Source organism: Pholcus phalangioides, unplaced genomic scaffold, assembly GCF_987345545.1.
Source record: "Pholcus phalangioides strain wild (caught in Gottingen) unplaced genomic scaffold, Ppha-v1.0 ptg000015l_1, whole genome shotgun sequence".
Lineage (NCBI taxonomy): Eukaryota > Metazoa > Arthropoda > Arachnida > Araneae > Pholcidae > Pholcus > Pholcus phalangioides.
In genome coordinates, this window is record NW_028301608.1 from 10,115,361 (window position 1) to 10,403,718 (window position 288,358).

Genomic DNA, 288,358 nt, shown 5'->3' on the forward strand with positions numbered 1-288,358 from the left:
TGTGTTAAAATAATTCATTTATTTAACATACATGAAAGAAGACGGGAAAGGTTAAACGCTATATACATTCTTTCAAACCGAGCACAACTCCGGTCTATCACCATCTATGGGCGACTCTCTTTCTTACTACCTAGGGAGTTGTGCCGGAAGTGTAACTGTGTGTGTACCTAACAGTCTGAGTGCGTATGTAGTGTCGTGTTTGATTTTTCAGTGCTGCCATCTATATTTCAGAAGTGAAGTGAGTGATGTGTTATGATTGAATTACATTTGTACTCTGTTGCTCTCTGCGGCTAGACTTTTTAAAGGGGAGATCGGCTCGTATTCGCGCCCTGAAGTTGGAAACATAGAAAACCAACTTCAGCCGACCTCCACTGTGGCGACGGTGGGGTTCGAACCCGGGACCTCGCGAAGCGAGTCCGTCACTATGACGACTCGACCACCACAGCGGCAAAAAAAACCGCTGGGTGTATACTATCGTATATTGTGCAGATCAACGGTAGACCACACCGATCGGTTCATCACTAGTAGGCCTTCTCTTTCCATTTTCGTATGAAACGAAACAAGCGTAAATACGTTAGGATCACGCCTACAACTCTTCCTAGCATATACTAATTCGTTAGAAATTAATCAGAGGAATGTTTACGAGGTACATGAGTGGTAAGGTAGTAGTAGTAGTACTAGCCCGGTCATGAATTACCTGTGGTAAAACACTAGATAAGTATCAAATAAATAGCTGAAACAACACTTTATAAGCCTAGTTATTATGGTAATGCTCTAATTCCTGAATAAAGACTAATAAAATTGCGATCTATTATTCTGCAACAATTCAATGACTTATCTATGTCACTATTTCTTTCGAGTATAAGAAGTGCAGGTATTATGGAGTATGAATGTTTTTAACAGCTGACTGATGCGAAGATGAATTTAGGGAAGAGAGAAAATTCAACTGCTCTTGCGGGAGAATCGAACCCATGCCTTCTCACCTGAGCACCCTAGACCACTTGACTAAAAAGGCAGCAAATACCTCAATCTTTCCTTAGAATTCGCGTGCACTGTACCGCTGGTCTAGTGCGCTCACCCGGCAAGTGACAGGACGTGGGTTCGATTCCCCGCATGGGCAGTTGAATTTTCTCGCTTTTCTAAATTCATCATTGCATCAGGCAGCTGTAAAAAATATCCGTATGGATAGCGGATGACACATCATCCTCGGATATTATGTCCGATAATCCAATTGTCTATATATCTTTCATAAACAAATTGGGAGCCACATGTATAATAATCATGTCATATAATATGGAATACCATAAATATCAACCGAGTTGGGCTAGAGTAGCTCTTGAAAACGAAGAGTTTAGGAAGATAGAAGATGAGAGGTCTGGGATTAAAAACGTGTGTCAGATTCTCTGTGGGTCCATCTTGACTGTTTCAAGGCAGAATAGGAAGATTGCATTTGTGGTACTTGCAAATAGACTATGACTTCAGCATCACCAACTACAAAGACAAACGCGGAAATTTTCACTGTCATAGTCTCATTAAATCTTGTTTTTTGATCAATTCAAGCTATTTTTTTTATTTTATTTTATTCTGATGATCCTACTACTCCGTATTATCCCAAAAAACGATTTTTTTAAACGACTTAATATCTTAATTATAATACTTGATTTTAAACACGATACACTTGTCAATACAAAGCCAATAAACCTCATTTTATAGAAATAAAGGTTTTAATTTTCTACCATGTTTCATATTGGAATAATCGAAAACATAATAGTAAGTTTTCTATAATTCCCCGAACTTCCTAGTAATATTTTGATTTGAAGTCAATGGAGTAAAACAGCTCCTTATAAGTTTAGTGAAACTGAACCTTGGACAGTGGTCATTCGATAGCTGGAATGATGAATGTGTGTAATCACATCATCTGTAGATTCACTAAACTGAATTTGATTCACCATGGGAGCGGCAAAACAATTCGAATTTGCAACTTGCAACGCATCAACGCTTTCATCTCGATACATATCCAAAGCTTTAGAGTCACATTCGTATGTATCACAGTACACAAACGTTGCATGCGTGTACCCATTTTGGTTTCCTTATGTGTTTATTTGGCCTAACGGTCATGCCAGTGAGACGAGTTCGACATCATTAGTCGTCCATAAGCTGTCGGGCAGCCTGGAGAATAAGCCTGCTGGCAGAGAGAGAGAGAGTAGTCCTGGAATATTTGCTTCCACTTTGGAATGTCCAGTTCGGCCTGCAGTTTCCTCCTCAACAAGGGACGGACGTGTTTGCTCGAGCGAGTCCGTCGTGAAATTCCCAAATGGACGGTCGCTGGGCCGAAACGTTTCGCAAGAGAGAATGATTGGGAAAGACCGGCCAAATGTACAAATACAGGAAAGTAAGGGAGGGAGTGAAACAATACAGTTTCACACGCAATTGTGAGAGGAGAGAAGGCGGACAGAGCAAATCTAGATTATCGGGACCGAAACAAATGGCGCGAATCGGTGAATGCTATGAATCTACGAAACGTTATGTTTGATTTCCGAAACTTCAATTCCACGATAATTATCTGGAGTGTTTTACTCTCCTCCTTCTCTCTACCTCTCCCTCTCTCTCAAGTATTCGACACTCGAACGTGCGTACGCAACTCCTCCTACGCGAAAACTGTTAGGTCTGTCTAGCCAGCATTTGCGTGTGTGATAGGCGAACGTTCTCGAGTACATCTTCCTAGGACGTCTTTTGAGAATCTAGAAATTTGAACGATCTCAAAAGGAGTAATTTCGTAGAACTCGGCTCAAATTTATCAATAAACCGACGAATGATTCTGAATTAATGCATTAGCGGCAAGATCAGTGCTGCAGTGAGACATTCCAATAGATTTCTCGGATTGTAATCATGTTTCTTAATAAGTGAATACATTAGTTTTCGTTGTCATTCGATATATGAAAACGTAGAAGAAGGAATACATAGTTTTTGTTGTCGGTGCAAATGACTACTTTTTAACTGGATGGATATATCAATATTTCCTATATATATATACACATTATAGACCAGCTTTTTAAGAAATAGCTCACTCGTCACAAACTGGCTACGTATGAGTATACATACAATTACTGTCTATTTCCAGGTTATAGTAACTGCTATAAACTAGATGTCTATCCATCTATAGAGTCGCCTTTGCTTTTCCTTAAAAGTACATATATATCTATTTCAGTATCAAGAGAGGAATCCCTGTATCCCTGTAGGCTTCGGACCACTCGCAGAAGTACATACTGTTGAATCTACATTTTTTAAAAAAGAAATTTTGAATTATTATTAGCAAATTATAATATATATATCCAAATATGCCACTTACAAAATTTAATGCTAATCCAATTGCTCTATCATGGTATCATGATATTATTGATTGATCGATTTTAATCAGGAAACAGGCGTCGAATTTTAGTGAACGAAACTGATGGGATTTATGCACCACTATCTGTCGAAAAGAGCGTAAATAAAGACTATAACAAATGGAATGGAATAAATTTCGAAAATTGCATGAAGTAAATATTAGATGCGATAATAACATTAACTGATGTATTAGAAAAGAATGATGTTAGACATTGATGTTCATAATGATCGATGATGTCCCTTTTCGTATTCCTTCTTCTATGTTTTCGTATATCGAAATAAATATGTTTAAGAAAATAAGTTTGAAATAGCCAACTCGGTCATATGAATTCATAAATTTTAGGACGAATATTTTCCCATGTTATTTCAAATAAATGGTAAAAACGTATCCCCATATAACCGCATCGATATATCCTTAAAGAAAGTTTCGTATGAAAGAATGATATAAAATCAAACAAAAATATTCAAGGATTTTAATTTATTAGCTTATCTTTACGGCTGATAATCGATTTTTTCTTTCATCGGAATCTGCATGTACATGTGCTTGAAGTTTCACAAAAAATATATATATTTAGTGAATACTTTTGCGTTCATACCACAGTTGGAAAAAATTGTTTTGCAACATACCGAGATACAATTAGACAAGCAAATACAGCGTTCCACAAACAAATATTTATTTAAAACTATTCCTGTACGCTTAGAAAAGATTCTTATTAATGGAAATGCAATCTATTTCTTTGATACCTGAATGTTAAAAGATAAGATCACAGTTAATATTTCTTCAAAATTTATTTTTTTTCTCCTTTTCTGCAGTAACAATTATCACGACAAGTCCCGTAAGAAATTATCTTAAGTATCTATAAAATTTTCTTTCCAGAAACGTGAATGCCGTGGTGAATAAATCAAGAAATACGGCAGTTCTACACAAACAATATGCACTAAAAAAATCACGTCTATCTTTCTTTAGATTATATATAATTCCCCTAATTTCAATGGGAATTATTTGATCCAAAATTCTTATAGGATTTTATATGTTTATATAAGTTATAAGAGAGAGAGCTGATTAAGAAATCTGGCTTAATGCGGAGAGCTTGATTATTTTGTCATGCGCCCGGCTAAATGCGAAAAATATCAATAAACCTGATACATTTTTTTCCATATTGTAATAAGCATGCATATATATATATATATATATATATATATATATATATATATAAGTCAATTAGAAAATTTTCAGTCAATTGATTGCGTACAGAAATGTCCTCTCCACTTGTCAATACAAGATTCATCAAAAGGCTGGTTATTTGCGGAGATGAAGATTACAAGGAAGAAAATTCATCACTGCCCCCACGGTGGCTCGAACCCCGGTTTCTCGCTTGCCGGACGAGTGCTCTACCATCTAAGCTAAGGAAACAGATAAAATAGTTCAACCTTGGAGTGTATATATATGTGTTGAAAGGCACCGTATATGGACTGCGTCAACAATCAACTAATAGCTCGTGAATGACAAAGGCCAACCAGATGGACACATGCATATAGAAATGTCCTCTCCACTTTCAATACAAGATTCATCGAAAGACTGGTTATTTGTGGAGATGAAGATTACAAGAGCACTCGTCCGGCAAGCGAGAGACCGGGGTTCAAGTTCCCGTGGGGGCAGTGATGAATTTTCTTCCTTGTAATCTTCATCTCCACAAATAACCCGTCTTTCAATGAACCTTGTATCAACAAGTGGAAAGGACATTTCTATATGCATGTGGTCATTTGGTTGGTCTATGTCATTCACGAGCAAGTTAATTGTTGACGCCGTCCATGTACGGAGCCTTTCAACATATATATACGGTCCAAGGTTGAACTATTCTATCTGCTTAGATGGTAGAGCACTCGACCGGCAAGCGAAAGACCGGGGTTCGAGTCCCCGTGGGGGCAGTGATGAATTTTCTTCCTTGTAATCTTCATCTCCACAAATAACCAGTCTTTCGATGAATCTTGTATAGTCAATTGATTGCAGTGCTGCCGTTTATATTTCAGAAGCACTGACTTCGCATCTGAAATATAGATAGCAGCATTACTACTAAACCACACATGCACCTCGTCCATATTCCTCTATGGAATTTCTAACGAACTGGTACATTTTGGAATGTGTGTGTAAGTGTACTGAACTTAACGTGAAGTTTGTTTGCGTGCAATGTTTGTTATGTATGTGTTACCATCTGCGGATGACGACGGTACTGAAAAATCAGACACAACACGAAAAAATTACAAGTTTATTTCGATTTTTTAACTAGATCTCATTTGCCTAACACTTTACAAATTTGGAGATAAATCTGCCAATATTGCAAGGTACAACGTATTAACAAAGTTACAACGTCACACTACAAGAAGAAAAAAATGTCAATCGTGAAAGAAGAAGGCTGAACTTGCTTCTAATGTGATCGAATACTTGAGTCAATTTTCGAGATGTAGCAACCCGGTGCTGGTGGGGAAATTTACTTTCCTTGGCTGTTTGGCGCGTAACTGACCGTCACAAAACTCGTGCGTCACAAAAATTCAAAACGTTACAGTTCCATACTTATTTTAAAATAAAAAAAAATTAAAACACTTTCTATAAAAAAGATTAGTTTTTCACTAGGATCCAAATGTATAATTATTGGGCGATCGATAGTTACCATTCTGTATAACTAAATATCCAAATGGAATGATATTTTTTATTGGCAGTTTATTATATTCTTCTCAGTTTTAAGTTCTACTTTATTTTTGTGTTGTATTTCTAGATAACTTTTTCATTTTTATTTGTATGAGCATTTCTTTTGTATTTCGTCGCAGTTTTTTTTTCGTGAATATTGGTTTTTTTGAACTGGTGTATTTTTAGATATATTTGAGAGACATTTATATTGTAGACATTTGCATTGAATTTTAGATATCACACAGTGATTTTTCCGACCAAAATATTCAATACCAAAAGTTATTTTATCTTAAAATTTTTCATTCTACGAAAACACATTTTTAGTCTGCCTATGCCGAAGTTTCACACAAACTATCTACTATACATCTTGACAACGTGTATAGCTGTAAATGACCTTCTTCCACCCAATTACTCGAAGCATGGTAAACGATCATTGTGAGAAGATTGGATAAAAATGTGGGTTTTTGAATTATGGTTGGGTTGAGATTAGATATTAAAAAAAATTTAAGTTGCGATAACCTCTAATCACTTCAGAGAAGGAGAGGTTGTGGGGAGAAAAACCTCTATCCGCAGTGGGACGCCTCGACATGAACATTGACACCAGAGAGGACCAACCGGGTGCTGGGGCGCTCCTATATAGTCTTGTAGGATAATGATAACTAATTGAGAGAAAATGGACCTAATGCAACCTTAGAGCTACAAAATGCGCAAAAAAAAATTGTACAGAAAAAAATTTATAACATAAATTGAAGTCCTGAATTGTAAATTGAATTTAAACCTGTTTATACTGTAAACCGTGAACGAAATGATATCAAATTATAAATATTATAAACTTCAAACCAACTTTTAGGCATGTTATGATATTGATTCGTTCTGCACTTTGCGAAATTGATAACCAATGTCATAATACCCAAATTATAACATTATCCGTGATTCTAATAAGCGGCACATGCAGTATTAAGCACAAAACTTATCTCTTTAACAAAGACTTTGCTTGGAATTTTCTTGTGGAACTTTAGTTTGTAATCATATTTGATAAAAAAAATATTGTGTCTTCAATTTTTCATTCTACGAAAACGCAGCATCTTTTTTTCCGCCAATGTAAAAACGTCACACGCAAACCTATCTTCTATATAAATCTTCTCGACAACGTTTATGGTTATAAATGACCTTCTCCCATCCAATTATTCGAAGCATGGTAAACGATCATTGTGGGGAGATTCGATAAAAATCTCGGTATTTTTTGAATCAGGGTTGGGTTGAGAAGAGATATCAAAAAAACGTAAGTTGCGATAACCTCTAAACACTAGAGAGAGAAAGAGAGGTTGGGGGGAAAAGATGGGGGGGAGAAAAACCTCTAAACGCAGTGGGACGTCCCGACATGACCTCTGACACCAGACAGGACCAACCGGGTGCTAGGGGGCGCTATGGAACAGGCTAAACACGCACCACCGCCAACCAACCACCTCGCCGTCGGAGGAGCGCAATCTTAACCCGGCGCTGCTTCTACTTCCTCAGTAGCCATCGCTACCTTCCTGTCATCGGAACCTTCTCTCTTTCTCGCGGCCGCTTTCTATTGTATGTATGTATTGTGCTGCTTTCTAGTGGTGGTGTGAAAATTCGATCTCTGATGCTGATGCTCTCTTGCTCTTTCTACTGACACCGTGGTGGTGGTGGTTCTACGACAGAGAAATTACAGCAAAAATGAATAATTACATTCATCAATTTAATTATAAATTATTAAAGTGAAAAATAATATATATATATTTCTTTAATTTTCGTGGGGGAAGAAGTTTGGTTTTCCTTTAGTTTCGTTTTTCTTCGTAGTTGTTGTTTCGTTGAGAAATTTAGAAAAAAAACTTGTGGATAAATATTGTTGTGTTGAGAAAAAATGATTGATTCTTGGATGATGATCAGTGCGAGTCAAAGTTACAGTTGACAACATCTTATAAGAGGAAATACATTACACTGTGGATTTAAGTTTCGTTGTGTTATTTAGTTTGTCCGTGTGATTACTTGTGTTCTTTTTTAAGTTTATTTATTTTTTCCACATTCGTCCGGAACTGTTTCAACATGTTACGAATTCTCGGCGTTTTGTTATTAATCACTCTTATTAGGCTCGATAGCATCGAATCCATAACTACTTCGACAACAACAGGTAAGTGTTGCATTCAATAATAACTTAACTGATTAATATTAGCGATACAAAAAGAATCGAATTTTTTTTTTTCAAATTAATACAATGATTCTACGTACTTTTTCTAGGGTAAAAAAGTTTTATTTGAAATTGAAATGTTTTTATATAGCTAAGTAGTGAAATTGGGACATTCTTTTTAAGTTTAACTGTTCATAATGAAAATTATAGCATCACCACGAGATTAATGAAGTGTATTGCAAATGAAAGAAAAATAATTATCTTGAGAAATGTTTTATAACGATGAACCACTAGTTGGAAAAATAAAATGAAAATTAATCCTTTGTTCTCGTATTATCAATTTATATAATTCTTCTTTTTTAATTTATTCCCCGGAATTCTTGAGTATTTAAATAAAATAATCGTTGGAAATAAACTAATTGAAAAAAAATCAATTGATATATATTGCAAAAATTATGGAAAATTAAGTTCGATTATGGAGTTCTCAGACCCGTCAACTTTCCAGGGTGGTGGGACGCTATACATATAGGTTGAATTTCAGATTCCATGAGTTAATCTATAAATGAAATTAAAATACTGTTTCAGTTTTTAATTGATTAGTTTGAATACATGAAACTCACAAAAACTAAACGAAATCATTTATTATAATTTATATCATAACACAGTTTGTTTATTTTATTTATTTTTTAATTAACAGGAAGCCTTGAATGTTCAAATTTACATCAGATTATTTTTCTTTTTGCTTCCCTCGTTCGTTTTAGGTATTGATTCCCATATGCATTTGACACGTATGCAGCTTATTATGTTTTGCATGAGTAATTACTCAAATAAATTAATGATTTCACCAGATATTTTGTCATTTATGCTTGGTTAGACTAATGCTAATTTTTCTTAACATTATGAATAGTAGAGAAAAATGCACAGATTATGAACAGGTACTATATTTATGCGTGTGTAAATATTTATTGATCTTCCTTATGCGCATCAATTGAGTTAACGCGTATTTGTGTATACCACTTTCCTCAACTGATCAATGAAGCTCTCTTGAGAGAATTAGACCTATAGCCTCTATTCGGGAATAAAAAATCGAATAAATCGCTCCAAACATGTGGACTCGATTTAAATCAAGTCAGCATCATCGATTTACTTAATCTCGTACTTTTTGTTTTTGAAATAATGAAATATAGAAGGCATCTTCAGCTTTGATACATTCTAATTTCAGAGACGAGGAGACTAACAATAGTGGATTATTTTTAAAAGTACGCCAAAATGGGGTTTCGTTTGAATAAAGAGCATGTTCTATACACAGAAGAGAATAAACCAAATATAACGTTTGCCTAAATATTGAAAATATTTATGGAAAATACTAAGTTTTTACATGCATTTTTTCGTGATGTATCATCGTCACAAATATATCATGGAAATGTTCATTCGTAAGATTAAAACTATGTACGGTGTCACACAGCAATATATACTCGATGTTTCAATGAAAGTTTATTTTCCGTTTTGTAATAAATTGATCATTTCTTTTTAATTGAAATGATATTGGTCTAAACCAAAATATCCAGTTTCCTCTCTCCGTTTTTTATTTCCACTTTGGGATTTCTAATACGATAAATAGGATTTTTAAACGAAAATTAAATTAGGTAAATAGGAGGAAAAATGTAGTATAAGCGCATCGAGCAGAATGAATATTGCAATGTAAGTAGTTCCCGATGTGTTTTTGATTTTTTATGGATAGAAGCGTGCTCAACATTTTAGTGCATCAATGACTTTTTTTTCATCTTCATTTGTATCGACACAGGTTCGTTTTGTCGATCGTTTGCTGTTTTTCCTCATTTGTATTTTCAAGGTTTGTTATAGGAAGTTTATGAATCTTTCCTCATCGTCATTATCAACTACCGTATATCCCGGCGACTCCTACGAAAAATTCGCTAGTTATACGTTGAAATACATCGGGATTTCTTAGATCAGATTATATACTAATATTCGACTATTTTATGAATGGTTGGAGAGAAGAATTAAATTATTTTGAACAATTTGATACGAAAGGAAAAAAAAATTAAAAAAAGTTTTGTAGATTGCATATAAATATTAATATAAAAACAGACATTTATTTTAAGAAAAAATGGCATACAACAACCTTCTGCCCCTTAAGATTGCATTATAGGTGAATAGAATTTTACATGCGGATAATACGCCACCATGACCATATACAGGGAAATCCTGTATTTGTAATTTCGTATTCTCTGCTTCACTCTCTTATAAAAGATTACCACTCACCGGGAAATCATATGTATTTTGGAAGTGAACTGAACAATATAAACGCGGATGTTAGTGCGGTTCCTCGAATTCGACTAGTTTTTGTATAGGTTCCTTTTGTACAGTTTTCATATAAAGTTTGTTTCGATGGTTAAACCAATTAAAAATGTCTTTAAATTAAAATCAGTCAAAGTTATTTTTCATGTAAAGTCATAATATACATATCCTACTGCACAAAATGTTAAATCCTAAAGAGTAAATGCTATGAGCTGGACGAGGATCATCCGTATAAAATGAAATCTGCCAAATATTTCATAAATACATGCTTAATGATTATATTTACCCACCAGTACGCCTTCCCTATCACGAAGTTAAAGACTGGTTTCAGGGTAACGAAGCCAAAAAAACGCATTTCTGTCGAACTGTAAAAAATTGTTTTTAGGAGCGTGAGTTGTATTTTGAGGCCTTAGAATGATAACCGCTAAACAACGAACTGAATCAAATCAAGAAGTTATGGAATGTGTTTGGTGAATCATGAGTCTCTAACTGGATGTAAATGATCTTGGTGAAACATTCATTCGAACCTAGAAAAAATGTGTGATAAGTTCAAGTTAAAAGCGATCCAAAATGTGTTACAGCTTGTAACTTGGTTTTAGATAGGCAATGTATAAATATTTTGTGACGTGACATTTTATCATTCTGTGCTGAAATGTCATACAACAAAAGATATTAGCTGGTGTTCAGAGAATGTCAGAGAAAGAAAAATTTGGGACACTGTATCATAAACTGCGTTCTGTGGAATACTATCGTCCCATAAGGTTTGTGCAGATGTGATCTGACGATTTCAAAAAGACTCAGCTTTCCTTTTCTTTTTAAGTGCACTTATATTAGAAAATAAAATATTTTATTGATTTATCACCACAAATCAATGCATTAATTGCAGATGTACAGGTAGAACGTCCAAATTTCCAATTCGGAATAAGTTCATAACCACGAGACGAAAATCATCCAAAAAGGAATCAGTGCCTCTCGCCATTTCTAAAATATCATCGTCAGCCATTCAATTGGCGCAAGCATTGAGGTATGCAGAGGAGAAAATTTTTGAGTTTTTATATAAAAGGCAAATAAGTACCCTGAATGCTATTACATGTCAAAAAAGTGAATATTTGAAAAAAAAAAGGCATGTTGCACTTCATGGACTACACTGTATTTATATGATTTACGTAGATGTGAAAAGTTTAAAAATGGCATTCATTGTTTGCCGAAAGCAATATGTCTCTTCCTCACATGGCATTTCTCTCCAAAATGCAAGTGTCAAAAATCGTTCTTGCTTGACTTGTCAAGAAATGGGTGACATGTACCTTAGAGCGCCATTCTGATGGTAGTTATAGAAACTTCATGAACAGCTCACAACTAAAAGTCGAATGTTTAGAAGCTGCTTAGAAGCATCAATGCCAAAACGAGCTCAAAATATACAATGCTTCAACTTCAAAAATACAACAACTTTTTGACGGTATACTTGGCCAAATAAAGGGTAAAAGATCGGAATACACAGTGTATGGAAAATCATTGTGTGAAACGAAGCGAACGCACAGGCATATGGAAAAATGTATAACTGGTAAAAAAGTTTTACACGTCTCAGTTAATAGATTTGCTCCCCCTTCCCTTCCGCTGGTTTCTACATTCAAAACTTAATGAACAAACTCTACGAAATACGCATACAATGCGATGGACATCAATTTTATTTATTTAATTTTTTTTAATACAAATACAACGCCACAACAGGCAAAATGCCCAACGAGGTGGCTGAGAAAAAGATGCCCATAAGAAACATGTTTTATCATGTTTCTGGGTTATTAAGGCAGAATGAATATCGTAGTAAACCATAATTTTTGTTTATCCGATTATGATATAAGTTGAGATAACTAAACAAAATGTTAGATTACTTTGTACGTTATTGAAAAATTAACTTTTATGTACAAAATAAACAATAGAAAGTGTATAATATATGGTCGAAATTTTGTATACGTGCAAATTTATAAAATTATATTTTCTATGTTTATATGATATGTATTTGCATTTGTATGTAAAGTACATACTCGTTGATTCGTACAAAATCGAAACTTTAACTCGAAACCTAATAAAATTTCTCAACCACAAACAAATAAAATAAAAATATATTAATCGAATACTGACTGCTTCAAATTCCAATATAATTAAGTTAAATCATAATAAATTTTATCAAAATGACAAACTACAACATAATTTTTTTCAAAAGAAACAAAAACAAATATATCCCTATGATGTGCATTAGTTCAGAAATTTAGAGTTCCATATCAACAGCAAAGGACGCCAGTAAAAGCAGTTGGTTCTGCACACGGCGCGCATCACCAAATTTTTGATCGCTCCGCAAATTTCTCAAACAAAATTGCACGTAACTTTTAGTCAAGATTACTGATTGCTCAAGTAACATTTGAAAAGTTTTGAAATCACATACAATGACGAAATCACACTGAGGGCAATCGAATGTCGATGGGAACACGGGAATTCAAACTCTTCTATTTTTATGGCAATCGAACGAGGCCTTTAATTAGTAGGGTTGAAGATTTAAAACAGAAATTTATTTTGAAATTCTCAATGCTAAAAACGTCTAAGTTCTTCAGAATAAGGCCTATAATATTCGCGAATAAACATAAAACAATATCGAAATTGGCATTTACGGCATTAAAAATTCAGAAAAGGAGTTTGAGAATAGGCAAAAAAAGATTGAAAGAAATACATTTATTTCATTTTGACTGAATTTCCGGGCACTAGTGATAAATATAGTCGGACCTTGATATAATGAAACTAAATTTTACGATCGCATGTCGATATAATGATACTTGTATAATATCTGCATATTAATATATTATCATGTATAGTATATCATTTAGTAAGATTTGCCATGTTTACCAACGACGCGACGCTTGGGTATTATGAATAATCATAGGAAAAGTGATAATTTTTTATTATTTACTAAATTCACCAACGACGCTTCGGGTAATTTGCATAAACGCCAGAAAAAATGATAAATTGAAGGAAATTTATCAAAATTACAAAAATGCTCACCGATTGAGAATATTAACAGGTTTATTATGTACAACAACAGCATTTGCCACATTTACCAGGGATACACATTATTATTACGGATTTGGACCACAATGGCTGTTAATGATGAATATAAGGTATTAAGGTACTTGCATCAACACTACTTCGGGTAATCTCAAAATAATAACTGACTATTTTAGCTGGAAAGAAAAGTGTTATCAGAAAGGAAACATGATGCCATGAATGCATCAAATATTAATTTCAACGTCGATCATTTCTCTTGGCTGACAATTCATTCGAAGTGAAGTCAGACACATTTGAATGGCAGTGGGATCTTTCATGATTGACGGATAATTTCAGAACGCAAATGTAGATTTAACGCCGGTCGAGTTAAGGTATCACAACAACATCATTAGGAGCGCTTCCACTTTCGTTCTACATCATTATTATTCTCAACATATCAAGAAAACATAGTACGACGGAGTTTTCGCACGTATTTCATGGGCGGCTCATTGGGTTGCTCTCGATCGCCCTCCCTGTTATTAAAGAACTTGCGGCAAAAATGAATCAAAAGAAATAAAAGATATATGTATAAGGTGGAAAAAAATAAGAGAAAAAGAAGTAAAAGTAAAAAAAAAAAGAAAGAGAAAGAACGAGAATTTTTGCTGTATTTTGCGTGATGTCTGACTTGTTTCCGTGGAGAACAACAGAAATAAGTGCTTCGTAGTGCTGTGTGGTTCGAAATTTTCTCATGTTAGTATCGATTGATGTTTCGGTGACTGTGCTGAAATATTGATTGATATGATAGGAGGTTTCTCACTAGTACAGAATAACTTTCTCCTTTTGTTTGTTTCTATTGATCTTTCCAAGTTCGTACACAAGAATAACCACATTTATCATGTGCGCGTGATCAATACAACATGGATGTTGTTAAGTGCGATATGTTTACATTTCTTTTTTTTTGTGACTTTTACTCTAGCAAAATTGCTCTCTGCATATAGTAGAAACTCATCTTCTGTACAATTAACGATTGGTTCGATATTAATGGAAAATCCTATTTTTATCCGTTCAAATAATTCACGGTGAAATTATAATTTTTTTCTAGAAAAAAATTAAGAAAAAAAATCAGTATTTCCGGAATGTTATTGAAATTAATACACTGAATAAATCATTTTATAAAAATACGTTTTATACCGTTAACTAAATCCGCGATCACTCTTTGAATATAAGTAGTGTATAATATATTTACAATCATGATAAATAATTAATTTTTTTTGTCAAAATGTCCTAAAAATCACATCAATATACAGTATAACCTCTCTTTTGCGGACACAAAAAAATCGTCCGTAAAAGAGGGGTGACCGTTAATCACAGATTTAAAAAGCATACTTCCATTATACACGGGGAAATAATAACTTTTACGTCCAAATAATATATGAAGTATATAACCGTATTTTATACAGCATTTGACGACGAAAAACTTTTCAATGACGAACGCATTCTGCAATGAAAATCATTGCGCGTCGCAAATTCAATTTCTTAAAAACATCAACGACACTCATTAGCATAGTAATAAATAATGAAATCATAATTCTTGGAAGACATTTCCTTTGTCCATAATTTCCATTTCAGTCGAAAGATGGCACGTGAAATAACGGCTCTCCACATAATCCCTGGGCTGGGATATTTGGTAGGGGGCACCGGGGGCCCACTATAGTGAAAATCGTGCCTGAACAAACAAACAAAAAAGAGATAATAATCCTCTCAGTGAAGTAAAATCGTGAAAAGTAAAGGTTATTTTCGTTGTGCGACACTGTACCAACGAATGCAGTAGAGTAAAAGTGCACAAACTCATAGAAATGCTATATAAATCAAATAGCGTTCGGCGACGAGCTTCTTTAGAAGTACTTTTAAATTATATAAAATGGATGCTGGAAAAACACAAACACAATGACATACTGTATAACATCTGTTCTCTCAATAATAATGTTCACATAAGAACACTGTTCATTTCAGCATGTTTTGCAATCATATTATTGAAATATCTCTATAGCGGTCAAAATGGCCGCTATAGAGAAGCTCAAAATGACCGCTCTTTTGCGTACACCGGTGGGACAAAAAATTCCATCCGCAAAAGAGGGGATGACCATTAATCAGGGGTTTGAAAATCATATTTTTAATATGCACGGAAGAAATTATTATTCTTCCATAAAAGAGGGGCGGCATTCTTTCATAGTAAAATACTATAAAATGACCACTGCACCATCAATTTCACGACGCTACCGTCGTTTTAGGTACAACCTCACTTTCTCACTATAGTTTCTAAATTATGACTAAACTATGAAACCTTGATTTTTTTTGAAGAGATAAAATATGATATAATATAAAATATAAGAAAGAAAATATTTTTTGGCCTGAACAGCCTCAACAATGTTAATAAAATCATGAAATTTAAACAACCTGAGATAAATCATTATGGTGTAATCGCATGACAAAGTAGGTTTACTCTCAAAATGATCACTTCCGTCGTTCTAGTGTTAGGTAAGAAGTTAATCTTTATATTTGTAAAAAATTTAGAAAAAAAAATGTTGAATCGGAGTTTGTTATGTCGGGAATGCGATTGTGTAAAGTATATGTAATTAAAAATATATATTTTCCATAAGGGTATACATGTAGGTATTTTTGAGTGTAGAAACTTGCATTTCATCATCAAATTCAATTTTTATGCATAAAAGTGCGAAATTATTAATCGAAAATAAAATTCATTGCATACAAATTTATTGAATTTTCTTGTAGGCGATTATAAAGTTAGAGTGTAATAAAAGCTGCAGGGATATAGCAATAATAACGATCATAAAAAAAAAATTATCATTATACCAAACTTTAGTTTTAATATTCCCGTCAATAAGTTAAGTTGGAAGCAATAAAAATCACCTATCGACAAGAATGTCATGGGAAGGCCTTAAGTGCCTGGATGTCTGGAAATGCACGTATAGTACTTTGGTGTGGGTAAAAAAGTTGTCTCGGTTGTAAGTGTATTTCACGGGATCCCCGAGAAAACATTATAAAAAGTTTTGTAGAATAAAGAATTTTATTATAAGTAAAAAATAGTTTTGAGAAGTTGATTTCGACAATGAGAATCGTGATAATGTTGAATCTAACACAGTATATGTTGATTGGAATCCATTCCGATGCGAATTTCGAGTGAATTTCCATATCGATCCACCAATGAATTATAATGTGTGCTTATATTAGTTTCTTCCTTCGCCATATATGCTTTATATTGGGTTGTGACGTCCTCGTTCTTTGACATCCACGTTTATATGGACATCATTGTTTCAGCCAACTTTTGATGGACAATTTGTCGGTTGTGGCTTGTGCTACTTTTCATTTATATCTGTAAATTCAGCTGAAAAAACTTCATTTCAGAAATAATGATTATTTTTTGTGTATGTAGAAATTAATATTTATACTGAAACAGGAATAGAGACCAGATTTTTGAAAAAAAATATGGTATTGCTTGCTCCTCGTTGCCTGTTATATGTTACTGTAAATGTGACAGCTCCGGTTATTATATAAAAGTATCATAAACAGGTTATTGTGTACCTTGTGTTTTGGTAAGTTTGATGAATTTCCTCAAAATTGATCACTTTTGCCGGCGATCATGCAGAGTACCCAAGCGTCGTTGGTAAATTCAATAAGTACTAAAAAAATTATCACTTTTACCAGCGCTTACGCATAATACCAAATTTCTCGTCGGAGGTAAACATAATAAATCTTACTATATGATATACAATGCATGCATTGCACGATTATATCGGAGTACGATCGTAAAATTTGTCAGCATTATATTGGGGTACTATATTCTTCACACATACTAGACTCATTTGGATTTTTTTCATATTCATCTAATTTACCAATTACACTAAGGTATTATGCATATTTATACATAAAGGCAATAAATTTATGAAATTTACCAATGATACTTGGGTGTTATGTGTAATCGCCAGTAAAAGTGATAATTTTATCAAAATTACCAAGACGATCGGTGAATATGCATAATAACCGATTTTTCACATTTAACGTAAGATATATCCACTTCACTTACCCTGTTCTCATTTTTAGCGTATGCATATAAGCAGATATTTTTGTTGTTCACGCGGGGATTTTTTTTTTCAACTGTGGCTTCCCTCTTCCTAAACCACGCTTATCCGTGGCTCCCCTGAGCAATCTAAACAAAGAATCGCTTCAACGAACCTTTTTCAGGGTCGGCGCTTCGCAGCGTCCTTGACAAAGATTAGAGATGCACAGTCTGAGAACCTATGGACCATACCGTATTGAAAACAGAATATTGAATCGAAATAATGTATATGTAATAAATCCGGTTACTGTGCATAATTTTGTAAGTTTGAAATATTTTACCGGTAATTATGCAATAATGCATAATGCCCAAGCGTCGGTGGTGAACTTGATAAATCGTTCATCACATTTGGTGAGTTTTTATCCATAACCTCTATTTCGTATTGGTAATAATGATAAATCAGTCTAACTGTCGTGAAAATAATTTTTATTTAGATAACCGTATTTGTGATCCAGAGTTTGAAACAGATATAATGCATTCTGATCGAACATATTTTTTCCGAAATAACGCCAATTCAACGAATTCAACAAGTTTTTGTAAGTACACGATCTGACCCCAATATAACAAACTCATTTTTAATGAATTTGGACATCTACGTAGCGAACTTATAATTAACAAATTTTACGAGTTTACACGTTAAAATAGAATCTTAGTTAACGAATTTCACGATCGTACCCCAAATATTGCGTTTCATTTTATCAAATTATCATCACACATAATTTTATTTTTGAAAATTATGAAATTTATCACCGATGCTTGAGTATTATGCATAATCGCCGGTAAATGATAAATCTATAAAACTTATCGAGGCGATTGGTGATTAAGCATAATAACTGGTTATTGTACATAATGGTCTATTCATCATATTCAACGTAACATATATAGGATATATCGATATTTAGGATACGTTACAAGCATCATGATAACCGCAAAGAAAAACAACAACAACGACTTCATTTTTAAAAACGAAAATTCTAAAAAACTCTGGATAGATACGAATTTATATCGCTTCATAGTATAGGCCTATATAAATCAATCAATTTCGAATTTCTGATATAATTGTTACTACGTCAGAAAATCACCAAGTAAAACTTAATCATGAGAGAGGGGAAAAAAATGATTACATCGCGGAGCATTGATTATCTCTTATTATCGAAAATTATCGTCCAGTAATATTACGCTCATGAATAGATAATTAAGAAAACGCTCCTTTCTACCCGAGTGGTATTCTTCAATTACCGAACCTTGAGTATTTCCACGAAGATTTCACCACATAAATACGATTCTGTTACCTGTAGGCACAGAATCCTTGAGATTAAGTATGCGAAACTCAATAATGATTGATCTGTTTTCATCGGATGATTGTGATTGATTTATTCTTTGTTCGGTTCTCTATAATTCCATTGCTTGGGAACTATTTATGGTAATCTGTTTGGCCGTTTTCCTGAAGGAATTATAGAAATATACTTAAATTATAGGTATATTGCGGAAGAAACGTCTGTCTTCAACGAAAACTTATTTCTCTTTTATATTCTACAAAAAAAACACGAAATCAATTTAGAATATTCACTCAACATCGGTGGATATAGCATTAATGGTGAAGTTGTTTTACCTCAGTAACGAATGACCGTCTATGTGAATTTTTTGGACACAGAAGAGATTGAAGAAAGATTCAGATCCAATCACTTCGATCATGCTTCCATGTAGTGCCCTCTGTCTACAAAAATTTCAAATATTATTTTGCTGCACCAAAAAAAAAATCCTTTTTCATGACAATAATTTTTTCACAAACCGCATTCAGATTTTGCAATTTCTCCAAATTGCATGCATTTTTAAACTATTTACGAACTTATGGAGCACCCTGTATATCGTACATGCATCCCTAAATACATTTAACAAAGACCAAACATGATACTTCGATGCAAATGAATAATTTAAAGACGGCTCTCTCGAAATGCAATATACCTGTCTTTCACCCACTCACACTCCGGAACAGTTATCAAGTTGCCAGCATCCGGAATATACAGCAAGATTCCAAGAATATACCGCATCAATATTCAAGATTATATGCGTTTCGGTAATATTTGATGATATATATATATACACATATACGTTAAACAGGAATGCCAAACATTAGCATATGGTATTGAGACGCATGTAATGAGCTCAAATTAGAAGCATAAATTCCTGCTCGTAGATTCAATGTACGTTATGTCACTTGATACCCACTTTGAAATCAATGTGTTTAGAGAGGTCAAAATAAGGTCTGGACACACATATCCGCACCGTGCCCGACACATGTGTTGGCCGAGTGTAGGTCATCACTCGGTAAAAGAGTTGTACAATACTAATCGATGAAGCCGTTCACACAGCTCCGCGTCGTGGCCGAGCCCCAAGAAGTTCAAAATCCGTATTTTTCAAGTCTGTCCCTCGGGACTGAAACGTTTTTCGGCTTATTCCAAATTCAGTAGATATGACTATTAGTTATAGAACGTTAAATCGAATTGCCGATACGAAAAATTGGTATGAGATGTGGATTTCAGTTATTTTGGTCTCTGTTTGATTCCATTCGGCCCAAACTGTTCAGAAGCGTCATCAGGGGTGAATGATAATACCGTGTCCCGTACTCATGGTAATGGAAGTAATTGTTTGGTATATACATGTAAAATTAGGCCGGACTAAAATTTCAAATTTGTACAGAGAACATGATGCCACATGGTACATAGAAAATTCAAGTATATATATATGTGTGTATGTATGTATGTATATATATATATGTGTGTGTGTGTGTGTGTGTGTGTGTGTGTGTGTGTGTGCCCCTTCATTTGCAGCTCATTAATGGCAGTAAATTGTGATGTGGCCAGAGTTGATGTTTCGTGAAGAAATGTGTTGGTGTTTCTAGTTGTGTGGGTAAAAGGGGCCCCGAATCAAACAGGAAGCCCACAAATTATCGAAGGTTTTCGCCAAAATTTTGGAATTATTTCTCTCATGAGGTTCTAATTTTAGTCCGTTATATAAAAACTTATCACTTCATTAATCATTAATTTTTTTTTATTTATAAATTTTCATCCATTCGATATTATCATTAATTTTTGCGTTAATTTACATTTAAATCTGTGTTGAAATATTTTGTTACTCCATAAGTAATATTAACAATTACTCCATTCCTGTATATTCTGTAATATTGTACGAATTTTTGAAAGACGATTTCCCTCTCATCAAAATGTATAATACAAGGGATGAGGGGTCCCACAGACATGTTTAGGTTCTCAACATTGTGAAGACGCCCTCTCTTGACATGTTTTTTTTTTCCGCACCGAGTGAAAATGCGGCCTGTTTAAGGTTGACACTGCATTTGTTAAGGCACCCATGCACGGATCCAGAGTAATGTGATGGGAAGAGGATGATTAGTGGTTAATGTTCGTAGGATCGTCCCGTATTTTACGGGACAGATAAATTTTCCCCTTGGAATGGTGATGACCTCCATTGTCCTACTTCTACAGGTAGATCCACATCTGATAATATAGATGATGCAAAGGAAAAGTATTTCTAGAAAACAAAAAATCAAATTTATAAAGCAGATACTTTGACCATCGCGGATCGAATACATCCACAAGCTCTGATTCTCTAATTTATGTCCTACCACTGAACGGATTGATTAAACAGCATTCTGGGGGTGTTCAGCGCAGCTCAGCATACGTATGCATGAATGTGTACAGTAATTCCAGGCCACAATCACGCATCGGCTGCTGTATACGTCAGTGTCATTTCATTTTACATTGTAGGTTATTATATGCGTGTGTACGACTGCCTCCAACCGAAATTTTGCCATTTGTCACGGCAGCAGAAATAATGAATTATGGTTTATCCGATTCGCACCCCGTTTAACGTCTGGTTTTATACTACTACCGCACACCACCAGCACACACACACACACATCTCTCTCACTTTCTCTCTCTCTGAGAGACAGGCGGTTGCTGTATGGAAATGTTGATGAATAGGCTCCATTCAACCCTCAGAGAATCCGATTTTGCAGTAGTTAAGTGGAATGAGGACAATTATGTGTCAGTGCAAGCTGACTTCCATAGGTAATTATTACAAAGTTGGCATTCGGTTGGCGTTGCAGAGAATTCGGAAAGGCGTATATACATCATCCGAGAGATTTCAAGCGCATTCTTGCTGGTATTGCTCATAAATACTCTGATGGCATCGAGATTTTTCATCGAAATGATTAATTATTTGACAATTAAATATTTCATATGTATGTAAATTAGATCACTAACATAGTTAAGTTTACGTCTACTATTGAGGGCCAAACAAATATAATGGTATATAGATAGAGGTAAATCTTATTATCTACTTATGTACCATTATATATAAATACAAATACGAAAACCACATGGAAACCCCAATTAGCAGGCAGAAAAAAGATGTCCATAAACAATATGGATGTCGAATCTAAACTATATCAAAGCTTACAACAACCGAATAACAGCAACAGAAAACACCAATAATCATGATTAAATATAAATACACTACCCATAAAAATTAATTACAGTTGTCTCATCTAAGTATGGATAGCTTCTCGATTTATCCCATCATGCTTAACGTATTTCTTTTTAAAATGTCAATTGGGTTAGAATTCATGACCCCCCCCGAAGGTGAGCTATTTCATTTATTCACAACCATATTGGAGAAAACTCCCGTGACACCAGAACCTAGAATTGTCCCCTGAAAAATTTATACTGGTGTCCCCTTGTCGAAGTAGTTGATTGACGATGTGCAAATAACTCATAGTCCATTTTATGCATCCCGTTGGAAATTCTGAACACTTCGATCACATCCTCCGACACCTATGCTCTTACAATGTACACATTTTAAAAAAACCAAGACCCTCTTCGTAACTTAACGTCCAGAGCACGCGTGGCAGTTCTCTGCACCTCCTTGGACAGGTCAACGTGTTACTTTAAGTATGGTTTCCAAAACCTGACGGCATACTCCAATCTAGGACGAACTAAGCCCCGGAAAAATGCAAGAATCACTTAGAGGAGAAAGCGGAGACCCTTTTGAGAATGAAACCGAGAATTCTATTCGGTTTCTTCACCACTGCTGCACAATTTTCAGAAAATCTAAGCCAGTCATCAATAAGAATTCCCAGATCGGTGACCCTAGTTGCATCCGGAATAATAACACCATTCAACTCGTACGTGAAACGTGGGTTGTTCGAACCAAAATGAGCGACCATGCACTTGCCAACGCTAATGGTCGTGCTCCAGACGTTAGCCCATGCTGAAAAAATATTCCAGTTGAAATTCTGTAGGTGTAATATACTGTAAGTAATATCTGTTTGACAACAGTAGAAGTAAACTTAACTATGTTACTGATCTAATTTATATACATATCTGGCATTCAATTGTAGAATAACTATGGACCAATCGGTATATTATCGGTAATTATAAGATCCTTCCAAAAGTGCTGACATGTATGCTGGAATACACATTAGACGCAGCACAACCAAAAGAACAAGCAGGTTTTCAAAGTGGATTTAGTACAATGGATCGCATACAGCCAATCAGGGAACTCGTAGAGAGACACAAGTAAAATTAAGTACCTTTGTGTATAGCTTCCATTGACTTTGAAAAAGCTTTTGACTCTGTCTTCACTTCTTCTGTTGTTAATGTTCTAGGTACAATTGGGATTAGCAGATTTCCATCACTGTCATCAAGAAAATATACGACAAAACAACTGCAACCATTCGTTCCGATAGAAGAAAAGCAACGATAAAACTCGGAAAGGAAATCCGACAGGGTGATACTATTTCACCAAAGCTATTTACCGCTGTTTTGGAAGAACTATTTAGAAAACTGGATTGGGATGAGAAATTAAAAAGAAACAACTTAGAATTTCTCAACCATTTACGTTTTGCGAGAAAATTGTTATTATCAGCAATAATCCCGATGGACAATAACGACAAAGGCAAGTATTCAGGTGTGTTTAAAAATGAATCTGCAAAACACTTGAGTTATGTTCAACTCATTTGCTTCGAAGAAGAATATTTTGCCCAACAACACAGAGATGGAAGAAGTACAAAGCTATGTGTACCTTGGACAAGAAATTACAATACAGTTATAGAGAGAGGCAACAGTGTCCTCAATGAAATAAGCAGGAAAATCAGGGTCAGGCGGAGCACATTTAGCGGAGCAACATGCCATTATGCCTGAAAGGAAAAAAAAATATCCAGCCACAGTGTGAACGATGGGACGGAATGTTGTTCAACAAGGTAAGGAAAGTCATGAAATTTCAATAATGTGAGATTAACCGTTTAGATGTAATCGCTTGTCAAATGGACTTTGTGGTCAATGACCGCATTCGTCGTTGTAGTGTTAAATTATTTTTTCTTCATTTTAAGTCAATAAATATACATATACTTATGACGACAATCGAAAGACAATTTTTGAAATAATTCAGTAAAATCATCAGTACCGGCGATTGCAAACCATCGTAATTAATCAAAGGGTATCAAAGCGGGCACACTCGGATTTCTTTGAGCAATGACGTCACGCATGACGTCAGCTTGTACCAATTCTAGCATGCCATGAAACGACCCTCATAGAAGCAGCGAGTATAACATAAGACACTTGGGTTGACTCAGCTATGGTAACTCCTGGGAAATTTCCCATATTCGTGGGGAAAAATTGGCTAAAATTTATGGCAAAACCTATGTGAGAAATTTCTTAGCATTTGTGGAGAACTTTGAGAATTCTACCACACAAAAGAATTATTCTTTTTTTTTTCTAATCTTTGTGCGTTGCTTTTTTTTTAACACTAGAACGGCAAGAGCAGTAATTTTGACGGTTTTTGATTTTGTAAACGCTGCAATCTCAGAAGTAGTATTTGACGTACACATTCCCTTTTTGGTGACTTTTCATTATTTTTACACTTATTTCTGTATACGAAAATTTGAAGACATTGAAGGTTTTTTTCGGGATCGACGTTTATATCTAGAACGGCCAAGAGCAGTCATTTTGACTACTATATATAAATTGTATATGTTTTCCCCTTGTGGTCGGCACTGATGTATTCTTTTAGTTTTAGGTTTATTCCCTGTCATTCCCTGATAGCACACACACACAACACGACACATAATCATGAGTAACATACCAATAAGAAAAAATAAATAAAATAATGGAATTCGTTGCATCATGTTACTGGCCAATCTAAAGAGTCTATTGACAGGGACAATATGCATCCACACACAAAACCCTATAGCTTATTGACGTATAGCCTCTGTTATGAAAATTGAGGAAACTTTTTTATTTTTCCTGGCCGTTCGCCTGGCAAGCCGTTTTTGTTTTGGTTTGACATTTCATAACTTTTCATATTATCATCTGCTCTGAAATCTTCCCAGGAAACAGAGGTCCATTCACAGTGTGTAGAAATGTCTCTTAGAAAAAAGATGCATTACAACGAAATAGTCAAATTCTGTCTGTGCTGAATGATATTTCGGACAATAAATCTGAGGCCGAGGAGACTTACGATGCAAACTCTGACAACGAAAATCATGATTTTCTGCTATAATCCGAAAGAGAAGGTAGTGATTCCGGAAGTGACTGGTCCGAATCAGAGAAGATATTGATGAAAAAAAAAAAACAAAGCTCTATTTTTTTAATTGTGTATTCTTCATAAGTTAATTTGTAGTATGTAATTTTAATAGTGCCCTCGTGATACAGTAGCAAAATAGTATACGTTATCGATAGCATGTGCGAATAACTAAATAAAGTGAATAAAAAAGACCGTGATATACATATAAAAATGTGTACATAATCAAAATGGAGTAAGGGCTGATATAGTGTAAATACAATATTTATCTATCTTTTTTTATGAATCTTGTCCATAGTGGCCCTCTAATTTTTCGTATTTATAGTTGGAACGTTATTTTTGGACACCCTGTATGCTTAAGAAAACGTAAATTTCTTCAGATCTAACAAAGTGACCATGTGACATGCATGTTGTATTTTATTGTAAAAATTCAGTGTGATTAAATATATTGCACTAAAAAGAAGCAGCAGTCACACACACAAAATTACTGCCAGCGGCCCTTTTAGGTATATCGTATAGTCCGGCCCTTCCAGCATTAATGATAAATACTTAACTGTTTTTTCTCATCGATAGACGCCAACACGTTAGTTCTGAATTTGAGGGAAAAATTTACTCAAAAGGAAGATTTTTTTAAGGGAAATTTCGCTTGATGAGGTAACCGTCACCGGGTGTACTTGTTGCGCTGAGGTGTGATGGGAGAAAAACAATTCTGAACAAGGAGGTAGCTTAACAAAAAGTTTAGGGGAACTCTGTTGTAACCTTTTACCCGAATTCAGATTCCAACTGATTTTCACTATTATTATTTTTTGTTCATTTCACCTTTTGACTTTTTAGTTAAGATATATCAATCGAGAAGTTCAAGAAAAAAAAAATTCCCTTTTCTTTTTCTAAAATGTTCCCAATTGGGAACATTGGTCTCTCGGATGTGACTAAATAAGTTTTTCGCAATAAGCCCTCTATACAGGATGATACAAAATTCGTCTCATTTATTTTACGAATTAAAGCATGCATATGGGATTTTAAAATCAGGGAAATAAATTTCTCGAATACTCAAAATGCATGTATATCTGGATTATGATAAAGAACTTACGATAAGCTGCGTTGTTAGTCTAGAATTTACAAAACCAATTAAAACATACAGGGCTAGGCATGTGTAGGGATCCCATTAGAAGACCGAAAGCGATCTAAATGTAGTCTTTTTGGTTTCTATATTTTTTTCGCGAATTGGTTTTTTCCGTATAAACATCTGACTTGAAGGATGACTGTAACATGGTACCAGTAGTTTGTTATGGAACAACAAAAACTGAATAAACTTTTCATTTAGTTCATCATAGAAGGGTTGAATCACGGATTGTAAGAAAGATTTATTCATCAAATATGAAAGATCTTTTTATGTCTGTAAATATATTTCTCGGCATTAGGGACGATAGGTATCGCTGTGCCTTCTGAAGTACTCCAGATTAATCATTTTCAGTTGGTAATCCGTGACACCAACTTAGCAAAATCAATCCTAGAAACTGAAATTTCTTTACATTCACATCGCAGATTTGATCCATATTGTGTGGCAGAAATATTTTTCACATCAGTCAAGTAACTAAAGTACTTTTGCGATAAAAATTTGAAGAAAAAAAAAATTAATTGAGCAGCCTTGCACTAGCTCAAGAAACTTATCACCGATTGCTTCAGTATAGTAGGCTCACTTCCTATATTTTGGTCAAATACAATACTTTTTCAATTCGATTGCATGGATTTAGACATTTGGGATGTTAGCACATGATGCTATTTTCTAATTGGATATTAATCTGATCTTTAGAAGGCATGCTGATAGGATCTGCAGATTCACCCACAAATGAACTACGCGGTGAGCTTAAAACGCTTAGATATTCACGAACGTCTGCAGGAACGACCGGACCAAGTATGTTGTCATCGGTGTCTTCCTCATCTGTAACATGCTCATTTTCATCAGGCGGTAGCTGACATATTTCGAATTCTCCATCGGAGAGATCTGATACATCATAATCTCTCACACTAATTAGAAAGTCAACAGTTTCCGCTGCTGTCTCGAATATTTTAGCCATGTAAAGAGCATGAAAGGAGAACTAGAAAAAAAAAATGTCAGTCAAACAATTTACTAGTATAACAGGCAAAAAAGAAGTAAAAAATGTTGTAGATAGCCACAAGACTAGATACCAACTGCTAAAGGACCATTACACGAACAAAATCTCCCTAAAACATAAATAGATAGTGGGCGGGGGAGGAACAAGGAAGATCACGGAAAAAAAAGAGAATGTTGCATGTAAAAAAAGTCATTCGAAATTTGATCGTTTTCACTCTTTTCGAAACAATCCAGAGGAAAAAACAATAAATAGTTTTATGGAATATCCATCCTCTACATCACATTTTGTATAGTTACTAGTGGCTAATGTTCCCAATTGGGAACAATCATAAGGAAAAATTTTCCTGTAATTGGAATAACAATTTTGTTTTTGTCTGATTAAGCATTTCTTATAGTTCTTGACGTTATTCTAGAATTTAAGAAAAGTATAACTACGAGCATGTACGTTCACAAGAAAATATATATATATATTTAAGGCGTAAACATATAAAGATATTTTTCCTTGAAAAAAGGTGAATAATAAATTGAGGGGTTGAAAGCTGAACTGAATAACTGTAGTAAAATTCTAAATTAAGTCCAAAACCTTAAGTATTATGTTCAGGGGGAAAACAACCAATTGCTTTCGTGAAAGAAAAAATATATTATTTTAATTATTCAAAAGTATGTTCCCAATTGGGAACATTGGTCGTTAATACGTTAATTGATCCCCAAATTAAGTTCCGTGCTATCCCGATTGTTAAAATAAGCAACAGTAGTGTCAGTCTTATTATGACCGCCCTGTATTTTATTCATTGACATGCGTCGCAAGTTTTCTCGAAATTATTTCAAAAGTATTTTATCAAAGGAAAAAGACGTGCTTTTCGATGTCTTATTATTTGGATTATTTATTATAATGTAATTATATCTAATTATATTTATTTTGTTTTCCTTTCACACTGGACAGTTTAATTTAACTGATGGTAATTAAAAGATGAAACTATTTAATTGCATACATGAAGAAATAATAACGAGACCTGAATGTGATGTGCGAAAATCAAAAAATACAGGAAAACAAAACACAATGGGAGGGGGGAAGTGTCAGATGATGAATGAGGTTCGCTGATCCTGATTATGATGCACCAAAGTGCCAACACAGGGATAATGAAAATAATGACAGCATTATTCATAATTATACATTAAAACAACCCGGCGAATGACCTTCACCGTGTAGTGAACCGACAATAGGTTCCACGGGGGAACAGGGCGTGTGTCGACGGGTCAACGTGAAGCAATAGATTGATGATGATGCGACAATCGCTTGGGGAAATTTATCAGTTCCGTAATTTATTCAATTTACATTCACTGATTCGGGGAAGGAGAGGGAAAAAACATAGAATAAAATGCCTTGTATCTCTGACTGACATTCATCTTGTTTAAAAATAGACGAATTACACGAGAAAGCCAATTACCGAAAAATATTTCATACTCTTTCTATAACTCCCAGGGGATTGTTTCAAGAGTTTATTAAACGGGGAAAACTTCGTGGGAGTGTCCAAATGATAAACTCCGAAGATGTCTATCATTTTGCTTCCTCGAATGGAGAATAAGTTATCACGAATGGAACAATCAGAGACATATATGGAATAATATCGCTATAAAGTGTTTCGTAAATGATTTGAGATATGATCTCTCTATTATATAGTGTTCAGCCCTACCCTTTGAATATCGTTACCGGGGGAAACGTCATGTTATTCTAATGCTGGTTATTGAATGTTTGGACGTTCTCTATTCTGTGATTGCTATAAATTGAATTTTATATGGCATCTGCAGCATAAATCTTCCATTAGTTAGCAATGGCTAAGCAGAAAGAATCAAACGTGTTTTGTTATTCTGCTCGAAAGAACAACGCTGTTTGGAAGCATCGAACTGAAACTCATCAAATGTGTAATTATTTGTTACTAAACAATTTTTGGCATACAGAAAGTGTACGATGTCACTTTATTTGAAGGAATATAATCATTTTAAACAATTTTTTTTCTATAATTACTGCATGTGTAATAGATTCAGTTAAAAGTCTTCAATACGGTATACCTATACATATGAGCATAATTATGTGGCGTGTATTTTATTTTACTCAAGTAAATAAACACTAGGACATTATCCTATGGGTTTTACACAAAGTGCGATTGAAAGAATAAAAGAACTCCGTTTGATTCTCAAATTCAAAAGAAAAAAATTAAAGTAAAATGCAGAAAACAAAAGAAAGTTAAAAGAAAAAGAGAAAATTGACTGAGATATAGTGATACAGCTTCGTAAAATGGAAACACTAGACAAACAAAATTTGAAAAATTGTCTGGGTACTGAATATAAAAAGAGCCAATTACTGTGTTATTCGGTGTGATGAACATGCTTTAACCCTAAAAAGGCTAAATTTGCTCCTGTATTATTTGTAACTTCTACAATTACCACTTTATGCATATATATTAGTACAATATAAACACACTACAATAGAAAACAATAGGAAAACAATAAATACGCAAAAATGCAACATAAATATATAGAAAGCAATATATAACAAACAAACCAACATGGTATATACTATAGATAATCGAGGTTTCACTACTACTTACAGTGCACACTACACTCATATCGCTGTACAGTAATTTATTACTCATCGAGTTAACACACACACACGCACGCACGCACGCACACACGCACAAATTAACTGCCAATTTTTTTTTTTAATTTTTGGCCGGATAAGTTATATATATGCACAAAAAGTTGTAAACGTAAAGCACGTAAAATGCCAAAATCCCACAATGGGGATCATGTCTGCTAATGGGTTAAATCGGAATTGAAGGCGTCACGTATACGTGGCACCTCAGGTTTTGTAGAGGAAGAATTCAAATCTGTATTCTCCCTATTCTCCCCCGGTCATAGGGATCTTATATCTGAACCCCCCCCCCCCCAGTAGCACGTCAAGTTTCTACTGTAATACTGTAAATTTACTCACCAAATATTTCTCGTTCTAATATTACAGGACAGTAAGTAGCGTTCTGATTGATTTCCACGCAACCATATACCGAAAATTTTGCAACCACAATTACTTACATCAAACACACCCAGATACAGTGTCATATCTGATTATACATACTAAATAACTGCATAAAATCGCATCGTATACGCGGCCATTCGAAATGAAAAATTAATGCAAGGAATTTCTAGACGTATACCGTTGTTTTCTGATACGAGAGAGAATCGCAAACACACAGTCAAGTGTTATCTTCGCCGTTCAATTAGCGGTTAGTGATCGCGTTCGGCATCCGAAGCGGAGACATAAATAATTCGAATCCGTATCTTTAAGGGAGAACAAGATAAATCTCTCGCGCAAAGGGGATTTTCTATCTCTCTCTCGGTATCATCGCGACCCGAAATTCTTCTCGTCCATTAAATTTAACTTAAGATTTTATTCACCTGTTGATCAATAAATCTTCGAAGTACGTATATACAGCATCTCAGAGAGATATTGTAACACTTTGGCGGGCACAAGCTGTTACTCGGTCAATACTTTTCACGAATGGTTTTCCATATGTTAGAGAATGATGGGAGGGGGGATGAAGGGGTTTAGGATGAGATGAGAGGGGGGGGGGGGGTAAAAGGCAAACACGCTAATGACTTTCCATCGCTAAAATTAACGGCGGAAACGATGCTTTAATGAAAGTTTTCCACTTGCATAGGCGGAATTTTTCTCTCTCACTCTTAGTACTACTAATCTAGTTACTACTAATGGAAAATCCTCCCGGTTTTCTCCTTAGAAACGTTTCCATCAAAGCGCATAATCACTATAACAATTCGATACATTAACTGCCGATAAATAATGGGGAAAATGAACCGTTACTGATTAGATACCTTTTTTTTTTTTGCATCCTTGAAGAAACTTTGATTGAAACGTTACATTGAACTCTTGATAGAGTTGATGTTTTCAAGATGAGGATGTGAGGGAATAACATCTCAGGAATTTCGGTAAAACAAAATAAGAGAGAGGAACGATAAAATAAATTGAGTTGTTTTCTTTTGATGGTCATTTATGCGTTGGATGAAGAAGTTTTTATTATCACTTATCGTGGTGATAATAATTTAAAGAGTTCTCTCTCTCTCTCTCTCTAGCGAAATACACGGGAACGTTCATAAAATATTAAGTTTCGGTTTTCTTGAACTCACTTCTTTTTAATCAAATGTACCCCGCGTTTAATAATGAATTCGTTTCCTATACTTTGAATTTCAAATTTTAAAATTTGTGTAGGTTTGTGTAGGTGATTTAATTTTCAAATTTATTTCAGTACTAGCTGATACCCGGCGACGTTGCCCGCCCCGTAAAAAATGTATATATGTATAGCTTATTAATTATTTCTTAATCAAAAAAATTCTGCATCAAGTAAGAAAAAATTACTTTTATTTTTAAATATTTCAATTAAAAACTTCAGGCAATTGCTTGTGGATACACAATATTTTTTGTTTTTCCCTCTGGTGTATAGATGTAAAAATTTTTGGGATTACCAACACGCGACGAAAAGCTGTCCGTGTGAAAAGCAGGGCTCATGTAGGTTGATACCTGCCACTGCTAACAACTGGCCTTGCGCTTTGTTGATTGTCATGGCAAAAGTTAAACCAATCGGGAACTGTAATCGCTTGAAAGTGAATGGCATTTCTTCGGTGATAATTGGGATACGTGGAATGAAGACTTCTTCTTTTTTCACATCCAGTTAGAATCGTTGCTTCAATGATGTAAGTGTGCAATTTCTTCACGCAGAGTCTGTTGTCATTGCAGAGTATCGGTGTCTCCAAATTTCTTAAAAGCATTATAGGTGTTCGAACTTTGAGGGTCAAGTTGTGTGGTGGCACACCCGGAATATCCAAAGAGTTTAGAAATTCTGCAGGATACAGAACTGTCTGCGCTTTGTCTGTGACAGTGTCAACCGATTTGTAAGATGTGGAGTCTTCCGGAATAATTTTTAGGATTTTTTCATTGATCTTGTTCGCACTGTCATTTTTCGGTGCCAGAGTCGCTCTCTCACAAAGCCACTCATGGTTTCGGTGATTTTTTTGAATGTTTGGGAAAGCTTTGTCTGCAAGTTCTAGAACTGAATTTAACAACTGGCAAAATCCATTTGGGAACGTAATCAGTCCAGTGCTTGGGTCTACGGGAATTCTTCGATTGCCAAGTTTGATCAACTGATGTGAAAATGATAGCAGTGCTGAGTCATTTTGCAGTTGAACTCGCATGTTGGGGGATAATGATAACTTTTTAACTTCGTACCAGAGTGTTAACTTTGTGCCAGAGTTTTTTAAATTGAAACTATACCTATACGATGGGCGGTTGGTAAGGTAAAGGCCGCATTATCACATACAGGCCACCCTGTATATAGGCTAGCTGAAATACCCGGCGCTTCCCGGGTTTTCTTCAATTACTGGGAGGATTGGAAAAGTGACAAACCGTTATAAAGGAATAAACTGTTGTAATAACAGAATTAAAGGCATGACAAACCATTGTAAAGGCATATATTCACGTCTGAAACGCATTGTTGGAAACCACGGTAATCAAAGTAAACATTCCGAAAATAATTGTTGAGGCTCCAAAACCATTGTTGCCACACAGTTTCTCGCCCATTTCGGGTATTTGCCCAGCTCTGACGAACTTTTAAAGTAGCCTGCGGTTCAATCCCGGTCCTGTTTGGTATATATGCAAAATCAAATCTGGCGACGATCGGCCTAAAACTGTAGATTTGTATAAAGAACATACATACATACATACTTTCACATTTATATATAAGTTTCAGTATGACTATCAGACGTTATGTCTGAACCCTTATTGTTGTAAGCAGAACAATATCCAGAAGAGAGGAAATTAGTTCTTCTATTATGCAAATGAGGTGTCCTCAATGTTACTACATGAAAAGAAAAAGAAAAAACTATTGCCCATATTAAAATATATATATATATATATATATATGGGATGTTGCATTTGAGGGGAACACACTGCATTTCTATGATTTGCGTAGCTTTGATTAAATAGATTCCCAACTTTTGAATTGAATTATCTCAGTGAATATTGCAGTTTTATTTGTTGGCTTCAACAGAGACAGGGCAACAAAATTCTAATTGGATTTTTGAGGACCTGGTGCTCGTATAAAAGGTAATTTTTTAATTGTTAGTAACTATACAATCCCATTGCAACATTAATGGTGTATAAAAGTTCTACACGGTATTTGCATTTTTTTTTTCCTTAATTGGAAATACGCCTCGTTGCTCAACGGTTCGCCAGTAAAAAGCGGTCTGAGGAAATAAGTAATAATCCTGTATATTGGTCGTTTCTCGAATAGGTACATATTTAATTAGGATTTTTAATAAAATATCATCATACACATGGGGGAATGATAGTTGCGGGAGATTGATACAACAAATTTCTATGGAGTGCATTTTGTATGTTGAAATCCCGTTATATTCCATATAGAATGTTTAAATTCGACAGCGCTTAATCGGTGCTCCGTCTAGCACAGAATGCAATACCTGAACCACTCTGGGATTTGAATCAACTATATTAAGATTTCGCAGACCAGTTGGTTAGGCAAACCTTATTGATTATATAACCGGCTGCATAATAACGATAGTTGTAAATCTCAATGCATTGTGTTTGATGTACATCAGATACCGTATTTGCTATATCCAAGTGCAAAACGCTGCTTTATTAACTTGGGATTTACTCCGTCACTTCAATCACTGCATGAATAACTGGTTTGTGTGATGTATTGCATCACCCCACTCCAATAAACCTAACGCTTTTATGTTATTTGATGGAAACGTGTGTGAAATGGATCATATATCCATCTTTGCGTTTCATACTAGCTGGGGACACGGCTATATTTTGATTTGCACAGCACTAGAAAACAGTAAATTCCATATGATGGATTAAAGTATGTATATAAATTATATCAAAATTTTCCAGACCATCCATGGTGGTAAAAACCGGTAAAGTTTGGTTTTGAGGTTATTTTACCGTTTGTTGGGAATGTTGGAGTTGAGTAAAGAAATTACCTCATCGGACTTCTTTGCATACTATAGCATACACGAGGACATAATACATATGGACATACAAAGTATTATGGACATAGTTATTGACATATGTTACATAGCTCTGATTTTAATTTACTCATACATGTAAAAATTATTAAATGTTACACAATTTTATGCCGAATACATTAGAGAAAACAACAATTTTTGTAGTTTTTCTATACCCAATCAGGAACGTAAGCAAGTATTTAGTTGAACAGATTTCACCGACGTTCAAAATATTCCATATACAGATTTAATCAAAAATGTGCCACTTAATGATATTTTCCATGAAGTATCATCAATGGATTTTTCTACAATGTGTCATGGAAAGATTTTTTCAACAATGTATCATCGAAAGAATTTTTAATATATCATAAGTTTTTTGAAAAAAATATACCATCAAACATAGGTGGTGACATAGGTGGTGATAGATTTGGAAGTCTGGGGGAGGGCACGATGATGATGATGCCAATTAATCTATACATATATGCATTAGTTCATATTTTTCTCAACAATGTGTCATCGAAATAATTTTTCAACAATTTGTAATCAAAAAGTTTTCCAGCTAATTAAAGTAAGAGACAGATTCATTTTAAATAATATAACATTAAAGTTTCATAGAATGAATTTGAAATGTCTTTCCGAGAAAATAATCCAAGTCCTGAAAAAGCTGAGATAATTTTTATGGGAACAGAATGTAAGAATCTTTAGTCATTCTTTTATGCTATTTAAGTAACAAAATAACAGGAAAATATTAAAATGGGAAGAAAATCCCATCTAAGATTCTTTACTAGATTGTCCTTTCTGTTGTTATAATAATTTTATTATTTTTTTCTGTAAAATTCTTCAACTCTTTAGGGAGAAGTGTTTTAAGTACATTTCCTAAAGTGAATACACAGTTTCTTGTGCGTGATACACTTGGAGAGAAAAGTGAAAAGCAGCTTAATAATTCCACCCTTACGTTCAGCAGACCGTAAGAAGCATTTAATCTTCTTCAGGAGGTTGGGCAAAGTTGCAAAACACCGGATGTCAAGAGCGAAGGAACCTTGTGGACCTCGCCTTAAGGATTTCACGCGAGGACGAATCCTTCTGGTAGGAAAAGGAGGTGGTCCACGAAGTTGTATTGTAAAACATTTATCTTTTCCCCCTTGACATAACGAACTATTAAACGGTATTTAAATAACACGATTTTTGCGCTCCCGGTTTTCTCTGTTTAGAAGAGAACTTTGGCAAGAAGCTGCTATTGCTAATCCAGGGGATTATTAGTTTTTTCCAACGCATTTGCATTCGTATTGTTTTGGAGTGGCTATAAATTAATTTTTGTGAGACGGTTTGATTGAAAAAAGTGATTGTTTCAGAATGATTGGTGCTGCCATGCATGTCGATGGCAATATTAAGCTGGATATTTGTGGCAGTGTAATCTCTGTCTCGTGAATGGTAGATGGCTTAGTTACTCGATATCGTGAATTAGGATTACATGATTGCATGCGATACTGCCATCATTAGGTGTCGTGTCTTCTTTCATTCTTGTTATTCTATTTTTCAAAACTATTATTGTGAGTCTAGAATGCTCTATATCTATTTGTATTGAAGTATATATTTTTTTAAAATTCAAATTGAATTCTTGATTGTTAGGATCCAATGTAAAAAAAAGTACTCTACTTTATTTGTAGAGTATCAACTTCAGTACTGCAACTGTTGAAATTGGACCAATTGTTCAATTACTATCTTTCCAAGTTAGAGAGGTGTCCGAAATATAGAGCGTGTTTGTGCAGCTGGTTTGGATAAAAAATTGTTGCAGAGGTCTTATGACCACTGCACAAAATTAATTGATTTGTAATTTAATCTTCTTCAGGAGGTTGGGCAAAATTGCAAAAAATTGGACTCAAGGGGTAGAAACAACGGGGAGACGAAAAACTGAAGGAACCTTGTAGACCTCCCCTTAAGAATTTCACACGAGGACGTATCCTTCGCGTTGGAAAAGTTGTATTGTAAAGGTCAGGTCAAATGTGCCAATTTAAGTATGTTCTCGAAAATCTAAGAGCATATTCCAATCCAGGACTAACTAATCCCTGGAAAAGTGAAAGAATCCCTTTAGGAGAACGCGAAGAGAGCTTTTTTTGACAATAAAACCAAGCATTCTATTCGATTTTTTAACCATTCCTGAAAGCGATTTGTTCTCACCAACACTTTTTATGGACATGCTTTGGAACGATTGTTGTTGCCATACATGTCCAAAAAATAATAAGCTGGATATTTGTGGCGTGCAATCTTAGGCACGTAAATAATAGACGGTGTAATTACTGGATATCGTGAATTAAGATTACATGATTACATGCGATATTGCCATCATTAGGTTTTGTGTCTTTATTTTTGGCTCTCCCTTTCTTTCAGATATATTATTGTGAATTCAGAATACATCATATATATGAAATATTTATATTAACACTCTGCATAGAAATAGTTTTTTTTTTTGTTTTTTAAATTGGATTCTTGATTGTAAGAATTCATTAGGCAAAAACAAAAAAGTTGTGCTCTACTTCAGTAGAACCATTGCCTCTACCAATAGTATGAGTTGGATGGGTTCCATTAAAATCTGTTGCAGCTTGGTAAGAGTTACAGTATTGTGGAGATTTTCTCTGTACATATGTCTATAGCTTTCTTGAAAAAGAAAGTGTTGCAGAGATTTTTTTGATCGCAGCACAAAATTCGCTGATTTGCATTATTCATTTTTTTTTCTATAACGCATTGTCATAAAAATATGTTAGTAGCCCAATGTGTGAAGGAATACATTGGTAGCACATGTTGTTGAAAAGATCTGTTGATGGCATATTTTTGGAAGAGCTTGTTCAAATTGACGAAAGAGTTTGTTGATAGCACATACTTATACAAACCTATTGGTTGCAAAACATACTTACACAGATGTTTTGTGGGGAAATGAAAGCAAAATAAAGTTGAAAACAGGATTGTCACTGCACATTCTTGTAAAAGCATAATTAATTTCTAGCAGCATATATTCCCGCAAAAATTATTGGTAGCATCACAGACTTGATATCATTTATCGGTAACACATTGTTGAAAATTATTATTGACAACATATTATTGGAAATATTAACGGTGCGAAATGGTTCGAAAAAAAGTTGTTCATGAATGTTGCTTAAAAGCCTCGTTGGTAGTAATGCGTAACGGTAGAGATTTCTGTATTGCGAATTTTTGTTGAGTTTGCCTTCATCTCAAAGTAATGCTCATTAAATATTCGTAATAACTGCACGGAACCAATAAATGATAAGTCACGTATTAACTGATTGTTTGAATGTTGAACGATAATGTTTACATATCGAGTTTTTTGAAGTAACAATTATAACAGATGTCGTATCATTGTAATAACCCGAGACTCCAAACTCAAATTTTAAGAGAATTATTAAAGTGGCAAAACTATTTAAAATCGTATTCTCTCAGATCCATGCACGATCTCTACACACATTATTAAGCGAAAACTAAATATATATTTTTTTTCAAAATCTGAGTGCGAAAAACAAACTTTCGTGCAGTGGAACTTATCTGGAAAATGTAATCTCATCCAAAAGAGAATTGAAATGTCTCCAAAAATTATATTGACTTTCCATTATAGAAATAGATCATTGGAGTTTCAAGTCGGTGATTTTTCAAGTCATCACATCGAACACGTTGAATCATTTTTCTTTCCTTAACTCCTTGGAAATAGTCGCAGACAAACAAGAAGATTGGGAGAGAACGGAGAAAGAAGAGAAAATGTTTAGATATCCTCCACCTGGTTCCCCGTCCAGTAGTCATCAATGACAGCATCCTTCCACTTTCGGAAATGAACCCTCGTCACGTAGTCATTAGGGGGCGAAACCTCCAGAATAATTTGCCGAACGACACACAGAAAGGAGGGGGGGGGGTAGTGTTTATCTCAGAACCACGACAGAGACCTTCTCTTACCAAGTTCAGCAAGCAAAGCGAGCTAGGAGGTGTATTATACAAGGGTTCTTCGTCTTCTTTGCTTTTGCCCGGGAGGAAACAGCGTGTGTCCCACGAGATAATAATATCCTTTGAAGCTGGTATGTGAGGTGTGCGAGGTGTTTGCTTCTTCTCTGTTGCTTCAAAGGAGGGGAAGAAATTCCATCGTGTTAAATTTCTATGCTTTTGGGGTTTTCAAACGTTTACTTGTGAAGTGAATTTCAATCGGGAGCGATCCCTTTGTCACATTTCACGCTCTCGCAATCATTCCCGGTTCGTGAGAAGTGGAGTTCGATTTACGGATTTGAATTCATTTCCGACTCGAACGGGTAATTTGCTCGACGTTTTCCCGTGAATTATGGTAAATGTTATTGTATCTGTTAACATCTGAATACATTTTGAGGAATTTTTGCATAAGTTAGATTACATTGAAATCTTTCTGGCTGAAAATGATATAAATGGACAGTTGAAATCAAATTCGAGATCAAATGTATTAAACTCTCACTAAATAGTACTGAGTGGAATGTTTGATGTTATCGTGTGATTATTATGGTAATAGAAGATCATTATTTTCTATTCAGGATTTGTACATATTTTCGATATGTCGATCAAGATTTTCAGATATGAACTTTAAACCTGAATAAATGAAAATCTCAATTTTCAGTGTTTCTTAGATTTAGGGCCGCAGAGTGAAAACAAAAATAAGAAAAATAATAATGCATATTGAAACACATTTATGTGTTACAGGTGCTGGAGTAACCTCCAAATCTTTCCAGGTAAATTTAACTCCCATTCAAACATTATTTTTTTATTTTCCAGAAAGAAATGTAGTTAAAAAGGCTTTTAGTACTCACAGAACCGATTCTGAATTGATGCTATGAAAATAAATTAGGTCGTTTTCAGTATTATTCGATATTGCTCATGAACACTTAGCGATTGTATGTTGCTTTTTTAAACAAAAATTACAGTAGATTCCGCATCAGTGTATTTTAGCACAAACTTCCAAGACTGTGGTTTTAAGCACATAAGTACTGAGGTGATTGTTCTAAACATAAAGTACTATTATGTCTTATGATTTGCAAATTAATTGAAAAAAAATTATATTTATTAAATTTCCATCGTAAAAACTGGATTCTTAAAACTCTTCGTTCTAATGTTTTATAAACATAGTTGCAGTTTTGATGTTATTTCGTAATAATGAACAAACGAAAAACCTTACTTACATGTGCACATTTTGAGAATAAGATGAGAATTTAAAATGTCTCGTGCATCTGAGATTCTCGATTACTTTACAGGATTTAGGAGTCGTCCAATTACATACTTTCAATTTAGCGATCTCTCTAAAATATTTCACTGCCATCCTGACAAAATTGTCGACATGAATTAATTCTCTTCCGTGAATTAATATATATTTATATTCACAGGGAATTTCTGTGTTATGTACAGTATTATAAATTGAAGTTCCGGTAAAATTATTTTGCGGGTCCTGGAAAACCTGATAGAATATATTTAGAACATTACTGTGTTAAGGGCTCTAAATTGAAGTTCCAAAATGAAATGAAAAAGACACTCTTATCAAGTGCAAATAAAAATACAAGGCAACGATAGGCCAAATGCCCAACGAGGTCGCTGAGAAAAAGATGCCCATACAATTATGGGTGTCATATATTAGTAAAATACAACAACCCAATTAAAAGTACAATCACAAAAAGTATAAACAATATACATATGCATGATAAAATACGACGGCAAACCAATTGGAAATCTTTCTCGATTCGAATAAAAAAATATATTTTTACACAACAGATCTTTCCTTAAAAAATAATAAATACGAAAGAAATCTTGAAAAAAAAAAGCTGCGAATAAATCTATCTGATCGTCGTAATCTCGTTTAAAAAGCCAGCATAAAAAAACAAGAGCTTCATGGAAACAAATGGCAACCCACGAGGAGACGATTCAAAATGTTACAACAAAAACGAATCATCAATCGATAATCACAGAATAGAAAGGGTTGAAAGTTGATAAATTAGTATCGACGATATTTATTCTTCCATTTTATCCGATAAAACACAAGTAACTTAAAAAAAATGAAAAAAGAAAAAAAAACAGCAAACAAATATAGATAAAACAAGATATCATCGTTGCGTGTTTCGCAGCTACTGCAGACAATTTAAAAGACAATACTTCCGTGTACAAATGTATATCTATACCATTACCGATCATTCAATCTTCCTTTCAAGTCGCGTAAAAGTTTTGATTAGGAAGTTTCTAAACAAGGAGAGAAAGAGAACATGGTGCGAAAGAGAAGGCCTGTGACTTTTCATCGGGAAATCTGTCAGTTTCACTCAGCCGTATTATCAGGTTTATTTCCTTTTAACGTTCGTTATCTAGTCGATAGTTTGGTGAAGTTAACTGTCGGCGATTCTTATTAATTTCCAGCCAAACCATCCACTCCAATTTAGACAGAGAGTTGAGAATTAAAAAAAAAAATGAACGCGAGAAGTAATTTGAGTTGATGTCAGCTTGAGTGATGACACGTATATTTATTTTACTTTTTTGAACGAATAAACACACGAATGTCCGGAGGAGAAGAAAATTGTGGAAAAAAGAGGATTTTTAAAACTAATAATAAAGTAAAAAGAGCCTTCGATATTTACCTCTTTTTATTTTTACCCGAAGAGAATATTCGATTATTTCGAGTCTCCGAACACCGCCGCCACCAACCCGAGTACCAGAGGAGTTAAATTTATTCGGTTTCGTCTGATTGGAATAGTTTTCTTGCAGTAAAATTTTCTTCGAAAACAATTTGCATAGTTTGTTTGGAGGAATAGTGGGGGAGGGTTTTTTTTCGAAGCATTTGAATAGCTTCACGGTTCGTTTCCCGCATAAGAAATGAGTTTGTTTCGCTTTTGTAACGAAAATGTTTCATGAAAATCTGTGTAATAAACCGGTGTTTTCTCGGAATTCTTTCGCTGGGGGAGTGAAAAAAGCGTAAAACTTTAATCGCGTTTGAGGAAATGGACGATATTTCGGTGTTTTTGCTCTTCGATGATGGCAGTTTTTTTTTTTTCCTTTATTTTTTTTTGTATGTGTGAAGATAAATTGACGGGAATTTTGTCTGAGAAGGCGATATTTTCTGTTTGATGGTGGTATTGCGCACACATATAAAACTTTCATTTCCTCATTCTAGACTAGACGTGCTTTTAATTTCTGTTTAACCATTAGTTTTGTCCGAACACCTCTCGGGTGCTGCGAAATCCGACTTTAAATATTTAATGTCGGTCGATAATTTACAACGATAATTACATTATCGATGTAATATTTAAAATGATCCAATACGTCCAAGAGAAGACGTAGCAATCAGTAGTCAAGACGTATTCCAATACGTCTTGACTGCTGATTTGAATTTATATAACTGATTTGAGTAGGCTACAAAATTGTTTATCAAAAATATGCTTATTTTTGTATACAGTATGACAGAAAAAAAGAACTGTGTTAAATAGTTTTAAGATCCTTTGCACAATCAATTTTTATAAAATTCAATATATTTGACAGAAGATACAATTCACTCACTTACCTGATATTTTGAAATTAATTATAATTATCAGTTCTTGTCACACTTTTGTGTTGATATCAATTCGTCATTCAAAATTCATATTGAAGGTATTTTAAAACACCTAAAATTATGAACATAATTCTTCAGTCCCATATTCCCATATATATTTATTTACCTCATTTTATATATTTATAGGTATTTTATGAATCATAGCAAAACTGAATTTATTTTGATTGATTTCCAGATCTAAAATAGTCAATTGAAATTTGCCAGAATATCCTCCGGGGGGGGGGGGGGGAGGAGAGGAAATGATTTTTCGTGGGAGTGTAACATATATGTATGTGAATGTGTATCCCACTCCTTCATTCTAAACAGCCGTTCATAAGAATTTAGTTTTACTAAGTCTTCGTAATTTTGTTACAATATATGCAGTGCGATTTTCGTGTGTGAGATGTCCAAGAAAAGTTTCAGTATTACTATATATATCCGTGCCCGAACCGGGACACCACGCTAAGCACTTTACTGTCTCACAGTAGGTACAGTGCATTTAATTTTAAACAAATTGAAAAGAAATGGCAGAAGTATGTTTACATTCAAATCGGTTTCTCCATAAATCACCGAAAAATGCATTCTATGCTTTTGTCTATGATTTTGTCAGTGGAATTTTCATTTTTCCATTTACTGCAAAAAACGAATTACTGTTGTCTTTGAGAAAATATCCGTATTAAAAATCATGCAATTTTCAAATGCGTATGATTTTGTTCACTTTTTTACTTAACAGAGCTCATTCATAGACTTATTCAAACACAAATACAAATGCAAAATTAAAAACCACAACAAGGAGATTGCCCAATACGATGACTGGAAAAAAAGTGAAAATAAAAATAAATGTAGTGTTAAGAAGAAAAACATAAAATTATGCTTGTCGTAGCGTAGCTACTAAAAAATAATAATCCAGAAAGTAGCTAAACAACTAAAATATTTGCCCATAGAAATGTTGTGTGTGTATTTAAATAAATAATATTAAAGTGAACTATATATAAAACTAGAAAATATATATTTTCAAATTTTACTATATATGTACTTTACTATACAATTTTACTATACATTACTATACAAATACTACCATACTAAAAAATACAACCATACTAAAAAATACTACAAAAAACTATATATTCAAGAAACTATAAATTATGTTTCAACTGAGAATAAAAATACCTTGTTTTTTTTTTTTTTTTTTTTGCCTTTTCAAGAAAATTTTGTTACATAAAAATTACAATAATGCTAAAGTGTTCCATTAGGAAATTTAGTGGATAAATACAGTTATACAATATGAAGGACATCAATCTTCTATCGAATACATTCGAGAAATTGTAGTGAACACTACAAAATACACTTTAAAAATGGCAATATACCAGTTCTAATTTTTGTACAATTAATTTTTCCTATGAAGAAGTTCTTGATGCAACTAGACGCCGTTGCAGGATGAATCCCAGGCACCAGGTTGCCATGATGACTAGAAAAATGGTATTGGCACCAGAAATTGCATATGCATCTTTGCTAAACTAAAGTGTAAGTACGACATAAAAATTTTTGATTTCGTAATAATGTGTCATCCAACATGGGAAGGGGCCCATGTCCCGGAAAAGTAAAAAACAAACATTACTTAGGACTGATTTTCTTGGAGGGGGAAAACATTCTTGGCTCCTAAGAAATTCAGCTGGCGCCATTTTTTTTTTCGATTTGTCCAGCCCTGCTGTAAACGATGGTACAGATTGCATTTAAATATCTGATGCCGCACAAAAAGTAGAATCGGTAGAGCAACGAACTTTGAATTAGCCAATTTCATTCAATCACCTAAATAGGCGTTCTGAAAAGCTCGGATTTAATAATAAAATGCACACACACACAGGTGATGTTTCAATCATCCTCAATTCGTATATTATAACCGAAGACAAAAACAAAACGATCAGTAATTTCATCATTTCAAGTTAAAATTTGATTCCCTAATAGAGTATAACTGATTGGTTTTTAGCGTTTATTTACTTTCATGTTTTCACATAAACATTTTGTTGCGTAATGAACTTTTTTTATTATAAATTTTCAGTCCAATCTTTCATTTAAAAAAATGTGAGAGAGGAGAAACTTTATGCGCAAGGAAGAGTTGGAAGGAAAGTGTAATTGCTCTTTTCCATTAAAACTTTTCCATTTTCATTTTCCTCGACTTCACTCCTGAAGGAAATCAATTAATTTTCTCGGTTTGGACGAGCTCGTACTGGACATACTGACGCTCTCTCTCTCTCTCTCTCTCTCTCTCTCTCTCTCTCTCTCTCTCTCTCTCTCTCTCTCTCACACGCTCACATACACAATCTACTCTCACATTCGGGGATCCAGCGTGAGTAAGGATAACGTAACTTAATTTGGAAGCTGGAGGGGCTGACTGACTGACTGACTGGAACTTTATTTCTGCAATCGGTTTGAGGGCAATCAAGAAAGCTTCGGGAGAAGAACTTCTCGCTGTTTTTTCATTATTATTTTTAGGATGATTTTTTTTTTTTGCTCCCATGAAGACATCATTTCCTTTCCACCTTGATTTTTTGCTCTTCCTAATTTCCTGTTCTTCGATTTTTCACCCGAGATTATCGTCGTTTGAAGGTTTGTTGCCAGAGAAATATGAGAAAATTGACAAATCTATTCGGTTTTTTTTTTCTGTTCTTTCCATTCTAGTAAATTTTATTACGAAAAGTAATTGTATGTTTCGCTGAAAAATTTTGCACATAAATACTTTGAATTGAGATTGAATTTTTTAGATGATGTATAGAGTTTGTGAATATAAATAAATAGCTTTAAGGGAACGCTATATTCAACTGGCATAGTTACGGGGTTTAATAGAATTGTGAAACAATTTTCTTCTTAACTGCGGAAAATGTTTAAAATATATAAAAGTCTAGGAGAAATACCCGGTACTTCCCGGGTTTTCTCCAATTGCTGGAAGGATTGAAAAAGTGGCGAACTATTACAAAATAATGAACTGTTATACTGGCAGCATCAAAGAAGTGTAAAGGCATGTGCATGTCTGATACGCATTATTTGAGAACCACCGTGTAACCAAAGTAAATACTCCGAAAGTGATTGTTGGGGCCCCAAGAACCATTATGTCCGACGGTTTTTTGCCCATTTCGAGCATTTGTCCAGCTCTGATGAACTTTTAAAGTAGCTTATGGTTCAATCCCGGTCCTCTTTGGTATATGTGCAAAATTTGGCGACGACCGGTCTAAAATTGTAGATTTGTATACATACTTCCACATTTATATATAAGGTATTAACTTTGTATGAAATATACGCATATGAACAGATTGATCTGTTTAGATTAAAAATAAAATCACAATGGAGTCCGTCTACTGCAGACCGGTAAAACATAGGTTTCATCGGTACGACCTAGATTTTCCCAAGGCAAGTTGGTAAAAGTCCATTACACGCTTGTGAACGCTTCCACTTCGACCGGTTTTTAATGAAACAAACAGCCATCATGAAGTGGATCCTTCCACTTATTAGCTGATTAATAACCATAATTATTTAGTAATTACATCCAATTAATAATTAACTTTTAAATTAATTAACCACCATGAAATTATTAGTTCATGACGTTAACTGAGTGAGTAATCAAGGAAACAAATATTTTCTGGATATTATGTCAAGTTCAACTTGAAAATAAATTGATTTGTTCTCCGCCGGGAATCGAACCTAGGCTATCTTACCTATCATCTTCAAGCATGATACCATCTACACCACTGCAGACACAACCCTTCATTCCTTATTTCACGCATTTTGGCGTAAGGTGTTACAGTGTCGCCAGTGGTGTAGATGGTACCGTGCTTACCCGGAATGCGAGGGGGGCCTGGGTTCGGGACATAATGTGTCTTTTCTTTTTGAGTTCCCCTCGGCATAATATCCTGAAAATATATTTCCTTGATAACTTTGGGCTGAGAAAAAAAGAACCCGTCTCTCTGATTGAGTAATGATTCAATTTTATTTTAAAACGGACTAAAAACGGGCTTCTGTCCTGCATATTACACTCCTTGTCAGCCTGTTTTTCACATACATTATAAGGAGATCTGTGTTTTTAGTAGGAATTCACATGTAAAAAATTACGTTTGCAAAATATTTTTAATGAGCTCAAAAAAATTTATGCCAAAGAAAATGTAAGCAATTTACTCTTTGTGATGTTTGCATTTGTTATAAAAATGTATATTATATAATCAATTACAATAAATTGCGCATCATTGAAGTGTATAAATGGACGCATTGCGGATGCACATAAGTTCATATTGTGTTTTTGATCACAATGGTAACCACATTCAGCTGTTCGACTTCATTATTAAACGGATTAAAAACCTCTTAATGGTCACCTTAATGGTGATAGATGCGGTCTCTTTGACGATCTGCCAAATATTAATTTATATATGAAAAAAAAATCTATTTAAATTTTTCATTTTGATCCCCTGCTTATAACGGTCCTCAGTCACGGACATTATTTTCATTATTCATTATTCCATTGGAAGAAAAACCGCTGCATGCACACACTATTTGTTAAAATATTCCTTATTCCGTGATTCCTCATGAATTTTCCGTCATGAAACCGTGACTTAATACATTCTAATGTTAATTTTTAGTTCGTGATGCTCATTCAAATCCGTGGTCCATTCAGTTTTACTCGCTTCGAGAGATTTTAATGAATTTAATGCAGTTCTGTTTGTTCTCGTGCTCGTTTGGGTAAGAGCAAAAATGTCGACGTTGTTTACCTTGATTTCCAGAAGGCATTCGATCGGGTCCAACATGGCAAACTCTTGAAGCGTTTACACGAGATTGGAATAGGGGGCAACTTGCTGAATTGGATAGAATCGTGGTTAAGAGATAGGTCGCAACGAGTTATGGTGAACGGGGAATTCTCTGGTTGGACAGACGTCACAAGTGCAGTTCCTCAGGGAAGTGTCCTTGGCCCCATACTTTTTTCACTTTTTATCGACAAACTCGATCAGGGTATCGATGGAATTACTAGCAAATTCGCAGATGATGTGAAGCTAATGGGGGTAATCGGAAATGAAAGCGATAGGGAGTTGCTCCAGACCAACTTAAACAAGATTGCAGCATGGGCAAATGAATGGAGCATGACGTTTAGCGTAGATAAGTGCATGGTCGCTCATTTTGGTTCGAACAACCCACGGTTCTCTTACGAGTTGAATGGTGTCACTATCCCGGATGCAACTAGAGTCACCGATTTGGGAATTCTCATTGACGAGCGACTTAAGTTTTCTGAACATTGTTCAGCGGTTGTCAAAAAATCGAATAGAATGCTTGGTCTCATTTTCAAAAAGGTCTCTTCGCGTTCTCCTAAAGTCATTCTTCCGCTTTTTCGAGGCTTAGTTCGTCCTGGACTGGAGTATGCTGTAAGGTTTTGGAGACCATACCTACAGAGGGACATAGACTTGGTTGAAGGGGTGCAGAGGAGAGCTACGCGTGTTCTTATTGGCACACAGGGCTTGAGTTATGAAGAAAGACTTCATTTTTTGAATATGTTTGCATTGGATGAACGCAGGTGTCGAGGAGATATGATCGAAGTGTTCAAAATTTTCAATGGGATGGATAGGATGGACCATGAACTTTTAGTACACCGCCAATCGACTGCTTTTACAAGGGGACACCAGTATCGATTGGTGAGGGACAATGCAAGGTTATGGTGTCGCAGGGAATTTTTCTCCAATAGGGTTGTTAATAAATGGAATAGCTTACCCCCGGAGGTAGTAAATTGTAACACAATTGACACGTTTAAAAAGAAATACGATAAACATGTTGGGGTAAATCGAGAAGCTATCCATTCTTAGAATAAGCCAACCATAAGTATTCTTTATGGGCATTGTATAATATTTTATCATGTGTATATATTGTTTGTAATTTGTGTTAATTGCATTTTTAATTGGGTTGCTGTATTTTTGAAACATATGACAACCATATTTTTATGGGCATCTTTTTATCAGCCACCTCGTTGGGCATTTTGCCTGTTGTGGCGTTGTATTTGTATTTGTATTTGTATTTGCTCATATCGGATAAGAAATATATTCTTACCCTATCATAGTGTCTAATATTCAATCAATAATGGTATAAAACTCTCGTAAAAAACTTGAACGTGAGTGAAACATACGAAATTAATTTACATTTGTAATTGCTAGTTTTCTATTTATCATAAATGCAGATGGACAAAAATATACTATACAAAACATCGGCGTTTCTCAGAGAAAAGGTTTCCTTTTCCTTTCTTAGGCCCACTTCTCTGGGTGAGGCTTACTTACGGAACTTTTATTATATTTATGCCACATTGTAAATTAAATTTCAGATTTGTGCAAAATTATGCACACTACTAATTTCACACAGAATGTCTAATTTATATTAAAACTGGGTTTCTTTAAAAGTGAATAATTTCTGAAAACCTTGAAAAAGGAGCACTTTCCTTGTTTTACTGTCACACCTCTTTTAAGGTAAATTTTCTTTTTTGTTTCTCCAGTGTCCGCAAAAGAAAGGTTATTTGACTGTATATTTCTCGTTAATATCAAAATTTTTGGATTTCTAATTTTTCTCATTCAAAAAGAATGTATTACAGTATCGTATAAGAAATTACATTAAGCTTGACAGTAGAATGTGTGTACACATTTTTCGTAACTTGCAACAGTTCTAAAACACGACTAAATGCAGAAATAATATGAAACTTCCATCACCAAGCGCTTCCAGTTTATTTGAATTTTTCTATTTTGTCACCCTTCCAGTTGAATTCCCGTTTTTATGTATGCATCCCATGAAATGTTTACACTAATACCGATGACAATTTCAACATACTGAATCCGAATGTGTATAAATATATATTCAGCTCCGTTTTCTAGTCTTTTAGTTTCGCTCATAAATTTTAACATACGTTGTCACTGAAATGCGGACAAATTTGAAATATGAATTCGAAGTTTTTCGTTTTCGAGGAAAAATATTTTCGAAAGAGAAAACTGTTTAGAATTCACTCGTCGTCTCTTTTAGATGCGATGAGAGAGAAAAATATAAATAATATTTGAAGCTTCGAATTTCATCTCACGTTCGGTCTTAAGATTAGTTTATGCTCGAACCGGATTTCGACTTCTCAGAAGCAAATATACAAATTCAAGTTGAACGAAGTTTAAACTTCAATAAAATAAAATTAAATCTATATATTCGGCTTATCTTAATATACGGTTCCAAACACAATATGAAATCAGCTTACAAAGTTTTATATTCAAACTTACGAATTAGACAGTCTTTTATAGGCAATGATACACTGACATATATAACAGAATATTTTTAAATCAACTTCACCAAAACAGAGTAAAATTATAAAATTTCAACTTTATATTATGGTAAATGTAATAAATTTGTTAGTATGCATAATATCCGAGTATTATGTACAATCACCAATCGTTTTTGTAAGTTTATAAACGTATCACTTTTACCGGTGTTATACATACGTAGTACTCAAGCGTCGATGTTTATAGTTAAGTTACAGTTGCTAACTGGGAGTTCTCACGTACACACACACATACATACACACATTATATCGGGGTACTATCGTACAAATTGTCAAATAGGGATTCGATATATAGGTGCTTGACTGTAGACTTCATTAAATAGAAGGCTGCGAAGGTTGTCATATCGGGGTCTCGTTGTACAGACACAATACTTGTAAAAATCCGATAAATCAAAAGATTTGTTAAATTAGAGTCCATTATTATCTTTTATCATCGTAAAATTTAATAAATAAGATACCATTAAATCGGGGCACGATCGTAAAATTTGTAAATTAAGAGTTTGTTATATCGGGGTATGATTTCAGATTTCAAATAGGAGTCAGTTATTGGAGTTGGAAAAATTCGTTAAATCAGAGTTCATTGCGTCTAGTTCACACTGGCTGGAAATTAGAGTCATCTAAGTATTAAATCTTACAAAGCAATGAAACCATTTTAACATATTTAACAATTCGAAATGGCAATTTTCATAAGAATTGGCAATGTGATGAATTTAGTACGATTTATAATATGTATACCAACGACAGTTATGCATTATGTGTAATCGCCGGTAAAAAGTGATAATTTTAGCATGAATTAAATTTACAAACGACGCTTGGGTGCTATTTTGCTTCCATAATCATCCGTAAAAGTGATAAATTTAAGGAAATTTATCAAACTGACCAAAATGATCATCGATTATTCACAGTAACCGGTAATTATGCATAACAACCGGATTTATCACAATTGCCACGTAACAATTATATTACATTTTAAAAACGAAAGACCGCAATGTTTTCACGAAACAAATTCTTTAAATATCTATAATTTCAGATTTTTTAAATTCAATTTATTTTGAAAAGAAAGCGTCGGTCCCACTAAAAATTATAATTAAAAATAGAGAGAATAGCTTATTTTGTTGCTCCAATTTATCACGTAATACGGACACCACCTGGAGCAAGTGAAGAGTTTCCGTAATGAGATTGTGAATATACTAGTATTTTGATGAGGAGACACTTCCTCGACGGAAAAGAACACAAAAAAAAATCTCAATTTTATCTGCTTACAAAAGTATAATGAGTTAAAAAGTCGCATTAAAGTTATTCATAACGGTCGCTGAAATACTTCATATATATGCTAAAGGAGAAGAAATTCCATGAAGATTCAGAGTACAAAGTCATTTGCGCTGACTCGACTTTCTAGATTTTTAGCCGCCCGTGTTTAATTATTCCGCATAGCGTGGACCATAAATTTCACTTTTCTTCCATGTCTTCTCAGCACGCAGGAAAATTTTATTCGAGAAAAGCCAAAGAGAGAGAGAGAGAAAGAGTAAATTAGTAATGCTAGAATTTCTAGAACATCCTTTAAATTCGAAAATGCCTTTGGCGGCCAAGGATTAATTAACCTAATTTCTTTACTTTCTTCATTGCTTTACTAGAGAGGGAGAGATTTTCTTCGGCAGAGAGAGAGAGAGAGAGAGCGAGCTCTTCATCTTCTTCAAACACCATAGCGTTGTGTTCCTACGATGAAGAATGTAAAGATGATCTCGAAATTTCAGCTTTTCCTTGCCATACAAATATTTTAGTTGGAGGAAAGTAATGGTTCTTGAAGCTCTTCGCTAAATATTTTCGGAAGATATTTCCACAGTTGCCGAAGATTGAAACAATGCATGTTAGCATGATTGTGAATAGGAATCCAAACAACTTCTTCATCGCGGTACTGAAAATCAGCAACCAAAACATTTGTCGAATCTTCAGTGAACAAATATTTTGTTTTGTGACTTTGGAATTTTGCCGTGGGGAATGAAGTTTCTCTAACAAGCCGGATACATATTTTCAGATGATATAAGTATATGTGATATTACGATTGTAATAATTGGCTATTGAAATCTTGGAGTGGAATTTATATTAAATTGACAGACAATGAATATCCTAGTCTTATGTATATAATTAAACTTCCATGAGTTCATTTCTTGATTGAGTGGAGTTTCACGTCAAAGGATCAGGTAGGGCAAATGTGATACAAAAAACCTAACTTTTGCATGTTTCTCCTCAACCAGTAATGATACAAAATAGAAAAACATAGTGTTAGATTCAGCATTAGGAGGGAAGTAAGAACGCTTGAAGCATTGTTTTTAAGCTTGTGTACACTTCTTCAAAAAAAAAAAAAACAACAAATGCGTATGATATTTTCCCTCCCAAAAGGGCAATTGCCATACAAGGTGAGGGCAAATGTGTTACACTTCTGTTATTCGGCCCCGTATTGGGTAGGGAAGTTGAGAGAGCATTTCTGACACACACATATTGTAATGTATCATGTGCTCAAAAATCATGCAAATCGGATTTAAATGCCCGAGATGGAGCATAAAATGTAAAGCATTGTCACATTACCAAATTTTTGTATGGTAAAAAAAATGATTTTTTCAAACAAATTAAAACACTTAAAATCCCTAACTTGAATAAAATAACCCAAAGCACAAATAAAAACAGTGTGTATATAGAATCAGGTGATCAACAAACATAACCTGTATATAAACAATTGTTAAAAAGTGTATCATATTTGTCCTTCTTCTTTGCAGCTAAATAAACACCACAAAGAGTATGATGTTAATATAAACGTCCTTCCCCAACATTTTTTATATACATCAATAATAAATATAATAAAAACCTTCATTCGACAGCAAGTTACAGTAAACGTTGTTGATGTATCTCACAAAAGTTTTTGACTGCAAAAATGTGTCATAATTTTCTTTTTAATTCCTTGAATGTTTCAAATTTTTTAAGAGATAATAGGAAGTGAAAAGAGTAAGACATATTTTTTGGGTTTGGTTTGGTGAACAATAAAGTGTTTTTTTTAAGGTGCATCATAAGTGCCTCGTTTTTGAGTGCAACATATTTACCCTACTTGACCCGATATGTAATAAATATATTTATTTATTTGCCTTTTTATTTAAGTATATTTTCGAGGAAATAGCTTGTAGTACATCGTTATCATATTCGTACAATCTTTAACCGGAAGATCTGGCTGGTAGTCACAGTGAAAAGACTATTCAACTTAGAGTAATGCTGTGCAAGGCTTGTCATAGAAAGCAGCAAGCCTACAAAGATACAATTATTGAATAATTGTACTTCCCTTATAGTTAGAAAAATTGATAGCAGATGGCAGCACTACACATAACAAGTATTACACAGAGAAACAAACTTCACGTTAGTTTCTCTAAACGTGCACACACATTAAAACATGTACCGATTCATTAGAAATTCCGCAGAGATATATGGACTAGGTACTTGCATGGTTTAGTAGTAGTAATACTTGGCATAAGCACCGTAGTAGAAATTAATATTCAAAAGAAACACTTTTCTAATGTAAGGGGTGTCGCATTTTCCCAGGATAAAATTGATATTTCGGGAAATTATATATTGCACAAAACAGTGATGTTTGGAAAAAAAATTCACCACTGTCCCTACCGGGACCCTCGAATGCTCTACCAACTAAGCTGTAGTGACAGATAGACTATTTAACAAATAGCGCATATATATGCTGAATGGTACTGTGCATAGCCGGTGACAGCAATCAGCTAGTAATGGCTCGTAAATGACATCAAGCCACATATATTTAGAAAAAGATGTGCTCTCCACCTTGTTAATACAAGATATACAGAAAAACTGGCTAATTTTGTAGAGCTAATGATTTTAGGAAAGATTTCATCGCTGCTCCTAGCGGGACTCGAACCCGGGTCCCTCGAATGCCCTACCAACTAAGCTGTAGTGACAGATAAAATGTCTAACCAATCTTTATCTTGTATTAACAAGTGGGGAGTACATCTTCTCTCTAAATAGAATGTTTTGTTGAATACTCAGAATCGATTTGAACAGCTATCATTATATATATATATATATATATAATCGTTATGAATGTTATATATATTTATATATATATAAGACAGCGTTTTTGTCACTCACTCATACACTCATACACACACACGTGCGCACGCACGCACACTAATCCTCGGACGCCACCAAGTTCTGGGAATTAATTCTTTTATTTATGTATGTTTGGCCGGTCCTCAAATTATTTCTTCATGTGCATTTTTTTTGTCTTTAATCAAAGCATTTCAACTACAGTCGAATCCCGTTATTACGAACCCCAAGATACCGGAGAAATCCCTTCGTTATAAAGGAATTCTAGGCTTTTGTATTGTCCCTATCAAAACTTATTTGGGGGGGGGGGGAGGGTTTGAAAAGTGTCCATTAAAACGAGATTTTCGCTATAATGGTATTCGTTAAAACGGGATTTGACTGTATTTATTTTTTCTTTCCAGTCCAAAAGTTACTCTTATTTATATACATGAATATAATTGATAGGTTTAAAAAGAAGTACGGTAAACATATTGGGATGAAGTGGAAGTTGTCCATGCTTAGCATAATACAACCATGATCTCTTTAACGGGCAGAGCATTACATATCATAAATTATTTTCGAGTTATATGTTTTGTTATTGGGTTGATGTATTTTCGTAACATTTGTCATCCATATTTTTATGGGCATCCATTTTTCAGCCACCTCGTTGGGAAATTTGTCTTGTGTTTGTATATTTTTCACTGTCTGAAAATTATTTCTCTCATCAATTAATTTATTTATTGCAGGTCGATGAGTTCATCTCCTACATATATATTTGTTGCCGGTCCGCGAATCATTTGTCCTATTTATGCATTTTTTGTCGATCCGCGAATTATTTCTTTTATTGATTTATTTTTGCTGGTTCACAAACTGTTTCTCTCATTCCGCCTTTCCTTAAAAATTTTCGACCATTTTCAACTGTTCACACCTGTAATAAAATTGCGAATAATATTTTATTAAGTATTTTTGTAAGCTAAAATTCAAGCTATTTAATGAGATAACCATAATTTTTTCATGCGCAGTATATTTTATCATAATTATTGCTCATTGTATTGCAATTATAATCATTGCTCTTCTTGGTTTGCTGTATTTTTGATATAGTTTAGATATATAATATTCGACACCAATATTTTTATGGACATCTTCATTCAGCCACCTCGTTGGGCATGTTGTCTGCTGTGGCCTTTGTATTTGTATTTGTGTTCAATTAAATTTATATTTCATGCTTGCAGATGTATATATGTTTTATTAGTAACTAATTTCTTGATGACTGTATTTTTTATTATCCATGCCCGCAAAATTTTTACGCGAGAAAAAGTCTTAAATGGTGATGCACAACAAAGACATTAATATTTTTTAAACGAAAGAGTTAATTGATTTCTTCTTTATTTTAATATATTTTTATCAGTATCAATTAGAGACATATAATTACATATCAATAAGTATTCGAATCACCATCGGGTGACATGGTCCATGTTGGTGATAACAAACAATTCCTAAGGAAATTTGTGTGTGTGTGTGCTAGTACGTGTGAATATACATAACAAATGCGTATAACAAAACATACCCAAAAAAAAAAAAAAAACGTATAATACACAAGTGTAGTTTGATTGAGTATTAAGGTAGAGTGAATCGAAAAAAAAATCAAGCTGCTTTATACATGTTGGTGGCAAACAGAAGTGTCAGATCGTGATGTAAATAAACTAATAGCTTCAGTCATCAAAGCGTCTTAAATAAGAAATATAAGAAAAAAATGCATATGTATATATGCACATGTAAAGAATAAAATATCAACCACAAGCAATTTACCATGTTCTCATACATGCTATACGTATACACAGAGAAAAATTCCTAGATTGAGTACATTTTTATAAAGCATTTTTTATATATTTGACCGTTTTTGATCTTCTCACTCGATTTTCATGCTGAACCAGGTCACTTAGAATGTTGAAATTTTACGTATTTTCCTGAAAATGCTTAAATACTACGCTGTCCAAATATTAATTTTTTTTTCAATCCCTGGGGATAATTCCAGTTGTACGTAAAAGAACCATCACCGGACAATTTTACTGTTAACGTTATAGGCCCTTTCATAGCCATGCGCAACAAATATTTCGTCGAACAATGACATGATATTTCCTCTAATGTAGATATGCTCACTTTGGCTAGTTGAAAGCATCCTTAATAATCGACTAATTACAAACTAAAAAAATACTCATATAGTTAAAAATTGGCTATGAAAATCATTGAATCTTATCTGAAAGCAAGCGGAAATTTGAGTACGTGATGATTGTTTTACTTCATCAAAATTTGCTTAAATACTGAATAATAATAATACTACCTTTGCAGGTATAATAATAAAAGGTAGAAAAGAAATCCACGTGAAATTCAATAGATGTAATAATGCACTAACGAAACAAACGATAAATTTGCAACGATAAAATGCGTAAAAGCAAAAAATGTGTGTGCGGAAAATGTATTTTCACTGTACTGTAACAAAGGTAGTGGAAAATATAGAAAGTGTGCGATTGATATGCCAAAATGGGCTTTTCAAAAAAAAAGTAAAAAATAATTAATTATTTTAATTTATTGACGATTACGTACCTTTACGTATACCTCAATCCTTAACTTCGAAAAAGAATCGTTTAAAACCATTCAAAGTAAATTAAATACCTTAAAATATAGGTATACATATATCTGCCTTTGACACGAATAAGTTAAAAAAACGGAATTCGAGATGTTACAGTTAAAATCAACCTTCGATCACTTTGACCGATATTGGTCCATCTAGGTAGAACGAAATATCAGTCCTTATAGTGTTAAATGTTGAACAAACAACAAATCACAGATACAAATACGAAAAATCACAAACAAATCAAATACAAATGCACAAATATATATTACATGCACTATTTAACCCCACGGGACTGTAAGGTCCTTTCAGTAGGCCCATATGATCTTTATTATTGATTTTTTTCATCAATAGCTCTTTTCTAACATTTTTTACTATACTGTATATATCATTAATTTTTACTAGTACAATAATTATTCGCAATCACTACTGTATTTGATATCTAGGTTTTTGATCGTATAAAATATATTGTAATCTGTGTTTGTATTGGAGATGAAATTCAGTTATTTTTGGAGCGATGTAACGAAATATTTCTTTCAAATAATGTTTTTTTAACTTTTGGGCACTTGATAGATATTAGGCTACTTATAAACTTATATTCTTGAAAACTAAATAATTTGGGATGGCATTATTTCTCGTTTATGCATAGTAAAGAAATAATCTTCTGTTTGTCATAATTTCCAAGATTAAATTAATCCATGCATTTGATAGGAACACATTTAGAAACAATCGAGATCGTAACTATGACATCATTCAAAGGTAAATGAATCAATTTGTGTGTAGTTCGGGACTAATTACAAATTAAAGATTGTTTGGTATCTGGATTATATTCGTAATGTACAGCGTTCAGAGAATTAGGTAATTACTCCGCAAATATGCATATATAGGATTATACGTGGGAAAGGGTCGTACTTCGAGGTAATCATTCTATAATATGCGGTATTAGGGACTAATGTTTTACCAGACATTTGAATTAATAATTTCCACCCCGTTAAAATGTTTGTAATCCTCAGCAATTATTCCACTAGCCCATAGATTCAACAAACGCTCTCTTAATGCCTTGTAAAACAGCAATGCTACTGAACCAAACAGTATCTATATCAACTATAGATTCCAGTTTTAAAGCGGTTTCTTTCAGGAATTTTCCGAGAGATTTAAATTCATGGAGATTTTTTTTCTTTTCCATCACCCAGTCCTTCGGCAAATGGAGAACATTAAGGGCGAAAAACAAATTGCGCTACTTTGTTTCCCTAACAAATTGCCTAAGAACTTCATGTAATTCCGGGAACACTTTCAAGTTTCGCGAATTTGAGAAGAGAGAGCGTTGGTGGTTCAAAAAGATTTTAAAAAAATGAAACTAAGGGCTAGTAAAAAAAACACAAAAACCTCGAAATGGAAATAGTCTTGAAGAAAATGAATTCGGTTGTCAGTGCTTTTAGTGAAATAACATCCGGGCTATAAATCAACCAGAAAAACCAACGAGGTTTGAGCTAATTTAAGCCGAAATTTCGTAGAAAAACATTGTGATAAATTTCTTCTTATTTATTGTAGAGCGAGAGAGAGAGAGAATTTTATTTTGGAATACTTTTTCCAATTTATACGCAATTTTATCATACTAAAAATATATATTTCAGACTAAATATTTCCGCCATTTTTAATCCAAAATTTCTTCGAAATTCTAGAATTCTTTGTATTATTACTAACTCAAATTAAAAAAAAAAAAACATGAAATCTATATCTCGTGCTATAAACCTATATCTTGGTAAAAAATATAAAAAAATAAGACTCATATTATTAAATTTTATTTTTATATTACAAAAGAATATGACAAAAAAATTTTTCAAGGAATTCAATTTCAATAACTCTATTCTTCCTAGAACAATACTGCGATGAATTTCTTTTCATTTATTGTAGAGAATTCTATTTTGGACTTTTTTATTTCATCACATCAAGAAATGTTTTAGCACCAAATATGCCAGAACATTTTTTTCCAAATTCGCTTCGAAAAAAATTCTACAATTCTTTGTTTTTTTCTTTTTCTGGAACCCATCAAAATATCTCACATACTCATGATACAAAAATTGTGACTCATCACTAAATTTATTTTTTATAATATCAGAGTATTACTAAAAAAATCTAAGGAACCTTGAAACTTGATTTTCAATAACTATATTTTGTAGAAAAACATTGCGAGCGATAATTTTTTTTTTCTAATTTAATGAATATCATTTTATTTTGGAATATTTATTCCAAGTTCTTCACAATTTCATCATACTAAAAACATTTTTTGTACTAAATATGTCCATTCTTTTTTCCAAAATTTCTTTGAAATTCTAGAATGCATTGTATTATTAGCTTCTGAATTAATAGAAATACTTTACTATCTACATCTCATATTATAAACGCATATCTTGATTTAAAAAAAGCTATGAATCATTACTAAATTTTAGTTTCATTTATCAGAGAATAGAGAAAAATTCCAAGGAATTGAATTTCAATAACTATGTTTCGTAGAACAATATCGCGATAAATTTCTTCTTATTAGTGAATTTTATTTCGGACTTTTATTTTACTTTACCACTTAACACCAATAAATATTGCATATATGTATAGTACCAAGAATGTCAAAATATTTTTTCGAAACTAGCTTTCAAGAAAAATTGGAATTCCTCGTGCTACAATATTTTCGAATTAACAAAAATGCGTTATGAATTCGTACACAAACGAATACTTCGTGTATTATAAACGTATACCATGATATAAAAATGGCACTCATCAATAAATTTATTTTTTATAATACCACAGCATTGTCGAACAAAAAGATTTTAAAAAATCTTAAAACTTCATTTTCAAGTACTATATTTTAAGTATATAGAAGCATTGCGATAAATAACTGAAATTTCTTCTAATTTATTGGAGAGAATATTTTATTTTGGAATATATTTTCAATTTCTATTTTTACTTTATCACACTAAAAAAGGCTTTAGTTCCAAACATGTCCATAATTTTTCCGAACTCTTTCCTCGACATTCTTGAATACCTTTTAGTATTCCTTTTTAAAATGAAAAAATAATAATATCTTAACAATTCTACATTTTCCATTACCAACGCATCATAATTAAAAAATACATATATAACAATCATCACTAAATTTAATTTTTTATCATATTAGAAAATACTGAAGAAGTTAAAACTTTGAAGGAAAGCATTAAAATTAATTTCTTCTTAATTTCCGTGGGAAAATTTTAATTTGGAATGTTTCTTTTTCATTTTTTTATGTAATTTTCTCACGCTAAAAATATTTTTAGTACCAAATATATTTCTCAAAAGTTCCTCATCTTTCTCAAAATTTCTTTAAAATTCTATAATTTCTTTTATTAGACCTTTTCCTGGAGTAAAAAAATATTGTACGAATTCTATACTTCGTATTATTAACGAATATCATGATAGTAAAAAAAATTAAGACAATTTACAAAATTTTATTTTAATATTTCCAAAAAAAACAACAGTATTAGTGAATATAATTTCGAAAGCATGTTATAATAAATCTTGAATATTGAATTTCAATAACTCCATTTTTTGTAGAAAACAATTTTGATAAGCTTCTTATTTATTGCACAAAATTTTAGGATTTTAATTTTAATTCTAATTTTATCACCCCAAAAATTTTTTTCAGTACCAAGTATGTGCAATGGGGCCTGGTAGCCCAGGTCGATATGATATTCCCTTAAAATACCAAAGGCTATTTAGAGTTGTCGCGAGTTCAATAACCAGTTCTTCTACGTCAGTGTTTCTCAAAACACTTTACTTTAAAACTTGAATTTCAATATTTATATTTTGCAGAAAAACATTGCAATACTTTTTTTATAATATATTCGGGGAAATTTTACTTTGGAATGCATTTCCATTTTTTCCCATAATTTCATCATGAGAGAATGTTTTGAAAATGTTGGGAATTCTGTAATGCCCAACATTTTTTCCAAAGTTTCTTCATAATTCTAGAATCCCTTTTATTATCTCAATGGGGATAAAAACAATAAATAATATTTATCAACTCTATATATCACATGAAAAATGTATATCATGTTAAATAAATTGTAAGATTCATTGATTTCAATTTTTAATAACATCAGAGAATACTAAAAATTATTCAAGGTACCTTGAAACTTCAATTTCAATAACTATATAAGTTTGTGGGTGAAATCATATAATTTGAAAGCATTTTGTAATTGATATTTTACGTAGGTCATTACACACAATTGGGATTAATAAGATAGTACCATGTTTATGTTATATTCGATTTCTCCGGATACTAATAGGATAAATATATTTATGCCGTTTTAGTTGGAAAAAATGCCACGTTACCAAATCTCCAAAATGGAATTATCAAATCTCCTCCGAATGAAATATAGAGCTGTTCACTATAAAGTAATTGAAGCAAGTGTAAAATGTAAATCTCACGTAGAACTCTTCACATATACCATATGAACTTAACTTAAATTTATAACATCTCTTAGTGGATTATTCACCGGTTTGTTCTACTTTTTTTTTATGTTCATTCGGAACTTTATTTCAAATCCAACGTTAAATAGAGGGTAGAATTTCCTCTGACTATGAAACAAAATGCATCGTTTCTACATATACGCCTTACAAACAATGCACAAATTGAATAATATTAGTATTTTTTCGATCGTAGCCCCTGAAATATTTCGCACAAAGCACATTTTTTTTGTATAGTTCAATATTTATAAATTTTTCACAAAGTGGTTAATCCAATTTGAAGAAAAATAGATTCACGGCACCTCAAAGAAAAGAAGTTAAAATTTGAAAAGGTGAGGGAAGTTCTAACGCAACAGATCTCGAATTCACATCGTAACATTAAAAATCCGAAACATTACTTTCAAATGAATAGAAATCACAGAATTTGAATAATTCCTAATTTAAAATTCCTTTCCGTTTTCCTATATAATGAGAATCAGAGAGAGACTTTGTGATTTAAAAAGTAGATGCAAGAAGATACTTTGGAAATTTCATTTTATGAAAAGGTTCTGCTCAATTTTCCCCCGATAAAGTAAAAAAAAATTCTTTAATCTATTATATTTGGTTGCTGCGTTCCTCGTTTAGACACTTTTGTAAAAAGCATATGTGCTATTTGTATGTAATATATCGGTTTAAAAAATTTTAATGGTAAATTTATTATTGCTCAGTCGTTGTAATACTATAAATTTCTAAGATATGAGATACGAATATAGAATTCGGAAACATGCCGATAAAAACAAATGAATGCTGTGCGGCGAAGTATGAACTACGTACAACGTTATCTTTAAAAATTACGAACTCAAACATTTAGAATTGACTGTATTAGAAATGAAACCAGATTTTATAATGAGATTTCATTTATAGAATGCATTAGTTTAGTATATTGTTTCTATTTAAAAATGTATTTCTCGGTTTTTCAAGCTTCTCATTCAACGGATTGATGGTGAGAATATAATGTGTTAGAAAATACTACCCTTATTGATGAGGTAGTCATTTGTGAATTCATTGCTGATGCAAGTGAATTTTTTAAATGAATCAGATATTTTGTAGCAATCCAAAGTATTATTTCGTTAAGTCTAAAACACACAAAAATCAAAAGTTACAAGTCGCATGCTCAGCGCGGATGCATTTTATTAAAGCTCACTGGATTTGCTATGCCGTAGTAAATAATAATATAAGTTTACATGACTATTTATAAGCTTACATAAACTATAATTATTTTAATTGCAATATAATTTAACAAATGAATGAAAGCCACAGACACCACAGTATGAACATGACGCTAAAGAAAGAGAATGGGTTTTCATGGAGAAACATTCAATGAAACTATCCTCTTTCTAAATAGAAAATTGGTTTGTTTACTGCGAATTTTCCTATTAGATTCCTTGATGTAGAATCACGTATATTTTATTAACATCATCATGCAATAAAGCTCGATTAGTTTGAGAATAATGAAAGTTTATAAAGAAATGAATAGCGTATGAGATAAATTTCTTAAAGAGAACGTTCTTTATAGAATTCTCCGAGGTAATATGATGAATTATATCAATTAACGTAACAATGAAAGCAAAAGATTTTGGATGAGAATTATCAGATAATTATTTTTTCGCTTTATAAAAGATCATAGAATAATAATTTTCTCAACTGTACGTCAATGATAATATTCATCTTACGCATTACTAGGCAAGTTTCAAACTTTCATTTCATATTTCTGACATAAATTTATTCTTTTTCTTTCTTATTACAATGAATAAAATGAAATTTAATTTCATGTAAAAAGTCAACTACGCGATTTCAAACACGTTGTCCGGTTTCCATCTAAATTGGATACACGTAAAAAAACAAAATATCACGGAAATATAAAGAAATATCAAGAAAGAAAGACAAATGTATATACCGACTTAACGAACAAGAGGTTAAGAGAATAAAGGGGGGGGGGGGTAGAGGGTGATAGGGTGGACACATCTTAGCATCGAGAGCAAGTCTAAGAAAAACAGGACAACTTTTCCCTAACATTGCGAAAAATAGTAAAAAGAACTTTTTCCCCGAGAACACACAAAAGGTAAAGGAGGCGATGCCAGAGATTGTTGAGAAAACGAAAGTTCCAGAGTTTTACGTCAGTGCTGCCTGCTACTACATTCAGAGAGAAAGAGGGAGAGAATAAAAAATAGAAGAAGGGAGAGAATAAGAAAAGAGGAAAATGATAAAACGGATAACAGGGGTCCGGGATGGTTGAGTTCCAGGTCGGCGGGAAGAAATAAGAAAAGAAAAAGTAGAAGACGTTCAAGATGAAAGGAAACAGCGAGAAGAAGAAGATGACAAAAGAAGTTATGTTTCTTTAAGCAGAAGAGCACACACAAGGGATAAAAAGTGCCAGGACAAAAGGGGGAGGGACGAAATTAAAGATGAGAGAGAGAGAGAGAGGAGGAAAAAAATACTTTTTCGGAAGTTTTGTCTCACCAAAAAAATGTGGAAAGACCAGAGAAATTTGGGATTTCTTTCTCGTAGGAGGAACAAAAAAGCGATAAAGTCCTCTAATGTTACGCTCAGTAGTTGATGACGCTGCACGCGTTGATCAATTTGCCAAATTGCAGTAGAAAAGAAAACGATCTTCAGTCGTTCCGCACATGTACAGACAGCATCAAGCGCATAATAGCTCCAAGCACGCGCTTTCTGATAATATTTATATGACGCAATAAAGATTAATGACTTTTATTATTGCCGTCAAACTAATAACTACCTTCACCTAACTTCAAACTACTCATTATCTCCGTCAATAAACTTATAAGCAGCTGTGCTTGAATGTGCTATATTCTTCCTGTTAGCCTGTTACTGTCCCTCTGTCGCTGAATTGTCTTGATACCGGTAAGATTATCCCTTATTATTATTCTGTGTGAATATATGGGAGTTGGAGTTATTTATGCTGCAGGAAAAATAATTAGAGAAGCATCATCAAAAATCATATACGCCCACTAATACTCAAAATCAAAAGTTCTTATAAACGCAAATGTGTAATTGTTTTTTGTTCGAGTTTACACAGATCATAGGGGGTGAACAAAATGCACTTTCACGTACATAGCACTTTCGATTAACTGATGGGGAAAATGGACAATCACATTGATCCACAAAAAGTTCAATGGAGAAAACCGGACATTATGGGATATAACCACACATGCTGGATACACAGGCTGGACAACGTCGATCCATACACCAATAGTAAGAATTTCAATGGAGATTTACGGTATCAGAGTCCATTTATATAAATAAAAGACTTGTTCACAGACACCGAGGTTTTGAGAAGATTATGGAGAGCAGTTGTATGTTTTCCATGAATGTCTAATACATTCTCTGTTGGGCTAAACGCAAAAGAAATGGGAGGCTATTCCATACAAGTCAACGTTTCTGACTGAATTTAATGCTAGACAACACAAACTGTGTTAAATTTCGCATTAGCTTCCATAAACATAGCATCAGGTCCCGTGAAGAAAGGAATAGTGTGAGCGTATTGTGCAAGGATGTCATCTCGATTTTGTACATCATCGTCTCTGAGCCTCTGGTGAAGGCAGAAGGCATGAAGGTGGCTGGCGCAAATATAGTACTTTCTGTCCAGATCATCATACCTTTTCAATGGAGAATTATCTGTTTGCTGCTTAACTTTCGAGGATAAGTGTAGTTAGTTTTTATTGTTGCATTATCATTATTATTTATTTATTGTATTTCACATATATAAGCTATAGCAACGATTTCCATCTAGAAGTTCTGTGAAACGGTCAGTAGACTCCCCCCCCCCCCCCTTATGGGCCGGTAGTATAATGTAATATTGAAATTGAAATTAATTACCTTTTGTGTGAGGCAATAATAGGGAAAGACAAACTTGTGTAGACCCAAAATTGTGGTTTGGTCTGCAACTTTGGTCTTTTCTGAGTAATTTAATATAGTTACAGATCAAATCATTAGATTGAAATAAAAACCTACAAAATTGCATATGTAAATACATGGAGTATTTTTTATTCTTTTAGATAGTGGCAACGTTGCTATTGAACAGAACGAAGCCAATTTTTCCAAGATACTTCGTTGTTTACATCGCAGAGAGAGAATAGTTACATACTTACCCTTTCGCATTAGAAACGGGCTTTTACATCCAACTTCGTACACGCAATGACACCAAGGGCTTGAACTATTTTGAGCAAGCGTTCTAACGTAGTGCAATTGAAATGTTTCTGAAACAGATCAACGGAGCTGAATAAATATTCAATATGCGGGAATTCTAACTTCTAGATAGCTTCACCGAAGACTCCACCTGGCTTGCGAGCCATCATCATCACTTTACAAAAGAAGCAATGAACTTGTGGGGAATTTTCAATCAAGAATACCAGACTGCTGAAACGCATGCAGTATACAGTAACTGTGGCTGATTTGTACAATCGCTAGGGTTGAGAAGTTATCTACTAGAATAGATACTATCTATGTAGTTGTTCATATGAATTTATTCTGACCATGACAGAATAGTTATTAAACGAACTGCCGAGATCTACTCTTAATGTTCGACCGAGCTCTTGATATCTGCTATAGAAAAGTTGCAGAAATTCCCCAAACAGCAGACTGTAAACGCATCAAACATTTTCAGCAGCATTAGATGGTTTTCAAATCACTAGCAACACGTTTTAGGAGATATTGGCGATTGCATCGAAGCCTTGAAAAACAGAACCATGTAGCGTATGCTGGTACCAAACAAAAAAAAAAAATTCCGAGGTGTACTCAGACAGGTACTAAGTGAGAATATATTATGATTATTTTAATAATAATTCCTCGTAAGCAAAAATCCTTACTTAATCAAAAATGAAGCCACGCTATTACTAAAATACTCTATAGTATGGTATGAACGTAAGAATAAAAGAAATATAGGCACTGCATGTATGGATAGCGTAATTATGCATTCCTCTCTAACCCTTCACTGTTCGCGTAAAAGAAGAATGAATGATGTGCATCTCTGATCGCAGTTTCCATTATTAAATAACTATGAGCGAAGTAATACGGAGGAAAAACTATTAAACGATTCATTGATACATAAAAAGAAAAATCCCGTATTTTTTGCCGCCTTCAGAACGATAGATAACTTTCCTGTCAGTTTTTTTCCCCCTTTCCCAGAACAAAAGCGAAAAGCATCTATATTTGTCTCTTAGGTTCATTCTTCTTGTTTTTCGATCCAGGTTGCCAATCGAAAAAGCCTTTTCTTCATCTTCAATCAGAAAACCAATCTCGGTCATCATAATCACTGGAATCCAATCATATTCCGTCTCCTATTTCATTTATATTTTTCTTTTCTCTTTTCTTTCTAGCCTCTCTCTTTTCTTCTTCTTTTTTTTTATCTTGCCCTGAGAAGAGATCCACTCAATCACATCCCTGTCTATTCCTTCTGTGCACTCCGGGTTACCCCAAGCGCCTTCTTTCTTGTCTTACAGAACATATAGAATCGCCTTCCGCTTGTCCAAACATTTGTCCTCCCTCTTCGAATCATGGACGTATATAGAGACGACGAAGACGAAGAGAGACAATCGTAATAAGTATACTGTGGCTACTGTAGTTTCGTTTCAAACGATTCGATGAGAAAATGTAACTGTAGTCCACGAGTTGCACTTCGTTCTTGGAGTGTATCCCGGAAATGTCATATGTTCAGTGTCGCGGAAATAGAAAGGACCTGAATAATTTCCATTTCTTTCCAATGAACCTGTAAATAATGTTATGTTATAAAAAATGAAAGACATTATTTTGCAGAATCGTCAGCGAAATCACAGTTTCAGACTTTTTCGAGCTTATACATTCAAAATACGCATTTTCCAATTACGAGCCACCTTGTCCACGTTTATGCTTGCAATGACCTATTTTTATATTTTCATTCTTTGAGGATGATTTTCCAATCTTATATTAACTTTTTGAATGTTAAGCAATTTTCAAAAGAACTGAGAAGATAATGTAGAAGATAGGAGATAGGTAGAACTCACTACCATACGCGAGTATGTTATCTCTAGTGACACTATATGCGCACTTAAAGAAAAAGAAAGAAGATATCATTCTCGTATCTTCCCTCTCTCTCTCTCGCTGACCGATTTTCACACCTCGTTATCTCTTTTAGCAGGAGTATAAAATGAAAATAGAGTGGAAAAATGATCAAGATAATCTCTGATGAACCGTTAGGTACTTTAAAACCAATACAGTCCATGCCACTTAATATAATCACATCGGGACTCTGGGTTTATGATAACAACAACTGAACGATAACGCGATATCCGAAAAAAGTATGATGACCGTACATTCCGTTCAACGGGACGATGGTATACGGATGTTGAGAAAACGCGACAACTCTGTTTTTATTTCCCACAATGATTGGTTGCAAAAAATAAACTTTTCTTGTTGCATTCAAAAACGGGGTACTATTCTTCACTTTGAGGCAAGATCCTGCATTTTTGTTATTCAGTCATTTTAAGGAGTTTGAATGGAACCATCAATAATGTACATCAAAAACCACGATATTTTTTATCATGTGCATAGATCCCTTGTGAAAATCTCTCGGGAAAAGAAATTTGAATCTGGGAAAGTGATCTAGAACTGAAATAAAGAGTTTTTTCCTGTCATACTACACAATAAGAAGACCGATGCAAAAGCAGCTCCACAAGTACATGGATAACAATGAATAAAATTTCCGGAAAATATGTTTTTTTCATATCTTGGGCTGAAAAGAACCGGCTATCTCTATCTCCCTTCCCTCCTGCAGGCCGTTTCTTGAAGTTAAACGAGGCTACCAATGACTACTTCAGCGCCTAACACCATAGTGCGTGCAATAAGCAGGGCTGAGCCATGTCTCCAGTGGTGTAGATGGTAGCATGCTCGCCAGGTATGCAAGAGAGTCAGGGTCCGAGTCCTGATGGAGACAAGATGGCTCTTCAGTCGGAGTTCACCTCAGCATAATATCCATAAAATATCTGTTTCCTTGTATCTTGGGCTGAAAAAGCCGTCGATTAACTTTTTGGTATTACATTATTATGTGCTGAATATTATTCTATGAAGGGGTCGCGAAATTCTTCTTTTTGACAAGGAGTGGTGGCTCTTGCCTTCGTCTTGTTGGCGCAAAGTGCCAGAGGAACACAAAATATTAAGAACCCCTGCTCTAGAGTGCACGTTGTTCTTAAGAAGGGATCTGTGTTCTTAAGAACATTGAAACATCGACAATAATCAAGAGATGTATTGATAATCGTCAGAATCTTCATTGGTTCAGAAATACTGTTACAACTTATCGAAGAAAGATGGCGCTGAGATTAATTTCTCAAGCTTGCGTCTATTGCTATCTTTTCTATGATGTTAGAAACATGAAATAGCAAATTTTTCCTTTTTTTATCAGCTGGTCGAAGACGAACTGCGTTGCTATCTTAGTCCTGTAGAAACGCGAAGGTGTATCCTTGTTGAAAAACATGTTGCAAAACATTTAGGAAAATAACTTCAATACATTAGTAGAGTAAACATTCAAACTTTCAATTCCACAAGTTCGTTTTTTCTTCCAAAGAATTGCACATTCACATTTCTGGCCAAAGCAGGACGATATCAAAAAGTATTCTTGCGCAAAGTTGGGGTATTGAACGATTTCCGTTCAGGGCATTGAAAGATAGCAGCTTGGGCTAAGTTAGAAATGCATCCCGATCTAATCAGCCCTGACATTTAAAAACTAGCTGAAAGATTATCAATGAATAATCAACTTTTTCAGATTAACAATACTTTCATGTGCATCAAAATTTATCCAGGAAATGAGGAATTGATTTGATGCTTCAATTTAACATGCACTAAATACAAAATGGCTATTCATTTCAAAAATTCAAGCAAATGAAAAAAAAAAAACTGTGCTCATGAATGACTGACTGCACAAGCCTCGGACGCCAAACGCTAAACACACACTTTTATCTTACGCTCCAAAAGATTCCTTCTGCTTGATATATAGATATATAAGGATGGTATGAACATGGCCCTATGCAGTGGAAAGAGAGTTAAAAAAAATACACTGTCGGGAGAATATTCTTATCTCTCGTGCCGCTTTGGTAATATATTTCTGGCGTGATAAAGTCCTTGTCGCTCTCAGCATCAATTCGTCACAGCTGTCTTTTTCACTTTCATGCTCTCGCTGAAGATGCGGCAAGGAATAAAGTTCTCCTTCTGTCACACATTCCAGAAAGGAGAAAAAAAGGGAAGATAGAGAAGAGCTAAGGATGAAAAAGAAAAAGTTAAATCTTCAAGTTTAGAAAGAGACGAGAGAGAAAAAAAATTGTATCCAAAGCTCCAATTTTTTTTCCTCAAGTTAAACTTACGAAGCAGAATTGCAAAACTTTGATATCAATAGGCGAAAATACGTCGAAAAACAAAATACCATGACACACCGACAAGGGGAAAACATATGGCAAGTGTAACAAAAGGAAATCTCCTGATCCTCTAGAAATTCCCACTTGGTACGGAGTTGTTGTTTTTTTTATCCTAGATTATGCTTCCTTTACAACCCGTTTGCTACAACTTGCCATGACTTTCATATCTTTGACGGTTTCCCCGAAAAAAATGTCAAGCAATAATATAAAAAAGAAGAAGAGTTTTCCGGATACTGTCGGATATTCCATTCATACTATGTCGCATCTCATTCGAATACTTCCAAACATGTCATTTCAAAAATCTCTCGCGGAACGACCCTGTGTTGGACGTCAATGTGACAATGATTCGTTCAAAAAATGTCATCTATTGTTCATTTTTATCAAAGGAAAAAAGAAAAAAAATATATATATGTGGCTTATGTATAAGCCATCCTTTCGTTGACTTGAAGATTTCCTAGAAATACCATCATGGAATTTTATTTCCAAATAATATTTCTGTCATTGTCAATTATTTGGTATCGAAAGACGATTTGGTCGAGTAAAATGGAACTTTTCACACTTGACCCATCGTTCCACATAATCAATAAGATATTCTTCGAACTCTACGTGTCCCTTCTTGAACAAAACTTTTTGTTGTACAGTATATAAACATTTTTTTTTCAATTATAAAGTTTTCTCGAGCATGTTTTGTATACCTGTTTTATCAGATCATTTTTGTTTCACCTGTTCTCGTATAAGCACAATGTCACAGTAAATCCGATTAATCTAAATTTTGAAGCTTATGTACAGTCGGTCCATCTTAATCGGATAACGAAAATAAACGGATATCCAGTTAAAATCCACCGTCAACAAAATTTCTCTCATAGAGATAACGTTAAAGTTCCCCGCTTCATATGATAAATTAAGCTTTCCTGGGCTCACTTTAATATTACTTAACACGTCAACTATTAATAAGCATCAACCACTATATACATAATGATTTCATGGAATGAAACATTTAGAAAAAATCAATGGAAAATATGTTACTAAGTAAAGGTAAATACATGTGAGAGTAGGTACTGGCCTTCAAGTGTTAGATTTGTCTTCAACATACGTTTAATTATTTAATTTTTGTTCTCTGTTTAGCCAATGGAGGACACTAACTTTCCTAATGAAAAGTAAAATTCTTGGGTATTGTCTGATCATGGTAATTAAATATAATTTTATTTTCAATTTTTATGTCTGACTTATTCGTAACGCTTTATTAATATATTGATCTTTCATCTGTTTTTAATATGCAAACGATATTAGCGTTGTAAAATGACAATTGAATTGTTCCTCGCATAATCGGATAGCCTGCTTAATCGGATATTGTGTGCTGGAATCATTTATCCGATAAAGCGGGACCGACTGTAACTGCTATTCTTTCATGCCTACTCAGCGGTCTTTGAACTCGCCCGGACGAACTGAAACTTGATGCGCTGAATCTAGTTTTAAAGGATTTCTTTTTCATCAGGAAAATGTTCCGGTCCTCATTCTGATAAAAATAACGTAAATAAAAAACGACATAACACTAATGTTATCGTAATTCATTCTATATTCCATACTTTGGACAACCAATTTTCGTTTATCTCTTTTTTTTTTCTCTCAAATTCTCATTTTATGAATAGTTTCAAAGAAAAATTAATGCCGGGAATGATGTGAACTCTGAACAATGCTAGCACATTAAAACACACACATTTCTTTTTATTCATTCATTGTTCATAGCGAAATTCATTTATGTTCATATTTTCTTCTCGGGGGACAACATGGTTTTTCATTCATCACAAAATCAGAAAATACGATCATTCCAAGCTTCGGATAACTCAATATTCACAAAACGTAATAAAAGAATTGAACTGATAAGGAAAGAACCGAATAATAAATGTTTAAAGATATCGGTGTTAATACGAACTTCATGACACATAGCTTATATCTGTGTATTGTCTTATAATATAATCAGTTTCGACTAATCTATCTAAAATATGTCATGATAAAAATTCAAAGTTTTTTTTATTTCCAAGTATTCATTTTATGGTGTCGTCATCAAATATAAGAACATTTTTCTTTCTTCTCAATGTCAATTCAACAAAAAATTTTCCGAACTCGTCTCGATGATTTCCATGATCTGTATTTGAAATTCAAAAGAAGTGCACATACGTGTGAGAATAACCATCTTCTTGGTCGGAAGGAATAAAACAGCGTTGCTGTTCTTTCAAGCGGAGAAAAGAAATAAGGAACATACATATATAGAATATGAAAATTCTTATTCTTCACAGATCTACATTTTCTTTGTCCCTTCTTGGTCTATTTCAATCTGTAACCTAAGAAATAAGGAGCAAAAAACAGGAATAGCATATCTCCAAAAAAAAAAGGAGGAAAAGACTGAAGTTATTCGACAGATCAGGATTTGACCGGAGAAAACAAATGGCTGAAGTAGAATTTTCTTGGCGTCCGAATCGTATCTGGCAACAATTCCAAAATCGATATGCGGTTGCAGATTCTAGAACATTACAATAGAAATCTGATTCGAAGCTCCCCTTTTTTTGAAAGCCGATCCACCGACTGTACACTTTCTCCCCTTAATGCAGTTCCTATGCAATAAGAATGAAGTCGAAGGAGGAGAGATTTCATCATTCTTTAAATAAAATAATAATAAAAAAAAATACATAAAAGAATGGCAAGACAATTGAAATAGGAAAGCATTACGACCGCATCCAAATTTATTCCTTTTTTCACTGAGGGAAGAGTAGACTCGAGCAAGGAAATGATATTTCTTCTCCGCCCGATACTCAGTAAAGATTAGTTTCCGAGCTGTCTTCAGAGGAAAATCAAAGTCTTTGGCTCCTTTTGCTTCCATCACTACTACTACTACCACGGGAAAACTAGACAACTGTTGTTTCCGGGTAGAAGAGATTAATGGCCTTGTAGCCACGATGAGAATCGCTTAAGGAATCGTGATGTATACAAACGATTTCAATGGCTCGTTCACTCATAGTCCGCGAATTGCTTCAATCGTATAACGGAAGGAAATCCTCTTCGCGCACGAATACACCATGGGCTCCTATCTCGTGAGGATGTCTAACATCGGTGTGAATTGGGATGTTGTAATACATGTGGAACGTTATTGGAACTTAAGTTTGTCGACCAAACAGTGAACTGATTGATAACTTAGGCATTGATGAAAGCGAAAGCACAAATTATTTTCGTTTATTATTTTCTTGAGTCAGGATGCAAATTTAACGAAATATTTGGTGATTGATGATGATAAAGCGAGGAAATGCTTTAAAATTTAAATTACATGTGACACAATATTTTGCTGATTTAATACATTAAACAACTACCACATTTTTTTGCCAAATAATCATGGATAACATGTTTGAAAAACATTGAAATTTCCTAGGATTCTCTTAGGATTATCATTTCTCTTATTAGTGGATTATAGTTCAATGCGTTTTATCTGCCGATTAATTTTTATTGGAAATTGAGATGAAAGTAATATTTAAAGAATTAATTTGTAAAAATTTGCCATTTCAAAAAAATCTGACATTTCCCTAGGCATTGTGGCGATTAACTTTTTTTTTTTACTGCAATAGCAGATGATGGGGTTTGGCGTTGTTGAAGGGCATTCCAGGATTTTTTGAAAGAATGAATGCGCTATTTCAATTAAAAGTAATAAAAGGGTCCCGTCATCTGCTATCTTACACGTGTCGTATGTATAAAATACATAGGAATTATCATTTTATTATATAAAATGCCCACTGGAGCGAGTCATCCCACTTAGCATATATCCAATAAATAAGCAATGTACATTTGCCATTTTTTACCGGTCATTCTTTTGATTTTTTTTTTCACACTGTTTTTGTCTCTCTATGCCTAAAATTCCGATTCTTTAACACCACCTGATTCTCACCCAGATCCTTTCAGTTTGCCCATTGATTTATTCTGTAGATAATTTAAGATCCATACTCCAACTATAAACATCTTTAATTATACCCAAGTACTGACATACATTTTCATGTTCATGGGGGTATAAAAAATTAACATCAGATTCAATAAAATTAAGAGAAAATGCTAGATAGAAATATCATCCGTTCCATGGTTTATTCAATTAATATATCGCTATAAAATAAAGGAGAAAAAGTTTGTTATCCAATATCGAAACATCTTAAGAGGTCGTCACGGAATTAAGAATTTCCGCTGACATCTCAAAAAACGAAGCAACAAAAATAAATGTCCATATATATGAAATAAATTTCATCACTCGTTTCGGTACATAACACGCAAGTACTAAAATTGAAAAGTAAGGGCGGAAAAAATCAAATACTAAAAGATTCTAGAAAACTTGCAAGTATCCTTGGGCAAAAATCAAAAAAAAAAAGAGCACGACGAGAAAGAGTAGAATCAGCGATTTTTAATCTCCTTCAATTGATTTTCAAACATCGTATTCCCCTTCGCTAAATCCTTAATCGAGCTTCTTTGACGATTTTTAATGCCTCTAACATCCTTAAATGACGTGTAAGAGTGAAACAGCCTTTTAATTAATAAGATCTTCAGCTATGCTTAACTTCCAATGCCCGACTCTTATCCGGTCCTACCGTTAACTTATCATGAATCTTTTTTCCATTTTTTCTTCCGTAAATGAAGAAAATTTTCTCTTATATACCGTACCATAATTTATCGAATCTTCTTTATTTTTTTCCCCCATTTTCGTCAAAAACTTAAGCCTATTTCTCGAAACTGCACGCATTGCATGCCGTTTATATACCTTGATATTTATTCCAGATTTTTTTGTTTATATTTTTATCATTATTATCTTTCGAGGCTAAATTCCAGGAAAAATTTTCCACGAGGGTAAAAATTCATAAACTAATTCCCTACAGCATTATTCTTCTAACTTAATGACTTCTGAAATGAAATTAATTGCTTAATTTCGATCTTAAGGAAGGGATTTATTTCAGCGCTTAATTAACGGAGGGAAACCAATTATATTCGAGTCGACAGGAATTTATTATTATTTATTTTCGTTATTAATTTCTTCTACTTTGTCATGCTCTTATTTATTAATATATTTCATTTAATTTCTCTTTTACTTGGTCATCAACGGAGGATTTATCCGTGAAATAATAGGTTCCCGAGAAAGAGGATCGGAATGTATTGCGTCTCACGTTTTTCGTATGGGAATTGTTTTCTTTTTATTTCTTTACTTTTATTGTTAGATATTTGACAGATTACTCGTATATATTTTAAGAATATCATTAAATTTGTAGATTATATTTCAGCATTAACAAAAATTAATTATTTTTAATTGTATAGTTTTTGTAAACATTATTTTTTTCTTCTGATTGAAAGAAACGTATGATGAGCCCGTAGAAAGTTTAAAAATGAATAAAAACCGGAAAAATAACCAAAATAAAAAATGGTTTGCAGGGTTAGCATCGCTGGGTCTGTTTTTTAAGACAGGAAAAAGTAACTAAAAAAACAGCCGATAGGTGGTGCTGGTACGAGCGACTTCGGTGGAAATATGCAAATGAAACGGTTATAAGAACTTGCACTCCTAATCCACAAGCACTTCATCGTTGTAAACTGTGTATGTTAACCTGCTGCACTCTGACGTTGCTGGATTTGTCATTCGCCTGCAATGTGTTATCCCCTGTGGTGGTGGTCATGTGGAACACGTACTGCTTTAATAAACGATTTGGAGGCATTCTGTTCGTTATTTGCGTACCTTATCTTAGACGTGTGTACGTCAGCGCCACCTATCGGATGTTTTTCCTATATTTATTTTTTTCCTGTCTTAAAAAAGTTCTCGTGACGTAGCGATGCTAACCCCGCAAACCGTTGTTCATTTCGGTTATTTTTCCGGGTTTTATGAATTTTTAAAGTTTTTACGGACTTTTTGCCAACGCTGTATTGTAATGTAATTTCTGAATATTATCTGCAAATTATCCTCGTTCTCGGCTTTTGTAAGGAAGGGCTAGAATACGAGAAAATATTGGAATGTCCATACCGGTCACATCATAAAACAAGTCAGAATGTCAAATATGCAATTTAAGTCATGTTTCATCGTTAGTTAGACATCAATTAAAATAACAGACAAAGATTCCATGACAATAGAATATGATCAATTTTTGGAATTTCTTAGGTAAACGGAAGCAAAAGCACGGAGAATACATCGTTATATCCGAGGTAATTGCAATTTAATGGCATTATAAGAAAGATTCGGTAAGATTGTTCTCTACGGGAATCAGCATGAACCATCAATTATTGACTTAATAGTCGAGGTGTCGTTACAACAAAGTTTGACTGTATTATGTTTTCTTCGTCCAACACAGAATACTACTATCATTAAATTAGGCAATCGCACATTCCTGTGGGAACTTCCATATGTGCTCTTCCTGAAAGGAATCCTTTTCACACACTCTTTCGCCTGTTTATATCTCTCTATATTTCTGCATTCAAAAAGAAAGTGCTTAGGCATCTTGGAGTTTCTTCCCCTTTCTTGCTGTCATTATCATGTGTCCTTCTCTATGTACTTGGTATTTTCCCCCCAAGAATAACTATATATACTCTGTATAATTTCTTTCTCTAACATTATGTTGTGTTGGACAAAGTAAAATGGCAGAGTCTATTTCATCGTTTTTACTGTGTGTTCCTTAGTATGGAAATACAGTGGATTCACATTAATCCGGCATATATCAGACCAGGGTGTGAGGGATTATCGAAATCGTCGGATTACTGGAAATCGGTAAAGAAAAGCCGTTAATTTACATAACACAGTAGACACTGATTATTAGAATAACGGATAATATTATCATTCGGTATTATTGTTATGTTTTTTGCAAAGTATGGGACAGACCAGTATCATAACATGGGGAAAAATTAATATATAGTTATCAGAATTTCGGTATATGACATCTTTTTTTTTCAATCAAAAGGGTTTTTTTTTTCGTATTTTGATGATGAGGTTAAACCAGACTTTCTCTCCGATAAATTATCGTTAATTACCTGCAAGACTATGTAGGAGGTCAGAAAGTGTACGCTCTCCCTGTCGATAGTCGTTTCAATACTCGGTTCACAATGCTCTATCTGGGCAGCAGTATCTGCTAAATCAATGTACCCTTGCTGTTACTTTTGCAATGGCCCACCTATAGTAGAGACAAAAATAATTTAAAATCAAAAGCCCCCTTCCTTCAGTTCTTGGTTAGTTTCTTTCAGTTATCATAACTCCTAAAACATATTGGATGATTTCGTTTAAATTCCTCATAATAGCTGAATAATAATATTAAGCGTAGGATTTTGGCTTGGAATAAAATGCTTGCTTTAAAAAATATGGAAAAAGAAAACGGCACGATCGAACATTTTTCAACCAGTTGTGTAATAGTCATCGTATTTGCTTTTGGATTTCTTTCGGATATTCATCTATTGGTTACTTTTTATCAGAAATTTTGAGTCCTGATGTGATCATATTAAGCGGCGTTGACTGCATAAATTTCTGCGCACAGACATGCAGTGACATGTTTTCCTCTTCTGTGCTTGAAGAAAAAATGCGGGAATACTAAAAGGGCTGGATTAGTGCAAGGCCAGATTATCGACAGTCTTCTGTAATAAATGCAATCGATCCGGCAGTGCTAGCGTTAAAATTCAGACTCGGATACACACGTTGGGGCTATCAGACCCGATGATCAATTAATTATTTAATGCTAGGCGATAATTTTTGGTATCGATTTCTTGAAATCTATACGTTATGTGATGCAGGATATAGTCTCATTTCTCGACACAAATTTGAATGATTACACGTAATTAAATTTTGTCGTTAAAATGAATAATTCATGTACTATATAACCATATTTTGAAAGAAATTTATTTAAATTGTTCGCTTACCAAAACAAAAAATGTTCGTTCACTACGGAAACTTATCTCTACATTAGATTGTTCCTGATAAAATATCCAATTTAGAATCGTTTTACATAAACTTGTAATTTTTCCCGTTTGAAAGTAAGGAAGAATCTATAAACTATGTACTCTACTGAGTACGATAAGGGTCATTGGCGCCGCTCGTCTAACACAGATGAAGACACTTTCATCGATCGCCTCGCTCCCGTAGGCGCCGGAACTTGATAATTATTTTAAGCAATAATTTACTTGAGCACTTCAATCTCATCAAAACTTTATTTACATCATGAGGAAATTATGCGTGTCTGGGAAAACCTGCAACCCGAATTATTGTCATAAGTCGCCTCCTCGGAGCAAAGTAATTTCAAAAACCGCTCAACGCAATTGATTTCTTTGACGAGGTGATGTATCAAATATTGAGGAAAGGAGAGGAAAAAGACCCTCAATTAAGGAAGCTACGAAATTAGATCGCTATTGACCCCGAAGAGTTTATATAATGTTCAGTTATAGCTCCGGGCTAAAAGCACATAGAAAATATAATCAACTCGATTGGCCGTGAGCTGGTAAAGAAAAAGCTTTCACATCTAATTGGAAAATCTATTCACGGAAGTGGATACGGATTGGGTAGAGGATGTCAAATTTTCGCACATGCACACGTGGTATAATTAAGATGAATAATTTAAAAGCCCCTCTTCTATGTTGCTTGGCATAGAAAATAGCAAATTGCAAATTTGAATTATGTGAAATTACTAACACACATTTTCCCCATATAATGCCTCCTATTCTTAATTTTCGCTATTTTTACTCACAATTTCGATTTCGATGTAAATGGCAATTTACGGGTAAAGTAGAAAATTTGAATACCTTTTCGGATTGTGACTGAACATATTTCGAAATGCAAAACTTTGGTTTACTCATTTCAAGACTTTTTGAGTGTTTTTAAGTAATTTAGTACCGTATTTTATAGGAAAAATTGCACGATGCTTATGGTTTTTCAACCACATCCCGTAAACTTGTCGTTCTTCTTACTATTCCGCCCTAGAGAATTGGGTAGAAAAATAAATCTCTTAGTTTTCTATCCCTCCTCTTTCCCTATCCTCATCGAGACACTTAATTGGAAGCTGCAGGCAGAAATTATTATTATTGTTATTTTACTTCAGCATATTTCCCTTCCTCTCAACTGTATAGGGAATTTAAAAAAAAAAAAAATTATAATTACATACTTTATACAGGAGGTACCTAAACTGATGGTCAGAACTGTAAGGGTCTGAGAACTCGTCCAACCAATTTTCACTATACAGTGTGGGGTCGAAAAACAAGTGGCGCGCCTGCGTGGTAAAAATGGATAACACAGTAAAGAAGACTAAAAAAGGATGAAAGAATCTTTACAACAGAAATGCTCAAACCATAACCACCAGCCCAACAGCTGCAATGCAGGCGTCGCATCGGTGACGGATAGCGGCTGAATGACTGGTTCTGCGAGACGCGACGTTTCCAGAAATGAGAGAAAATGCGTTCTCATGGGTCACTGCTTGCTTTTCGACGCCACATTGTGTGGTGAAAGTTGTTTGTTTTGGTCTCAGGGCCGTCATTTCAACGTTTCCAGGGGGTGAGCAGGTTCAGAGAACATGTACTATTCTAGTGTATTTTCTAAAGCCGGGAGGGGGGGGGGGGGCAACACGGCTTCCCGAACCCCCCTCCCCAAATGACGGGCCTGGTTTTGGTGAGCTCTATCATCCCTTACAGTTCTGACACGGTTTAGTAACACCCTGTATATAAATGAGATGGTGGGAGCAAGAACGGACAAAACCTGCTTCATTCATTGACTCTTGCCTGAATGTTAACAACGATACCGATTGCTGAGATATATCGCTGGTACGTCACCTACGTATATATCGCCCAAATATGTTGTGGAAAGTCTTTACATAAAAGAGTTATGATTTCAGAGACGCATATAAGTATTTACTAATGTGACGTATACGTAAGTTCTTGCTCTAAGTAAACACTACGTCACAGATTGCATTAATTGACACTTTTACGTGAGTTCGAAGTAGAACCCCAATTAACTGAAACATTCAGAATGTGTTATGAAAATGTTGTCAGTACTTCATAAGCATATGTAATGCATGTATGAGGAATTCTATAATTGCGCAGAGGTCACACTTTTTATCCGGAAATTTTACAGTGCATTCTACGATGCGGGCCGTAGGTTAAGATCAGAAATATATTTTAATGTTTCCTAATTCAGCGGCGCACACTTGCATGCGGCACTTATTCCTGAGTGTACAGTAAATTTATCTCCGAACTTTTTGAATGTGTAATAAAGCGAAATTAACAATTTTTATTTTGAAATAAAGAAAACGGGAGGAACCGAGAAGAAATGGAACTTAATATTTTCAAAATATTGGTATTGGAATGATATACATCATTCTATTTTTCCTGTCTAGGAATACTTTGTCCAGTATAAACCTAAGCTTATATGCATGCCTTCATATTTCGGTTTATGGCATAGTGGATCCTTTCAATCTAACAGGCTCTTGCTATAATAATCCAGAGTCTGATCTTCTTTATTATTGGCGCTGTATATGTGCAGAATTATATAATGGCTAGTATAAGTGTAAGGTGAAAGACACGAAAAAGAATACTTGCATGAAACATATGGACATTGCTCCAATCCTTATGCTGTATATTTTTTGTTCTTTCTACTTCGATGTATTCTCTGGATTTTTTACCCATTTCTCCCGTATACATATATGTATAGCGTTTTCTCAGCATGAGCATCGGGCATCCATCTTACTCCTATCAGGGTGTCTCCTTGTGCGAGATAAAGCCATGGTATCCACGTCCTTAAGAACAAATAAATTCGGCCATTCTGCCCGGCTTGGTTCGAATTCTTCCCCTCTGTATCCAGCAAATGCATTCTTTTCTTGAGACCCTCATACACTTCATCTTGGTGTTGCATTATAATCAATACCACACTGTTTTTATATAACAAATTGCTCTCGGATTCTGGGCAGCCTGATCCGGCATTGAGGAATAAATAAATAAATATATTTGTGGGTCAACAGCGAGATACCAAAAGCACAGCTCAGGTTCAAGCCCGCTTTTTGGTCCTTGTAAGGAAAATTTATCCCTATCTTGTAAGTTCGTGGTCAAAAATTAGTATTTGTCGAATTGACGAATCCATTTGTTTTTCCGTAATTTTTCCACGTACCTCATCCATCAAACATTGGAATTATTAATATGTTTTAACAAAACCATTTATGACAGAAAATCATACATTCTACGTACTGTAAAATTAAAACTACCATTGCTATAAATTATTATATTAAAATTATATATATGTATACTGTATTCTCATAATGATGTCCTGGGCTATTTTTGTTTGACATATACACTACCTGTCCCGGTAGATAATACGCAACACCTTAATGGAGTATATGAAGCACAGTTCCAAGCTTGTCCATCATTATTATGAAGTTTTACATGGGTACTTGCAATGATAATAATCGAATACATAGTAGGAATCGAGCTGATCATTTCATTCCTGTTCAATGCCATATATTCCGTCAACAAGACAGTTTGGTTTGGATTTCCATCAACATCAATAACACATTCTTTCAGATGATACGGATAAGTACAATGACTGCATGCTGGCATGTTGGTGACAGCTTGTCTCATTACCCTACCTTCGGTCTGTACCAGAAGTGTTTGCGTGTGAGTTGTTTAAACAAAATACCGCATGCCTTCAACATGCAAAAGTCAGCAGGTAGTCTGTGCAAGTTCTCCAAACACTTTCTTACAAACCATGATTTCAAGAAACCCCCTTCCCCGTCTAACTAACAGTGGACGCCGTGAGACACGAATAGACGTCGGAAGAATGCCTTGGAAGAAACCTTGTCAACCAAACGGGGTCAGGCCAAATGAATGAACGCCAGAACTCTCCAAAACTCTGTCACTGACTTCCCTCGTTGCCAAGATCTCCTCCAGCGCAGCTGACGAGCGCAGACTGCAAAATATCGTTAACAACAAACAGTCCAAAGTAATATCTTACCATCTTATGTATTATATGTAAATGTATTACCTTCATCGTAATGTTCATGCACATCCCAATCGTATAAAAAAGGGAAATTTTTGTAATGTAAATAATGTATGTGAGTAATTGAAATGCGAATGCCCAGCACTGTCAACGGAGCCTCTGTTTGATTATTCCCGTCGCAGTGGAAGCTCTGTGTGTATATTGCTTATTACATAAAAGGAAAGAGAAGCAAAACTGTGGACGGAGGCTTTATTTCTTCGTTTCTCGTCACAGTGAAAGCGCTGTATATATATATTTTGTATACATTGTGTATTTAGACCATTCTCAAATCTCTCCTACTTTAACATACCAGCTTCTTCTTCTTCTTTCTTGCCCACAAGTCTTTTCCACACTTCTTTCGAAATCCCAAGCTGAGGTCTCCGGCCCTTATGTGCCACTGGGAGCACGTGCAATTTTTCTCCCTAGTCCTTGGGTTCAGCTGTCCATTTTAGTCAAATGGCTTGTACGTTGCATCGAGTTGATGGTTGTCTTCATGGGGAGAACGACGCGAGTGATTCGATACTTGCGAGCACGGGGCAAGTGGAACCACTACTATAAATCTCTGCTAACTTTTCCGACACAACTCTGCCTCTTTTGAGGTAACGAATGTAAGGTGCTTTGCATCAGTCCGGGGTTGTGAGCGGTTCTATTTATCTATCTTACCATCTCATTAAAACGCTCACCCAATCAATTCCATACTAAGAAGCTGAATACATAGCAGGTTATGGTGGTCTCTTACTCACGTATTAGGTCCATCCTGTATATACGGCAATCCACACGTGAAAGATTTCAAAATAAGAAAGAAAAGCTTAACAAATTTATTGTTCTTTCAAATTTCGTCGTATTTCATGAATTTCTTCATGGTGTTGTGTCATAAAAACCATGTTTCTATTTACCCCTCCGATAGTGTCTGTGTGTGCTATATGCTCAATTACTTCATAACCCATGAGAGAAAATCAATAAAAACCTCCGGAATCTTGAGCAAAACCACTGTCTGTGACAGATTAAATAAACTATGGGATGATTTTGAAATGTTTTGTATGTCTCTTTCTAAAGAACTTTTGATTGTAAACCTTTCTCCGCGACGCCCATGTTGCAACTAATTTACACCATTGTGCCAGAACGATGGCGGCATTTCTCAAAGCCTATCACTGGATTATGAAAACTGCCAATGTAAGTCAAACAATAAAAAAAAAATTAAATGTATTCTGTCAGAAGTTTCGCCCCAAAAATTCGGTGTGACATCAAATTCAAGTCGTTACTCATCATTCTTCGTTCTTCTTCTTCGCACTTCTTTCCCATGGTCCCCTCCTCTTTACAAACAGCAGACTGGGAATTGGGATGAACCGTTGCGACACACACAAGCCAAGTTTTTATGTCAAGACGCTTGAGGGCTGAATATCAGATGCATCGGATGAAAAATCATTCTCTTGAAAACTGTTGAAGACATTAAATGGTCTTTAGTTGATCACCTTGCACGCAAGCCATTCTGACAGCTGCGCATTTAATATTTCCACGTCGTATAACCTCGAGGCTACCTAAAGAGGCCTTCAGACATTTATTAAATAATATGGCATAAGAATTCCCTTGGCGAAGAAGAGGAACAGCAGCCTCTTTAAGAAAATAAAATGATTTTTTGTCTTCTTTTACTGAAATCATAAGTACGATAAAAAGATCATAAAAATTTCTTGTACTCAAGGTGCGGTTGAAGAATGTTCTGTGGCTATTACAGAAACGTTCAATAAAGGGAACAAAATTCTTGAAATTGCTGAATTCGATGTTGATAATGATAAAATACTAGTAAATTGTTAAATCACATTACGTGAGAAGCATACCCTTTCAAAAAGTAATCTATTAATTGATCCATATTGGTACTAAAAGTTGTATTGAGTTACATGAACATGACTATCACCAGTCCTTCAGAATTTTATTACAGCAATCAGTTATCCCTGACAAAACTTACTTCAGTCACTGGTGAAAAATTACCACTTAAACGTTGCTTTCTGGACTATCTTCAATTACTCTGTGAGATTTTCGTGATGATGAAATATCTGGGAGGACTGATATATCTTTGTTCCGCTAATTAACGTAAGTTTTTTTTCGAACAGACACAACTTATACGTTCTTGCTTTAATCCTTAAATGCGTAGCTTTGAAAAATATGTGCAAATAATTTTTAAACGCTCATTACTGCAGCCAACCTAAAGATAGGAGTTCATAATCATCTATGCGCATCAGGGACGCGGTAGCCAAGGTCGATAAGATACTCCCCTAAAGTACTAAATGATGTTTAGAGGCGTCGCGAGTTCGATAGCCTGCTTTCGTTGTTGTCAGAAAATTTCCTGACATATAGGTACAACAGAAACGGTGACATGACCGCAGAAAAAGATTGCTACCGCAGGGAGTCCTACACTGAGTGGTTAGCTCACCAACCTCTCGGTGAGTATAAATAAGGCTGTCATTCGGAATCGGCAAGAAGTTGTAGGTGCCGGTCTAATTAGCCCTATTACACAGAAAATAACCATGGTGCGACAAAAATGATCAATTATATATGCACAGTAGGTGAGGCCATAGGCTTTCCATTTTATATTTTCCATTTGCATGTAGATGTCGCAATTCAGAACAACAACTCTGCTTGTTGCAGAGCACGTGCATCTGTGACTTCGCTAGTTTGTTAAAATTTACTGTCTGAATTTCGTTTCTTTTTTTACCTTGTAGATTGCAACCTTGTAGATTTTTCTAACTATAGTTTGAGTCATAAACAAGGGTACATTCAACTCTTGCTTTACGAACTTAATTCGTTCCTGAATTCGCAAACCAAAATAACTTTTCCTAAAGAAAGCATTGTAAAATGAATTAATCAGTTCTTGGGACTCCGAAGATTTCTAGTGTGAACTTTTACAACAGCTGATCGTTTGTGATCGTTTTGTGATCGTTTTCATCAAACCAACGCTGAATAAATAATCATAATTCGAGAAAGATAAAACGCAAACCGAATAAAAATGATGCTAGGAAAAAGTCTTGTTTTGTATCTATAATCTCAGTGTCCTTGAAATCTCAGTTTGCAACACTATCTGGCCACAAAATATACTCAAAGTTAAATTGGTGGTTCTCTGTAAGATACTTGTTGTCAAGCTTTGTAAATAAGAACTGTGCAATATCGGATGATAAAATAATGTTTCCAGAAGTTGCTGGTTGTTAGTTCTGTATCAGATATTACTACTACTAAACCACACATGCGCCCCGTCTATATTCCTCTGTGGAACTTCTAACGAATTGGTAAATGTTGGAATGTGCGCGTACGTGTTGTGAACATAACGGGCAGTTTTGTTTCTGTGTAATGCTTGTTATGTATGTTGCCATCTGCCATCAAAGTTTCCAACTGTGAGTGAATTGTAAGTATTAAATAACTGTTCCGTTGTAGGCCTGTTGCTCTCTGTGGCAAGACTTTTCAACGGAGAGATCGACTTGCATTCGTGCCTGGAAGTTGGGAACCACAAACTTCAAGCCGGCCGAAGTTGGAATACAACTTCCAACGACCACCACCGTAGCGACGGTGAAGTTTGTATGAGATATTACTGATAAACAACTTTTAAAACAGTTCCTCTCTTCCGAACTTCATAATGTTTGAAATGTCCTGCTTATCCATAGACTGGATGAGAGGAGCCGTATATGTGGTTGCGGGAACACTGCACTCTAATAAAATATAATTTTTCAACCAAACTGTCAAGGAAAAAAAATTAATCCCATCCTTCTGAAATATGTTACCTTGGGGATTTAGGCCGTTTTGCATGTTCGTAAACTGAATTGATCGCAAACCGAGTTGTTCGTAAATCGAGGGTTGACTGAAGTTTTATATTTGGAAAGTAAAATTACTTCAATATAATGTATTTTACTTTGGATTCGATTTCTCACGGTATGTAAGCCTTCTTTTATTTCCTGTACAAACAGTACAGTTCGAGATAGATTTTTTAAATGATTTTTCTGGCTGTTTATACGTGTCAGCAACTATAAAAGATCAGATCGAAAAAAACATCATTAAGGGTTAAGTTACGTGAATTTAACTACATCCCTGTTCTCTAACGAAAATTTAATACAGCAGTATTGATAACTGTGGCAGATTTAACTTCAGTCACTGTTGGTAAAATACTTCTTGAACGTTCCCTTTTTGGACGGTGTTCAATAACTCTGTGAGGGGAAACATCTCGGTGGACCGATATATTTTTCTTCCGTTTTTGACGTCGATTTTTGGACGCGAATTATACGTTCTTGTTTCAGAAGTTATCATGGAAGGAACGAGAATTAGCCATAATACCTTAGAGCATGAACGTTTATTATTTCAACGGGGTAAATTTTCCGTTATACGAGATTGGTTTTAGTTCTCGCGTGTTCAAGAATGATATGTTATCGTTTTTTGCCACGCCATGACATTCTTTTACACGGGCCAAGAAATATTCACAAGTATCGAGGAGAAAGATACACACTAGAAGTTTTAGTCAAAGTTCTTGGTATAAAATAATTTTTTCCGTAATTTACTGAATATTTTTTTTCAATACGAATCTAGTGTAATATTTGCGGAGACATCAGCATATTATTATTTTTTTTTCAATTTTTACTATTCCAGTTTTTCCTGTCAGCGATTGGTGATGATCCGTATGTCTGCAACGATCGTTACGATCTAATATCGCTGTTATTCTTTGCGGACATTTTTGACAACAACAAAATAATTAGGCCCGCTATTAACTGTAATGTTTTCTATCTACATTTGACTGGAAGTAATTACGTCCGCTCGTAACTATAATATTTTCTATCTAGATTTTACTCAAAGTAACATGCCGTAGTACATCGAAATCGAGTTGTCGGAATAATCATGAAGGCTCGTCCGGAACGCTTTGCGTGTCGCATACACAAGTCTGTTCTCATTTCGAGACATCCGCCTCTAGTTTATATTGACCATCCGTCATTCAAGTTGTTTTTAGCTTCACGTCAATGACGCGCCACATGTGAAAGGACATCGTACAGTAGCGCAGATAAATTCGAACACACGTTGTCCTTTAGAGTATTGAAATCACCAACAACGGCATCGGTCGTCTATTGTAAGTACAATTTCCCGAGGACATTTCTACCAATTTATCGGTTTCCGATCTGTGCACGCGTGTCACTTACCTAGAATTTACGACATTAAAGAATTTCTGAAATTATGGGATTCCCTTTACGTGGAAAATACAATGCAACAAATTTTATAATACTGCGTGGAAAAAACAATACCCGATGATTTAAAAAGAAAAGTACCTTTTTTAATGAAACCGTATATTCATTCATGTATTGATACTTAAACCACACAGACTTTGTGTTTCATTTCATCGCGCCATCTTTCATTAAAGATCGAATGCACAAAATATGACATTATTCATTGATTTCTTTTCACGTTTATTTTTACTATCATCTGGTAGTACAAAATTTTCATCTGATTGCTTATAAAAATTATATTGTTTATAATTTTTGTGATTGTGTTTTTAATTGGGTTGCTGAATTTTCGAAATACGTATATGGCATGCATATTTTTGTTATGGGCATCCTTTTCTCAGCCACCTCGTTGGGCATTTTTCCTGTTGTATCGTTGTATTTGTATTATATAATTACGGTGATTGCATAATTACCTTTGCCGCATTAACTGGTAAACCGTTGATCCTAGAGGCATACTTTCAATTAGGAAAGGTATCATAATGGTCTTATGCTGGTCTGGTAAGTCATTGAAATATACAAAATAAATTTTTATACGTTCACCATATTCTCAAAAACTCAATTAGAAAGCATTTGCCCCGTTTTTCCTGAGGGGGGGGGGGAACCTTCCACGTTTCTGAATGCAATATTCAGTGAGATATTTTTATGATTTCATAACTTTGATGAAAGTTGGGAAAGAACAGCATAAACGAATAGCACAGGACGACGATTCTTTTTATTAATATTACAATTAGAAACGTGGAGTTATATATATATATATATATATATATATATATATATAATTATATTATATTATTATATTATTATATAATAATTATATATAATAATATATATAATAATTATATATATATAATATTATAATAATATAATATATATTATTATATTATTATATTATATTATATTATTATATTATTATTATACAAACCTTTGGAATATAAATGACGTATCTGAGTTTCCCACGTTATCGCGTTATTTGGATACATATTCTAATCGGAAGTATGATTCTAGGATCGATGGTTCACTTGTAAAATGCGACAAGGACAATTCTAGAATCACCCTAGTGAGGGCTCTGAAAGGTTTTTTACTTAAACAAATGATACTTTCTTTCCAACCGTACATGGACCAAGCTTTATCGACAATTGCCAATTTCAGCAATTGCCCTCGTTAAAGAGCAAGACAGCGAAACATGTCACTGCATTAGGGTAAATCAAATTTCATATGATGCGCTCAGCAATTGATAAAACAAAACTTAGTTCACAAATCACCAATAAGGGCCACCCTCATCAAATCATTTTGTAACTGATTAGACTTTCACGACAGTCATTAATTGAATAAGGCATTCTGCAGTTCAGATGCCGTAATAAAATTGAATATAGGCCATTAAAATTGCTACGGATACTCAGTACGAAATTGTCTTATTTTCTCCTTGCGGATATTCTATATCATTCCTCCTTGGTTCCTATCATTCCTCCTCTCTCAAAAATGCTTTCCGTTCACAAAACACATGAAAAAAGTATGGCTGAACTAAGCTTAATTCGTATAACTAGTTGAATTACATATATTTTCGGATTCGATATTTTTACGGTCAGTTCTCTGCGAATGAAAAGCACGGTTAAAAAATAGACCAGACTAGGCCAGAATGATCAGTTTTCTGCATACATTTAGCAGACATGCCACCAGGTTGCATGCTGAATATTATATTTTAAAGTCGTCTGAAAAGGAAATTAACAAGAGACTGTTGATTGTGCTTCTACAAAGTGCGCAAAATGTTCTTATGTACAATACAGCGAAATATCTTAATAACGGACTTGCATGGGACCGAAAACTTCGTACATTAACGGAAAGTGTCTGCCAACAGGTAGTAAAAAAATATTGGAACCCGTTGCCATTTTTTAAAAAAAAAAGTGTCCTCTAAATGGGAGTGTCCATTATGGGAGGTGCCATTGTTTGTATACAGAAACAGAATAATGAATGACCATCAATACCGCTCAACAAGGTGTCGTGAAACAAGATGCTCATAAAAATTATGGATGCCAAATATATTGTCAATTCAGCAACCCAAAATGAGAGGATTCTGATTTCGCTGTCATAGTGATCGATTAGGTAAGGCAACCAAACACTTTATCAGTCTGGTGAAAGATGTGTTTTTATATCCGTTACATCTTCGTTACGTTAAAAGCTATGTCCATCAACATTATCCTCGACTAGTATCAGCCATGGCAGTCACTCCTTGAGGTAATTGCAAATGATAATATGATGAGCCTCTCAATGTACGAGTTTAGTCTCAGCTGGTGATTTAATCTGTGCTACCATTTATTCCCATCGGAATTAACCATTTAAGATCATGCAATATCATGCGACCATACAATAGCTTTGTTTATTGATTATGTGTCATGAATTCTCATCAACCGGGTCCACACCCACTGCGCTATATGGACTGCACTGCACAAAAACTGATAGCGGTTCAAAACAGAGACAGTGAGTTCAGAACTTTTAACGGAATTTTTGCGGAAAGTTTGCTCCATGTGGAGCGAGTACTACTACCGATCATTGCACCAGACAGCGATGCGGACGAAGAAAATTCCTTCCAAATAGAATGCGCAAGAATAAGCTAGTTTCTTAGAAGTACTTGCCCGTTTCCTAGTGGATCGCTTCGCGACGAGAGCTAGGGAACACAATTTTGCCCTGTTTACCATTCACATAGACAGCGCTGAGCACAGCTCCACCTCAAAAAACGGTTTTTCTGCTGCGTAGCGCTGTGGGCGTGGATTTAGCTTCAATTTTCATCGGATGAACAATACAGGGTGTTTCAAAACTTATGGCACCCGCGTCAGGGGGAGATAGGACATAGCTATAGACAAGGGCAAATCATCACGTAATCCATGCCCTCGAGTGATTAAGCGCTAGAGAGCGTTTAACAGCGAACGCAATCAGTACGATGTTCATAGTAGCCGTCGTCATATATGCTGTGGATCCCCGACGAGATGAATAAGTACACAAATCAAGAGTAAGCCGATATGCATTTCATGTACGGAGCTACGGACGGTAATGGACGATACAATACCCTGTACTTTCTTACAAGCTCGTTATTCCAGGACGGTTGAGATGAATGCAATCATTCTTGAAGACTATCGATTCTATCCTTGTCGCTACCGGACTGTATCTCGACAGTTGTTCGCGTTCTGTCCCAGAGAATAACGTCCACTGAAAGACACGTGAAAAAGCTTTATTCTAAAAGAATTCAATATTACACCAGCGATATACAACTACAAATACAAGGCAACAACAGGCAAAATGCCCAACGAAGTATATGAGAAAACGTGACTCTCTTACCTGCCTGCCTAAATTACCCAAAACATGCAGCGCACGATCCAGGCTCGAGTTTCCTCAGCCGTTGCCAATAAACTGCACGAATCGATATCTGTAACACAAGGGATGCCCAAAGGATTGTACCAAGGACGTTTTTAAACGAGATGCGTTGTCAGAAGAGAGAACCCTCCAGCGATTACAACAGCAACTCTGCAAGGAGTGTGAGGACGTCACATGTAACTGACTACATCGTGTGGCATGTTGCTCGTCATTCCATGACACATCATTATTTCATGTACCACCCTCTAGCGCTTACCATTTGAGTTCCAGGCATGGGCTGTATGTTCATTTGGGCTCGCTTATAGTTGTATCTCATGGACCCCTCTCCCGCAACGTATGCGTCACGAGTTTTGAAACACACTGTATGGATATCGACAGAAAACTTAAATACAATGTTTTTGCTGCATAAAAGTCTAATGGACTCATGTTATTTCTACGATATTAATCGGACCATAATACCAATGTTTACTCTGTAGAATATAAATACGTCTATAGAACTGATTTTTTCTCCTTATGAACCAATTCAAGATAAAGAATCCCTAGGGGGCGAGTGATAAAAAAAAAATGCACATGAAGGAAGCCAGCAATCATTTCACTCGATGTTGGATGGGAATCTGGGAATCAATAATAATCATTTTGTGCTCTGTCATCGTCATCGTTGTTCGTAATATCAGAGATGGAAGGCCCGAAAACTCATAAAAAGAGTTATTGAAGCCGTAAATATGAAGATGACTCATATATATACTAAGAGACCAGAATGGAGTGCACTGCTTTCTCCTTTATTGCTGTGTTTATTCAAGTCCCGGCTTTTTCCAGCTTCAGGAAAATTTCCCACCGAAAGAGCTGTAAATGTAGCCTTTTTTTTTCTTCTGGATGTTTTCTGACGTTTGATTATGCACCATCGTTATGATATCCCTCGTACCTGGCAATAAAATCTGGAGAGTTTCAACATTTATTGTGCGTTGTGGCGTAGCTATGAAGAGTGCAATATCAGTAATACTCATAATAGACATCAATTCATTTTTACTATTTTTATGATCTCGAGCATTTTGTGAGGAATATTGATAAAGAGGGGAAGAAATTTTCTTCTTTGCTGAGTAACTATGAGAGAATTGGCTTCCTTATGCAGCTCATGCACAAACAACTACTGCGGCTATTAGTTCCAATGAGCGATTGTTCTAGTTTGTTTTATTTTCTTATTGAATTGTAATCGAAAATCTGCTTCGCGAGATTTTCGTAGTTAAATATTTAGATTTTTCTTCATAGATCCAGTACTCACTTCACTAGTACCATTTGATGAAGATAACCATGATACTATGATTGCCATGAACTGTATATTATGCACAATAAATTTCACTTTTATAATGATTGCGATTGGATATATTAGCTGATTAATGTACGGCGAACCAGTTATGAGAATAAAAATTTTAGTACTCCAGCCACGATGTTTACATGTAAAAAGAAGTATTGGTAAATAAAAGAGAAATAAAAAAGAAGACAATGTAAAAAATTAATAAAACAGATAAAAATTGAATTGAAAATAAAATAAAAAAAATTAATACAACGTAAATGAGAAAATTAAGAGATACAATGAATGAAAACGAAACAAAAATGGATACAAATTCAAATAAATAAGTAAAATCAAAATAAAAGAAATGAATAAGAAGTCAATAAATATAAACCTAGTAAAATGATTACTTCCCTCCCCAAAAAATAAAATTCAGTACAAAACACTGGAAATAGCATTATTCTTGAACATACTACTACTACTACTTTACCGCACAAGCACCATGTACGCACATATTCGCTACGGAATGTCTGACGAATTGGTACATGCCGGAATATGCGTGTACGTTTTGTTAACCTAAAGGGAAGTTTGTTTCTGTGTAGTGCTTGTTATGCATAGCGCTGCCCATCTGCCATCAATATCTCTAACTATGAGTGAAGTGTGGTGATTTAATAATTATATCTTGTAGGCCTGTTAAATTATTCAATTGTTCAACGTAAGTTTCGAGAAGTAGTTCATTTTATATTACGAATATGATCATTATCTGTTTTCTTTCCTAACCAGATATAAGAATAGTTAAATATTTAACATTATTTCTCGTTTTTCATTTATTTACACATCTGGATAACAAGACTAATTTATTTGAAATGAAATCACTAGAAACATATGTTTACGAAACCTCAAAATAAGACTTACGAGAGACCACCCAGATATAACAGAATTCACAACTACAAATTACGGTGGAGGAAACAAGACAAACATCACTTAAGAAACACACTCACTGTGTGGAAAAACACCTGTTTATTTTTCTCCCTCTTTCTTTACCCAGACGTGTAATTTAGCGAGACATTTTTAGCATGTGCAAAAAGAACAACTAGGTAAAAAGGCATCTTGAGGGTAACGCATTCAAAATTACAGAGCAGACACAATGATAATTCTACCGTATTTTGCGGGGGGATTAAGTAAACCAACACCTCAAGTCCACTCTTTTCTTTTCTTTTTTCACACGTTCTGTACCGGTTTTTTTTTTGTATTTGCTCACCTGTGATTACAAATGGTATCCTCTCGAGTATCGAGCAGAATAAGTGAAAATTCAGGCTGCAGTTCCCATCAACCGAGTGGTTCATTGACCATGCAAAACAACGGTTAACTTTGTGGTCATAAGTTTATAGTTTTCTTTTTCTTATATATACAGTATCTTATAGTTATACAGGATATAGTTTCTTATCCTGTAAGTCCTCATTGAACCGTTATATAATCAAACTTTCGTGTAGAGGAATGAATCTAATTTGAATAATGCTCAAAATGTGTTATAAAATCTCCACGAACCAGTTTTGAGAGTGAAAATACAGTGTGTCACAAAATAAAAAAAAATATAAATTTTTACATAGGCACGTTCCAAAAATTTCTAATTAGAAAGCTATCACTCTGTCTCTCCTGAAAAAATAAAAATGGGTCATAAAAATGTGATATTTCTAATATATATATATATAACAAACTTCATTTTAAAATAAAACGCCCATTACTATCAATGTCAAGTACTGTAATGGAAGTGCTCAAATAAGACGAATGCTATTGAATGAAGTTCAATTGAATCAGTTGATATCCATTTGATAAATAATAAGTAAAATTACTATATAGCTAAATACTTTTTTTTGCACGTGAACTAGCCAGAGAATAAAATGAATACAAAACAAACACAGTAATCTCAAAAGTCACATATAAATTAAAAAAAACCGCAAAATATAGAAATTTCACTGATTTCCACTGCAGAGTATCAGGGAATTCCCGAATATAGTCAAGTATAGATCGATAGCGACCGGAATTTAGAATATTTTCGGAATTTTCTACTTTTAGTTGAATATCTAAAAATACTCTGAATATCTAAGAATTCACCGTCGTTGAATTTGTCTGAAACATATAGTCAATATCTAAGACTATAGCAAATAAGAAAGTATATTCTATAAAATATATGAGCATATTTCTATAAAATACTGCATATACTTCTTTTACGATTATACTTTTCCTACGAATAAGATGCATGAGATACTTCACGCAAAACTTTATGATTTATGATTGAATTTATTCGCCAGGGCTCAGTATATATATTTTTTCAATATTTATATAACATGGTCGCTTTCTATGGGGAAAAAAAAAACTATTAAAAAAATTGTTTTTTCTTTCATGTTACATTCTAAATTTATATATTCAGCCAATATATTCTGAGCCATAAAACTGAGCAAAAATTTGCAACTGATAACATGCTCTTTCCTGGGGAAAAAAGAAGATTAATACAGTGGATCAATACCCAGAGCACACATACATTCTCACATCACACATGCATCTAAACACGATGAAAAGAGAAGCTAAACCTCCTTGGGAATGGGAATCATCTCGAAAGTTTGAGATGGTGAGAGAAAGGGAGAGGAAAATCCTTCCGCCATCGAATTTTCTCTGAGATTCTAAACTAGGCCACACACACACAACACAAAAATCCATGCAGAGAAGGAATGAGGCCGAAGGATGGAGTAGGTGTGCTTGGATGGTCGGATTTTTCCGATCGGACCCTACGATGGGAAACTGGCTGATATTTCTGTGCCACAGTGAGATAGGAAACGAGTCGATACTTATTTATTTCACAAAAAGGCGAGAATATATATACACTACGTATAAGCGGGAACCAAAACGGGAACATTGCCCTAATGCGTCTAACGGGATTATTCAAAGCTAAAGGCTTTTTGATAAGTAAGGCTCGCTTGCAATTGAAGAAAGAATTACTATTGATTGCTGGATTTAGGTCGACGCCGTCTTAATTGACTTATGCCGTGTTTGGGACTGACTATGAGGTGAAGCTTTAATGCGTTCCTAAGTGGGCTCATATATTTTCGTTAGCATTTCCGTCGACGGTATCTAGACTAACGGTGCCGATGAAACGAATAGCACACAAATTGACTCTTTTAGATGCGCAATAAAGACCTATTTCTCGAGTTTACGGTGATTATGCGGTCTAGTTTGATAGCCATTTTGTTCTTATAATAATAAATTCGATAATAATTTAGGCTTATAGACTTTTCGATAAAGTATTAATGCCTTGTGAATGGATTACCGAACTCATCAGGCACCATGATCTCCATCCGCTGAAAAATTTGATCATACCATGATTTGAAGAGAGATTATTCACTGATAACACATATCTCAGAAACAGTATCATATTTTGAAAGACATAAACTTAATTTTTCTAAGATAAAGAGAAGCACAACATCAGTGTGTCTCTAAAAGATAACATTTTTAAATCTATGAGATCATTTTTTTTATTTAGCAAATGCAAATATATAATACACAAATACCAGTATATAATACACGTATATAATAAACAAAATGCAGACATAATACAAATACTTTGTAGCCTCAAGGGACTAAAAAGTCCTTCCAGCAGGCATAAAGGAATTAGTTATTAAGTTATTTATTTTTATTGCACCAGCGTTATTATTCCTATTAGATGTGCTCAAATGTGCCTCGTTTGTGTATATTTTTGAATAAAGAATCAAGTTACTTATTGATAAGCTCAATATAATATAATTACCATACAACATTTCTCTTTTTTATTATTGTACTCTTGTACTCTGTTCAATATCGTTTTTATATTAGTTTAAATTGCATTCATCCAAATGGTTTTGTAATATGTGCTCCTAACGAAGTCAAACATATGATTTATGTTTTATTGTTACTAAAATGATTTTCAGTGTGAAAAATGTTTAATATCTTAAGGAAAATGTATGGAAAGCTCTCTCTATGTATTGTTATATTCAGTTTTGGCACTTGATAAACTCGATTATATCTATTTGTAGTTTCATTTTGATATTTGTTGAGTATTTTTAATTTAATTGTGAAAATTTGATCTGTACAAAAAGTGTTATCTCAAAGAGAGTATGACATTGCATTTTGGAAATATCTATAAATATTTGAGACCTTATTCTGCTACATATATCATCGAATTTCGGAATAGTCTTGTAATATGCTCCTCCCCAGGCACTGATGGCATAATTGAATATATCCATGAGTAAAATGAATCTTTTAAAAAATGTTTATCGATCAAGTTCTTCGTTTTGTAAATAATCACTGCGTATATTCTAATCTTTTTCATTAAAATGTCACAGTTGGAGCTCAATTTAACATCATTCTGTACTGTGGTACCCAAATACATAATTGTACTCCCGAACAAATATCGATTTTTGGCAGTGACATTGACTTCCAGGCACTGACAATGATTATGTATTCTTAGATGTATGCATGTGTTATAATCTATGTTTTTTGCTTTCGTACAGATAAATTTTATTTTTCGAGTGGTAAGTTTTAATTTGTGTTTATAATTATTTGTGTTATAATTAACCAGACATATTAATATTTACACTTATTTATTCTATACTGCAAACTAGTTGTTCTTAACCTTTCGTATTCTATGGACCCCTTTTCAATGATACGGAGGCTAGGGAGCCCGTTTGTCAATAAGTTGAAGGCTACGAAAAAAGGAGCCCCCCTGATGAAGAACCACTGCTGCGGATATTTGCTAGAAAAAGTTCGCTCTTAATTCCAGAACCAACCATTAATCACTGAAGTAAAGTTATACTGGCTATTTCCCAAAAGAAAATTTTCTGATTCGCTTTCTTTAAAAATCTGTCATTTAAGGGCATTGGAAAACTTATTCCAGTGAGAAATACAGTATATTTTAGTTGATCATTAACGAAAGAGTCATAAGTATCAGATTATTATATTTTTCTAGGAAATCGAAAATGAATGACACAATTTAAATAGTTTATGTCAAATATTTCTGTTGTGAAAAAAATAACAATATCATAGGTGCAAATTCTTCTGATTTACCCGAAACCCTTCCGATTTTTCAGCCATTGAAAGCTTACGGTCGGAACATTGTTATTCTCATTTTTCGTATCTTCATAGAAAATTACATAGAAATCCTCAAATCTTGCTTCGCTTGAACAAAAAATGCCTGAAAATATTATTTCGAAATAAAAATTTAAATTTAATTTACGCTCAGAAGCACTGTTGCAACGTTGGTAAGCTGCAGTAGTAAAACTGTTGTGATTTGACAAAAATTGTACTTTTGGCGACAGCTCTCGATAGGGGTATGGAACGTAGTTTTAGTATCTTCGCAGTCCGGTAGATTGCATTGCTATCGCATCTTATTTATTGGATACCAATGCTGTCAATGTCATCCAAATCACAAATTATATCGCAAAAGAATTTCAGGTCTCTTCAAGGATATTATAAGCAATCAATAAATGTTTGAACTTCAGATTTATTTTCAAATTATAAGGTCGAAATGTTTTCAAGGAGGAATAGACACAGCGTCTCATACACATTCAAAACTTTAGTTGTCTCACTTATCATGCACATCCCATACATAATAATAGGCGGGATACAAATAAATTCCTGCAGTGAAAATGTTTTCTAATGTTATGCAAAGCGATTTCTGAGTTAACAATCACCAGTTTCGTGTTTTCAGCACATATTAAATAGTTGTTTCTTTTTCATAATATCATCTCATCTCTTCGTTCTATTCTTCTTTGATTTGAAGTTTTACGATTGTTTAACATTTTTGTGGCTCAAACTCGAATTTCATGATGGCGTTACTATTTCATGAATTATTCATGGATGCTTCCGTTATATGTATTTCGCTCTTTTCATTTCATCATATATTTCCATTTCTCTACTTTTAAATAAATCTTTTTTTTCCAGATCTTTCTCCTATTTCTGCGTATTATTGTTAAGCAGTTCATAACGACACCAAAAACAGAATTCATAAAGAGTATATTTCGATGGTTTCTGTAGCGATTGCTTGACAGCAAATTAACAAAATCCTATCGCAATTAGATGTTGTGAACATGGAAAAACATAGTAGGTCAAGAAGCAGGGGAAAACAGGAAATCTGCATCCGACTGTATACACATTTTTCTTTACTTACATTATTCAAACAGAAGCATCCAGTTACTGTTTTACACATAAAAATACAGTAAGAGTCACGACAGTTCACAATTAGGTGGAAAACTGTCGATTATATCATGGAATATTAAGAAATTACAAATTCCAGTATATATATATATATACGTATAAGCAGCAGGAAACGCCATCGTAAACGAAGCTATAATTACAAAAAAGTGTCCGGTATTTTTCTACTTTGAACAAACAATATCAACAATAAAAAGAACTTAATGACATAAAACCAGGTACGGCTCACGACTGCCGGACTAATACAGGGTGGTCAAAAAGTCCGTAGAAACATTAAAAATGTCTAAATAACCGAAATAGAAAACGGTTTGCAGGGTTAGCATCGCTAGGTGAGGGAAACTTTTTTAAGACAGGAAAGAACCTAACTCAAAAAACAGCCGACAGGTGGCGCTAGTACGATTGACTTCGGTGGAAATATGCAAATGAGACGGTTATAAGAACCTCATTTTCAAAAAGGTCTCTTCGCGTCTTCCTAAAGTCATTCTTCCGCTTTTCCGAGGCTTAGTTCGTCCTGGACTGGAGTATGCTGTAATGTTTTGGAGACCATACCTACAGAGGGACATAGACTTGGTTGAAGGGGTGCAGAGAAGAGCTACGCATGTCCTTATTGGCACACAGGGCTTCAGTTATGAAGAGAGACTTCATTTTTTGAATATGTTTACATTGGATGAACGCAGGTGTCGAGGAGATATGATCGAAGTGTTCAAAACTTTCAATGGGATGGATAGGATGGACCATGAACTTTTAGTACACCGCCAATCGACTGCTTTTACAAGGGGACACCAGTATCGATTGGTGAGGGACAATGCAAGGTTATGGTGTCGCAGGGGGAATTTTTCTCTAATAGGGTTGTCAATAAATGGAATAGCTTACCCCCGGAGGTAGTAAATTGTAACAGAATTGACACGTTTAAAAGGAAATACGATAAACGTGTTGGGGTAAATCGAGAAGATATCCATTCTTAGAATAAGACAACCATGGTTATTCTTTGTGGGCGTTGTATAATATTTTATCATGTGTAGATATTGTTTATAATTTGTGTGAATTGCATTTTTAATTGGGTTGCTGTATTTTTGAAATATATGACATCCATATTTTTATGGGCATCTTTTTATCAGCCACCGCGTTGGGCATTTTGCCTGTTGTGGCGTTGTATTTGTATTTGTATCTGTATACTGCGCTCCTGATCCACAACCACTTCACCGTTGTAAACCGTGTATGTGGACCTGCTGCACTCTGCCGTTGGTGGATTTGTGACTCGCCTGCAATGTGTTATACCCTTTGGTGGTGGTCATGTCGAACACATATTGCTTTAATAAACGATTTGGAGGCATTCTGTTTGTTATTTGCGAATCGGTTTTTTTTTATTTGTGCATGTCAGTACCACCTATTGGCTGTTTAAGAGTTATTTTTTTCCTTGTCAAAAAAAATTCTTGTGACCTAGCGATGCAAACATTGCAAACCGTTGTTTATTCGGGTTATTTTTCCGGCTTTTATGAATTTTCAAAGTTCCTACCGACTTTTTGGCCTCCCTGTACAAATGAGGCAATATAAAACCAAAATCATGTCCGTCTATATCGATATCAATCAAACTTTCTGACCCAGCGAGTGCACATAATTAAATAAAACACACATTATGCTTCGTTTATTCTACTCTTTAATTTTTTTTTACCGAGTTTATTCACTTTTATTGAGAGTCTGAATTTATATACATTTTAACCCCGAAATATTCTAAAAAATTTAACGCTAAGTTTCCTCCGATGAAAAAACGTTTTTACGACCCGGAATCAAATCTTTGACTTCTATGGTAATTTAACGAGATTTTTGCCTCTGGAACTCTCTGTCTTGGTCAAAGACGTTGATCTGGAAAAAAATTTTCACTCTTTGAATTTTGCTCTTGGTTTTTCTTTTTTTTTCCTATATGGCTATATAAATGCAGTATTTTTTTTTTGTCATCTCGAAAAAGTTGATTCCTTACTGGTGTCATTTTTTGAGAGCTGCTGAAATTTTACGCGTTTAGAGATTTAGAGTTTTATAAAATCGCACCTAATTGAGGGGAATTGGAAATAAAATTAAAGATGAAATCTCTCCAACTTAGCAAGAATTTATCCGATCATAGATAACAGTGAAATAAAAGAAAACTGTTTATTCTGAATTTAATTGGTCATTGTAACTGATTAACAATCTACTCCAGTTAATTAAATTGTTGTGTTTATGTTTTGTTTCAAGTAGAATATGCTAACAGCATAAATTTACATTCACATATGTAAAAAAAAATACGTTTTCATGGGGAGTGAGTGAACTTAAGAGGTTGAAATATAACCTCTCATAAATTCAATTGGCTAAGCAAATTTTTATCAAAATAAAAAGAAATCGCAATTAAACTTCTATAAATCCCTACTCGTAAGCAAAAACCTGCTGGAGAATGAATGATTTCCACTGGCAGATCCGAGTGATTTCTATTTCTCATCACAACACACAACACTCTCTTTGATATACAGTTATAACACATCGATCTGCCGAACGCATTTCTCATTCACATCAGCTGTGCTAGAACTCATCCCACTATTCAAACCAGGAGAGATTTCTGGACACCTTTATTCCGTTTCGCTTTATCTGCGCCATCCACATCCACTGCACCCACCTTTTCGGACCATAATTACTCGCGTCCCGGGGAGTCCCACCACCCCGCAAGTTGAATTGGTTTACCCACTCTTTCCCTCTCCAACATTATTCACCATTTCAATATTTTCTTTTATACATATGGTGAAAGCGGGGGAATGGGCATTGTCGAATAAATGCCATAAAAAAAATATATTTTTTTTTTATATACGGGGGAAAATTAGAATGTTTCGCCACTTATGCTGTCAAATATTTTTTTTTTACTCACTGTGCTTTCCATCCTCTTCATCATTTCTGGCATTCAATTCCTTTATTCTGTTTGAATGAGCAAATTCCCATCGTTCCCCGCCTGCGCAATTTAGTGTAGCACTCCCTTCAAACAGACTCTGTAGATAACGGACTCCACACTGAGTTGATAATACTCCCTTCAATAACACATACGCACAGCTGCATTTTTTTGGGAAAAAAAATGAATATAAATATATATATATTCTACTGAATACTTTCAGTGAAAAGGAAAAAAAAAATAAAATCAGAAATGAAAAGTCGAGATACATTTTCTAAAATAAATCTCACCTGTTCGATGAAATATCTCCAGTTTTCATGAAATTTCTACTCTTTAACATATCACTATATATGCTAATGTGAGTGATTGAAATTTGAAACCACACTTTTTGAGTCTTCCTGGCGAAAAATACATGAATGTAGATCTAGATTTGATTAGATGATATCTGACTTGATAATAAAAATGATGAAAATTGCATCGTTGTTGTCAGTGATTATCAGAATTATTCATGATTTTATGTAGATATTGTGCCGCAAGAAGTTTACGCGTTTTATATTAGATATGCATTGTATCGATTCTGTTAGGGAATGTTGTCTATGTTGCGTGAATGTAAGTTTAGAAAACATTCTTACGAAATAAAAAATCATATGTAATTTCTTGCATGGGAAAATATTGGAATATTATGTGTTGTCACAGAAACTGATGTCTTTAATAGTGGAAGGATTTCTCATCCATTGAAACTGAGAAACATGATTATGATCGTCAACAAAATGAATTAAATAAGAGCCTGAATCAGGCATTAGTAGTTTCAAACTACCATATATAGAAATTGTACTAAAGTTTTATTGAAGATAAAGAACACAAAAAATACATGTGTGAGTGTTTTGAGAATGAAGTTTTTGAAGTACCCGTTTCGAAATATGTGCGTCCGTTATTTTGAAATTGAGCAGTGTCTATGGCCATGCCATGTTAATTTGAATTACGCCAGTGTAGTGGGTTTTGTGTCACGTAGTAGTGGTGAATATGTGAAAATTAGACCCCACGCGATCTATCAAATAATTCTCGGGATATTCAAGGGATATTACAAAGCAGACGTTTATATCCAGAGCGGTTCATTGTATTGCCTGAGTATCACGAGTGACAAACAAGGTTACTGAATAGAATGAGGCTAATGGCCTTCCAAATGATTTTATACAGTTTTTCCCATTTACGAAAGCTTAAAAGTTTATTTCTGTAGTTACTAAATTGCAAGCTGAGAACAGCAGAAAATGTTTGGGATTTATAGAAGCGTATCTCTGCCAACATCAAAGAGGATCACTATGCACTGAAAAAGTCAAAAGAAGCATTAGTTTGGACATTTTCCTTCGGGTGAAAAAAATTTCGGAGCCTAAAAATTGTTCTGACACCTGAATTTTTTTTGCGATTTGTCCAGCCATGCAATGAAGCACCCCCTGCGCACGTTGCATTAAATAATTCTAGCATATATTGTTTAATACATATTCAACGTCTATGTAAATGTGTTTTATTTTTTTTCCTTCAACCTTTTTTCCTTTTCCTACCATTTTTTGGAAAATTTCTTTCCCTCTTTCTGAAATTCTTTTGTAATGGTATTTTATATTGTGACACGAATTAAACGCTAATTCAATTTATTTCCATTATAACCAACATCATGGGGCTTTGGTGTCTCTCTGGTGGGAGGGGGGGGGGTCCATGTAATAAAGATCATTGTATTTATTTCATTAACCTTTTAGATTAAGAAATTGAATTGAAATTGATAGAAAGACCGAGGGTGCGTTTGTGAAGATCATGCGTAGATAAAATGATTAAAAAAAATTATGGTATCTCTTACGCACTCGCAATATTGTCGGCGTTTACGACTGAAAGTGTGGTTTATAATACGGGTTCGCCTAGTCTTTCCTAGAAAGTCTCACTGATTTACGAACCTTGAAATCACTCGTAGCATCTGCACCATACCCTCCAAATTCAAATACACAAAACTTGTTTGATATGTTTTGTAGTCAGTAAGCCAATGTCGGATTTTTTACAGTCGGTGGGCAGCTCGAACTTGATGAAAATAACCATCAACTTAACCCATTAATGACGACTTTGATTTTTTTTTAAACAAAATTAATGAGTGGAACCACTTCCACTATTTATTGGCAAAGAGAAAACCTAAAATTTAGAATGACAAACATTTTCTTACCAACCGGCGTTAATAGGTTAACCAGAATGACTTCCATCGTTTTATATGCAAATGCGCATTTCACGAAAATTAATTTTCTGCACAGTTCATTATGAAATTCAGAAACATCTATACAATTCTGAACCTAAAATTTCCATTTCTCTGGATCAGAAATCGAAATTGTAGATGCACGATTTCAGAGAGATAGAGTTCTTGAAATTCATTGAATTTCCACATTCATCACTAGAGGGATTCAATTTAATGACTTTTATGGTTTCTACCAGAATAATTATTCGATTAAGCCGGTATTTAAATGATCATATCATTCAAATATCAAATTCCTGCATTTTATGCACTGGTGATCCATCCCCAGAATTCTGGTCAAACGATTCTGATTTGTTCTCTATGCGTCCTAGACGCCACTCAGACGTCGAACAAACAACAACGTTGTGCTTTTGAAAGAAAGAATGTCTCAGTGGAACAGTAGATGAACAGAACGTTCTATATACAAGCAGAATCAATAGACCACATGAAATCGACTAAATCCTCCTTTTCACCAACGAAAGTCTGTTATATACTAAAGGGGCTCTATAAAACCAAAACCATATCGCGATATGTCGATATAAATCAAACTTCCTGACTCAGCAAGCGTAAATAATACAATAAAATACACATCTCGTGTTTTTTTTCACATTCATTCTACTTCTTAATTTTTTTTTCTACCAAGTTTATTCCCGTTTATTGAGTCTGAATTTCTGTACATTTTAATTCTAGAGATTCCAAAGAACTGTTAACACTAAGTTTCCTGCGATGAAAACGAATTTTTACGACCCGCAATTAAATCTTGACTTTCATGGTAATTTAACGAGATTTTGGCCTCAGGACCTCTCAGTCTTAGTTGAAGACGTTGATCTGGAAAATTTTCATTCTTCGAATTTCGTTAGTTTTTTTCCCCGTTAGTTTTTAGGTTTTGTTATACATATACGTGGGAGATTTCTTTTTCCGTTCAAACCAAAACTCTATTTATTCTTATTTTGTCTTGGAACGTGGTCTTTGACGTCAAAATAAACTTTGAGGTTGGTGGTGAGAGGATTTCTTCGTCGTCTTTTTTACGATCGATTTTGGCTTCAGGGTTCTTTTTCCCTTTGTCTTTTTTGCTATTTTATGCATTTTATTTTTACTTTTTTTCATCTTATTCAGCTCAAGTACGGATTTGGATGTTTGGTCTTGTGATGGATAACGTTCTAAGCCATATCCGGTTTTTTTTCCCTCTGTGGTGAAAGTACATGAAAAAAAAATAAAATGCAGGGATAGTTCTCGTTATCTTCAGCAAATGATTTGCAAAATAACTTAGCTTTTCTCATTCTTTTGGTTAGAATATATATATATGTCTATGAAAAACTCATGCCATTAAAAGAATTTTTACTCCATGCTTGAATGTCTGATTTCTAGTCATTGAAAGTCAAATAGCGTATATTTGACTACATGCATCTGTTTAGCATAACTTGTGGTTATTTTTTTCCCATGAACAATTTCAGACAATGATATTACTATCATTCTCATTTTATTTTGTTGTTCATGCACTGGCATACAGTAAACTAACTGTAAATGGATTCCTGATAACAGGATAAACTGGTTGACGGAATGATTTTCTATTTTTATATATTAATAACTAAAAGAAATATAACGTAGAAGTGAAATGAGATAATTGGATGCCATTGAAGTGGATAAATGGATGATTATTATCAGTTCGAGATCGGTAAAAACAATATCAATTACGTTCAAGACTATGCACTGATTTTTTTATACAAAAATTCATCCGCCGGTTTGCACATCACGTATAGAAAAGTGTTTGTTTTTTGGTAAAAGGAATTTACTCTTAATAGCTATGGCATCATCGAAGCTCGGATGTTGTTGACCTACAAAAATCCTAAAAAATAACCGTGAAAAGTAGCCAAAAAAACGAAAAAAAATGTCGTAAAAATTGAAAAAAAGTCCTTAAACTAAAAAAAAATATTTTTCTGAAAATGACTAAATATTCTCTATAAATTACAGAAAATACTATTCAAATAAAATTGTTTGGAAACTGTTTGCTTTCGAAGTCAAAGAAAAAAAATGTGTTTATATAAGTAAATTGAAAATCACACTATTTTCTACATTAGATTTAATCAAAAATTGCCAAAATGGAATATATTCAAATAAGCAATCAATAGCACCATAATGCTAGTGCACCATAAATGCATTGGTATGCACCATACTTTTCTGAACGGTGGATACACCATACTTAATTTTGATCTTCTGTATACGCCATCTGTGTTCTTCGATATTCTCCAGGAGAATCGGAGCTCGTGAAATCATATTGCATGCAGCATGCTTACGGATCAAAATCATTTAACATGAATTTTCAGATTTGAAAATTTTCCATGCAGTACATGCAAGTACTACCATGTTCCATATCAAGCATTTTATAAAACGAAAAAAAAGTGCTTTCTTTCAACATCTCATATTGGATCAGAATTCACTTTTGGTGAAGTGGCCAGCCCATGGAATTTTTATTAAATACTAAATTTTATCTGGATACTAAACATTGCATGAAGTTTCAGGGGAGATACAAGTGAAACGATAAAATTTATATTCTTTTTCTTTTGCTAAAAAATATTGCTAAAAAAGATGAAAAAATTTCCACAAAATTCCAAAAAATGCTTTGAAACTTTCGAAAAAGTCATAAAGTGTTGAAAATACAAAAAAAAAAAATAAATAAAATAAAAAAAAATAAAAAGGAAATGCCATCGACATCCGGGCATTGGTAATCATAATTTCGAGATTAAATATTTTTAACACATTTAATGAAGCAATTTCGGCAAAACCGACAAATCCGCATAAGTAGATGCCACGCTGTCGGCTCCAAAGTTATCACCTTAGGATCAAGTTCGATGATTTAATATATTTAATATCATCATCTATGTGTGTGTGTGGCACTTGGCACTGTTAAAAATTTATTTCTTTAGTCAAACTATAATTTGCACATAAATCGTAAAAAGAGTTAATAATTAATTGTGCATGAAAATTTAATGATTTTTTTCTTGTATTTACTAGTTTTAGTATGTTTCGGTATTTTTAATTTACAAATAGTAGAGTAATAGTAAAGTAGAATACGACGTATTGTTACTTAACATGTACCAAACCGAGTAAATCCTCTCAAATTTTTCTTTGAATTTGTGAAAATTGTTATTCCATTGAACTGTACTTAGATGGACATTATAATCACTGGATTGAATTCGTTAAGCACTGATTTTCATTAAGCATTTTACAAACTTCGAAAGAAATTTCAGTTAAATGTGTGGCATCATGTCAAACACATGGTGGTTGATTTTTTCCTGGAATTATCCGTAAAATCGCATGTTGACTTCATAACAAAATTTTGATTCCACCAATTGATTCCACGATTGACGAAAATGTTTTTGCACCGTATATGGGTCTTGTATTATTTGATTCTAATTATTAGGGCTAGAATTATGACATACGTATATGTAAAATAAAGAAAATACAGCAAATCGCGGATCATCGTCAAAAATAATGTCAAACATAAGTAAAATTGTCAGTTACTGCTAAAATCGCCAGTTACGGGAAATGAAGCTATTGAAGAGAGAGAACTTGATGAAAAAATCGCTTTTGAAAAAAATTCTTCTCCCTCACAAAATATGAAAATTCGCCTTAAATTCTGAAGATCATGAAAAATACCTCTAAAATTACTGAAAATCATGAAAAAGCTATCTATCAAGTAAAAATGTCAGACTATGCAAAATGCATAAAAAATATGCAGTCATACAAATCCTAGCCCTACAAATCATATTTGGATTCTTCAATCCGAAAGAAAAAACAACATTTTATGGATCTTTAACCCTTTAAGGGTTTTTTAAAATTTTCCTGCATCGCTGTCACATGTTTAAAGACGAAATCTTCTCAACTTGTCACCTATTTTCAAGATTTTTTTGTTTCTGATTGCGAACCCCCCCCCCCCAAGAAGAAAATTTATCCGCCTATCGATTTTATTTCCATCACTATGATGCAACAACACCTGCCATGGCGCATGTGGCTTTCTAGAAAGAGAAACCCTTTTTTTTGGATTTTTTTTTTTTTTGTGATATTCATACAGAGAGTATATTTCATTACAGAGCTCAAAGAATGGGAAAACACACTTAGTCTATTTTTCTCGCGCTTTGTCTTAGCTAATCATGAACCGTTGAAAAGTCTCGCCACAGAGAGTGACAGCCCTAAAACAATACAATTATTCAATCATTACACTTCACTCATAGTTAGAAAAAATGATGACAGATGGAAACACTACACACAACAAGCATTACACAGAAACAAACTCCACGTCAGATTCACCACACATACTTCCAACATGTACCAATTCGTTAGAAGTTCCGCAGAGGAATATGGACGAGGTGATGTGTGGTTCAGTAGTAGTAGTAGTAGCTAACCTTGAACAAAAACTCATTCTGCCTACAGGCAGTTGACTGATTGGAGGGGGGGGGGGTGGAATACACGTTTTACTGTAAAAAAAGAAAGCTTCAAGGTGTTTTTAGAAGCCGAGACATTTCGGGGCAGTTGAAATAAAACCGATCAAGTTTTACGAGATATCTCGGGATTGCCGCTGGAAAAGTTAAGTGTCCAAGGACCAAGGGATTCTTTTTGAAATTACTAAATCAGACGAAAAACGTTGGCCATTATCAATTTACAACGCTGGGCGTCTTCGTTCAATTCTGAAGTCTATTTGATCTCTCTTTGAAATCGGCTTTCATAAGGATAACACGTGTCATATTTGCCGCTATATTTGTGTAATTTAAAATAACAAAGTTTCTGTTACTGTCATGTGGATGGATTTGTATAATTTTTTTTTGGTGTTCTGGGAAAACAAAGACATTTTTTTTTCAACAACATATAGCGGCTCGCAAAATCTCGGTCGCATTTATTTACTAAGGTGGTCGCAAGAGATTCTCCAAAATCAAAACGATAATTTTTTTTTCGCAACGTAAGTGAAATTATGTCGTAACTAAAAAGTGTGACAACTCAGCCGAACAGCTACTTACCATAACGTACATGTGTCATATAATGCAATTTTAGAATTCAAATTTTTCATTTTCGAATTCTACATGTTCAATAATCAATATATCAAGTTAATATTTATACAAGGGGTGATTCAGGAAGAATCAACCGATTTTAAGCTATTTTTAATATATTTTAATAAATTAATAATACCGGACTATGAGTAGTATGCGAATGTATTAGGGAAATGTCTGGAGGTTATGAACAATAAATCAATAATGCTAAAGTGTCGTTTATGAAGCTCTTTTGATGAAGTAGTCATTGAAAATATCGGTATGACATAAAAATTTCGGGAAGATCGTAATAGTTTTACATCCATATCCGTTATGGGCATCTTTTTCTCAGCCAACGAGAGAATGTTGTTATTTTGCCTGTATGTTGGGTGTTTTGCCTGTAGTGGCCTTGCATTTGTATTTTGTATAAAGACATTGGGTTGAAAAATATTTTGGGGTACTCGATATAAAAGAAAATACGGTAAAAACCTGTCTTCGACAGAATCAGAAGGGACCGAGATTTTTTTCCGTTGAACACAGGTTTCCACTTGATAGAGGTTCAATTGATATAATGTGTAAAATTTTGTAAGATCTCGTGTGTGATTCAAATAAAACAAATGTAAATTAATCGAAGATAAAATAAATAATTTAAGTATAGATAAAATAAATGAATAAATAATTAGTCTATAATTACCAAGTACTGTATTTAGATTTTGACAGCATTTGTAAAAATAATCCGACCAACACTGTTTTTCTTCTAAAATAACGACACATTTTCTTCACACACGTTCTTTTTATAACTTTCTCAAAAATTTTCAGTTAGGGTGTCAATATCTGTCGTGTCAGGTTCGGTTTGTACATTATCGTATATGTTTATGTTATTCTCAGCATCAGGGCCGTAACTAGGAATTTTGGGAGGGAAGAGCAACATGATTTTGCCGCCCCTACCATTGTAAAATTCAATGATTTTATAACGGTGTTTTTGTCACCACCTAAGATTTTCCAACCCCTGAATTTTGCCGCTAGAGCAGTTGCACTTTGCCTCTCTCTCTAATTAATCCCAGTCCTGCTCAGCCTTACGATCACGGAATGTACACAGGTTGCGCAAAATTTTGTAAGTCTTGCATATCATTTGGAAATTCAACACTTACACTGATTTCTCTCGTGGAAAAACCGAAAAAAAATCGTTACAATTTCAGAAAGAAACTGCTTTACTACATGTGACTTATTAAGCCCACATTATCAAGTACAGAAACGAACTCACATTTGCAAGATGCTCACAAGCACAGATTGCGTAAAATATTTCGGTGGAGCAATTTAGCATTTTGTATGATCCTTTGGTATGGGCGCCAAACTCAGTGTTTGTGTGAAATTTTCCATTTTAAAGGGTGCAATTTTCCTTTCCATTTCTGCATTAGGACAGGTTCCGTTTTATCCAGGTTTTTTATTGTGATCACGTGACCACCATTTTTTTCAGTTGAAGACAGGTTTCCGTTAAAGACGGATTTTACTGCATTACTGTAATTGGAAAAAAATAGTTTTGTATAATAAGGCCCATTGATAAAAAAAAATGAGAATGTCAAACAAGGACTTGAATGAAAATGAATGAAAACAGGACATATGATCGTTCCATGTTATGTGGGGAGGGATCGTCTGGGAACTTCTTATCAAAAGGGGGTCGTGCTTCAAAAAGTTTGAGAACCATTGCGAAATCTGAATGACTCCAAATTTCTTATCTATTCAATAACTATTTTTGTCACGTGTTTGCTTCTTTCAAACCGGAATTAATGCAATCAATCATTTTGTCATTAGTCGTTTCTCTCACGCTTCTTCTTCAGGTTTAAGCAAAAATTATTGCCAAGAACACAGAATTAATTAATGAAAGGACATCGATCGTAATAGTTTTTCAAACGGCAAGAAAAATTAAAAATGTCTTTTTTGACATTAGAAATTATCTATTCCCGAGGCGAGCGGGGAAGTAGTAAAGTATATATAATTAAAAATATGTTCGGAATCTATTTTGGAATCAATTGCGATGAATCGTAGAATTAAATTCATTATGAAATGAAACTGGCATATCGCGTGAGTAACCGTATTGACAGTGATTATTACATACAGTTGCATGTTATTGATAACTGTTTTATTTATTAATTGATAACTGTTTTATTTATTAATTGATAACTGTTTTATTTATTAATTGATAACTGTTTTATTTATTAATTGATAACTGTTTTATTTATTAATTGATAACTGTTTTATTTATTAATTGATAACTGTTTTATTTATTAGTATCAATAAAACTTACATTTGAAAAATAAATCTATCGCTGCTTTCGCGTGTACAAATACTTGAAGGTTAAATATAATTGCGATGCAATTGAAAAATAAAGATAAAACCTTTAGTTAGATTAATCTCAATAACGGACCGTTCAAGTATTATTACGTCAGCAGATTTGCAGCCATTTTTGACCCCCCCCCCCCGTCAGCAAAAGTCAGTGAAACTGACCTTCCCTTGTTAAAAAAAATTCGACGCTTTTGCACCATTTACCTCGTGGGGGTGGGGGGGGGGTCCCTCTCCCGCCTCCTCCCAAACGATCAAATATTCGGGCGGGGAACCTCTTCTCACCCCGAGTGTTTTATCGAATTCATTATACACGAAAAGTCTTGCAGACCTAGTAACCGTTCATAGTTTTGCTTTATCGGAACACCTGAGTAGGAAGTTCTGTGACTTGATTGTCGAGGATCAACTTCCATTGGAGCCGCAGGTAAGCGTTGATTAGGGGAAAGTGGGTAATAATGAGGTGGATAAAGCTTAAGAATCTCTGGGTCAATACGTTTTTATGTTTGCCTCTACATCACTTTTTGTGAACCAAACAATATATTAACTGGTATTATGGCGCATAGAATCACACCGGTAAGGAATATAAAATGTTATAGTTTCATAGCGCTTGTTGTTCATTCTTATCATTCGCAACTGATAAAAACCACCAACCATTTTATTTTAAAAATTATAGCAGATAGTTTTGTTTTCAATCAATAGGTGTCAGCAGGAGTGCTATCCTTAAGCTGTTTTTCGTATTTATATCAGCAAACTATGTACTAAGCATAAAAACTCCGAAAATTTAGAGGGAAATTTTCCTCCTATTGTTTCTTTTATTGGTTCGCAGGTTATTTCTCCTGTTTATATGACAATTCGCGAAAATTTCTACTTATTTCAACGGTCTACATACAACGACAAAACGATTGAAGAGAACACTCAACTTAACCGTACAAGACCCAAGTATTTAGCGACAATAGCTAATTTTATTCGTTGTTTCACAATTCATCTATAATGCCCTCTGAAATTCTTTTTCGGGATGTCCCGTTTTTTATCGGCGCATTTGCATTATCTCCCGGTTTTTATCAAAATTGCCCCGGTATCTCATTCATTATGCTCTGGATACCCTAACCTAGGACAGTGCATAGTTAAGTTTTATCCCGTACCATAAATCGGCTATTTTTTTTAAAGTGAGCTGCATTGCAACTTGGTGACTTCTTTTCCGGCGCCAACAACGCATAAAAGTATATGTAATTACCGTTTTGACTAATTTAGATTTGTAATTGATGGCCACACTCTTTTTGAATTTTTGTAATTATTTCAAAATTTCGATTGTTTTTTAACAATCGAAATTTTCAAATAACAAAAAAAGAGAACAAATCCGGTAATAATATTTTTTAGGGCATGTCGAGTATAGATTCAGGCATCTGTAATTTTAAGTTACATTCCCGGCCGGGCATGTAAATTTTTGGAGATTTGTCCATTCCCTGAACTAAGGGCCTCCTCACATGAGGATACTATAGCCTGGCAACTGATAGAAGACTCGGTATCCGGAGGATCAAACACGTATATTTCATTGGAATTCCTCACACGAGGATATTGGCGTATTGACGACGAAAAATCATATGCAACGGAGTCACTTGGCGACCTGCAGGCTAATCGAACGGCAACATTTGTTGTACAACCATATACGATCCCTTCATATTTCCGTCGGTCGAGATTGTACGAGAAGTGTACGCTGAAATTTGTACCAAGATGAAAATTTATATTATATTCATTTTGTTTTCTACAGACATGTTCTCTGATGCATCCCTAACCCAAAATCCCTTAGAATGGAATGCGTGTAACATAAGTATAGGACACGCACAGGCACACATGCGCATGTGGGAGTATATGGGAAAAAAGCCCCGTATACCCCCTCCATGATAAACAAGGTTATATTTTTTTTCTTTCTCGTTATGGTAGCCGCATAGTCAGCTTTTAAAAGGAAATAAAGCTTCTTCATACTATAGAACTACAGTAAAACCTCTCTTTTGCGGACAACGGTGAGACAAAAAAAAAATCGATGCTAAAAGAGGAGTGACCATAAATCTCGGGTTTGAAATGCATACTCTTATTATGCAAAGGAAAATTATTATTTGGCCGTAAAAGAATGGTGATAGCATCTAAGGGGTGCCTGTTAAGAGGGGTGGCTCTCTATTTTACTATACAACTCCCTCCAAATATTGAATACTTACAACGTGAATTTCACTTACTTTAATTAAGGATTATCAGCAGTCACTCATCAGGGCTGACAGGTAAACAGCTGATTTATCAATTCCAGTTAAGTCTCTTTTCTAATTCGGTATAATGCAATATAATTCGGTTCCCGTTGGCCGTAACGAATAGTGCACAATGAATGTTATTTTCGATGCATGGATGTAGCCATAATTTCCATCTCTATCCTTTTTTTTTTGCTGAAATAATAATGTAGTGTGATAATTCTGTGGTGTTTGGGCAGAACATGACAACTCCAAAATCACATAATTGAGATATAAGCACTTTCATTGCCATTTAAAAATCAAAAATAAAACATACACACAAATATAAATGAAAATATCATACATCAGCATGTTGTTCAGCCGTACGCACATATTTGCGCATTTATCTCACTTCTAATTAGTTATAATTAGCAAGACTTAATTTTAGATCAAAAATCCATTTTTTGGAGATATCATGTTCCGGCCAAACACCCACAGAATTATTTATAGTTATAATGAAGCATCAACTTCATCGTTGCTAGAATCGATAAAAACTTAGTTCTTTCTCCTACCCCGGTTCATAATGTGCAGGAAGATAAGGAAGTGAACTAAAAACTTCGTCGTTTTTACTCATTTTCCCGGGCTTCGAGATTTTTTTTTGGCGCTGTGTGAGGGAAAACGGGGAACTCGACTCGTTCAAGTAAACTCAGCTCTCAAGTTCAGGCTTTTCTAGTTCGATTAGAGTATCACCGTGTGAGGAGATCCGAACTCCTCGTGACACCATTGACAGAGGTTGGCGAGTCATATTTTGAAAACTACTGCGTTACGCATTAGTCTGTTGAAGTCATAGTTTTTTTGTTTTTTTTTTTGGTTTTCCAACTTCGAGGTGTGAATGCGAGATATGACCTCTCCATTTGAAAAAATCTCTCTTCGAAGAGCAGAAGCAGATTCAAAACGGAATTCACGCATCTGTCATTTTCATTTCAAAATGTGAAAGACAGATATGAGTAGAACTAGACCACGAAATACGGACAACTGGCAACATGAACACTTTAAGGCCTTACATAAACTAGGAACGCATATTTGGCATGCGACAATTTTCGAAAGAAATTCTTCAGAGGAATGTTCACGAAGAACAGATGCGATTAAGTAATAGTGCAACTCCTTATTTTATTTCGGTATCAGTTAACTGAAAGTATTTTATTTTCCTAAGATAAAATGTGAACTACACAAAATATCCAGTTATCTTTTTGTTTCATACTATTCACGTATTTCCGATTCCACGTAGATAAATATCCGGAAGTCAATAACATTGTCTTTTCATGAACCATCTCTCTCTCTCTTCCTCTCTCTCTCTCCTATGCATACTAGTATATATACTCGCAGCATCAGTACCAGCAAACATAATAATGTTTCCACTTCAGCCTGGATGAACTCCGATTTATGTAACCGCTTATTGATTTTCCTCCATCCACTGCCTGGAACACCCATGGCCTGTATACGTGTTTCTATCTCTCCTGGCTGTGGATGTGAAAGTGCAGAAAGATAACGACACGTCCCTGATAACCGCAAGGCAGAACGGGATCAACCAGCGAAAAAAAAAAACAGGAAAAACAGGAGCCAAAAAAAAATTGGAAACAGGAAAGAAAATCAGAAAAAAAACGTGGAGAGAAAAAGTACGAGTACAGACACCAAATGGTAGAATAGCAAAAAAAAAAAAAAAAATGGTTAGTCAAGCGAGCGTATCAAAATACGCCTGAAGGTGTACATCTCGCAAAGCGTGACATCACTCTCAGGCAATTCCGTGAGGTTCGGTGGTCTATTCGCCGATAAATTTTGTGCGCGGGAGAAATATATTTCGCTATTTTATCCGCTAGCCCCTGTCCCTCGCCCCTCTTCCCGTTATTTCCAGGACTCGCTCTGCTGATTATGTGTTGGGTGGTCATGATTTATTAGTGAAAGACACATAATGGGATCCGATGGATATGCAAATCACATACAAGCTCAGCACGGTCGCTTCTCATCTCGTTCCTGTGTGAAAGTTCCTGAACTGAGTTATAGTGAATAGAAAAGACCGAAAAATGAATTTATTTCTTTCGGACTTTTAATATATATAAATGGTATATTATATTAAATATTCGATTTCCTAAAAATTGGCTGGTTTTTTTTCTGCTCTTCGTTGAATATTGGACATTTTCCGAGCACGTTGGAGGTCATTACGTTTGAAATAACTTGGGAATATTTATTCAGTAAATTTCGTATGTAGCAACTGATTTTCGTACATTTCTATTCTATCCAGTTCTACATACAATTTGTGATTGATGTTACTATTCATCTCATATTATATATGGTTGTTCAAATAGTATAATTGATGATACTATTGTATATCTGATTGATTTAATAGGTATGAATGGGTGGTAAGTTGAAGTGTGAAGCTTCCAGTTAATACATGTTAAAATTCAGAATGTATTAGCATTAGTCAGAGTCATCAGAGAATCTAAATATATCGTTTTCTGTAAAATTGACAATTGTAAGTTATTAATATAATTTGATTTTCAGTAGTCATCACATTATTGGGTGAGTAAGATTTCATTGATTTTATTCACACATATTGATTAAATAATTAATTTGTTTAAGAGAACTATTTCACTTAGTTTTTCGTGCATTGTTCCTTGCAACAATAACTTTTCCGATATTATTCTCAATAACAATAGTTTCAAAATTTTCCCTTTGCAAGAATGATTTTTTGACACATTTTGCAATAAGTGTGTGTATGTGAATTGTCCCCTGGAACAATATTTTCTGAAATGTCGTGTTTTCCGGATACCTTTTTATGCAACAAAAACTTTTGGAAATTGTTTTATAGCACCAGATTTATGCCATAGTGCTTTGCGTTTCAGACTTTGCTCAATTATGCTGGACACTGACTTACCTCGTGTAGTGTTTCCTACCTATGGTCCACGTGTACTTTGTAAGGGGTTCACGGGATCATTTTCATTTATCACCGTTGCACGACTGGCCCACTCGCATTTGCTACTACGAAAATATAATTAATTTCTTTTACGTATTTAAATTTTAAAAAACAATACATTTTGGAATTTATTGGGCGAGGGAGGGTTCTCGAAAATTGATCTTCGCCACAAGTGGTCTAAAGCTCATTGGCCTTCACTTCCGTGATATCGAAAAATCGAACAATGGTTTAATCTGTTATATTTTTCTGTGTTATAAAGTACCATATTCAACGATGAATTTTCGTATTTTGCTGACTAGATCAATATCTGATAACCATATACATTCAAAAAAATTTACATCGTGTTTATCTCCTCTGGAAACCGAGCGTATATTTATGCTGTATATGTTAAACCATGTACAGTAAAACTTGTCTTTAATGGAATCGCAAGGGACCAAGATTTTTTCTGATGAACACAGGTTTCCGCTTAATAAAGGTTGATTTGGCATATTTTAATGTGTAAAATCATATAACAATCTCGTATGTAACTGAAATAAAATAAAAACTAAATTATTAAAAAAAAAATGAAAAAAGTGATTAAAAATTAACAATATATTCTCTGTAATTACTAAATAATTATCACTTAATATGACACTTTATTTATTAAAAATACATACGTATTTACTTTAACATTTTAGTACATACAGTGCAAAACCTACACTATTCTTCGCATCGCCGAATAGTGAATGAAAAACTAAAAATAATAGCGTAAATAAAAATGAATTTAAATTTTTTCCTGTAGTGAATAGACGTTTTCTACATGCAGTTCACTTCCTTTTTTGCCTGACTTTAAGTAAACAGTTTTGCTTCAGGAATCATTCTAAACATCACCGCGTCAATATGATGAAAATCAAAGTGCAAAAGTTCTTTGAAGATTTTAACAGCACTATAAATATTAAGTGCGTGTAATATTATAAGACTTTAACGCACATTATTATTCTTCTGAAATGACGACATTAATCTCATTTTCATCCTCTTCTTTTTGACTTTCTCTAAAATTTTCAATGAGAGTGTAAATATCTGTCGTGTAAGGTTCGGTTAGCGTATACATTGTCGTTTACGTTCGTGCAATCCTCAGCACGGTGATCACGGAAAGCATCTTGCATGCAATTTTGTAAGGCTTACATATCATTTCGAAATCCAACCCTTGCACTGATTTCTCATGTACAAAAGCCCTGCTGTACCAGAAAAAATTATTGCAGTTTCAATAATCAACTGCTTTACTACATATGGCTTATTAAAACCACAGCATTAAGTATGTAAACGGTTTCTGATAATCTAAGGTTGGGTGACGCTTAAACTCCATTGGCAAAGCAGAGATTTAATAAAATATTTCCGTAGAGCACTTTAACATTTTGTATGGTACCTTGGTCGCCAAACACTCGTTCTGTTTGTGTAAAATTTTCTGTTAAGAAGATAGAATTCTCTTTTGCGTTTCCGCGTTAGACAGGTTTCGTTGAACCCATGTTTTTTTATATATTTATTTTGGCATTAAAATCACGGCATCAAGTTGTTTTTTCTCGTTGAAGACAGGTTTCCGCTTAATACAGGTTCCGTTAATGGCAGGTGTCACTGTTGTTTTAGAACGTTGATGTCGAAATAAGAATCAAATTTCTCTCATATTTCTATTAATTCATTTCTATCAAATTTATCATCATATACCTGTTAATGTGCGCTATTTTCCCTTTTCAATGTTAAAACTTCCTTTCATACTATCACTATAGCTTCGTATCAAAAACCATATTTGTAAAAAACAACATGTAACAAAACATTATAAAATACAACATATGGTTATCATACTTATTTAAATCCATATATAGTCCACTCCGCTTAACGTGATCAAATCTCGGGACACGACGTTTTTGATAGCAGCAACCAAATGATAGTTATATCCGAAGAAAGTCTCATTTGCAAGCTCGTTGACCATACATTCCGTTTGGTCGAATGGGACAAATGGTAAGTGGGTATTGGTAGAACGGGACAACTCTGGTTTTCTTTCCCATATTAATTGGTTGCAAAATGTTCAATCGTTCCATTTTTGTTTTTACTAATACGGGACATTTCCTGTTCTTTTGAGCTAAATATTTGTTCTTCCAGCTATTGAAGCGTTATAATGGAGCTGTCTAATGTAGATCACGATGTGCTTTTTTTTTTGTACAATACGTTTCACAGATCCTTCGAGAAAGTCTCTCGTAAAAAGAAATTTTAATCTGGTCAACTCAAAGAAACTGACAAAGAACTGAAGGAAATAACTTTTTTCACGTGTTACATTTACCTTCACAATAAGAAGGTCATAGCAAAAGCCGCTCCACTCGTACATGGACCACAGAGAATACTACGGATAGATTTCATTAAGTACGGAATGTTTATCAAAAGCCTGGTAGTGATAACCTACAGTAAAAAGAAATTAAGTTTGGTTAAGCCTTAGCTTCGGAAGGCATGGAAAAAATATAATATTTTCCGAAGTCTCGATAACTTCGTACGAATTTATTCCCATGTTGTGATATTAGCCTATTCCGTACTTTGCAAAAACGACAATAATACCCAAATGATAACCTTATCCGTGATTCTAATAAGCGGCGTCATCTTTAGTTCCATATCATGAATTTAAGAGTTCTTACACAAATCACCAGTGTAATGAGTTAAAATCACAGATTTAGGAATAATTCATCCATTCATTTCTAATACTCACCGAAGCTATAGACCGACACATCTTGTTGCCCCATTTGAATAAAATAAATAATAAAAATTGTCAGAAAAAAAAAGATAAAAATCGGATCAAAAGTCATGTGTTGGTGAAAAAAAATCATATCACATTTAGCGAAAAAAATAAAATAATGATAATGACATGAAACAAAAAAAGAAAAAAATTTGGATTTATTATATCGTTGAAATAGTTTTAGAAGGTGAAAATCGGTTCACATTATCCCAATATCCTCACCATGTTTCGTTTTCATCCAAAATGGAATTCCAAAAAAAAAACAGTAATATTCTTTTATTTTTTCGCGATTTTATTATTTAGGAAGGCATTAGATGAAACGAAACACATTCACATGCAGTTTCAACTTTAATGGTCGTTATTATCTCTTCTCCTTTCGTGTGAACCCGAAATGCGTGCAGGTGCTGTAAAAAATGTTTCAAAAAAATGCATACACACATAGAATAAATATAATTTATTTACTTTTTATTTTTTTGCATTTTTTTTCCTCTTTATTTTGAGTTGGGTATGCATCCAGTTTTATTTGTATCATGGGCATAAAATGTCAACATTTGTGTGAAATCACTATGCTATGGTGATGATGAGCGGACATTAATACTGTCCGAATATCTTTCGTTCCATCGTCTTCTCCGACGTTGCCCGCGATCCCTTGAAATGCATGAAATACCACAGTTTTATACGAGGCCATTAGTTACGGGTTGTTGGGATCAACGCTATATGATATTACAGCATTCCGATGTTTAACAGTGAGAGATCAGCGTCGTTTTGTATGACGAGACACTTCCCCGAAGGTGGAACAGGCCAAGCAAGAAATCGAACATCTCTTCTTTCTACTTTTCTACATTAATGCCATACGTATCTCTGCGATATAGGAGTTGAATGCACATTCTGTTTTTATAGATTTTTATATTTCTTAATGCACGTGTTTACACATTTGTATACATACTCGGCCCCGCGTAATGGATTCTAGAACAAAATATCCGATTAAGAGGGGAACAATTCAATTGTCATTTCACTTGTTAGTATGGTTAATAAAGCTTCTAGAATAAATCAGACATTAGAAATGAAAAAAAAATAATATATTTAACTACAATGATCACAATATCTATGATTTTTACGTATGATTATGAAAGTTTGCGCTCTCTATTGGCTCAACAGTGAACAAAAATAAAATTGTTAAATATAGCTACTGAAGACAACTTGGAGATCAGTACTTATCTAAAATGTATTTATTTCAATCTAGTAATATATTTTCATTAATTTCAAATATTTCGTTCAACAAAATCATTATGTGTATAGGGGTTGATGTGCATTAACAGTTTAGACGTGAAGCGCAATATTCGATTCAGCGGGGAAAGTTGGTGAAATTATCATATGCGTAAGCTGGGAACTTCAACATTGTCTCTACGGGAGAAATTTTGCTGCCGGAGGATTTTATTCGTTAAAGCGGATTATTCGTGTTTATCAGATAAAGCCATGCCGACTGTATATATATTTTAACTGCAAATTTTTGTTTAATTTCATCATATTTGCACATTTGTATTCCATTGTGGCACATTCAACAAAAACGGACGAGGCATCATTTAGCCAATACATAATGGACATAACAATTACACACATTCACGAGGGAAAACATAAAAAACATGCCCAACTTTACAGACATCACAACGGCCTCATCAATGGCACAAAACAATTACTCTTTTACTCTCTCCTTAGACAATAATGTCTATTATGACAATAATGTAATTCGTGCCCGCAGCGCTATCTCTGGTGTTGAAACATTATGTGACTTTTATATTTCTTAATTTTAAAAATAAAAAAATATATATTATTTTATATATACATATTTTACATTAATATTTATACTTACAATTTGTAATTTTGTATGTATGAACTTATGGATTTTTAAATTTTAATATCGTTTGTGTTATTAAAATATTTGTAAAACCATAATTTTTTCATTTGTCCCTGACCATACATGTGGCGCGTCAGGGGTAAGCTCTCGACATTTAAACTGCGTCATGAGACTCTGGTGTATCTATTCCAATCCCATTGACAGAACCCAAATTTCGGGGCTTCGCAGGCTTGTGGAAAATGCTCACGATGAGAAAGGGAGGGATCTCGAAACCTTTGCCGGCAATTTCTTTCCCTGGATTCTAGCTCAATATGATGCAGGCAATGATGGGTTTTGGAGAGAACTGTGAAGTTATTAGAGAGTATTGGATGTAATTTCAGTGTATGTCGAGTATCTAGTAGAGCCATCGAATGAAGAAATATGCCGTAAACTAGTAATTGAAGCTGAGCAGAAATCAGATTTTTTAATAATTTGGATGGTTTTGATTGTATACATAAACTGGTTACTGGTTGCAAAAAAAAAAACTTTCGCTTTGAAACAGATGGTAAATTGCCAGTAATTAGTAAAAAAAAAAAATATACGTAAAGCAAAGTTTGTTAAGAAAGGTCAACATTTTTTGGATGAAGATAGTGTTTCCTTTGTACCAAATTCAAATAGCGATACTAATGGTTGCCATTTGGGGTGTGTCATGCTCAAACCTGAGTAGTTACTTAGTTTTTATTTTCCAGATAGGGAGGCACAATGTCTTTTATTTCACTTGCACGGATCTGTTTCTCTGCTCGCCAAATTTCGATATCTGCGCGGAATGATGAAATAACAAGCTGCCTTTTACAATATACGGAATTATTTTCTGCTCAGCAAAAAATACTATGTACACGGAAGCATTCTAAGCTCCTGACGTTCATATTTTGTAAAATTAATCACCATGAAAACATATGCCTTCGTCAGCAAAACTATGCCTTCTAGAAAATATTGAAATCAATTGTAAAGTACATGTCACATCTGAGAAAGACATCAATGAACTGGATCCTGTTCTGTCACTTATCAAATAAAACTGTTACAATTCTTCGATTGAAATTAGCAACTAAATTTAAATTAATGTGCCGCATTAAAAAACAACACGACATTGCATTGACATATTTTATAAGCAATAACATTAGTTTCATTATCTAGTTTGGTTCGAAATTTTCACAGTTATACCACACACAGTAATTTGTGTGTGGTAAATCAACGTGAGTAAAACTCCTAACGTGTAGCCGTCTTAAACTTCCATATTGCTTATGATTGAAATCACAGAAAGTCAAGGTCGCGAATTGAAATCTACTGAAGCATTACAATGATGTGACCGTTGAACGCGTATACAGAGCACCGAGATCAAAAGAGCTTTATTCTCCTTCATTTTGGAGAAACACCCTATTACATTGGTATAAAATATGGCATAAAAGGATAATAATTATAAAATGATAAGTATTAAAGAGAAAAGAAAATAACATTTGTTGCGGAAAATTGTCTTATCCTCCAGCTTGTCAAACATTTGATGTCTTCGTTCTGTCTTAAACATTTTCTTGAAAGAAGAACTATCGAATTTTTGAATATTTACAAAAATATATATATGTATAAACACAAGCGCACACCACATTTTTCAAAATTCGGACACATATTTTGTGTGGAATATGTTTTAGGCCTTAGATGTTTCAGAAACTCACGAGCTGGATAAAAGTACATCCACTCATAATTGGAGATGACGCGACCTTTCTTGTTTTTCGTAGCTGTTTCAAATCTTTGTGCAAATCGGTAAGGCTGAAAAGTTTTGGTGCTTCAGTGAAGCTTCTGAGGATGTGTTTCTGGAATCGTTGTTATTTTGTACATGTTACTCTTAGATGCGAAAGTCCAATGTGTCCACCATGTGTCAAAACTGGGCGAACGATTTGTTCTTACAAACTAAGTTTGGACTTCGGATAGCAGCATCTCAATAGATTCTCCAAGAGGTTCTGAGCCTTTTTGATTTTGTTCTTGGTATGGCTCCTAAAGTTGAGTCTTTCATCCAGGGTGACGCCGTAGTATTGTTTAACCACGCTGAGTAAGCCTCTGGCAACGTCACGATGGGCGATTCCATTTATTTTTCGGCAAAAAGGTCGCAGGGGAAAACGAAGAGGTAGGTATTTTCCGTTGGCGTCTTTTGCGCTATTTTAGTGAGGTTTTCGCCTTTCTTCCCCGTTCCCCCTTCTTGGAAATTGAACCCTTCCTTCGCTCGTCAAGGTCAGAGGCCAACTCAGTATAGGCATACAATACTTAGTTTGAGTCAATGGCACGATATCTTGTCGCTCTATGATGATCCTCGTATTCGATGGGACATCTCGGTTTCTGAGCCGTATCATTACACATTTGTTCACATTCAACTTGGCATTTGTTGTAAGCTTTCCATCTTTCGAAATTTGTGATCAGTTCCTGGAGGTTACTTTGCGCTTTCAAGGGCTTCCTGTCGGTTCAAATTCATATAACATCGTCAGCGTATAAACCCAGGATGCCCTTTGGTACCATAAGATAATCGTCCATGAAAATATTGTGTTTCATCGGGCCCAAGCTAGAGCCTTGGTTAATTCCGGCGGTTATACATCTTTTTTCTGATAATGAGTCATTTATCTTGTCCTGAAAGGTCCGAAAACATAAATATGAACTCAAATATTTGATTATGATTGAGGGGTATCCCCGATTTATCATGTTGAAAAACAGCCTTCAGGCCAAATTTTAGGCAAAGCTCGACTGTAATCTAAAAAGTCTGCAACAAAGTAATCTCTAATTTTTAACTGCTTGAAGGTTTTCGATCACCCTAACGAGCTCATGTTTATAACGACTATCAGCAATATAATATAATAATAATTTTTTGCGATTATTACTGATATTATTTTACCTGATAATAACTGTTAAACTTTCGACGCAAACGTAACAATTTAACTAATATTATTGCTTATAAAATATTAATTGATATCATATCATAATGGTTTTTTTTTCGTGTGACACATTAATCAAAATCCGGTCATTGATTTTGGTCGAAGACTTGTAACAGTTTTATTTGGTAGGCGGCAGAAAGGGTTTTCTACTTCATTGAAGTTTCTTACATGTAATGCAGGAAGATTCTAAATTCAAATAGGACAAATTTTAAGAGGTGATATAAAACACCTAAACAAACTATTTTCGTCGAATCGCAGTAACAAAGGCGAGAGAGAGTTGGTTTATGGAGAGTGCACATAGCACTTCACCAAAAACATATTTTCAGACGGATTTTCTTGGTTATATGATATCATTCATTCGAGGATGCATATGCACCGTCGTTTTGGATTGGAGTTTGTTTTCAATTGGTGCACAAGGACATCAAAATATGCTGCGCAAAAAAATGATCAAGCGATACAATGACTTGTGGTAGAATTCGCGTTACCCAAGTTGACCATTAGAAGGCCATCTTTTAGAGGGGGAGCATATTAGGTTTGGGGGAGCACAAGAAATATTTCCCAGGGACATTTTGAGCTACTAACATTCAAAAAGCATTTTAAATTCACAGAGTTTGATAAATATAACATACGTGTGTATATATATATATATATATATATATATATATATACATTTTTCCAAAACCCGTAGGAAAGAATTTAAACAGGCACTCGATTTGGGACCACCCCCCCCCCCCCAAAAGAGGGATTATTAAATGGATTTGATATATTTGTTCTCATTAAGATGGTTTTATTTAGGAAATTCTCTCGCAATATTCTTAGTCATAAAAGTTACACCCCATAAAAGGGAGTCTTTCTCTCTCTTTGTTTCTTTCGAACCGTGCACAACTCCGGTCTATAACCATGGCCAATTTACTACCGATTGAGTTGTGCCACAAGTGTGAGTGTGTGCACCTAACAGTCTGAGTGTGTATGTGGTGTTTTGTGTGAATTTTACTGCTGCCATCTATATTACAAATTGAAGTGAATGAAATATGATATTTGAATATTTGTACCGCTTGTGGGTCTGCTGCTCTCTGTCGTGAAACTTTTTAATAATGATACCGACTCGTATTCGCGCCTCGATGTTGGGAACCACAGAAAACCAACTTCATCCGACCACCACTGTGGCAGCGGTGGGGTTCCCCGAAAAGGTCGTGACTAACACTTTGGGAACCACTGTATCAAGAAAATAGAGGTGCAGAAAGAAAATTCTTTTCAAACATTCATATCTTAAGGAAGGCGAAATATTATTCAGAATGTCTAGGATCGGCCCTGCTAGAGTAGTTGGTGAATATGATGAATACGGAAAAAAATTTAGATACTAGTATGTGTGATGGATATAGTCGTACCCCGATATGATGACAATAAATTTTACGATCGTACCGCGATACAATGACACGATACATATATTAATTATCATTTATAATATATCATTTGGTGTGATTTATTATCTTTGCTAAAGACAAAGGGTATTATGCACGACGCTTGGGTATTATGCATAAAGTGAGATACGCCTCTGCAAAAGCGTGTTTTGAAGTACTAAAATGCTGCAGATGTATGTTCTACTCAGCGTACGGATTGAGAATCAAGGACACTCAGGCTCTATCACACAAGGTGATTTAAGCCAATTGCTCCATTGTAACTCCGATGTTTAAAGAGATTTATTGAATATTAAAATTACATCGCCGGCCATCACTGACAGCAAATACAAGTTTTTGTACATGGCCAGGTGCAACCGTGCGCATCGCATATGATTTCCAACTAATATAATCAAATCAAATTAAAATGTGTTAAATAAAACCATTTATAGTGATAAATCAACACAAATCGGCAATAAATCAATGAAAATTATCAATGAATCAACGGTAAATCGATAAAGTCCGCGTTTATATTGTCGCAAAAGGTACAGACAGATAGACAGACGTGACCGCTGACCGCCCAGAGAGACCATCTTGGGATTGTTTGCGCTCTTTCCGAAAGGGATGGACGGTCTCTCCATACCGCAAAAGATACAGTTCTTGATAATATATCAATATCCAGTCAGTCACATTTTCCACACAAGTGATACCTCAAAGGGGATTGCCATTGAGCATTAAAACATCAACATGTACTACATTAACATCAACATAAACTACATCATCCCATATACTAGCAACGACTCGTTATCAGAAACTGATGGTGTAAAATTCAGTGATAAAACAATTTCAATTTCCCCGACCTTATTTTCTATGAAACAAATTCACTGCAGCGCGGCACTAAAGAAGTATCACTTGAATTATTGCAAAAATTTGAGAGTTCAGACGAAAAAAAAATTCTAATACGCAGTGAAATGTAAACCATATCATATTTAAAAAAAAATAATAAACAGAGATAGGGAACTGTGTATGAAATTCATCTTGAGAATACAGTGATATTTCTGAACGGCTCGCCAACTGAAAGGTCATAAAACTGGGAAAAATTCCAAATTGAACTAATCAATAATTCACGGTTGGAATGGATACAATTTGTCCAGCTATATGTCATCGTATTAAGGGTAGCTCTGGCAGAATTCCATTTGATCTCGGCGATGACAAAAGCAGGATTCCTTTTCCCGAACAGCGATATACACAGCCTCCGTTTTTGCCATTACTTTAATCTATTTTCACTCATTTTTCATTGTTTTTAACTGCTCTGCGTGTTTTGCCAGTAACATCGACCGGAAGGTAATATTCATGAAGTCAAATAATGGGGAAAATGGGTATTTAAAGTCACGCGGCATATCATTTGTTCTTTTTTAAAATGATGAATTTCCGTCGTTATTCGATAGGGAAATTCATGTATCGGGTCAACACGGAATAAAGAAAAATATCCAAGTTATTCTTTTCATGAATCTCTGAATGATTTTAACTCTCTTGTTGAATCATGTTATTCATCGTGCAGTAATTTCTTATTTTATTGGTTTCAAATATTCGCAAAAATAGCGTTATTATTGCTGAAAAATATAATATTTATATAAATATTCCAAATATATGTTAATCAATGATACGTAGATTTATTTTGCCAGGGGTGCAAAACTTGTTGCCCTCGCACCTAATGTGGTCCACAATGGTGTTCGAACCGGTCCGCGACATCTCTTCCGGTATGCGTGAGTAGCGTGGTGGTAAGATGCTGTCATGGTTCCAGGTTCAAACCCCAGGGAGGATATAGATAAGATTTTTTCCAAACACCTTCTTTTCCAACCCATTTCATTAATGGCAGTAAATTACAATATAGCGATATGGCTAGAGTTGGTGTAGTAGCTCTTCCGGTGGGGAAGTGCAAGTCAGACGCACCGTTATCGATTTCCATGGTGAAGATTTCCAAGAAAAAGCGTATAGAAATACTCATGCGAAAATGTTTTTATGAAAATACCGTGAGCTTCTGATGTCACTGCCAACACAAACTGTTTCAGATGATAATTTTTAATTGCCTTGATGGTAGCGTCATCTATTAAGTATCGATGCTATTAAATACTACGAAATGTTATGTAAGCTCCAGAATATTTGCGTTCAGTGGAAAGCAATAGTTGTTCGATCATTGTCAGAAATTTTACCGTCTAATCCTTTAGCAAAAGGAAAAATCAGTCATCAAGTTGTGTTTCAAGTTTTGAAACTCGTGAAATTGGCGTCACTTCATAAGCATTATGCACAAAGTGAAATGCATGAATCGGATTACCGTATATACTCGTGTATAAGCCGAGTTTTTTTGTGGAAAAATTCGTTCCTTAAATGGCGGCTTATACTCGGGTCAGTTTTTGATAGAAAAATTTCGACCCCACAATCAGTAGTCATTTTCGTAGCAGTGTACGAGAAACCGGCATTATTGGCATGGGATATGTTCAAAACCCCGATACTGTCAAAGACGAGGCAAAGAAATCGAAAACATCTTTGGCTTTGATACCAAGTGGGCTAACGTCGATTGTAAGGCCTTACGTGAGCATCAACAAGTCTTTCAAAGACTACTTGAGGAATTTGTGGATCGAATGGGTGAGTTCCGATGATAAAGAAACCGAAATTATCATCCGAACCTTCAAAAAAAGTGTTTCATCAGCAATGCGATGGACGGGAATGAAGATGATATCCTCTTTGAAAGTGACAATGGCGATGACAGCCCAGATGAAGATGAAAACGAAGATGCCACACCTCTATGATCATCTGATGGATTACGATGAGCTTGGAGACTCAGAAGAAATGGATTAAAAAGTTTGAATCGTTTTCTATTGTAAATTTCCGTAAACTATTAATTTTGCATGAATATATAAGAATTTTTTTCATTTTTTTTTTTTCAATTTATTGCGATTTTGGTGGTCCCGAAGGGGGGGGGGGGGGGTCGGCTTATATACGAGTATATACGGTATATATAACCGATAATATCGAAGCGTGCCATGGAATGTTTTAAACATTTTTAGTCTCTACTAACTAACTGCCGTAATAAGCGTGAATGATTTGTCTAATAAAAGAATGTTGAGTATACTACAAAAAGAGTAAAGGGGGCTCATGCATCGGCCTGCTATACCCAATAGCTATAGGTGAGATGATCTTCTTTAGTGACGTCACCAGCCGCTGTGGTGGTTGAGTGGTCATAGTGACGGACTCACATCGCGGGGATCCGGGTTCGAATCCCACCGTCGCCACAGTGGTGGTCGGCTGAAGTTGGTTTTCTGTGGTTCCCAGCTTCGAGGTGCAAATGTGAGCCGATCTCCCCATTAAAAAGTCTCGCCACAAAGAGCAACAGGCCTATAAACAGTACAAATATTGTCACTACACTTCTCTCATTTCGCTTCTGAAACATAGATGGCAGCACTGAAAAATCATGCACAACACTAAATACACGCTTTGACACTATTAGGTACACACACTTACAGTACCGGCGCAACTGGCTAGGCAATAAATTGCCCATGACGATAGACCTGAGTTGTGCTCGATTCGAAAGAAAGAATAGTGACGTCAGCAGGTCCGTCCAGAGGCCTTCTGCTATAGATGATTTTGGTTGGTTCCGTGGGAGCTGGACCAAATTCATTGCACCGGGATAACATATTAACTGCTTCCCCTACATTCAAGAGGTGCCAAACTTATGAGAAATATAGTCTCAGGTTATATCCAAAAATCAAAATGATTGCTTGCATATACATATTCCTATATATTGTAGCCTATGTGTTACGGAAACGCGCAAGGAAATACTGAGACGTATTAGATATCTAGCATTAGTAGATTTGCATAAACTTTAATGAATAAAATAGAGTTTCTACGAGATGTTCAGCCTTTCATTGGCTTCAAATACCTATATTCATTTTTTTACCCTTTATTAAAATTCTTCAAATGAAACTTTGCTTCAATCTCTCACATTTTCATGAACATTTTTCTTATTATAGTCTGTTTCAGGTTAACTTTGCAGTGAAGAGAAAGGTAGAGAGTGTATTCCTTCGCCGCAAAATATAGTTCTCATATATCGGAGGTTTAAGATGAACCTTTATACATAATATTTCAATTTTTTCTACGATTTTGAAAAAAACTACTGAAAAAAAGTCGTTTTGAACCGATGTTTACTTGTTTAAAATTTTTAAATTATAAAAAACATTGGTTACCATTATTAAAAATCCATAGCAACGGCAACGACACTCTGGCGCGATATCCTAGAAATTTTCCCCGCCAAAATCACTGTCGTGTTTTTTTTCGTTACACAATTATATACTGTATATATACATTTTTTTTTTCGTTATTTGGTTGAATTTTCCATAACGATACAATTTTTCATTCAGTTTTACATGCAGTTGTAGGCTTACATAAAAACGAATATTCAATCAGTTTTATTTTCTCCTAAAAATAGGCTTCAGTGAGTTCAGATATTCACTCAGATTACAAGAAGTGTTTCTCTTCCAGGAGAGTGCCGATACTATTGTGACTTGTGAGAGGCCCTCTATGGGTGCAGAAGTTTTGGTTATAGATCCTCCTTTTTTTAATTATTTATTTTTTGCCATGTTTATGGGATAGTTTTAGTTTCCGATCACGGAGAGTGTTGACAGAGTCGCGACTTCCACTCACACGAACGGACGCCATCTTCCACCCACCTGTTTCTCCCGTTGCCCCTTGCCTTTAGTGTCTCTTCAGATAAAATAAATGAGGGGGGGGGGTCCACAGTGGTCTGGGCTTTCATCTTTTATGTGACAGTTGCGTCTTTATTTTCACCAGAGATAGCCACGCTAAAGTTCTCTGCTCTTCCATTCCTGAATACTATATTTTTGGTTTTTGAATACTCGCTGTAAACAAAACTCTATAAGAATCATCCGTAATAACCATGAGCACCACATCAACCGTAACAAAAGACTAAAGCTGTCGTGAAAACAAGTGGCATCGACGTATACCGTTCGGGGAAGGGGGGAGGTCGAGCGACGGAAATTTCGGCAAGAAAAGTGAGTAGAAAAATTCTAAACTTTTCCGTATCATTATTATTATTTGGTGCTGTTCCTGCATTTACACGTGAAAACAGAGTTAACCTGCTTCTTCTTAATTTATTTAACATTAATTTTTTCCATATAAATTGAAGAAAAATTAAAAATCCCCAAGTTTTTGAGAGCCATGGTTAATATACAGTATTTTAAAATTATACGTTGCTTTCATAATATTGTTTGGATTTTTTTTTTTGTAAATAAATTTCAGCTGAGGGAAGGGAAATATTGAAGAAAAATATTACTATGTTTTTTGAAATTTTTAGTGTTACTTACGGCACATCAATGAAGAGTAAGTGACACGCTGATAGAAGATAATTATTTTTTTCTAAATTTTAAAACATTTTCTAATCAAAAAACAAAACAAATGATTTCAAAAAGCTCACTTTAATTTCTGAAAGTATCGGCAGTGGTTTTCTTTTAATTCTATAATTATTACTAATTTAACTGTGCAATTACGTTACACGTAAAAAATATTTTTCTCAGTGAGATTGGCGAGAATCGGCCATACCTTACGGAGGCTGCGCATCGATACATTGGTTAAGAGGCTTTCGTTCCCATAGCAACGAGTGATGCGGTTCCCTCGTAGCTTCCCCTTCACTGCAAAGTTAACCTGAAACGGACTATAAATGGTACAGCTTCACTCGGTTATACAGACCGCACTTCTAACGGCACCTCGGGTATAACGACAATTTTTCCGCCGCTTTTGCAACGATTTTATGGAGATTTACCAAGAAACTCCTAAAGTTGACGATTCTTCTCTTTTTTGTGACGATTTTATGTATATTTACGTATAATTTCCCCTAACGACAATTTTCTTACATGTTTGGGGCTTTGACTTGTTCTTTGACACGGACCGTATACCGGACATTCTTGTATTTTCGGTTTATTATGATCTTCCCGATATTTTTCAAAGCAATGTCTCGTATTATGCCACAGTAACTTTCTTTGATTCGAAATATTTGCTAAAATCGAGAAGGAAGATAATTTTATATAAATTGTGCCATATTGTTGTATAAACAACATTTGTGCAGTCATATGATAGATAATAATAATATAAACATAGTAAATTGTAAAGTTTATAATTAACTATATTTATATTATAAAAAAAGAACATTGTAAATATCTGAATATTTAAAATTCAAATATTTGAATTTTTTGGTGAAATATATATTAGAGTTCTGCGGACTTGTAGTAGCTCTGTATTTCTTCCCAAGAGTTATTTATGAGCAATATTTGGGTTTTTATTTTCTCCGACAAATGGAAACATTTTTAGCAAGAATTGGGGAAATCTCGTTTTTTGTGATTCCGGTTTCCTATATTTTTCTCGATGAAATGTGGTCACCCCCTATCATAATGAATACGCCATTTTGTCTTAGCAAAAGCATCAGTCGCACTCCCTGGTTGTAACGACACTTCGGTTGTAATGACAAAATTCTGTAGACCCTTCAACGTCGTTGTAATGACGTTTGACTGTACTTCAGCATATAAAAACACAAATCATACCCTTTAACTGTTTTCTATATAAAAATCGCGTGACTTTAAGACTAAAAAAAAAAAAAACTCCTAAAATATGAGGAATATAATAATACTATTCGCCTTTCATAAACTTCACTTATAATGCATTATAGCACGGCAATTTGCTCGAGAGATATTCCGTTGTTTTATGGAACGCAGCATAGCGTCATCTAGATTATCTTCCATTCATAAAAGAGGAGGGGGGGGGGGGGGGTCAGGCAGTAAATTTCCAGTTTATTATCATTCAGAAACATATTTTAATAATTAACGGGCATTCAAAGCATCTGAAGTTGTCGTTTTGATAAATTTCAGCACAGGCTTCGCTGCGATAAAATATAGCGTGAATCTGTAAAGGTTGGCATCACAGTTCTGCCCCATCTGATTTTTCTTGCGGAGTGTGTTGTTTCCGGCATAAATATTTATTTCGCACTTGACACTTTGTCCCATGAAGTGTTGAAATATTTACAAATTATTCATACATATACGCTTTTCATGGAATGAAGGGGGAAAAAAAAGAAAACCTCAAACTCACCAAGGACTTCATAAAATTCTCTCAGGGGACACGAAATTTTATTTTTCCCTGGAATACTGCCAAAAAAATATTTTCTTTTTCATTCCATTTCTGGAAATAAATCTGTTATTTGACAAGTGGAAGTGCAACCTCAAATTTTGTTTTATATATATTTATCTTCTTTTTATATTTCATTTTTATTTATTTATATAATATTTTATCTTTCTTTTTTTTTCCCCTATTTATTTTACTTTTCAATTTCAAAACGTGAGTTCCGCCAAGTTGCACTTTTGCCCGCAATTTTTTGAAAAGAAAAATGAAATAATATAAAATGAATTTTATTTTACTTTCTCATTCTATTTTTCATTTTTCTGTTTCCAAGGAAAAAAGAAAAATTCTTTAGGTTATGGTTGTAAAGATGTTTGATAGATGACGTACGTACACGCGATGACTTTCTGGTGTCTGTTCGAAACAGGGAGAGAAGGGCCTTGGCGTTTAGTTCGTGAGAAAATGACTTCCCAAATGTTTTTACAACCTTCACGCTCAACTCTTCTGAAGACATTCTTCTTGTTGTTGTTCTCTTTGCCCTTCTTCTGAAATCTTCTCGTCCGATGCAAAAGGAATGTTTGCTGCATATGGAAGACCCAAATTAAACTATAAAAGTTTGATAAAAGTTATTTTACAGAACTTGAAAAAACATCCGATAAGACTTTTGAATATATTCGCTCAAATATAACCGATACGCTGATTGGTTGCATTTTTCAAGTTTTATAAATAAATTTTTATAACTTTCCGCGGCCTAATACACATACATGCATGTATATTTGTGCAATAAACAAGAAAACATCGAACCAATGTTTGATGTGCTAATATAAGATGATCAGGTATAGGTGTCAAATACATTTCTTTTCATCGGCAACGTGGGATACATTGATATGATGTATTAGCTTTATTGGATTAGCTCCATGTTAAAAAAGAAGGAAAAATACGAAGGAAAAATATGTTTATGCAATAAATATAGACATGATTTTTCTGTCAAATTTTGGAAAAAATAAATGATTAGCGCATCGGTACTGAGATATGATGGGTTGAAATAGCTAACGTGAACATAATTATCACGGAAAAATTCTCCAGATATAGATGGAACTGAATAATACCTTTTCTTTTCGTACTTTGGCCTGGCGTCTCCAGCCACTTCGTGAAATTGCTGGCTACAGCGTGAAACTCAGACATTCGCCAAGTAAATTTACATCGAAATTGGTCAATTCACGAAATGGCCGATTTCGAGCTTCATTGATACTCTTTAATGGTTTTTATACGATTTCGAACGATAATTTCACTCGTGATCGGATGGTAAATATCTAGGGTGAGAGAGAGAGAGTAAATTATACAAATACAACGCCACAACAGGCAAATTGCCCAACGAGGTGGCTGACTTAAGAACATCACAGATTCCCGAGCCATTTTTTGGAGGCCCTACCTACTACTGCTACACCACACATGCACCCCGCCCACACCCCCTCCCGCGGAACCCCCAACGAATCGGTACATGCGGGAATGTGCGTGTACGTGTAGTGAAACCTGACGTGAAGTTTTTGTTTCTCTGTAATGCTTGTTATGTATAGTGCTGCCATCTGCCACCAGTTTTTCTAACTATGAGTGAAGTGTTATGATTCAATGATTTATCGTTGTAGGACTGTTGCTCTCTGTGGCGAGACTTTTTAACGGGGAGATCGGCTCGCATTTGCGCCTTGAAGTTGGGAACCACAGAAAACCAACTTCAGCCGACCACTTATGTTATTATATATAGCACTTATTAATGTTATATATACTTCCAATTAAATTGCATTAGGTGAAATGTTGGTAAGGTACGTACGCACAGTTTTTCTTTTTTTTTTCTGTTGGCAGTAGGGCAGATAAATGCGACTATGATTAAATTAACACGTGTGTTTACTAAGCACGCGTAGAAATCTTCATTATTAGTTACATCATTGATGTCCTCAATTTATTACGTAAAATTCGATTTTTTTCCCGTTAGTGAGGGAAAATTTTATTTTTGTGGATACAAGATTGATGCAAAACCTTTCACACACAAAAAGTTTAATATTTTGTGAATTAAATCCTCAATCGAACAGTATGGTGTTGTTAGAATCCAATTGTTTTTTTCAACACTTAAGTACTTATTCCTACCCTCAATCCCCACCTTTACAGTACAAAACGGCAATTACTGCCCACGTCGACTTGTTCAAAGCGCGCAATGTTTTGAGCACCGAACAAGCATTTTCCTGTACGTTTAAAGCATTTCTAGCAAAAATTTTTTCGAGTAATTTCTCTTGAATAATTTTGAAAGTGTTGGTTTTTCTCGTAAAATTCAATACTCGTAAATCGAGAAATTCGTAACTGAAATCCCTCGCTCGCAAGTCGAGAAATTCGTATGTATATATATATATCACAGTTTAATTATAGATATAAGAGTTCATTTTTTTTCACTAAAGACTGTTTTTGCGAATTTTTTATGTAAGTGACGCAACTCGGCTTTCTTGGTCAAATTAGCATTTTTTTTTAAATCACTGCGTTTGGGTTTCATTTCGCAAAATGATTTCTCTTGAGATTATTTCGTGAAATTTTAATATTTGTTTTCAGTAGTGATTCAGTAGATCTTTTAAGAAGTCAGATTTATAAGGTAAAAGTGCATAAAATATATAATTTAAGAGCAGCTTAGATAATTAGTCTTCGTGAAATTTAACAGGATGATTTAGCAAAAAAAAAAATTCCTGATAAAAAACATATTTATATAATCGTGAATATAGGAAAAGCAGAATTTTTGCATTAGATCATTTCTATTCCATTTTCAACGTAGAAGGAACTATGTATGGGAAATTAATCAAAAAAGAAAAAAAAAATCACTGAAAACTTTTACACAAAACGTTTAAACATCACAACTGATATTTTATGATCGATGTGAACTCGGACTTTCACGTATTCAACGATCATGAAATAGAAAAAAAATGAAATATAATGAAGTTTTTCGATATTGAGTTGTTTGGGTGTTTGTGCGATTATTTCTGAAACCGGTGATTGCGATCTTCATGACATTCATATGAAAAGTCTCACCGGTGAACAATTGCTTCACATACATGCAATAACGTATCTCATTTTTCATAATTAATTTAGCTTAATTATGAATAAAGTGATTAATGAATTAAGCGGCAATATACCAAATACACGTGTATAAATGGGATTAGCACTACTGGAATTCATGACCTGTTTCGGACAACTGTTGACCAGTTGTATGTTCAGCAGGAAATATTTAAATTTACGTAGAAAAACCTAAGAGATTCATGTTACTGTATATTCTCCACTTATTTGTCACATATTTTTGTCACATTTGCATATCACTGATTTTTGTCAATTTTTTTGACATTTTGTTTAGTCAGATTACGATTAACGAAGCATTTCTTTAGCCCTTTCAGACCCAAGCATGCATTTTCTTTGGATTTTCAAAACAGTTTTGTATTTTTGGTAATCCAAAATTTCAGTAAAAACATAAATGGCAGCAAATTGTTATTTTTCATTTTTTGTGAAGAAATAATTCACTTTTTTCAATTTTTCAGCCAATGTAGGGTATGTTCGTTTTCATATACAATTTCAGCATTTTATTGTTAAATTTTATGTAATAAATCACACTTTTCCCGAAGGCACTTTCTCTTAGAAGCAATCTTAAATACCCTCCTGAATGTTCAACTTTCAGTGCTGTCTTCTGATGAAAACCCCCTAAAGTTCGTATTCACCAAATTTCCAAATCAAAACTTAAAACAATCCTTCAAGTCAGGGGTTGGCTCCCTAAGAAGAAAAACGATAGAATGAGAGAAAACAAACCACACAATTGTGGCACCTGAAAGGGTTATAATGAGAAACCTCGGTGATTATAGAATTTTTGATAAAATAAACAAATTCAAGGGGGGAAATCTTCGTAATGCCAGTAAGTTTCACATACATGTTTTTGACGAGTTTAGGGCAATTATCAGGATGAACATCATTCAAATGGAATGTTGAGGTTATGTTGATATATACTTGGTCGGATTCATTGTGTACTGTTTGGAAAATGATGCAATCGTCTATAAAAGAGTCAATTGATAGATCAATTGGAGTTAAATGACAATAGATGGAATTAGTTCGATCGTTTGTGCGACGCATAATCTAAGCATAACAATGGCGAAAGGACCGAAGCGTGGCAGACTTAACCCGGAGGAATGGGAAATACTGGTCCTTGAAGTAGACAAACTAACTTCGGTTAGTTCATATCCCATATTTTTGTCGCATTTTTCATTTATATATTTTTGACAATTTTTTTGGTATTTCGTCTATTCAGATGACGAGTTGGAAACGGTATTCCTTTAAGAACAAGAAAAATGCGTCTACTATGCAGACTGATATTTCAGTCTGTACCTTTTGAATTTCATTCTCAGTTTTCAGAGACGTTTGATATTTATTTAGAAATACAATAACGCGGTATTCACAGCATAGAGAGGAGAAAAATGCGTTTTTCTCCAGATTATTTTAGACATAAGTTTTTGGTGCTTCATAGGAATCGAAAATTTCTCGTTCTAGAACTATCACCCTTTCACCAAAGCCAATGTTTGTGTGATAAATATCCCAATAAAGTGGTATTTCTTATATTGGTTGTTAGGGGTGGGGGGAGGGGAAACCCCGGAGATAAACCCGATAAGCTAAATCTTCGGATTAGTGTATCTATTAATTTAAAGCTTTTCCAAGCGGGAAGCCATTTCTCAAAACGCCATCCCAGTGTCCGAAAATTTCTGACGTGCACTTTGGCTTGGATCCAAGAAAGAGGGGGGGGGGGGGGGTTTCCGAAGGTGGAAAAAAATGAGATCTTCTGTTGGAAGAACTGCTTTTTAGTGAGAGGAAAAATCGTTGTTCGTTCTGCCGAAAAAAGATAACATTTGGCTTCTATTTTTCCTTCCAAAATAGAAAAATAAAATATCTTATCTTTTTTGGACCTTCGTAACGTCGTTTCCAGAACTGTTATCGGAATTATTTTTGTTTAGTTTCAAGTTATTATTATTTTCTTTTTACCCGCGTTGTTTTCGGTTATTTTTGTTTAGAAAGGTTTTCTCGGCCCACGGTTGAAATGAGGTTTTTGGGAACTATTGGTTATTTTTTTACAAATTATTTCTTCTTCATCTTCCAACGAGGGATATAACATGTACGTGCCCGTTCGAGTGTAAGAGACGCTGTAGATAAGGTTGAAATACTGTACTATTTACTTTCTTGTTTTTAATTTTAAAGAAGAAGAAGAAAAAATGTATTGAGAACGTTTACTTAAATTGTTGAAAGATGTTCTCGCGAACAGAAATTGGGCATCGGAAAAATTTGTGCGTTCAGTGAATTATAATTCAGTTTGGGAATTATTTTCCTAATACGAACTTCAATTTCGTACCGTTTTGTGAAATCGGTGTCTCTTCATTACAACATCAAATCTATTCCGACTTCAATTTCAGACGTGTATGCATTTGGTATTTAAAGATGAAAGAGTTCTCTTGTTGAAATGAAGACACCGATTTCACAAAACGGTACGAAATTAGCATATTACATGCAAATGTTTCTTAGCAAAAAATGTCTACCAACTTCATGTCTGCAGGAATTACGAAGTGTAATTAATGCATAGGATTCTTCACATGGGTGCCATAGTTGACATAATTTAAAACATACATGCTCAACCTGTGGCCCGTGGGCCAAATTTGGCCATCGGAGTTATCTGATTTCGCCTATGACCAAAAACCTAATTTTGGAAAAATAAACTGAGTGACACATTTATACAGGTTACGCATTTGGCACGATTATTCCCACATCACTTGAGGGATCCGCGGCATATTTACAGATCCTGTAAGTGACCCACCTGTGGTACAATTGAACATCACCTAAGTCGTCTGCGGTGCAGTTGCACATCATCTAAGTTGGTCGCGGCACATTTCCATGTCAATTAAGGAACCCACGGCATATTTGTAGATTACTTCAGTAAACCGTAGGTTAGTCCTAGATCACTTAAGTGGCCCGTACCACATTCTCGGATCACTGTAGCTGCCAGCAGTACAATTAGAAAACGCTTAGCGACTCGCAATGCAGTTTCACATCACTTAAGTTGTCCAGAACGTATTCCCCGATCACTTGAGTGACCCACAGCACATTTACAGACCACTTGAGTGACCCACGGCACATTTACAGACAACTTGAGAAACTCGCAACTTAGTTCAAGATCACTCAAGAGGACCGCAACCCCTTTACAGATCACTCAAGCAGCCATAGTACATATCAGATCATTTAAGTGACTTGTGGCACTGTTTGAGGTCACTGAAGTGGCCCGCGACACGTTTTCAGATCAATAAGGTCGCCCCGCACTCTGCTAAATGTTGAGTACTTTGATCCAAAGTATCGTAGACCTTGTAGTAAGAATTTCATGTGATACAATACGTATTATCGAGACATTTTTGAGAAGTACCGGTATTTTTCTGTTTTTATTGCATCTCATAAGTTGATATATTTTGGTCATACTTTATACCCTTTATGTCTATTGAGATTGTTAATTTCGTTCATATGTATCCGAGGAAGGTACCTTGCATATACTTTTCCATGAGTTTGGAGTTTCGCTTTGTAGGATTATTCATTTTCCGGAAGATATTTTCGTTTATTGGCCGACATAACGGAAAAAAGGGAAGAATTTATTTGGGAACCGGCCTAAACTTAATGAATGAATGTAATCCTTTCAGGACAGAGAAAACTGAATAAATAAAAGAAATAGTTTGAGGACGGGCAAAAAATATGTGAATGGTATAAATGATTGGAGGACCGGCAAAAATAAATAAAGTAGATAGAAGAAATACACTATTTGCGAATCAGGACAAAATAACTGAGAATATTTTATATTGATCTACAAAAAATAAATGAATTAGGGAAATAATTCTCACACCTGCTGCGTCTAAACCATCATAAAAACCAATATCGAAGACAGTGTAATGTTTAATATATCTAAAATCATTTATTGGCTTCATGACTTGGGCTAAATGTTTCTCAGAAAGGTACTGGTCTTCTCTCTACTGAATTAGTATAATGTAAATCTGAAGTAATATTTTCTGCACAGAGATTATTCAAGTTTACATTATTACCGAGCAGCAGTTATTAGTACTTTTGAAAGCTATATATGTAGAAGTTCCTTTGAAACCAAAAATTATAAACTGATAAACTGAGGTATATGACGTCTCTGCCACCTCTTTGGATGTGAACTTTCCTTTTTGTAGAGCAAAATAGGTGATACCCTAATGCTTATTGTCATTTCAAATGACTACTTTGAAAGCAGAATTCAATCGTCTTTGTTGGATTTCGATGACCCTCACACGCTGGTCCGTAACAAGAGGGGAGCAGGGGAGGGGGGGGGACTGCCCCGGGAGGCAGTATTAAGAGTGAGAAAAGAACAATATTACAAAATTATCGAATTTCAAAGTTGTTGGGGCGGAACATCGTTCAGTTGTGGTTAAAAAATCGAATAGAATACTTAGTTCTATTTTCAAAAAGGTGTCTTCGCGTTCTCTTAAAGTCATTCTTCCGGTTTTCCGAGGCCTAGTTCGTCCTCGACTGGTTTATGCTGTAAGGTTTTGGAGACCGTACCTACAGAGGGACATAGAGTTGGTTGAAGGGGTGCAGAGAAGAGCTACGCGTGTTCTTATTGGCACACGGGACTTGGATTATGAAGAGAGACTTTGTGTTCAAATTGAATGAACTCAGGTGTCGGGGATACATGGTCGAAGTGTTCAAAATTTTTCACAGGATGGATAGGATGGAATATGAATTATTGTTACACCGTCAATCAAGTGGTTTTAACAAGGGTATCAATTGGTAAAGGACAATTCTACGTTATGGTGTCGCAGGGAGTTTTTCTCTAATAGGCTTGTTAATAAATGGAATAGCTTACCGAAGAGGTAGTAAATTCTAACACAATTGGCCCGTTTGAAAAGAAACGAGAAATGCGGTAAACCTAGAAGCTATTCATACTTAGAATAAGACAACCATAAATACATTTTATGGGTACAGTATAATATTTTATCATATGTATATATATACTGTTTCTAGCTTTGTAATTGTAGTTGCTGTAATTTTGAAGTATCTGACATTCATATTTGTTATGGGCAACTTTTTCTCAGCCACCTCGTTGGACATTTTGCCTGTTGTGGTGTTGTATTTGTATTTATATACAATGTTTTGTCTGATCTGTGTATATCAGTTACTGAACAACTTTGTAAAAATTCCAATGTACAATGGTAGAAGCCCATATAATTTTATTCTTATATCTACGTCTATATTTCAGTTATAACAAGACATATACATCATTAATCACTTTGGCGTAGTTCTTTTAGGGTTGTGCAATCACTTTTCTTCCGAAGGAAATAAATAATAATAGAAACTTGCCCGCACACTTCCAGAATGAAACGATTTCATTCAAACCTTCCACACAGAGGAATTTTTTTCTTTTTCTTTCATCCGAAGAATATTGGAACATTTATAGGGATTTCTCTCTTTTCTTAAGGTTTCCATGATTTACACCCTATTGTCCCTATTCACTCTCTTATCAGTTCGCTCTTTCAGCAGATCATTTACAATCGCCTCTCTCTTTTCTTCCAAGTCTCACGCATTTTCTTCGGTTATTCGCTTTCTTTTCCCGCTTCCGACAACGTCTTTGTTGTTTTCTAGTTTACTTCTTCGCCACTTATCTTCACTAGAACTATTTTTTTAGGCCCGCAATGAAGTCGTTTTGCTTGTGTTTGAATAGAGATTTTTCACTGTTGAATATTTTCGTTGAAACTTTCATATAACTCCCAAAACAAATACTTTCTAAAAAAATTTTATTCTCACTGATATTTTCAGTATTTTAGGTTCTTATCTGGAATGTTTTAGAAAATAATAATAATAATTCAGGCACATGAATTTTTATATTTTTCGTTTTTTTACTACAATAAATATTTGATTTGTGCAACGTAGAGGAATTTTTCTGTTGTCTTGATTTCTGAAATGTATTTCTATCAAGTTGATCATTGGTCATTTTTGTTGCACCACCGTCACTTTTGGGACACGAGGGCTAATTAGATGGGTACCTACAATTTGTTGCCAATTCCGAATAGCAGCCATTATTTATCCTCACCAAGGGGTTGGTGCGTTAACCCCTCGATGTGGGACTCTCTGCGGTAGCAATCTTTTTCTCTGGTCATGTCGTCATTTATGTTGCACCCCACTGTGTCAGGAACGTTTCTGACAAGGACCAACCGGGTATCGAAATCACGACACCTCTAAACATCCTTTGGCACGTTAAAGTTTTAAATACCATTTTTTGAAATTTTCCCATTTTTACCTACAGGATGATTCAGAAAAGATTGGAAAAACTTTTAGAGGTGATAGTGCACACCAATACAAACAACTGTCATCACAGAATGCATGGTCTAACATGAAACGCAAGAAGCGCGTTTCAAAATGGCTGCTCGGCAAACGTTAAAACGACATTCCCGATAATGAAATTTATCGGGAGAAAAAAGAACGCCAATGCATGCAACCTGGGCAACAAGAAAAAACCGTATGCAACGTGCGTCACAGTGAATAAAAGGCGCGGACGCCAGCCCTTTGAATTTATTCCAACGTGCAACCGTTCTAACAGTTGTAACGTACGGGATAATGGTGCACTTTACTAATACGAAATGAATGAACGCCAGAACTTTGCCACTGGACTTATCCCGTTGCCGACATCTCTTTCAGCCCAGTTTCGTGGCAGAGCCTGGAACACTTTATATTGTGTCAAAAAAAAAAAAAAAAAACACATTTGTACAACGAAATTTTTACAACTAATTTTCCCAGGACAATTGGATACTGTCGCGATTAACCAATTTTGTGGTGATTACAGACAAGATGGGATTGGGAGTTGAAGAAAAGTTCCGGGGTTTTGTTAAGTTGAATGTACACATATTAGGATGGAAGTATATTTTAAAAGCAATTGGAGGGGGAGGGAAGGGTGCCCATGCCATCTCTGTATCTGTTATCATCTTACACGAAATGAGATTCTTATTGTGAAATATAAAATCCATCGGAGCGAGTCATCTCGCTTAACACCTTATTCGGTGAGCAACATGAATACGACAATAACTTCAGTTAAGCAGACATGCATTTCATTCATGCATGTCTGCTTTTTTCCGGCATGAAGAAAATGCAGTTTTACACTTCCTTCGGTGGGAATTCACTATTTTTCAACGAAAAATGTTCTTATTCGTGAAGATTCTAGCGCAGTGTTTCCCAAAGTAGGAAATATTATCCCCTGGGGGCGATGGAATTGTCCGGGGGTGATAGCTTTGGGTTCAGTATAGAATCCTATGGGTTTGCTTCCTCTTGAAATGGGAGCGATGAGAAGAGAAAAAATTTTTAAGAATATTTCGATAGAACGAAAAGTTTGAGAAACTATGCTCTAGCGCATAGAAGAAGCATTTCTCGGAAGGTTCTTGAAGCGATTGGAAAGAGCATCTAAGTTGGGATGAAAAACCAATTACAGTCGGGCCCGCTTTGTCGAATAAGGGATAAACATATACCCACGTTTTAAACAGATAAAATTCTCCTGCACCGAAATTTTTCCCATAGAGACAAGTTAACGTTCTCCGAGCTACTAATTAAATTATCTCCTAATTCGACTGTTTGGTGCCGAGTGATCTAAAATTGTAGATTGTGCAGAAAACATATATATATACACAGACAGACACACAAACACAGAAAATCACAATTTTATATATATAGATAATATTCTAGTGTGAAAAGAGAAAGAGTTATAGATGCGATCTAATTTAATGTAAGTTATCTATACAAGGGGAATCACCAGTAATATCTTCATACCCAATATCACATCGTTTTATGGGATTTTGACTGCATTCCATTATGTTTGATAGAAATGTTGATTTTTTTACACATTGAATAGGCAAAATGTTTTATTTTCTTCGAAATTTGAAAATTCCTAATGTTTGTATTCCACACGCACCGAAATCAACTTACCTTAGTATCTAGCTACTTCACAAAAACCGAAATCGTTTAAATCTCAAATGCGTGGCTTTGCACACTCGCAAAGGGTTTTTTAAATGTTCATTACTGCAGCCAAGTTGAAGGTTAAAACTCAGAATCGCCTCTGTTCATAAGGTGAGATCATATACTTTCATTTTGTATTTTTAATTTGCTTGTAAATATCCAAATTACCAACAACTCTGTTCAACTCAACGCAAAGCATGTGCGGATGTGTGGCTGTGGTTTTACTAATTTATTAAAATATTTTGTTTATGCAAAGGTTTCTAACAGCTGGCGGCTGATGCGAAGATATATTTTGGAAAGAAAAAAAATTTAACCACCCCAACAGGGAATCGAAACGACGTCCTATCACTTTCCGCGTGAGAAAAAGTTTTCAGACGTTTAAGGGTTCATCTAATATTTCAGTAATGGCCATCAGTTTCATAACCAAAGTGTATAGTACGATTAATCAGAATGAATAACTACCCGAAACTACAGAAGACGAAAACTATTGACAACTTCATTGTTTTCCCACCTTGATAACGTCACTCATGAGTGCCTAAACACATGTCGGTGTTTTCTATCTGCCCTTATTGCATTCCCAGTATTCTTGGTCTTCTATAGTAAATTACCAACAAATTGTTAATTTACTTGAATATACTGTCAATATATACTGTACGACTGTATATTTGTCAATATACAATATATATTGACAATATGCGTACAAATATATTGTCTGAACGATGTCTTCATACTTGATATAGTTATTTTATCCAGCAGACTCAGTTGAACCGACTTCTTTCCAGTAGCAATCTATTCCAAAGGAATTCATTCTGGGAATGCGTTAGAAATGGATCATCATCACCATTATATTAACGTACATACGATTCTCTCCTAGAGTTGTATAAAAGAAAAGAAAAGAAAGAAACGCGTTATGCTGGGCCGCGTAAATTACACGTTTGATCCGACTCGGCAGGGACCGGAATGTTGTCATCCATGTCTGTGTTAGGACGTAATCACGAATATATTGCAGGCAATCAACAAGAAAACTGCATGACCTTCAATCATCTCTTTTGGGGGCAGTTTTCTCGCAAGAAAATGTCTTAGGGAATCTCCCAGAAATGCGTTCTTCGGACAGATATCGCCCTGTGAAGTACTGATTCTATTTTTTTCTTTCCTATTTTATATATATCTCTTCCTTCCTTCCTTTTCCTTCTCATAGCAGGAATTTCCTTATTATTATATATTTTTTTCATCCTCCTTAACGTTACATAGGACCCGATTCCCTGGGTTTCGCTCCTGCGGGGTGATAAATGCCATGCTTTCGACACCTGACATTTTTTTCTATTTTTCTATTTCGTGGATCTAAAGAGCAGGGAAAAAAACCTCTATAAGAAGGTGCAAAAAGGAAAATACTTAGTATATATAAGGGAACCAAAGTACCTCCCGTAGGTTTTCTCATAAACGGAGCGCAAAGTAATCCCTTGACTGACACAATCCCGTTTTCTTTCTTTTTTTTTTTAATACTTTCCACCCGCTCTTTCATGTTATAAATGTTGTCATACATCTTCACTATTCATGCTGACCCGTGCATGTAACATCCAAGCCTCTAGGCTTGTAGGAAATGTAGTACCTGCTAGTCGATCTTGTATTGTTTGGTTGAAAATGACGTACATTTTTCCTCTCATTCACAGCAAAGATGTATGCCTTTTTTTTTTTTTTTTCCAAATCACTCTCTTTTCACAAAATGGATTTGTAGAGATGACTTCCATATATTCTTGGCTGAAAGTACTCGTAGATAATGTACATAGGATTACCAGAAATTCGCACAATCCGTATTTGAATGTTTCATACTTACCTATGATAAAAAAAGTCAAGACTTTTTCAAATATCAAAGAAATTCACATTGAGGTTACGTAACTTTTTCCCATATAAATTATGATATTTTATGAACACAAACTAAGAGAAGAAAGGAGAGTATGTGATGTTATAGTTATTCCTAATTCGGTCATATTTCCCGTTATTATCCTGAAATTGGCTATTTTTGCTTGGGGCGTGTTTCTGCTTTGAATGAGGATGATGGCGCGTAATTTAAGATGATTAACCAACTGCTGTCAACACCCTTTATAGCAGAAGACTTTTTTTGGGAAGCTCGTGACGTCACTGAAGAATTCCATTTCACCTATACCCATTGGATATAGCAGACCGAGGCATGTGCTACCTTTACCCTTTTTTGTAGTATATCCAATGACTATAGTGAGATGACCTTCTTCAGTGAAGTCATGATCTTCGCGCGGAGGTCTTTTGCTATAGATGGTGTTGCTGCTGCGCGCAAGTTAGAGATTAGCTGGATTTTCTACGCATCGCAACGATGCATCATCACTCGTCGGTGCCAATCTTTTGAGTTAAAATTATGCTAACCCTAATTCAGATGGAGTAGATTTACTTATTTTTTCCAGACATTTTAAATTTTTTTTAACGAATGCTTTTATTTCATTTCAGAAATAACATCGTTTGAGGAATATATTTGGCTGAATATCTTGGCAAATATTGCAACCCTACGACAATTGATCTATAAAATATATTTATCTCTTTTATGTAACTAACTAGGCAACAAAATATCCTATCAGCAAGACAGTACGCAGGAATTACTCTTGGAGAGGCACAGGGAATTCCACTGAGATATTGAGAGAGAAAGTCACTAACTTTTGAAAAATATTTTAGATTCTCAGATATTGATTGAATCAGTATGTAAACATAGTTTGATCGTCTTAAAGGGGGGCTATATACCACCCCCCGCTTAAGCCTTTGCCTATGAACGTTAACTGCAACAAAAACTACAGCGAATCCCACTTTTACAGCCAAATAAAAATTTCTAATTAATAAGTCTTATTTTAAAATTTTAGACAGGAACCATCTCTTTTTGCAGTCACTCCTCTTTTACCGACGATTGTTTTTTCTCCCGAAAAGAGGGGTTTTATTGCATGTAATGCGTGGAAATTTTATGAATAAAAAAAACCCAAAATACTATTAACAGCAGATACATAATTCCGTAAATGCTGGAAAATTGTAAAACACCACATTATCATGTAAACAAAAATCATAAAATATTAATAGATGCGGCTAATCAAAGATGTTATATATTCCATATTCTGTCCAAAAAAATAATTACACTCAAAAAATTTTAACACCATCTGAAATAAGGTTCAGAAGAATTGAAAACAAAACACAAAATGTAACTTAAGAGCTTAGTAACGAAAAATCACTTCGGTCATAGTTTCAGTCTAGTCCCACCTGTCATGCTGAATTCCATCGAATAATTACAGACGATTTGACAAGTTAATTAAAATAATTTTCCCCTCTAATGTATGGATAACAACGGAATATTTTCAATTACGAAAAATAAAACAACTAACGAAAAACTTTCTATCCAAAAAAAAAAAGAGTAAAAGAAATCAAATGCGCTTCAATCACGTCCCTTATTTAATAAGGAGTTTTCCTGGAGACAATGTATCACTTTAGGAGACACGATCGTTTATTTTGACGATGATGATGCGACACGGACGCGAGGGGGCTTAAATCTTAATGCGATGCATATATAAGATTTTTTTTTTCCCATTGGAATCTCTCTCATATTTTTCTCTTCTATTAATTAATTACTTTCCAAGAACATTTTTTAGTTCATCGATAAAAGAGGATTTTTCCTCTCATGTATAACATTCCACCACAGGGGACGAGGAAGAGCCTCAGGGATGTTTTATACAAAATTTCTGAGGGGAATCTAGAAAACTTCTCATTAAGTATATTGAATGAGGAGAATTTGATGCATAAAATAATTCGTTTAGAAAAAAATCGACTCGTCTTTTAGTTTCTAATTTCAAGTAGAAATTCTAAAAAAATTATCTAAAGTTCAAACATGATATCCTTGATTGCTATTTTATAATATATTTATTTTTTTGCGTTAGAGTATTTTTAATTTTTTTTATCAACCCAATCACAATTAAATACATTGAAATAAAAAATTAAACAAAAATTTCTGCAGAAGAATATTTTTTTTTCCTTCCTGTATTTACTCTTGAAATTCTCCCTACAATCTTAAGTGGTTCATCTTTTGTTTCTGAACAAAGTGTAATTTTTCCGCTTTTTCTTCTATTTAAATTTTTTTTTTACCCACATAAATTCTGTTTACCCACTTCAAGTAAATTTTTTTTCAACGCTAATGACTGAATAAATTAAATAGAAGGGAACGCATTAATATAAGATTACTCTTCGTTTAGAAAAAAGAAACTGTAATTAGCCACCAGACATTATCAGTTAGGTATTAATTAGCTGCAAGGGAACATAGTAACAAAACCCTTTACAGCAATCGAAAGAATTAAAAGAAAATTGAAAAAAAAAATCAATAATGTGCATGGTGTATAATACTCGTGGGAAGTATGAGAATTGAAGTAATGGTCTTTTAGTTATGACAATATATTAAATTGAATATTTGAAAAAAAAAATGACCATGGTATAATAGTTCTTGCAAACACTTATGGTCATTCAGTTAAAAAAACAGAAACCTCTGTTTGCATGAACTCGATTGCCATAGCTCATTTTTTTAATGTTTTTCCTTATAAATTTTCACTCGACTATTTTCAAAATGTTTAATCACAGGTTCTCAGATTGATGCTAATCAATTTGAAAAACTAGAATTTTGTATGGGACAGAATTTTTCTTCCATCTCAATATATTTGAAAACATAAATATGGATAAGTAAATATATATTTTGCGATAAGAAGTATTACAAAAAGAAAATCACACATTAACCTGAGCGATTTATCGCTTGGAAAATTTCAAGCATGATTTTGGTTGAAATATGGGGTCATACGCAAAGTCATTAGAGTTACAAGTGATTTTTACCAATCCAATTCATTCATTAATAGCCCAACAATTCCAGATAAGACATTGTATCTTTCAATGCAAATCAACAAGCAAATTGGTTTTTGAATATAAATTTCCATCTCCTTTCTTACTGATTGACTGGAATAATTCGTTTTCAAATCAAGAATAATAATAAATTTTATATCATAATATACTGAATGTTTCAAAACTTATTGATCTTTTTTTTTCATTTATTTATTTTTGTTTAACGTGTCACAGCTCTTCAATTTTTTTTTCAATAAATATAATTTACAAGAACCAAGAGTTCTATGGAAATTAAAATTCCGTAACTTTCTCATCCTTTTTTTTTGATTGGATAATTTCAGTACATGAATGAAAATATTTAAAACATTCTTCGTGGTTAAAAGCTACTTCTAAGATTAAAGTATGGAAATTAGTCATAGGATAACGATTAAGGTGGACACACTGTATATAAAAACTAAATAAAAATTGATATCTAAAAATATTATTGATTTATTCCTTCCGTGCACTCTGTAATGTTAATTAAACTGAAAGGCAATGAAATCCTTACAAGATTCGTTAATTCTTCATGTTATTTTAGAAAAATTTCGACTTCGTTAAGAATCTGTATACAACAGTAATTAAACTCTGTTGATACTTCAACGTTCTTTTTTCAATTATAGACCGAATTGGAACATTAATCAAGTTTACTAAAGCCTCCTGATATAATTACTGTGTGAAAAATTGGGAAACTTATGTACATAAAGTCTGTAATTTCAGAAACATGCTTCGATTGAACTATTGGTCAGGATTTCATTAGTTTATTTTTCTTAATCAAATTTCTATTCAATTTAGATTATAGTCAGATACAACAATGTTAGAATAGACTTTCTATGTAGAATCTTCAGCATTTGTAGGAATAGTTATTAAAGATAACATATTATGTGCACGTGCGAAAAATTTCAGGAATTTTCGTTCTAATCTATGTTTGAAACGTATTTTCTTTGCGCTGATGCAATTTTTTAATATTCTTCTGTCACTTATGTCTCCTTGTAGATATTTCTCGTTTATTAGTTCTTTTATAACAGAGTTAAACTCAACTCATTAAGTGAGCGAGAAAAATGTTAGGCACAAACATAGACTTAGTTCTACATAAAACTAATTTTCACTGGCTTTTCTGCTGGAAGACATATATCTGTTTTCAGATCCGGAGGTTTATCTTTCGAAAAGTTTCTAGTTGTTTTCAAGCTGACATTTCTATATATCTTCTAATTTGGAATTTGTCGATAACCGTACGTCAAATCATATCATAGTAAGAGATGTACTACAAAATATAATGCATAGCCATTGCGAGTATGATAGTAGCATATTTTCTACAAATACATTAATAAGTCTAGTCAAAATATCAAAACGTATGAAATGTTAATACAGACTTAAATTTTCTGCTGCCCGCAGAAAATTTAAGACCGGTTCTAAATATGATCTGGTTACGTGCTCAATGGTCTGTTTTTTTTTCCGCAAAACTCAGAATAGAATGGAGTTATTTGATTTCTTATTAAGAGATCGTTATAGCCTGACTTTTAGGTGACTCTTCCAGGAGTTTTTTCTCCGAAATAATTTGCTGATAGGCTGTGGGTATCAAACATGTTTCAAAAAGGGTCACTCTTTAAATCGCAGGTTACTGCCGTTGAATGGAAAGGGATTGGAAAAACCAAGTCGTTTCGTAACCATTTTCTCGGCTTTATTGAACAAAAATGAGGTTTCTACCGCATCAATCAGATGCAGCCACCAAAATTACGCATAAAAAATTTAATAGAATAATTTAAGAATATTCAATAATATTCTCGATGCAGTTTCTTGTTTTGGATAAAATTGAAATAACAGGTCTGCATGTAATTCTACCTTAAATTTCTTTGTTTTCAGTTTATTCGTAAATATTTTTAATTAAACTTTCATTCTGGGTTTTGTATTTTAGATATATTTAGAAACCATACTTTACTATGAGCTATTTTCTACAGACATCTTTTTGATCATTTCGGTTAGTGTGGCCCCTGATAGATAGATAGATAGAACCGCTCACAACCCCGGACTGACGCAAAGCACCTTACTTCCGTTACCTCAAAAGAGGCAGAGTTACGTCGGAAAAGTTAGCAAACATTTATAGTGGTGGCTCCCCTTGCCCCGTGTTTCAAATCACTAGCGTTGTTCTCCCCATGAAGACAGCCAACTCGATGCAACGTACAAGACATTTGACTGAAATGGACAGCTGAATAAATTGACTTGGGAAAAAAATTGCACGTGCGCCCAGTGGCACATAAGGGCAAGAAAGAAGAAGAAGCTGGCATGTAGAAATGGGAGAGATTTGAGAATGGTCTAAATACACAATATATACAAAATATATATACACAGCGCCTCCACTGTGACGGGAAACGAAGAAACAAGGAGTCCCTCCACAGTGCTGGGCAGTTGTGTTTCACTTTCCTTTTACAGAATATGCAGTATATACAGTACACACACAGAAAACGCACAGACGTGTGTTTTCGCGTTTTCTGTGTTAAAAACACGTTGACAGTGCTGGACATTCACATTGGAATTTCACACTAACATTATTTACATTACAAAATTTTCTTAACTGTTTCCCCCGAGTTTGTATAAAAGGAACGACCTTTAAATTTTAATTTTCGTCTTTTTCTTCATTGGGAAGAATTATTTCATTTTAAGATCACGTATATGTTCACATAATCACTTTTTTTTCAATATCTTCATTAAATGGCTCTGCGCCTTATGTAGAGCTGATTGGTATTTTAAATATCTAACGTTCTTTTAAAATTACAAACTATATAAGTGAAAAAATAACTTATTTTAAACTGCATATAAATTTAGAAGAAGGGGGAAAAAAACTCCAACGTTGTGCAATTTCGCATTTAATTTCGAAGCAACGAACAACTTAAACACGATTAAAAGTTGGACATTCTCTAGGAATGAATGAATTAATGAATGGAGGAATGGATGGATGGATGGATGGATGTTGAATTCTGGGAAGCGGACGGGGACCTCCTTGTTAAAGCAACGATGCATGACACAATCTGCGAAGCTTCTGATGGGATCAGTTTGAGTTTTCCGCTTCCTTCCGCTTTTAAAGCATTTCTGATGGGCGAGAATTCTTAATGTGCTCCTTGTTCTGATAAGATTGATGAGCGTAATGTTCCGTAACATTAATTAAATTGAAACGGATCTAAGAAGCACAGCAGCCAAACAATAAATAAATGAATATTAAAAGGACGGAAAAGAAAATGAATAATTAAAAATAAAAACAAAGTTTCTCTCTCTCGCTGTAAACTTTGAAGTCTGGCCCGGCGTGTAAATTGATATTCTCCATATGACAGGATGTCATTCTCTTTGTATGCTTGTAACGCTTACACTAATTAATTTACTCATTACCCTCCCGCTGTTTTGCTGTAATTTCATTTCATTGGTGTAACAGCTTGAACAATAAAAGGCGTTTCCCCCTCTTGTATGTGTACGTGAGTGTGCTTGTTACTGCTGTAGGAGTTTTCTGAAAAGATATTTGCTTGTGGAAAGAGAATATTCTTCTCTGTGGAGTTCTTTTATTCAGAATAAGACATAAAATGTTTCAAAATAGTATCGGAAAGAATTCTCGGAAAATTTTAACAAAGTTCATTATGTATCCCGGTGTGAAAATTAAATGTTCCATCATCAAACATTCGTTAAAAGCTAGGTTTCAAAAGGAAATTTATTTGATTATAATTAAAACAAATTTATTTATTGACAAAAAAACAGTTTTAACCCTCTATTTGGCACTATTGCTGCCAAAAGCAACATGACAATTTTATATATTTCAAATAAAAGCATTGTATATTTTGAGGTTGTTTCTGCATTAATGATTCTAAGCAATTCCTAAACATTCGATTTTTATATACTTGGGAGATGTTCATAAAGTTTCTGTAATTACCAGAACAATGGCTCAATTGTACTCGTCTCTTATTTCTTGACAAGAAAAGCAAGAGCGATTTTTGACCACTTGTATTTTGGAGGAAAATACTATGTGTGGAGGAGGATCTTGCGACAATGATAGGAAGGTATATATATATATATGAGTTAGCAAAAAATAAATGACATTTTTATACAGGGTGGTTATAAATAAACTGACACTTCCCAGACGTATGTAGCGCCTATTCTGATATAGGTATTTTGATGAAATTTGTTATATTATAGGATATGTGGGCTAATGGGGACGGGGGGGGGGGAATACAAAGATTCTATGAAAATATTGTTGAATTTTTGACTACAGCAGTCAGTTTATTACAGTATATCTGTGTGTAATAGGGTTGTTAATAAATATAATAGCTTACCTCACACACACACACGCGCGCGCGCGCACGGGTTCGTGAATTCTAACACATAATTACCCAATTGATACGTGTAAAAATTATCTCTGTAGACATAGTTGGGTAACTGGATAATTCTCCACAATCTATCGTACTTAGATATGACAACTATAATATTTTTATGGGCAGTGTATTATGCAGCATGCCCTATAAGTGGCCTTTATCTCATCAACCGTCCATCATAGAGGCATGATTCCAATTTAAAAAATAATACAATTTAAAAAATACGGTCGTTCAAAAATTACGCTGTACCAGTTTTGACAGGAACTTAAAAAGTAGTTTTTAAGTGCAATATTCACAGAGATATTTGAATTTGGGAAACGGAGGAAATTTGGGAAAGAACAGCGTTAAATGCGGGAAAAAAACGTTTTACCCACATTTAACGCTGTTCTTTCCCAAATTTCATCCGTTTTTCGAATTCTTAATGTCTCTGTGAATATTGCACTTAGAAACATGTAATGATTTTGTTGGCAGTAGAAGAAACAGGACAACAACTTTCCGATTGGAAGTAGGAGAACAGATTGACAGTAAAAAAATTTAAATTCTTTATTTTGTTAAACAATATATTTTCCCTCTCAGAACTGGTACAGGGTAATTTTTGAACGGCAGTCAAGCATTTTTTAATTGAAATCATACTTCTACGACAGACGGATGATGAGATATAGGCCGTGCTGGCGCTTTCAGGTCATCCTGTAAATCAAATCAAACCAAATCAAATTTATTCATTTACAACATACAGAGATTTAGATTAGTTTAAAAAAATACAAAACAAAACATATTTATCATCCAGAGGCTACTACTAATTTTTATTATTATTATTATTTTTGGTGATATATTGACACTATAGTTTGGTTATATATATATTTGACATCCATGGCGGGTGGGGGGGGGGGGTCCCATTTTGTCGAGTAAAAGAAAATAACACAATTTTTTTCAAAATTTCTCCGCGTGAAATTTTATGTAAATGATGTTTCGTAATTTTCCTTTAAAATCTATACACTAAATGTGGTTCAATTTTTAATCGATGTTGAGTTGTTAAAGCATCAGCTGCATTTTCATTTTTTTTTTCATTTGTCCGGGAAGTAGCCAGTCCGTTTAAATTGCGTTTAAAGGCTGGTGTGAACTAAGCATGTGATGTTGTAAAAGGAAGATCATGTTCTATTGCTTTTGAAATGAGAAAAATTGAATAAAAAAATATTTTTAGTTTATCTCTACATTGTAATCCCATTAAATTTCAAAGTCAACTTGTATGAAAAAAAAAGTACTTAGACGGTATAGTAACACACACGCACACATACGCATCGTAAATATTGAAAGAAAATATTATAAAATATGCGCTTCGACGACATGAAGAATATATTTATGTTTTTCAGGCAGATTCTTCGTGTCATCGAAGCACATTTCTGCTTTCTAGCAACGGAAAAAGTCCAAAGTTGAAGAAGTTATATAGAAGAGAGGACGATAATATCATATTAATGATTATTATAATAACCCGAAATTCAATGATAATAAATTAATATTCAATGACAATAAATTAATATTCAATGACAATAAATTAATATTCAATGACAATAAATTAATATTCAATGACAATAAATTAATATTCAATGACAATAAATTAATATTCAATGACAATAAATTAATCTTCAATGACAATAAATTAATCTTCAATGGCAATAAATTAATATTCAATGACAATAAATTAATATTCAATGACAATAAATTAATATTCAATGACAATAAATTAATAAATGACAATGACAATAATAATAAATTAATCAATTTTTCTTAGAATATTCCCATTTATTGGTGATGTTCCGTATCAATTTATCAGTAATTGATGGGGTTTGGGTTACGGACATTGCTAATTGAAAGAGTATTTCATGGAGGTTAAGGGCCATCGTCGATAGGGGCTTATGCTTTCTCAACGCTTCCCCAACGTTGGATGTCTGGTTTGAGTTGCATTAGTGGATGGACTTAATCAGCGTTTTTCAACCTTTTTGTACCCAAGGACCAGCGAAATGTCTGAAAAACGTTTGACAAATCAATATTAGTAATGTGACTATATTACTCGTATTTTATGGGAGACATGCCTGTTTTTTGTGTTAGACTGCCTTTTCTATAAAATTATCTCCTTTTTTTCAACAAAACTCGTTTTAATTTGTTATCATTAATGAGATTGTAAATGTAGATAATTTTCATAACTAACGGCAACTGCGATTCACTCCGCTTTTCGTATGTGTTATATAAATAGGATCTCATGAACTGCTCTAATACTGTTTATAACAGATTATTTAATACTGTTAAAGTGGGAGATACATAAAACTGGAGTGAACACACAAAACTGCTTGCTTGCTGAATGCAAAATACGCCGTAAACAAAAAGACTTGTTGCACAACATGATGGCAAAATTCCACCTACAAAATTTAGCCTTTGCAATGGCTAAGTATATTGCAATTCCCCCCCCCCCCCCCATCCTGGAGAGTAGAGTTCTTTGGCTACTACTTTTCCACCTAATTCCGATCATATATCGCAATATGGGTGGGAAATGAAAGAGCAATCTAGCGGTGGTCGCCTCACGCTCGATAGGTAAATAACTTGTTTCTTATGTTCTTCTCCGCATTCGAACTCGTTGAACCTTGACGGTAACCTTAATGGTGGAAGACGAGCATCTTACTATATACTGCACTACTCGGGCGCAGAGCTCGTGGGCTGGAATTTTTAGCGGGACCCCAACCTGCACTCTTCACGGGATTTTTTATTATGCTACACCACAGGGGTGGTATGCTACTCCCTACTCCTGTAGGGGCTTTGGATTTTCGGTGGGCCTCTCCCCCTTTAGCTCCCACAGGTTATTTTTCAGCTTTTTTAGAAATAAGTGGTTATTTAGTCAACTTATAGTTACATTTTCGTTGACAATTCATGTCCTGTATTTTGCCGTATTCAAGATCCCAAATTTCCGTACTTTGTGTTTTTTTTAACTGCGATTCGAAACACCCCTTAATTTCAGTAATTTTATCAATAATTGAAAATTTTATTAATTCACGAAAAATTACATGTTTTCGTGGCAATTAGTGATATCCTGTATATAGGATTGCTATTTCCCGCATTTTTCTCGATGAAATATCGTCAGCCAAAGCATGAAGGTCCAATTTTTCATTTTTACCCTAGAAACTATTACGAGTTTCACAAATGAATAACTTCTCACTGAATTAGAAAACATTATTGAGTCTACTTGAGTACCGCCGGTACCATTCGTCACTTACCATAGGTAGAGAGACGATGGATCAAATCAAAGGTTCTGAATTACAGATACTACTAAACCATGCATGTGCCTCGTACATATTCCTCTATGGAATTTCTAACGAACTGGTACTTGCCAGAATGTGCGTGCATGTGTTGTGAACTTAACGTGAAGATTGTTTCTGTAAAATGCTTGTTATTTAAGTGTGGTTTGTTTTCATCAGTTTCTTGTTAACTATGAGTGAAGTGTAATGATTGAGTAATAACAACACAATTACAGATACTGTAATATATCCCACACTTAAAGCTAATAACGAATATTCTAATTCAGTATATCCACTAAAGAAAAACTTGAAAATCTGCGGAGGATGCCAACCCCGAGCGTTGGGAAATTTTGAAAACAAAATGAGACAACGTCCCTTTGCTTCGATAATACTCTCTCTCGTTCAATCAAATTTGTCATGTTATTCTTTTCCATAGATGAAAGATCTTGTAATTTCAACGGTACTATTATTGAGATCGAATCGTAAATAGTCTGTGTAAAAACTTCATTCGTAAAACTCTGAGAAGTAATGCCATTATATTACTTCACTATATCGCTTTATTGCGATAATTAATTTGAAACGAAGGAGCTACCTATTGGTGGTCGCCTCAAGCTCTATAGCCTCCTTCGGGTTCGAGCCTGGGACCGTGACAGCAACCTTCACGGTGGTAGACGATCATCTTCCCACCACGCCACTCGGGCGCAATGTCATATTTCTACTTCACCTAATACCAACTCTGGTCATATTGCAATTTATGGCTATTAATAACAGGTTGGAAATGAAGGCACTGTCTATCGGTGGTCGCCTCGAGCTCACTAGGAAAGATATCTTATCTACATCCTCCCTCGGGTTCGAACACGGGATAGCAATCTTCACGGTGGTAGACGATCATCTTACCACCACGCCACTCGAGCGCAATGTCATATCCTGGAGAGTGTGTTGTGTTTTCCAAATTCTCAGTATACGTATACAGAGTGATTCTAAATTCATAGATGGGCAGGCAATAGAGCAATGGCGTTGGAATGTGCTTTTAGAGAGTGCTTAGTTAGGGTGACCAGATGAGGTGCCTGCAAAGCCGGGACAAATCCCGGAAATCTTTGTTAAAAAAAACCGGGCATCCATTAATAATAACCGGGACGAAACCGGAACATTTTCAAACTCTCATTTAGTAGGCATTGCAGTGTGAAATTGCAAACTGGAAATGTAATACAAAAATATCATCACAATACTTCTACACAGAGGCGCGAAAACGGGTAAAACATCAGGATATGGGAGCCATGGTTGCCGGACATCCTGTCCCGTATATACGTGATTGAAGGGCGTATGCCATGAAGGATGAGATGCGCTATATTATATACTCATAAATAACTGGGGGAGAGGGGGTAACTTAAGTAGTCTTAGTCTCATATTGCAACGTTTATGCTTCTAGGAACAGTCGGTTTACAAACTAATTCGTCACGGATGTCCGTTAGTAAACCGAGTTTTTCAGAAATCGAAATAGTTTTTTTCCCCACTATAGGAAAATCAATGCAAAATTGATTCATTCGTTCCAAGGACTCCGAATATTTTCAGTGTGGACTTTAACAGCAGTGCTTTATGCTCAGTATATAACGTAAAACCGATTGAACACATTACACTAATACTGTAAACGAATTTCCGTCAAAAGGATAATCCCAACCTAACGAGATAACGGGCTTATATCCCACATCGGAGCAAAGGCCGAGCTATGAATGGTTCCCTTTAATACATCTATAATCTCAAAGTCAAAGCCTTCGAAATTTCTACCTCCATTCTGTGATAACAATTCTTTCAAAACTCAATTCATTTTCATTTCTAAACGGGGCAACATTGGAAAGATAAAAAAATGCCGAACAAGAGTTTATATTCACCAAACCACATCGAGCCATAATATTCCACATGTAAATAGGGCTACAATGTTCCAAAGGGGTTCGGCGTCTTTAGTTACATAAAATATTATCATGGAAAAGATATAACAGTGAAATAATAAATTCCTATCATGGTATCTAACGTAGCTGAAGGTTAAAATGGAAGAAAAATATTGAAAACAATTATATTTTGTTGCGCAAAATCCTGAACAAACAGGTGTCCCAAAATAATTTTTTTGGCAGAGGGCGAAAAATATCGAAAAACCGGGACATCTGGCCACCCTATATTCAACAGTACCTCACCAAAAACAAATATCATATTTTCGGATGGATTTGCTCCAATATGTGACTATATTATCAACGATTCGAGGGGTGCACATGCACTTTTGGATCGGATTGAAGTTTTTTCTTATTGGCGCCAGGACCACTAAGTTTATGCTGCGCCAAATAATGATCAAGCGGTATAATGAATGTGATAGAATCTACGTTGTTCAAGTTGGCCATGAGAAGGCCTACCACATCACAAGGTCTTGCGTCCTTGAATGGTGTACTTATTGCAGCAAAACCGTCAGAAAAATATATTTGCTTTTGGTAAAGTGCTGTTCTGTACTTCCTAAATTCCCTATACCCACTTTGCTATTGCGATTCGACCACGCATTCTATGGCCAGAAATGGTTGTTTAGAAGTCTTAATTACATCTGTTAAAGTTCGCCCCGTGAGTTTAGAATCAACCTGTGTATCTGTGGTAATGAGTGTTATTTGTTCTCGGAAATGTCGTCATCTATATTTCCAAATGGGGAATTAGTGTAATCTTATTGTGTGCAACATATTTAATAACGATTTTGGTGATAATGAGCTGTAAAATATCGATATTCATTAGACGCCCTCGAAAAAAAATATTGGAGTGTAAAATTTTTCGAAAATTGTTTTGATTGAAATTTAAAAACATATCGTTTTAGCGGTTTCAAAATAATCTCTTCAAAAATATCGTTAGACAGAGATTTTTCGCAGTAAAGAGTATCGTTATATCAAGAGTAGTTTAAAATTGAGCTTCAGGCAATTCCAAAAAAGATTTGAAAAAATATCGTTGTTGAGGGATTTATCTCTATATGAAGTATCGTTGTATCAAAGTTTCACTGTTATTTCATTGCAAAACCGCAGAATAAAAACCCATCACCCAATTTCAATTTAAAATTATCACCATCGTTTCATACGAAAACGTGTTCTGTCCAGGTTTGAAAAGTGCATACTCATGCAGTTAGTATCCCGTGAACACACAAATTCTGGGTATATACAGGGTGCATAGTTAACAGGGCGTATGACATTTTACTGGCGAACCATTGATACTAGAGAGACAAAAAAGTATCCAAATAACGTGTAGGACTGAGATATGCCATTCATTTTACAAAGGGTTGTGTAGTTATTACAATAAAAAAATTAACTTTCTTTACATTCCCCAGGTGCCCCAGAACCTAATTGCAAAATTCGTTGCCCTGGCTCTCCTGATGCCTCCAAAAAATCCATACTTTCAAAGACAATATTCAATGAGGTAATCGAATTAGAAAAGCGAAGGGAAGTTATGGAAAAAAAAAACCAATGTTAAATACGAAAAAACTGTTTTACCCGCATTTTATGCTGTTCTTTCGCGGTGAATATTGCAGTTATGAACGTGGAACTCTTTTTGTTTGCATTAGGAGAGACAAGGCAACAACTTTCTAACTGAGCTTTTGAGAACAGTGCGTCCTTATAAAAAGTTAACATTTTTATTTTAATAACTATACAAAAAACCCTTGCAATATGAATAACATATCTAAGTACTTCATGTTATTTGCATACTTTTTCTATTTGGAAGTATGCCTCAACGGTCAACGGTCTGCCAGTAAAACGCCTGTTACCTATGCATCCTCTATAGTAACATATTTTACTGGATATTGCTAAACCATGCAAAGTAACAACAGGTTTAGAAATAAATTGCCTTTTGTGTGAGACAATTTACTAGGGAAACAAAAGGTTTATTCTAATGAAAATGAAATCAAAAGAAAGTTGACTTCAAGGCAATATTCAATGAGGTATTCGAATTAGAAAAGCGGAGGAAAGTTATGAAAAAAAAAAAACACTGTTAAATGCGATACTATCTGTAGTAACATATCGAGGATGAACGCTTGTCAAGTACGACCAAATTGTATAATATGTATTGCATATTATTTCAAGCCATTTTTTCCATGAGTCGAACTCTCGTATTCAACTAGATGATTTGACAAAAGAAAACTCTCTTTGTTTTCCAATGTCTGGGAACAACAACAAGAAAAAATCCTCTTAAGGGTTCAAGTTCTATTCCATTTATTCAGCATACCAATATACGTGATGTTTCCATAGAGACGATTTAAATTTTGCGTGCGTTGCCAATTTTCGTTCGACAAAATACAAAGTGATTTATTTTGAGAGCTTCTAAGTCACTGAAGAAGAATAGAATGGACGGATATCGAGTGGGCATCAGTTCAAAGAATAGATGAACGTGATGAAAAGAGTTACTTTAAAATCTGACATGCACTGATTCAGCTCGTTTTTTCTTCTGTATTTCGAGGTTTTCACTTTCTTGTATTACGAATATTCATGGCATTCGATTTGCATGGAATTTTTTTTTCTCGTTTCAAAATGCTGAAAAGAAGTGCACTTGTATTTTTTGTATTCGCCAAAAAACAAGTAGAATCTTAATTTTATTTATTTTTATCATCAAGGGCAGGAAAACAAGGATTTGTATTATAAAACGCATTACTAACGTTAGAAATAATATGCGTTGCATGACTGGTCTACACTGTCTGAAACACGATATTTTGATCGCAATAGTGTGATGTAATTCACGTGTACCCGTAAACAAATTAAGCTGCAGATACGAAACTCTGTATTCTAACATTATTTAAAATAGACTGCAATACATCAAAGCTTCAGTACCGACAATATTATCGGCTTCAGTTTATTCGTGTAAGAAAGGCATTTAAAAGCACTTGTGCACTCATGGGAGCATTAATCTGACCAAGTCGCATACAAAGATACTTTTTCGTCGTCGATAAGCACAATGTTCTGATTTCGAGAAAGGGCATCATTGGTCAAAGAAGGGCCGGTGGGCTCAAGAGACGTCAGATGATCGGTGTGATTTGGTAGTGGATGGATGTTGGTGGTAATGGATAAAAGGATGCAAATGCCAATGCCGCAGGAGTTCAGAGTGAAACAGAAATCACCAACAAATAAGGAAAATACAAAACTCCTAATGCATTTCGACACATAGTGGATGTTGCCTTCAGAAGGAAGAACCTATCACTAATCACGCTGACCGAGGATCTTACTTGTGTTGGATACAAAATCTTAGTTCTCGGTTCCTCAGCGGCAAAAAAGTACGTCTGTTCACTTCATACGCAATGGCCGTTCTGACCGCGGTGTCGGTGAGCGTGATTAGCGGTTATTTATGTTTCCCCTGAAGTCGACACCCACCGTGTGTCGAAATGCATTAGGAGCTTTGTATTTTCCGTATATTTACATTATTTGTTGGTCATTTCTGAGTATTACTACATCAAGTTTGACTACTCTTTCATAGGGTGCCCTAGACAAACAACTGTTCGAATGAATCGGGCATTCAGGTGAAGAGCCGCATTCTCCAAGTGCATCGTTTTCATGAATTAGAGGGCATTTTGATATTTTCCACACACGCTATGGTATAGAGATGTAACAAAAATCGGAAACATACCAGGGGCAATGACTATCAACATGGCCCATGTAGGCTCCATGCATCCTATCTTCAGCTTTATAATTTAATTTTCCGTCAGTAGAGTCGACCGCTTTGGGACACGAACATTGTCTTTACAGTTCGGCTGCCCACTTATTTGCCGCTGTGTTGTTCGAGTGGTCATAGTAACGGCTTCGCGTTCGAACCCCATCGTAGCCACAGTGGTGGTCGGCTGAAGTCGGTTTTCTCTGTCGGTGAGCGTGACTTAAGAAATCTTAATTTTATTTTCGAGGGCCGAATGCGAGCCGATCTCCCCGTTCAAAAGTCTCGATAGAGAGAGCAACACAACAACAGAGGCCCACGACGATGCAATTTTTCAATCATCACACTTCACTTATAGTTAGAAAAAATGATGACAGATGGCAGCACTACACTCAACAAGCATTACATAGAAAAAAAACTTCACGTTAGGTTCACAACGCTTACACCCAGATTCATTAGAAGTTCCACAGATGAACATGGACGAGGTACATGTAGTAATAGTAGTAGTAACCGCTTCATAATTATGTGCGTGAATATTGGGTGGGTCTAAATGAGTTCCATTTCTTCTTTTGTCGATGGGAACGACGATATAGCAGTCGCTGTGTAGCAGCTGGCAGAGGGAATTCAAGATTCGTGGCAGAATATTTCTCCCTAGTTGCGCTGCAAGCTAATCTTCCGGCTACACGTCTCGCGCGCCGCGCGCGCGTCCTTATATGTTCAACTACTGCTTATTTATAGAGTTGAGCCGATCAGCCTTTGTTTATAAACAAAGGCTATATTTGACGAAAATTATAAAAAACTGTTAAAAGCCAGTAAAGTTAACAACTTTCGCTATAATTGCTGAAAAATCAACAATAGTGTTGAGTAGCGAGCTCCCACAAGACGCAATGGGAGAAAATTAATATTTCTCCAATCAAAACGTTTATGCTCGACAGATATGTGAGATGAACACGTTTAAATTACATGTGTGACATGATAATTATGACTAAGTCATAATATCATATCATTTTCAGGATAATTATGACTAAGTCATAATACCATATCATTTTCAGGATAATTATGACTAAGTCATAATATCATATCATTTTCAGGATAATTATGACTAAGTCATAATTATCCTAAAAGTTTCAGGACTGAAAGTTTGCGCACCACTGATTTATATCACAGTTGATGCTGATTTGTTTAGTTTGAAATGTTTTGAACGTGACATGTATATTAGAAATCTTAATTCTTGATTTCAAAAGTTCTGATAAACCGCATTGAAAATAAGTGAAAAAAACCGGAAAATTTCTAAAAAAAAAGTAGGAACGTCGAAAATTACGGAAATTTCCTGTTTAAACCAAGTTATATATATGGTCACACTATACATACAATTTTATTGTCCGCGGACTGAAAAGTTTGCGCACCACTGATTTATATCATAGTTGATGCTGATTTGTTTAGTTTGAAATGTTTTTAACGTGACATATATGTATTAGATAAATATGGAAAATTATTGCACGCTTTTAATTTTAGTTAAAAATTACTGTTCTGTCTGGATGTGACTAATATCATATTCGTTTTTCTCTGTACAGAAGTGCCAGAAATACCCATAACAGTGGTCGGAGTCGCCGGAACACCAGTCAATCTACCGTGTAACATCACACCCCCGGGAGGTGATGATTTGGACGACGCTATTGCACTTGTTTTATGGTATAAAGACGAATCAACCACGCCAATATACAGCCTGGACGCGAGGCAAGGGACGATAGATCAAGCAAGGCACGCAGCCAAAGATAGCCTGAACGCTAGAGCCTATTTAAACATAGCTGAACGACCTGCCGTTCTAAAGCTCGACCCAGCTATGCTAGAAGACGAAGGAGAATACAAGTGCAGGGCGGATTTCAAGAAAGCCAGAACGCGCTACATGTCGGTCTTCCTCAGAGTTGTTGGTGAGTTCTATCACATTTATGTTAAAAATTGTTGTATGTTATTGCCGAAGCCAGAAGTGTTGACAATTCGAAAAGTGGCTGAGAGTTTGGGGCAAATTTGGATTCTAAGAAATGATTCGGGATTTGGCCGACCAATTCGTGAAATGGCCAGAGATCCCTAGCCAATGTTCGATGAGCTGATGTGAAACGGTTTACATGGCTATATATAGCAGCTGTATCTGCAGCTGTTGCTCCATGTGGCGAGAGGTAAAAAATGCCTTTTGTTATCGGCCTTTGGCAAGGGAACTCCGGCTACTTCGCGAACTGGCGCCAATTCCATCGATTCGGAAATTAGCCTGGGCAATTTATAACGAAATTGGCTACTTCGCTAACTGGCCAATTTCAAGCACTGACAATAACATATCCACCAATTACGTTTATCAATGCGATGTTTTAAACGAATTTTAATTTTCAAAAGTGCATTTTTAACGGTTTACGGAAATTTCACCCCCGACGTTTTGTATTCGACATTTCGCCTGCCCTGAATGTGTGAGTGACGATGTAAGTGGGTGTGTGACCGGGTAAGTGACTGTACGTGTGACCAAGTGAGAGAGTATAGGAGTGACTGTTTGAGTGACCGTATTTGTGATCAAGTGAGTGATTACTAAGAGTATAGGTGTCCAGTTGAAGGGGTGGGTGACATTCGACGTGTCCCATAGACGCTTCTACGGCCCAGAAACGCACATTTCACTACTGATACGAGTGAACAAGTGTATGCATGCAATGACTGTATTCTGCTTAGTGATCAGAAGTATTTGGACAGATTAAAAAATACTCATTATTTGGGCTAGAATTTTCATAAAAACTACTTGTAAATGCTCGATAAAAAACGCATTTATGCCCGAAAAAACCTAAAAATGTGTTCTATAACACAAGAAAAATTATCTAAAAATTGTCTTCTCCCATTCCCGGTAAAATTAATTTCAGTAAAATGATATACGAACGAGGAATATCGATGTCCTTAAAACGGTTTAAATCATCAGTCGTTATTTGAACTAATTTTTTTTTTAATTTAGGAACTGCCAAATAAAATCAGTGTGTGAAACAATTTTTTTTCAAACAGAATTATTTTGTTTTTGTACTTATCTGAAAGTTTACTGCCTAAAAACATATCACATTATGGAAGGCTGGGAGGGGGGGGGGGGCATTTAGACCAATAAATAAAATTTCATCTATAAACTTAATGCTAAAATGGTAGGAAAGTCGGACCTACTCAAGGCTGAATATATTTTCCGGTTAATATAAATTCAATATTTTCCACGTTGGGCATAATCAATTCACTGGCTTGTTGGTTAATACAAATTCTTTTAGTACGAAACTTTATTTTTATATTTTTGCGACTTCATAATAACGTTCGACTGTACTGGTGCCGTAATACACATTCAGGGAAAACAACCTAATGAATTGCTCCCGGATTCGAAGACAGATGGCAGTACTTCTTGAATACATAACATGAATGATACATCACTTGGGGTTAAGATAGTGGAATGAAAACTTGAGGAATCACCAGAAAACCTTGAGGATAAGCATGCAACAGGTCTACTTCTCAAAACTCTTGTGTCTAGCTTGTAAAAAGGAGGAGAAAAAATTGGTATTGTGACTAGGTCTAATGTAAAGATGTTCCAAAAAAAACACTTATACTTGTATGAGTCTTTTGATTGAAAATGGGATCATGGAAAGGAAAACTACTCATTAAAAATGTACAAATATGCAAATTAGTGCCTTAAAATCCTTTAAATATGTTCTATCACATAAAAATAGTGAATTATGTAAAAAAAATAAGAAATATGAAATGTCATATTAGACTATAGTAGCCCTTCTGATCAAATATACCTGGGTTATAAATACGAGGTGAAATATTCCATTTGAATACAAAGGAATACTACATACAGACAAAACCAATATATCGGAACTTGAATTTAGTTCGCATTTACAGAATTCTCTCGTATCCCACAAAATGATAATCATAATTTAATTTTTCTCTCTTTCTTTCCATGCATCATTAGTGTCATTTCTGCTAAATCGTATATGCATTACAGTTGTATTTCTCAAGATTGATAGTTTCTCTCGGAAATAGGAAAAAAAAAAAACTTAGTTATTCCCTCCATTAGTCCGCTCTGTACAATGAATAGATTGATTACCTGGCAGAATATCGGTGTCCCAACAAATAGCATCGAAACAGAAGTTTTCGAATAAAAAATTCGTTCTTCAGAAAAACTTTTGGATTTATGAAAAAATATACTTCTCTCATTCGGTTTCTATAAATATGTATTCAAACGTAAAATAAGAAAATTCCATAGAAGAATGGCGCAGATGAATACTAAGAAAAGTTATAATAATATTAACAAAATTTATCTGTCTGACAAAAAAAAAAAAAAAAAATTGTAAAAGAAACAAAAAAAAAATGTGTCTCTGTTAATGACATAAACTTGAAAAGTATAAGAAAAATATTTCGGTGCTGTTCTATTAAATCACAGATTCCCGGGAGAGAAAGATTTCTTTGAAGAAAATTAACAGAAAGAAAGAATTTCCGATATTTACATTGTTTTATGTATACGTGTTCACATGAGAACAAAGGTTTACTAATTTTCTCCTCGCAGTTGCCACCGAAGCGAAATGAATTCTGAAAAATAATGAAACAACACAAAAACAATAGAGTAGACGTGCAAAAACAATAATAATTGTTATTAATCGCTAGTCTGAACCGTAATAACATAAACTGAACAGCACGAGAAACACATATACATAATCTGTATCTGGCTTTTTGCTTTCTTATCTATTGATTTCTTTAGTTTCTTTATGTTTTCCTGTTTATCAATTTATATATTTCATTCATTTTTACATTTTTAAAAGAGTTTTCTTTCTTAAGATCTTAAGATACGATTTTAGGAAATGTGATTTTTCTAATATTATTCACTCATATATATATTGACTTAAATAATATTACTGTGGTTTTCCGTTTAAGAAGCCTTAGTTTCATCTATTCGATATTAGTGAGCAAAAGCGACAAATAATTGCAACCTGTGATAATGCGCCACGTGTAGGGAAGTGTTCTAGGATAAAAATTACATCATAAACCCTTAGAGGAAAAAAATTACATCGATACCATATATACGAGTTTTCATTATTATTTAAGAGAACGAGCTACTTCAAAGTTATAAACAGCTATATATATTGTTTGAATTAGTTTAATAGTGGGAAAAGAATTGATACGCACATACACATACGCTCGTGTGCAAAATTAAGAGAATTAGCACATTATGTGGAATTTCTGAAAAACTAGTGGTTCAATGAAATTTGGTACGAATACATAGTTATAACATCAACTGCGCTGCTGCAGGAGTTGCACAGATGACACAGGTTTTTCCAGAAACCTTCAAACTGAATGTGTGTGAGCCGGTCTCCCATTTGAAAAAGTCTCTCCGCAGAGAGCAGGCAGGCCTGCAACACGATGCTGACAAAACATGAAAATTCAAGCATTTCCATCTTTACTTCGGAAAATGGAAGCCAGATGACAGCATGAACACGAAACAAGCGCAACTCGACAACATAAACACGTTAGGGCCAAGCATACACTCAGAACACACATTCCGGCATGTGCCGATTCGTTAGAAAGGAATGTGTATGAGGTGCATGTTCGATTAAGTAGGAGTCGCAACGCAGTTTTCAGCTCCAGGATGGTTCTCGGAGGGAAATCACGAGATGCAAATGCCCTCCCAAGAGCGTCCCAGACAATTTCTATAGGGTTTAGATCAGAAAATCTGGATGACCAATCCATACGCCGAATATTCTCACTTCCCAGATAATCGTTGGCTAGGTAAGAGCGATGTGAACGAGCGTTGTCGTTCATGAACAGGAACCGAGAGCCAACTGCACTCCTGAAAAATCAAACATAGGGCTCTAAGATCTCCTCTCTATACCTCCTAGCAGTTGGTCACCTCCGTCACCTCCATAGTGGTCCACTTCCCTGATGTGGGAGGGATGACATCGGGTACCAGGCTCTCACCAGATGAGGGTACGTCGGGAATCAGTGCACAGGCTGAATCTCGACTCATCTGTGAACAGCACGGTGCTCCAGTGAAGCCTGGTCCAAGGCTGATGTTGTCTACACCATGCTAAACGCACTCTCTTGTGTGCTGCAGTGAGCGGGACGTAAACAGCGGGCCTTCTGACATAAATCCCTCTCTCATGAAGCCTTCGGGAAACAGTAAACCGTGAAACTCGAGTTCCAGTGGCAGCATGCAGCTCACGTGAGAGCTGTGATGCTGTAAAAGTCCTGTGGCTGTGGCGCCGCTCCGAAAGCGCCAAATAACGGTACTCATTGGTCGTCGTAACTCTTCGATGACCTTGTCGAGGTTTTTTCGATATGGATCCAGTGTTCTGAAACTGTTGCAGATCACAATGGGCGTTAGATCGAGCTCTGTAGCCACCTGCACTTGCAATTGTCCTGCCTGCCTGCCTGCCTGTTGTCCATCTCATTCCGTCATCCATACATTTGTGGCTATTCATTTTACCTGATAGCTTATAAAATTTACCAAACTCTTGAGAGAAAAACAGCGAATATTGCGTAGGAGTACGAGCACACGAATCGTGGAAAACTCCTCGTGCCCTTATCCGTGGTCACAGCTCCACCCACACGCACGTGCACGCTTACGTATTCGACACTAAATATTTGCATACTTCTTCGGTGGCATTATTAGTTCCTTTCGTTCAGCACCTTTTGTGAAAATAGACACACACACACACACGCACGCACACACACACACACACACACACAATGTGCAAATTCCCTTAATTTTGCACACGAGTGTAGAAATACAAAAACAACGCCACAACAGGCAAAAGTATTTTCGTAATATCGAATAATAAAAATCCGCAACCCTAGATTGTTAAGATTGACATTCAAACAATACACGAGATCAGGTTTATAGCATAAAGAAAGTAATAAACTAATAAATAGTTTCTAAAACACAGAAGCAAGAAGAAATAAGGGAAAAGTAAAAAAAAACGTTTTTTTTACAGATAGCGCAAAGAAACGCGAGAGGCGATGAGTAGCCGACTGTTTCGTTTTCGATAATGTTTCGCGGCTTTAATCACTACATTCTGACGCTATTTTTTTTTTATTTTTTATGTGTTGTTTATTCATTTTATTTTATTTTCATTTATTTGTTTATTTATTTATTTAATTTACTTTCTTCGCTACAAGCTGCTAGCGATAAATTTGTATGATCTGTATTAGACGTATAGGCGATGAATGTGGTAGCCCTGTTCCACGTTAAAAAGGAAGAAAGGGTAAGAAAGAAAAAAAAAGAGAAAAGGGTGGGAAGGAGAGAGGAACAGTACAGAGATATTGAGTTCTAGATATCACCCTCAGCTACAAACTTGTTTTGTAGTTTTTTTACTTGTTTTTAGTTCTCTTTCTCACTTCTGCAGTGTGCAGTATATAATAGAAGGATTATACATTATATGACTGTGGGAGGAGATGCCGTGAGAAGGATGAGGGAGAAAAAGCTGAGGAGAACCGCCACCATCTTTATCAGTTGATCGTTATCTCGTTGAGATATCACGATGGTGGTGACAGAAGGAGGGGGGGGGGGCGTGGGACGGACACACACAACTCTGTTTCGTACAGTTATAGTAACCCTTCGCGATCAGGAAGAAATAGGTTGAAGAAATAGATGCATTCAATCTCTTCGACTGGACTTTTGATAATATTACGTCCCTGATCATAAAGAGGTTAATGAATTATATTTCACGAAAGAAAAAAAGTGACAAAACTCTTCTTCATTGTACTTATTTTCAGCATTTGTGTTTATATATGGACTCTTCAAACTTTTATTCTATGCATTTTTCTCTTTGTGTATTAACTATCATCGTATTTTTATCAGGGTCGGAAATATCACTTGCCCGGCATGCCAGGGATTTTAAAAATTTCGACCGGGCACACACATGTAAAAAAAAACCTCAAAAATGTATAGCTTTATTTTTTTATATTTCGATTTAAAAAATGTAATAAACTTTCATTTTTTAAAATTTTTTCAATGATTAGCGCTTTTTCATAATTTCCCCAAGGAAATATGGTCAGCCTATTTATATAGGCATATTTTTAGGTTTTTACAGCTTATTTCTTGCGGCGTAAATGAATTTTTTTGGAACGTATTCTGTCGGCTTTTAGGTCATAAAAATCCTAGCTCGAGTAATGAGTTCCCCCCCCCCGGATTTCCTGGTTTTTATTAGTGATTTTGCGTTACAACTCGGTTTAATCACGATTTGTCCCGGTTTCTCAGTCGTATGATCTGGCCACCGTATCCTAGTCCCGCGCTTGTCAAATTCTGGTCGCGTACCTTGAATCCGTTGTGAACCTATAAGCGAGGTGAAATTGTAATGACGATTTCTTTTACGATGCCAAGTACACGAAAAATTAAATAATTAGTTGCTTGAATAATTTTAGATTTTCAATTGGTTACTTTTGAATTTTTGTATCTCTCGAAATTTCGATTTAAAAACAAAAAATATATATCAGTAGTTGTTTTTTGTTGTAGAGCCGCACAAAAAAACCTACTACTTATATCACCTTCTATATTTTTATGCAAATAATAAATCAGTTTGTTTTTAGAATTTTTGGCAAGTGAGTAAATCCAGTGAGAACATGTTTCGAGCCTGTAAAATATCGATTTCGACATTTGCTATTTTAAGTTACAGGTCCGACTGGGAATTTTTCCAGCCCTGTTTTGTATTTAATCTCGGAATTTCCTTAAATATTAGAGAACTGAAATTTTTGTATATGAATTTTTTGGAAGTGCAAATTTAACGTATGCGTAAACATCGCAAGTGTAAATGTAAATTATGTTTTGAAAACCATAAATAAAAGAAAGAAAAGCCATGTGCTTATTTGAGGAATGTGGTATATATACAGTAATACGTTTATAATGATTTATAACCATCGAAGCATGAAAAGAGTAGTTTTTCTGAAGTTATTCTTAGCACAAATCAATGCCTTTATTGCAGTGGCTCCTGGTAAACCTGTGATCACGGACGTGAAAGCTGAAGTCCTCCAAAGTCTGATTGGGCCCTACAATGAGGGAGAAGAGCTTGTACTTTACTGTGATGCCAAAGGAGGTGAGCTAATCGGCTTATATACTGAACGATTTTTTTTATTTATAATGTAGCATAGAATACTTATTATAATTTTTGTAAGACCTCCTCAGAATTATAAAAAATACAGAGTGATCCAAAATTCCCGTTACTTGTTCTAAATATTTTATTTTCCAAATTATGCGAAAAAAACTATATCACTTCAAATAAAACAACATTTATGTATAAAAAAAAACAAAATGTATTGCAAAATGTCGCAACATGTGTCCAAAATGTGAGCCATTTTCGTTTAATACAAGCGTGAATTGTTTTTGTTTTATTTCTGGCCCTTACATTTTTTGAAAGTGAGTGCAGCATTTTTTCCTCTACTTCAAGCATTTCCTGTTGGTTCAGTAGAGACAGAAGCCCACTTCACCAGCGATCTCCAACATTTCTAGTATCTTGGAAACGGAACACCAATCGGAAGATTGCTGTCTTATTGGCACAGAAACATCCTCAGATAAGCCGCCATCTGGAGGCAGTGTCAGCAATTATGAGCTTTGGCCTGAATTGTGTCCCATCGTCCATGTACGGCCACACAAGCTCCATGGAAAGATGGAGGTATTCGTTGCCTCTGAAGTCTAGTGGTCTAGGGCAGTGGTTCTCAACCGGGGGCCATATGGCCCCAGGGGGGCCCTAGGATATTCCAGGGGGGCCACGGATGAAAATCTTGCAAAAGGGGAGCCACAGCTACTGATACGGGGGCCATGAAGAAATTTGTGACATTAAATTTTTTTTAGTCACTCTGACTAAAAAAATTTAATTTTAAACAAAATGTGCATAGAATATCTTTTTCGTAATTTTTCCCCATTCAAGTAACATTAACATGAAGAAGAAGGAATTAAAAAAAAGTGGTTCATGTAATCTTGGTGGTTTTACGACTTGGGAATGACAGTAGACACTGACACAAACTGTAGAAGAGGTTTAAACGAAATGGAATACCTGTAAAGACAGAAAATTTTGTTTGTTTAGACTTTTCATTCAAAGAGGGCCGCCATAAAGAAAGGAGACAAATATTTGTTGACCATTCATTGACATTCTTTTGAGTGTTCGTAGTAAATGTAATACAAGAAGTAGATGGGTGAAAAATGAAAGCTTGTAAAATCGTTTTCATGCAATTACAGACGGATAGCCATCTAGTTTAGCACAAAGCTATCTTCAGCCAGCACTGAGTGGTCTGATGGGGAATATATTTATAAAAATCGAAGAGAGAATAAGAGAAGAGAATTGCTCTGGAGTATTTTTTATGAATTTTGAAACGGGGTGCTAATCCATTGCCTCTGCTGAAAACAAATAAAGTCGAATTTAGTTATAACGAACTCCAAGAGACCAAATCATACGTGAGGATAAATATCCGCGAAATTTAATTTTCTAAAACTACATTGCTGTGATAATGTATTGGGACAGGGGTGGCTTAAGCGAGGGTGCAAGGGGTGCGGCGCATCCAGGCGGCAGCTTGTAAGGGGCGGCAGCGTAGACTTTACTTAAGACAACAAAATTTAACACAGTAAAAATTCACGCCATCACGCTTTTGAGTCATACTATACCTTGACAACGGAAACGTTGAGAAAATAGACAGGGCATCTGATCGTAATACCAGAAACAAGAATGTAAGCTATCTGGACGACTCGAGACAAAATCTGTACCCGTGTGGGACTTATTTTTGCGCCTCCTACTTATTGCCCCCTCCATAGCCCCTACCTACTGCGTCAGGGAATCTTTCGTGGGACCCATGCCCGATTTTCCACGGGTCCCCTTCTACAGTTAATTTATAGAGTGAAAAAATAAAAGTTATAAGGATTTAGTTCTGTGCCTCAAGCTGGAGCCCTGTCAGCCCTACCCTTAGAAGGTCATGCCTCTCCCTCACAATTTATCCAAACAATTCCTAACAAAACATTTTTTTTCGGCCCTTCATTTCGGATTTTGCGCCCCTCCAGAGCCGACAGTTTGGTTTTTTTTAGCCAATGGAATTTTTTTTACCCATTCACCCCGGATTTAACATCCTCTTAAGCGGTGCCCGTGTGGTCGCAATGGGTCGCATGGGTGGCGTACTCTATTACAAGGACCATGTGTGCATTTTGGTTCCCTCACCCATGGCCTCCACAAGAGCCCGGGATAATTCTCATAGTTTTTTGGCTTTTTAAGGCTATACATTAACTATAGAAGGGGCCGTGAGAAATCTGACAGGGAGAAGGCCTGCAAAAGATCAAAGCCTAGGGGCCCGTACCCTCACTCAGAATTTGATCCACAATAGTCAAATGAAGGCAAAGGAAAAATTTGATTTTTCACTTGCCCGGCCCCTGGAATACCAGAAACACCTTTGAAAAAATTTTCTTCATAAAAATTGCCCTGTTAAATATCATCTTCACAGGATAAGTGATGATGGCTCACAAAAATAAGTGCTCTTTCAAAGATCAAGTTATCTGGCATTTATTAAGAATGGTAAAATAATAATAAGCCGATGTGGTGGTCGAGTGGTCATAGTGACGGACTCGCATCGCGGGGATCCGGGTTCGAGCCCCACCGTCGCCACAGTGGTGGTCGGCTGAAGTTGGTTTACTGTGGCTCCCAACTTCGAGGCGCAAATGCTAGCCGATCTCCCCGTTAAAAAGTCTCGCCCCAGAGAGCAGCAGGCCTACAAACAGTACAAATATTCAGTCACTACACAACACTCATTTCATTTGTGAGATATAGATGGCAGCACTGAAGAATCATACACAACACTAGACACACACTCAGACTGTTAGGTACACGCACTTACAATTTCGGCGCAACTCCCTAGGTAGTCAATTACCTACGGCGATAGACTTGAGTTGTGCTCGGTTTGAAAAAAAATATTAAAATAATTCTAGAACAAAAGACAAAAAAATTTCTACTTCCAAAGCGGGACGTATGGTCACGCACATTTTACATGATAAACAATGATATGCGACTTGGGTTTATCTCCAGGTGCCCTTCACCGAAGCCCTATCAGCCTCCTGGCAGGGTCGCCAGTAGGGGCAGCACATGAGGCTTCGCACCAGGGTGGCAGGTAAGCTCGATCCGCCCCTGTATTGGGACTTCCTCTAAGATTGACACCACATCTTTAAAGTTTTTAACTGCCCTACTACTGACCTGCAGCATCCTAAATAATTTCAATGCAATTTTCCTATCCTGCAAGAACAATGTTGTGGACATGAGAAAAAGATTCTAAAAAGGCGTATGACTACATTTAAAGCAATTTAAATCCGTTTATTTGAGAATCATTGCATCTGCTGATTTCTAAAAAAAAGTGCAATAAATTCTCACGTAAGTTTTCACTTTGAAGTGTCAGTAACCGGCTGAATGCATCTCTTTGTATCTGTCAACCTAAAATTTATGGTTTTTAGTGTTGATAATACGCATGCAAAACCAATTCAGCAACGCGTTTTCACAATCTGCAAAAACTGCTTATATTTGATAGCTGGAAATGATGTCTAAATTGCAAAGATTTGGAGTTCGAATCAAATTGTCTCAAAATTGAATAAAATTGAACTCAAAAATGTCAAATAATTGAAATTGTGCTTCGTATAAATGAAATATTTTAATATTGAAAGCTATATATATAGAGATTAATCTCGTGCCCGTAGTCAAACGTCTCATAAATGTGAAATTTTGTCATAATACTGAGAGTGAGGCACGAATCCCCTTGCGCACAAGTAGAATTTCAAGGCATTTACGCACAACCGAGCCCGCCTTGGCCATTTTTCTTTTTCTCCCCACCCTTTCTTCCTTTTGTTTCCTTCCTAAATTTATAAAAGTAAAAAGGACACAATCATTATAAAAAGGACTGTTTTCAGATCAAATTGCCGAAGTTCAATTACTTTACTGCAAAGATTTTTACTGTCAGATTTTTTTGGGGGGAAATACAGTCAAACCTAAAGCGTATTAAAGACCCTTTATTAACGCTTTGGTCAAACCCCATTAGACCGGAACTCCAAGAGACCCGAGAAATCACTTCGTAATAACGAAATTTCGTTACAAAGGAATTCCAGATTTTTCCTATGTCAATCTATAAAATAAAAAAAAAACTCTTTATACCGTCCCCGTGTGCCAAAGAACCCAATTAAGAAGTTGTTGCTCTGTCTTTCCCAATGCCAACTAAAACAATTTCACGTTTCTAAGTGCAATATTCACCAAGCTATGCGAATTTGAAAAATTGAGGAAATTTGGGGAAAAACAGCATTCGATGCGGATAAAATGGATTCCCCTCATTTAATGCTGTTTTTTTCCTACTTTCTTGGAATATCTCAGTGAAAATTTGAACTTAGACACGTTGAATTTTTTGTCGGAGACCAGGAAACAACTTTCCAATTGGGTTTTGGGGCATAGGATGTCCGCATAAAAAGTTAACATTTTTATTTTAATAACTATGTAACCCCTGGCAACATGAATCAAATATCTGTGAGTACTACACATTATTCGGGTACTTTTTCCAACTGGAAGTATGCCTCTAGGACCAATGGTTCGCCAGTAAAATCCCATATGCCCCGTTACCTAAGCGCCCTGTATATGAAATATAGTACGGACTGTTATGTGAAACATTGTGTTGTGTTTAAGCCAACACGCACGTTGCTTCGTTCGCCTGCGAGAGAGCGTTCACAATATGAACCAAAAAGCCATTTGAAGGTAGCTTGTCATCCAATGAAACTTCAGATTTTGACCGTATTGAAGTCAACAAACTGATAATTTTCTTATTTGAAGATCTGATTATATTTTCCGATGGGCTTGAAATCCTGACAATGAATCATTATTATGTTCACACGAACAGTTTTGTCACTGCTTACATGATTTCTCTGGAATGAATGGTTCAAACAAATATTAAAAAAGTTTTCGCACGTATTTTAGTTTTTTTTTGAATTCATAGTAGGGCTACAACATGAACCTACAGTATATCCTTGATACATGTATTATTGTTGAAAACGATGTAGAAGGTTGAACTTTTCAATTGTGATTCATTTATGTGGCTACTCCCTCATTACTACTTTTATCCGCATGAAGAGAATAAAACTGCTTGCTACCACTTTTTGCGATTTTTATCATTATAAGAATGCATATTTTGGATGCTACAACTGGCATTTCTCAATGAAACCATAATCTTTTACACGAAAAAAAAAAAAAAAACTAATTTGGAAATAATAAAAATTTCATCCAGTAAAGAGTAACTTGATGACATTGTGCAGTCTCCAAACGCAGAGTTTACATTGATTAAAAATATATTTTTTTTTTAAATTGGACTGACACAACACATAATACATACAAATCAAACTGAGAAAAACACAAAACAATAAACTTCACAAAAAGTAACATTACGATGATAGACACTTTGTGACCCCAAGGGATTTATTCTATTATGTTTATTTTGCTTTTTCGTCATTTTCATAAATTAAAAATTAATCAAATTAAATTCAAACATATTTATACTTCAGACAATTTTTGAATAACTATCTTCTAATGGGAAAATGTGGGGGGGGGGGGGGAAGAAACGGGGAGTAGAAAATTATTCATGTTCGCAAGGGGGCCACAGAAGCGAGAAATTGTTGAAAGGGGGCCATGGACAAAAAAAGGTTGAGAACCACTGGTCTAGGGCGTTCACACCCGCAAAGTAAAAAGACTTGAGTTCGATCCCCCCCCCCCCCCAGGGGCAGTTGAATTTTCTCTTTTTCCGAAAATATATATCTCCGCATCAACCAGCTATCAAAAACCTTTGTATGGATAGCGGAGAGTGACATCATCCTCGGAGAAATACATCTGTCGGTATTTCTAACGCCTGTAAATACATAATAACATGATTTCTCCTTTTGATTGTCATCATGATTCAAATATGAAATTTAGTTTTCATTTTTCAATCAATTATTTACGTAATTAATTTGAAGAGAATGAGTTTTTTGAAGGTTTGCTAAAGAGAAAATTAGTGAAGATTTCTAATTCATCATATATATTAAGTAATAGTAATGTAATTGCGGCTTTTTTATTTCTTCATAATCCCCCCTAATTTTGGAGATTACATCAGAATGCAATAAGTAGATATCTCGTAAATTAAAAGAACCATCATAAAAAATCATACTATAATAGTAATTATTTTTATGGTCTAATGCGTCTTCTCTAACTAGGTTTATTTCTCTACTTTCTTTTATCTTTACAAAGATGATTGTTTAATTAGAAATATTGAATCAATCTTCTGATTACCTTCGTGAATGTTTCTTAGGAAGAGTGAGAAAATAATTACTGTCATTATTTTTTATTCCATTGCCTAAGATGCATCTTATTATTTTTGTTCGTTGAAGGCAAGCCAGTGCCAACATTAACGTGGTGGCGAGAATCTGTTCTCTTGGATGACACTTACCAAGTTAACAGTGACGGTTCGTTAAGGAACGAACTGGTTATTTCATCGTTACAGAGGCATGACCTGATGGCGGTTTTCACATGCCAAGCTTCGAACAATAACGTCTCGGTTCCTGCTTCGTCATCTGTCACCATCGATATGAACTGTAAGTATACGACAAGAGCAGAACTCTTAATCTTATAAAGTTATAGAACATCGCCGTGTCTTGTATATGTCAGGTTAGCCATATTAGTGCCAAGTTCCGTCGGAATTCTGAGTTCATGTACGATCTACTCTATTTTCTTCATTTTTCGAAAAAAATAAATATCAAACGAATTTTTTTGCTCGAGATTTAGGCTTCTTTAATCGCCATTCGTTTCATAAATTCTTGAATGCCCTGAAACATTTGTTTTTCGTTTCCCATAAGAATAAAATATTCTTACATAATTCCCTTTCCGTAATTTCGTACATCGAGGAATCAGTCTAAAAATGTATTTTGAGACTCGGTCAATTCTGATTCAATTAAAAGTTGAAGTAATATATACAGTGTGATTCTTAATTTATAGGACACATTTTAAGACGGGGTGTAAGACACTTAAACAAGGAATTTTGGTCATACAATGTGTTGTCATATCACGTATATAGTAAAAACGGCAGAAGTTTCTCTTCGAGAATACACACGCCACTTCACCGGTAGCAAATACCATGCTTTCACACCAGATTAATTACTACTTCTACTGCTTAACCGTACATACAACTCGTACACATTCACCTATGTAATTTTTAACGAATTGGTACATGCCTGAATGTGCGTGCGAGTGCTATGAATCTAACGCGAAATTTGTTTCTGTGTAATGTGCTGCCATCTGCAATCTTACCGGGTTCTGCAATATGTGATGCCAACCATCCGATGTTACAGGGGATGTAATGTCGCAGGCTTCCTCATGGTACCCTAGTTAGTGCAGAATCTGCCGAAAGTCATTGAACCGCTTATCCCTGTTTAGCACAGTAAATCCCCTTGATGGTCGTTGCACCAATAAAAACTAAAATTTAATCTAAGGGCGAACGCGGTTTCAACGTAATGGGATATTGTGCTCATTTCTCAGTGATGTGCAGAATTATTCAAACACTGCATTTTTTCTTCAACGGATTGGATACGGAGGCCGATTGCATAGCACCCGTCTCCCTTCTCTCTCGATTGATTTTTGTAGGTCATCTCTTGGCATTGCGTACGGGATCTTCACTAAAATTACTGAACACGAAATTAGTACCACTAATGTAGTATCACTAGCCAAAATTAGTATCACTAATGTGCCACCAATATGGTTTTGGGCAAGCAATATGGTTTGCACCTCAACCTTTCAAATTTGACCACACACCCTATGACGAAAATGATTGTATACATGTGTTTTATCATCATTCATAGTTGTGTGAAGATATCAACAATGAATATGTTACAGTAAACGGGATAAATTAGGTGATTATGCCACCTCATCATTGGTAGAGAGAATGAGACGGTTTTTTCTCAGGCCAATTCATTAAGGAAATGGGAATATTATGGATATTATGCCGAAGTGAACTCGGAAAGAAAAGTCATATAGCATACAGAGCGGGAGTCAAACCTACGTTCTCATGCAAACCGGGATAGCACACTACCATAGGGACCTGTGTAGGCTCCACTGACGTATATGGTAGCGCGCTTGCCGGTTTACAAGAAGACCTACATTCGAGTCCCGGTTGGAACTATATAATTTTTTTTCCGATTTCACCTCTGCATAATATATAGGAACCGTCTATTCCCTTCACCATTGATAAGAGATTGATATATATTTTTTTTAATTTATCGCATTTATTTTGTGTGATTTCCTCACTTCGTATTGGTAATTATGAATTCGATCAGTAATGTTGGTTATGTTTACGCATTCATATACGTGTGTGACAAGCCAACATTAGAAGTTTAATAATTTTTATGTTCTCATCTATTTCACACACACGCACATCTCCTTTGATTTAACATAAACTAAAGAAAGAAAGACAAAAAAGAAGAAAGACTTCATTTTTTGAATATGTTTACATTGGATGAACGCAGGTGTCGAGGAGATATGATCGAAGTGTTCAAAATTTTCAGTGGGATGGATAGGATGGACCATGAACTTTTAGTACACCGCCAATCGACTGCTTTTACAAGGGGACACCAGTATCGATTGGTGAGGGACAATGCAAGGTTATGGTGTCGCAGGGAATTTTTCTCCAATAGGGTTGTTAATAAATGGAATAGCTTACCCCCGGAGGTAGTAAATTGTAACACAATTGACACGTTTAAAAAGAAATACGATAAACATGTTGGGGTAAATCGAGAAGCTATCCATTCTTAGAATAAGACAACCATAAGTATTCTTTATGGGCATTGTATAATATTTTATCATGTGTATATATTGTTTGTAATTTGTGTTAATTGCATTTTTAATTGGGTTGCTGTATTTTTGAAACGTATGACAACCATATTTTTATGGGCATCTTTTTATCAGCCACCTCGTTGGGCATTTTGCCTGTTGTGGCGTTGTATTTGTATTTGTATTTGTATAATTTTTATGGGGAAAAAAAATGTAGTGCGCATATCACGCGAGGGCAAAACTTATAAACTGATTAAATGAAGTGAAGAAAGATGGTAAATTTTTTCAATATTCAACAAATCTATCAAAATATCATTTGGAAATTATCCAGTATGGCTGAGAAAAGTGATTTATGCAAGAAAATTTTTGTCAAAACGAACCGTTGTTTGGTGATTATGCGTAATTACTCATATGTAGACTTTGAACACATAATATATATTCATTGCCTATTATTTTCAAAAACTTATACAATTCAATTCAAATATTTCATTTCGGTGGTGAATTATACTTGGTGAATTATTCTAAAAATACAGAAAGTAATTCAGGATTATCATATTACCAATATATCGACGGAGCAAATGTGCAGAAATATTTCAGTGGAAGCTCTGCAAAAAAAAAACAAAAAAAACATTAATTTTATAACTTGGCAAAGGTACGCATCCGATTATGAGGTAAAGCAGATGGAAACTCTCACACGTTTCTCTCCTGTGGAAAACTCCTTAAAAATTCTCTTTTACATTTAATAACAGTGTTCGAAAGCAGCTCCCGCGTAAATGTACGCGATCAATCATCAAAGAGGGACCCTCGGAACTACTCCTAATCATTATTTCCGGAAAATAAGTATTCCTTAAGAAGATTAGGGCTATTGCTGTTGCTTGGGACAATGGACGCTGATTTTTTTAACCATTATTATTATTATTATTATTATTATCATCATAATCTTTTTTTTTTGGCTTTTTCACCCGGCTATTAACTAACTACTAAGGTGGGTAGAAGAGGATTAAACATTGGACAGCTTCATGGGGCAAATAAATTCAACGGCGTCACCGAGAGTTTCGTCTTAAGAAAAGGTCGCATAAATTGCATGCCTGGCGTGGAATTTTAATTTTATAATAATTCCACTTTTTTCCCCTATTTTGCTCCATATCCCAAACTTCTTTTCTTGTTATTCTTCTCTAAGGCATGTTATTAATTTTTCCCTTCGTCGCGTCGCAGCTTTAAACGGTTTTAAGATACTTTTCTTAATTTTATACTTATTATTATTATTATTTTCCCCCTCTTGTTATTCATTCCTTGAATGTTTCTCTAAATACTTTTAAAAGACTTTAAAAGCTGTCTGCATCAATTTTGCCAAACATAAACACTTTCTTTTCTGCAAAAAAGAATTTAATCCATATATTTTTGTAAGCTTTTCTTAGAAGAAAAATGACTTTTTTTTGGTTCATAGAAATTTATTAGAAAATATGTGATTGAAAATATTCAATACGTACTCAAAAATTGAAATACCAAAGCTTTAAAACTTTATTTATTTATTTTTAAACAACGTGATCATTACGTATTCCCAACCATAGGCGTACGCAGAATTTTCTCAAGGGTGGGATTACGGGGGAGGGGGGGGGGAGTTCCTGCAAAATAACACTATAATCTCGGCTTGGGGAGTTAGAACCCCAAAACCCTCTCTTTGCGTACGTCAATGTTCCCAAGAGATCCATTCAACGATCTGTCTGTGGAATTTGCTAGTAGTGTGTTAGTAGACATCCATGCTCGAACCCAGACCTGCGCAATCAGGAGCTAGCTCCCTAACCACTATAGCAAATTCTTTCTTTTGAGTATAATTTAATCATTCTTTTTGAGTTTTGTCATATATGCAACATATATTTAACATGCTATTTTTTTTTTGGAAAAAGGTGGTATGTAATATTTTATATAAGTTTTTTTTTTATTTGCCCTGAACACTAACATGGAAAAAGATAATGCAGTGAAACAATGAGAAAAGAAAATCAAAGTAAAGAAGAAAATAATGTTAACATTGAGCACATATACCTATTGTATGTCCCCAAGGAACAACAATACTTTCAAGAGGGCCAAAAATGCTGAATAATTTGCATCTTCACATCTTATGTGTAAAATATCTGCAACTATATACATGAACAATCCATGGCCCCAGAGGACCAACCAAGGACTCAGAGGTGCTTTGGACAAATATGACACTCTGAGTCATGACATGTGGCCCGCGACCTCTAACCTGATTTTTTTTTAAAAAATGAAATAAGTGACGCGTTTCCACATCACTTAAGTGACCTGCGGCATATTTTCAAACCCCTTAAGTGACCTGCGGCATATTTGCAAACCCCTTAAGTGACCTGCGGCATATTTGCAGACCATTCAGGAGGCCAGCGGCACATTTCCAGATCACTCAAGCACCCTGTGGCATATTTACAGATGATCACCACTGCACAGTCCTAGATCACTCAAACGGCTCGTGGTGCATTTACAAATAAGTAGAAATAGTCTTGAGTGTCCCATGTTTCCAAATCATTAAAGTGGCCAACACTATACTGATGGTTAAACAACCTAAATTTATGTAATTCTATAATTATGCCTTTATAAATACATAAAAAATAATTCTTATCAAAAGTGCCAGTTGAAAAAAATAAGTTCTTTTTCCAAGATAATATTCAATTTTGGAGTAATAAAGGATTTTTGTGCGTTGTATATATTATTTTCTGTTAAAATCACATAACTGAAATTGTCGAATCCAATTCAATTTTAATTGATTGGGCACAGCTCATTACAATATAAGAAATACATCAACAGTATCTTATGTATGCTCATTGTCTGTACCCGAAATTAAACGTACCATTCCTTTCATTTCAAATCATATTGTAACTTGCGCGATTATCATAAAGATTATAACCATATTCTAAACTCAACATACTTCCCACATTATAAACATTTACTCTTTTCATTTTTACGCGAGCCATTTTTTAATTTTAATTTACCATTTAGAGTCATTCGCACATTTTTCCGAATGAGATCTAGTTTGTCCTTCCTCTCTGAGTGACAATGGTGAAATTACATTTTATTATAATTGCAAAGAGATCTGTACGTTTTGAAATTCTAAACTCAATGGCATTATCGTGCGTATCGTATTTCATTGTCCCTTTTCCCATGTTTACCGTAACAGATATATTTTGCTCCACTGTGAATTTATGAATTATAATGAAAATGGATTTCTGCAATTATTGAATATTAACTCATCGAAAAGAAATTTTATATCAGATATACACAATTTTTTCAACAATGTTTGTTTACTCTTATTTGAAGTTGATATGATTATTATTCCCTCCCCCCTTTTTCCGTTTCATTTTATCTTTTTTTTAAACAAGTATGGTTATGATTTTTTGAATTATGATGTATCTTTGTGCGCAATCATGGTGTTGCCATAATGTATGCAAATGCAAATAAATATTATATAAAATAATATATTATAAATACATCAACAATATCATTCACATTATTGAGAAACGCTGGTTTAATACACGGAAAGAAAAATGTCAAATATTTTTTTTTCAAAAAGATGGCATGGAAGGGCTCATGCAGCCCTTCCAGAGAGATGCGGATAAGCCAAAACACAAACATATATTACGGTGTCTTCTTCAATTCAGGTTAAGTAATCTTCAGACACTGACTGCAAATCGGATAATAAAAAAAACCTGGTAAAAAATTTAAATTATATATGTTATATTTTAACGTTGTCCAGCGTCAAAATACTTTTTTATGTATAAATGAATATTGTTATTGAATATTTATTTTCCTGAATATCCTATTTTCCTGAAATCCATTCATATTTTTTATCATGCTTCCAAAAACACAAACATTTGTAAGCATACATTTTAGGATGTGTCCAACGGTAATCGAGAAAAAAAAAATAAAGACTGGAAAATGACATCAAACGACAAATTTTTTTTGGCCTTTTTATTAATTAATCTTTATTTTTGTAGTAAATATTTATGAATTTAAAAGTGGATGGTTAATTATCTCAAATCGGTCAAGAAACTAGTATGTAAAATTTGAAATAAACTGAATGAAATTTTGTTCGCAAGCGAGCGTGTGACGAAAAACTAACGAGAAAACGAAAAATGGAGATATTATTTCCTTTAGACAACTATTATTGTTTTATTTAAAAAAATCGAAGTAGAAAAATATGTAACGAACACGCTGATTTAATGCTGTTTGTTTAAAAACAATTTATGAAAATTCCGCTATTTTTGTGTAATAAAAAGCATTTTATAATTTTCATGTTTGAACGTCCCATATTCCCTTAAACACAATTTTCAAGTAAAATTACATAGAGTAATATCAATTTAAAGAAATCGAATCTAAGATAACTTATTTGACAATGAAATACTGAAAAAAATATTAAATTTCCGAAGTAATTAAGTTTCGATAAGGCATTTCTATAAGATAATCATTATAATGCGTAATACCATGAATCACTTCCACGTTTCACCAAATTTTAGAATCATTATACGCTATGAGATTTAATTTATTTCACGATTCATAACAGATATTGTAATTTTGATCATGTACTGCGCTTCGCGATGAAATTCACGACGTATGCGAGCAAAATGTCGATGCTTCGGATGAAGAGAAAGCTATAGTTTGTCAGAGAGATTTTTCCGATGTGCATTGCATATTAGGTTGTAAGAGCTCGGTGTTATGCAAAAATCAATGCTCCCTGTTGGGACATTGCACATCTTCTCGCTCAACCGAGGAATTATTGTTGTTATTAGCATCGTATTTGCATAGAAAATAACGCTGCAAACAGTATGTGTGAGCGAAAGTGTGATCGAAATACTTGGTTTCAAAGATCGAGAGGCAGTCGCTTAGCAACTTTATCGAGCGGGTCGACGCGTTCATTGCCGCCGTTATTTGTTTATCAAAAGGCCGAATTCCGAACATCCCTGAAGATTGATTCGCGTATTAAAATTGCTTTTAAGATTTTAAAACTTACTATATCAGATTTGTTATCTCGTATTATCCTCGTTCTGATGTCTTACAGGAATTTAATCAGTTCAGAGATTCGCTTTTTTTAGTGGATTTCTTTAGATAAAAAAGTAATATCGTGGAAATACAGGTTGAGGACTAAAAAATTAAATCCCATGAAAAAATTTGTTACGTCCTGAGGTATTAATTTATTATTTTGATCCTTTAGAAAACAATGCGTAAAAATAGTTTTGAATGTAGGAAGTTTTATCATTTCCATCGTTTCTATTTTTTGATTCAGGTATTAAGTGTACTACATGTACAGGGTATACCATAAATTGATATTGATAAATAGTTTAAAAAGTCATAGAAATTAAAGGAATCGGTTTAGAATGTTTGGGAAAAAATATTAAAGGATAGGAATCGGAAGGATATCTGACTTTGGTTTGCGAAGAAGTTATTCTCACGAACGGGAACTTGGTACCAAAAAAAAAAATAAATAAATTCTTAATACAGAGCTGTGTTGAACAGCAATCGACTTTTGGAGCTGAACCTTTCTTCAATATCTTCTGCGTCCAAAACGTTCGTAAAGTTCCGACCGGTGATTCGTCGCTGAGGTGAAACAACTTCACCAATAGTACAGTTGAATCCCGATATAACGAACTACAAGACAAATCACTTCGTTAAACGAAATTTCGTTTAGAAGGAATTCCAAGTTTCCGCATAGTTCCCATGTAAACTTATCTGGGGGATTAGAAAAGTGTTTGTTAAAACGAGATTTTTTCGCTATAACTTCATCTCTAATGCCAACTGTGCAATGAAAACCTTATTTAAGCACTAGTAACATAAAATTCAGGAAGCAGCTGTTGATCTTACACCCTGCATTTTATAGGGCACTGATTTGTGCATATAATTTTAAATATATAAAATTTATAAAAGTATATAAAATTTCCAGTGAATTTGTTTTATGCAGCACCCTCGATCGAAAAAATTCAAACTACTTTTTTTTCTGTATGAAAAGAAAATCCTTTCGCGAGAATAAATTTTCCGCAAACTTAATTCAAAAATGTACCAATTCTTTCAATTTTTTGTTCTAATTTTTAAACTATTTACGAAATTCTGGGACGAGTATTATATAGATATACATGACAAGTTACAAATTTATTGTATGAATCCAGCCATAATAAATTCTGCTCATCGAGACTGGATGGCATCGGGGAGTGTAAAAAGATCATTTTTTATATATTTCTGTATTTTTACGTTTTGTGGGTAAAATTTAATTTTAAAATAATGGTCAACTTGTTGGTTCTGCTTTTATGTGTTGCTAAGCATGCATTATATGTTTATTTGGCTATTTCTTGCAGTTCGGCCGCTCGACGTGATGATAGAAGGGGACCGACAACCCTTATCTGCTCACAAGACTGTCGAGTTGGTGTGCAGAGCAACTGGTTCGCGCCCTCCAGCAGTAATCACGTGGTGGAAAGGAACATCGAAACTGAAGGCTTTGAAAGACAACATTTCCGTAGACGGGAACGTCACGACGAGCATAATCACGATGACACCAGCAAGCGAGGACAATGGCAAACACCTGTCGTGCCGTGCAGAGAATCAGTTCATACCAGGAAGCGCCATCGAATACGGATGGAAGCTTGAGGTTCACTGTAGGTAACTACGAATGAGTTTAATGACAAAAAAAATGAAATTAAAATATACTAATAAAATAAAAACACACATTAGTTATCTTAAGACGCGTGATATCACTCTCCCTTATTCATACAAAGGATAGCCAGTTTCAAGCTTTGTATGAATAGTGGAGAATGTCATCACACACATCTTCAGATAAGTCAAATTCTGGTGAAAAATGGCAGTATGAGTTATTAGCTCAGAGAGAGAGAGAGAGGTGGGTCTGAATGCCAATTTACGGTCCCTTCCAACGGTCTCGTTTGTATAAGCTCTCAGGGAAGAGGTTCATTGCTTCAAAGTAGCGTAGCGGTCTAGCGCTCTCGCCCGGATCGCAACAGGAATGAGATTCTATTCCCCGTGAAGGCAGTGTAATTTCCTCTGGAATTCATTTCCCATCAGCCGCTTGGTAAACATCAGCACACGTTAATTGGTGAATTTAATTAATCATTATCGTGTGGTACAGTTTACAATCTTGGAAAATTTAAGAAACATTGGGACATCGGTGGTTCACAATTAATTATTGTTCAACATTTATATTTTGAAGTGAAAATGCTAAATGCTCAGATGTCTCATGCTATGTAAGTGCCGTGTCGAAGGCCTGTCTGTTTTCTGCGGAGGGTCGTTTTCGCGTGGGAGACCGTTCTTCTCATATGCAAGCACTTCATGATCGCAATGCATTTGATCGTCAGTATCAAACCTATGGAATGAGCATACTGACCATTTGTCTGATCATATTGGTTTCTGCTCTTTGTCATGTTTGGCTCTCCTTTAGATTGTTGGAATAGTTTCTTTCCTGAAAATTAAAGAAAGCGACCATATTATGGTGTTAAATATATGCATGACTGAGGATATCGTACCATATCCTGTCACACTCCCAATGTTTTCATTGATTGATCTCCAGTGGGGTAGAGCTTCCAGTTGTAAAAAGAAGATATTCATTTCCGTTGAAAGATCCCATGACAAAATTTTAGACTCATGAATGCAATGGACGTTTGCAAAAAACATATGAGAGTTGTGAATGTCGGAATACCACATAAGACTCAAACGCTATCAATATGGGGTATCATTTTCTTGTGCAAAATTGTCAAGATTTAAAAAAGAAAGAAATCATGGAAGCCTTTGAAAAGACAAAAGCGGAGAAGGAAGTTTTTAACTAGCTGATATATTTTGTGGCTCACATCACTTCTTTTTTTTCTTGGGAATGAAAAACACATTCGTTTAGTTAGAAGCTGTTCAATACCAGAAGTAAAAAAAGCAAAAATCCTATGCATGTTTTTAATTCGAGAGTGACTTCCAAGTGATATTCACCCGGACCGCAGTTCAAAACCGAAGCAATGAGTCGCGTCAGGAATATCAGTCCAAGAGACATAAAACTGAAATCGGTTATCGAAGCCCTTGGAATCGACACCGACGTCATCGAAGCTAAAAACGACGCGATCGATAAACGTTTACACCATCTAGATGAGGAGACAAAAAGGGATCACCTCGTTCCAGTGCCCAGGAGAACGACTTTTCGCGATTGCCCACCTTGCGTCGCTGCCATACAGAAACAAGCGGAGAACCATTACCTAGTGAGGGATATGAAAGACTTCACAGAGAGACTTTACCGCAACATTCTTGATTGCAGAGATGAAAATTACTATCTAGGCCATGAGCTGCGTGGTCGCAAAGAGATCATGCTCAACCTTCTGCATATGTCACCTGAAAAAGTCGAAGCTATCCTGAAGGCATCGAGAGATGGTCGAACTGATATCCCTGAGGTGGAAGACGGAGGTCCCGTCAAAGACGCCGAAACCCGTGAGAAGAAGCGGAAGAAGAAGACAGGCGATGCAGGGGAATCAAAACCTCAGAGACCTGGAGCCGGCAGACCGCGAAGGCGGGCGGACAAGAAACAGACTGATGTAAAAAAGACGGATGAGGTTGATGAAGTAGAACAAGCGATAAAAACAGCATGCAAGAAGGCGCGAAAGGAGCTCAAGTCTGCACTTGCTAGTAACAAAAAGCTCAAGAAACAGAAAAAAAAACTGCGCGAGTCTGTAGATTCGGCTAAGCAACAAATGTTGAAGGAAGACGAAATCATTGAAGAACTGGACAAGACAAAAACTTCAACACACAAAAAACTATCGAAAGTGCGGAAGGATAACCACTGTGAAGTGACGTCGTTAAGGGATCGTCTTGAGATTGCCGATAAAAGTCACGATCAGAACTCATCAATATGCAAGAAACTGGAATCGCTCATAGACATGAGAATGAAGGTAATGGATCGAGTTGAAGAGCAGATGAAAACCCAGATAGTTCCTGATGATGAGGAACTCACGAAAGCAGGAGAAAACGAAGAAGAAGGTAGCGGTGATGAAGAGCCGGTGCTCGCTGATGACGACGAGGAGGAAAATGAAGATGCACAAGCCAAGTGGGACATGAATACGCTCATACTACATCGAGACAAGATTAAGGGTTTGTGCGAAGAAGCATTTTCTGAAAATGGTGTATTAGCAGCCACGATTTCAAGACTCGGCAAATCTTTGGACGAAAGAGTTGAACAACTTCTAAATCTCCAGCATCTACAAAGAAAATGCGTCGAAAAGACAAAAGATGTAAAGAAACAGGCAGAATCAGCGGAAGTCGCCCTGAGAGGTATCGAATGGTCGAAGAAAATGAAAGAAACGCTGCCGACAGAGGGAGATGAGCGATACTACGCTCGGCAGGCAAGTCTGTTGGAGGCTCATATGTCAGCAATGTCCGAGGAGAATGAACTGCTGACCTCTGTAGCTGCTGTTTCGACACCAAAAACATTGGACGACTTCACTCTTTTCACACTACTCATGAAGAAAATGACGGATGACTTCAAAGAGTCCGTTCAGAATTTCGTGAACATTTACCAGGAACCGTTGGAACCGGATGAAGAGGAGGAGGACGAAGAAGAAGCCGATTCCGGCAGTGATGGAGATCCCGACGAAGAAGAATCGGAAGGCGACGATGCTTAGGGTGATACATTCACTTAAAATCAACGACTGACTTGAAAACGATTTTTATGTTACCACCAGTTGAATGCTTTATTATTTTTATAAGAGAGAAAAGAACTTCAGTTAAAAGTGAAATTCCAACTTTATTTTATAGAATGAAAATTATACTCAAAATATATTGAATACCTTGAAAGCTGATTGTTTTATTCAAATTTTTAACTCTACAGAGGTTTTCCCCTGATTATCGCATTAAAATATCAAGTAAACACAACTTCTCTTCCTTCCGCATTTCACTTACATTGTAATCAAATTTTTTGGGGATACTGCATGGAGAAACGTTCCATATAATCGAACCAACCGAGAAAACAACAGCTCTCTGGAAATCCCCGCTGTTTACTGGATAAAGTCAAATGAAGACATTTTCTCTGAGCAGACATTTTACCTACTCCATTTCCCAGGGTTCTTCCTGATATAAAGCTGTAAAATGAGAGGAGTGAACACATACGGCAAAGAAAAACAATTGCAATGAAAACTATAGCCGTAAATGAAAGTTTTGTTTTCTCCATGTCAAACCTTAATACTTAAGTGACTAACGCCAAAAAAGGTCCTGAAGTGAGCCTACTACTTTAACGCACATCAACCCGGTCATATATCGCCATATGACAATTTCCAACAAAATGAAGGTGCCAACTACCAGTGATGGTCCAATGCTCGGTAGGTAAAGAACTTGGTTATTCGATGCTCATCCGGATCGAACTTGTGAATCTTGACGGTAACCTTCACGGTGGAAGACGAGCATTTTGCCATTGCTCCATTTGGGCGATAGAGCTGGAGTGAGCCTGGAGAAATGAGAGGTAAAAATATTTTCTCCTCTCACATTAAGATCAGGAATTTTTTCGTTTTACGAAAAATTACTGAAAACATGAAAAAAATTGCCTTAAAATTTTGAAAAATCGAAGAAATCTAAAAAAAAACGAAGAATCTCATAAAAACATCGAAATATGCAAAAAACATAAAAACATATGCAAAGTCATCGAAGTGATCACAATACCTTCGATTTTTACTTTTAATGAGATAAATTAGCGTCCTCTATTAACTCGAGAGAGAACAAAAATAAAACGAAATTAAATGTACGAACCAACTTAACACCTGAAGACAACTTGAATACTTGGAAAAGCCTTCACCTACTCTCCTATGTTTTTTTTAGTCTTAGTAACACATTTTCCATGAATTCCAAATGTTTTACTCAATGAAACCAGTGTGTGCGTAGTGACTAATGTGCATTAACACAGCTAATGTGTGAAGCATAAATATTCGATTAAGTGGGGGAAAGTCATTGAAATTAATATATTAAGCAGGGGCGGCTCGTAAAGGAGGCGCGATTGCACTCGCCCTCCTTGAAAATTTCGAGTCAGCAATTTCATAACTCAAATACATTAGGTACCAACTTAACACCATTGAATTTATTTTTCTTTTTTAATGAATTTGTCAAATTAGAAAAGAAATATTTTCAAAAGGCACTGATAAAAAAAAGTGCCCCGTAAAGTAGAGGTCCAAACGAGATATTGAGAAACAAGGGAGAAAGAGGGGATAGTTAACACAAGTTACTGCGTTCTTTTTGCCCGCGCAAAAAAATCGCAGCGGATGTTATTGCTGACATCTATCAGCTATCTTTTAAATCTTTTGTATTGAATAAATTAGAATATATTTGATAATAAAAAAATAATATGTGTTAGTACTTTACCATTAAAATATAATAAATATTTTAAAAAACATAATAAATATTTTAAAAAACATAATAAATATTTTAAAAAACATAATAAATATTTTAAAAAACATAATAAATATTTTAAAAAATATAATAAATATTTTAAACTAAAACAATAAGAGTATAATTTTCACAATTTGCAACAAAAAAAAACCCCATTGGTGATGGCAACTGCTGGACCTAAATAATGATTTCAAATGTTGATGTTAAAATATCGATAAGACTCATTGCGCAAATTATTTACGTTAATGTTGCGTTGATAGAGCATTATTATTTTTGTACTTCATAGATATACAGATAATGTGAAAAATGATTTGATAAACACAAATTTTCGAATGCAGTGCAATACTTTACTAATTGTAAATAGTACATATATTCAAAGCCGGAACTTGGTGGGGGGGGGGAAAGCAGAAAGGGTGATTGTCCCGGGAGGAAAAATTTAGGGGCGAGAAAAGTGTTAGGGGGAAAACGAAGAACACCATTATATAAAATTATCGAATTTTACATTGATGTTGGCGGCAAAATAATGTTTGCCCTGGGCAGCGAAAATCCTGGTTATGGCCTGCTTGTACTTGACTATATATTATCACCGATAGATGACGGTATATTTTTGGAAATCCCCCCCCCCCCCGAAAAAAAGAGTATCCGACCACGAGCAGTCACTGATACATATTAAGTCTAGAAATTAAACATTGTGTCTATGGGAGAAATAAGTACGGGGAAGATTTTATCCGTTAAAAGCGTGGCATCCGTTAAGGGATTAAACCGGGCCGACTGTATGTTGACGCGTTTAAGAGGTAATTGTTTGCCTCTAACCCTTCAGCATAGATCGATCACAACGAAGAACCCAAGACGCTTTTTTATGTATAAAGATCAATTTTCTGCGAAGGGAATACACCATTGAAACTTCTCCTAGATGTTTCTCCAGTCATGATTGAAAGAATTTTTGACGAAACAGAAATTTGTCAGAAACTTTTATTTTTTTCTGTGCCAAAAGAGAACAAACAGTGTACTGTTTGCATTGCAATTGAACCTGTTTGTTTTTGAAATTCGAATTCTTTCCAGGAGCAAAAACAAAGTTTCCGGTTATAAGCCTCCCTTGATGTTTTCACCTGATTTGTTTTGAAAATAAAGAAGGTTTACTTCCGGAACTTTACGGAAACATTCGTATGATGGAAGAAAAAAAAGTTATAAGAAAAAATAAGTGAATTGGTTGATTTTCCGACGTAGTATTTATCCCAAGAGTCTCCGCGAGAGAGAAAGACATGTTCAAAATTTTCTCGTGTTGCCGCAATACCTGTATCCGTCTTAACTTGAACCTGTATTGCCGCGAGAATCCTCGGATACGGAAAATAAAACCATTTTTCGTATTGTATATTCTCGAGAGACTGGTGATTCGGAAACAGGAAGAATCGATTTGGAAAGCAAAAAAGTCGCCAGAGTAGAATATTTTTATTTCCTGAAGAAAAGAAGTCACATGCATTCACACGCAGAAAAAAAGTTCTTTTCATTAAACAAAACAAGTTTTTCTTTCAACCTGCAACGGTTCCTTATAAAAACGGTTTATTCTGGATACAAAATGTACATGTATGGATTTCTCAAAGTTATCCATAAATGGATACATCTCTAAGAAGTAGAAAGGCCGATTTTATATATTTTGGGTATTTTAAAGTGCCTGTGTACAGGGTGTTTCAAAAATATTCACTAAATATAAAATGGCGTATCTTAGAAACAGTGATATATCGTTTAATGGCAAGCCCGGAATTTTCATTACACTGGTTTGTGAAGTTATTTACTACTTTGGCCAATAGATGGTGCCAGGGGTCTTTTAAATAATGGGTAATATCGTCCTTCGTAAAGATGGCTAAACCACATTGCGATTGATTCGAAATGGTCGCTTTGCCTAGCAAACGCATGACTGAAGTGAAAAGTGGAGCTAAAAGCCTCTTTCCTGTCTCTACTGCAATAGTAACGTACGTCTCACTGATCACAGACAACTGTTCTAGCTGATACAGCGTTTGAGGACTCTTACTGCAAACAATGATAGCTAAATGACCTCCCTACCCCCCCCCCCCCTCCACTCCAGAAAGAAGTCATAGAATAATACGATTGTGGTGGTCGGTGGTTTCTATATTTATTTTTCTTTCTTTTCGGCTTAACAATAAAGTACTCCAGACTCTGCCACAAAGCTGGGCTGGAAAAGCTCTCGGCAACGGAAGAAGTCCGATGGTAGAGTTCTGTCGTTCATTCATTCATTGTGGTGCTATCAGTCAAAAGTGTATTTAATTTTGCAAGCCGGTGTATTTGAAATTCCAGTATTGCCAATCAAACATACAACTTCCTCCATCTTTCTATGTATCACTGTTCGCACGTGATTGATAGCACCATCCAAGTTCTCTCGCGTTCCAGATGAATGAGAGAGAGCGCGTGAGATCGATTCCACATGTAAAGGAGAAGAAGAGTGAATTCTCCTTTCCATCTTCATCTCTACATAACATTTTCTATAAATCTTGCATAAACAAGTGGAGAATGACACCATCTACAGGGTGTCCCATAAATTTGTATATGGTTTAAAAAGTCGTGAAAATTAAAGGAATGCGGTTTGTGAAAATTTTGTTTGTTTTGATACAGTTGTAGGTGAAAGAAGAAAGAAGAAGAAGAAATCGGAGTCTTTTAAAATGCCGGGTGTATGGTTAACAGCTTTTCTGAATTCCCCTGTTGCTGGCGATTACCAACATAAGGTTTTCTTTGTGATGTGGTGCGTTGGTAGATAAGCCACTGCCACAGCCACGAATCGCCGGCTAAAAAGAAAACAACTTTTGCCAGGATAACTTTTTCGCAAACCAAATCCAAATGTGCTATCGCCCCCAATTTCTATGAATTTCTGAAATATATTTGAGAATTTATGGGACGCCCTGTATATATACAAAATTATGATGCACGATGTTACACGCGCTTCTCTTGCGTGTACTTTCAGATATTCCACAGCTGACTCTACGTCTCGGGAGTAAATTGCGGCATTCGCACATTCAAGAAGGTAACGACGTGTATTTGGACTGCAGCATCACCGCCAACCCATGGGTCAGCGACATCGGCTGGAGGCTGAACGGCAAAGATTTGTACAGCAACACAGCAACCGGCATTATAGTCAGTAACCAGAGCTTAGTCTTACAGAAAGTACAGAGAACTTTAAGGGGCCACTATACGTGCTACGCGGCGAACAGCGAAGGAGAAGGAGAGAGTAATGGCGTCCTCTTGAGAGTTCAGTGTGAGTAGTCATTAATCATATACGATATTGTTTTTTGCCCTTCCCCCCACTTCTCTCATGGCTATCGGTAATCTTGACATACACTAGCATTTTTTCTTCCCAAGTTCTGATGAATGTGATAAAGCTAAGACGTTAGAGGATATTTTATATCGTCCGGGAGTGATAACGTCTTTACTGACCATAATCTGTCACTTAATTGGATGCTAGCATTTCCCAAAAGATCGTATAAAAAACCTGGGAATATCCAGAAAGAAAGAATATAGTATTAGGATCAAAACACATGCATTTCAATAAATTGTTATTTACCAGGCATAAAATAGTTGCAATATGCTTATTTTTATTTGCTACAATTCCTGTATCATTTTGAGGTAGAAGCGGATTCAGAGGAGGACGGAGACGATGGTGGTGATCTTCCCTCCCAATAACCAAACAGTTCGGGGAAAACTTGTCTGTCCCTTGAAATACGGGACGATCTAACTAACCTACACAATGAGTCATCTCTCTCGATACATCGCCCTGTATCTCTGCGTGCCTCCGCTATTTTCAAAACTGAAGATATCCGCCTCCACTCGATTTGTAGCTGAAGCTGCCTGCGTCCACTTCACGCGCAGCTGAAAATCTGCCTCTGCTTCATTTAGGAGTTGAAAATGCCTGATTTCCATCCATATACATTTGAAGATGTCTGCCAAAACTTCGTCCGTAACCAAAGATGTCTGCTCCGCTCCATTCATAGCTAAATATGTTAACTTGATGAGTTAATTAAAGATAGTTAATCTTAACGAGATGAGTTAATTGATGGTAGTTAGGGAAAATCGAAATAGTTTATAGATATTATATAATAGTAGTAGTGATTCATGGAAAAACGAGCAGAAAAAGAAAGAAAAGTAAGAAGTTACAGTGAAGGTAAAAGAAACCTACTATAGTATAAGAATGTAGGTCAGGAGGCAAAATTTTGGGTAATAGTGAATCGCATGTGATGGGAAAGTTTAATCCCAGGAGACAGACTGTTGAATTTATGGGAAAAGCTATATTTTGGAATGCAGTTGTATGTAGTCGGAGATAATGAAGGAAATGTAATAAAACGGTACCCTAGTTGAGAACGTTAGGTGGGTAAAATAATATTCGTGTCAAGCTGAAGACCGTGGCACTGGAAATCTTATGAAAAATAAGATAAGGCTAATCTTTGTCGCTGGTCAAATGCATTGATTTACGAAGGAATGTGCGTCTAGACGGTTTCTATGGACGTGGAGCGGATCTAAAGTAAATGGTAGGGTCAAAGGTTATGGGAATGTGAGATTTTCCCAGAGAAGGAGATGGGCCAATGAAATTATGTTTAATACTAAAAAGTGGTTCAGACGGGAAAAGAGAATTTCAAGATGAGCGAATGGAAAGTCTTGAAATAGCGCAAAAAGGTGGAGTTGAAATTATCAATCAAAATATAAAGAGATTTTAACGGAGAGAGAGGGGAATTCCGCAGACTAAGAGAGTTTGGAGTGTTAGATCAGAGGGAGAGGGAGTCAGAAACTTAGGACAGAAGGATGACGTCGAAGAAATTGTGGTCTAGGATCTTTAAAGGGGTAAGTGATGCTCAATATGTATTGTCATGTTTTTAGAATAAGTGCCTCCACATCACTGAAAAAGTTAATTGTTAATGTGCATGTACCTGTGTAATCTGTAATGAATCATCATAATAATGTAAATAAATTCAATGTAAATTTAAATGGGAGTATACGTAATTATTTTCAAGTCTCTCAATAACTTCTAATTAGATTAGAATATGTTTAACCCTGGGTTACTACGGGGATTTGGGGTTGCTCTTCACTATAGAAGGAGACCTCAATCTCAGTAGGAAGTTACACAACGCGATGGGAATAATAGTACTGGCTTAAATGTAAAATGGGAACTGGCTACTAAGCATAAGGGGAGAGTCAACAATGGTGCCGTGACAGTAACGTTACATATAAATGATTTTGGAGACTGAAAATAATTTTTAAATGTTTATAATTTTGTTTTCAAATAAGTTAATTAATTGAATCTGGTACTTGCACTCAATTAAACACTAAACAAAATGAGCCACAGTAATGAAGTAGAATCATCCGGTGACAGAGCAGCTGTCAAAATAAATACAATTGCGGGTTATTTAGGCCTCCTTAATAGTTTCTCCGGTTCAGAGCCGTCTTATCCGGCGGAATATTTCCTCCAATCTATAGAGGAAATTGGTAGAATTGCGGAATGGGCAGATACAGAAAAATTGATTGTGCTTAAAGCAAAATTGAAGGGAAGAGCCGCTGAATTTCTGGCAAACAGTCCGGAACTAAGAGAGGAAAGAAATTATGAGCGATTCAAGACAGAATTTTTGAGACATTTCAAGAATGAATTTCCTTTAACTTACCATCTCCAGAACTTTACGGGATGTAGACAAAAACCGAATGAATCGGTCAAGGATTTTGCCTCGCGTGTAAAAAATGCTGCTTTCGGTTTCCTGCAAGGAGCAAATTTCAATAGTCCAGATGTTGAACGATTGGCAGATCGTACTAAATTGTCACAATTTTTAGCGGGGCTGAACCCTAAAATACAAAAACATGTATTAAACCATGACCCCCAAGATTTGGCCACCGCAATCAAATTTGCTGCCCTTGTAGAGGGAAATGAGGGAATTAGTCGTAACTATGGTACAGTAAAAGCCATAGAGAGGCAAGCAACGGGCAATTCTTTTGAATTGAACACATTGCAGTCTATGTTAGCGGAAGTAGCGAAAGAAAGTATGCTCCAGCGTACATCAATGGAAAAATTGGCTCAAGAATTACGAGAAGTAAAAGAAGGAAATGTCCTTGCTCGTAGGGGAAGAGGGGTCCCACCACAAATGTCAACTACCCCACTTCCAGCTCAACGTAATATGCAGAGGTTTGAGGTGCCTCCGCGATTTTCGGGTCGAGGTTTCCAGCCGAGAGGGAATCTCGCGTGTTTTGGATGTGGGTCAACCACCCACCTATTGCGAAATTGTTTTCGCAGAGGGAATCCCCGTCAGCAGCAGGATTTTCGTAGGGGACAGGTTTCTTCCAATAACTGGGGCACTAGGGGAGAGACAGGGTTTTGTAAACAGCAGGTTTTCCGACCTCGGAAGTGACGGTCATGGGGTAGGGGAAGACATGTAAATAGAAAAGAAAACATTGTATATAGGATTCAACAAAATCAGGTTAGGGGTTTTCCTCTACCGATTGTGACAGTGAAAGTCGGAGATATAGAATTTTGTGCTCTTATTGATTCTGGTGCTTGTATTAGTGTAATTGATTCTAGTATTATGAATAATATAATGTGTACTGTGAAGTGTCGTCAATTAAGAAATCAAAATATTGAAATTCGTGGTGTAACTGGCCAGACGTTACCACACGAAGCGTGTTATAGCATACCTATAAATTTGGGAGAATTCAAAGTGAATCATAAAGTATATGTCTCCGAGTATGAGCTGAGTAGGGATTATAAGATGATTTTAGGTTATGATTTTCTCCAAAAGGGAGATTTTGTTTTTGATGTCAAAAGGGGCATGTTAAAGAATAAGTTTACAGAAATAAAACTATTGAATTCAGGGTGTGCTACAGTGTCGCAGACAGAAAATGTATGTGTAAATTTAGTAATGCCTAATAAAATTTGGGTGCCCGCGCGTACTCAGAAAGTGATTACAGTTAATGTGCCAGGATTTGAATATGGAAGTGAAATAGAGGTTACGCCAAGAAACAATAAGCTGAGTGATTTGTGGGTAGCAAACTCAGTGGGAAAAATTGACGAGACTGGGAAAATTCAGATATTAATTTCCAATATGTCTGAACAGCCCAGGCATGTGAATAAGGGTACAAAATTGGGAACTGGAACGATTTCGGAACAAGATGATGTTAGAGAGGCTCCAATTCCATTACGGAAAAAGACATTGCCTAGACTGTCGGAACAGGATTTTGACCTAAATAATTTATCACCGGCAATAAAAAGAAAATTATTACCATTGCTCTTGAAATATACACATGTATTTGCCAGAGATGTTACGGAAATCGGGCGAACTACTTTGGCAAAGCATAAAATACCGTGGAATGGAACGCCGATACAGAAATCCCCACGATATAGAACTCCGTATCATTTAAGAGCGGAATTAAGGGAGCAAATAAACGATATGTTAGAGAGTGAAATTATTTCACCATGTGTCAGTAGTCATCCAGCTCCCACTCTTATGGTACGAAAGAAAAATGGCGGGTATCGATTGTGTGTTGACCTTCGTAAGACAAATGAAGCAATTCAATCGGATGAATATGCTCTTCCGTTAATTCAGGATATTTTGGCACAATTAAATGGCGCTAAATACTTTAGTAGTCTTGATCTTTGTAGTGCATATTATCAGGTTGAAATTGATGAGAATGATAGAAAACATCTGTCTTTCAGCAATGAAGAAGGGTGTTATCAATACAATGTTGTACCAATGGGGTTAAAAACAGCACCGGCAGCATTTCAGCGTCTAGCTGACAGTTTATTGTCGGAATTACATGATGAACATATTCATTGTTTCATCGATGATCTTTTGATAGCTAGTCCTGATATAGAAACCCATATCCAGAAATTAGAACGAGTTTTTCAATTGCTTGAAAAGTATAACTTAAAATTAGCACCGAAAAAGTGTGATTTCTTGAAGAAAGAAATTAAATATCTAGGACATGTCATTTCAGAAAACGGTGTGCGTCCACATACCGATAATGTAAAAGCAATCGATGAATTTCCACAACCACGCACAGTCAAGGACTGTAGACGTTTCCTCGGAATGTGTAATTTCTTTAAGAAATTTATACCATTTTATTCGGATTATGCAAAACCTATTACGGATATGACTAAGAAAAATATCACATTTACATGGGGTCGGAGTCAAGAAGAAGCTTTTCAGTATTTAAAGAAAGCATTACGAAATCCACCGGTATTAGCATATCCTAACTTTAATATGGACTTTATAATGTCGGCGGATGCCAGTAAGATAGGAATCGGATGCTGTCTATATCAACGGTATGAACAGGGAAATCATCCTATTGCATACATGTCCCGAAAATTTAAACCGGCTGAGCAGAAATATCCAGCAATTGAACAAGAATTACTTGCCATTATGGAGGGTATCAATTATTTCAGACCTTATTTATTAGGTAGACGGTTTACTGTGGAAAGTGACCACAAACCATTGAAATACTTGCTTAACCTTAAAACACATAATCCGCGATTGACGAGATGGTGTTTGAATTTGTCAGAATACGATTTTGAAATTGTTCATAAACCGGGTCGTGACAATGTCGTCGCCGATTGTCTAAGTCGACAGATAAATACTGTCGAAACTCACTCGACTTCGTTAGAAAATCGAATACGCGAAGCGCAAAAACTGGACCCACATTTAAAACCAATTATAGACATGTTAACTTCGGCTAATGCAGAGCCAGTCAAAAAGATGGTTGAGGCATATTTTATGAAGAATGGTTTGTTATGCCATTATGCTTCAAAAGACATTAGGCCTGTCAGAGAAGAGTATATTGAACAAATTGTAATACCGACTTTAATGCGAAAAGAAATATTGGAAGAAATTCATGATAATTTGAGTAGTCACATGGGTTTCGACAAAACATTTGAAAGACTGCGTAGTCATTATTTTTGGCCGGGATACTATAGAGATTGTCAAATTCACGTTAACACTTGTCGCATTTGTTTAGAAAGACGAAGCCATAATCCAAATAAGAAAGCACCATTGCAACGGAACTTTATTCCAACCGAACCGTTTGAGCTAGTTTCGGTAGATATTATGGGACCATTCAACGTAACTATGTCGGGGAATAAATATGTTTTGGTCATGATGGACAATTTTTCTAAGTTTATTGAAGCCATAGCATTGCCAGATACGAAATCTGAAACGTTGGCGAAGACATTTTATTCCGAAATTATTGCACGATATGGACGGCCTCAATTTTGTCTTACAGACAGAGGTGCAAACTTGCATAAGTCAGTTTTTCGTGCCATGCTTGAGAAGTTGAAGATCAAACCTTTAGCTACCTCAGCATTGCACCCCCAGACAAATAGCAGTAATGAAAGGAGTCATGCGACAATTACGCATACCTTAGCGTGCATGATAACGGAAACCGAAGAATGGGATGATATGTTACCCCATGTTTTAATGTCTTATAGAAGTGCTGTTCATGCGGTGTTAAAGGAAACACCACATTTTGTCCTCTTTGGAAGAGATATGGTAACGGCAGGGGAATTGTTGAAAGAACCACCAGTTTTTAATTATTATGCGCATGAACAATATGTATTGCAGCTGCTGCCAAAGTTACAGAAAGCACATGATTTTGTACGTTCTAGCATGCTGCAAGCAGCAGAACGTCAAGAGCAGTATCGCGACAGAACGGCTGTTGACAAGAAGTTAAAATTAGGTGACTCCGTATATTTATTTACCCCGGGGAAACCCAAAAGAGGGGTGTCTCATAAGTTATGTAGGCTATCCACGGGACCATATAGAATCATTGAACAAAAATCTCCAGTGTTATTTAGAATAAAAAACGTACATAAACCAAAAGATATTCAACTGGTCCATTCGGATAGACTCACGAAAGTATCATTACATAGGCCATATGACCCATTTCCTGAAATGAGGGAAAATGAGTCGCAAGTGGAGGACAGGTCAGAAGTAGAAATCGTAAGTGCAGGGGGAAATTCAGACGACGAAGAGGAAAAAGAAAATGAAGCCAATGGTGGGGAGTTACAACTGCCTGAGTTATGGCATTCGTACATAATCCCCAGAAGACAGACGCAGTTGCCTCCGAATGCAGAGGGGGGAAACCGAAACCAGCTGGGAAACCATGTCTCTCCAGAAAGTTTTCACGTAGACCCCCAACAGTTATCTTTTATTGATGACGCGTGTAGTGTAAATGAAACCGAAAACGAAAGCAGCTTAACTGCCGCGAATGTGGCTGATACTCAGTCAAATTCAGAGGCAACACGTTACAATTTACGTGCGCGCAATGTGTATGGTAGAGTGCAAAAATTGAATTCTATTGACAGGATGGCAGAAAGTACCAATCCTGCTGGAGATGGAGAGTTGGAAGGTGGAACTAGTAATGATGCGAGTAGCAATAATATGAATATTGCTGATAAATTATTTGCTTGGATGGCACAACCTAGTGCATCACAAGAGTCGGAAAAAACGGTGCTGGACCGATTAGCTGATAAATTGGCGAGTAAACTCTTAAATGTCATTGAGGTGAGGAATTGAGAAAAAAAAAAAAATCCAAAGAAAATTTAAAGTAAATCATGTTAATTTAATGAATAGTAATATTAAATTGACTTAATGCAGTGAAGTGGAGGGACTAAGGAAGCATGGCAGGATTTGTTGAGTATGACTTCTCCATTTTAAAAAAAAAAAAAAAAAAAAAAAAAAAACACAAGCATTATACCTTAAACGCATTCAATTAATTTCAGATTTTGGTGCTGGCGCTATTACCAGTGGTGGCGCTCAAACACAACGCAGAATATTGTTTGTTTAATGAAGGAACTAAGAAGTGTTCCCATGCGGTCCCCAAAGAATACCTCGAGTATTTCCCACAAAATAGTTGTGCTATCTCAAAGCTATGTAGCCAGTGTGACCAGAAAAAGTGGATTAGTTACATTTGGTCACCACTAACGGAGGAGAAATTCATTACACCTCGCCTGTTCACAATATCACAAAATGCATCATTAACTGGAACGTCACGAGTCTTCGAATGTGATAAGGATGGATTTCCTTGTGCGTGCACTACTCAGTTGCCTTGTAATGGAACTGCCGAGTATTGCCAAGAAGTAAATTGCAGTAGGGAATCAGCATGCTTTTGCCACATTAAGGTTGGTCGGTCCAATATTTTTCATTATGACGGTGTTAAAAGAATTGATGAACCCCGCGTAATATCTTTGACGTTTTGTGAGCACCCATTAGAATACTCACAAACACATCAACGTCATAGAAGGTCGCTACTTGATGAAGAGGAGGCAATATTCACCTTGAATGGTGAAACTTTGGAATTTCATGATCCTATTGTGGCAGTGTCATCTCCAGGACTTTTGATCGTGCGTAAAGAGGGCCTGGAAACAATAATTCACTTTAATCTCACATCTACTCAAGCCGTAGTTCCAGAAAACTTTCTTCGTTTTCCAGGGACATTGCGATTTATTTTCGTAGCCGAGAAAGGCGGTCACACGATACGAGAGGAGCTGCACGTCAATGGTCGTACGATATGCAGAAAGTTACCGTGCTTCTTTTGTATAGCAGCATTTCAGCATTTGAAATGTCTTCCAGCAACGGCAGCATATTTCGTCTACACCCTGTGTATATTGTTAGCTTCAATAACAATAATTTACTTAAAATCCGCATTGGTGGCGATTTTCCAAGTGGTAAAAACAACAGTGGTGGTTGTTTACCAGATATTTCGAATGATTAAAGGAACGGCTCGAATTACGATGATAGGAGGTGCTCATGTGGGAAATCGTTTGCGAAATTCAGTACAACAAACGCAAGAGTATTTTAATCGTGTAGGGATGCCAGAGCATGCAGTGAACATGCTGGTACTAATAGCATTATTTGCTATGGTGCAACCCTCATCAACCCTATGCAATAATCATTTAATCGTGCAATCGACTACGGCAGAGTGTGAAGATGTTCACGATGCGCAATCATGTAAAATGACCACTCAAGCGACGGTGACACTAGAAAATTTACATTACACTCACTGTTTATGGTTTCAGGATGAAAATAAAAATAATTTATTTTCATTGAGTATCAAACTGAATAAAGTTAGATGCTCATGGAATACTCAGAGGATGTACTTTACATTTCCCACGGAATTGAAGGCGGTAGCACAGGTAGCGTGTCCTCAAAATGTTATGTGCGGTTGGGGAGAACACTGTGTTTCTGGTAAAAGGTTCTCAGCCGAAACAACGGAATCTAAACAGTTTCCGGGAATTAACAGATGTATTGCGATTGATGGAGGTTCATCGTCGTGTCATATAATAGACTCGCAGCCTTGTTTATTTTACAGAGCTTTTCTAGTTCCAGACTATCTCCGTACCTACGAAATCAGGGCGATTACAGGGTATACTTGCTCATACGATCTCGAAATGGAGGAAAGTATGAACGGAACATCACAAGCCACTGTGATGAATTACGCGATGTCTACAACGAACGGCATAAAAATAAAAGTTCTAGGAGCTTATGATCAACCGACTCAACTTATACAGAAGTCGCTCATTAGGCGTGTCGGGAAACAACGTGAAGCATATATGGAATATGTTTCGCCAGCAGGGGTGCCTCAAGATAACGCAATCGGGCAGGTTCAAGCAAATGCATCACTAACAAAAACTTTCATTTTCGCGGAAAGTAGCATCGTGTGTAGTGCATATGAGGAGTTGCTTCGGTGTGACATGAAGAATTCCGCGCTCAACCGTATGATTGATAGCAAAGTCGCTGCGCTTCCTCGCACCATAGGCTATCATTATTATTTCATTGATGAAAATGAGCAGTTGAAATCGGAGCTGCTTTTCACCAAACCTGTGAATGTGCAACTCATCTTTGACAACTATAACATTGTAGTTGAAAGAAGAACAGTGTGTCCTAAATTTCAAAGTGAGGAAATCACGACAACTGGCTGTTATGCCTGTGCGCCACTCGCCAGAATGACGTTCATGGCATATTCGACGTGTGCTGAGGGCATGGTGACTGTCAAGTTTGAACGAATCGAGGTCGCTACTAGTACTCTGAGACTACAATCTACACCCACTAAACAGATGATTGAATTCAAGGCGGAAACCAGGTGCATTTCCGACAAGCTATGTCTCTATGGCCGTACCGTACATACCTGCCAGCCGCTGTCGTTTTGCTTAGAAGCTGCAGACATTGAACTGTTGCATCCGAATTTAACTACATTGCAGTTTTACGCAGGACAAGTATCTCCTGATCGTTGGTTTTCCGGTTGGAATGGACTTCCCAGTACATTCCTGTCACACTTTTCAAGAATTATCTTAATGACATTTCTAACGATATTTATTTTTATTTTCAGTTGTTCTACCCTTGTTTCTCTAGGTAGACGATAAGAAGAAATGGAGAAGGTCATTGTATATATGATTTATTTAGGTACAAGCAGACTCACCTTATGATTCTCCCATTGGAAGATGATGCTAGCGAGATCTGTTGTCCTATCACATATTCTATTTTTCAAATGGATTTTCTGTTTATCATTTATGTTTAATTGCAAGCTTTAGTTGAGGGATATTTATTCATGTGCTAGTAAATTTAATATTTTAATGTTTTGAAAGAATATATGTTATTACTTATGTAACCCTTAAGTATTTGTGGACCTTGAAGTCAAATAATTTTAGTACTTGCATGAACATAGTCGATATGTGGTGAAGGTAGAAAGTAATAATCATTCTAGCTGAAATATTTGAAATGTTATAGAAAGAATTGCATTATATGGTGTTGTAAAATGAATGATATAAGTATGATTGTGTTTATCATGAAACAGTTATATGTTTTTGAGTATGACTTGCCCCAACCCAGCCTAGTATAGTATACAGTATTGTTGTTTCAATTCAAATCAACAATATGATGAAAGGGTAAATGGAAGAGGAGGAATGATTCAGTAGTTAACTAGTCCCAGGCTGAGAGGATTGAAAATTTGCTGTGAGCAAATTTTTTCCGGCAAGGGGAGGAATGTTAACTTGATGAGTTAATTAAAGATAGTTAATCTTAACGAGATGAGTTAATTGATGGTAGTTAGGGAAAATCGAAATAGTTTATAGATATTATATAATAGTAGTAGTGATTCATGGAAAAACGAGCAGAAAAAGAAAGAAAAGTAAGAAGTTACAGTGAAGGTAAAAGAAACCTACTATAGTATAAGAATGTAGGTCAGGAGGCAAAATTTTGGGTAATAGTGAATCGCATGTGATGGGAAAGTTTAATCCCAGGAGACAGACTGTTGAATTTATGGGAAAAGCTATATTTTGGAATGCAGTTGTATGTAGTCGGAGATAATGAAGGAAATGTAATAAAACGGTACCCTAGTTGAGAACGTTAGGTGGGTAAAATAATATTCGTGTCAAGCTGAAGACCGTGGCACTGGAAATCTTATGAAAAATAAGATAAGGCTAATCTTTGTCGCTGGTCAAATGCATTGATTTACGAAGGAATGTGCGTCTAGACGGTTTCTATGGACGTGGAGCGGATCTAAAGTAAATGGTAGGGTCAAAGGTTATGGGAATGTGAGATTTTCCCAGAGAAGGAGATGGGCCAATGAAATTATGTTTAATACTAAAAAGTGGTTCAGACGGGAAAAGAGAATTTCAAGATGAGCGAATGGAAAGTCTTGAAATAGCGCAAAAAGGTGGAGTTGAAATTATCAATCAAAATATAAAGAGATTTTAACGGAGAGAGAGGGGAATTCCGCAGACTAAGAGAGTTTGGAGTGTTAGATCAGAGGGAGAGGGAGTCAGAAACTTAGGACAGAAGGATGACGTCGAAGAAATTGTGGTCTAGGATCTTTAAAGGGGTAAGTGATGCTCAATATGTATTGTCATGTTTTTAGAATAAGTGCCTCCACATCACTGAAAAAGTTAATTGTTAATGTGCATGTACCTGTGTAATCTGTAATGAATCATCATAATAATGTAAATAAATTCAATGTAAATTTAAATGGGAGTATACGTAATTATTTTCAAGTCTCTCAATAACTTCTAATTAGATTAGAATATGTTTAACCCTGGGTTACTACGGGGATTTGGGGTTGCTCTTCACTATAGAAGGAGACCTCAATCTCAGTAGGAAGTTACACAACGCGATGGGAATAATAGTACTGGCTTAAATGTAAAATGGGAACTGGCTACTAAGCATAAGGGGAGAGTCAACAAATATGCTTTTAATTGCCTTTGCTCGGGGCGAATCCAGAAGGGGGAGCGTTCGCCCCCTAACAAAAATAGCACAATACGGGGCAATTTGACTGCCCCGTAAAACACAGGACGAAAACACAATTACTCGCCCTTCCGCCACGACACACTGAATCCGCGAAATATATATATATATATATATATGTATATATATGTCGCCAAAAACCTGTCAAATGTGAATCGATGAAATCGCTAAAAGATTGCCAATGGCAGGAATGTAAGCGAGAATGCTAATCACGCAGTAGATTAACATTTGATTCACGAAAAACACGTTTAATTTGACAAATACGTGACATGAACATTTTTATGAAATTAGCTAATTGTGATAATTTTAGTCCTATTTAACGTAATATAATTTATAAGTCTCTCTCAGCCCCTCTTCACTCACAAGCTATTGGGAATAAATTCGGATTATCTCTATTTCATGAATCGGCGGTAAATATGGTTACCTTGTTCTAACCTAACTGCACGTTAGAGAGGGAAAAAGTAGGAGAAAGGGAAAAAGCCAAACGAAAAGAGAACAGTATGGTAGATAAGACAGTAGGTACGAAGTGGGTTCTTTTTTCACTATCACCCTGCCTGTTCTATCTTTCGCCGCTCTTATATATATATATATATATATTAGAAGGACACACACACACACACACACACACACACACACACACACACCATGTGTAAAAAAAAAAAAAAATCACTAATACGAGTATAGAAATAAGAATTCATTCCACTGGTGTTTGGACGCAATATTACGTCTTTGACCGTATAGTGGTTTCAGTGAAAAATAAAAATTCCATAAAGCTTTGTTCAAAATACGGGACGTTTTCAAAAGTCGGAATGGGTGTGCACAAAATTGTCGGAATTTCTCTTCAAATACGGGCCATATAATCACCATATATATATATATATATATATATATATATATACTAGTTTTTGGCCCATGGAGTGTAGAATGCTACTAAACTACACATGCACCTCGCCCATATTCCTCTGCGGAACTTCGAACGAATTGATACATGTTGCTGTGCACGTACTCATGTTGTGAACCTTCCGTGAAGTTTGTTTCTGTATAATACTTGTTTTGTGCACGGCTGCCATCTGCCATCAATCTTTATAACTACGCGTGAAGTATAATGATTGATTAATTGTACCGTTGCAGAGCTGTTGCTTTCTCAGGCGAGACTTTTTTAACAGGGAGATAGACTCGCATTTGCGCCTCGAAGTTGGGAACCACTGGAAACCAACTTCAGCTGACCACGACCGTAAAAAGCTGTGCATCCCTGTCGTATACAAACTTCCTATATACACCATTTTGAATTTTATTGATATTTATTCGAAAAATTCGAAATGCAGTCGATACTCGTTTTATAACGGCTGATACGAAAGGTTCCGATTTATTTTTATATCCATCCCCATGTTATTTTCAATCCAATATACAACCTACAAAGATCACTCCCTTATTTACCCAGAAACGTGGAAAAAAACCACGTTTTTCGATGCCGAAATTTTGTTAGACCTTAATACCGAAGAATTTGGTACACAGCTGCGTACATGTAATTAATTATTGTGATTTTGTCATTTTCTAACCTGTTTTCATTGGAAATGTTCACATTATGACCAAAATAGAAATCTATTTCTTTGTTATATCCGAACGGATTGGTTTTTTTTCACGCATTCTATGCCAGGAGTGCACAATCTCCGGCCCGCGGGCCGAATTCTTGGCTCTGGGCAAAAAGTGGTTCCATTCGGCCAGCGAAGGTGTTTCGGTAGAAAATCGTTGATCCGCGCAACACGACAAATACCTAGGCGGGCCATATTTTCTTCATAAAAATATCGGAAATCTCAAAAAAGAATTTCCAATGGCGGTTGGAGTTTCCAATCACAATCAAAAAAATTGCCAAAGGCAAGTAGAGCTGTCAACCACAGCTAAAAAATTTTCACAGGAAAGTCAAATTGTCAATCACACAGAAAAACCTTGCTATTTGTGTTAAAAGTTGCCAATTACAGCCAAAAAATTAGTCGAAGGCAGCGAAAGTTGTTATCTGTGGATGAAATTGCTAAAAACTCGCGAGTGGCGGGAATTGGGGAGAAGCTATTGCAATTTGCAATGAGTAAAAACTGTTAATTTTTGTTATTTTTGTTTTCACTACAATGGGTGAAAACTGGCTTGCAAGTTACAATGATGAAAAGTGAAATTTAAAAAAAAAAAGTATATGTTTAACAAATATGTGAGATGGATATATTTAAATGGCTATTATTAATAACGATAGTCATAATTACCATATTTATAATTTTCCATGAAAATAATCTTGTCTTCAATAATTCAAGTAACCATTGAATATAAAAGAAAAAACGTATAACACACACTTTTTATAAAAAAAGAAGTTGGGACGGCCCCAAATTACGAGAATGTGTGGGACATATGGTCAGCCTATACACACAAGTTTCTGGTCCACTAGTTGTAGAAATACCGTATATCTGGCCCGCGGATTGGAAAAGGTTGTGCACCCCTATTCTGCGCAAGGACCTCCCAATATCGAGTGGAACAAGCGAAGAGGGGCGTTAAAACAAATGTCGTTGTGTAATGCTTTATTTCGAGTATTTGCATCTCTAAAAAACAATGGTGATATTTTGGAGTATACATGATATATATGGTACGCTTTATCGACTGGTATAATCAGAGAACGATAATGCATTCATCATAATCCAGTTTTAGACACAACTGCCAAAGAGTATATCATGTAAATTCTGAACATCACACGAATACTTCTACTTGCTGTACTATGAAATATATGACACGATGTATTTCACACACACACACATATTTTCTCCTCTCTATCACACTGCTATAAGTTTTGCCATTTTCGACGGAAAGCCCCAGCTGCATATTCACGAATTCAAATGTTTTCGGCATGGTCGCTTTTCTCTCAGAGAGAGAGAGAGAGATCATCTCACGTACTTTAGAATATATTTTGTGTATTGTATGTGTTTTGGTGGATATATTTTGCAGATACGCCTCTGTGCAAGCCTGGACAGAAAGTTGTGTACGGAGCGGCACGTCACGAAGCTGTCAAAGTTCTGTGCGAAGTTGAAGCGGATCCCCGTCAAGTGACCTTTCGTTGGGAATTCAACAGCTCCTCGGACAACCTGCAGGTTCTCACGTTCGTCACGGAAGGCCTGAGGAGCGTCGCGACTTATATTCCACGAACTGAACAGGATTATGGCACTCTGCTCTGCTGGGCTGAAAACACTGTCGGAAGACAGCAGGATCCCTGCGTCTACATAGTTGTACCTGCGGGTGAGAGACATACGAGTATATAACACTCTCTACATTTTATTCATTTTTTATTTTCTTATTTTCCTATCTTAAATCGTTCAAGACAGAAACTCCAAAAAACTACAGATTGATATATTTTTGGATGTCGCTAATAAAGTATTAATTCTGTACTCAGATGGCAAATTGTTATAACTCACTTTTCTAAAAAAAAAAAAAAAATGAGTACTTCGCATGCTCTAGAATCTCGTTCGTTAACTTTTAGAAGATGGCGCAATGTTGAAAGTCTCAATTTATAAGCAAACAACGGAGGCTAATAGTAATAAGTCAAAAACCATAGAATTGCATGTTGGCAAAATGCTACATACAATGCGTTATCTTGAAACTTAAAAAAAAAAAAATAAGTGGGGGTTTTTGTGCCAACTGAGCACAAAATTCTCCATAGAAGTTTTGTTTCTTATGATGGGATCTTTGTCAACCCTCATTTCAGAATCGTTGAATGTAAATTCATCGATTCCGAAATTTACTAGGGCTGGGAATCAATTAAAATACATAACTGATCATTAAAAAAATTTTAATCGATTAATAAGGGGGAAGGGGGTCTTCAATGCATGACATGGAACTTTTCGTCGTGCTCGTCGACCATTTTTAGTAAATAACTGACAAGCATCGAAAGACGAATAAATGGGGAAAAAAGAGAGACCACATTCTCTACTACCGTAAACGCTGTGCATCCGCTACATTACGTCTGAACAAGTTGAGAAGGGAACCAAACACTTTTATAAGGAACCTTAATTTTATTATCTCTGGGGGTACATGTAGACATACATAATTATAAAACTTTCGGAAATCCTTGAAAACTCCTTGATGTTATAATTTACTGTTATAACTCCTTACTGAAAATAATTTCAGAATTAAAGAATGACATAATAATTTCAAATAAAAGAAGAAAATAAATAATCAAAATTAAGGGGTGTTGGTACACGATCTTGGCTTCCCATTATTTTTTTGGTTAATGGATTAATTAGCTTGATTAGACCCAACTCACCAAGACGTAAGATGATAAAATGAAAACAAAAATCGTAAAGTTAAATTCAGTAAATAAGATGACTACATCAAATTGTGAGTTAACAACCAGAGACAGACAGACATGACCGCTGACCGCCCAGAGAGACCATCTTAGTTAACAATCACAGAGGTGTGCTTTCGATTTATTATATGTATGCAAAGCCAAAAACATTTATCTGTCTATGTAACTAGGACACCAAGGAAATTCACGCAATGTGTCAATATAACATATGTTTAAGCTTTGTATGCTTTCAGTATGATGCTGAATTTTTAATAGTTGAAGCTGAATGAATCTCCCTGCTGCGTGTGATACAGATGGATACAAATTACTCGTATATAATTTGTTTATAGCGTTAAGTTTTACTACTTTCTAGCGGCGCTGAAATTCCAGTGCACAGGAAGGTCCTCATAGTTGTTAGCATACACCCCTTTTAAAATGAATGTATTATGAAATATTTATCTAAAATATTAACGCGGCAAATTTGTTTACCAAGCTTCCGAATTGAACAAATTACTTAAGTCAACTTGGAAGTCTTGAACCATAAGTGGAATTAATATTGTAACCATATGCGTGTTTACGTAATTTTACGTGAAATCTATTCCAATATCGTCTAACTTTTGCATACCGATAATTATATATACTACGTTACATTGAAAAATGACTGGGGAACGAAATTAATGGGAAATTTATGAAAATAAGTTATCATTTTGAATTAATTATTATGAACATAAGTAAAAATGTAACTTTTATAGGAACATTTGATTATTTTAACAGATATATCTCATTATTTAGCCTTTTTACTGAGTGAATAATTGAAAATATGCTTCTGCATCTGATCAAGCAGAAAAATCTACTTCATTTTTTCTTAGTAACAATTGAGAATTCATTGATTTTTTTTTGTAAAAGATAGAATACAATACAAGTAACGCTGTCAGAGAATATAGAATACAATTGAGAGAAAGGAAAAAATACTAGAACATGTATTCGTACGCCATCTTGTCATTTTTTTTAAAGAGTCTCAACCCAAGAAATAGATTGGGGGTTGTAATGGAAATAATCGGGGGATGATTGAGCAGGCCACTGAGGCAATCATCAAAATCGATGGGAGCAATTTAAGGGTTATATCACAAATAAATAAATTTTAAAAATATTAATGTTCTGGTGGAGCTGTAGCCTAGATCGATAAGATACTCGCTTAAAGTACCGAAGAATGTTTGGAAGGGTATAACGAATTTAACACCCTGCTCATCCTTGTCAGGAACTTTCCTGACACACCGGTACAACAGAAACGGTGACATGCCACAGAAAAAGATTGCTACCGCAGGGAGTCTCACATCGAGGGGTTAGCGTACCAACCTCTCGGTGAGTATAAAAAAGAAAAGGCTGCCCTTCAAATAAAAATTCAAACACGAAGGCCACAACAGGCAAGTTGCCCAATGAACCCATGGCTGAAAAATGATGTCCATAAAAATTGCAAAAATCGGCAATGAATTGTAGGTCCCGATACAGTTAGCTCTCGTGCACAGAAAATGCTCGTGGGGTGACAAAAATGATCAAGTTAATGCTCTTTAATTTATAACTTCCACTATGAGAAATTGAATATGTTATTTTTTCCATAGATTTGCGGAAAATTTTAATAAAAGTGATTGTTGGTCGTAGCAAAGCGTATTCTCGCAAAAACGCATTTTGTAATAAGGGATGAAAGGAAAGCTACGCTAATTTCCATGATTTTTCTTCAATATATTGCATCAATGTATGTATATCCGATATCATTCTGACACAAAAAAAAAACAGCAGTATACCACACGATGAATAAAACCAATGAAATTACTGAATTTCCGAAAAGTATGAAATAGAAACGTATGAAAACTGATGCTAACAAAAAAAGTAGATCCTCCAGTTCCTTTCGAAACACAGTGGGTCAGAGGATAAAAAAATAACTTATAACGATCTTGGATTGAGAAAGGACTATATATCCCAGATGACGTCAACAAAAGATTGAAAAAAGGAGAATGAGTGCTTTGTTGATGATGACGTTCCCGTCATTGTGTTAATTCACTGATTGGTTTATGAACTGTTGACGTATTGTAAAATATTTTGGTGCAAGAAATCGATTCCCGACGAAAATTGTTGGTGTTGATATTTCCCATCGTGAACTAACTATTTCACAAACATATGTTTTAATAAAACTTCTTTCGTAGAGGTCTAAATATGATGGTGATTTTGACCCTTCATATCCTGGCGGTACAAAGATTAGATAATTTGTTTTGAACTAATTTTTTCCAAAAACATTGTTTTTTTTTTGCTTTTTTCGTCTCTAATTAAATCTAAAATTACTTACCCAAATAATTTACATACTAAATATTTATTATTATGATTTTCCTGTTATTCTACGTTTCACATCGTCGAATATAAAGGGTTAATACAAGATTCATCGATAGACTGGTTATTTGTGGGAATGATGATTACAAGGAATAAAATTCATCTCCTCTCCCACGGTGACTCGAACCCCGGTCTCTCGTTTGCCAGACGAGGAGTGCTCTACCAACTATGGAAACAGGTACAATATTGCAACCTTGGAGCGTATAGATATATGTTGAAAGACTCCGTACCTGGACGACGGCAGCAGTAGCAATCAACTAATAGCTCGTGAATGACATAGGTCAGCAGATGACCACATGTTTATAGAAATGTCCTCTCCACTTTTGTAATCATCATCTCCACAATTAACCAGTGTTTTTATGAATCTTGTATTAACAAGTGGGGAGCCTGTACTGATGATTGAAAACTTTCATTTTAATTAAGGAATGAAATGAAAAATACCTGAACTCTGACTAGAAACATTAAAAGAAAACACATGTACGACATAAACAAGATAAAATTATGAATGTCAAATAAAACAACGTAATTATCAAAATAAACAAAGCAAAACATACGTAAAATATTTATTTTACGATGGGAAATCAACACCAAAGGTTCTTTCGCCGCGTGGAACCGATTTCTTGCACGAAAATATTTTACAATACGTCACCAATTCATAAACCAATGAAAGAATTAACACAATCAGGGAACATCATCATCAACAAAGCGCTGTTTGTGCTTTTTTTTCAATCTTTTGTTGACGTTATTCGTGATAGCTGGCGTTATGGCCATTTCCATCAAAGACCATTTTCAGGGACCCACTGTGTCTCAAAACGATCTAGTTTTTATTGTAGTATATCACTCGGTTTTTATGAAAACCAATAAAATCATTGGATTTCATTGGTTTTGTATTCGATATATTTTTATTGTGAATCATATGAAGCCTTTAGTATCTTTCTCGAAAGCATTCAGAATTGCTTGTGCAAAATAGCGTCTCTAAATATACGTCAGAAATACTCTAAGCTTTGGAACTATCTCAGTTTAATTCAAAACGCAAGTATATTTATCAGAACCATGATAACGGTAATCGAAATGATTCCCCCACCCTCTTTGCGGTTTTCTCGGAATACTTTGTATCGATATTATATAATTTTCTAGGTCCGCCAGAGCCGCTGCAGAGCTGCGTCGTGTCCAATCAAACGGAAGACTCTTTCCGCGTGGAATGTGTCGAAGGTTACGACGGGGGTATGACACAACACTTTGTCATAGAGGTACACGATTCCACTCCCCTGAGTCATCTTAGGACCAACACGACATCCAAGGAGCCGTCCTTCGTCATTAAGGGCCTGCCCCCAGGATCGAACTTCCTCGTGGTCATGTACGCAGTCAACAGCAAAGGAAAGAGCGAATCCATAGTTTTGAGGACAAAGACGCTCACACCACCGGAAAGCCTGACGAGGATAGGTAAGTCAATACACAAAATACGGAACTCTTACTCGGTCTATTTATTTTCTTACTACGGAGATTCGTGTGATTGGAACCATTCGTGTTCACACCAATGAACTTCGCTTGATTTATTACATGTCGGAAAGAGGAACACTTTATCAGAGGTGGTAAGGAAGGAGTCATGTTGTACCTTCGTTCCCAATGTATCTCGAGGCAAATAATTGGTCCTCTGATACCGTAAATTGATACATTAGAACTCGGAAATTCAAAATTTTGATTCGATTTTCAATCTATTAATTTTTTTTTCTAACGATGCCACTAATTTCCACGACTTGATTCATTCTACTTGACGATGATTTAATATAACTGGACTCATTGATGCATTTTCTATATTTGTATACGCAGATGCACGTATTCTTTGTTTAATTAAGCTCCGATCTAAATGAAAAGGTTCTGTACGGTTGAGAGTTTCACTGCCACTAAAACAAATCACTGAACAACTCGTAAAAACAAAAATTCTTGCACAATCCTTTGAGCCAGGGCTTAACTTCATGAGATATATAATAATAATAATAATAACCTACAATGAGAAAAAGAAACACTCCACACATATAAGGCAGTGTTTGACAAGGCTATCAAGCACACACACACACACACACACACACACACACACACACACACACACACACACACACACACATAGCTTCTGACCAAGATAGCTGAGCAATTATGAAAGCTTAATGCTTTCACAATATGGATAAAACGATTAGAAATACTAAATTTCATAGATAAATATAATAAATTTATGCTTATTTAATCTCTTATATTTAGGAAATATCTCGTTATTAAATGGTCCTCCGTCCCCCATCTCCTCTTAGTTCCACTACTTACCTGATATTCAAATAAGTTTTATTTTCTTGAATCATATCAAACCATCATATTTATATTGTTACCAACTCTATGGACACTAATAATTTCAAAGAGGAGAGTTTATTCTTTAATATCAAACGAATTGAATACGCATCATAAAGCATTAGAAACCTAACTTTATCTTGGCAAACAACAAGTATATCAAACTGCCTCACTAGATTTGTAAATCAAATGCACCAAAATATATATATTTTTTTTCAATTCAATCGTTATGTTACGCATATCATTTATTTAAAAAAAAGTTTCTTACTAAAATTTAGAGCGTACACGGTATAAAGTTTGACCATCACCGAGAATGTTCATTTAATAACCAGTAAAACACAAACTACTTTACACCATGTTCAAACTTCAGTTCAAGCGACCATTTATTGACGCTACTCTCTCACGACTATTTGAAGACCATTTATTAGAGGACAGAAATGGTACTCGAGTGTTTACCAAACAGCTTCTAAGCCGAATAGCGGAACAATTATCAAAGCTCGATGAATTTACAAGACGGATAATTTGATTAAATACTAAATTCCATGGATACAATAATTAATTTGACAGACAAACATGGATGTTTCTTCAATCTAAAATATAGATATTATCGTATTTGTGATAGTATTTTCCTTTTCCATCTCTTACATTCACTACCTGCCTGACACACCAATAAGTTTTTATTTTATTGAATCATATCAAACCGTCTTAATAATATCGTGACCATCTATGAAAACTAATAATTTCCAAAGGGGGAGTCTGTTTTTTATATCAAAAGAATTGAATATGCATCAAAAAAGTTATTCGGAAACTCATTTTATCTTGACAAACATAACAAGCACACCAGATCGCTGCACTGCATTTGTAATTAATTGCACAACATTTTATCTTAGTGTCGATTTCTCTATGTTCAACTGATCTAAAGTAAAAAGAAAACGCGAAAATAAATTTAATTTCTACATCTTTTGTCAATTTAAATGCCCCTATATGCATATGATTCATTTAAAACACAAGTTTTACACTAAAATTCAGATGCGTTCGTGTTTGTATTTGTATATGGTAAAAAAAATTTCACCGACACCGAGAATATTTATTCAATAACTCGTAAAAACACAAACTACTTTGCACCGTGTTCAAACATCTATTCAAACCGCCATTGATTGACTCTACTCTCTGTCGACTATTTGAATACCGATTTATTAGAGGACAGAAATGCTGCTACTCGAGTGTTTACCAAACAGCTTCGAAGCTGAATAGCTGAGCAATTATCAAAGCTCGATGCTTTCACGAAGCGGATGATACGATTAAGCCCCAAATTCATAGATACATAATAAGTCCTCCAGCAAACATCGATGCTTCCTCAATCCGTGAAATATATATATTTTTTGTTGTTGTTATCTCTTATTTTCACTACTTCCCTAACACTCGAGTAAGTTCTCTTTTCTTGAACTGATTCCTTCACGCTATTTTTATATTTCTTTATATTCTTCGATTTCTTTTCTCGTGGAAATCGTATTTCTTATAATTTTTTTCACGGGGTTTTTTTTTCCCTTCCTTTTTTGCTTATATTTTCCACCTCACGACCTTTTCATTCGTTTTCTGCCCTTTTCTATTAAGAATCTTTCGTCCGTTATGAGTTGTCTTTTAAGGGAAATATGAACACGTCAATCTGACAAAAACATCCTTTTTTTCTTCAGGCTATTCCTTGATAAAAGTAGTAAAAAAGAAGAAGAAATGTTTGGGAGAAAAAAAAATAAAGTTGCTAAATATTTATGAAGAATTTCTTCGGCATCAAGGATCTCTTTATTTTTTATTTTTTTTGTGTGTGTGTGTCTCCACTTTATTATTATATTTTCGGTTTTTCTTGGAATTTTATATTTCAGTTCATTCCACCCTTTGTCTTAAGCCACAATGACGGCTAAAGACTCCATTCTATTTTTTTTTAAGATTCTGTATGAACACCAACGGGATGTAATGAGTAGCTGGAAATTTTTTTCATAATTTTTCTTGATTATTTTGTTACACGTATTCTTTATTTTCAATTTTTTAAATACGTTTTTATAATTGAAGTGAGAAAGAATAAATTTTTATTCACAAGAGAAGTGTTTACTTTTTTTTATATAATTTCAATTATGGTACATTCACCTTGAGATTATAGTAAAAAATTCAATTATTTTATATTTATACTGGTTTTTTTTTTAATCTTTTACTTGAGAAAAGAGCAACTAAATTAATGCAGTTATTTTCTCTAACGAACAGAAAGATGTTTATTTCGGTGAATATCAAAATATACGAACAGGTAATTGAGTCCCCATTAAGATTTTTACAGTTGGGTGAATCAAAAAGGTGATATTAGCAAAAGATGAAATATTGATACATGATAGCTGAAAAGTAAATAGATATTAATTTTAAAATATGACGGAAGATATTTTATTGACGTATTCTTAGAGAATTGTCGATAACATTTGAGAATGCGAAATGCTCATGAACTGTATAGTGCACTGAAATCGTCATATTTTTGAGTTGTGTAGCGTGTCCAGCACTGGAATTTTATGGTGAAATAAAACGGTGAAAATACAGACTGTGTTTTTTGCTCGATGCTACCGTTTTAATGCAATTCAAATTTGCTAATTGGTTTGTTAATGAATTGATCCGTGGATTTCGACGGTGAATATCGTGGAGTGAGTTTGTATTTTGGTTTTGATTTGATGTCGTTCCTAGTCAAAGGAAATTCGGTACTCCGGTTTACATTAACTAGTTTCTTCTGAACTACTTATTATTTACAGCAGAGGGAGTACGATTTAGCACTAATAATTTCAAATCAATGCCATTTAATTTGCATTTTTTGGAATATGCCATTTGATATGAATAAATTGAATTATTTTGCTTCTGTAGAAAATTATCCGTAGCAAATTCGGTTTGCTGAGAAAATTGAATAATATAAAATTGGAGAAAACATATTTCCCGAACTTAAATAGAATCTAATAAGAGCAACATATTTTTATACAGTTCTTGATGCCTTTTTGTGGTGATAATTTAAGGGTTCTGTAGCTCACGTGATCCAGTAGTTCACTAACTACTAAAACAACACTAGATATATGGAAAAACTGGTTGTTATATAGAGATGCTGATTTTTGGAGAGAAAAATTCACTTCTTTCCCTACGGACCCACGCCCTTCCGTAATGCGGACGAGTGCACTACCACTTCGTTATAGAAGCGGATAGAATATTTCTTTGTTAGAGCGTGTATATGTTGAACATCCGAAATTCAGCATCTTTACATAACAGCCAATTTTCTATTTATATTGTACGAAGAAGTGGAGAGGACATCTTTCTCCACATAGTACAATAATTTTATGAAGAATACGGTGATAAAAATTATGAAAGTTCAGCTTATAATTTTGAAACTATAGCAGCACACATTATACAGCTACAGTAAATCACATATTTAATAAATTTCAATGAACCAAGAAAATTGGGTACATGTACAAACTCAAAGAAGTTACTAAAATTCAGATTTCAACTGTTTTTACTTTACAGAAAGCCAATGGCAAGTGAACTTCAGCCCGGTTCTGGTAGTGCTCATAGCCGTGGTTGTCGGTCTAGTTCTTCTTGCCCTCATAGTTGTTTTATTCGTGAAATTCCGTACGAAACCTTCATCAAGAAAAGGTAAGTTAAATTAAGTATATTTTCTCTAAACATGTTTCCCAAGAGCCAAAACCTAAGGTGTTCGGCAACGAGCATAGATATTTGTTCAATTCTCTCCTCAGATGGCAAAATGTAACAAGTCAGTTTTTTTTCAAAATTTCAATTTCTCGAGGGCAAATTTGTAAACACTATTTTGCAAAAATGTGTTACTATGATTTATTGAAATTTTCCTCTGTTAGTTCCTCATAAACCGAAAGAGATGGACGAAATTTTGTCACCTTCCAAAATTTTGACTACAGAACAACTCATATTTTTTCTCGTAAAAGTGACTTTTGTGACATTTTGTCATCTGACCGTAGAATTAATCTACTAAAATATACCATTGCGAAGTTTTAGGCCAATCGCGCTCAATATCAGATCGACTTTTATTTTACGATAGGAAGAAAGTATTAAGATAAACTCATCAGAGAAGAACTACAAAAATTCAAATGCACCGTAAAATACGAAATCCCTAATGAAAATCGTACTATAGGTGCCGTCTTAAGAGGCAGAATATAACCACTACCACGTCGACCAGGGAATCCCACTTGTGTTGATTACCGAAATTATTCTCAACTCACATAAAAATACGTCTGCTCATTTCATTCGTCGTGATCATAATGAACCTGCTTGTAAGTCTAATTCACCGTTCTGAATGGTTGCTTCCGAAATGGGCCTATTTGATTCGATTATTTAAAATTTACATAAATTCTCTCTTGTAATGAGCCTACGCCATGGTGATCGGTGATGTCGATTTATTATCGTGAACTGATATAATTTCGAAGGCCTGGGTGAATGTGCTATGGTAGAAGTCTAAATCATCAATGGGCTCTACTTTGTAAAACACACTGGCCTCATGTTACCCTCTTGCCAGCAGTGAAAGGCAATGGTTCTATTCTCGCATACCTGATTCTTGGCACAAAAAACTAACATGTTAATTTAATTTTGCTTTACTTTGGAGCTGAGCAACTAGAAGTGAAGATTTAGTAACGGAGTTTAAATTAAATTTTTGATAACTTGTTATTAAAGATTTAATAACGAGGTAACCTACCCTAGTCGGATCCCGATCAGCGTTATGGTGGTGTTATACTTTTCCTTAAAAACGGCACCCACAGTTTGCCGAAATGCATTTGGCATTTCTTTTTCGGTGTATTTGCCTTTGCAGTTGTTTTTCTTTTGAGATTATATCAAACAAATGATTATTTACTCTTAGCGGCAGACTAATGATTTATCACCAGTTGGCTACAACAGGTCATTACCACAAAGCATCGTTCCTTCCCAACATGCATTGTGAACTCGTACCTTTATGATTCCGACACATAACGCAAATACAAGAAACACACCCAAGAAAAAATTTCTTCCAATTGAAAACTTAAAAATTTCATGAACTATACCTATGTTCTTTCTCCTCTGTATATGAATATTTGCTTTCTCTCTCATACAAACTCCAATTTGGAAAATAAAGTTAGGATACATATACTCTTTAGGGACCTCTTCAATTTCAGAAATATATATACGATCTGACATCGTGTACAAGCAAAACGTGATGTACATGGAAAGAACAGCTACTCGAGAGCTTTTAGGAATTCGTTGACGTACAATTCGGGATCGGTGGAGGTACGAGACGCGGTACTACCACAGAATCTTTAGGCAGCCTTTTTACCACTACCCTTCCACAGATGATCCAGGGCATTTTCTTCCCTTTTTTATTTTATTTATTTTTATATATAACGAAAACGTGGTGGAAGGTTCGAGAAATTCATTGCGGTATAACCCTAGGTGTTCTCCAGAGTACGATCCCAGTGTAATGACAGCACACACCTCTTGGGACCCATTTGTCACTGCTTAAGCACATCTGACGTCTGAGGGAACACGGTTATCTACTTTCTTCGCTTTATAATGTCTTTGCACCATTTTCTTCTCTTTTCAGTATCTCATAGCCATTTTCCGGATTCTCTCCTTTTGTTATTTTTTTTCCTCTTTTATTTCTTCTTCTCTATTATTATATATATTTTGATCTCCTCTCTGTCTACAGTTTCTTTCTCGAAATTTCGACAGGTATATATTCGACGCTATTTCAGTATCTCGTTTTTCTTCCGTGTCTACCTGTCTTCTTTTTCCGTCTTCAAAATCACAAAATTTGGGAATATATACATATATGTTGTGATAAATGTGGTTAATAAAGTTATAAATATAATATTATATATAATTAAATATTATATTTATATATTTTATAAACGCTATTTCTCGCATATTGAGTAAGTAAATTATAAATAATAGTATGTGAAGAGATGGTATTTCGGCCTGAAATATACTGAGAAATTGAATTTTCTTGATGTTAATGCCAAAACTGATATTTGGAAAGAAAATTGATCACTTTTCTTTCCAAATATCAGTTTCTGCTAACCTTTGCTTTGACCGGCCATCTGCATTCCCGTTCAGTGCAAACGATCTCGGGGGAAAGATTGAGATATTCATTTCCTTGGTAGTCTACTGGTGTAGGGCGCTCAACCGGCGAAGTGAGAGGACGTGGGTTGGATTCCCCGCATGGACACTTGAATTTTTCTCTCTTTCCTAAATTCATTTTCGCAACATTCTCCTGTTAAAAACCTTTCGTAAGAACACTCTTAATTATCCTACTTGTCTTGAAATAAAATCATGAGTAAAAATTATCTTGGCCATTTTACAAACTGAACGATACGCATTTATGCTATTGTTCTTATCTTAACCTTTTGTGTGCAGAATAACAAAAATCTCTTCATCCCCTCCCCCACTATAAAATGCCACTTTTTTATGAAGTGCACTTTGTTCCGATTTTAATAGAGCCAAGTGAAGGAAATTAGAAAAATGCCTTCCATTAAGAAATCTGTTTTACAAAATATCTGGGCTTGTCATTATTAAAATATTTTTTTTTAGAATTATTTTAAAAGAATAAGAGCCATATCGTCAGTGCCAATGACGTTCATATATAAAAACGGGACGAGATTTTGAGAAAAATATCGATCGACTGTATATTCTGTATATACTAATTACGAAACTAATACAAGTAAAACTCAACATCACAACATATACATTTTCTTCTGTTATTTAGGATTACATGGAAACTCAAAAGATGACAAGTAAGTAGCCTAGATATATATTTTTCTCATTTGTTTAACTTTTTTTAGGACCTTTATAAGTTCTTATTAAGATTGAATAACCTTGTTGTTCTGAAATCATTTTGTTCCTATTATTATATATATAATACTTATTGATGCATTTTGGTCCCTGTATTTTTTAATCCCCATGTTTACTTCAAACATACATTTCTCTCTCCTGTTACATTAACGTCAGTTTCAATTTTGAGATTTTCTTGTGATCTTTATTTCATTTTGATACTTTGGCGTTAAGAAGTGACAAATGTTTGGAAAAAATGCCATTCATCAAGAAAAATTAAATAGTTTCAAGTTGAAGCCGTTAATTATAAGCTGGTTTTAATGAGGAAAAAGTTTTATGGTGGTAATCAAGATCAAAAAGACCGTAATAAGATCAAAGAAACATTTTAATTTTTTTTTCCATGATGTGAATCCAACCCGAATTCTAAGAAATGTTATGTGAAAACATGTTATACCCCCAATTTTCTATTAATTTTCTTCTCAGCTCAGATGAAAGGATGTGTTTTCTCTTCTACACATGTTTTTCTGAAGGTTCGGTTAGCGAAAATTAGCTTTATCTCATATATTTTTTACCTAGTTATTTTTTTCCGACAAAAGAAAATTACTAATATCGTAATCGTAACAGGGTGTGTATAACATTTCCCCCTAATCTCAAACAGACATAAATATCAAACATGATCAACACTTATTTAGGGTGGGAAAATAGAAGGGGAAAAAACGCCATTTTTTTATAATTTTTTTTCTCTTCATTGCGCGCTACGATACTCCGCGGATGCTCTGCATATGCAGAATTCGTGATCTGCCGATGATTACGTGATCGCCATTTGTGCGGCACACGAGAGCATCTCGCATATACTCATGTGTATATATAGGGCTTTGGAAACTATTCTGTGTGATTATTCTACGCAATCATGGTACGATAATTACATGGGAGAGTTTCTGGTCCCGTTTTCATCAAACTCGGCGGTCAGCCAGCTGGACGCGATCGCGTGATAATATCCATCAGATGATACCGCTATTCCGTGCGCGAATTGGGCTATAGTATAGTATACCATATGTGGAGACGTACCTGGTGTTGTCTCGAGATAACTCCCTTGCCCCTTCGGAACTTCTTCAACACTAACTGAATGTAAATAATCTGATTTCAGTGGCTTCGTTTATGAAGATAATTCATTGCACTTATGTTTTATGCCAGCACATTAGTATGACACTAATGTAGTAGTGACGTGACACACCTCCACAAAACCATTATTAAATTCTTTAAGGTGAATGAAACTTTTCCAATAACTGATATAATTGAGAATTTTTTTTCAATCATTTTAACACTAAATTGTTTTTTTTCATAACAATTATGTATTACGGAGAGTTTCGAACGGAATACGTATTCCACGGCCGATTTTTAAATCTGAAGTAGAATATTGGAGAATATCAGCAAAAACAATTGCAAATATAGCTGAGATAGTTTCAGCTATAACACTTATAATAGTTAAGGGATATGTGAAAATTGCAATTTTTATGCAAAATACGTCGATAAGTGAAACTTTTACCTTTATATTACTAAAAAAACAAATATTGTAATATATGAATGGAAATTTCTTGAGATATCCATATATAAAAATCTTAGTTTTATCTATTTTCTTCCGTATTCTTTTTTAAACTTGGTTATTTTGATGGGTAAAAAAATGCAAAAATCGGCATTTCGATGTGATCGATATTTCAACAAATTTTCACTCAAATGCTACGGAATAAATTTCTTTCAGCCTATTAGGAAAAAGAATAAATTGTTATACTTGGCGAAATTTTTATATTAGGGGGTCGTGTAGGATATTATTTTTATAATTAAATTTTAATTTAAGTTGGTGTTGTTTTTATATTTTTCCCTCAATGTGACATTTTTATGTAAATGACACTATGGCAGATTAATTTATTTAATTTAGTTGGTATTTTTCTCATATTTTCTTTCTCATTTTGCAATAGACCATAAAACTCCCATTTCTTTTCAATACTCTACGTGATACACCCTGTAATCGCATCTCTTACTTGCCATTGAAAAATAATATTCTATAGAAATTTTCAGCTTGAAATTTAATTAATAAAATATTTCAAATACTTAAAAATATATCAATTTTATATGAAGGTGCCAAACACCTCTACAAAAAGACACAGATGACGAATGGAAATCTTGCTCATGTGCAGGTGAAGAGAAATGCCCAGATATAATCCCGGGTGAGTATATACAAGTGCAACGCATATTTGTTTCATTTCATTCCATTTATCATCAACTGATAAAAAATATCATAATATTTCAGTGTAAAAAGATTCCAATCCAGGTCCTCACGTGGCCCAGAAGAGACATACAGTACGCTTTCATAATTCCCCTTTGCATTTTACTGGCAAACCGTTGTTTCTAGAGGCATGCTTCCAATTAAGAACCATTCAAGGATCGAAAGATCGCGTAAACATCAGATATATACGTCATTCATGTTGCAAGGGGTTGTATAGTTATCAAAATGAAATAAAAACTTTTATACTGTAACTTGTCCTCAGAAACCAAATTAGAATGTTGCCCTGTCTCTCTTGGAACATGGGAAAAAATTTCCATATTCCGAAGTGCAATATTCGCTGAGAAATTTGAATTTACGAACCAAAGAAAATTTGGTAAAGAACAGCATAACGAGCTTGTCTCTCAGTTTATTCTGTTCTTTCTCAACTTGTCTCCGATTTTGAATTCAGACGTTTCAGCAAATATTGCTAGTTATAATAAGTAATTCGAAAATAAGTAAGAATTTTATAATTTATATATATATATATTTTTGGCCTCAGGAAAGACAGGGCAAAAACGTTCTAATTCGGTTTTTGGGGACAAAATGTCCATATGAATGACGTATCTGAGTTCAACACGATATTTGATTTTTTCTAACTAAAATATGCCTCTAGATTTAACGGTTCACCGCTAAAATGCGCCAAGTGGAATTAAGGAATCACGTCGTATCTGCTGCTCAGTGAGAAATTCCAATTTAACATTTTTTGAGTATTTTTCCTAATTAGTAATCCAATGCTGCTCTTCGATTACAAGTATGTTTTGTAACCACGGGGAACATATAATAGAGTTACTTTTTTTTCGCGACTTTGAATAGTGCATTTAACTTAAAGTAGCCCTCGTCAACTACCGTTATATTCTGAGGGTAACCAAAAACAGTTTTTCTGCACCCAATGCCGTCCAGACGCAGAAATTCGACATCACTGTTTCAAGGGATTGTTAATTAATTCCGAATTTATTAAATCTATATAAAATTTGCTTCTTTTTCCTCTCTTGTACACACACAGGACCTCTAAAAGAAAACAGTAACATGGAGGACGATGAAGATTTATGTGCGGAAGGCTTACGTTGGAGGACGTCCTCAGTAGATGGTGGTCCGGGAATAATATGCGCAGAATCGTACTCCAGGTCGAAACTTGTAAGTAAAACCAAACATCAATGTTCAGGTCATTGAATAAATATGGTTTCATCCCTTTACAGCATGATACAATATTAGTAGAGCCCAGAAGTTCAGCCAAAATGCCAAAAAAAAAAAAATGCCTCTTTTTTGCCTATTTTCAAACATTTTTTGGAAAAACACCTTTTTTCAAGTGTTTCTGCCGCAAATTCATATTTTGATACTGTTATATATTATTTATTCTTGAATTTCGGTGACCATATTCTGTCGAACTTGGGTGTTGTTAGCATTGATAGTCTGATTTTCTGCATTGCAGGTGACGTAATGGGAGAGGGAGGATGGGGGCCTATTTTAACTATTATACTTACTTCAGTGCTAATACTTGCGGGTTCTAAATATATTAGTTATAATTATTTTATAAAAGATCAAAAAATTTCAATATGGTGTCTCAAAACGGAATATAAGTTCATTTTATTGCATTTTTCGCCCCACGTTCATTTTATACACACAGACACATGAGTGAATAAGAACTAGAGATTTTCAGTTTTATTTTCCCTTTACATATTTTTATACTCAAGATTTTTTGAAAGTATTGAGAGAAATCACCAGAGGGCATGCTTATCGTTATCGTTAAGTAGGGGAAGTTAAATTTTTGTTTTTCCGACGCTAGTCTCCCGTGGCTGTACTAAAATCAGTCGACAAGCTGATCGGTTGACAGCGGTTCACGAGTCCCCTGTTCATAATTTTCGCACAGCAATTTTTCCCTTGTTTTCTGCCTTTCATTATCATACCGATGCCGGGGAGCAAATATTTTGTTACGCATTAAGCCACTTTCTCTTCTCCTGAACCTTTATGATTTTCGAAAGAATCAAGTAAAAACAGAGGAATAGGATTTTTTTCTCATTTCGACGTGGATGCACTGTTCAAGATAAAACCATAAAAGCATGCGATAAATATTTTAAAGATTAATTTTAAATAAACTGGTGTATTGTATCAGCTTTTGAAGAGGTTTCATGATGGACAGGAAAACAAGGGAGAAAAAGTATTCGATCATTTAATTCTTTAATTACCGATTCACTATTTATTATAACGACCGCAACCGATTTTCTTCCGTTTTATTCATCGAAAAAATTGCAATTAACAACAGATGGACGAAATATTTGAGAAATATTACGTTTATAATTTATGTAGAACAGGGAAACATTACGTCCCTCCGAAAACTTTCTTTCATGGAAGCTGCTTCATCGGTTCTACTGAGATTTTTCTAGAATATTAAAATAAATATTTCATGATTGCAAACTTAAAAAATATTCAGTTGTTCAGTCCGTCTGATATCGCAATCGGTGTATTTTGAATATATTCACAAAATGATCAATACGGTTGATCAGAATTTGAATTTTAAGAACTTGGGTGTTATTTTTCATTAGACGTTAATGTTGCTCAAACTTGTATAAATATTTATGAAATCTGAAGAGGCGATATATTCTACGTGAAATAAGCGTTGCAGAGTGTCACGAAGTTTTAATTCCGATGATTTAAATATTTTAAGATTCGGATCGGGGTTGATGTGCAAATGCGGCAGAGGTTTGGCGCTGTTTGAAGCGTTTTCCTTCCTAGCGATAGCAGAAAATTGTTCCGTTTGAGGCGGTGATTTTCACATTTGACACCGTTGTTACCACTTGATGGACCACTGCCTTAAAAGGCGACAACTTCCGTCTACTTCTTCAATCGAGAGCGCTCGAAACGGGATAACATCGTGTTGGGCGATGGTGTCACCGGGAGTGAGGGGTGGGGAATTGAAGAAAATCAGATATTTTCCACCACCCAAATTATAGCAGACATTCTAGGCATTCCAAAAAAAGTACCACTATTAAAAAAAAAATCCGTGTAACTTTTTTTCTGATAAGGAACAGAAAGAGCCCAGTTTTAAAGCTCTATTTTTCTTTGGTCACAAAAAGAAACACCGTGAGATAGAGATCATCCATCATACTGACCAGTCATCGCAACACATCTCACTCTGAGATATGCTTCACTCTCACCGAAATTCTTCAAATAGAAAAATCACTCGCTGGAGTAATGCTTTCAAAAGGACAAATGCAACTAATCCGTACAATTACACAAAGAACGAATTCCGCAAATGCCGCATAGGTGAAAGCAAAAAAAAAAAAAGAAAAGAAAACTCTGAAGAATAGTGACAGAAATAGTAAAACAAAAATTTATCAGGCTTTATGCCTGATAAATTTTTGTTTCATTCAAAAACATACAAAAAAAACCACATGAATTCCATGACAGCGATATTTTGAGTTGCAAATGTTTTCCGGGCTGTTAGGTCATGGTCTTTTAAGGCTATTGTTTCTTGACGTTTCACTCACATCTACGGCAGCATCTTCTGAGGTTAAACACCCGTAGATTTCTGTCACAAGCGTTTTACAACGACGCATTTCTGATGAAGACGAAACATGAGAAAAGAAATAACTTTGTCCATGGCCTAACTGCCGGGACTCTTTGTAACTCATTGAACGCTGGACACGAAAGCCTCAGACTTCATAACTACATTCTGGTTAGTGGGTCTTCTACTTTTTAACATGATAAAAATAAACTTTCTTATGTAGAAATATTGTTTAAATTATTATTTATCCAGTGATTAATTTCAAAATTTTACCAGATATATTTTATTGCATATGCTGCCCTATAATAACGCAAAATTTTACGTACTTCCAATACTTAATTCTTTTAGAAATTTTCAAAAAAAAAACCCATGAAAAACAACTTGTTCACATTATACAATTGCATGAATTCAATATATTTGAATAAAAAATTATTCAAAATAAAGAAAACTGTTTCATAAAATAATGCGAAAGATTGAGATTTTTTATCGACTCAATCTTATTCAAAATCAAATTTTAAATTTTAAAAATTTCGATTTGTTTTTATATTTTATAACTCAATTATTTAGTAATGGATTTCGTCACTTTATAAACAGTTTCCTTTATTTTGAATCAATGTTTATTCACTTTAATTGATGTCACGTCATTTTATCATGCGCGCAAGATGTTTATAATGCGTTGTTTTTAAAAAATTTTAAGAAAATAAGCATTGAGATTACTGAAATTTTACAATGGCGTAAGATATGATACACAATCAAATGCACATGGTAAAAGTTTGAAATAAAGCAATGAATAAATAATATTTTCAATGATATTGCTGCATAAAAACGTTTTTTTATCATGTTAAAAGGTAGGAGACTGGCATGTTTTTGAGGTATGTAGTATGATAGAGGGAACAAAATTTCCCAAAATATAAATATGTAAATGCCAGATTTACAATTCATATGTGAACGTTTTTCCTACTATATAGTCTACTATGCTATAGTATAATATACTACCATACATAGTAGAAAAAAAAATAGTACGATTGACAAGAAGCCTTCATGAATGAAATATAATTATATATGTCTTTCTAAAATTTAACTCCCGGAGCACATTGACTTCTAAGTTTGAAATTTAATGTTCAATTATTTATTTAATTTAATCTGGAAAATTTTCTCCTTCAAATCGATTGATATTTTTTTTTCTAGAAAAAAAGTAAAAAAAAAAATATTAACACAAAAATTAAAACTTCAGCTTCACCTGTTTTTATAATTTATACAAAAAAATTCAATTTTTTGTATAAATTTTTTTATTATGTTTCCCCCTTATTTTTAATTTTGTTTTTTTATATGAATAGAGTGCGTCGGGGATGCCTTTACTACAGACAAGTCCGTCAACACCGCCCTTGACGCAGGAGTTATCCTTACAGCCGACATTACTGCAAGAATATTCTCCGACAAAAGTGTTGCCACGTACGAATAAACTTAATTTGGTGGATAGCCATACCGAGATCATATCAACGACGAGCCGTCAAACCAAAGTCTGAAAGTGAGTTATATATATGGATTGATATGATGTAAAACATCTGTTTCATGTGTTTAAATGAATATAATATACTGTATACAGTGTGTTTCAGAAGTACGTGGATCAATTTATAGTAGTGGGTAAAGATGCCCCCATAGAAATGTTTGCAACACCCTGTAGTATACAAGCATCATGATGAAAACATACGTATTTATATTATTCTATATAGGCCTACATGCGTATTTTCCAAGTAATCATGAGGATTACCATCTTGGACTTCCATTTTTAAAATATAATAGATTATTCGATTTCTAGTAAATACTTTATTACCGATCGATTCATTTGATTGTCTGCTGATGAAGAATGTTTTAATGCATATATAAAGTTTAACAATATTAACTTTTGGACTATAAATCAATTTAATTATTTCTCAGTTTACATACCCCTGTTGTGAAAGGGAAATTGATAAATTATGTTCAACTGAATGGGTAATATTTATTGTCTCGTCGATTCGTCGATGGCATGGTTATCATATGAGTCTCTCTGTGCGAGCTGCTTGAAGAAAAGTATAGATAGAAGAATGGAAGCCGAACTATATATAAAGCTGTAGCTAAAACTCGATGTTAATAGAAATACCCTGAAGGGAATTCTCTAATAATAAATGACCGATGTCATTCCGTGGTTTCGCTGACAGCTCATAATATTTCTGAACGAAACAGTCAGATTATGTGATACACGGATAGCATGCTCAGTCACTGACACGAAGCTGAAAGAAGAACGAATGATGGATAGTCGATAAACTCGATGTAGAAATTTCTAGACGTCCTGACTTCGAAATGCGAGACGCGAAACGATTCGGTCAGTCATACTCAAATGATTATTGCGAATTGGTGACTCCGCTGTGAAATAAAACATTCCGAACAAAATTATGGAAGCTCGGACGTACATATTATGTACATGTATTTGAGCGAAATACCACGAGTTTGGATACGAGAAAAATGACCCCACATTTTGAATAATGAAAACGGGATCAAACAAAAACAGACATTCTGAACGTAATCACATTTCTCGCGCGCAAAAGCCACCATGTGTTGTAATATTTGGAACATGTTTGAGAATCACAGTAACACATTTTTTGTTGATTTCAATACTATAAAAAGACGTAGGATGTGTTCATAAGTTCTCTGAAGATCTGTTAAAATTGAAGTTATACGCCGTGGTGTAGTCTCCAGAGATCGGTGGAAGTCTTTTAGGTAAACAGAGTGATCTGTGCCGTCTGGATAAACATAAATAATTCCGTAGGTTTAGGTGCTGATACTCGTTTGCTCATTCTTTTGTGATTAGACGCTTGGTGACACTTGATGTAGACTTGCTCCAATCAGGTGAAACAGATAAGTCGAATATCCCAGTTCAATGTATTGCCAACTCAGAAAATTTTTTTGAATCATCTTGATTATGGGGCAATATATGCACAAACGGAAAGAAACAGATATATTCATAGCTATCGGGCAAATTCTAAAGCCTCCATCAAAATACTGGAGTTTAAATCTCCATCTCAACAGCCTCAAATATTTAGGTATCATAATCTCGGAGATAACAAGGAACTATTTCCGAATACGGCATCGATACACTGGGTGGCGTCACTACTGAGTGGATGATTTAATGCAAATGAAAGTGAGGTCATTTGTTACTGAAGACTAGAAAAAAGAAGAAAACATTTTTTTCTCACATTTCTCTCTGTCATGCTTCGATTCAATTTATTAGTATTAAGAATGTTAATTGCAGCCACTTCGGGATCTGGGACACTTGAAGATCACAACTTTCCTCACCACTACAAAATCACGGGGGAAAAACAATTGATCTGGAGATCAAACATTCCTGCCTGAATTGTTAATGTTGATAAACTAAAACATTATATAGACTGGGAATGAAAGACTGAATTACACAGTGAAACTAGTGGAAAGATCAGTGTGTAATTCTATAAAAATCTGCAACATAACCAAAGGTCAAATAAATCGTTGTTATCGGCTCATCGTCTTAGAGGAATTGCCATGATAGAGTTTCATGCGTAATAAGTGAGATAGCGATGCATTACTAGAACATCTTGCCACACTTGTTCAGAAACATACACAAACTTATACCTCTCCCAGACGGGTTTTTAACTTTGCAAATGCTATTTTCTGCACTCCCACTTTTCAAAGAGAGAGGTCGCGTATAGATGAATGTGAGTAAGCAGTTCCAACGTAATTCATACGTTGGAACAGATTGGATTGAGGTCTGTTTTGCTCAAGGACTAATTAGGTAAAACTGCGTCAAAACAACTGGCCAACTAAAAAAGGATAAGATATATCCAAGTCGTCTCAGAAAATATAGATATGTATGATGATAAACAATAATTCTCAGTTTGGGGTATCCGATCACACATTCATACGCGATTCTGTTCAGTGTTTTCTACCTCCCCTAAAAGTTTGCACGTGGAATTTTGAATCACCCCGTATAGCAAAGGTGTTGCAAAGATATACTGCCTATAATAACAAAATCCACGTATGAATAAAATACCATTGTGCATTGCTTGTGGAGCGACCTACGTAGTGCACATAACCCGAGCAAACTGTCGATAGATTCAGCTCTCAGATATATTGAGTGGAAAGACTCATAAATGTGTACACAAAATATAAAGGTTGGTATAAGCTCATACATACTTTTTTTTCCTTTCAGAAGATTCTCGAGATTCTTCTAGTAATATATTATATATAAATCAGTGAACGACGTTACACGGCGGCATGGCCTGCAGGTGAAGGATTTTTTTTTTCAGTCACGGGACGTAAACTCGCTTATCCCGTAGGATCTTATAATGGGCAAATGAGATTTACTCTCTCCAGCAGTAGAGGTGACCCAAGGGAAATTGCTCGCATTAGTAACAAACTTTTAGTGAAAGTCGTTGGTGCTTTTTTCTTTTCTTTCTTTCAAGCTTCATCCTACGCTGTATAGAGAAATGGAAGTTTTACCGTGGGATGTGCTACTATTTGATTAGAAATTTTGGTTGCGAGGAAAAGAAAATATTCCACACGTTTTATACATTTTTAACTTTGTGGAAGCAGATTTTCTTCAAGTTTCTATCCACGTTTTATACTGATAATATTGGCGCACCAGTATTTGATATTAGCCTATTTTGTTTTCTTTTTCATCAAAAGAGCTCTTATAGAAATAAATAATTTTTCTGTTGCAAAACGTTTCTAAAAATATGCCTTATATATGCCTCTTAAAATACACCTTGTACTGTGTACTCTGTTGAACAGGAATCTTCACTCTGGATACATACAAAGAAATATCCAAAAGATCTGTACGTCTATGACAAAGGTGCTTATTCTTTAGGAGAGTGCAGGACGCTTCATTTGGTTGAAAACGTGTCGCGGGTGACTTTATTCAACAGTGCCGCAGGTCACTCTATAAATATGCCGTGAATCACTTGCAGATCTGAAAATGTAGCGTGGATCACTTGAGTGACCTGGGAATGTGCCGCGGACCACTTGAATGATGTGGCACTGTGCAGCGGTCACTTAAGTAATTCGTAAATGTGTTGTGGGATCCGCTTAAGTGATCTCAAATTATGCCGCGGATAACTTGAAGGTCAATTTAGTTATTTGTAAGTATGCCGCGGGTCATTTGATTGATGTGGCACTGTATTGCGGATCACTTAACTGATCTGGAACTGTCCTGCGGGTCACTTAAGTGACTGTAAATATGCTGTACGCCACTTAAGCGATCTGTGATTGTGCTGCAAGTCATTCAAGTTTTCTGGACATGCACCGCGGACCGCTTAAGAACTCTGGAACAGTTCCGCAGATTACTTAAGTGATTTGGAAATATGCTGCGGCCGCTTGAGTGATCTGAAACTGCGTCGTGGATTACTACAGTGATCTGAAATTTTACCGAGGAGGGGGATAACTTAAGTGATCTAGGGATGTGTTGCGATCCATTTAGATGATCTGAAACCGCACCGCGAGTGACTTGAGTGATCCGTAAATATACCGTGGATCCATAAGTGATCTGTAAGTGTGCTGCAGACCACTAAAATGATGTACAACTGCACCGTAAGTTACTTAAGTGCTTTAGAACAATGTTATAGGTTACTTGAGCCATTTGTAAATATGCCGATGGCCGCTTGAGTGATCTGGAACTGCATCGCAGATCACTCAAGTACTATTAATTTTATCGGAGGAGGGGGTCTCTTAAGAGATCTCGAAATATACTGCGGGTAATTTTGGGGATGTGAAACTGCACCACACGAGTCACTTGAGTGATTTGGAAGTGTGCCACTTAGTTCATTTTGGCAAAATTAGGTTTGACGTCGAAAGTCACATCAAATGACCAAATTTGACTCTCGGGCAATGGATTGAGCGTTGTTTCTATAGTAATGAAAATACTCTGGCCTATAGTAATGTAAAAGCAATAATGTATGACTTCACAGTTTGACTAGACGCACGAGTCCCACACACAATAATCATCCTGTTGGAAAGAGAACAATGTTCAGTATTTCACAGTTTCGTCATTCAGTCGTGCAAGTTGGATTGCACATTCGGGCTCGAAAATGAAGTTTTGTGAATGAAAATCATTTCATATAATGAAAAAAAATATCGAGGTGATGACATTATAAAAACGAGGCAAGTGCCACAATTTGATAAAATGTATTTCTTACCGCAATGATTCTGTTGCAAGGCTGGCGACATCGAGAAAGAGATAAGACCATAAGGCCAAAATTACACTATAAAAGTTTGATAAAATGTATTTTACAAAACTTCAAGAGCAACAAATAAGCCACACTTGCTCGAATGTAACTGATACACTTATTGGTTGCATTTTTCAAGTTTTATAAAATAACTTTTATGATGTAATATGACCTGACTGATATTTTACAGTTCGAAACACGTGTCTAACAGTAACTTAACCACTCTTGGCACAAAAAAGAGGCAAGTAGAACCTTGTTTTTTGCTTGTCCTGTAAAATACAGTTTCCGCACTTTCCTCCTTCTAACGTCTATTGTTATTCATAGTAAGACTAGAGCAGTGATTTTCAACTCGTGGCTAACGGAATAGTCAATTTTTTCATCGACCTTCATCTTACGTCACTGATGCATTGGATATACATTATTCAAATTTCAGGTAGCCCCGACAATTTAATGAAAATTTCCTGTTTTCTCGCGTTTGTAACGAGTACATATGAGAGAGTTAAAATCAGTCGATTCAATTTGACTCAAGTCCAGAAACGGAATCTGGAAGTGCTAAACCATACGTGAATCAATGGCCCGTGGTCAAAATGTGTCGTCCCTCCGAGTCCTTAGATGGAGCTGGCGACCCGAAACCTAATTTTGTAAGAATAAACTAAGAGTATACACTCACATAACTAAGAGCACTTATAAACGCTAAAGGTCATGCATGCTCCATTCATTAGTCCACGCTAAAATCATATTAAAGGTCATCTGGAGCATCTCTGTATCGCTTTGATTCCCGACTGTCATGAAGTTTGAGGAGAGTCAAATGAAGAATGTTTGAAGAAGTCATGAGTCATGAAGAACATGCGGCACTTAACAACAATCTAAAAGAATGGTTATGAATATTGTAGTATAAAATTGGAATGTCAGTTAACAAACATGTATTTCAGCTATTTAAGAATTTGTTCTCGGAATTTAAAAACATTTTCATATAGAATGAAATAGTTTTGTGAAAGTTCATTTCCCTTTCATGGAAGGTGCAAACGTTTATTATTATTTTTTAACTGCGGTACCTAGAACAATAAATATTGTAAGTTCACAAAAAATGTTGGGTGTGCCTATCTATTCAGTAATTCCACTTATGTTTGTTTGATCAGATGATTCTATTTTGCTACTGCTTGAAAAGATATTCTTTCTTTTGTTAAATGCAATTTACTAAATAGCCTAACCAGACTCTTTGAAGACGGATTCCCATATCAATTACGTTTGCATCCAATTTTTTAAAATGTAAAGCTCTTTCCATCAGATGCAAGTCAATCGGATATTGATCAAGACTTGAATTAATTTACTCTGGAACACAACCATCATTAAAATTGATTCTCCACCTCTGAAATATTGGTCAAAGTGTAGCTGCGCTCTAGTTTATCGATGTTATAATCGATCACCCTGCCTCGATTTTAAATAATCGATTCCGTGTCACCAGATGGGAAAAGATTTTCGATCGTCGAATCCCGTGTATTTTCGATATTTCAGTGCGTTGTCCAATAATGAGATATTGCTTTCTCCTCCCCTTGAATGAAATCTTTTTCGTCGGATACTTTTTTTTAATGTCGCTTGAGGCCCGATTTTCTCAATTTCGGCGCTAGGTGCCTAATGCTATTCTTTTAGGTAACATTTGATTCATGTTTGACTGCGAATACAAAAATCCGCTTTGGAAGAAACTGCTAATTCTTTTATACAAATACGAACACCACAACAGGCAAGTTTCCCAACGAGGTAGCTGAAAAAAGATGTCCATAAAAAATGTTCATGATAACCAAAATATGATCCAATACAAAAACATATATCTAGAAAGAAAAAAGCTAATAATTAATACTATAAAGCCCTTAAAAATCCTTTTATATATACTGCCCTTAAAAAAATCTTAATTCTAGATCTTATTTTTAAAAGATCGAGCATTCTATTCGTTCTATTCGCTTTTTTTTGTTTTTGGCTACCACTGAACAATTTTCAGAAAACCTAAGCCGCTCGTCAATGAGAAATCCCAAATTGGTAAACCTAGTTGCATCCGGGATAGTAATTTCATTCAACTCGTAAATGAAACGTTGGTGGTTCGAACCAAAACGAGTTACCACACACTTATCAACACTAAAGGTCACACTCCATTCATTAGCCCATGCTGCAATCGTATTCAAGTTCGTCTGGAGCATCTCTCCCTACGTCTTGGAATCCCGATTACCCCCATTACCTTTACGTCATCTGCGACTTTACTGATAATCCAATCGAGATAATGTCATCGAATTTATTGATAAAAAGTGAGAAAAAAATATAGTCCCAAGGACACATCCTTGAGGGACTCCACTCCTTTTTGTGATCCTTTACAAACAATCTTTTTATATCGTTAATGCTGTTCGAATATCCATAATTCATTGCTCCTCATACAAATGTCGTATGCACATCTTCAAATGTATTCTAGTTATTGTGGTTTGTAGTTGAAACTTCAACACATTTTTTGAGAGAAAGTCACTAGTGGTTTTAGTTTGTAATGACTGAAAATCCATAATGAACCAGGCGTCGGACTTTAAGATAATAGTGATTTGTCTAACTCTCTGTGACAGAGACAGCAAAACCGGAGATTTGATATTATGATTAACATATTGAGTTTACATTCACATCTAGCGTAGATTCTGATGCATTTCAGTGTCACCGATATTGCTGTTCTGCTTGACAGAAACTCAACCGCGTTATACAGCATCATCAAACGGGAGAAAACCGAATTGTGCCAGTGAAACTTTTGTTCAACACATTTCGTTGTGACAGGCGCTTTCGTAAAATAGTCACCGAGTCATGACTGAGTGTGACACTTATGCGTTGACACATACACACTCAAACATGTTTTAATCACACGTTGTTCTCGTCGAGTATTATACAGTCGAACTAAATGAGATTACATTGAATTCAAGTGATTGATAATGCCGTTGCTACCGAGCTTGAGGTTATTTATGTGCTGGTATGGAATATATAATCAAACGTAATCGTGAAGTGATCTGACTAATGTATAAATCATGCGGTAATAAAGTAAATGTAATTTCTTTGTGTAAACAGACGGATCCAACACATTCCTGGGGGATCCTAAAATATTTGATCATATAAATGGCATAAACTTTTTTTTGCACCCTGAAGCATTCTGGGGATATTTCCAAAACTTCAAGAATTCTTCAAGGAAGAAAAAGTTGAATGTGATAAAACGAATGCATGGATCAAATAGAATAAAGGGTCCCAATTGTAGAAGAAATAGATTTGTTATGGTAAATGTGATAAATGGTTATTATACGAACTTACTTGGTAAATATGATAAATTTAACGCTTTTAAATAAATATAGGCGAAAATGCATAATTCCCTCAAGTGTCGTTGGTAAATATAATAAATTCTTGAAATTTATCGCCTTTATCTCTGATCATGCATAACACCCTAGAGAAACTGGTGAATTTGATAAATATGGAAAAAATATTCCGAATGAGTCTAGTGTGTGTGATGAATATAGTCTGACTCCGATGTAATGATAGCAAATTTTACGGTGATCGTAATTATCATGCATAGTATATAATACAGTACGATTTATCATGTTTACCAACGATGCAGCGCTTGGCTATTATTCTTATATATTTATAATCACTGGTGAAAGATATATTATATATATATATATATATTTCAGTACGTACTAAATTCAGCAACGATGATCGGGTAATACGCATAACCGCCGGTAAAAGGGATTAAAAGTTAGGGAAATTTATCAAACTTACTAAAATCCTTGGAGGTTATATATAACTGAGTTTATCACATTTTTACACTAATAGAGTAGCTTATTGTTTCTCAACCTTTATCACCCATATACTCCTTTGGAATATATTTGCTCTTCGTGCCCCCTGCCCCCATTCAGGAGCGAGACGCTTCCAAATTATTGAATTAAATACAGTTCAAAACTAAATTTATAACAAGTAAAAACTTTATAAATACTAGGGGAGTGGGGGATGAGATCATCCCACCCAAGAGTGGAATTACATGGGGAATTTCATCTGCGTAAAATACGGAATGACCCAATAGACATACACAATCAGGTCAATCTGCAAGGGTCTTCGAGCAGCAGAGTACTCAGTGAGTATGTCCAAGGTAGCTGGCCGGTCTCATTCAAAATCATGCAATATAGTAATTTGTTCAAGTTGAAGGGTTTTAGTATATACATTTGACTTTATCCTATCTGTAAGGCGTAATTATTGTTTTTTTTTTTCTTTCAGGTGAAGTGTACAGCCGTTAAAAGAGTTTACCGTCTTTGCTCCTGCGCCAAGAGGAACAAAGATCCAATAATGCAGCTGGAACTGCAAAATACCGACAAAATTTTCCATCGGCTAAAACGCCAATGGACAGGCATGAAACACTCGTCTTTACAGAAACAACATACAAAAATCTAAAGACGATGAAATATGAAACTTTTGTGATCACGATGATGGGACAAAGAATCAGAACTGTTCATCAAATCAATGGTTCATAGCCATTATCCCAGACGGAGAGGGGGAATGAGAAGACAAGGCACCTCATATTTCGAATCGCTGTGATGTTCGCTGGAAGATAATGAGATAGGAAAAGAGATCGTTGGATAGAGACATTGAAATGAACCTACGAGTTGAAAGTCGAAGACAAAACCTAGGTTCAATACTTCAAGACAGACAAGACAGGCACCAAGGAACGTTTAAATTTTTTCTATACCAACGGCTCAAAATGCATTAAAATAATAATTTTCAAGTATTAAAATCATAGAAAATTATAATAATTTCGAATTTGATTTTTTCAGTTAAACGAATAAATTCGACCAATTTTACAATCAGGTCAACATTCAACAGGAAAATCTATATTATAAAAAGAATATTCTTATTGATAATTGCAATACCTCAACCGGCTCTAGTATTCAAACAATATGTAATAAATCACCGAAATGTGATCGAAATGGATGAGACATATTCAGATGGGATTACGACTCATACACAGTCTCCAAATGAAGTTATGTCAGTACGATATGTGTATAACGATATCTGTGTATCGTTTTAGGTGTTTAAGGTCAAGCTAAGTACTATAAATCTTATATTAGCATTCTTCCTTTATATCACTTATGTACACGATTGCAATGAAATCTATAAGCGTGTTCAGAGCATTCTGCAATAGTCATATCTGTACTAAAATCATGTGTTCCGTTCAATTCCATCTTTGAATAAAATAACTGGATTTATCGCTTTATACCGGGATTATACTGTTAAAGTCTGATAAAAGTTCTTATATAAAACTTGAGAAATGCATCCAATAATCGTACTGGTTATATTCACGCAAAGGCAACCGATAGTTTTATTGGCTACTACTACACTACTACTACTACTTAACCGAACACGCACCTCGTACACATCACTCTACGGAATTTCTAATGAATCGGCAGATACCGGAGAATGTGTGTTCTGAGTGCATGTTTGGCCCTAAGGTATTTATGTTGTCGAGTTGCGCATGTTTTGTGTTCATGCTGTCATCTGGCTTCCATAAAGTCATTTTTAAAAGATGAATTTTTAAACTCATTTTTAAAAGATGCATTTTTTAAACTCATTTTTAAAAGATGCATTTTTTAAAGTCATTTTAAAAGATGCATTTTTTAAAGTCATTTTAAAAGATTCATTTTTTAAAGTCATTTTAAAAGATGCATATTTTAAAATTTTATGAAAAACATTTATCAAACTTTTATGTTGTAACCCCGGCCTAAAATGAAGAACGGTGATTCCGCACATATGTAACCGAGTGGACTAAACGTCCTGCATATTTTTTTGTCAAAGGCATCGTTAGAAAAAAATCAGGGAAAAAAACAGCGATGGGTTTTTATAGCAATAATATTATGGCGGTATCATACTATGCAAAAAGAGATTAGCGTAAGGTATCAAGGAACTCGAAGAACTCCCGTCTTTCTACTATCTTACGATTTGTTTAGGGGCCGTTCCAGTATTATGTAAGCAAACTTTTAGCCATTTTTGACCCCTCCCTTGTCAGCAAAATTCCGTTACCAGCTCTACCGCTCTGAATCCTAACGCATATTGGTGTGATCAGAGACGTACGCGGGGAGGGGGGGGGTGACCAAAATTTTATTTTTTTAATTGAAATTTCGGAAGAAAATACCTTTGTATGTGTTATTGTAATCAAACTCAAAATTTATCTTCAATGAATTCATTGTGACCAACCCTCTAAGCTATATAATGATAAATTGCATCAACGCCCTTGTCCCGCTGACCAAATATGGCCCTAGAGTTGTCTGATGCGGCCTGCCCTCCTCAAACCTAATTTTTATTCCAGAACATTTAAGCGGCCCGTGGCACATTTTCAGAACACTTAAATGACCCGGGACACAGTTCCAGAACACCTAAGCGATCCGTGACATATTTAGAGATCCCTTGAGTAACATGTGACGTACGTAGTTTTAGAGCACTTTAGTGGCCCCCAGTGCTGTTCTACATCACTCAAGTTACCCGCGGTGCATTCTCAGATTATTTAAGTGATCCGCGGCATATAATAGCGGATCACTTGAGTGATGCGTGGCACAGTTCCAGAGCACTTAAGCGGCCCGAACACATTTCCAGATCACTTGGATCCGCAAAACATTTAGAGTTCACTAAAGTGGTTCTGTAGGGCACTTAGCAATAGGGGGGAATGTTACTTCAACAAGTGCCCACAAACTATCGAAAGGGATTTTCTCGTTTTTGGCGCACCGAGTAAGATGCCATTAAGAATATTTCAGATTTTCATAAAGAGTGGTTGGTGACGTAAGCATTATCCACCCCCACCCCCGTCATAAAAAGTCAGCAAGTCGGAAACCCCCTCCCCATCGATGCTGACGTAATACTTGAATGGCCCCTTATAGCGACAGTACTGACACCATACTTCATTCAAAGTCAGCGTAGGGTGCAAGTTACTCTATATAGACCTAAATCCGCATTGCTAGAATACCTCTCTAAAGCAGCGTACTTCAACCTTTTCATACTTGCGAACCGGTGAAATCAAGTGAAAAATTTCGTTGACCGTCATTAATTACACCCCGGGACCTACAATTCATTGCCGATTCCGAAGGGCAGGCGTGTTTTTATGCTCATCGAGACGTTGGTGCGCTAACCCCTCGATATGCGACTCCCTGGGATAGCAATGTTTTCTGTGGTCATGTCGCCATTTCTGTTGCACCCCCTGTGTCAGGAAAGTTTTTGACAAGGACGAACCAGGTATCTCTCTAAACATCCTTCGGTACTTTAGGCGAGTATCTTATCTCGACCTGGGCTATACCACGCCTTATCTTTTTTTTTTTTCTCTTGTAGTTGGCAGCAATGATACCTGTGTAACAATAGTATGTTGTGTTATTATATACTGGTGATAAAGCGTTGCAATCTTTTGTTCCACCTATTAAATAAATACAAAACCATTCTTAGGATTATGAAAATTAGAATTGGTTGTTCTCTTGAAGCCGGTGCAGCAAGAAAATGAACAGTATATGGTATGATATCGATTTCCTTTTTTTATTTTACTACAGATGGATGTAACCTTTTACCGGTTGATAGGTTTTTGAGTTTGCCGTAGAGTTTCAACAAGAGAAACTTCGTTAAGAATACAACCAGCTTTTGATTTTTAACCGGAGTGCAGCGTAAAAATAAATACATGGCCATAGTACCGAAAATTGTTTATACAGTATTTATATTGTACGCCGGTGTTAATTTTATGCGTCATAATAACGGTAACTATATTGCTATCCTTTCCGCAAAATTTCAGAAATTACTTTTTGGTGCAGGAAGTACCTCGTTAGCGGACAAAAATTTCGATCTCATGAATGCACGTTATTGAGAGTTTCCACTGTATGCCGTGGTTCAATTACAACACTGAAAACGAGAGCCACAATATCACACTACCGTGAGCGAACAACATTGTTGCTCATGACTTGCTGAAACGAACTGTTACTTGAATGTGAAATAAAAGTGATTTTCTTTTTTTTATTCACTTCCGTTTCTTCCCGTCTACGTAGTCCCAAAACCACGTTCTATTAAATAATTCTATAGCAAACTACTTTTATTGCAAATTATTGAGATCATACTTTAAATAGTATGCATACACATTCTGATACTGATCTATTATTGAATGAACTTGCAGAATGCTCCGAAAATGAGAACTTATTTCATATTTAAAGAAATTAATTTATATATATATATATATATATATATATATATATATATATATATATATATATATATATATATATAAAACCAAAACATACATTTATTGCATTATCAAAAATTAAATACAGGCTGCATTCATTGTTTCTAATAAGCTGTTGTGGCATCACAGTCATGTCCAGGGTATATCACTACCTAATTAATGCGAATTCACATTCCATTGTATTATTATAAGAGTTTCATTTTCTTCCGATTTCATTTTCAATTATTTCTAAATTTATCGAATAAATCAAACACTAAGAAAATAAATTTCAAAATAGAAAAATGTTATTTTCTTCATTTGAATCATGATTCATGAGTAAATATTATATAGGACCAAAGTCAGCGACATAATATGTTCCTTCTTGGGAAAAGGAAAATAATCTGCGAATAAAAGTTGTTGTATAACCAGAATTTATATGTGTACAGAATATTGACGAAATAATTATGATAATAATACTAATTAAGTTGATGAAAAAAAAATTAATATTGTCGAGATATTTTGAGCTAAAGGTGGACTGTTCGTGTGAGGATGTTACTATTATTCTTGTACATAAACATTGCAATGTAAGTTGCTTGAGTATGGAAAGAAAAAAAATCGAATCATCGCCAACGTGTTTTTTGCACATTACTTCCCGCATATTTATATGAAATAAAAGTATTTATGATAAAAGTATTGTATTTCTTTATTTCATGCTTTAAATATCACTTGTAGTGTTGTCGCCTTTGTTTCTGATGGGAATGGAACAATAATAAGGACGCTTAATTAGTATTTACATTGGACGTTCATCTAATCCAGAAAAAAAACGAGACAAAAGAAGTCATTACGAAATCTCCAATATTCACCATTCGTCAGTGATTGGTGATCGTAACAAAGTTGAACATATAATGGCTTTATCTTTTTAGTGACCAGATTTATAAAATTATGTTCGATAAAAATCCCGATTCATTTGGAAAAACTTAACTCATCATTTTTACCAACGGTTATTGCGAAAATATCGCAAAACCGTAGCCAAGGCTTTTTTTGCATGCTTCAAGTCTTCATGGTACTCTAATATATCTAGTATAAGTTGCTCAGCTTAGGAGTATTACAGGACAGCGAAAGTTTTCTTAAAATTTGGAATTTCTTGCCTAATTAGGACGCAGATAGCGACCATATCTTCAAGTGTCACGTCAATAATTATCACACAAAACATCAAGTGCTGAAATTTTTCACTCTTGATAATGGGTAATCATTGTACGCAGGATTCTGTATACGTGAAAATTATACTATCACATGACCTCTCTTTATTGCGAACAGCAAAACGCTTTGTATATACATAAATAATACATCTTATAATTATAGAAAATAAGAAAGTGGGAGTAGAAAAATAAATTCCCATTATCTTAGAGACCTACTTAGGTCTTATACTGAGGCTCTGTCCTGGAACCTAATTGATCAACACATAATTTGAAAGGAACAATCGTTTCAAGAATATTCATTTATTTAAAATATTTTGCGCAATCAAAAGTAATACATTCTTAAATTCAACTCATCATTTTTAAATAAAGTCCTTTCAAAAATCCCATTCTTTATTGAATAATAAAATATTTTCATTCAAATGTATTTAAAAATTCATGAGTTTTCAAATCAAATCCCGTTTTTTATTAGAATAAAAATAATGGATACTTTGAATGATATGGAACTGAGTATTTTTGGTTCAAATATTTTACCCCCACTCACATTATCATTTATCCCTTTTGAAAAAAAAATTCCGGAAAAAATAAGGAATACACTTTTTTTTTTGTATATCATGAAAATAATCATGCAAATAATAATGAAGTGGAAAAGATCTAATCAAGTGGAAAACTTTTATTTGTTCAAATAAAATATTGCACACATAAATAAGCAAATACATAAATTAGACACAAGTAAATAAATAACGAATGCAGAAACATGACTAGAATACAAAATACAAACATGAAAATTATGTTTATGAGCATTCAAGGAGTAAAATCTTACTCGTACTGTAGAGGTTAAAAATGACAAATTTCCCTGCTGGCCAGTGGCGACTAGACCTGCTAAATTCAGTGGCCACTCACGAACGCAAGCAAAACAAAACAACACCAAAAAACAATTATTTCAGCGCTGACTGAACTAATTGGTTTTTGTGGAAATCTAATTCACACCTAAAACTTTTAAATGCATCATGCATATGTGTTATTAGCTTATTTTTCCCTTGAATTAGGATATATAAGTCAGTCAAGTGTCCTGTAATGTCATTTCAAAATGCTAGTTATAGCACCCGTGTACCGCTTAATCATTGAGAAATGAGAAACCCTTTCATCTTTCATTCCTAGGAAATGTTTTATCTAGTTTAAAAGTAAAAACAGAAATATTTTATATTTTTTTAGAATTTTATGAAAAGACAACAAACAACAAAAGAATTTCTATGTAATGATGTAGCACATCGAATTTGTTCTCCAAGTTTTCAAAAAATTACGGTAATGAGCGCCGGTTGAGGCCTCTCGATCAGGTGATGTTCAAAGTTTTCGTCACAGGCTTGAGAACGCAAATTACTGTTAACTCTTTTGAGTAAAGGACTTTGCTGGTAAATGATGCGATGGAAAGATTACAGGTTACGAATTTCTAAATGCATTTAATTCAATTTTTCTTGGCGTTGAAGTCAAATTTATATTTTTTGCCATCCATTGCTAACGTACTACCCTTCCTCACTACTATGAATTTGTTCGTTCAAAGGAAGTTGATCTTTTTCTTAGTGCATAATTTGATACATTTTGTCATGACGTCAGGAATATCTTCCTTTATTACGGTTTAGTGAATAGAAAACATTTCTAAAAATTCACCAGTGATGTTCATATCACCATCGCAAGCCCGAAGAAACGAAGTTTGAGCCACGTCTTGAATCACGAAATTTCGTTAAGCGCAATGGAAAGGCATTGTACATTTGAGGATATTACTTATCACGCAAATTATCACCTATTGTTATTATGCTTTAGACCCCAATACGTCTCGGTATGAAAAAATACCATGAAATGTTCGCATATATTCAAGACACATGTTCTTGAAGCATTTATCATCCATTCCTTAACAAGGAACCGTCGCTAAAATGTTTGGAAATTTTTAGAACATGTGGATTTTAAATATGTAGCTGCTCTCGCTGCCGATTCATTCTGTTTCATGGTTTTTTTTTCACGTAAATTCTTCATACTTTTAATTTTTAAAAAATATTTTAAAAAATTTAATTTAAAAAAACAGTATTTTTTTTTGTGGGAACGTCAAGGGCCGCGAGTTTGACACTCGTGCTCTAATGGTATTTTAGAATTTTTATGTAAACCATGTTTCCTAGTGCATATTTTTTCATTGCGCCTGAGCTACCGTTGATGAGGTGGTTTTGACATTGCTCCATACTCTTTCTACCTCGGCATTGTTTGGTAGGAATCATGAATAGAATTGCAAAATCATTCTAATCGTCTCAAACTTAGTGAACTTTGGAGAATTCACCTTTTCCAATAGCGATTCCGAAGATATAGATGGTTTAAAATTTGTATAGATTATGTTTCTGATCAGTTCCCGCTAAGAATATGCTCTTTCTTTTAAGTAGAAAAAATGGAACCTTATAAATGATTTGATATCGTTTTATGAATGTTTTTATCTGATATAGTATGGCATTGTGGAAAATTGGTGGCGACTGGAGCAAAACATCACATTCTCCACTCTTAACTGTCAGGTTGCCACGTACATATAAATATTTAAATCTGCATAAGAAGGGCGAGTGGCGACCGCTGATTTTCCCTTTACGTACAGAAGACAAAATAAGTACACCAGAATAAAATCAAACAAAATTAATTTTTTAACAATATTTCAAAGCAAATCATTAATCAAAATACATACGATGACAAAAATACAGTATGGATATCAAAGTAAATGAGAGACGAAAAAATAGCGTGGAATATAACTAGACACAATTGAATCGGCAAGCGGGAATATGTGTTACACAAAATCGGAAAATGTAGCTTTTAAACATCATTGAAAGTTTATAAACCACTTTTTAGAAAAATATCAAATCATCTGTTTCATAATCACGATTTCTTTTTTGAATTTTTTCCTGGAACCATAGATATCGATCGTACAATATCTCTACACTGAAATATATTTTCCATGTCAATGTGTTTCTACAAAAATCGTTTTCCTGCAGATTTAGAAACTAAATCCATCATAAAAGGAAATGTTATTTCGAACTCATCCGGCTCGAACATGGCCAACCGCTGCAGCCAACATGAGGTCGATACTTTTCTTAGAAACCATAATTACATCGGGAAGCGTAGATGGAGACAAGTCACTGGTTAATTTTCCACTCACGTTCCAATCACCAAGTCCACTAATACTTTTGTACAGGGAGAGATGAAGAAAAATCTCTACTGATTAAATATATGTGAAAGAAAAGAAAAATTACTCATTTTTACTCATTTTCAAATACTATTCAAAAAAAAAAGAACTAATAAAAGAAACGTCTGATTCAAATTTGCCGCACTGACTTCAAGTAATTAACATGCATGCATACATGAAAGAAAGAGAGGAAGAATAAAAAGAAGTTCTCGCGAATTGCAAATGAACGATCTCTTCATGCAAAAATTATTCTACGATCGAAAACATGCAACTAAGGAGGCTTTTAATTTGCATTTTAAAGATATTTTTAATTAGTGCTCCGACGATTATTTTTCACTAGTGCTCCTCTTATTATTATTCTTCTTCTGGAGAGTGGAAATTTTAATATTTGTGCGTGTGTCTCACTCTCCACCTTTCTACTGAGAATAAATACACCGATTGTTATTCAAAAAGTAATTCCAGTCTGCACTGACAAAAGGATCGTGTTTTTACGCCCGTGCAAATTCATTCGAGAAACGAATACGCACACACACAAATGGAGATTTTGACTCTAGGGCCTCTCATTTTAATAAACACGTTCGGCGTAGGAGAATTCTGCTGTAAAAATCTATCCAGTTGTGTTGTGAGTGTCGTATGTAAATTTTGTCTCTACGTGTTTTTGATATAATCCTAGCAATGAAATGAGTCTTTCTCTGAATTTTAATTTGAATTGGCTTTCGACAAGTAGAAAAGCAAAAACGAGAGGTTTCTATCGTTATCGTGTCTCCGACTCTTTGTTGATTAATTAAAACAACTGATGAATAAATAAATTGGAATGGAATTGGATATCAAACACTGACGCGTGTATATTTCATACACTGCGTAGTTTTTTTATAGAAAATTTCAGAAACATTCTTATATGAGAGTTTTGATGTCGATCTGAGAGAATTTCATTTGACGCTAATTTGTTTACTGTCATTAATTCCAAATTGGTTAATATTATTGATAGCATGTTCTGAAATAAATTCATTCGGCTCAATTGTGGGGTCATGCAAGAACCTATTTCAGAAACAAGTAATTTTGACCAATTAAATTTATTTATCGGGACAACATAACAAATTCTGATGTTGCGTCATCTAATGAAATATAAAGGAAATCGTAGTGGAAAAATAATCAAAATATTCCATCACGAATCACAAGTCTAATATACGGATTTCTTAAACAGCATCGTTAAATATTTGTATGAACATATATTTAACATATTGATATATTTCGAATACATATATTTATTAAAAATATATTACCAAATTAATATTTATTAATTACTTGTTTATCAAAAGAAGTCTAAAATCAGTAATACTTCATAATGGAAATAGGTATACATCTGTACCTGTGAGGCATTTAAATGTGTGCTAGGGGAAATTCTAGAATTGATCACTGTTCAACTATTATTGCATTGACAGATATATTTCAATGATTTCAGGGTGACTGGTGTGCTGATTCCAAATCCAGTACTTGTTTTGTCAAATTTGCTCAAACCTTTAGGATAATGTTAAAATTAAATTTCAATAGGAATACATGACCAGCACACAAATCACTTTGAAATCATTGTTACATAGTCATTTGAGGCATCATGATGCTTTTTTCTAATAAGAAATATGCCTTAAGTTCACAGAATTCAATGTTTTATATCTCGATCAACTTAGGTCTTACGAGAACAACTTTTCTTTTCTGTCGCATAGTGGTTGAAATGAAAGGCATTCTTGTAGATATATAGCCATGGCTTGAAGAAAATTATGAAATAATTAAATTTTCTGACTTTTGCAGCTTGTTACTTTTGTAACTTCTCGAGTACGGCATTCAAAAACCCGGCCGTCGATGATCGGGATTCTTCAGATTTGAAGCATGGATTTCGGAACTCATTTCAAAATTTACCTTATCGACGCGTCAAAATTTACATCACACACACACACACACCTCTCTATTTAGTTGAGATAAAATTCTGAATAACTTTATAATATTTATATATTTTACTTCCTTTTAATTGGTTACTTTTCATAGTGCTAAATTGTCTCTTTGTTTGGCCCTTCAACTTCTCAATCTTCTATGAACGGTGGATGCAATATCGTAAACACTAGATTTTAATAAACCAAAAGATGTGACTTCTTAAAAAGTTATATACCGTGATTCGAAGAGAGATAATGACTCCTCAAAATAAATGTGTTTTAAACTATTTTTTCTGAAAATATAGAAACAATTAGACTGAAAAACAAAAATACTATTTTCACGCAATTAAAGAACCGTGAAGTTAGTTATGTTCTGTTTAAATATACATATACAGCGCAGCTAAAATTTCTTCCTCACCTCTTTTCCCCCAGCAAATTAAAACCAATGGGATAGCCACGATGCTGTGACTAAATACGCTTCTCTATGTCTATTATAAGTGAATCCGAAATTTGTGATATACAGAAAATCCAAGAAACTCTCCCGTGAGGGTTTATTCATTCTTCAGAACTCCCCAATACTTAGGGGAATAACAGATACGCGTGAGAGAGAGAGAGAGAGGTTCACACAAGGAACGTAATTAAAACTAAAACCCACGCACACATCATTCATCTGGTTTGCATAGCCACACGCGAAAGATCTTCATACAGAAAGTTCATATATGCTAATCGGAAATCGTATATACGTATTTAAATCACATTATTTTACATCTCTCTAATGATACACATCTAACGACTCCATTCCTGCTCCGGAAACATCTTTAATAAACCTCTGCTACTAATAACGCTGCCGTATTTCTCGGAGAAATATGTATACCCACGATTAATATCTTGAATATTTAAAATTCGCCATCAGTGTAACAGAAGCATAGAGTAACTCCTATGTGTTCGGAAATATCCACTCCCGTTTGCCAGCTACCGACATATATAACCTTTTTGAATAAATGATCAGGCCCAGTGAAACTTATTCCTAAAGTTTCTAAAAATTCTTTTTTTCTTCAAATTTAATAAATTCAAACACGAATCGGAAATAAGAAAGGTTCTTTTTCGAACAGACCCAATTCTTTCCGAGCAAATTCTATTTTTTTTACATAATCCCGACTTGATATTAGGTTATTAGTCAAAAAAGGGGAAAAAACAGTACGACCCGAAAAAAAAATAATATTAATTTCTCACTGTGGAATGCATTTTCCAATAAGTTCTACGCACATTCAAGTATTTCCATAACTTCTGTATACGATTGTGGGTCTTATAGAAGGGATATGCACGTAAATAGAATCGATATCAGCGGTATAGAAGTATTGGTTTCAATCTCCATCTTTAAAACGAGTCACGACTAGAAAATTATCTCGGAAACCAATCACGTTTCGCTTGCACCACAACACCCATATGAATGTAAAACATTTTTGTGTTTTTGTACTCCTCTTATAACCCGTTAAACTCGCATGAAATATTCATGCGCATGAGTTGTGAAATCCGCCGTCGTTATTCATGTTCCGAAACATGTTTGTTGACACTCAGAATTTTTTGATGGGTGTTACTTAAACGTCCCACCTTATTAATTATTAACTTCAACCGTGTATTTTCCTGTCTAGTTTTTTTCATACGCACATTTTCTTTTTAATGTTTGAGATATGACTTATCATACGCAGTCTTACAAGCTGCATTGGCAGTTGTTGAAAGAATTATAAATTAGCTGTCGAATTAATCATGGAAGCACGGCATGTTTCTCACGACTTCTTTCGTCGGTACTAGTTTCAACGATACGCTGTTTTCGCCTGACCTGCCGTGACAAATCGATCCAGTGCAGTCATTTTCGTTGTGACCAGGCATATCGACGTTACCTAGAATTGCGAGACCTCATCATTATATGGATTATGAAGAATTCGGTGCAACAATTCTTTGTGAAAAACCGAAATATGTAGCTCGAAGCTATATTTCAAAGCAGTGATTGTACTTCTTTTGTTTTAGTGCCAATTAGCATTTGCTTTCCTGTTCGAAAACGACTGTAGGGCTTATTTCATGAGAAGATCGATGTTCCGAAAAGATATGTTCTCGTCAGCGATTTAATTTGCAATGAACTGGGGAAACAGTGAAAATGGCAACACATTATCATCCATCAATATCCAATCAAGTAGTATTCTGCAAAAAAAGTGTGTGATTCTTTTTTTTTATATTTATGGTGGGCATGTAAACATGTCTACCACAATCGACATGTTTGAAATGAAATACGATGTTCATGTTAAGAGAAATCGAGAAGCTATCCATATTTAAATTGAAGACAACCATATTTTCTTTTGCGCAATGTATCATATTTTTCTCATAACATAATAGATAGGTTTTAGTTTTTCAAAAAAAATTGTTTTTTCGGTTTGCTATATTTCTAAATACAAGGTAATATGACCAGTTTTCTGTATTTTTTGTATTTCGTACGGAATTTGAAATTTGACGTTCTTATGTGCTGTGTAGCTATTTCTTTGGACGCGTAGCCTGACTTTTATTTATATTTTGCTTGGGTGATGTATAGTTCTGCACCAGTTATCCATATTGGGCCAAAAATGTCATTCGGAAAATCACGTTATTTTCCTCGCATTAGCATTTCTTCTCGGATTCCATTATTCCACAACTTTAGTTCGTTAATCTTAACATGTGCAGTTTCTGAAGTTTTTTCCATTGCATTCAATACAATTTCACTCTGCAAATTTATCTATCATGAAGGTTTCTTTAGGGTATTTGGCACAATGTTTTTCCTTTTTCTGGTTAGGTGACCGGATCTCTAGAGCCCCTCTCCCTCCGAATTACTATTCACTATGAATAAAGAAAAATGATTTATCTTTCCGAAATGTGTCTCTTAATTCACTTAAAAATTTTCAATTTCTGATTACATATTTTAATGTAGTTAAAGCTTACAAAATTAATTTTTTTTACTAAGTTTATTTTTAAAATTAATTTTCAATTTGTTCAATTCAACTTCGTGTTTGCTTAGTTGAATAATTTTTCTATATCAATGACTTTTCGTTAAAACGCCTGCAAATTTATTGAAATCTGTAGGTTATGAAGCTTCAATGAGTTCATATTCCCCTCAGCTGTCGGGAATATGACTTATAGGAAGATTCTTTGGATTTTTTTTAAATTTTTCGTCGACTTTCACCGCGGATTATGTTTTTCCTCTTAACAACGCCTCACACTATTTTCAACAATATCTGTTTTTCAGAATCTATCACACAGTCCTCAGCAAAAAATCACTGTAGCATGACCCCATATAACCCTTACGCACTTTGTACGCATATAGCAACCATAATTTTATGGGCATCTTTTGTTTTCCTTCAGTCACCTCGAAGAGCAGTTTGGCTGTTTTGGCGTTTTATATGTACTTGCATTTTTTAATGATTTTTAGAGATTATAAAGTTATAGACAATAATTTATATATGGATATACTGTATGTCTTGATAATCTCCCACAGCGCTGACAATTTCTTCTCCATTTTAAATTTTTTTTGTTTTTTCTCCCATTTTTTCTTACTCCAGTGAACAATTAAGAAATCATCGAAAATTCATTTCATTGCCCGATTGCATACTTTTATTTAAAAAATAAAAATAAGAGAGAAGCTAATTGAATTGCGTTTTACACATTTTACTTTTGTCATCACATTAGCGTACGCCTATTTTGTTTATTAATTAATCAAAATGCAAACTGTATGTTATATTAAATATCATTATTTACATAATTCTTTAATAATGGTTTGCTATTTCTTTAATGCTGCCAGTATTATGCTTGATATTTTATTCCTTTGTAATGGTTTGTCACTATTTCAATCCTCTCAGTAATTAAAGAAAACCCGGGCAGCGCCAGGTATTATAGCTAGTAAATCAATGAAAGTATTTAAATACAAATACAAATACAACGCCACAACAGGCAAAATGCCCAACGAGGTGGCTGATAAAAAGATGCCCATAAAAATATGGTTGTCATATATTTCAAAAATACAGCAACCCAATTAAAAATGCAATTAACACAAATTACAAACAATATATACACATGATAAAATATTATACAATGCCCATAAAGAATACTTATGGTTGTCTTATTCTAAGAATGGATAGCTTCTCGATTTACCCCAACATGTTTATCGTATTTCTTTTTAAACGTGTCAATTGTGTTACAATTTACTACCTCCGGGGGTAAGCTATTCCATTTATTAACAACCCTATTGGAGAAAAATTCCCTGCGACACCATAACCTTGCATTGTCCCTCACCAATCGATACTGGTGTCCCCTTGTAAAAGCAGTCGATTGGCGGTGTACTAAAAGTTCATGGTCCATCCTATCCATCCCATTGAAAATTTTGAACACTTCGATCATATCTCCTCGACACCTGCGTTCATCCAATGTAAACATATTCAAAAAATGAAGTCTTTCTTCATAACTCAAGCCCTGTGTGCCAATAAGGACACGCGTAGCTCTTCTCTGCACCCCTTCAACCAAGTCTATGTCCCTCTGTAGGTATGGTCTCCAAAACCTTACAGCATACTCCAGTCCAGGACGAACTAAGCCTCGAAAAAGCGGAAGAATGACTTTAGGAGAACGCGAAGAGACCTTTTTGAAAATGAGACCAAGCATTCTATTCGATTTTTTGACAACCGCTGAACAATGTTCAGAAAACTTAAGTCGCTCGTCAATGAGAATTCCCAAATCGGTGACTAGTTGCATCCGGGATAGTGACACCATTCAACTCGTAAGAGAACCGTGGGTTGTTCGAACCAAAATGAGCGACCATGCACTTATCAAAGCTAAACGTCATGCTCCATTCATTTGCCCATGCTGCAATCCTGTTTAATCCTGACCATGTGGTCTGGAGCAACTCCCTGTCGCTTTCATTCCCGATTACCCCCATTAGCTTCACATCATTCTTCACTAAAGAAAAAAAGAATAATTATATTTTTCTAATTATTGCTGCCATTTTTTAAATGCAAGCACACAATAAGTAGAAAGAAAATTCAATTATTACATATTCAGTTACGTTATGATATCATGTCCACCCAATGAGAACCATCCACAATTTTAATCTTAGATAAACTACGTAACTAAGAGAACAATGTTTGAGTTTATCCGATTTAATTTATTGATACAAATTAGAATGGTGTTTTCGTTTTAGAAAAATATTTCTTTGTATATTTATTTATGTTTCAAGACCATCAACAAAAGATAACGTAAGAGCTATATTTTGTTTTATTTATATTCCGGTATTTTTAGAAAAAATATATTATGGAGCAATTTAGCCTGAAGTGATTTTTTCCCTGTAGATGTAAAAGCAAGAATTAATGGAGGAAATAATTCAGATCAGAGATATTTACGAAGTTGAGGATAATAAAAGAAAAGAATACAAATCGGACGAGAAGAGATGTTAATGAAAGAAATAAATTTAGTCCAACTTCACGAATTCCCGGATGCTATTTTTATACCAGGAATGTTTCCCTCGCGATGAGTATCTCGCATTTCGAATCACGGTAATTACGTAAGATTCGTTTGTATGAGTAAAGAAACTTTTAGTTTAAAGGAAAAAAAATTGTAAATGATTGTCCATCACGGTAACTGATAGATATCAAATAAGAGCTAAAGAGAAATAGGGTAACGCTATAGTAGTAAATAGCTGTTTCGGATATTGAATCAATTCCTGTTTTCTTATCAAAACGTTGGATTCCATCCAATTCGAGCGATGCGTATAATAATTTATTCTTGAAAAAAGTACTTCTTACAGAACAGTTATAAGAATACTTCCCATGTTATGGATAGTATTCATGTTAAAATTATGAATGTGAGCATCTTATGAATATGAAAAAGCGTACATTGAAATCGAAATAGCAACATCTGCTACTTATTCATTTACAAAGTAATTAATTAATCATCTGGAAATTTTACAAATACAATTTGATATGTGGAAAATAATTGTTTGAAAATAAATACATTAAAATAATAGGTGTATATAAAAAAATAATAATTGTGAAAGAGGGTAGGAGAAAAAATTTAGCACTGGCAAATAATAAACGTATGTCCAGAAATTAAATGAGGCAGATACGTATATTATTCATTCGCAGTGCTGCGTTTTTTTGTTTATCTTAAAGTCTATAAGAAAGTTATTGATTTAAGATTTTTAAAAAGTGTTGAATCCTACTACCACAAGATGTGACATTGAGACTTCAGTGTTCTCTATGACTTTGTAAAAGTCTTTGGTGATAGTGTCTCAAGCTTGTTTCCAATCTGAGGGTGTAATTTATAGCTCAAATCTTTGAAATATATCAAAGTGGGATTTCATAACAGAAGAAAGCCTAATTAACTGAGTATAATTGTGTAAGAAAACCTTGATAGAATGTGGAGATGAAGTTATGGAAAGAAAATTTCAGGGCTCTGCGGCATTGAATCACCATCTAATTGAAATCTCGGAGCAAGCGCTATGCTACAAAGGTACTGGTCTTTTTCTTCCTTGAAGCGTATATACAGGGTAAACGTGACATTTTCTGTGAACCGAAAGTGGGTGATAGACCAAGTGGATCATGGAACACCCTACCCACCCTGTAATATCTTGAACCGTTTTCGAGTTATAGAGGACAATCAATTATGGAAAAAAAAAATTCGTTTAGTCTGAAATAACCAGAATTTTTAAAGTTTGTGAAAGATCTATACTCAAACTAAGCACATATTTGGAAAGAACAGAAAAATGCTATAAGGTGACACCAATTTATTTGAAATATCTTGTTTTAATGGCTCTAAACGATCGGTGAAGTTAAAAATTGAATTAATGCGAAGATTTTTTAATTGGCGATTCCGCAAGTACCCTTCTAGCTACAATAGGTGAAATTCGCCAAAAACTTGTCCATTCCATCAGCTTTCGAAGGAGCCTAGAATAAATCAATAAATTGGTCATCTAGTTCAGGAGAAATTTAGTCGTTTGTTTGCAATACATCACTGAAATCTGCGTTTGTCGAAGTAATTTTAGTAGTTTTTGGTGACAGTTGAATTTTTCACTTCACCGATCTCTCGTGTAGCTTGCCATTAAATACGGATAGGTGTTCCCCTACCACCGGTTTCTGACTAGGTCAAACCGGGTCACTCCCAAAAATGAAATCAGCAGAGCCGCGGGCTCTCAGTTTTGAGAACCACTGCTGCAGATAGAGGTAGTGTCACCTTATAGGATTTTTGTGCAAAAATCAAATTGTCACCAAAAAAACTGCAACCACCAACTCCGAATTTTCGTCGTATATCTACTTCGAACGCTGATTTCAGTGATGTATTGCAAACAAAATACTATAAATATTTCCTGTACCAGGAAACTGATATGGCTTATTGTAAGTACTTTCGGGAGCTAGTAAAATGGACAAGTTTTTGCCATATGCCACCGGGTCTAGCTAGAAGGGTGTTTACGGAATTGATGATTATAAATTTTGATGACAATTCGATTTTGAACTTTGTCAATCATCCAGCGCTTGCAGCTTGCCATTAAAACCAAATATTTCGATGGAATTGGTGTCACCTTATTGCATTTTTTCTGCTCTTCCCAAATGCATCGCGTATAGGTTTTTCCAGAGACTTCACAATTTCTGGTATTTTCAGACTTTTTCAGACATTTCTCGTAATCAATTAACCACCATAACTCGAAAACCGTTTTCATAGGACAGGGTCGGATTCACGATGAATGCTGAACTGGACCGGTGGGTAATGTCGTTATCATATTTTAACTGAGTCGTGCAAGTCAAGATTCGCTTATATGCACTCTGAAGAAGGAAAGGATCAGTGCTTCTGTAATATCGTGGTCAAGTGCACTCGTCTGGTTGTGGTCCAGTAGACAGTGATTCGATTTCCTGCAGAGGTCTGTGAATTTTTCGTACAAAATTTCATTTCGGCATTGTATCTAGTTTCTCCTACACATTGAATGAAAAGTGGAGAATGACTTCATCCCTCACTATATCTAACAAAGTTTTTAAGCTTGCTGGTCAAAAAATCGTTTGGGAACTGTAGGGACAAGAATGGAGAGAGTTGTTTTGAAATTTTTTATTTATATAGCACCGATACCCAGAAATTATGAGATGTAGTTGCACCGATTTTCTCTCATTATAAACATTAATCAGCTTGAATTTTGAGTCGGCGAATTTCAAGGAAAAACTCATTGTCCAGTATAGTAATAGCAACATGACTTGCCAGAAATTTTCTAACCAGAGCGAATCTATTGAATTTTATTGGACTTCCGTGCATTCTTGTAATCTTTTGACCACTTACTTGAAATTTCGGTTTACGGAAAATTCACCGCCAACAATTCACCGCCGGAAAATTCACCGACAACAATTCACCGCCATGCAATTCACCGCTAGGAAAATTCACCGACAAACAATTCACCGACAAACAATTCACCGCCATGCTATTCACCGCTAGGAAAATTCACCGACCAACAATTCACCGCCATGCAATTCACCGCTAGGAAAATTCACCGACCAACAATTCACCGATATGCAATTCACCGACGACAGTTCGATGCGAGTCAGTTAGCGAGGGAATGAGCGATTGAGTTACTGAGTGAGTGAGTGACCCAGTGAGTGACTGAGTGACCGAGTGAGTGACCCAGTGAGTGACTGAGTGACCGGATGGGTGACTTAATGACCGAGTGAGTAAGTGATTCAGTGAGCGAGTGGGTTACTGATTCAATGAGCGAGTAAGTCAGTCCGTGAGTGAGTGAGCAAGCTGCTAAGTGAGTGAGCGATCTAGTGAGTGAGTGATCTAGTGAGTGAGTGATCTATTGAGTGAGTAAGTGCCATATCCTAAAGATATGGCGGAAAGTTTAAATAATGACTTTATGAGAATAAATTCAGATGATACGGATTCGGGTTGCTGGATTTTATTCGTTGGTAAAATGAATATTTGCAGTGGCCCTCACAGGGGGATGCCCGATTGGCTTCCGAGTCAGGGGTCTCGTTTCATTTTGGGGGCACTGGATGAATCTCATTCTTTTCTGTCGTTTAACATTGTAGAATTTTCAACAGCGGAAGCCCGAGATAAATCCAGTGTCTGGGTGCCCCACTAAATATCTGCGTATTGGGTCCCCGTTACTAGATGTGGGCCCTGGATTTATTCGTTTTAAAATTGATAAAAATTGAAAATTTTTGTGGACACTCACAGGGGGTATGTCCGACAAGCCTTCAGGTCGGGGCCCCATGGAAAAGTTGACAGGTTTCATTTCGGGTGTCCCTGGATGAATCTCATTGATTTTTGTTGTTTAACATTGTAAAATTTGCAAGACATCGGTAGCCCGAGATAAATACAGTCAGGGCCCCCACTACAATTCAACGAATTGGAGTTTGGGGACCCCCATGGGGAAGTTTTCTGGGGTTACTTGATGAATCACATTTGTTTTTTGTTGCTTTATTATTATAAAATTCGCTTCTTCTGTAAGCTGGTGCTTTCACGTGTCCCTTTCCATAGCACGCTGATGAAGTGAAACGAAATAAACAAGATATGTTATGAAGAGAAAAGGGGGGGGGGGTTGGCCGCCAAAGGTGGTAGGGGAGCAGAGCCCCCTAGTACTGTATATAAAATACCATGTCCTGACTGATTCATCATCGCCGAGCCAAAACCGCTGAAGCTGTAAATATCAAATTTTGTGAATAGTTTTTTTCACGACGTACAGACTCACTACTCACTAAGAAATGGTTTTTCCATATTCGACAACCTAAGGGCGTCATAAGAGGGGAGGGGGCGGTCAACGTTGAAATCATGCCGAGCCGAAACAGCTGAAGCTATAAATATGACATTAGATCAATATTGTAATATAGACTCATTGAGAAGGGATTTTTCCAAATTCAACCCCCTAAGTGGGGTTTCAAAAGTTATATGGAGCAATCAGCACTGAGCCGAAGTCGCTTAAGCCATAAATATGAAATTTAGTTAGTATTATATTTTATAATGTACATACACACTAAGACAGGATTTCTGAAAGTTCATCACCCATGGGGGTTATGAGGTGAGAGTAATTTTGAGATTGCAAAAACACACGAGAGCGAAGCCGCGGATAACAACTGGTAATAAAATATAATGCTTACTAAATTTTATATTTATGGCTTCAGGGATTTCGGCTCAGTGATGATTACTCCATATAACCTTTGAAACCCCCCCCCCCCTTTATTAGGGGGGATTGAATTTTGACATTTGACTTACAGTCTTAGACTTAAAACGAACATTCGATTATGTTGATTTAAATATTCTAACAAATAAAAACACTTCTCAGCAGGCAAATGAGGTAATGTACTATATTGGTTTAAAACATATTGCTACAATAGGAAACAAGCTGCCATAATAAATGGTAAAATCAGCACATTTGAAATATAATGAAAAGAGTCCCACAAGGATCGGTCATAATTATTTCTAGTAATTCTATTAATGATTTATGTAAAATTAAGTAGAACGGTAAAATAATTTCATTCGCAGATGACACAAGCCTATATGTTGAAGACGGGGGTGGATTTAGAGCTCGCTATTGGTAGGGGTGATTTTACAAATCTTTAAAAATCTAGTCTAGGCATCGGTGACCACATGTCCTGCATTTTGTCTCGTATTTTCCGTGACAGTTCGGTTTTTCTGTTTTTTCTTCTCCATCCAGACCTTTTGAAAAATGTCACGGTTTTACTCGTTTATAGTCGAAGTTTTCTTGAATTTTTTGTTTTATTTTTTGTTGCAATATTACCATATAGAAGTTCCGAAAATTTCATAAAATATCGCATTTCGTTTGAGGGGAAATCTAAGGAGAGCACCTACATCCAGCAGTGGATTGAAATTGGTTGTTGATGATGCCACACCTATTAAAACCAGTATTTTAAATACAGTTAAACTCGGTTATAACGACATCGAAGATTTCGCGGGATTTCGGCGTTATAACCGAGTCTGGCTGTATTGCTTTCACTTTTAGAATATTGTTCTAGAGCTCTTTTAGTTATTTTCTAACATTTACCGGTGATTATGTATGATCCCCACCTCATATTAGTTCACTACGACGCAGTTCGTTTTGTAGAGGCCATATAATTATGTCCTACTACTGATGCTGGAAAACAAATTAATGAAATAAAGTGAATATAAAGATAAGTTTAATTTTCTCAATCAGCAAAACGGGTAAAAGAAAGCCATAGCCTCATATTATTTAAAATTATATGCGTGAGTTCAAAAATCGTATGAAATTATCTCGTTTTAAACATCCAATTCTTGGACATAAAATCTCTTGGGTGACAAATAACATTTTCGAAAACTGAAACTCACGGAACCACAGCTTCAAAAAACGATATAAAAAATTACATTCTTTTTGGGCAATGTTAGAGGAGTATTTTAGAAGGATAATTTTCACACAGTTTTCATTACATACATATTTAATTGGTAATTTTCAATCAAAACCTACAATATTTAATTAGTAATATCTGACAAAATTTTCATTCAAAACATACAGTATTTATTTAACAATTTTCGACGTGATTTTCTTCCTTACATATCTATAATTAAAGGGTTCCAATCTACTAATCTAGAAAAGCAGATAACACGCAAATGTAAGAAAAAACGGGAGAAAAATATTCATTTCTCACAAATATTGATATCATAATTAAAATGATACATTATGAGTTATACCTCTCAAACAGTCTTTAATGTCACATCCTTGATGATACTTATCAACTAAATTCTTTAATCTCTGCGCAGAGTCCCGGTATTTCTTTCTCCTAATCAATGTGATGGTTTTGTCCACTTACAATTTGCTCCATCCGAACTTCATTCAAACTCTGTTCTCTTTTTATGGCACCGATGAACTTCCATATATCTGGGTGGTGAGCAGATAATTGCTGTTGGAACGCTCGATGGCATCCTTCTATAGAATTGTTGGTATCAGGGAAATCGTTACGCGTTCCTTGAAAGCAGTTCCAAATGTCGATGTCAAAGCGCGGCTGACGACGACCACCACGACGAAGAGGACGCCCGATGATCCAAGTGTCTTCAAATCTACACTTCATCATAAATACGTTTTCGGAACAATCGGATTTTTTAATCATTTGTGACACTACTACGTTAAAAACTAACTAACTAACCAATTCACTCACTCCCTCACTCACTTACTGACCATTCACTCACTCCCTCACTCACTTACTGACCATTCACTCACTCCCTCACTTACCAATTCACTCACTCCCTCACTCACTTATTGACCATTCACTCACTCCCTCACTTACCAATTCACTCACTCCCTCACTTACCAATTCACTCACTCCCTCACTTACCAATTCACTCACTCCCTCACTTACCAATTCACTCACTCCCTCACTCACTAACCAATTTACTCGCTGGCTCAATCACTGACTCGATCAACCACTTACTCACTCGGTCACTCAGTCACTACTGGGTCACTCACTCACCCGCTCAATCACTTACTCACTCGGTCACTCAATCACTTACTTACTCGTCACTCAGTCACTCACTGGGTCACTCACTCACTGGGTCACTCACTGGGTCACTCACTCACTCGGTCACTCAATCACTTACTTACTCTATCACTCAGTCACTCACTCACTGGGTCACTCACTCACTGGGTCACTCAATCACTGACTCACTCGGTCACTCAGTCACTCACTCAGTAACTCAATCGCTCACTCCCTCGCATTGAACTGTTGTCGGTGAATTGCTAGTCGGTGAATTTTCCTAGCGGTGAATTTTCCTAGTGGTGAATTGCATGGCGGTGAATTGTCGGTCGGTGAATTTTCCTAGCGGTGAATTTTCCTAGCGGTGAATTGCATGGCGGTGAATTGTCGGTCGGTGAATTTTCCTAGCGGTGAATTGCATGGATCAACACGGCACAACATGGTTGTGTCACACAAAACACGGTGAACACAACATCTATACACTTTATTTCCAACACCACAGATAAATTCCGAATACATTACCTACAAGCTCATAATCCACCAACATCAAAAAGTGCTGCTATTACATGAAACGTTTCTAAAACTGATCTAGTAACACGCACTCGACAGTCATAAAACAATCTGCATGCAATTTAAATACCAAAAATAAATTACCTGATACAGTTCTACATCTTATTACTTTCTAAGAAAGAAATCCAGAGACAAAACGAAAAGTAAAAGAAATATAAATAGAAAACCACAATTCCACAGTGAACAATTTTATATCTCTCTCAATCTTTCTATAATCGGGCTTTCATGCACATCACTCGTGATCCATCATCCAAGCGCCAGCTTTCCAAAGCAAACAAATGACATTTCTGTGGAAGCTTCGATTTTTCAGAACTTCGAGAGTCTATGTATATGAATACTCTGAGATTTTTTTTATTATTTTATACCGTTTACTCCTTTCATCTTGAAGAAATATTTGAATAAAGAGAGAAAAAAAAACTAAAGATAATAATAATGTTTGTTCCCTGGCTTCCAGAAAGCAAATGACGAAAAAAAACATAGAAAAGATCGAAATTATTATTACTACAAAAGTTCGATAATGTTTCTTTTCGAAGTTTGCAGAAGAGATCATTTGACTCATCTTTCTGTCAAGATGGATGTAACATAAACGCTAAAAATATATATATATTTGTAGAAAAAATAGGAAATAAGAGAAGATAGACATTTATGTACGAAAAAGGTGGAACATATATAAGTATAGAGATAGGGGAGATGAATTCTTCAGGGATTAAGGAGCGAAATTCTAAACGTTTCTGCATATCCAAACTCATTAAATATCTCGAGGGTAAAGGATATGTGGAGAGAAAGCTGTAGCAAAGAATTCGCAATCACTCTTTCTTCAGCTCCGGCGGATATGTATAACAAATGAATAAATACAAGACTTCTTACATAAGTACGCATGAGTTTTCAGCGGAAAAGATGAATTCGAACATCTTTACATTCGACGAATAGTATGGCTTGTTTATTTTTAGTTTCAAGCTGTCAAATATTTCTCATACCTCATTTTATTTTCTGAAAGACTTGTAGCTTCGGGATCATTATCCGTTCAATGAGATAACTGCGTATGATTTATTACGAAAATTGTTTCCAGTGACGCTATAATACAGCGCAATATATATATCGCCTTATCAAATCGGCATCGCGAGGACTTATCGTACGCTGCACGTGGTGGTTCACAAACAGTGTCAGAAAGTAGTAAAAATGTCATGGTTGCCCACAGAATTAGAGTTAAATATTAAACATATATCAACTAAAAAAAAGTGCCAAAATGAAATAGCTACAATTCTTTAAAGGGAGGATAATATAAAAGTTAGTTTTAAAAAAGTTTAATAAAAAAACATTTAAACATTTTCGCTACGTAACGACAAATTTTATGCAATTACGTTGAAATGAGAATTCACTGAGGTAGCAATAGTTGAAATTCTTTATTTTTATAACTTTTCGCGACAATCTTCATATTTATTTGGAGAAATCGTCATTTTAGCACTCAGAAAATGCTGGAAACCAAGAATTTAAATCATCGAAGTATACAATAATTTCCCTTCAAATGTTATGGGGTAAATTTATTTCTACATTGAATTATAGAGCATTCATTTTTTTTATCACAACAAAAGTGTTCGTCTTTTTTGCTCGTATTGTTCATAATTCTTGCTTTAATTTCCAGAATAAACTATATTCTGTGGGTTCGAACATCGAGGCTTGATTGAGAGTCGATCTCCAACTTAAAAAGTGCCACCACTGAGAGCAACAGACCTTACAATGATACAAATATTGTCTTACTTCAGTCTGATAAACTTACTCGAAATTTGAATTATGGATGACAGCACTGAAAAATCAGATACAGCATCATATATTAACTCAGGCTGATAGACACACACTCACAGTTCCTTCACAACTCAATCGGTAGTAAATTGCCTATGGAGATAGACCGAAGCTGTGTTCTTGGTTTGAAAAATAAAGGAAGGACCAATCACGGAATCCACATTCCTTTCCGACACTCATTGTTATGAATATCGAAGAAAGACACAGAAAGTAATAGCATTTGCAAGATATACAGAATACTGGATGTTGTGTGAAAAGATGCGAATTTTTTTGAAGAGAAAAATTCGTCTCTCAGCCTCTACCGAGGCCTCTGTTCGAACCCGGGCAATTCGTATGCCAAACGAGGTCTCTACAGGTAATATCAATTTTTTTTTCCGATCTGACTGTACTTCATTGCCTACACGAGGGTGGATATCAAATTATTCATTTCGGGGGGTCAGGGGGGCCGTTACTCCCCCCCCCCGTTGTTTAAAAATAAACTTAAAATGGTATATATATATATATATATATATATATATATATATATATATATATATATATATATATATATGTACATTGAGTTCATGCTCTTTGCCCGCCTGGAGAAAAGTTGAAATGACGGCCCTGTCGACGGCAATACTTGTGAGTTTAACTAGATGCCTTTTTCTGCTATTTGCGTACCTAACGTCGAAACTCTACAAAAACGCCTCAAGTATGCTCATATATATATGTGTGTATATGTGTGTGTGTGTGGATAGTTTTCAATTTATTTATTTATTTCGATTCTAGATACAAAAATATTTTAAGTTCAAGTCTCGAGACTGTCCAAATAAGGAACACCTTATATTCATTCTTTGCTCTGAACCAAATTTATCTTATTTTCTAGAACATTGGGAAATCACTACAACTTGCTGATATTTGCTTCGAAATAGTCTTTTCTTAGATACCGAGAATACGAATGCAAAATACATGAATAATCGTATTAACTGAGTATAACTGAGTTAAACACTCCTTATTCTTTGAATTTTCAGTGTTTTACGGAAAAGAGTTGCATATCGTTGAAATATAAACCGTAAGAATTCTATTGAAGTGTCTGAATTCTGTTCCACTGTGCTATAATAGAAAGTACATACAGGAAATCGAGTATAAGTAGAGTAAATGAGCTACAGTGACATATAAACCAGTTTGTCTAAAATTTGTTCTTTCACGTGTGAATTCAATTCCAAACTGAATGCACGTTGAACAAGATCATATGCCCTTCGCTATGGGCCTCCAACACATGGGAATAGAATAAAAGTATAAATAGAAAAAAAAATCGTGAAAGCGGAAAGAAATGCTCCTAAAGCCTGAAATGTGTATGAAACACACCGAATGGAAACGAAAAGGAACATTTTACTCTTATCAACACGTCACTTGAGCGTGATCCAAGTGATTTGTAAGCAAACTCAGATGCAAGATCGTAAGAGTCTGTATTTTTCTTTCCGTCTCTCGCACTGGTAACTCAGGTGAATGGTCTACGTGTTATGTTTTTTTCTTTTTCTATAATTTTCCCCTTTAATATTTTTTTTCCCCGAATAACAGGAACGTTGTTCAAGTCCAAGTTTTGTCAACTTCCCATTCATGAGAAGGGGGAAAAAATGCTAAAAGCGAAGTAAGTGTGTATGTAATGTAAGGAACGTAGAGATGTGAGTTTTTACTTGACAAAAATCCAATGGAATGTATTCTGTGAACAGACGTTTTATTTCAGAAATGTTTCGCATTTGAATGCGATACCAGTCGTTATTGCTTTTTTCTTCCCGTCCTTGAAGTTGAGAAAATAATAAAAAAATGTTCTTTCGAAAAAAACATCTTCGAATATGTGTTGAAAAGGCTCTTATTCTAGAAGTTTGTATTTACATGAATAAAAGTATCTTATTTTTCCGCATTTCATCTTGCCAATAAATGCGATGGAAAAAATATGTCTTCTCATATTATTATATCGAATGTCATCTAAAGATACTCTCAAACATAAATGCAGTCAAAGTTTTTGGAAAATCAGAGAAATAAAATCCGTGTAATTCTCTGATAAAATCAGGAGAATAGCGTTGATGTCAGAACTTTCATTTCTTAAAATAGTATATATTTCCTATTTCAGAGTTTAATCATTTACTTTCTATGTACAAATTTTTATTTTTATTACTGAAATATTTTTTAACACCATCTAAAAAACTATCGTCCCTCTCATGCCAGAAGCGCAAATGTGGAAATTTGTAAGTTCTTTTTTATCAGCTGGTTGGATAAGTTTTGCCTGAAAAGAGAACGTGTGTATTCCTATTGAAACACATATTACGAAAAACTACATATATTACATTTCAGGAAAATAACTTCCGTAGTGTTACATGGATAGAGTAAACATTCAAACGCCATTTCCCACGTTCTTTTTTTTTTGACAAGGTCATGGCGCATTCGTGCTTGCGGCATGATACGATGCATAAGCCACGATGCTTAAATATTTAGTAATAAATTTTTCAATAATAATGAAAAGTCATAATAAGAATGAAATTTCTTGATAATAATTGATTCTTCTAATAATTCAAAAAAATGTCCCGGATTATGAAAATGAGAATTTCATGTAATTTTTAAACAATAGCTTAAAAGAAAAATGTACTATTTTGTTCATTTCTTTCATATTTGTAATATAAAGAGTGGCCCAGAAGTCCTGACCGGGTTAGGTTACCTGCATCACTCAAAGCATTGAATAAAATTATTTCAAATGTATTTTTGTTTTTTTTACTCACTACAAAATTTCTACATGCACATATACCTAAGACAGGGAGGATATCAAGCCTATATAACATTTCAACTATGTTGTTTGCAGCAAGAGTGTTACAAAGAATGGAAGTAAAAAAAAAAATCCGAAACCTTACTTTTGGAATGATTCATTTATAACCCGTTCAACTCTACCTTTCACAGACTTTTTTAATGTCCTCCGAAACAAATCCAAAGTTTCGAACTCCATAATTAAATGGAATTCACAAATTCAATTAAAAAGTCTAGTGGTAATCGTCAAACAGGAATAAAATCAATAAATTGGGGGGGGGGTTGTTTTTCTTTAATTTCATCCTCACTTCCATGCTGTGTGTAACAACATCCATGCTACAAATAACATAGTTTGAAATGCTATATAGGCTTGACATCCTCCGCGTCACTAAAGCTGCACATGTACAAATACAAATACAAAGGTCACAACAGGAAAATCGCCAACGAGGTGGCCGAAAAAAGATGCCCACACAAATATGGATGTCAAATATGGATCGATACTGGTGCCTCCTTAGCGAAGCAGTTGGTCGACAGTGCATTAATAACTCGTGTGGCCCATCCTATCCATTCCGATGAAAATTTTAAACACTTCAATAATACCTCCCGACAGCAGCGTTCTTTCAATGTAAACATATTCAAGAAATTGCGTAGTAAGTAAAGAAAAAAAATTATGAAACCCCTTCTTTTTCGAATTCATCAAGCCGTTTGTGTAAATATTCTCAGCAGCTTTTATTTATTTATATATTTTATTATTTAAAATCTTATTATTTTTAAAAAGGTCCGAATTTTTGGCTCACCATGTATTTCCAACATATATGTTCCAAGTCATTACGAAAAATCTGTGACATTTCGTTGAATGTGGAGGCGTTATGAAAGAGATTTTATTCGCATGATGATGAACTTTCATGATAATGAGGTGCTGTTTTGCAAGTCTCTTCTAAGACTTGCTCTATTAATTTATGACATAAAAGAAAAGAAACTTTTCGACAGACAAACGATGAAGATTTGGTCTTTATTGCGTTTACGTCCCTGAAATTTCACAATCACGTTCGTAATTTCATATCTGTATTTGTTTATGCATAAGCCTACTATTCGTAAAGAAAATATGTCCAATGGAGTTTGTCGTTAAGCTTACGATATTTTTGGAGGATGTTGGAAATATTCGTGAAACGAAATCGAATAACATGTAATAATCTTATTTTTACTGAGTAGTACTTACATACACCGTTTCTTGTAATCTTATTAATGGTAATTTCTTAAGAAATTCGTGGAAACATTTCATAATTAAATTCACAAAATCTGTAATGGAAAAAGAAGTTTCAATTTATATGAAAATTTATTAATTAATATATAAATATATGACTTGATTAATTTTTATAATACTGATTTAAAATAATTTATCATTGTGTTAATAAATCCTAATGTTTGCGTATAAAAATACAGTCGGCCACGCTTGAATGGCCATTAACGATTCCGGCACATAATATACAATTATCTAGGGAAAAATTTGATCGCCGTTTCATTCCGTAGTGTAAATTTTTTATATTGAGCCGCTGTGGGGTGGTCGAGTGGTCATAGTGACGGACTCGCGTCGCCATGTCCCGGGTTCGAACCTCACCGTCATCACAGTGGTGGTCGGCTGAATTTGATTTTCTGTGATATCCAACTTCAAGGCGCTAATGCGAGCCGATCTCGCCACAAAGAGCAACAGACCTACAAACAGTACAAATGTAATTCAATCATAACACATCACTCACATCCCTTGTGAAATATAGATGGCAGCACTGAAAAATTAAACACACTACATATGCACTCAGACGGTTAGGTACAAACACGGTTACACTTCCGGCACAACTCACACTAGGTAGTAAATCGCCCATAGATGGTGATAGACCTGAGTTGTGCTCGATTTAAAAAAAAAAATTATATTGAAAAAAAAGCTTGTCCTGTATGCATATTATCCTAGAGGAAATAGAGCAGAATGAATCTAATACCACAGATTTTAAGTTTAACACCGACAATTAGCGCCAAAAGCAGCTAGAATATAACACGATATATACAGGGTATCATCCAACCCGCACTGACCAGCGGGGAGGATTACGGCCAAAGCAATCTAAAAAGAAATATGAGCTCTGTCTGTAAACTAAGGCCCTCAGTCACAAGCAGTCTCATTGTCCCTAGTTACGGCAGCGACCAGCATGAAGACAGAGGATGCTAAGAATCTCTGAGTTGGACCAGGCTGCTATAAGATGATGACCTTGGCCACGCATTACGGACGATCTCTTTCTTCACAAAATCGTTTGCAGGAGTTGGGAGAAAGAATAAATTGGTTCATCTTAGGCATCTGTGAAATAAGAAGGAAAGGGAGAGGAGAAGATCGAACTTGCCAGTGGACATGTATTTTACTACAGAAGAACAGATAATGGAAGAACCAGTGAAGTAATATTTCTCATTCATAGGTGGAAAAACCGCATCGTTGAATTAGATAGTAAATCTGATAGTGTTGCAAAATTGGTTATGCAAATATCAAACAGATACCGGATACAGATTATACAAGCCATGTACCAACAAGTTATGTACCAACAACAAGCTATTCTGAGGAAGAAGTAGAAGACTTTTATGAATAATTAGACGAGATGAGCATAGAGAGATAGAATTGGAGGGAGAAAAAATTGTGAAAACTCAGTAGAAAGAACGTGTTACGGTGTACGAAATGAGAGAGGAAACAGACTCGTCGAATTTGCAGAGAGTTAACAGTTATAAATCATGAATTCGTTGTTTAAGAAGAAACCTCAAAGAAAGTGGAGCTGGAGAAGCCCAACTGGAACAGCAAACGAGATCGACTGCATCCTGTCTAATAAGAAGCATATGACCCAAGACTGCAGTGTTCTCAACAAATTCAATACACGAAGCGATCATAGACTTGTAAGATGTAGCTTAATAATGCTTAACACTAGAATGGAAATAGCGAAACTTATCAAAAATACAAAAACTGTCATCGATATGGCAAAATTTCAAGAACATCGATACCAATTTGCTTTGCTATATAACACCACTAAAGATGGACAAGATTTCACCACGATGAACACTAACCACTACCCTAAAAGAAGTAGCAAAAGAAATCGCGGGAAAAAAAGAAATCAAACCGGTGAAGAAAATAACAGAAGAAACAAAGAAATTAATGAAAGACCGGAGAGAATTTCAGATTAGGAAACTACCCTAAATCAAAAGTGGAAAATGCAGAACTTCGTAAGACAGTACGAAAGCGGATTACAGAAGATGTCAGGAAGTTTAATTGCGAAATTGTTAAGAAAGCACTGGAAGAAAATAGGAGCTTAAAATCACCAAAACGAAAACTGTGTTGGGAGAAAGGAAATTTTTGCACTAAAAAAGAAAGATGGAACCATCACACAGAAGATGTAAATGAAATTATTAGTATTGTTGAATAATTTTATGATACTCTATACAAACATGAAGAACAGGATCGGGACAGAAGAAAGGGAGCAGGAAGAAAAGAAAATGGAGCAGAATTTGTACAAGTAAAGTCAGCGCTGAAATAAGAAGTCTACAAGGCTATAAGATGTATGGAAAAAGTGAAATGCCCAGATGAAGATGGGATTTCAATAGACATTATAAAAGATGCAGGAGAAGAATTTGCCAGTATGCTAGCTGCTTTGTTCACAAATTGTCTCACAAAACTGGATGTGCCTGAAGATGGTTCTTCAGGTACATCCTGATGCCTGCACATGCAAGATGGTTCTTCTTAACCAAAAGAACAGGCAGGATTCAGTACAATGGATCACATCCAAACAATCAGGGAACTTATAGAGAGACACAAGGAATACGAAATACCATTGTGTATGGCCTCCATTGATTTTGAGAAAGCGTTTGACTCTGACTTCACATCTGCTGTTGTTAATGCTCTAGATAGAATTGGGGTAGAAAAGATTTACATCAATATCATCAAGAAAATATATGACAAAGCAACAGCAACGATTCGTTTGGACAAAGGAAAAGCAAAGATTAAACTTGGAAAAGGAGTCAGACAGGGTGATACTATCTCACCAGAACTCTTTAGCGCTGTTTTAGAAGAAGTGTTGAGAACACTGGATTGGGAGGAGAAAGGAATCAAAATAAATGGAGAATTTCCCACCGATATTGTTATTATCAGCAGTAATCCGGGCGACCTACAACAACTAAATCACACATATACCTCATACATATACCTCTGCGGAATTTCTAACAAATTGATACATGTTGGGATGTGTATGTGCTGTGTTAGGAACCTAACATGAAGCTTGTTTCTGTGTAATGCTTGTTATAGTGCTGCCATCTACCATATATTTTTTGAACTATGAGTGGAATTCAATGTTTGAAGATTTTGTCGTTGTAGGCCTGTTACTCTCTGCGGTGAGACTTTTAATGGGGAGATCGGCTTGCATTCACACCTCGAATTCGGGAACCACAGAAAACCAACTTCAGCCGACCACCACTGCGGCAAAGGTGGGGTTCTAACCCAGGACCTTGCGATGCATCCAGACGAACTATAAGAAATGATACAAGAACTTGCGATGACAAGTATTCAGGAGGATTTGAAAATTAATCTGCAAAAGAAAAAAGTTATGTTCAACTCCTTTACGTTGAAGAAGACGATCTTGCTCAACAGCTCAGAGATAGAAGAAGTAGAAAGTTATGTATACCCGGGACAATGATCAGGATTGGATGGAGCACTTTTGGCAAAAACTGTGTAATTCTGAAGAGCCACATGTCATTATGACTGAAAAGAAAAGTTTTTAACCAGTGTGTGCTACCAGCACTGACTTATGGAGCTGAAACATGGACACTTACAAGCAAGACGATACAAAGGCTACAGACAACACAAAGGTGCATGGAAAGATGTATGCTAGGCATCACAAGAAGAGACGGAAAACGAATCACTTGGATAAGGAACCACACAAAGGTATATGATATCATGGAAAGAATTAAACGTTTAAAATGGAAATGGGCTGGGCATATATATTGCAAGAAGACAGGACAACAGATGCACCACAAGTATTATCAGTCATATAATCACTACTTATCAAACGAAATGCTTCGCTCATCGTTCTGTTATGATTCCGTTGAAACTCGCCGTCTCTGGGCCCTTACTAGGTTTTTTGTAAAAATTATTCACTCTGATATTGATGCACCCGATATTCTAAACCTTATTACTTTTTATTGCCCACAAATCAATCTTAGATGCCGTAATATTTTTTATGTTCGTCCATATCGTTCTGATGTTTTGAAAAATTCTCCATTGTACCGATTTCTGAGATGTAGTAATACTGATGATGTATATTTTTAAACTTTGAACTTTGTATATATATGTTTTTCTTGTATTCATATATGCAAACTGTAACTGGGTTTTTGCCTGTAGTTTGTATTTGAAAAAATAAATAAATAAAGTATTCTAGATTCGCATCCCGTGGTTCTGCATCATCGTGGTCTTAAACGTCCTCCGCGGACGTTTAACACCACGATGGACTGGCGAGATCAGGAAAGTGGCAGGAGTTAACTGGATGGCTAAAGCATCAGACAGAGCAGAATGGAAAAGTTCAGAGGAGACCTTCATCCAGCAGTGAATTGAAAATGGTTGATGACGATGATGACGACGACGACGACGAAGATGGTGTTGATGTTCATGTGGATGCAGGGTACCGGCAAGTGCTTATGCGACTACTCCAGCATTTATTCAGAAAGCAGATTTTCTTGTATCGAGCTGAAGCCGAATATCTACAGATATAAAACACTTTCAACATCTTTAGTAGGGAAGTAACCTATACCATGATGATCCTGCAGGCGTTCCGGGCCGGATATCAAACTTTCTGCAAATTATCGAACTTTTCGCGTCCTACCTCATTTTCGCGTTCATTTTTCTTTATTCCAAGACATTTAATAAAGCCATGGTGTGTTCGAGCAGATTTTTTGAATTTTTACTTTTAAGTTATCGCCCTCATGGCCTTAACATAGAACCAAAATTAAATAAAATAACAAAATGTAGTGAAGGAAATTTAGACATTCCAAGTCTTTTACCGATCTCCAAGTCTAGGTTTTAAACTTCACAATATTGTAAATATATTTTCTGTAATTCCAAATGTTTCATTTAAGATAAATATTATGAATTTTATGTTTAATAATAGCGTGGTTAATTATTTATTCATATTTAATTTCACAAAAATATAAATTGACCTAATATCTTTCTCATATGAATCTCATCAAGTTTTACTGAAGCATCAATACACAAATTACAATGATGCGAGTTTTCCAAAATGGTGATTTTCTCAATAACTTATGCACTCAAAGAACTTTTTTATTTTACTGTGTTTTTTCCAAAAATAATTACTGTTACACCAGAAAAAGAAATCCCCAAAATGAATTCCTCACAAATTAGTTCATAATAACCTAAGATAGTGTTAGTCAAAGAGTTCCATACCAAACGTGCACCGGAAAAAAAAATAAGCATAGAGATACACAAACAACACGATATGTACTTACGCTAAACATATTTCCTGGAGAGACATACGGGCAATAGGAATACTTATGAGAAAATTAAAAAAAATATCACCGAAAAATTGTCAAAAGTAAGCTAAGTTGCCATTTACTACTGAGAATCGTGAAAGGGGGATGGGGTGAATAATTGAAACTGCAAATCGCACTGAATTATAAAGATTCACGAAATAAACATGTTTTGACAAACATGTGAGATGAATGTTTGTAACTGCAGTTAATTACATCAGCATATTAATTTAGAAGACAGTTGGCATCGCCAGCAGAACACCGATAAAGCACAATTCTAACAGCATTAATATGTTAGCAGCCATACAGGCATACGAGTACAAACTCAGAACACACATTCTGGCATCTGACAATTCGTTTGAAATTCCGCACATTAATGTATACGAGGTTCATGTACGGTCAAGTAGGAGTATAGTTAGTTTTAAGGATAGTCACATAATTATCATAATGTGATTTATAAGCGCTTTTCTAAAATAATCATAATACTTAATTTCAGTAAAGAATAAACGTCTGAGCGAACTCTGAAAACTAGAGAAAAACGACCACGAGCAAAAGTCGGAAAGACCAAAATATGGGAATATCCCTTAAAAACGGGTTATATGGTCACCCTACTTTCAAATTTCTGGCCCGCAAGTGGTAACAATGCTAACTTTCTGGCCCACTGACTGAAAAATGATGCGCACTAATGTGCACCTCTGATTTGTAGACCAGAATTTAGACTCAGTCGTGGGAAGGATTTCTCTGGACTGATTTCTTTAATAACTATGATTGCTTAATCAATATCATGTTTCAAACGATGTTAATCATCATATTAATTATGATTAATAAACGCAATTGAAGTTTCTTTTTTGTGAATTCGTGTGTAATGTGGAACGGAAACTTGAGTAATTTATAACACACTGTGTTATCGAGCTTCTGAAGAGAAAAAAAAAAGAAGAAAAAAGATCTTAAGTTGTTTCAAAACATAAGACTGTTTAAAGACTTATGCTCATACGAATATCGGTTTCTATAAATTCTGAAGAAAAACTGAAACTTAAGCAGTTTAAGAAAGTTTGTGAAGCACTCAGTTTTCCTCAACAAAATTTATTTTCCTAGTTTCGAAAGAGGAAGAAAAAAAATATGGAACAGAGTACTTTTTTCTCGAAAAGGGTAGCGTAATTAATAGTTGAGAAAAGCAGAAAGTATTTCTCAAATCTTTGAAAAATCAATTTTCCAAGATTTTATTTTTTCGCAGAGGGAAAACTATGAAAGTATCTTTTACTAATAAGATTTTTTCCCTTCTCTTCTTCTGTAATACATTTAAAATATTTCATTATTAGAGGAGAGGAAAATTTGTTTTCTGGTTTTTTTTTCCGTTGGAAAAGAAAAAAAATTATTTAGCATGTTCGGGAAATTCTCAAAATTAATGGCGTACAAAAAAATAAAATATTTTGAACAGTAAGTAATAAGTGGATAGCGTTGTGAAATTTCCGTTTTCTGTTTTCCGATACGTATCTATTAGTTAGATCCAATAAGAGATTAAATTACATATATCTAATTTGTGAATTCACAAAAATTACACATGTTGTTAAATGGATTCTGCAGTTAGTGTTTTACTTAATTGCGGTTTCATCAGAGGATTTCAGTTGCGAAAAATACAATATTATTCCATACATAAAAGATCAATATTTTACTAAAGTACTGATAATTAGAATGAGTGGGAAAAAGAAAAAAATAGTAATGTAAATAATAATGTTCTAAAGAATAGTCTTGAATCACCATCTCTCTTGGGAACATCGATGAGAACATAACCATTCGATCAACACTGTTCTTCTTTCGAGCGTTTCAGAAATGTTGTGCGACTATTCAGTAAACTAATGAACGCAGCATAGACCGAATGTTCGGAAATGTACGAAATGAGAACACCGGGGATCTACAAACAATTGAGAGATTTATACAATATCCAGACTAATCAATAGTAGGTATATACAGTTCGTTTCGTCAGTAAATTTGCCGAACGTTTGAACTAAACACATATTGTAGCTGTGATAATATAAATAAAGCAAAATTTCAAAATTACAGAAACAGGGATTTCGGCTGCGATAATGTTCACCTTCGTAGAAAAATGATTGATGAAAACATAAAAATTAAACATTTTGAAAACACCTGAAGTCAAAACCATTGACGGTGGCTAAGTGGTTCATCAGACATTTACACTTCAGAATTTTCAAGACAAAACTCACCGATATATGGATCATGAAAGTTCTTAGTGTTTATAGTGCTTTCGTGAGCTATAATAGCAGGATTAATAGGAAAGAAGAGATTGACTTGAAAGGGGGGCAAATACAGTGAACTCCAATTTATGAGTTTCTTTCAGTTAGTAGACGATTTTCTACAATCCCGGTGAAAAAATGTAGCATAGTAATGCTATTCACTTTATACGTCTCACTCACTTATGCGTCTTCTTTCATTGTTTCCTTGCACCGACTCGAAGTTAGAGATCACTGTGCTATATCTTACGAATTTCCATCATCGATATCTCACTCAATATGTCTTCAAATATGCGAGATGGGCTTTATTCGATTCTATTAATTAACATTTTTTAAACGCATGAAAATCCTTGTTATTTTTTTTGTGTTTATCCTAATTCTGAATTTGATGGAAGGGGGGAGGGGGTGTCTCATGTAAATAGATATATTGTATAAAATATTTTAAAAAATACGTAAGGGAGTATAATTTTGAGAAAGTGTTGATTTTATTAAACCTTTCAACATGGTCAAAAGACTTCATAAAACAAGGCTCTAGTGGAGATATCCCACATTATAAATATTATTTAACATTGATTTATTTCAAATTTGGTACACATATTTTTGGTTGTATTTGCTATACCTTCATAAGGTTTTACAGATCTTCAACTTTATATTTGTATTATTTTTATTTCTCATTATCATTATTATTTTTAGCAACCTGCCTCAGGTTTTGTAGTAGTGGTTCGAATCCATTGAAATAAATCAATCTCGCCACAGTAAAAGCAACTACGATGGTACAGTTTTCCAATCATAGTAAAAGGATGATTAAAAAAACAGACTACTAGAATTCATGATGGTAAAAAAATAGAAAACTATTTTAAACTATTTCATTCATAAATAGAAAAGTTCACGGCAGATGGTCGCACTGCACATAACAAGCATTCAACAAAAACAAACTTAACGCTAGGTCAACAAAACGTACACGCACATTGCGACGTGTAGCAAATCTTTGATAATTCCTTAAAGTAATATGTAACAGGTGCATACGCGGGTAAAGAGTAGCAGAAGTGGTTTCTATTAAATTAGTGCACTTAATGATGAAGCAAAATGATTTATTACGAGGGCTCAGATTTCCATGTCTTTGCATATTTTTTACATTTTTTTTTTGCATATTTCCCTATTTTTACGTGCTAGCATATTTTGCATATTTCATAATTTTCAATAAAAAGTTAATTTTCTCCACGCCATTCTGAACCCACTTCAGACTGGGTTTTGCGGTTCTTGCCTCTGACGAAAGCTGTTAGGGCAAGGCTCTTAGGATAGAACGTCGTAGCTGATTGGTAAAAAATCACGAAATTAGGGTTTTTTAACCATTTAGCAATGACATTGAATTTTTAGAGCATAAAAACTGATGTCATCAAATAAAAAGAATGATTTATTTATTTTTTAATTTTATGCAATGCTTTTCTAAAACTAAACACCGTACTTGGTTAGACATTTTTACCTATAGATGGGGCAGAGCACATTAATTCTGAATTTTTAGCGAAAAAACTTACTCAAAAGAGAAATTTTTGACTTGATGAAATTAGTAAAACGAAGTATTTTTGTTCATATATTAAGTACTGGTTAAAAATACTTTAGACGGCATCAACATTTCTCAGTATTATATTACTATACTAAAACCAACGTTATTTGAGATAGGAATGAAACATTTTTTAGTACAATCTTGCGAACTCTTGTGCGTGCACCAAAGTACATCAGAGGGGCTGACATTAGAAAAGACCTGAAGATTCCAACCATCCTCAGCTACATCCAACAAATCTCAGAGGATCACTTTGAAAGGATGAGGAACTCAGAATACGAGCATCTGAGAGAGCTGGTCGATTACAACCCACGTGAAAGACTAAAATTTCTTAGACCTCAAAACGTGCTGCACGTGCCATGGTCGGTGCGCTAGGGTCAGAACTACTGAGCTGTATAATCTTTGTCGATCTATCATAATATTTTTGTACTTTTAATTTGCTATCGAAATAATCGATCAACTGTATTGCATAGAGTGGCATTGTGGTTTGATGCACATGACTGATCTTGCACTGCATCAATTTGTATAATTTCGGCTAACACACTTGTTTTTCTATGACTTCTTTTGTATGTTAGATTTATTTTTTATTATTATTTTCTCATTAGTGCATTATGTAGCGTTTTGGTGAATTGTACATAAGTAATTTCATTTTTGTGTCCATTATAATATACATTTATCGCATAATATTTATGTGTATATATATGTGTGTGTATGTGTTTATATGTATGTGTATATGTGTATATATATATATATATATATATATTTTTTTTTTACTACTATTGATTTTACTGATCATCTGCAATATTGCATAGAGTGGCATTTCGGTGAAGTTTGGCTGATCCTTGTGTATTTTACTATTCTGATGGTAGCATTTATCGGACTGTATGTGTTTTTTTTTTTTTTCTCTCTATTAACTTACAAGCACTTCACATCTACACAAACACGCACAAACTTGTCTATAACCCTCTTCATAGCTAGCAAGAGCAGTCTGTAAGTCGCCAGGCAGCCCCTTTGGGCTGGGCAGCGACGAGAAAAATTAAATTCTGTCTGTCTGTTTTGAGATAGGAATGAAACATTTTTTAGTACAATCTTTTCGTTTTATAGGGCGTATTTAGTTTTTTAAGAGCGTAAATGCATTTTTTGTAGACCATTTTTTACAAGTTTTTAGAGCATAAAAATCCTAGCCATATATAGTTATTACAAAAATATATAAAATTCACCTATTACACTCCCTATTTACTCGGAGAATCTAAGATAATACGCACAATGTTTTCTACAGCTTGTATTATTATTTATATAGATTGTTATGGATTGAATTGATAATTTCTAGTTACAAATGTATTTTCCCTGAACGTTTGACGGAAATAAGATAAAAATAGTTTCTACATGAAATAGGTTCGTGAACGAATCACAATCAACAAAGGAACTAAAATTCTGAGATATCCTGTGGCGTGAAGTTTTCAATTAATTTTACAGTTTGTGTGTGCGATTTTTTTTTTATTCCTGAATCATGTTTTTTAACTTCACAGAATATTTTATAACAAAACCGAAACAATGAAATGTCCCGAAATACTTGGAAAATATATGTATTTATTCCGATAGCGTTGAAGAAAAACAGAGTTGAAAACATGAGGAAAACTTATTTTTTATTATTCGGAGGAGAAGAGAACAAATGGAAAAGGAATTCGTGTTCTCAAAGTCTCTGCTTAATTAAAAATAAATTGCGAGGAAAAAATTCACTAAACACTCTATTTGAGTGAAAAATTATTCTTGCTAAAAATGAAAAAGAAAGATAAAGAATTTTCTTCTATTACCTACCATTTACTCATTTTCCTTCTTTCACGTTTTTCATTACAAAGCTTGTAACGGATTTTAATAACCTAGAGATTTATGCTCGAAATTCTCCAGGAAAAACTCCAGCCAAGCAAATACCGTCTCCCGCCATACATAACGTATTCATTCAACAAAAACTTTTCCATTTCTTATCGCTATTACTTATAAATATATTTACTCCTGCTGTTGACGCCATATTTTCATTTCATTTCGAATTCAATTAAAGTTTTAATTGATTTTTCCCACCTGTTTTCGTTTCTCCAGGTTTTTATATGCTCGAAGGCTTCGAGTAAATTGGATATTGCGATGAAAAGAAAGAAAAAAAATATTTTAAGCGCTTTCATTTACATTTCGTAACTTTTTTTTTCACTTTGTCAATTATGATTTAGCTTACATAAGCAGCAATTATTTTTTATCAGTTTCTTTCTTTCGCTTTTTCTCCATGATGAAATCATGAGTCAATTAAATGCACGTAGTTTAATGGGCTAACGTGGAAATGAATTTGACATTTGCCGTTCCAAACCAGAGTTATTATCAGAAAATTTTATAGTACTCAGTAGGGCTGGTCGGATTAATCGATTAATCGGGTCGGTTTTAAACGATCAACTGATAATCGCAGTTGAAAGATTCAGTCGAGTAATCGAATCGATTAATCGGATTAGAATTCGATTACAATTTTCTATAAACCACTTCGTTACAAGCGATTAGCAAGAAATTCAGATGATCCCTGTTTGACAAATCGGTGATACATATGATAACCTTGTTCTAACGTAATGACATGTTAGAAAAAGGAAGGGAGGGGAAGTAGAAAAGTAAGAACAAAATTAAATGAAAGGTAAGCAGAATATTACGATACTCTTGTTATGAAGTATATTTCTCTTTTCACTTACATGTTCTCTTCCCCTCTTATGTACATGTATATAGTAGAAGCTATAGTAGAAGCTTTTTACCTCCTCATCACTGAGGTCAAAAACTACTTATTTTTAGCATAGGGTTGCAGCAAACTTTCGTGATGAGGAGAGAGGAAAGAAAACAGAGAGACTTATTTGAATTTATTCCAATGATGTTTGGGCGCAATATTACGTCCTCGATCGTAAAGTGCTTAAAAGTTCAATACCACCGATTGGAAATTTTCGTATGACGATATATGACCGGAGTTGGTGTGCGTTAAAGTAGTCATTGAACAACGATAATATACATAGAGGGCAAACTATACATATAGAATAAAAAAGTGATATAAGATATATATATATTAATGCTATCGATCGATATCAACAAAATAACATTAACAACAAATAACAGAAAAACAAAGTATTTTTGTAAAAAGTAAATATATGGTTGTCATAGTCTGAGAATAAACTTACCTAGTAGCATAAATCAGAAAAAACTAAAACTGCCTATAAAAAATATGGTTGTCATTCATTTATAAGTATGAAGAGATTCTCGATTACTGCCAACCAAATCACTAACACATTTCCTCTTGAAATTATCTATCGTAAGGGAATTCGCGACAACCGAAGTTAAGTTATAACATGCATTTATGACCCCACATTAGAAAAAAAACCTCCCCTTCGACACTACAATGTACAGACTACAAACTAGAGGATGATGGCCAGCTCTCACGTAAAGAGCTGGCCATCATTCTCTATTTTGTAGTTTCTCCTTCAGAATGTCTGGTTTTGTCATGGATGTCCGGGTCTTCACGGATGTCACAGACTGGTTTTCTAGAAACGAAGACAAGATCCTGGTGAAGAAATTACAGGTCCTGACAAAAACGTTCAGCATTACTTTTCTAACGTGTAACCGTAAGTTCTTAGTCTATTCTAATAGAGTAAAACCTGTGTTCAACGGAGTCTTAAAAGGGACCGAGATTTTTTTTCCTTATAACACCGGTTTAAGCTTACTAGAGGTTCAATTGACATTATGTGTAAAATTATGTAACTATCTCGTATATAATAGAAATACAATATAATAAAATAAATCACTTGAAAATAAAGAAATTAATTTAAATGCACGTAAAATAAAAAATAAAAGTAATGTACATTATTTACTCTATATTTACTAAATATTTAGGTTTCCACAGCATCTGTATGAAATCACCCCGCACTATTCTTCATCGGAAATGATACTACATTTACGTCCTATTTGAAATTCATCCTTTCTCTGAAATTCTCATTAGGGTTGTCAATATCTGTCGTGTCAGGTGCAGTTTGTACATTGTCGTCTATATTTATGTAATCCTCAGCACCAGGGCACTAACTAGGATTTTTGCAGGGTGGGGAGAGCAACATAATTTCGCTGCTCGGACCACTGTAAAATTTGATGATTTTCCCACGTAAAATTTGCTGCTACTTAAATTTCTACCCCCCCCCCCCCTTCGCCAACATCTAATTCCGGCCCTGCTCACTACTTGCGATCACGGAAAGAAACTTGCATACATTCTGAAAGGCATTGTAAATCATTGCGCTGATTTTTCCAGCAACTGTTTCACTACATGTGGCTTTTCACAAACCACAGCATCAAGTATACGGTCACGGTTTTTACAAATCTAAGGTTGAACTCGGATTGGCAAGCAGTCATTGCATTAAAAATTTCGATAGAAAAAACAAGAACTAATATCTTGTATGATGCTTTGGTCAATTGGTCGCGAAACAGTCAAAGTGTTTGTGTGAAATTTTCCGTTAAAGGGTAAAATTTTCCTTTCCGTCCCCGCGTTAGACAGGTTCCTTTTAATCCAGATTTTTTAATGTGTATTTTGTCATGGAAATCACGGGACCACGATTTTTTTCCGTTAAAGACAGGTTTCCGCTTAATAAAGGTTCTAGGTTTTACTGCATTTGTTTAGATCTACCGAATAGTTGAGTGAGAGAAATGAACGAAATATATATATATATATATTTCTTTTTGCACCAATTGATTAAAGAAGTTACTTAATAAGTTTCTTATAAAGTAGTTGCATTTTTGAAAATATTCGATTAAAATTTGATTAATCGATTTAAATTTTTTGATTAATCCGTTTAAAATTTTAATCTATTCCCAGTCCTAGTATTCATAAATACTTCTCATACTAACTCATTTTGTTCTTAACATTTTCCATACATGGAGAAACAAGTTATAAATGTTATAGTTTATATGTATGAAAATAATTCAATCCCTGATGTAGGATTAAAGCAGTTTAATTTCCAGTGAAATAATGATCTAACCTACTAGCCCCTAGCAGCTATACCCTACTAGCAGCTTCTATCGTTCCTCGGGACTGCTTCATCGCGCATACCGGGGGGGGGGGGGTTGATATTGCCCTCTTTCAGAAACTGATCTATAATTATTATTATTTGATCTATTATTATTATTATTATTATTATATTAACTAGTCAGGCTTTTCACTGCAAAATCGGTCCCATTTAATTATTTTTTTATTAAATGAGATTGATAATCCCCCCTCATATGTGATATTCTTTTTGAGATTGCGCAATAGACCTGTCCAGAGCAGATTTCACCAAATGCGGGCACACCCAATACGGGAATAACCGTGCACCCCTCCTCCACCTTCACAGTATAGATTCCAGATGACTTGCATGGAGAGAACTTTACCAGAGGTCATCAAAGTCCCGTATTTTATATAACTGACTAATTTTTCACATTTTATTTATTTCGGGAGCACTGGTGGTCGACTGGGTTATCGGCTCTCTTCTAGACCTGTGCCTGTCTCGTACGAATATACAGTATAATATTCGGTATTTAGTTATGTTATTTGATTTTCTTGAACATTTTCAAAATTTCTGCAGTAATAATCATGAATTAAGTGAATGTTTTTTAATTTCTCTTTGTAGAAGGCCCAGTGGGGTCGAACCTGTTGCATACACCAAAAGATAGCTCTCTGCTGGACCTGTCCAGAACCGAAGTAGATTCTCATTTCATTTTGGGCGTTGGCCTCATACCTTGATTTGGTTGAATCTAGGGTACAGCCATTCCACATGAATCGACAATACTTCGTACATTTCCGTGATGTATCGATTCAGACAGTTCGCGAGCTGAAAATGTTCAAATTTTGCCGCTTTGTAATGCGAATTCTCATCGTGAAGTGTCAAACGTCGGCCATCATGGCCATAGCACATATTTGTTACGTTATGTGAAAAGTCTTTACTCTTTACGAAGTGGCCGGCAGCTGGCAAGACCTTCTAGATGTTTAATTTAGGAGGTCGAGCAACTGGTCGGTCACTTCACGACGTTGTCAGTGTCTGCAATCTAGGCAATGTGTAACGTAACCCGCCACTTCTTGGAATGACCGACATCGGTCGGGCTTGACCGGAGCATAAACCCCACACATCTGATAATATTCTTAAAATTATTATTCAAAGCCTTCGTTGATTAATAATTAACAATGACAACCCGCTGCACCACGCATTTTCGATCTACGTAAAAACTGGTTTCGAGATCCGGCTATGCAAAATCCACCATCAAAATCACTAGCGTTGGCTAGCAATAATGGTCTTTGAGCGAGTTTTGAGCGGTGTAGCAATGGGAACTCTATACAGGGCCCGGCTTTTAGAATTCAAAATGTCCTTTGTTCTAAATCAATTCTCTTGTGAAGCAGTAGTTTCAAGTCCCCGCGTCTCTACTGTTCACTCCGTTCTGTTATATATCTTCCCAAGCTTGAAACTGTGAATCAGCCGATCATGATTATTCAATTCACCTGCCTTTCTCATACGCCTACCCTACGAAACTGGACTTATATTTTATCTATTCATGACGTGATGCACTCATGCTTTTGTTAAATAGGGCATGCAATGATGTTGCATTGATCTGCTGCTGATGCAATAGCCTGTGCGGTTGTATGGGCATCGTGCTGGACTCTCGTCATGAGGATCCATGTTAGAACACTGTTGACGGTACAACATATGGAAGACAGATGGCAGCACCAGCAAGAACTTTAAACAAGCACACCTCTGACAACATAAATACCTTGGGACCAATATATATATACATATACAGTATACTCGGGTGATGCCGGTTATACTGTTATGACAACCAGTTATGACTGCAATATAAATAATTAAATAATAATGTAACACTATTATACTTTATGAGTTATGACCAGTGCAAAGAATGGTTTACAAATACAATATACAAACAAGGGTTATAAATACGATACATATAATGAATTATGAATGCAATACAATAATAAATACGATATAAAGAATGGATAATAAATTGCATTCACTTGTATAAAATGTAATACAAAGAATGAATTGCGAGTTTAATACATGAATTATGAATAGAATAGAAAGAATGAGTTATAAACCCAATACAAATAATGAATTATGAGTATCATACAAAGGATGCATCATAAACATAATACATAAATTATGAACACAATACAATAATAATGATGGATGCAATACAATAAATAAAAAGACAGTGAAACATGCATTGGCCTAGCTAGGTGACTCAGAGAAATCAGTTGTAAGAAAGAATCAAGTAACGAATTAAATTTTATTATCATTTATATGTTGGGGCGAAATTTCATCAAAAAACAGAACAAATTCGGAGAAAAATTACGAACGTTCCTTATGTTGAATCCACTTGGGAATTAGTGATGAAACTGGAGTTTCTAATTGCTAAATAATTTTTGAAAATAATTGAGAAATTCGAAACCGCAATCAAGAAAATATCCAATTTTTTTTTATAATTTTGGAAATATTCGAAACTTTAAAAAAAAAAAGTAGTATATTATAAAGAAAAAGATGAATTGTTAGATATGAAACACGTACGAGGATCTGGAAAATACCGTTCGTCTGAAACATAAGATAAGGCACAAAAAAACGTCGATTTTTAGCTTTGTATTGTGTTATTGGGAGAGCAAAATCTCCGCAATGCGATTTTTAAAGTGAAGGGAAAGGATAAGGAAGGAAAAAAAAACAATAAAACGGCAATCGACGTCGAATGTATTTGATCGTGCAATAAATTCTTGCAGAAGCGGTTTAGAGATTGATATTTGTTCTCTGAACTTGTCACTAAATTTCAGTGACGCAATAAATCCTCGTTGCTTTCAAAAAAATAAACAAATAAATAAAACACTAGTAAGTTTAGACGTGGAAATCCAAAATCCCGGAAACTTTTTTTTTCTGGTTGTTTTTGTTATTTGAGCCTTTTATAAACACAAACAAGTCTCAGACTTTCTTATTTCGGGAATTTTGTTTTCAGCAGAGCTCAAATATCTAAAAGAAATTTAAAAACATCAATATCGTGTAAAAAATTATCGTGTAAAGAATAATAGTTCTATATAATTATTATTCGAATGTAGTTATTGTCAGTATGCAATTATGTGATTAAGTATTAAGGATTTCATTGTTCTGATGGATCATGAATTAATGTTACCACGCTATTCAACTGCTTTGACTCGGAGATGCTAGTTTCGATTTGTTAGTGAAAATTCTACAGCATATATGCTCAACCCATGGCCTATGTTATGAGCAACCCATGCCAAATGAGGCCCCTCGGGGTCCCCAGAAACGGCCCAAGACCTCAACTTTTTTTTAAGAATGAACTGAGCGGCAGATTTACATATTACTTGATGGAGTGGGGACAAAATATGCAGATCAATGGAGTGACCCAAGTCATAGTACCAGAGCACATAAGTGACCCACAACATATTGAGTGACCTGTGGCACAAGTCCAGAGCTCTTGAGCGGCGCACAGTACAGTTTCACATCACGCAAGTGGCCTGTGGCACATTCCCAGATAATTTAAGTGAACGACGACACAATTTCAGAGCACTTAAGCTGCCCGCGACACATTTACAGGTAACTTAAGCGTCCCGCGGCACATTTACAGGTAACTTAAGTGTCTCACGGCACATTGGAGGTTCACACGAATAAAGCGGCCCGCACGCTCCTACAGGTTGAGCATATTTGTGCACATTTGTTCCTACAGGGTAGTAAGGAAAGTTCCCTAAGCCAGAATTCACTGGAGAACCGTTGAGCATAGAGGTACACTTCCATTAAGAAAAATCATTCAAATAACGTGTAGACCTTAGACACGCCATTATATTGCAAGGGATTGTATAGTCATTAAAATATTTTAAAAAAAAGCATCTTTATACGGACAATCTGTCTTCAAAAACTAGTCTAAAGTTTTGTCCTGTCTCTTCTAACGCCAACAAAAAACTTCCATGTTTCTAATCGTAATATTCGTTAAAATATTCAAATTCAAAAATAAAAAAATTAATTTTTTTATACATTTTGATCACTATACATCTCTCCGCTTGCTATACGAATGACGTATCTAAGGTTTATGCTAAGGTTATTTGGATACTTTTTCTAACTGGAAGTATCTCTCTAGAATCAACGGTTCACCAATGAAATGTGGCCAAAGTGCTTCCCTTACGACTCTGTACATTGTAGTGTCGAAGGGGAGGCTTTTTTTCTAATGTGGGGTCATAAATGCATGGAATAACTTAACTTCGGTTGTCGCGAATTCCCTAATGTAGATAATTTCAAGAGGAAATGTGTTAGTGAGTAGGTTGGCAGTAATCGAGAATCTCTTCATACTTATAAATGAATGGCACCCATATTTTTTATAGGTGGTTTTAGTTTTTTATGATTTATGCTACTAGGTAAGTTTATTCTCAGACTATGACAACTATGTATTTACTTTTTACAAAAAAACTTTTTTTTTCTCTAATGTTATTTTGTTGATATCGATCGATAGTACTAATATATATATATGTTATATCACTTTTTATTCTATATGTATAGTTTGCCCTCTATGTATATTATCGTTGTTCAATGACTACTTTACCGCACACCAACTCCGGTCATACATCGTCATACGAAAATTTCCAATCGGTGGTATTGGGTGGGAAATAAAGACGACATCTAACGGTGGTCCCCCCTAGGCTCGGTCGGTAAAGTACTTTTGTCTGATATTCTTTTGGCTGGATTTGAACTCGTGGATCTTAACGAAAACCTTCATAGTGGAAGACGAACATCTTACCACTGCGCCACTCAGGCGCTACCGTTGCCTAGTGACTATTTCGGGAACTGTTGATTTTGAAAGAGAACTTGTAATTAGAAAAAAAAAATGTTTCAAATGATGTGTCACCAATCATCTTAAACGCCGTTCAAATGAAAAAAATAAAAAATAAATAAATAAAAATTTAAAGTTTTATACGGTCCTCTTCTCCTGTAACTTCCAATTAGAAAGTTGTTGTCCTGTCTCTTCTGAGGCAAAGGATAAAAATGTTCATGATCCGAAAACATTTCAAAAACCCATAGGAAAAGGATAAGAACAGTATATATACAAACAGACGGTCAAAGCTCCTTTCCCTCATTTTACAATGTTTCCTCTTTTCTTTTTAGAAAACCAAATATAATATCTCGACAAAAATATTCCACTTAGATACATGGAAATTTTTTTGTTGGCCTCAAGATAGACGAGAACAATTTTCCAACTGGAAGTTAGAGAAAAGGGTTATTATTTTTTTCTTTTAATTGGAAATTATCTCTGTAACCAGCGGTTCAAGGAATAACCACTAGACAACGATAAGAGTATTTTTTAATTTTTTTTAATCCAGCCAACTTGTTGGGTACCTTAAATTTGCTTGCTGTGACCTCTGATACTGTATTTGTATTCGAAAGAATTCAGTTAAATTCAGTGAATCCTACTTAACTTTCCAAATCAAAATAATGACGTGATTTTAGAAATTTTTCAATTTTTTTCCACCTGAAAAACTCTCTGAACATTACAAACAGTGAGAAATGAGATCGGCATGTATAATGTAAAAGACTAACTATATTCATTTACCGCCTCATTAATGGTAAAAGGCATTTCCGAATTTATGTTTCTACTTTGTCATTGACACCGTTGAGGTTGGGTTTTGCAGGTACTGCAGCTACGGTCATTAACGCGACGGTTCGAAATTTTTACTGAAATGAACTGAATTTTTGAGGTATCAGTTTACGGGAATGAACTCAAAATACGAATTCCAGTTCCGTAGAATCTCGGTAATTACGTGGTTCCGTGCCATGAAGAAGCCATACAGGTAAAGTTGCGGTAAAGTTACTACAGAAGACATTCTAAAGCGATGAGAAACTAGTTGATGATTAACTTATATCTTTTTCATTTTAATCAATGCTCAATCTATATGGGTATCGGAACATAAGAAAATTGGTCTTGGTGTCGTATAAAATTATGCTTTACATAGAAAAATTCAAAATCGTTCACTTTCTTTAACCTCGTTTTGTTTTACAGAAGAGCACATTAAAGTTTTCATTGGATTTTTTTTAGTAATGCTGCTGCTTAGTTTCGTGAGGCTCTTCCGTGTAAAAACCATTATGGTAATTAAACACAGTTTAATTCAGCATTAATGGATGATACCTTTCAATTACAAATTTATCAACAAAAAACTGAGCCAAAATTGCTCTCAATTCCGTATCTAGTCTCAGACTAGCAAGGTTTTCTAGTTTCTCCAGACCGTCTCTCAAGAAACATTCACAGTGGTATAAAATGGTTTGGTTGAACAAATATAAATTCAAAGGCCACAAAATTTAAAATGCCTGACGAGGAATCTATGGTTATGAAATATATTTGAAATACAGCAATATCAAATGTAAGTAATTTTTACGAATAAACTAATATTATAATAAAATTAAATATACTGTATATTAATAAAAATGGTTGCGTTATCCAAGTATGGCTATCTTCTCGATTTACCCTAACATGAACATCGTATTTCAAACGTGTCAATTATGTTAGAATTCATGATCCCCGGAGGCATGATATTCCATTTATTCACGACCCTGTTAGACGAATTCCCTGCGACATGAAAGTCCGGTATTGTGCCTTATTAAATGACACTACTACTATGTACCGAACTGCTATGTTACGAACCTAACGTGAAGCCTGTTTCTGTGTAATGCTTGTTATAGTGCTGCCATCTAACACATATTTTTTGAACTATGAGTGAAGTGTAATGTTTGAAGATTTTTATCGTTGTAGGTCTGTTGCTCTCTGTGGCGAGACTTTTTAAAGGGGAGATCTGCTCGCATTCGCGCCTCGAAATTGGGAACCACAGAAAACCAACTTCAGCCGACCACCACAATGGCTACTAAATGATACTGGTGTCCCCTTCTCGAAGCAGTTTTTTGCGGTATAGAAATAACTTATGTTCCATCCTATCTATCCTGTTGAAAATTTTAAACACTTCGCGACCATATCCCTCGATACCTCCTTTCCTCCAATGTAAACATACTCAACAAAATGGAGTCTCTTTTCACCGTTGAAACCCGGTGTACAAACAAGATCCCGCGTATTTCGTCTCTGCTCCTCCTCGACCAAGTCCTAATGTCGATATGACCTAAACACAATATTCAATACAAAAAGTAATAAATTCATTATCTTTCAAATACTCTGTAGTATTTGATGAAATTTACAGGGTGGCCAAGAAACTTTAAAAATTCATAAAAACCGGAAAAATAATCGAATAACCGAAATAAAAAACGGTTTGCAGGTATAACATCGCTAGGTCACGATTTTTCAATCACATTTTTCAATTTTCACATACTATAAAATTTCCTGCGTGTAACTGCTAGAGGTTTCATTCAACCTGTTCTAGAAGTATTTCTAACATTTTGACTTAAAATGCTTTTTTCTAAACGCCACTCGTTCGAATGTCTTGAAAATCTGTGTTTACCACATCGCTGAGGTGTTATATACTTTAACACTAGAAGGACCGCGCCGGTAATTTCGACCGTTTTCGATCTTTTCACGCGATTTTCATTATGAACCGGATTGTTTAGAATGTCGAAATTTCACGATTTTTCCTAAAAATGCTTAAATATTACGCGGTCCAACTGCAATAAATATATTTAAAAAAATCAGTCGAGATATTTTTATTTATACCTGGAAGGATCATGACCAGCAATTTGACCGGCATCGTTACAGGCACTTTCATAGCCGTGCGCAGCAAAGATTCCGTCGAATCGTAGAGTAAAAATCTCTACTAACATAGATATGTTCACTCTGACTAATTGAAAGTATCCCTCACGATTGACTTATCTATCTATTCTATAATATAAAATCACAAACAAACTCGAAAAGGGCCTGTTGCTAAGCAACCGAGT

The 288,358-nt window shown here is 35.0% G+C and overlaps 1 protein-coding gene across 2 annotated transcripts; it reads left to right on the forward strand.

Moving 5' to 3' along the window:
• Positions 1 to 7,582: 7,582 nt before the first annotated feature.
• Positions 7,583 to 241,067, forward strand: LOC149075438 (kin of IRRE-like protein 3). Of its 2 annotated transcripts, none has more exons than XM_089242774.1 (14): positions 7,583 to 8,231; positions 161,958 to 162,314; positions 169,362 to 169,472; positions 175,793 to 175,996; positions 184,577 to 184,873; positions 192,604 to 192,894; positions 207,881 to 208,183; positions 212,733 to 213,038; positions 217,470 to 217,598; positions 220,708 to 220,735; positions 222,909 to 222,997; positions 224,099 to 224,229; positions 227,935 to 228,125; positions 237,109 to 241,067. In XM_089242774.1, the coding sequence occupies exons 1-13, from the start codon at positions 8,147 to 8,149 to the stop codon at positions 228,121 to 228,123; spliced, it is 2,520 nt and encodes an 839-aa protein (XP_089098900.1). In that variant the 5' UTR covers positions 7,583 to 8,146; the 3' UTR covers positions 228,124 to 228,125; positions 237,109 to 241,067. The 2 variants fall into 2 exon arrangements, with proteins under 2 accessions (XP_089098900.1, XP_089098901.1); XM_089242775.1 differs by having other exon boundaries at positions 207,881 to 208,168.
• Positions 241,068 to 288,358: the final 47,291 nt, after the last annotated feature.

Excerpts from the sequence above, each read along its gene's own strand:
- LOC149075438 (XM_089242774.1), top strand. The coding sequence starts at position 8,147 with ATGTTACGAATTCTCGGCGTTTTGTTATTAATCACTCTTATTAGGCTC. Across the intron at positions 162,315-169,361 it reads GGTCTTCCTCAGAGTTGTTG|TGGCTCCTGGTAAACCTGTG; the intron begins GTGAGTTCTATC and ends CCTTTATTGCAG. Across the intron at positions 184,874-192,603 it reads ATGGAAGCTTGAGGTTCACT|ATATTCCACAGCTGACTCTA; the intron begins GTAGGTAACTAC and ends GTGTACTTTCAG.